This window comes from Falco cherrug, chromosome Z, assembly GCF_023634085.1.
Source record: "Falco cherrug isolate bFalChe1 chromosome Z, bFalChe1.pri, whole genome shotgun sequence".
Lineage (NCBI taxonomy): Eukaryota > Metazoa > Chordata > Aves > Falconiformes > Falconidae > Falco > Falco cherrug.
This window is the reverse complement of record NC_073720.1, coordinates 44971928-45209391: the sequence shown is the minus strand read 5'-3', so window position 1 is coordinate 45209391 and position 237464 is coordinate 44971928. Positions and strand designations below refer to the sequence as shown.

Below are 237464 nucleotides of genomic sequence, written 5' to 3'. Positions count from 1 at the left end.
AGTTAGTGATTCATGGTGCGTGCACACTTATGTACTCAGGAAATCAACTGTGTTTCCTGAACTCTTTAGTTCTTTTTGAAAATTATTGCAAAACTAAACTCCTCTCAGATTTGCCAAATGATTTTTTTTCAGGACTGCAGCTTTCACAGGACAGTGTTCTCTGCAAAGTACCATACCAATAGCTGGTCTTTGTCAACAGGTGCTGCAGGTAGAAGTTTGCTTTCAGTACAGCCTATTTTCAGTGTGCCATGATGGGTGCTGTTGATTTGTTTAAGAAATCTTTTTCTTTTTTTTTTTTTAAATTTCAAACAAAACAGGGCAAGCACAACATAAGCATAAGGAAACTTTTCAGTCTGGGGGACGAATTTCCTAAAGGGAGTATATGGTTGCAAGTCATGTCCTTCCTTTTTGTGTCCAGAGGTAGTTTACTTGCTGCTTTGTCTGGGTTTTTTTGTCTCATGCAAAGAGCATGGACAGGGAGTAATGCTTTGATGTTTTACCCTTAGGAAAATATTTGTCCCAAGAAGTTTTGTGAAGCTGTTTCTAGGTTAACTAGAAAAATAAACATGTAATGGCAAGTAATGACAGAGGATCTTAACTTTTTTCAGAAATCTGTTCTGATATAATACCTGCCTTCAAGTCAACACTTGTGCTATGTTCAAAGATGCTGCTTGGAATACTGTTCTTGCATATAAAATCAGAGACATGTATCTTAATGTGGCTTCCTGAATGTAGCATTTGTTTTTGAGCAAGGGAAAAGAAAAACAATGTATTTAGTGTCCCTTGGCGGTAAGAAGCGGTCGGATATTTTCTGTAAAGCTGTTGAGTGATTTCTTACGATTTTGTTCCCAGTGAGTCATACTGGACCAAATTATACCAGTTACATATCCTCTTAGTCAGTTTGTTAATGTTTGTAATATTTGATTCCAGTGTATGAAGAAAAAGTAAATCTGTAAGAGTTACTGAAGAAAGGTGGGGGGGGGTTTCCTCTTTGAGGTGGGTTGTATTTTTTCAGTTCTTGGTAGCCACACATACCTAAAAAAATGGAATCTAGCAACCCAGTTTCTATTCCCTGAATATCATGCCTGAAAAGCGTGGGATTAAACTAAATTATTTGTTGATCACAGACTCTGAGGTATTTGTCTAGTGGAAACACATGTGGAGTGTTCTACCTAGAATGATGAATAATCTAAAATTTGTCCCCAAAGGAAGAATGATTTTTTTTTTCTTTAATTTCTAATCCAGTTGTTTGGTGTGAGATTCTTTGGTTGTCCTTAAATTCTCTCCATATGACAGCTATATGTAATTTTAACTACTTAAAAGAAAGATTGGCAAAGAGAAAGAGTTGCAATATATGATTCTTGCAGATTTGTTAGGTGATAGATATGGGTATTATATTTATATGTGTATTACAGTTGTTGGAGATGAATTTGTAACTGTCCTTTTACAGCGCAATAATATTTTTTTTTCCCACCAGCAAAACACATGGAAATTCTTCTAACTTTCTTAAACAAAATTAATATCCTGTGAAACAGGGATAGGACAATCCAAGTAGGAAGGAAATGTGCAGTGAAGGGAGAAAGAACAAAGCTAGTTGTGAATTAGTACATTCTTGTTTGGCTTCTTAAGAAATACTGCATGATTTAAATATTGCAAGGAGAGTTTGCTCATTTTATGCTTGCTTATAGGCTCTTCTAAGGAAGAAACCTAATTGATGCTGTCTGTAGCTTAAAAAAGATGCATCTGTACTGGCATTCTTTTTGCTTTATTCAGCATAGTTGTTATAAATCTTTGGTATTTCTTATTCCTTGCTCCTTCACAGTGCTTGAATTATGATCTAACTTTGATGTAAACCATGATTTTGTGGCATGTTGAAGCTACTTTAGTTAGTTTGCCAGTGGAAGGCAACAATGTGACTTGGTAGATATGAGTAATGGAAGATTTCTCATATGGTGGGTCCTGCATTAACCATCTAACATGCGTCATCTCCTCTGTAATCACTGCTTTCTGGAAAAGTTCTTTTCAGGGCTGTACTTTTACTCAGAATCAGCCAACAAGTCCTGAAATCAGGCTTCAAGTAGCTTGTTGCCTTCCCTCCAATCTCCTTGTCAGCACACACCCTAATCCTGGATATTCTACTGAATGTAGAGATCTTTTCAAAATTTTTATGCTTCAGGTTGTTTCGAATAAGAATACAAACAGTGTATTTGACTTGTTACTTGATGATGCTTCTTTCCAGTCTAAGACTGCTAAGTTACAGCTTTTCAAATTCTGCAGTTCCTAGCATGGGGCTGGGTCGTTTCTATGGATTTTGTTCAGATCTTAGTACAGTACATATACAAAGCAAAATACATTTTATTTTGTGAGGTAAGGTAAGAACAGATATGTTACTAGGTATTGCAATTCAGCTGACTAGCAGTAACATGTTAATCTGTTACTTCTGGGATTTGTGATCAAGTTTCCATACTCACAGCATTTTAAGTGCAAAGACGTGTTGATAGAAAGTCAGACTGAAAATGCAAGTGAGTTAATATTAGTTGTGGTAAGTTAGAATTCATGACATGTGGTATATGTTTGGCTTGGTTTTAGGGGGATACAATCCAAAAAAATTCTGAAACATACAAGTTTAGGATTAAATGTCTAGCAAAAATTACTTGCAATTATTGAACCAAACACTACTAAAATAGGCTTACACATTTTCTTTGCTGTTATCCAGTGACAGAATAAAATGCTGTTTGTGTGCGTGAATAATGAATAATTAAAATGCAGTTTTTCTTGTGATATAAGAAGGGTGTAGGAAGGTGATGAACTTTGACACTGGAGTGCAGCTTTCTGCTAGACACAAGTTTGAAAAGTGAAAACCAGAAATGTTACGGGAGGAGTCCTTCACCAGAACACCGAGCATGTTTTTGAATCCATATCATCATACTTTCCAGATAACCTCAATGGGTTTGTTACGCAACCAGCATGTTTTGCTGCTGGGCAACACCAGAAGTTAAACCACTGTAGCTGAATTAGGTGGTGCTAGCAGGGGCCCTCAAACTGTTCAACCAGGGGGCCGGCGCGCGGATGCAGTGGCAGGCAGCCATCTGCGGCTGCTTGGTTTCCCCCCCAACCCCCGGCGGGGGGGGCGGGGGGTCTGTAAATACCGGGGGCCGGATTGAGGACCCTGGGGGGCCGTAGTTTGAGGGCCCCTGTGCTAGAGGCATGCCATTGCCGTATTTGCATGTGAGCCGGTTTAAGTCCACCTAACTCTCTTGCAAGTTTTTTTTACTCATGATACAATTTTTCCTTTAATGCTTGCCTGGATTGAAAAGATATGTTCATGTTAGCAGTGTCATTTGCTGCCTTAGCAGAGAGTAGCTTATTCTGGGAATTTGCTGTTAGGTGGTCTGTTCACTAGTGAATGCCAAAAAGGAGCTTCCCTTGCTTGCTTTGGCCACCTTCCTTTAACTGGCTGGCTGGCTTCTGGAAAGGAATAAACCTCGTGAGCTCCTTCTGATGGCTCAATTGTACTTACAGTGACTGAGTCCTTTTTAGTGGCCAGGAGCCAGCTAGGCATAGGTACTGGATTGCCAATAGCCATTGAAACAAAAATTTGAAATGGCATCTGGCTGTAGCTGAGCTGTAGCAATATAGTCCATAGCTATGGATTATGCCTTAGTTTGCATTTTATATTCTTGCATATGTGTGAAGGGAGAGAGGGTGAGAAGGAAGAAAAAACCCAGCATGTTGAAACTCAGTTGCAGAAATTTAGCTGTGATTTTTATATACAATTTAATTGTAGTACTGATAGGATTAGGAAATAGCAATTCCATGTAAGACAGTTAACCCGAACATCAACAAGTAGCAGAAAAAAATCCAGCAATAATACGGTTGCAGTAGGTTTGTACATTTAACTAACTTCCCATCTCTTAACAATTTGCTATTTGAAAAGTATATTTCATAACTTCTCTATTATGTCATATGATAGGCTAATTTCATAAAAAAGCAGACCCTCAGGAACAATGATCCTCTACTTTCTATTATTTTGAATAAAAATATCTGTTAGGCCTATGAACTTTTGCAGATGCATATTGCCATCTTGAAAAGGTCACATTTGTACATATTCTTGACCATAATGAACAGTTCCAGTTAGTTATCCACATTCTGAATTACACTGTCGTTGAGATTTCCCATGCATGTGTGCCAGATCAGCCTGTATATACAGTATATTCACTCCTTGCTGTTTTGATTTTATTTCTTAGCGTGCAGGTTTGTTTTGAGGCTCCCAAAACAGGAGCATGCAATATGTCATTTACATGCTACGTAACATTTAATGTACAAGAAAGCAGCATTTCTTTGTTTGACTAATGATGCTGTAACTTCTACTGCATTTGTCTGAAGCTAGGACTTACATTTTTTTATTCCAAACTAACTTGTAACAGTAGCTGAAGATACAAATTTCCATCTGTATTATCATTCCCTGTAGAGACTAGCAGTAAGTATTTAAGTGCTTTATAATCTCACTGTTGTGCTGCACTTCCATATCAGATTGAGATGTCTGTGACTGGAGAGGGAAAAGCCAGTATCAAATTCCACTGTAGAAGAGGAGGCCTTGAAATTTGCTGCATAGTTAATTTTTAAGATGGACATGAATGCTACACGTGTCTGTGAATTCAGGCATTATCTGTGAGTCTCTAGCAGGCAGGATCACTAACATCTTTTCTGGAGACCTGAGAAAAATACAAATGTCTCCATAGACCACTAAATTTCTTTTTCAGAAAATTCAGAAAAAGCATTGCAAAACCAGCTATTTGTTTTAGCTTTTCTTTCTTGTGGGCTTGCTTCTGTGCTAAGACACAGATGATAAGTGCTGAGCAATACACTGTATAGCATGCTTTGAAGGGCCAGACCGGATTGCTATAGTTGCTTGCTCTGGCCTGCCTGACCCAGGCCATGAAAGCATACAGAGCAAATGTTGAGCCCAAACCTTGCAATTAAGCTGTAACATCCATTTTGGAAAGATAATTCTGTTGGGATTTAAAGGTTTCAGATGATAGCTGTGGACTATTTTTCATTGTAGCTTTTCTGACCTTCATTTCAGCAGTTCTGCTTGGGCTTGCCACATTGGCAGAGCGAGCTTTCAGGCGCAGTTACTCTTTAGGCAGGAGCATAGCCTTTTCTTTCCCCTCTCTCCCTTTCTGCCCAACATCGAAGAGGAATAGGTGTGGTCCATAATGGGTTTCTAGGAGAAAGATAATCAAGCAACCAAAACCAGCTGGGCTTTGCTGGGGTAAAGTTAGGTAACAGTGCAAGTCATCCCATGTACCTGCCAGGGAAGGGAAGCTCCTTGCCTGTCAGCCCCTGCCTGTCCCTGTGTGTGTGGTGCCAGCTCTGCTCCCAGGCACTACCCTAGCACAAATTTTAGTCTGTTGATGACTGTTAATTACACCCATAAAGTTGGTTTATTTTTAGTAAGATTCACTTTGTTCTGACAGTCTGTTCTGCCTTTCCAGCAGTTGAGCTAGAGACAGTATTTCTTCTTTTACCTCTCCTCTGTGGATGGGCAGGCTGTACACATGGTAGATCAAGCCACTTTATTTTTAAGATGGAATACCCCAAAGTTATGCAAACATCATCGAGTGAAGTTAAAGAACTTGCATATAAAATCACACATTAGCTGAGGATCTGTTCTTTCTATTTCTACTGAGATCTTTCACATACATACTGATGTTTGGACCCAGCTGGTGAGGGAGACAGCCGGGGGAGATGCCCCACTGGACCTGCTGTTGGCAAACAGGGACAGACTGGTGAGTGATGCGGTGGTCAGAGGACATCTTGGGCATAGCAATCACGGGATGGTAAGAGTTTTCAGTTCTCAGAGAAGTAAGGAGGGGGTTCAGTAGAACTGTTGCCTTGGAAGTTCCAGAGGGCCAACTCTGGCCTGTTGAGGAGCCTGGCTGACAGTCCCTCGGGAGGCAGTCCTGAAGGGCCAAGGGGTCCAGGAAGGCTGGACAGTCTTCAACAACGATATCTTAAAGGTGCAGAGGCAGGCGGTCCCCACGTGCCAGAAGACAGGCTGGTGGGATAGAAGACCAGCCTGGCTGAACAGAGAGCTTTGGCTGGAACTCGGGGGAAAAAGGAGAGTTCACCACCTCTGGAGCAGGGGCAGCCAGCTCAGGAGGGCTGTAAGGATGACACAAGGTTATGCAGGGAGAAGATGAGAAAGGCGAAAGCCCAGCTAGAACTCACGCTGCCCACTGCTGTGAATAATAACAAAAAATGTTACATTAGAAACGAAAGGGGGGCCAAGGATAATGTCCATCCCTTATTGGATGCGCAGGGAACATGGCCACAAAGCACAAGGAAAAGGCTGAGGTACTTAATGCCTGCTTTGCCTCAGTCTTCAATAGCAAGGCCAGTACCCTCAGGTTACGCAGCCTCCTGAGCTGGAAGATGCGGACAAGGAGCAGAACACGGTCCCCACAGTCCACGAGGAAACGGCCAGGGACCTGCTGCAGCACCTGGACACGCACAAGTCTGTGGAGCTGGCTGGGATCCACCCGAGGGTACCGCGGGAGCTGGCGCAACAGCTCACCAACCTACTCTCCATCATTTATCAACAGTCCGGGCTAACTGGAGAGGCCCCAGCTGACTGGAGATTAGCCAGCGTGACACCCACATACAAGAAGGGCAGGAAGGAGGATCCAGGGAACTACAAGCCTGTCAGCCTGACCTCAGTGCCAGGGAAGGTTGTGCAGGAGATCACCCTCAAAGCCATCATGTGGCATGTACAGGACAAGCAGGGGATCAGGCCCAGCCAGCATGGGTTTATGGAAGGCAGGTCCTGCCTGACTGACCTGATCTCCTTCTATGACAAGATGACCCATGTGGTGGGTGAGGGAAAGGCCGTGGATGCTGCCCCCTAGACTTTAGTAAAGCCTTTGGCACCACCTCCCACAGCATTCTGCTGGAGAAACTGGCTGCTCATGGCTTGGACGGGTGTACTCCACGCTGTCTAAAAATCTGGCTGATGGCTGGGTGCAAAGAGTGCTGGTGAGTGGAGCTACATCCAGCTGGCAGCTGGTCACAAGCGGTGTTCCCCAGGGCTCAGTACCGGGGCCAGTTCTGTTTAATATCTTTAGTGACAAGCTGGACAAGGGGATTGAGAGCAAACCTCAGCCAGCACACAGACAACACCAAGTTGGGGGGGAGTGTTGACCTGCTGGAGGGCAGGCAGGCTCTGCAGAGGGATCTGGACAGACTGGACTGATGGGCCAAGGCCAGTTGTATGAGGTTCAACAGGGCTCAGTGCCGGGTCCTGCCCTTGTGTCACAGCAGCCCCACACAGCGCTACAGGCTGGGGCAGAGCGGCTGGAAAGGGCCTGGTGGGAAAGGGCCTGGGGGTGCTGGTCCACAGCCGGCTGAGCGTGAGCCAGCAGTGTGCCCAGGTGGCCAAGGCGGCCAGCAGCACCCTGGCTGGTACCAGACACAGTGTGGCCAGCAGGACCAGGGCAGCGATGGTCCCCCTGTCCTGGGCACTGGTGAGGCCGCACCTCGAACGCTGTGTTCAGGTTTGGGACCCTCGCTGCAAGAGGGACGCTGAGGTGCTGCAGCGTGGCCAGAGCGGGCAGCGAGGCTGGTGCAGGGTCTGGAGCACAAGTCTGATGGGGAGCGGCTGAGGGAACTGGGGCGGTTTAGCCTGGAAGAGCAGACTCAGGAGGGGGGCCCTTACTGCTCCCTACAACTACCTGAAAGGGGGGTGTATGCAGGTGGGGACAGGTGTCTTTTTCCTAAGTAACGGGTGACAGGACAAAAGGAAATGCCCTCAGGTTTCACCAGGGGAGGTTCAGATTGGATATTAGGAAACATGGCTTCGTGGAAAGGATGGTGAAGCATTGGAACAGGCTGCCCAGGGAGGTGGTGGAATCAGCATCCCTGGAGGCACCTAAAAAATGTGTAGATGTGGTGCTTGGTGACATGGTTTAGTGGTGGATTTGGCAGTCCTGGGTTAATGGTTGGACTTCGTGGGAAAATTACTGGGAGGTGTGGAGTTAGAGGAAACTGGGACCTAATAGAAGCTCTTTAGGTTAAAGTACAGCTATCACTTTATGATCGTTGGCATGCACGGAAACTACTTTACCACAGCTTCCTAAGCAACACAGCCCGACACCTCAGCACCTGCTGAGAGGAGTAACAGAGGGTGGAGTGGAGCAGAGACACCACAGCCAGGCTCTGTTGTGCTCCCTGCAGGGATGGGAACCTGATGGTACCACACAGCTGGTAACAGCAGTTGTCACATGAAGAATACATGAGATGTCCACTGCTGAGCCAACCACTGTGGCAAAATTACTTTCCTCAGATGAAATAATCTCACTCTAACAGTAACGCACACCTCCATCCCAAAGTTACCTGCCTCCTCACTGGGCATGTGATAGCAAGCAGTAACAACAATTCTATGACTAGAGTCACTCAAGTGCCACCTAAATGTACAGAAAATGGACTGGTGCTGGACTGAAATAAGTCCAAAGGGCAGAGGGGGAATTGTTGTCTAAACTCCCGAGAAATCAAACTCTTAGCATTTAGGTACATACAAATCTGTGCACAAAGTTAGGTCAAGCTGACCCACGCTCTAAAGTTGTTAGGAATGACGGGACTTCTAATCAAGGGAGTCAGCCTTGGGAAGGATGAGAAACAACGAATAGATTGTGAAAAGAACACCATTATCTAAGTTACACAGAAAGAAGCCTTCAAGTGAGGAAAGTTCTGGCTAGAAGAGGAGACAGGCTGATAAGGGGTTGCAATCCACTGACATCAACAGAAAATTAGTTGAAAATAGGACAAAGATAATTGTGGCAGTGGGAGATGGCAACCTCTGACTTAAACAGCCCCCCCAAGAGGGCAAACCCCACCTGGGGAGCATGGGCAGTTGGCGGAGAACTTCAGCAGCGCTGTCTGAGGCTGCGCACTGATTTGCATTAGAAGCGAGACACTTGTAGCCAATCCTGTGTACGGTAAATGAATATGCAACGTGCTGTGAAGCATAAAAAGCGATCCCAGGAGGGGAGAAGTTAGGGAAGACTCCGTTGTAACTTCTGGGATCAGTTGACGGGCTGAACCTGTCTTCTCCCCCGCAGGGACGCCTATTGGGTAAGAACTTTATTCTACAACTAACTCATGGCAGCTGATATTGTGTCGGTTTAAGCTTGCTTTGCAGTCCATGTATTACCACTGGCAATCTTCAAACCTTACTCTGTCACAAACTTGCATTTTGCATAATACAAATCTTCAGCTGAAGTTCATTTTGTAGAAGTTTCTGGAGATCTGAATAGTTTGTTACAAGGGATTTGACTCAGTGACACTGTCAGTGGGGGCCCTGAATAGGTCAGTCGAGTCAGCCTCCGCTACAGTGGGCTGTCAAAACGCAGGTAGTGGACAGGCTGGACAGGCTGGTCAGGTGCAAGGGCCTTGTCTTTCCCAGGAAAGACAGAGTGATCAAATACAAAGGGTTTGAGGAAACTTCCCTTCTTAATTTGACAGACTTAATGATTTCAAAGGTCTTTTCCAACCTAAATAATTCTATGATTCTATGTTTAAGCACACAGCAGTCTGCAAGTCAGGTGTTCCCTGGCCTGATTTTTTCAGACTTGTCAAACTTGTCACAGAATATTTAAAGAAGAGGAGAGTTGGTATTATACCCATGCTGTCGCCACTCTGCTTTCAAAATCAGGCAACTGAACAGCCCAGTAATGGTATGCCACTTTTTAACAGTAACTCTGCTTTGGGACAGTTATTCAAAATGTATTGAAGAGTCTTGCAATCCATATGTATTTAAAGAAAATATCAAAAAAGACTGCGACTTCCTGTTGTGCTGCCACTTCCATCATTTTGCAGTTTGTGAATGTGAAAGACCATTTAGCTCTGATTTTTCAGACATTTTGAAAGCACCTCCTTCCTGACTGCGCTAGTCTTACCACCTCTAAAACATACCAGAACAGTCTTTACTAGCTGTATTTCAAGGCAGAGAGCAGAATAATTCCTGGTGATTTTGTTTCTTGCCTGTTATAAACCTGTGGTTTTGGTGCTGGATGCTCTTGATGCCAAAATATAAATTATAATTCTGAGACGACACCAACTTTAGCACTGACCTTTGTTCTGTAGTGTAGAGCAATTGCATTTCTCAGCACAACACCTAACCTACAGCTGGTGCTGGCATTACGTGATATCAGTAAATAAGAAGCAGCTAGCTTAAGTGAGACTGTGTTACTCTTTTCTTAGTATGGCTGCTTCCTAATTCCCACTCTTTCCTCGCAGCTATCAAGTGGGAAACCTGCACATTCCTGTGATTTGACAGAAGTGAGGAGAGGCAGCTACTGGGGAGAAGTGGAGGTATGTATAGAAACCATAAAATGGACAACCTTGTGAGTGATTATTCATCTGACTCTTCATCTATGTAAAAAAAAAAAAAGCATTTATGTCATGTAGTTGCATTTTTTTTATATTCAAGCAAACAGGGACAATTTTTTCCCTCAAGTAAAATTGGGAGCTTATTTAAAAGCCTTCTTGTAGTCAAAAGGAGATAATAGTAGGTGATAATGAATTTAGGGCACAATGGGAAATGACAAAATCTTAATGGCAGTATTGAGGAGTAATATTGCTGTAGTACTGATGGAAACAAGAGAGAGTTCAAAATAAATGATGATGCCATGGCTGTAGGGAAGGGGCATGTGAAAGGCAGCATGAGGGAGGGGGGCTTACATTTTACGTTAGGGAACAAGGAAAAGGAATAGTACTCTCCAGATGTAAAATTGAACAAATTGGAATGAAACTTTTTTGGCAAACAGGTGAGTTTCAAGCACACTGAGAAACAGATGCAGAATAGAGTAAGATGGCTGCTGGCACACTAATTCTTAGTTTTGTTGCATTTACAAGACTCGACTGTAAAGGGGATACATTTGTAAAGCAGATCGCTGTTACTACCAAATACAAAAACAACTGAAGAACCAAGTCAGATGATACTGTGATGTAACAACGTGAGGTTAAAAAAAATACACTTTTTTCTGTGTAGTAGATGATGACCACTGTCCTTTCAGGATTAAAGAGCAAGTGAAATACATTATGGTGTCAAACACCAGGTTCTCAAACTAGTCTGTTTAGAACTAGCAGATTCTAGTCAAGATGGCTAGGGATGATGCTAATGCCAAAAAACCCACCATTGGTTCATGAATAAAATGTCCAAGAGTGAGTTTCAGCAGAGAGACCCAGTGCTGAGACACCACTCCCAGCAAGCCCAGAGGAAAAGCCTGGAAGTAGTCAGAGAAACAGAATTTTTCAGAGATGACTGAAGTGAGTTGCATCCGAAGGTTATAATGATGCTCAGCTGCTGCTCAGAAGCATGTAAGAACTGTCATCTCTACAATGAGGGTAACAAGCAAAAATGTGTTTTTGCATGGCAGTACTGTGGGCGTTACTGCTGTTGGGGTACTGTGCTAATACAAAGCAATGATCAGCTGTAAATTTCTGATGTGTAAATTATCATGAAAAAGCTGCAATTTCTTGAATACCTTTAAATAACAGTTACAACAAATGCCTGCTCTTCTTCTGGTATTTATAAGCAGCAGCAATCAGGTCCTTAGTTTTATGCTGGAAAAATGCCCTCAGTTTTATTCACAATAAACAGATAAATGCACTTTATCTCCCAAGCACTGTGCAAATGTCTCCCTTTCTTTATGCACTGCCATATTTCACTGGCAAAAAATGTCAGCCTGCCAGCAAGGTAAGTTTTTAAAATAATTTTCCCAGTATGCTGTGCCCACAGAAACAAGAGAACATACCCATGTTAGTGTGTACATTCACTTCAGTATTTTTATGAGCCTAAACTTGGGATACTTGTGGTGAAATTTGAGATGAGTCAGGCTCCTCTTTTCGGTTGCTTCCTTGTCCTTTCTTGCAATTTTCTTTTTTTTTTTTCAGACTGCTAGTCTAGGCATCAAAGATTGGGGCCAAGAACAGGAATGCACATACAGATCTGTTAAAATCTTTGCCTGTTACAGAAGGCATTAAATCTGTCTCACAAATAGTGCAAATTGTAGCATGGAGGTAGATATCTTACAGTTTTAAAAGACCACAACATATACTAGTTAACTTTTAGATATTAAGAACTAGTGTCCTCGAACAAGGTTTGCAGTGAATTAGAGTAAGGCTTTGTACTCAGTATGTGGGTTTATGTCAAATGGCAGTCTCCTGTAGAAGTACATGAGATTGCTTTGCTCAGAGGAAAATACCATTAAGTTCCAGGTGTCAAATTTGAACATTCTTAGATAATTTATATACAACTACTCCTGACTCTTAAATCACACATATAGAAAGGGAGACCAGTGAAGGCATGGAAATTCCTCCCTCTTCAAGCACAACAGCCAGGACAGCAGTGCCCTGCAGCAGGACAGCCTGTGACATGCGACTCGTTGTGTTCGTTCATGCACCAGCATTGCAGCACGTGCAGGACCCACCATCACCCAACACCACCCGCCTGTGGTACAGGGGCCTGGGGGTGACCCAGTCCTGAAAAGCTTGAGTTTTCTGGGTATTTCTAGCCCAGTTTCTGCATGGGAAGGATCAGCCCAAACCTAGTAAAGCTTTAGGCACATAACGGCACACTAACTTAGCTGCTTGCTCATTCTTACAGAGGTGCCATGGTTTTCTCCTGCATACTTACATATGCAGAGGAGCCTACACCTGGAAACTCTACTAACAAAACAGCTAAAATTTTCTGTAGTAGAAATAACAGCTGCCAAGATTTTCATCAGCTGTGGAGATAAACTAGGCTGGCTGTAGTACTCTGCATGATACATTATCACGGCCTAGCACTACAGAATGTTTCTGTTTTGTCTTCGTAATATGCTTTTTCACAGTGCTTTTTATGTGTCTGAAATCCATACAGGCTCCTTATGGATTAAGTCCTGCTTGTTCCTCAAGTTGCCCACTTGCTTAGGCTGTGTTTCTGGCTAGACCTGTTGTTTCCACGCTAGCCCTTGTTCCTTCCCTCTTATGTGCGAGGAATGGGCAATAGGGTACAACTAATTCCCTCCAGAGCCAGCAGCAGCTGCAAACACCTCCCAGCAAAGACAGAAAAACAAAGAGGAAGAACTGCTGTCAGCAAAATGGTATGCTTTGTGTTTACAGCAGAAAGCAAATGACCAGGAATGCGTCTCCTCTGAGGGGGAAAGGGACTTGCCTAAGTCACCCCCTTGAGATGGTCAGTCTTTACTTCAAAGAAATGTCCCATTAAGTGGCACAGGAAAACAGATAGTGATCCTTGCCTAACTGCACAGATACAGTTCTAGCTTGAGCTGAGATTAATTTTTACAGTTAAAAGCTGCATCCAGAAAAAAGAACCAGTGAAATCCTACCCAGCTGCTGGCCTAACAAGCAGGAGGCAGTCCAGCCTTCTGCATCGGGCTTTCCAATACTATCCAAAGTAAAATTGCCATTGTGTTTGGAAAGGACTGTATTAGGGACTGGGGAAAAAACCCTTTCAAAACAAAATGCTTTATTTTACTCAGAGGGGGCTGATTATGAAATAGTAGAATAAAACTGAAAATAGGGCAAGGACACACCTACATGAATGCCTGTGCTTCTCATAGCCACCTACATTGGTATGTACATGTATGTTAGCCTGGAAGACTTGGGTTTCACCCCTGAGCAGCTATTTAATGTTGTAGCTTTTCTTCCACTTTCCCCAAATGCCTGGCTACACTTAAGAACAAACAACTTAAAACAATGAAGGGCAGATTCACTTTGATTTTAGTGCATTGACAGTCAGGTGTGGATGGAGGAACCATTTGATAAACCATCACTTGCAGTAGTGATTTTAGTTACAGTAAGTTTGGAAATAGACTTTTTTGTTGTTTGCTGTTATTTACTATAATTAGAATTGACAACTTCTTCCTCTCAGGAAATTAGTATGGAAACACCCATCTTAGGAAATCTTGAGTAAAATACCCAGTAACGTTGGTTTTGTTTTATTCTGCTAAGCTCCCCATGGGGCCTGTTAAAAGCTTACCTAAATAATTAAATGACACTTTTTATGGTTCACTCCCAGAGCCTTTTACATGATTCAGGATTTAAAATTAATGGTAATGCTTACATTGTTAACGAAGCTACTATATCATACAGAGGTCTCCTGTTCTCTCTTACTTCTGATGAGTTATGGTGACAGTGAGTATCTGAAGCTTCCTTCTTAATCTGGAGCCTCCCTCTACCTAGTAATGGATTATCAACAAAAGCCTCAGAAGTCCAGTTACAGGGCCAGGGTTACCACCTCTTTGCTATTTTTTTACACTCTTTTGTGTTGGTATTTTATTTTCTCAGTTGCTACAATGCATGATAGATCACAAAGTTGTGAGGGAAATCATTGTTCACGTTCATGCTCATGTTAATACTGCCGAGACAGACTGGAACAGCTGTAGCAAGCAAAATAAACAACTGCTGTGCTCAGTATTGGAAAAAAGGTAAGAAAAGTTGATTGTTTTGAAAGAACAAAAATCTGATGATCTTTGCAAATGTGTGGAGTGTCTTACCTGCCATGTAATTTTAACAGTACTGGCTATGAACAGGCTTACAACGTATTAAATTTCTGGGCATCTTGTGCAAGAACATTATCCAGCTCCAGGTTCTTTCCCTTACAAAAAGGAAAAGGCAAAAAGCAAACTGGTTTCCATTTCTGGCCTTTGCAGGAAAACCTGTGAAATGAAGCATAACTCTGTTGTGAACAGGATCCTTTAATAACTACATCTGTAAGTCTAACTACATTAGAAGTCACTGTGGCATCTCAGCATTTTTTTGGACAATTTCCTAACTCTTGCTGCATTTGAAAGAAGTTGCTGAGTGTCCCTAATTCTGGTATTGACACTGTGGGGGGCAGACAGGGGGTGGTCAGAAAAGGTAGTGAGGTAAAGAGAAACTGTACTCTTTGGACCAAAGCCGCTGTTGAGGGAGGCTCTTACTTTAGATTCTGGGCACAAGGACTTAAAAAAAGATATTAATTGCCACATTTATTTTTTCTTGTTAATATCCACTAATAATGACTTTCCGCTGATTCTCTCCTACTGCAAAAGCAGAAATGGGGTCATTTTACCCCCTAATTTTATAAATTAATGTTGAACCACTGTGCAATGGAAAGACTACACATACTTGAAAAAAGTATTTATTTTTACAAGCGTATTTGATGTAAAACAGTAGTGTACAAAGTAAACATGTTCACAGATTTATGTATTTTAAATTCTTACTCTCTGAGAGGAACAATTAAGATGTCTTCTGATCAGTGGAGCAGTAAGTTCCTAGGAAGGAGGAGCTATGCTTGATAAATCACTGCGCAAAAGAAGCAGCACAGGGGTATGGAAGACATTTTCACAAAATGGAAGACCTCACACTTCAGGTAAAAGTTAACCTAAACAACACAGAGAGAGAATGCTGATCTTTGGTTTTCCTTCAGTCCCATCCCATCACCAGGATCACAGCTGGTTGCTTTTCACAGATTATTTCAGTTTGCAATTAACGTCCCCAGCCCCACCCCAGCTCCTGCTAATTTTATGCTAGATTTTAACTTCGCATAGAAGTTACAAACAAAATTTTAAGTACAGAAAACAGCTTCACTGAATTTCAGAGATTTATTAATGTTGGCCACATTACTGGAGTGCATAAATTTGTTCAAATCAAGAGTCCTTGGCCTATGCAAACTGGAATGATTGTATCAAGAACAGGGATAAACTCCAAATTTCTTGTATTACAGAACTACCTAAAGCCACAGTAACGGGGGGTGTGGGGTGGTGGGGGGTGTGTGGGTGTGGGTGTGTGTGGGGCTGTGTGTAGTTTGTTTTGCATGTGCATTTTTGGTTACAGTGAGCCTCTGGAACTCATAAATACTGAGAGGTAAATGTTTCTGTCAGCTAATTGTGTTAGCAGTCACATAATCCTTCCCTTGATGTCTTGGGTCAATGAAATCCTAGTATCATCAGGGTTTAGGAGGAGGTATGTTAAGAGTTTCTCTGTGATCTTTCCTGCAACAGAAACAGCAGTAAAAGTTATCACTTGGTCACGATAAAGGCACATCTGTGGATTCATGATTGCCCCAGCTTTCCAAATGGAGTTATTTTTTATGGTACTGGTAAAGCATAACTATGGTTACAGAGTTAACAATGATTTCTAGAGCTACCACAACAATGTCTGAAGAAGACAGGGAAGATCTACATTGCAGGCACATTCTCTTCACTGTTAGCAGGTTACTCTGAAAATAACGCTGGAGGTCAGTTACCAGAGCAATACTGTGTGATGTGCTACATATCCACATACCTTCTTGTCTTAAGCCAACAGTTCTCTAAACAGTACTGAGGTAGCTTTTCCACCTTAGGCCGCTTAGTGTTTAACATCAGGACATCGTAATTTATACTAACTTGTTTTTTCAGAGAAAACAGTAAGAACATTTCTCAAAGGTACATCTGGATTTTTGCTCTAGGGCTCGACTCCTGTTCCTGCTGAACTGAGCCAGTGTGTAAAATCAGAACTGATATCAGCTCAGTAGGCACTGGAGGACGAGTCCATCAACAGCCTGGAACAAGAGCTGGAGCCGTTAAGTTGTTTCTGACTGGAGCTGCCACCATTTCCTGCGAACGACAGAGTGCTAAGCTACAGCTGCAGAGAGATCATGACAGCATCCATTAAAGAGAAGACTACAAAACAAAGCTTTATAGGTGATTCCAGTTCGAAGTCACAAACATTTATTTCCTCTAACCTTTAGGAAAGAGTGGTAACCAAATTACTGTAGGTGATGCCTTATGTTTGCAGTCAGACCAAGAATTTAAGGAGCACTTATCCTCAGCTAGAACCAAGAGTCTTTGGTCCTCCCCAAGCCACCTCTGCCTCTTATCCTTGATATACTGCATCTCACACATGCGCGTCCATTGTAAAACTGCCTGTTCAGCAGCAAGGTACCTCAGCCAGCAAATGCCCTCTGCCCTACGGAGGCTGACATTAAGCAAAGTCTCCTCTCCCCTTCTCTTCAGGTGCAGAACTTAGCCACTGTGAACAAAGAGGGAAACAATCACTGTTCACCAATCAGCTAAGCTCTGCACCTCACCAGAGAGGTGTCTGTCTCGGAACAGCTAATTATTGGAGGAGGTTCTTCCACGATGTGTCTGCTGCTTTCCTCTTTTTTTTTTTTTTTTTTTTGTTTCATGGACGGAGAGGATTCCAAACTGTGCACCACGGACTGGATAGTTATGGTGAGTTTCATACTAGCAGCTGCGGTCACGGCTGTGTGGTAATCCCTGGCAATGTGATTTTAATCTTAAGTCACAAATCATCATGCCAGGAACCCAAACAGCCACAACACTGAAAGAAAGCTGTGCAGTCACACAGAGTGTTGTACTCTTAACAGTATCTGTACATTTTATGTTACAGCTCACCATGCACTTCTAGTCTTTCTTTGTCTGAAAAGTCAAAGGGGCAATTCTAGACTACTGCTAACACATACATACCATGCAATTTTCCTGTGCTAGATACTCGCCACCAGAAGCTTGTAGGAATTTTTATGATTATTTTACTACTGGAGGAACTACAGGAAGGCAGCTCCTAGTACAGTAGTACCAGAACAAACTGCATCTCCATGTTTCTGGGTTTCTGAACTTCAGATACTTGAAGGCATCTACCAGATGAAAACTTGTTGAATGTAACTTGAATTCCTGTGGGTCCTCAATAACTGGGAGTGCACAAGCAAGTCTCTTAGCCCTATCTGTTTCAGAAGGTGGCCCTCCTACCATATAACTGGTATCCTGGCACTCTACAGTCTGATCCACCTTTCCCAAATAGTCTTCTTGGCAGGCATACTTCTTGTTTATACAGAAGAACAACATGGCTGTTTGTAAACAAACTTGCTTTTGTGGTATCTATAATCTGCTGTATTTCATGTAAAGAAAGTAGCCACCACAAATTAAACTATCAAGTACTATCACTGTCAAGTACTGCTACATGTACAGGCCTGACCAGAAGAAATTTAAGATTTCCGCTCAGTACCAATTAGAAAATGATGATTGTGCTGAATTAGATATCTGAATTTTGATACCACAAATGGACTATAAAGTTTGCAATCAGTCTGTCAGATGAGTTATATCATTAAGCAAAAATCTGAGGTATGCTGTGCGGGAAGAGATCTTCATACCAATCCTAATTGTCTATGTGTTAAACATGCATGTACGGACACTGTAAGGTTACCTCTGGTGACTTAAACAGACTAAGCCATGGAGAATATCTTTTCAAATTACCAGTTTATAGCCTGCAACAATCTCTGTTTCATGAATATTTCTTGAAATTCTGTTTTTTCTCTGGTGATTCCTCCCCATTAATTTCAGAAACAAGCTAGATTCAGCATGATATTAAAGAGCTTCTTCATGTTAAGGCTACTTTTTTAATGTCAAGATCCGTCTTCAAAGACCTCACTGCATTTAACCCAAAAACATTTAAATTAGCAGTTTGTTCTCACATGATTCTGATTTGCTTCCAAGTGCACAGCTTCATACCTCCACTGTGGGCTCAGATTCTTACTGCGCTGCCTATCAAGTCATCACACAGCTTCGTTAAACAGGAATACTCCCTGCGAAATTGCAATTTCTGGGAGCAGATTTAAGAATACAGAATGGGAAACAACTGCAGGTGGAGCCTGGCCTTTTGCTGGCCATTTGGACTTACATTTGTCTCTTGTACAGTCCATTACAAAGTTTACAACAAAGCCATGCTCCATGCTCTCCAGCTAGTGCCTACACGTACCTAACTCACTGCTCCAGCAGCTGGGCTTAAAAAAAGAAAGGGGGGGGGGGGGTGGGAAGCAGCAAGATAGTTAACAAGAAGAATTACTGCTTGAGCTAAGCAGCCACAAGCTGTATAGCACACCAAAGTTTACTGTTTTGAGTGAGCTCTGCATATTCCTTCTGCATAAGGTAAAATCAGGGTGTTTAATTTAAAAAAGAAAAATCACCTATTCAGAACAGCATCTCTGCCACCACTTTGGCTGCAGATGTATCCATATGTTCTTGTGCTGCAGCAAAGCATTTATGTGCAAGTTCTTGTTGCTTCACATCTTCATTCAGCATCAGTTCACCATACAGGTACACACCCATTGCCTGAAAGAGGAACATAAAGCACAGGCATTGCATCACCCGCCAGTAACAACTAGTTACCCAAACTCCTGGTATTCATTTAATTATAAACAATAACAACAAAAAAGACAATTCAAAACACAGAAAATGCCATATACTCTGGAACCCTTCCTCCCCCAAAAGTAGTTTTCTTTGGTTCTCATTAGCCTAAGGATGGTTGTCTATATGGTGCATTGAGTGTGTAAGAACAGAATATAAGAGGTGTATGTTGTGTCATGACAAGAAGATGCTGTCTCACTCCATTTTTCTTGCCACTTTTCAAGTTGAAACCTGGTTTTTTTTATCCACTACCTGAAATACTTCCAAATGCCCCTTAAGAAAACAGCTTGTCCCTTCTTCAACAGGATACACATTTTCTTTCCAGTTGGGATGTTTACATACAGACATATGAATGTGATAAAGACATCAACCAAAAGAGTCCACTCTAAAATTCCCATTTAGCAAATCTGCAACTGGACATCAACCAAATGCAGCCAGGTCTGTATTTCAGACCTTTAACACCTGAGATACAGCTGAACATGCATAAACTCTGGTTTGGTAAGAAGGCAGGGTTTTCCTAATTACTTATTCTGGGCATAGCAGCTATCAAGAAAGATAATGGGGCACCTGAGGGGTGAGATCTCGGCCCCTGTGATGGCAGGTAGCAAAGCACTGGCTAACTTGACAGAAAACATTGGGGATTGCCATTTTTTTCTGATAAGACAGTTTTTTCACCTAATTACAGGAATCCAGTAAGTGTTAAGCTGCACTTACCAAAATAGGATTATACACGTGACAAAATATTAGCGATTTAGCACACTGACTTTTATGGTTGTACTTAATGTTTGGACAGTTGCAGGAGAGTAAAAATTTGTATAGCATTAAAACCCCACAAATTTTAATATTCTTCCTCACAATTTCTAGCATTGGGTGGTAAGCCTTAAAAAAAAAAAAAAAAAAAAAAAAAAAAAAAAAAAAAGGCTTCAACAAGAAGGGAAATTAAAGTTTAATGAAGACTGAAATTAAATGAAAAAATCCCAGAGCAGCAGAAACCTGCCAGACTCCTTGCCAATCCCCCAAGCATGCTCTCTGACATCCAGAGACCCAAGAACTCAGATTCCTGCAGTTTGCAGCTGCACCAGGGTCTGGCAGCCACACCAGGCATGCACACAGCCTTGGAGTTGGGCTCCAGTTGCTTTCATAGAGAATTTCAAAATGTTGGGATTTTGTTATGAAGAGGAAGTACCTTCTCTAGCCCGTGTTAATAATTTTCCCCCAAGTCTAAACATTAACATGCAGCAAACACACTGGGTTTTTGGAAACCTGAAAAGGATTTAAATAGTCACATGGGTCATTTTTTCCCAGACCTTAAAAAAAGCCAGGTCTGTCATGGTCAGTAAGGATGTGCAACTGCTCTGATTTGAGTTGTAATCACTCCATAAGATGGCTGTGCCATAAACTGTATGTACTGTTGGAGTAAATGAAATAAAAGATATTGGAGATTACATTAAAAAATGTTGCAAAAAGTATTTCCCTGAGCTGTACAAAATGTTGATCTTTATTTGGCATAAAATCTGTTCCAAACATAACACAATTCAATACGTTTGGTTTTACAAACTCAAGGATTATCTGTCCCACCCGCCCCACACCCCAGCTTCTGCTAGTGGTTATGTCCATCCTTTCATAGCATGAAAAATATGCATAAATATATATATATAACTCCTTAGTTTCATAATTAACATTGGTTTATGTTGTTGGGGTTTTTGTTTTGATTTGTTTTTTAAATAAAGAGCTTGCCAGCAAGTCTGGGGCCTGTTTGTTGGCTGAGATATAAATAGGAGGTATACTTCAGAGCTGGAAGAAAGAGTGCAAAAGATTGCAATAATTTTACTGTGCTGTTGTGAAAAAATGTATTTGCCTGAAAGCACAGAAGTCTCATTGGCTGTAAATGGCTTTGTTCATTGTCATCATAAAAGGTAAAGATATTAATCTCTTGTGTAGACTTTGACATATCTTGCAACATTTTCTTCTCTTTACATACATTTTAAAAATATAACAGTCATCCTAGGCAGTGAATCTCTTGATTTTATAGAGTTCATGGTGAATAAAAAATAAATAAAAGTGAAATAGAAGGAACAACACAGAGGTACAATTAGAATTCCAAGTTCATAATGGCCTAAATATAAATCCATAGTAAAGACGTCATGTATGGCCAGCCTTTAACACCTTCAAATCTTCTGGTAGCACTTCCCTAACCATGGAGAGGCCTGCATTCTCTGGGTTCACTGTGCTATGCTTCTCCTTCTGGACACTGTCTTGAAAACTGAACTCACAGCAGCGCTGACTGCACATGTGTTAACATTCACAGCTAGACTTACCTTTGTCATCCTGCAAAAGGAGCCAATGCTGAGCACTATCTTCCTAGCATCACTGCTACCTCTGGCTTGCATAAAAGCAGAGAGGAGGAAATATACCCTATTTCATCACTTACCAGATTAGCATTCTTAGGTGATATTGAATACCCCTAGGTGGCTTCCTTGCACTACAATATCTAAGGGGCAAAAGAGGCAAAACCTGAATACACATTCAAGTTTCTAATAAACAGCAGCAAGAAAATGTATTTAAAACATTTTTAAATTTTGCACTAAGGGTGTACAAAAGTTAGCTATTTCGAAAACACTAATTAAATGTAACTGACCTGATCTTCTCTGAGAAATTTCTCAACATCTCCATACCCCGACACGTACTTGTGTTTAACAACAAGCTCACACCACCGATGACGAACCTTTGGAAAGAAAAGAGAAAAAAAAAGAAACTATATTGTGTATATGTGTTGATAAACAATACATCTCTAACCAGTCTGGGTTTATCGTTGTTGTTGTTGGGTTTGGGGTTTTTGGTGGGTTGGGTTTTTTTTTCCCCAGTGGCCCAGCAGGTGCCTCTTTGAAACTAGCTGGTTGGCTGGGCAGAGTTGCAGCGCTCTGTGCACGTGAGTCCAGGCTTCAGAAACCCAGATGCCTGAAGATAAACTCCTGGTTCCATGTTAGTAAACTAACCCAGACGCAAGCACAGATCTGCAGCATCTTCACCTCCATTGTTTCCAGCCTTGGCTTTTTTTCCCTTTAAGTTATGCTAGAGGTTTGTTTGTTTGTTTGTTGTTTTTTTTTTTTAATCCTGTTAGAAGTGGGCAGGGAAAGAAAATTAGCACTGCAAACGTCTGGAAGAGCCACAAAATATAATTGATAATGTCCCCTATGTAAGTGCACAATCCAAGTGACAAAAAGGCTTAAATATAATTCTGTACCAATATTAAATCCATGCCAAAAGGATAAAAGTTAGATATAAAACCATGAAACAGGGTGCTTTCAGTTAAATGAAACAAGTTTTGCCACTGTTATCTTTCCCAGTAATAGAACTTCAGCACCTTGCAAAGCATTTAAAATCCATCTACACTTAAAAAGCTGGGCTGTTCTACCAAACGCACATTGACAAAACCAGTTATTAACATACTGTAATAAAAAGTATGGAAATTTCTAAGCAAATCACAGTTGAAACATTTTTGTTGAAACAGTGTGAACATGAATTATATGTGGTTGGTTTTTTGGTTTGTGGGGTTTTTTGGTGATTAGTTTTTGTTTGTTTAAATTTCTGACTTTGTTCTTAGCCACTCTTGTGGCATAAATGTCATCCTACTCTCCAGCAAAGCTTCCTCAGTTGTAGGCACTGATCAGCCTAAATTTTATATTCCATTAGTGGCTCAGCACTGTTCTGAGAGGAAAACAGTTAAGTGCAATAAAAACATCCCAATCCTTTGGTTTCAGCCTTGCTCTCAGCATCTCTCAAAAAGACAAGGCACCTAAAATAACAATTACCTTTCATAATAAGAGTAAAATGTTAGCAGTTCTAGTGTTTTTCAAAACTGAGTCCAAACTGTGCTTGTATCAAGTAAATGAACGTGAACCTTTTCCTGAATGATAGATTTGCTGATAACATTGAGAATGGAAGCCAGAAAGGGAGTTGGGGGGAAAGCCACACTTAAGTATATTGTTGCTTTGGGAAATCGGGTATTTAGAAATACTTCTCTTGTCGTCCTACTCCTTGCCAGCTTTGTATCTCAGAAAAAAAATTCATAGGCTTACATAATTAGATGTTAATTCTATTAGCATAATTAACAAGTGATAAATGTTCACAGATCCTGGAGGAGTCCTTTTTGGGTACTGGTATCTCTTTCCAGCTCACCTCTTACAGAAATAGGTTGAACACAGCTTATGAATGAAATAAAATGCTGAGGGGTTTTGTGGCCGAGTGGAGTTTGCACTCACAGCATGCAGGATACTGAACAGTTATGGTGCACTGCATGGTAGGGAATGAAAGCTTAAAGCTTCTTGCCGACACAATACCGGCTGTTAAGATTCCTGAAAGCAGAACCAGAGCTAAATCTACAAAAGTAAATAGCTTTCCAAGATTCAACTCACTTTGCTGTAGATGCCCATATTCATAATGTAGACCTTCAAAACCCTACCCAGCTGCTGCTCCTCCCTGGAGACACTAAATGTTTCACCAGTAAATCTTCCCAGGCAATCCGGCTTTGTTACAGGATGTTTCTCATAGTATTGAGTAGCTCCATGCCTGGATCAAACCTTCAAGGCTCAAAAATTAAGCACACACCACTCTCATCTGTAGGGTGAGTTAACCCAGCAGAATTATAAACAGATTTAAAAGGTTTTATATCTTCATCTGATATACTTCATTCTGCACCTTCTGTCATATATTTTAAAAAAAATAAGTCCTTCTGTATTTTCACAGCATGTATGAGAAATGCGAGGAGAAAGGGACTGTGGTCCTCTCCTGTGCTCACTGCTCTTCTGCATCTCATGATCCAGAAATTACAGCACTTCAGTGTGTGAAGCAATCAAGTCCAGTTTCTGTGTCTGCTCAAGGTCTCAAATGTGCCTTCGGAGGGAGTATTTCAACAGCAGATTATAAAGTAGTCTGGGATGGAGCCCTCTTCATACCTCCCAGTGAAGCTGGTTTCTCCCCTGCAGTTATTAAAATATTTATGGATCCTAAAGGAGAAGATGACAAGACTTTAGGGCCTGAATTTCTGAGTACTTTTGATAAGGAGCAGCTTGTCCCCAACACACCTTTCCAGGTGCAACCATAATAGCTGCATGGAGAGCAGAACAGAAGCTCTCTCTGTAAAGGTGTTCGTGTCGTCCTACTTCCTCACATACTCATGTCATGTATGTATGCCTTACATTTGTATCATGGCCTGATCATCTGAATCCCAATGGCTTTGGAAAACACAGAACAATTAAGCTGTGCCTTTCCCTTTAGTTGTTCCTTCCTCCATAGGTCTCCTATTCTTGGCAATCAACCTCCTTTCAACTAGTTTAAAAGAAAAATAATTTATGTAATGAGGGAGATCTGGGACAGCACACGCTTTTCTTTCTCTCTTTTGCTTTTTCCCTTTTCTTTCCCAGGGTAAGTACAAATCCTGGCACACTTCCACATCTGAAATGCTGGCGCTTTGCCAGTTGGGGCAGGAGCAGCATGTCTGTTATCCTCAGATTACATGTTTGCCTCCTGTTTTCTAAAAGCCCCAAACGCTCTCATGGGCAAACTGCGGGAGAACCGGTCACCGCTGAAACACTTCTGAAACCAGCACAGCTAGCTGGCCCTGCCAGCTCTCCCCTGTCTTATACAGGACCCCAGTAAGGAGAACACAGAAACCGAGGCTGCCTCCAAGTGCAAGAGGGGCAGGGGGTGACCTGCACAAAAATCTGCTGAAATCTTCACCACCACTTGGACTCAACATACATATTGGTTACTCCCCTGCCCCCCTACCCCCCATGCTGCATGGTGTGTAGACGGCCAGGTAACATGAACTGCAGCTACTGCAGCCACAGCACATGCAGTCGTTTCTCAGATACTCACACTGTAAGGAAGTGATTTTTGTAGTGCAATCCATGCCCTCGGCTGATACCACAAACATGATAATTTTACTCACATAAGAGAAGGATGGAAAAAAAAAAATCCGTTTTCAACGTCTCCACCAATGCTCAGAGCAGGAAAAGTAAAATGGGCCCCACAGCTTCACAGCCTAATGAATGAGTCATGTGAACAGGCACTCTTAACAAATCAGTCTTGAAAGGAAATTTTGAAAACTAAGTAGCTTGTGGTAGGACTGAGCTAACCACACCGCATCCTGTGTATGTTCTTCTTGGCTTTTCCGTTCCTCCCAGGAGCAAATACTCAGTGGCAAAAATAAGAATTCATTAGTCCTCTCCCGATTTTCTCTCTGCACGTTTCTCTGTGCTATTCTGCATGGTTCAGAGATGTACACTACACGTCACTTTGGCTGGTTACACCATAAACAATATAAACTAAACTTGAAAAGTAATTTACAGCAATCCTTCCTGTTATTGCTGGCAGAAAGCACATATGACTTCGTCTGGATCTGAAGCAACACTTGCAACCACCCACCTACCCACTCGCACTCTTACTGGTTCGGGAGCTGCAAGGACCCACGTGCCAGAGTTGGAAACACAACTTACTTTCTCAGCCTCCGATACCAGGCTGAGAGCTGTCCTTCCGAGCCTGTGACTGATGGCTGGTACCCCTGAGGATGGGTAGAGGTGGCTGAGGCGGGTGATGGAGGTCTGCTGGGACCTCAGATTCCTCGTGGATGGATCCCCTCATCACCTGGAAATTGTTCTTTCCTCCCACCCTGCCTCTGCAGCTGGTGTGGATGTCTCCACTACCGGCTTTTTAAGCTAAACAAAGATTGCTGGCTTGTGAGTTTTGCAAGACACTACCCGTATTGGTGGTACATTTTTGAGGCAAAGTTCTGTGGCAGGAAGACACGGAGACACTCAATGTCTTAGATATGACATTTGGAAACCAGCTCTTAGATGTTCATAAATAGCGAGCCCATCAAGATCTAAGTATTGGCTAACACCTAGATGAAATGTCTTGAAGGGATGCTGCTTGTCAGACAGCAGACAGTCCTAAATTTAGGAGCAGCAGCTTACACAAATAATTACAGTGGTTTCATATTATCTTTTAATTTCATTTTACGAAAAATACACAGTATTGCACAATATTATTTGCCGCTCAAACACTACCTGCATTGACAGGGCAATGGAAGATGTCAAGAACCCAAAATTATGCTGTCTTAGTCTCTTTTCAGACAATGCAAGCTGTTGCATGAGATTATATAAATACTTACAATTATGCATGAGATTATAAATACTTACATAAAATACACTAATAATCCAGCTCTAAGACAGTCCCTTTGTTTTAGCAACCTGGGCCAAGACATTTTGGGAAATGCTGCTTGAAGCTGACTGACCAGGCCCATCTAAGGCATCAAATAAACGACATTCAAAAGAAAAGCTCCCAGTGACACACTTGAGAAACAGTATTTTTTAAACTATTTTGAACACATCTTAAATTAAAGTGATTATTATTTTTTTTACCAAGGTGATAAATTGCTTTGCGTAATCCATATTATTCTCCCCTGCCCCACACAAATGATTGGACAAGCCTAAAACAAACATCCTCACAGAATGCTTCATATCGTAGATTGTAATGATCTAGCTTGCTCATGTTTTCGATAATACACATGCAAGCAAAAAATAAATATTTTACTTCCAAGGTCTACAAACATGATTTAGAAAGCAAGTAATTTAAACCATGCCTTTATTAAATGATGGGGCAGGGGGGGCGGAGGGGGCGGAGCTAGAGTTTACTAAGCCTTTGGTCTGCAGAATGGGAGACTAGCTTCACGGAAAATGAGTACATTTTGCTAATAGCTGGATCCAATTTAAAGGGCGCCATGAAACAACAAATCTAAATCACTGAACAAAAGCAACACAGAGATCTTAGAAAATTGGGTAATTTGAAATACAGTAAAGAGCTATTGTCCAACAAAACAGAACCTTTACTGAAGGTAGGAGGCATATGTGATCTTTATAAAACACAGGTTCAGACTCTATTGAATTGAACAACTTGAATCTTAAGTGTTAATTAAAGAGTCTCAGAGACCAGACTTCTGTCTAATTTGTAGATGAAAAAAGACACAGAAACTTCTTCAAATAAACAAGCTATGCTACTATAGATTAGTTTTAATCAACAAGAAGGAAGCTGGTATCTCCAGAGCACCGGAATGCTGTTCCATCTGAAAGCATTTGTCTCCAGTTTCTTATCTACATGTGAAGTAGATTAAAATATTAGATCATTTTCCTAAATAATTAAGGAACATGGCCACATGTTACAGGGCAATACTTGGACTAAAAAACAGGTTTTACAATTGCTTAACACAGAACACGTACAGTTTAAGAATTGCAGATTTTACAGTGCATTTAATGATTTATTTTTTTCCCTCAGTCTTAGCTGAAATAATTAGTCTTTAATACACCAGCCAGGTTGTGTCAGTGACTTTTCATTCTATATTGTCTGAATTTCAGATGGGCATTCCTATCTTTTATGCCACAATGTATGCAAGCTTTATCATGCAAATTTGATTTCACGAACATTTACCCAAGTAAGATGTTCAGGGATGCTGAAGAGCTCAGAGGGAGCAAAGAAACAGCCATGCGTGTTACAACTGTGATGACTGAGTATCAGTCTGGCAATCTGAAACACTGTCCGCAGTAGCCAAAATCCTACTGGATGCAATCAGAATGGATTCATCATTCTGACAAGGATTCTGTAATTGCGATTACTGTGTATGCCAAGAGGTTGTCAGGAGACCGAGCAAAGAAGCTGTCTGACAGCTTAAATGAACTTGTATTTTGGACCAAAAACTCCTGGTCTTTTCATAGCCCAAGTTCTCTCTCAGGTCTTGTAGCACTTGCTCTGACAACACTGCAGGGACAAATAAACCACAGGCCCGACAGAGCATCACAGCAGCAGGCACCTTTGAGGACAACCTTTTTTCCCCAAAAGCCTCATAGTGTCAAGGTTCAATTAATGCTGTTTCTTACAATGCAATGCTCTTTCTCAGTACCAATTGCTTAATTTTCCAGAGCTACAGTCAAAATTATGATAACACTTCAAATTAAAAAATGGCTTTTGGTAGCCTTACTCATGCTGCATTTTATTTTGAGTACTGGAACGAGCTGCTGTCCAGTGGGGACAGGGGCAGCTGGACCCAAGGATGATTCGAGCTCACTGAACCCCATGATTATACAGGGCAGCCCCATGCCGATTCCTGCCACCTCAGACAACCTCCTTTCCCTCTGTGCATCCCACAGTATAAGTATCTTGGGTCACAGACAACCCAGCAAAATGTAGCACAGTCATTCAGAAAACCCCACGGTAATAATGGGCTGGCTAATCAAAATAATTTTTGTGAGGAGCTAATTGTCATTTTGAGCACAACTACATAGAGGTCTAAATACTTAAAAACCCAGAGTATGAACTGGTCATCGAAAAACAACTTAAAATCTAATTTTAGCAGACTACCAGACTTTACATTTTGGTAATATTGGTAGCAATATCCTATTTCCTTAATTCATTTTACCCCTTCCAATTTGTATTTCTGCATAGATCAAGCAACTGCACACTATAAGGGGTGCTGGCAATGGGGGAGAAGGACTTGCAAGCCCTCCCTCTCCCTCCTCCAGTCAACAGCTCTGGCAGAGCACCGTGGGTAGAGCTCATGCAGGAACTGCTTCCCTTTAGTGACAGAAAAGAGAAGTGTTGTACAATCAAGCTTTTAAAAAACAAATGTTGTTTGTTTGGTCAATGGCAGACTTCGGCACAACTGGCAGCATCTGAACCTGTAACTGCGCAAGCGTGCCAGCAGGTCAGGCAGCATGCTTATATTGCTGTGCAAGCCTTGAGTAGCAACAGGTGCAGGCTTGAACCTTCTTACCTTTATAAAAGTGATTTACAGGCATGTTTTTCCTTCCCATCCTCTCCCCTCCCCTCCAGCTGCACACTCCTGTTTCAGCATTCACCCCGTTCTATGTAACACAGCTGAGTCTTACTGTTAAAAAAGTTTCTGTAGTACCACAGCCTTGCTTAGAAGCAACCTGATCAGATTCCTTTTCCCCAGCTTCCACAGACTGTAAACATGACTCCACTTCCACCTCCAAATAAAACGTGCTTATCCACAACCAGTGCGGAGGCTCTTTCCTACCTAAGCACACAGAAGCCCAGGAATCACCAGACATGCTGCCTAGGAAAGTCCAAGTAGAGCAGAGGGCATTCACGCCGCGCTCTGTGATCAGAAAGGCATAGTGACCAAAGGGCAGCATTTCAGGACAAGATTCATTCCCTGCAATGAAGCACACACTGAGGACTTGTTTGGAAAAGACAAATGCCATTTCCCCCCCACCTCAGGTTCTCAAACAGAAAGGTCCCAATTAGAGACCAGACACTGTTCTCCCTATGTGGGCCCCATCTGTGATCAATGACATCTGCGATGGGAGAAAAAAAAATTCCAAAAAGAAGTCAGAAAAAGCAAGTGACTAAGAAGCCATGTCTAATCCTTCTTCAAAGGTGGCACAGGCAGGGTCTCTCTTCTGGTGTCAAAGCTGTCACTATGAATAAGTGGCTCAGTTAGGACGACTAATTCTGTAATCTCAGTGCTCCTTAGCCTGCCCCTCCTGGCCATGCCTAGCAGGAGATGGACACACAACAGGAACTGGCCTCCAGTTTTCATTTTTCTTTTACAGCAGGCTGACAAAGCTATGACAGCACAGTGACCTACAGCACAGTTAAATGAGAAGAGGGCCACCAGCACCAAGGTAGTGTGACAGTTTCAGCATCTGCTGGGAGAGTGCATCCCCACCATGCCCGAAGGCTTTTCTCACTGTGTTCCCATTTGCCTGCCACCATCTCCGTGCTGGGGGAGGGGCTCCTATATCATAGTGCATGTGAGGTAAGGAAACGTTTAACACAGCACGCGAACTCACTTAACTTGAAAAACAAAGGCTTTTAAAAATAAGTCTTAATTAAAAATGTACACTATTTATACTGGAACCAAATGCTTCCCCTTCACCCTGCCTTTTCAGTATTGCCCGTTCAGCATGTCAGTATTAGTGCTGTTTGCAGCCTGCAGCAAGATGGAGATGGCAGAAAGATGTCATTGGCTGCCTTTTTAACAGTTTCACTGGAGATGTGTGCTGAGCTTTGCTTTGCTGTGGTGCTGCTGGCTCTGAGGAGCAGGGCTGCTTCCTGGCTGGTGACAGAATAAAGACTTGCACTGCCCTGCAAACCTCCCTGCGCCCTCAGCACTGGGAGATGTGCTGGCATTCCATGGGACTCCTCACCAGAACAGGGTGGGTCCCAGACCCGCTGCCCGCAGTGCTAGCCCTGCACCTGCACCTAACCCTACATCGCCTGCACTTTCCCCATCCCTGCTGGAGGGCTGCTGAGGTGCTCCCGGGGCTTTGCTCCTGCCTGCCCTCCATCACTACTTGTCCCTTCTCCCTGCTGGATGCTGCAGTGAGGATAGCTGCGTGTGTGAAGGCACAGGCTGTGGGCAAGTAAGGACTGGGTGCAGTGGGCTGGGAGACCCGGTACCTCAGGGGGAGGGGAAGGAAGACCAGGTCCCAGCCTCAGGCACAAACAGCCTCATACTGCTGCCTCCACCGAGAAGCACTGCTGGGACAAGCCCCATACCTTCAGCAAGGTAAGACTGGCTTGGGCATATGTGTATGTCCTAACTGACACCTTATCCAAAATGCATCACCACAACTGCCTCTCCATCTCATATACAACCCCCGCAACATCACTCTACTGAAACACCATCTACAATAACGGCCAGAACACCTCTGGTATCACCATAATTTTTTTTATATATATTAACACAGCAAACGATTCAAATATTTCCCATCACACTGTCCCTCCTGACTGTCTCTGGACTGAGTCTGCCTAGCATTTTTACCCGTACAGTGCTTGTACATGCATTTTGACACAAGCTATTTATACATGCACATATAAGCGTGCCAGGCTTATAAACCCAAGCATTTTACTGGGAAAAAGTGCATAAACACCCATACATCTGAAGAAGAAATCCAACTCTGAAGAGTTTGAGATCAAGCACGCTAACCGTCTGTTACCAATTATTATTAAATTATAACTCCTGTTCAGCAAAAGGAAAAGCTGCTGCAAGTATCCAGGCAACAGTAAGCTATCCCCCTTTGCTTATGCCCCTCTCTCCACTCCTCTACTTCCATCTCCTCCCTCGTGTAACTAGAGGCAAAAGAAGCATCTTGCTTTTATCTTCGGTCTCCCACAGTGACTGTGATCCAAATATTTGTGATTTCCAGGCAAGAATACTGTCATTGACAGAACATGATGCTCCGTATGAAAATGACACTCATATTCCAGGCAATGAACAATGTGGCTGCTTGACTTTTCCATAGCTTAGGTCACAGCCGGCCTGCCCAGCCTGTGCTCACATCCTTCCAATCTTGAAAAGTTCGGAACTTTGTTTCCAATTTTCAGAACAATTAATCTTTTGATTTTGACTCTAAAGGCAAGGACCTTTGACATCAGTCTCACAAACCCTTTTCACCAACCTCCCTCAAAAATTCTTAAATAATACACTGATTTTATAAACTCAGAAGAAATATGCTCATTCCCGAAATGAGAACATTTAGATTTTACTCCGTATTTCGGATTTTTGAGTCACCTTCTCTTTTACGCCCTGCTCCTGAGAACACAGTTTCCCTTGCAGCGGCATGATGCTTACCCGATGTGGAATTTAAAACTCCTCTCCAGGTCACTGCAACCCCAAAGGTATTTAAATGGCACAGAGTTGAAAGGAGGACAGCAGACTTTTAACCCAATCAGTGTAGTCAGTGACTCAGTGGTGGGACCAGATCTGTGTGGCTAAGGTAATGATGTCAGAACCAGCTATGGTTAGCAGCTTTGAATTGTCCTGTTTCTTGCACTATTTAGACCTCACAGGGTTATGGCATAGCAGATTTTTTCCAGCTCTGTATTCCTATCCAGCCATAACCTGCATCTGCAGGCAGCCTTTATATAGGAATAAGAAGTACTAGATGAGCTATTTGGATGTAGCCTCAAAATCAGTTCATTTTAAATAAAAAGTTTTTTCAGATTATTTTTTTCCCCAGAATTTAAATAAACAAAACAAACAAGACCAAAGAGGATGCACCACACAAGCACAAAAATGCCTACAGGTTCATAATGGAACAAAAAACCTACTGGTGATAGCTAGGAGCTTTTGTTTGTATTTTTCAGACCATATTCTCCTTGATATCCTGATGCTATGTCGGTGCTGTCATACATATGCAAACAGAGTAACCTTTTACATGTCATGACAAGGCCAGGTGGTTTTATTACAGTGCTAGGTTTGTATTGCCCTACAAAGAAATACCGTATAACACTGTATAAAGCAGTTCCACCCAATTCAGAACACCTTTGGGATTGATTTCAGAATCCCAGAGGACTCCACCACTAAACTGTCTCGACAATAGGACACAGAAAAGCAGGAACTGTCTCCAATTCCTTCCTCTATGTATTCTTTGGATAAACAGTGAAAAAAAACCCACAAACCAACTCAATTCCATAACTGGTTCCCTCTTACTATCAGCTCCCCCACTCTCCAAGTCTTGCTTAGTTGCTGTACTGCCAGATAAGGAGGAAACTAAGTCCCAAAGCCAGTTAGAAAAATAACGGGTGGTAAGTGAACAGTACCGGTAATGGCCCCGGTCAGGTCCTTGGAAACTCTTGTTAATGCCACCCAGCAGCAAGTGAGATCACTTGGAACGCACATGTTGCTGTTGGCTCCTGGAGGGGTGCAGGATGAGGAGTGCTGACTGGTGCAAAGCTATTTCCAGTGCTCCATAAATCTCGTGCTCTGATCATGCCCTATGGAGAACTAATGCTGATGGACAGATTTTTCTATTCTTAATGGGCTGGGAAAGCTCCCATACTTTGCATGTAGCAACAAAACAAACCCAAGTGATAGCTACTTGAGATTATCTTTTGGTCCGTATTACTAATTCATCCCAACACATCCACTCAGTTATGACGGACACATGAGCCAGAATCAGTCCCGGGGAAGACTCCCACTGCTGTTACTGGAAATGTTTTTCCCTCATCCTGTTCCAATTTTCTTAGCCTCACACTGAATTTTGGGCCTCATCTTTGGAAATCGAGTGCCATATTCCTAGAAGCTACCCTTTCCAAAGCTCCTTTCATTGTGAAAAAAACCCCAACTCCTGTGAGTGCACACTTGTGAAAAACTCTTTACCAGCAGTAATACCAATACCATCTGCACCAAAGAGCCTGCAAACTGCATTTAGATGCAACACAAGTAAGAACATAGAGCAGGGTGAAGACTCCGAACATATCAGTATCACAGAGGACCTTTTGACAAGTGGCCGCTGCTCTAGTCTTTTTAATAGTACAATTTACTTTGTAGGAGACAGAGAAAGTCTACTGTACTCTGAAAGTAGTCCCTTTACTAGTGAAAATGGGAAAGATTTTCTAGGACAAAGAGATATTCTTTGTTAGTGTTTGCCAGGGGAAGTATCAGGAGAAAAGTGTGTGTGTGGGGGGATAATTATTTCTGTGAGTATAAGTGTGAAAAGCATCAGGCTGATAATAGTACAGAGATTTTACTTTACAAAAAATCGCGTTTCCTCTATCTTCTTTTTTTTTTCATTTAATGAACATACCACCTCAGTAACGGTTGGGTATACAAACATCAAATCTGATTTATTCCAGAAACCAGTCTGGCATGCGGGCTAATTGCTCTACAGAGCTTTTTCTAAGTTCCTAATTCCTAAATACTGAATCAGTAATTGCAATTCAATTGCAAATAAAAATTTTTTCAATGTAATCTTACCTATCTCTAGTGCCATAATAATGCTCTGAATACAACATCAAGCAAGGAAAAGTCAGGTGAAATTTACATTGCCTCTGTGATAAATTTTTACAGCAGCTATATAAGTCCTGCAAAACATGCTCTCCTATAAAAAATAAGGCATCTCCTGACTTGGCTTGAAATTGAATAATAAGCTGTATGTTTAAATATGTAATAAATAGAGAAACCATTTTTAGTTTGCAGAAAAAAAATATTATTGTATTCACTTATCCCTACCTTCTGAAGAAAGTAATGTCCTGTAATATGCTCATCAGCTCAAGATGTTACCTTTTTCATCTATTGAATAGATGTTCATACGAACAATGACATAGGTTAAGGAAAAGGATGGTAGATCTCCCTCTTTGGCTGCAACACCACTATCTGAAATGTGCCTATCTGTTGCTACATAGTCTGGTCAAGAAGCACTGGCAAGGCTGTCAAGGTATTTGCCACACATTGCTGATTTTACTCAAAAGCTGGAGACTGCTCCTGAACCCCTGCCCCAAGGGAGAACTAGCCCAGTGGCTGTGCTGAAAGGAAAGCTCCCTCAGTGCCTTGTCTGCCCGTAGGCATGGGCTGACCTTTTCTGGGTAGTCCCCTTTTCCCACCCAGTTTTACAGTGTACTCTACAGAGCTCTGTTCCATGTGGATGCCTTCCAACAATGCCCAGCCACAACCGGCAGGACAGCTGAATAATGCAATGCGAGAATGTGCCTAGTTCAATGCAGTCACCATCCGATGGGAAGAGGCAGGACAGATATTGCATAATAATTCATTTGTACTTCCACATCTGCCAGCTTTTCATGGGCTAGGAAAGATCAGTGAATCAAAGTTATTTTGTCCTAAACAGAATTCTCACCACTTTTAGGACAACAGGCACCTTATATGGTTTGTATTAGCATTAATGGATTTCTGTCAGTGAAATAAGATGCCACCACTTTATAGCCTCGGTCTCATAAGCAGACCTCATGCACAATGAAGTAGTTGTGTGAGAATGACTTTATGCCACCCACCCGACTGACAATATTATGATCTTAACTCATTTTACTCACATTTTCTGCAGAAACAGTTACAGTCTCTCCTCTCTCCCCCAAATATACCACATTATGATCCTGAATACAGGGAAAGCATTATGTAAGTGAAGAGCATTTCAGCCAACTTGCTGATACAAGGAAAACTAACAAAGCAACTTTCCATATGCTGTGCAGGCAAGGTATTTTACAAAAAAACTATGCCTGCAGTAGGAAAGAAAGAAAAGCTACTTCTATGGTGAAAAGCCTGGGGAAATACACCATAAATCTTTCTGCTTCATCCACATTATATTCTATCATGAGGTCTTAGATAATTCAGCAACAAGTAAAACATACTTGCAGAAATATTGCCTTAAAAAATATGGTCTTAAATAGGACTGAAAGTGTCACCCACTGCCCTTCTCCTATGGCCTTAGCGATCTTCTCCCTGGTGCCTTCCTTACTATTCTGCAGGCTACTCGGCCGTCCTGTGATCTTGTGCACACACACGTTACAGGCCTCTCCATGACTGAATGACAATGTTAGAACAGAAATAATGGAAGTAATCACAGGGTTCTCAAGCTAACAGATTGATTGAGTGTTATCCAGAGCTCCCAGTGTTGCCTTTAGATAGTTGTAAGTAATAGATTCCAATTTTTTTTAAAAGAAAGTCCTCAACAGCCTAGGCTCAAACAAGATAAGCTTCCACAGTCATATAAAAAGAGGTGTCATCAAGGTTAGGCAGACTTAAAAAAATAATAGCAACCAGAAACTTCCCATGTAGAGCAACTCTCCATGTTCTGACAGATGCTAGAATTTGAATAAATTAAATATCTGCATAAAAAGGCAACCTGAGAAAGAAGCAAAACAGAAACAACCCCAGATCCACCTTCAATTCTACTATCCTACTGTGCTGTCTGATGGCAACTGTAGCTGCTTTGTAACATATCCAAGCTCTCCTCAGTCAGCCAAACTTCCAGCTGGACTTCGTTGTCTTCAAACTGCAGCCAGCTTCTATAATGCTTCTCTTGGATGCAGGACATGGTACATCCTGGATATGCAGCCTGTCTATGAGCTATCTTGCTATGTAGCAGTAGGCAGCTCAGCAAGAAAATAGGGAACATGAAGAGAAAACTGAGGACACAATCATTCTTCCACGCAATCACCTCCTCCTTGTCTGACAAGGTCTGAGCCACAATGGGCTCAAGACACTGAGGAGGTGATGGAAAAATGGCTTTCAACTTCGGAAACCTTCACTGCTCTCAAAATGTTGTTTCAAGATATATTGGATATGCTCAATTCAAATAATTCACATCAGTGAATTTAATCTCTGGAAAACAAATTTTTAGTCTTGTGCCTTCTCAGATGTTCCAAGGTTTGAACAGTAAACAGAAAATGAAATCATTATTTGTTCTAGAAGTGGACTGAAAAAAACAGGAGTCACAAATTCTGCAATTAGGCAGATACACTACAAGCCTCTTGTAGCATCCAGGACTGGGGGCACACGAGTTTAAAATGTGATTAAGCCATCAGTATCCCATTCCTAGCTCGTGTGGCTCAAAGGCTGCTATCTGGAATGCTTTATGCGTTATGAATCAGAAATACATTACCTAATGTCTGATGATTTTTTTAGCTGAAGCCCTCAAACAAGTGTCTGTCTTACAAGGCAGTGGCTACCACTGGTCTCCTACCCTCACCTGAAGCCACATATCTGTGGTGAGACCTCACTTGAGAGAGGACAGGGACTACACTGAGTTGCTGAGAAGGCCCCAGGAAGGACTGCTTGAGCACTCCTTGAGCAGAGATCAACAGTTAAATTCCAGGCAAAGGCTGAGTCGTACCTCTCTCCTCTCCTGGCTGGTACAAAGCAAGGATTAAAGCAAGGCAGGCAACCTGCTGCAAACCCTCCTCTCCTTTCTGAAGTAAGATGCGCCCTTATGTTGGTAAGACTGGAGATGCATGTGGTAACAAGTGGTCAGCAGTAGCAAACGGTGCTGTTGGCAACATCGACTGGCTGAGGACAGACCTGCGTGTTGCTGTGGGCAAGTGGCAGACACCACCAGGTCCACACCTTTTTACAACAAATGCGCTGAACTTTAAAGTCAAAATAAGGATACCTCAGAAACACAGACACAAAAACTTTCAGAAACATGAACAAGGACTTCCCATGCTGTACTTGTGCAGGACAAAACAACCCCCAATAACTAGCTCTGTTGCAGCATTTGTGAAACTTGAGTTAGTGAGCTGTTACACAGGCTTTGCAACGAGTGAACTCTGTACAGTAACTCAAAGACAAAAGAAGCCCAATGCACAAGTACCCAATTTCATAGAATCATAGAATCATTTAGGTTGAAAAAGAACTTTAAGACCATCAAGTCCCACCATTTACCCAGGACTGCCGAGTCCACTTCTAAGCCATGTCCCTAAGCATCCCATCTATGTGTTTTTTAAACACTTCCAGGGATGCTGATTCCACCACCTCGCTGGGCAGCCTGTTCCAATGCTTGACCACCCTTTCAGTGAAGAAATATTTCCGAACATCCAATCTAAACCTCCCCTGGCACAACTTGAGGCCATTTCCTCCCGTCCTGTTGCTTGTTACTTGGGAGAACTCCAGTCAACCAGGCTCAAGCGACCTTGAGCAAATTTTCCCCTGTACTTTCCCAGTGCTAGCTTTGGTGTGGCGCTTCAGTGCCAGCATGCTACAGGACTGAAGTGTCCATACATAACATTCAGGTCCCTTAAAACAGGCAGAGACAGAGGGGTGGGGGGTTCTCTACTGATTTCATCCCAGGAGTAAAATCCACCAGGCAGCTGCCCTCTTTATTCCTCCCAACATACTGACATGACAAGGTGAGATTATCCAAACCCTTTACTTTTTCCACATAAGTACTACAAAGTGTGGAACACTCTTGCCCTTCAAGAAGTACTCTGCAGCATTATACAGACTATCATTTATATTCCCTCTGATGTTGTCAGAAGACCTTTCAGCTACCTAAAACACATACATAGAAAGCCTTCCAGATTCCAATTGTACAGACAACATTTTATGTACCATTTTTAAGACCAAGCTTTGTTTTAAACACAGAAAAACATACTTCTTTGTGTACCACTCTCATACATTACTGACCATATCATTGCTAATACTTACCAGGAGATTAATGTGACTAACTTCTACTTCTCAAAAATAAGAAAACAAGTTCTTATTTCTTAACTTTCTGCTGCTGGATGGAACACAGCTGACAACCTTACAAAAATCCCTGAATAAAACCTCTGACATTGACAGTTTTCTTTTTTTATTGCCCTGCCTGTGATTTTTTATGCTTGTATTTTTAGTGATCCCTTTCAGATGTTTAGTTACTGAGAGCATTTGAACTCCTGTAACACAACAGAATCACTGTCAGTGATTAATGTCTTCACAAATTAAATCTAGACAGGAAAAGCTCAGCTATAGGCTTGGACTATAGTTCTTTGTCCCTGGGTCAGGACAGGAAAAATCCCCTATGCACATACTGGAGAAACAGGCATGAAAAGTCCTTCCCTCAGGTATGTGAGGGTGTGTAAGCTAGGTGTCTTGGGTCTGATGACTGGTAAAATGCTAACGGTAATGTTATCTTAATTATTGTAAATGTCAGCTAAGCCCTTGTTTTCCCCTTGTAAAATGAAATTGAGTATGCTCCTTTCACTGAGGCCGTAATTTTGTGTGTGTTTGGCTGTGGTTCTTCTTTAAGAAAAAATTCTGACAGATTGCTTGTGTACTTCTTTGCATGACACCGCAAGGAAGAAAAAAGTGGAGAGAAAGGAAAAACCTGAGAAACCAAGCTTGTGGCCTGGTGCTTACAATTCACAGGCATGAAGCAGCAACACCGCAGCTATTGCTTTGACCTATCTCCCTAATAATTCCTATTCCCATTATAGAACCCCTGACATTTCAGTGGTATTCAGATGTGATTAAAATATATTCTAATACCTATAAATAGAAACATCGGTTCAAGTACTAATTGAAAACAAACCTGGCATTTGGAAACCTGTATCAACAAAAAAGTAAAAAGGTGCAGTAAACAGAAACAATTGAAATGCTGTCCATTTTTTCTGAGAAAAAGCTACACACCTATTCTATTGATCTTTGCATTAATGTTTGGATTCCCAAGTGTTTGTAAGTATCCACTCAGAAAATTCAGCATAAACAGTAACAAGAAAGATTTTGCTCTCTCCTTCAATTTCAATTATTGCCATAAAGTTCCAATTCTAACAGGGTTAAGTCATGCACACTGACTTTCTGCAGCCTTCACAGTAGTTTTTAATTCAACAAGAGTCAAATGTCACGTTGTTTACTATGCTCCCTCATTGCACATTACTTTGATCATATGCTACTTCATAACTAACCCTTGTTTATATATAAACCCACATGTCCTTTATTCTCATGGCTGATTCCATCTTACTTCCCCTGCTGAATACTATGTACTTGAAGAAAAGACCCGTTGCAAGGGTGTTTTCAGTCACAAGTTCTCCTGCTTTAATTGTCACAACCCCCCAGCTTAAGAAATCCATGCACTGAGTGTGGTAATAAGATATATTTCTCCCCAAACACATTAAGCTCTTTGAAGCAGGGATGCTAGCCTCATACATGCCTGTACTGGGGAAGGTACATTTACAATATAATAGGAAACAGTGTTTTCCTCAGGGACTTAATATCACTGGGACTTACTAGGAGCAACTGTAAAGCACATATTCCCCCTTAAACTCAAGCCCCAAAGCAGAACATACTTTAGTCTCTCTGAAAGCAAACTTTTCTAAATACATAGTGAGACTCTGGAGCACTCAAAGAGGAACAATATGGGCTGGCCATGGGGAAGAATTTTAGACCGTAACAGACACAATTGCATTTGGAGACAATACACACAACTAAAATGAACTGGGCTCTAATACACAGTCACCATGACATAATGAGAAATTTAACACTTGAGCAAATGTGCTGCACAAGGCACATGCACAATAGTTATGACATCTGTGCTGCACTGTCTCTTAACTACCATGGTATGCAAACGCACCTGGACCTACACAAAACACACAGAAATAATGAGTAATTAAGGCATCTGAAGATGTAACAATACCAGAGTTAAGAACATCCAATTTCAGATTTAGATGTAGAAAAAAGAACTTGAATGAGCCTGGATGCTAGTGGAACACTGTTACTCCTAGTCAACAATGCAACGCCGTATGCCAGTGAGATTTTTCAGAGTGAATTACCTCAGCATCTTGCTCCCGAAGCTGGTATGTTTTCTCTAAGCACTGAAGTACTCTAGGACACAAGGTCTTCCCCTCCAAGAGGTACTCCAGAAGTAGGACCAGCTGGTCAGGAAGAAGCTAAGAGGAAAATAAATGCCATGTGTGAATAAAGATGTCTACAGACTGAGCAACTAAATGGAAACAAACCAAAGAGGACAAGACTATGATAACCTGTGTACTTCCAGCATGTGCTTGAAATACAAGAACTTCTAGCTGGTTTCTGAAAAAACACAGGGTTTACGTGTCTGTTGAAAAACTCTGTGCTGGCACCCAATTAAGACTCATTTTCCATGGTTTTCATTACTATAGTTAGATCAGATCTAAACTATGCTTATCTTACTGAAACATAATCATAGCTTATTAAGTAAGATTTTTACAGAATACATACACTAAGTAATTTCATTTAGTTTGTGCCTGGAAGGAATAAAAGAAGCAAATGATTTACAGTTCATAATTTCAGGAATCAAGCAGATATATGAATGTATGATTTTTAAGAGTGGCATTTTTTTATCTGTTATATGAACAATTATACAATACTTGCAGTGAACAGTCACAAATAAGTAACCCACAAAACAAGTGTAACGACACATTTTGAGACATATTTTAGTGCAGTGAGTCATCCATCATTACATCATAAAGACGCATCAGTGTTATGTTTGTGGCACACAGAGTATACATCTATCTATACATGTATATATATTTAGTAGTCACCTGACTCTAGAACCTATCATTTTGCAGCTCAACCTAATGTAGCCTTAAAAGAAAAAGCAGAAGCCTAATGTAGCGAGTGCTTAAGTGCTCTGTTTAATAGGCTTATTGGATGAACAGATAAATAATTCAAACTGAGATCAGAGAGAAATTACAACAGCTGCCAGGAAACATCTATTGGAAATTCAGGGTGATCAGTCAGAAGTTTGTTACATGCCCCAAAGCTTTCCCCACTATTCATCATTGTGGGGCACCTAAAGAGGAAGGGGAAAGGGAGAAGGAATGTGAATTTAAGCTTTTGCACACAAAAAGAAACCAGGACTGATCACTTCCAATGTTCTCCAGACCAATTAACGGAAAAAGATATCCTGTTACTTTAACACTACTTCCAGCTTTTATCACATTTGGTGATTCTCTGCTCCTGCTTTGCTGCCCATGTCCCCTTCTGCTGCGTCCATGTGCTAAGCAGGTACAAAATGAAACCGGGTATAGAAAGTGCCTCTTCCAACAACACACCCCACAGCCAGAGCCGTTTATGTGGACTGAACAAGTCTAGACCCCTGACCTCTGACAGCAAGTCCATGAAGATATCCAGGATCTTCTGATGTCTTAATCTGTAAAATATTGCCATTGACAACTAACTAAGCAACACAACATTTTCTTCCCTTTTAGTCTGACATAATTTAGCATCAGTACTTAAATCAGAACAAAGAGGAAAAGAGATCTGCTTTAGTTTCCTCGCATCTTTATTTCCTTCCATCTTTTTTACTATTGAAGTTGTATTCTTGGAAACTGAAAAAACCCTCACACCTTACTGGAACATTTTCTAAATGATACCAAAGCCTGACAACAAAATGGAGTTGTTAAAAATAGTCAGACAATTAAAAATATTGAATATTTCAATTTCATGATAACTACTAAAATGCCAATTTGAATGTTTATTGTGCAGTTCAACAGCAGCTGCCTGGGGGATGGTGAGACACTAAAAAAATAGAACAAGGAAGGCTTCTGGGAAGTGGCTCTGCTTGGAAACTGGATTCATTCTGAACACTAATAAAACCTGAAATGTTGCAGAACACCACATACAGAAAGGTAACTTCTGATTTAGAAAGCCTTCCCTGCTAACTACAAAGACAGCAGAGCAATACTTAATTTCTAGAAACTGTAGAACAGCTGCTTGAGTGCATCAGTATACAACAGCTGAGAGTTATTTTATAATATATCTCCAGTATAATTGCTATACAGATTAATAATAGCTTTCTGTGTGTGAAAGATAACATCACAGAATCTCATGGAAGCCAACAAAAGCACAGCGGCGGAGCAATGGCCATGTCTTTAATTTACCTCTGCCTAGTACTGTGCTATGGGGGAAGAGTTTTCAGAATTTCAGGTTAAACTCTTCTCAGTCTAGATTTGAGACTGCAGAGAAAAAATCTGAGACTATGGCTTCTGTTATTTTCCCACGTTCCAGCTGCTCAAGATGAGACTCTACATACCAGTTTAATGGTCATGGTTTAATTAGAGCCCAAGGTAGGAGCTGGCGAACAGGGGCAGAGCGGGGGGGCAGAGCCACAGAAATGCTGACTGACTTGTAACCAAGTGGCACTAGTGGGCGCAGCTATTACATTTTGTTCTCCCACTTGCAACAAATAAAAGGAGGAACATTCGCTTTCGTGTCTTATCCTTACCTTTTAATAAAAGAGACTCTGCCTAAGCGAAGAAACTATCCTAAGCAAAGAGGTGGAAGCCTGGCTGAAGGTGCACAACGGAGACTACTACAAAATTCCTTCAGTCGTTTGGAAATCTTCTTTTCCCCAAAACCACAGCAATATGAATAGCGCTGCCTCCAAAGAAGCTTTTTAATGGTTATAAATAAACTTCACAAAATTCCACTCGGATTTTCAGCCAGAAAAACCCACACTCGATTATTTTTCTTTTTCCCCACCACCAGCCTTATTTGTGTCACCCACCTGTTACTTCTTGTCTTTCACACCACGAGAATTGGTTGGGGTGCATGTCATTGATATTCCATTTGTTTGCCTTATGCTTAATACAAAAGGTCCCCTGCTTTTAAGTGCTACCAAAACATAAATGCTGGAGAAAACAAACAGTAAATATCCTTTCAAGTGTTGTGAAGCTGTTTTCCTTTACAACTCATATTTGGTGCATGCATATTGAATATCTAACATAAATAAAAACACAGTGCAGCTAGAGCAAAATACAGCAGGATAAAATTCACAGTGTCAATGTGTATCTTCATGTGGAAAACATTCAAAAAACAACCATAACTCCCCAAACACAAAACTGTCATGTTCATGTAAACAATAATAATAAAAGTTTATTTGCAAAAAATCACACTGAACTGTATTGGAGCATGCTCAGTCAAAATGTTCAAACATACGTGATTATTAAAGTAGATCAATCAGAAAACGTGGCAAGTATCAAGAACTAGTTTTCATTAAAGCAATGATTGCTGCAACAGCAGCTATTTATATTGTAAAGTAGATAGCTCCTGTCCCAACCTATGCCTGCTGCATGGAAATCATAGTACTTTTCGAGGGTTCCCCCTCCCCCACTTACAAGTACTGACACTATAGAGACAAAATAAATTAATATGTTGTGATCAAGCACACCAGAGGTTTCCTGTCATGCCCCATATAATTAAAAATCATCCCCACTATAAAGCTGTATCCCAGCACTGTATATGTTATCTTGCCCTTACAACTGTAAAACATCTCCTACATCTCTTCAGCCTTGTGAAAGAGTTCACTTTGTCCTGCCACTAAATAGCCATTCGTCCCCTGCTTCCCCTATGTTACCTGAAGTGGTGGTTTTAAACTTTGAGTAATGAGGTTGTTACCTCTAAAACAAACTGCAAATGATAGGGAGTATCAAAATCAGGTCTGTATTTGAAAAGGCAAATGAAAAAATTGAAGAAAACGTAACCAAACTGAAAATAACTCAAGAGTACTACCAAAGCCGCTTACTGGGGCTGATTCCATGTTATGTTACGGGAACTAAGAAAAAGCATGCTTTGTATTTTATTCTTATCGCTACAGAAGGCACTTCAGCAATTATACTGTGTTACATGAATGTCTCAAGGCATTAGTAGGTTTTAAAGGGTTTCCACAAATAACCTTGGAACAAAACTGTGTGTTTTCTGAATCCTACCCCTAACCTGTAAAAAGCACAAAGAAAACAAATCTCGCCTCTTCAAAGATCTGATGCGGCAGCTACAGAGGTCATCAACCTCACATCCCAGACGACCACCCACATGAAGGAGCGTATTTATCAGTTCCTACATTAACAAATGCAATAAATGCCAGATTAACCCTTTACACTAGAAAAATTGTCGCTGAAGCATTTGACTACTGACCTTTCACAGCCATGAAATGTGACACAGATATATCTACTTCAGTATCCACAGCACCAGCACTTGCACCGCACCCCTAAGCCAGGACACAAATCACCAAAGTAGTACAGCTGGTATGCCGAATATCCCATTTGCTCCTGCCTGCACTTGAATGAAGTCATTGAAAGCCTCCTCAGAGGGGAAATCTGCCTCAGACTAATGCAGCAACCGATTGACAGTGGCGTGATTTCTATTATTATTCCATTATCACACTGGGATCTGTGCCTAAACAGCATGCTTCCTCCCTGATGCCATTTCCTTTTATCCTGGCTCTAGGCTAAAAGCAGATCAATAGGAGTAATACATATGATGTCACTTCAATTTACAGCTACTGCCTCCCTCTCTCATGTGCAGATAGATCGATTCTTCCCAAAAATGGTTAAGAAATGCACCAGGAGACTCTTCTCCCAGAAAAGGGTTCTCGGCTATATTTGTCTGTGTAACCACAGCAAGGAACTGTTTACACTGAGCAAAAACAGGGGGGAAAGGGAAAAAAAAAAAAAAAAAGTCACTACTGTGCGCTGGAAAATGCTGGCTGAAATACAATACAAACAAGGCCCAAAACAGAATTAAAGTAATTTGACCTTTGAAAATTTTACAGAAAAGTTTCAAGTTTCTAAGGCGCAACGTATTTCACCCGTATTTCTCAGGAGAAGGCAGCCTTGTCCCCTCCCAAAACCATGAAATGTCTTGTCATTTACATTTGTACACAATTTTCCAAAGCCAGACTGAATTCCATCTCACCCCTCTCCTAGGAAAAATAGGGAAAAGCCTCACCCCAGAGTTCAATAGTGAACGGATCCCTTCACACAAAATTTAATCATGGAATCACAGAATCCTTTAGGTTGGAAAAGACATTTAAGGCCACCGAGTCCAACCTAGCACTGCCAAGTCCGCCACTAAACCATGTCCCTAAGTGCCACATCTACACATAACTCAAATAACTCCAGGGATGGTGACTCAACCACTTCCCTAGGCAGCCGGTTCAATTTCCTCATTAACTCCAGATAAGAAACTGCTACTAGTCCAGGAGACAGGATTTGTAAGGGCCAGGCCACCTCTGCACCTATACTCTGAACTCATTGAGCAAATCCCTGAACAAATCTCATGTTATAAACTCTCCACACAGACAATTTGCCTTGAGGGCTGTTTTCTGCACTCAGCAATTAAAACAAAAAAAACCTTTGTAAAACAAATCTTCCCATCCCTCCAAACTGTCCAGAAAATTGTTAGCTTGAAAATTCCAGAAAACACTACATATTCAACATTTTTCAATAGACTTTGTCATTGTTTACCTCAAACAATATTCTTCAGATGCTGTTTTCATCTGTGCAGTGACTTCTTTTAAATGAAAAAGGCTCCCCCTCCCCCCCCCCCCTTTCAGGGCTAAAATGTACTCATATCAAGTAACATACGAATTCAATAAAAATGTTGACGCTAACAGCTGTTAACTAGCATAGTGCAGCCAACTACTGAAGAGTCTAACTCTGAAAGAACTAGTCTGCAGTTTGATTAATATGCAGAAGGAAAAAAGTAATCTGCAGCTGACAAAAAAGTGCTTTGAACTCTTTACAAAACAAAACCCATCTATGTCAGAGGTTGACATAGTTCAACATTTCAGAAGTGCATAGTGAAGCAGACTGTTCTGTTTAATTTTATTTGGGTCTGCATTTTTATGACTGCCCTCTTGCTGAATAATCGGCTCCCCTTCAATTACTTATTGAAGATAACTAATCTCACTATAATTAAAAGCAAAACTAATACCTCTCTCTAACACATTCTAATCTGCTTATGAACGACACTTCTACAAAATGTCTTCCCTCTGTGTGCAGTTTTTCTCAACCTCTGCTCACACAGTTCTTTCTGTGCTTGGCAACTCAGTTTTCAACATCTACTTTAAAAAAACGCAAAAAGCCAGGAACCGTACAGGGTTTTAATCATGGAAAAGAAATTCCTATGAATTTGCTTCAAAAATTACTTACTTCAGGAAGTAATGATCATAACAAGTTCATCAGCATTTGATTTGTGTTGTGCTTCAGAATGCTGTTTCTGGGACATTTACATCTGGTATCACTTACTTCATACTAGTAGGACATAAGAACGACACTGAGAGAAATGTATTTAATAAACAACTGAACTTGCATTTAGTTCCCAGTGACTTTCCTATTTGTAACATCAAAATTAAGGCTATCTTATTTTTGGAAGCAGACCGTCTATGCCAGAAATAATTTTAAGGCCACTACCTCCCCAAATATAAAGGTTTGATTTATTCTGGCCACACATATGGTGACATTGCTGGATGAAGGACACAAATCCCAAAGAACAGCACAAACTTAATTATGCACAAAAGTCAAAAGACCTGATCTCCATTGACTTTTAACCCTCCTTTTCAAATGCAAGGACAAAAAAAGCAGTAATGAGAGTGGAACTGTTGATATGCAAGCAATAAATGTTATGACACAGCTACAATTTAAGGTGGGCTTCTGAAGGGTTCAAAAACTTTTTGCGCATGTGTTTGATTTCAATTATACCTTAACCTGGTATGTGTAACGCTAACGTGTCCACAAAGCAACAAAACTTGTGAAACTTTTTCCAAGTGAGCAATTTATTCAGCATTTTTAAAGAGGAGCTGCTAATGGGCAAGCCCTTTACAAAATGTGGCTGTTTCTTTGAAATGTCCTCCTCAAAACCTGTCCTACATTAACACTGATTTGTCAAGCAATGTTTGCATAACCAAGGCTGTACTTCCCTAAAAGTTACAGACACGCAGTTTGGGAAGGCTCTTGGGATTATTTATGTGCTTCAGCTTTGTCACATTCATACAGATTTTTGTCCTGTTGCATTTAAACGCTATTTTGACATAGACAAATCGTTGTACAAACCACATCGTATTACCTGCACCAAACCGTTTGGCACTTATGAATCAAACTTAGCATTTGACTTTCTTAGCACTAAAAAATACATGTAGGGTAGCATGAAAGCAAAAGTGGACAGGAAACCGTGGGTATGTACGTTAAAATACTGTGAGATAAAAATGCAAGGATTTAACTTTATAAATATTTTGAGATGACTTTCAATGCAGGAATCAGCAGCATAAATGAAAGTTCAAATGTTTTGCATTCTGTGTCTGATATTCTGGTTATGCATTACCAGCAATGTTTTTAAAAGGCCAGCCATTGCTACTGGTACAGAAACAGATATTTTTTTTTTTTCTTAAGCTATAGTACACAATATTTCCCTGTAATTTACTTAATGGAGAGAAGATCCACTTACAAAGAAATTCAGCATCTGCAATCTAATATAAATGCACTGAAATGTCAAAAATTATTAAACCTTTACGATCTAACATACTGCTGAGCCAGCAAAATGAAAACCAGGTGGCTTCCACTACAGGTTCAGTCAGGTTATACAGCGCCTTCCTTCAACCCCATTTTTCTCAAATAAATGTTTCACCATAACTTTACCCTCGAGCATAATAACTCCCTTTTAAGCATAACAGACTACACATTGTGTATTCTATGCAGATTATCATCTCTGCCACTTACTACTGTGTTTCCAGCATGCGCTGCTCCTTGTTTCAGATGAAATGGCCACAGCAAAAGAAAAACTGGACATGAGAAGCCAGATTTCACATTTGAAATCATACTCCACAGGACCATCACTTAGACTCACTGGAAACAGACAGCATTGCTCTGACGCAAAGTAAAGTTGAAGCTGGCAACAGCAAAGTCTTCAGTTACCCCTTCACTCAATCTCAGAAGTCCTGAGCACTGGAGAGGTGATCAGAATGTCAGCCCTGCAGTTAGTGCTCCCCAACCACGTGAAAGCAGCTGGCATTAAGACCACCTTCTCATCTAACAGCAGACTCAACAGAGGCACTTCAGGTTCAGCAAACCCTAACTACAAAAAACAAAGCCAAGGAGAACTCTGGTTTTATTTTCCAGACTCAGCCTACTGCAAATTAAAGGATTCACACGGAAGACCAACAGGTCTTAGCAATTGGTTGGAAAATTTCTTCACCACATTGTAGCAGATACCCAAGTGGAAGTATTTGCCTCCTGATTTGTCCATCCAAACACTCTAGGTCTCAGCTGCTGCAAACTATGCACTGATGCTGAGATCAATGGCAGTATAAACTATCTCACCTTGAATGACCTCAAAACAGACCAGAGAATGTCCACTGAGACACTGAAAGAAAGTTGTAGACTACAGACACTGAAAACCAGTGTTTCAGTGGCCATTCTACCAACTGCGAAACAAAGAGTTGAAGAACCATTATCACTGTATGCTAGCCACAAGCATCAGGGAAAGCACCTTCAGACAGATTTCCTTTATTTTTCTGACTGTATATACTCAAAGAAAGAGGGATAAAAACTTGTGAGCCAAAGAAAATTAACTGATTTCTTTAAGCTTTGCTAAGTTGCAAATTACTGGCCAAGTAACTTCATTACCCAGCACTGAGTGCTGAATTGTGTCTGTAGAAACTACTATGGGCAGTTAACCTACCTCTTCAGTCCAAAATCCTTGCAACCGAACTGAGCAAGGGCTAGCTTGAAAAAGTATCTTATTTTTCCTCGAGAAACTGGCACATGCATGGAAATTCCTGGAACAGAAATTTGTTCTACCTTTGCCTACCAATGCAAGATCCAGTCAATGCCCAGACTTCATCTAGGATTGTGTCTTTAATGATCATGGGACTTCACTAAGAGTTTCCCAAGTGTCTTAAGGTGTGGTCAGGTTTGGGGAGATCGCTGCTTGTCCCCAGAGCATGCTGCTTTCTGACAAGTACAAAGTTACTTTATCTGCTGCAAACAGCCAGCATCGTTCAGAGAAAGAACCTGAATAAAGAGACAAGAATTTACTTTTTCTCCTCTAACCTTTCATCAACCTGGCTGTTCCTGATATCAATTCCACTTAGCTCAGGGCTGCAAGATACAACACCACTTCACTAGGGAGGGCTCCTGAAGTTCATCACAAAGCACTCATAATGTCATAAGCCTTCCTGGAAGAAAGGACTAAAGCACAGGTGGAACTGCATTTCCGTCACTTGACTGTTTACTCCTGGAATCCACAAGAATCAACTCTCTTTTCTACCCTTTTTGATTTCAGAACAACAGGTGATGAGTGATTTCATGTATAATTATTTCAGTTGTCTTTTAACATGTGTAGATCAGCTGTATTTCCAAACCTCAGCTATCAATATTTTATTTCTGACCTGAAATCTGGCTCTGGCTCTGATGCACTGTGTGTTCAACACAGCCTGTGCATATTCACAACAGTTTTTCCAACATCCCAGGTCCATTTGATCCTTTGTTGGGGGGTGGTGGGAGTGGGGGTGTTGTTTGTTTTGAGTTTTTTTTTAATTTTTAGGAATACCACTGACCAGAGTGAGAAGACTCAAGTTTCTGAAATACACACATACCTCCAAGCAAGCCTTAGCTATAGACTAAGATAGTTAGTACTAAGTTAGTACAATAGATGTAACTAACAGGTAAGATCTAAACCTAAGACTTCATAGGTGATGCTGGGAACTTAGAAGAGCAGTATGTAGAGTTTGTAGTCATGAAACAGTTTCCATTGACCGATGATGCAGAGACACCAATCCATTACCATCACCTTCTTGGATTCTTTTTTTAACTAAGATCTCACAATGGCCATGATTACAAATCTCCAGCTGTCTAGGAGAACTCTTTCATCATGGCTGAAAGTGATGCAGTTCCACAGCTGCTGTCGCTTCTCAGCCCAGTTACTGCAGTGTCTCAAAATGAAGCCTTCGGCACTTCAGAAGATAAGCAGCACTGAACACTGCACCGTGACTCTAGCAAACACAGGTTACCACATGCCTGTCATGTTGGTCTTCTAGTTTTCACACTGGTTCTCAGCAGAATCCCCTCTAACCCTGCCACTGCAGCCTGCACCAGTGACACTGAGAAGTCCACCTCTGACTGCTGACTGAAGGTCACAGGCAATAGCCAGGCTCCTCATTCCACAACTCTCCCCTCAAAGCACACAGACTTCATGAAAGGGAGCCTGAAGGTTTTAATGAGTTGAGCTAAAACTTACACTGTGAACGAGGGACTGGTCACAGGCACCACCACCGGCCTCCAGACAGATGGTAAGTTTGTCAGTTTTGCCTGCTCTAGTACAAATACACAGCAGCACGTACCTGAGAGGGAAAAACAAAAGGGCAACCCTTTCTCCTTCCCAAGAAACCCTTTCTGAAACAAAACACTCCGCTGCACAGAGCTCTCTCCAGGGGGAGAAGATGAGGCAATAAACAACACATGACAGATGTTTGTTCATTGCTTAATGCACTTGTAGAAGCTGCTCAGATCCTACAGTGATGAGTGTGGTACGGAACAGAAAAAGGATATCCCATTGGTTTTATTCCTGATTAAGAAATATGGATAACATTTTCTTTAAAACTATTGCAGAAGACAATTACCATTGGGGAAAAAAAAATCAAGCCTTTAAAAGATCTGAGGACAAGTGGATGAGTGTTGCATGACAGCGTTATTATGCCCAGTACTATTAAAGTTATTAGCAAGAATCTAGCTGCCAGGCTTTCTCATTCAAAATCCTGTATAGGAGGATTAAAATTAACCATAAAAATAAATCCAAGCTCAAACTTGCTGGACATGAACTTTTCCAAACTGCAATTTGACTTACAGATTTTTAGGTTAAGGAGTGCAAGAAATCAGGTGGCTTGAGACAGGATTTGCATACCGTCAGCGTGTGTAGGAGCAGGCCTTCTTAAAACAACAAACAAACAAACAAACAAACCCCCCCCAGCAAACCAAACCCTAGAAGTTAGTTGAACTGCTAATGTTTTCAGAAGTAATTCACAGATAAAATGTGATAAAAGTGCTACATTCTGCTCATGTTTCTCAGATAAGACCTTTTGTAATGCCAAGGAAGATACATGAATTACTTTATCATGTGTACTGACCACATATAGACACAACAGTAATAATTACATTTAGAACCATATAATGGGTTTATTTCTTGATTCACAACTACAGCTTCTTGTGGGAACAACTCTATTCAATTTAACAGAATTACATCAACACACTGGCTCCTGAGGAGCTCTCTTGAAAAAATAAAAATCAGTACTTTCTTGTGATTATAGAAATGTGTGGTGCTTTTATGACAATGCAAGTGACAGAAAAAGAGAAAAAATATTTTAGAGATGTTAAGCAACTACTAAGCTGATGAAAGGTTATGAACAAAATACATTATATTTAGGGCACAAACTGCATTATAAATTCACTCTTACAGTTGGGGTAAAACTAGAGGCTTTAAATATTTTAATTTCCTCATAAAATGGGGATAAATGTAATTTATTATGCCCATTTTTAATATTGGTATATGCATGTAAGCCTGCAAAGATATGCTCACATAATAATTCACTGAAAAGTCTTACCTCTCTCAAACCCCCTTTTTTTAATAAAAAGTCCTGTAATTTAAAAAAAAAAAATTGTTGTTGATAGTGGTGGTGGGGTTTGGGTTTTTGTATATCTGTAAGGAATATTCAATGAGTTGCTTAAAAGACCTTAATTTCATACCACCCCCTCTTAGGTTTATGCATCACATTCCAGAGTACATGGAATCATTTAATGTATTTAGATAAAATACATTAGATAAAATACTTTAGATAAAGTATTTGCAAGTTTATACCCAGAAGCAGGCACAAAGACAAGTCTTCTTGCTGAAATGGAAGAGGGTTCTAGGTTCTCCATTTTCAAACTGAGATTTCCTACAATGTTTTCCATCAATCATTTACTACAACCTTCATTTTTAAAGATATTTGAAAATTTCCAATACTTCACAGTTACTGAGGAAGCAAAGGGTAAAGTGGTTGTTGCAGAAAAACAAAAATACATCCTAACCAAAAAGCCCCACTCTTATTTTTTTATTTATTTTTATTTTATAAACGTGCAGAGAAATTATTCACTTTACTGCTATTCACTTCCATACTATCTTCCCTTTAGCGAAAGGTTCTAACTTGTAAAGTAGAGAGTGCCCCCCACCTCACTCCTGACCTGTGCAATTTTGGGTTCCACTCCAGACATGTCATGTCCTGCTTGGCTCACACCTTTTTACATGGAACTGGAGGAACCCCTGTGGCTGCAGCAAGGACTTCCAGGTAAGCAGGCACCAAGCAAATCACCACGACCGATAGCAGGGGAACTTAGCCTCTACAAAACAGCATTTACTTACTTATTTATTTCTAAGGCTACATGCTACTTCACTTCTTCCTCTTCAGGAAAGAAGGGAGCAGAAAAAATATTGATCTCCAGGAAGGATATCTGGAAAATTTGCTGACCTTTGCCCTCATTCCATACTCCTTATGGAAGGAGAGCTCCCATCAACTTCAAGGGAATATTTACTCACTTAAGGAGAACCAGGCCAGCACTTAATCACTGACATTATGTACAAATGTGAAAATAATCTAGCAGGTACTGCCAGGGAGCAGTGGGCTGACTGGGCAGCAGTAGAGTATTATTTATATACAAATGACTGGATAACCACTGAGTTAAGTACAGTGCTTCACCAGTAATTTATAATCTTATCTACTAATGGAAATAGTTGACTGATCAAGCCAGCTTTAGTGAGAACCCACAGTGCTGTGCACAGGGACAGAACCAAGTTATTTACATGAAAAGTTTAAACAGTGCAACCCCACAACTCATTTAAGAAATTGCTTGGTGACCTGATCATGCAAACCTAATTTAAGGTAAGTAATGAAAGCTTTTGAACACTGAAATGCAACCCATGCTGCAGCACAAGAACATTATCTGCTTAGTATGGATCTTGCTCTTCAGAAGCAAAGGCAAGCGCCCAGTCCATCAGCTTTTTCCATCTAATGAAATCAGTCTCCAGAAGTTTCGTTTCAGATATGTGTGTGCTGCTGGGGCTAAAACAGACCTTAAGTTTCCATTATAAACTGCAATTCTCAGGTGTTTATAACCTAACTATAAAAATTCCCTCCAGCAAGAAACTTAGCATTGAAGTTCTCACCCTGTAAGAGATTTTAAAAAGATTACTTTCACTATTATTTTTTTCAGATACAATGTCCAAGCCAGTTTACTGATTTCAGACAAGTGTCTGTCACCAAACTCCTACCTTCTAGAAATGAAAACTTAACAAATTATTATTTCAGGAAAGTCTAGGGACATTTGCAACTATTTGAAATTAGGATAGCTGTGGTAACAAACAGTGAATAGCTATGGCTACTTCAAGGAGTAAGTATCTGACACTGGCAAGATTAACCCTTCATGGATCCATCTTAAACAACATAAAAGAAAATGATAGCACTTTTTTCTTTTCTTTCAAACTAGGCAGTAGAGATTTAGTTTGCTGTGCGGTTGTTTCCCCGTGCTTAAAAGCAAACCCATGAATAGGAAATACCTCTCAAAATCCCAACCACATCATCACCTACGCCAACAAAATCCCAAGACAACCGCAGTTTATGGGCACAAGGCTGCAAACACTTAGGTGTAATTAACTTTGCATGCACTGAGTACCTTCACTGAAAGGAACATCAATCTACACAGTTTACAGCATCGGGCCCCTTCTTAAATGCCCCTTTTAAAAAGACGTTACAGGGTTTAAGAAATGAAGAGCAAAGTTACACTGTAGAATTTTGTAGCAACATTACAGTTACTGATTTTTCAAACCAGCTCAAACCATGAAAATTCTATATTACATTATACAGACTTGGAGCAATTTCTATTATATGCAGCTTATTCCCTGCAGAATCTAATGAACTCATCAGTTTGTATACAACTTTAGCCAGTTCAGTCTGAAAATACACTGAAAAAACCAACATGTTCTTGGAAATTTGACACTTCCTACTATCCCATTAAGCACTGACATCGTAGCTACGTCAATGTGTCAGGTTTTAAAGCAGTTTCTGTACACCACTGACTTCAGCCTGGGAAGCTGCTGCAGCACTGACTTTCACATGTATAGACACCCGTAAGTCTTACAAAGCTGGGAACTGAATGCACTCAGCACCTATGGAAATCAAGGTCCTCATACCCATAGTGCATGTATTATAGCCGTCAAGCAAAGCAGACACTTTACACTGACATCTCATGTTAGTCTTTATAGTTATTTCACCATAGATTGCTAAGAGGGCGAACTCCTGCCCGCAGTCAGCTTAGCTATGAATCAGTGTCTCTGTCTTCGTTTTGCCAATTGCCTTTGTTGGAATTCCACTTGAAAGACGGAAAATCATGTTAAGCTGCCTTAGATTTCACCGTTAAAAAAATATTTAACCTTGAAAAAACATCTGAACAGACATAGGAAGCTGATTACATGTGTATTAGATATATTTTTTCCCTTGTAAGTTGTTCCTAAAGATGTTGCCTGTATTTCACATACCTCTAAAGGCACGGAACACGTACCAGCTGTGCTGCAAATGCCCAGTCTGGCACTGGCAGGTAAAACACTCTCAGCGGAGTATTACCTTTTTAACATTTCTATTGAACTCTGCAACAGACAGTGACTTTCTTTCACAGACACCCCTGAAAGAAGTGATTAATGATAAAACTGAGTTCTTAACCCTACTAATTGCAGATGGGCAACAGAGGCAAGAAGGTGATATGAAAGGAATTTCACCGACATCCAAAACAAGCACTGTAACCCATAACAGCTGAAATTACTCCAAGAATCAGTAAGGCACATGACAAAAGAAATGCATGTTACTGCGAAAAGGCCAAAAATCAAGGGTATACTTACTGAAAATGCAATTTCAGTTCCACTCAGTTGGCGAGAGCACAAAGTCCTTTAACCTGATTATACCTTTACTGTGGTGCCTCTATGATATTCGTCTTCAGACTAAATACACAAGCTCTTCTTAATCTAAGTCCAATCACAAACCAGTCTTGGACATGCTCCACCCTTGCAATTACATATTGCTCTCAGTGATCATATTCCACCTCTTTCCTTCCCTCCTCCTTTTCCGTACTGTAGCCTTTTTTATTCAACATTCTTCTGGGAGCATTATCTCTCATCTAATAATCACATTAATTAGAATTTTTAATTTTGGCATTTAAACAACATGAAATTACTTTGGACAAATCTTACGATTCCAGGGGCAATAACAACATAAATGTAAAGCCCTTTCTCATCTGCCCCCAAACACACATGAATTTCTAAAAGACAAAAACAGAAGAAGAAATCTTATCCTCATGCTCTCTGTAACAAGATGAGAGCATCCTTTCGCATAACAGCTTTGTTAATTTCAGGTGCTAGTGCACTGACTTCAAGGAAATAAAAGGAATACGTATATCCTTTCACTTTAGCAGCTCACAAACCACGTAGGTGTACCGAGGTTTGCCAAAGGCAGCACAAATTGCTTAATCTTCAGAACAACTGCACCTTATTTGAGATGCAATTTTAATGCAAATAAAAGCAATAAAAGGAAAAAGTAGCAGTCTATTGACTAGCATCTGTTAATTATGAATACTATATAATTAGCATGCTTACAGTAAATCGTAAGTGCTGGTCTGCATGATTTCACAATGCCAATCTCAGTTTATAGGGAGTCTGGCTGGAATAAATAAATAAAGCAATGGCATTTCAGCAGGTCTGTGCCATTAACAAAGTCAGTATAAATAAGCAGCCTTGCCATTATATACTGCCCTTCTACATTAACCTTTGTGGTCAAAAAAGAAACAAAGTGTTTACAATGCAGATTAGCTTTGAATGTATCTGCATGGAGCAAAATAGTAAGGATCCATACCTTTCTGAGAGGCATCTCAAGGGAAGAACAGGGCAGTGACAACGAAGACATGTTGTGATATAACAGCACACAATTTTTTTTCAAAAAAATGCCCAAGTTCCATACAGTGCTGAGAGTGGGTTTTCCACGGAAAACATGTCTTCACTTTTTTCAATCCCCATGGGATCCTTGACCATACAGTTTGGATTGACTTGGAAAGTAAAGCAGGGCCAGAGATGGGGGCTGGGGGTCGTGGCTGACTTTTTCAGCGTTTACATTGGTATTTGTATCACCAAGGCAATTGGAGCTTATTGGCCTCAACAGTGAAAAGTAATGACTCATGCTTAGCAACCCTGCAAATGACAGCATTTGCTGCACACAATAACATAACCAAATTAAGGGCCTCTCAATGTATACAGCACCTCTTCCCTTTTTTCACTTTATTTAGTTATTTATTTATTTAAGCTCAGGTTTCCAGTTCTACCAGTAAGCGCTCCCTGCGTAGGCCAGTGGTGCAGTGATACACATACATGCTGTGTATCATAGGACGGCTCTAAATTGCTAGTGGGATTAGTTTAATCTAAATATCAGCTATGGAAAATTGCAAAAGACAGAATGGAAGCTGGTGAGTCAGATCTCAAAATCACAGGAAAACAAAACTGCGGGCTTATAGCCAGTTATTTTTTGAATCCCTCTCCCCCTTTCCACTTATACCTGCTACTGGTCAGAGCAGTAAATCAAATATTGCTGGCTGTTCTTTAAAAATGGCTTGCAGTTAGAGAAAAATGTAAGCTCTGTTAAACTAACATCTTTCTTCTTTTACTTATTATATATACACTGGTTTTTTTCAGCTCTTTATGGCGGGATTTTCCTCTATTTTTGGAATGTTTACTTTGCATTTGGCATCTTACTGTTTCCTCCAGAGAGTCAGTTTCTCCAGTTGTTTTTTGCCTTGAGGTTTTGGTGTTTGTTGGGGTTTTTTTTCTCATTACTCACACAGCAACAGGGAAGAGAAAAAAACCTATTTTTTTAAACCCTCTCCAGGAAACTGGATTGTAAAACCACAAAATCTGGAAGAGTGACAAAGTGGGGGCGGGGGGGGACCTTACATATTTTTAACCAACATATTGAGCTGACTAGATTGCAAGTTGAGCGTTTAAAAAAACACAAAGGAAAATGACCATACTTTGCTCAATCAAAAAAGAAGGCTTTGACATGGAATAGAGGGAACAAAGAAGCATGCTTGTATTATGAAATCCAACAGAAGGCAAGAAAATGCTATTAAAAAAAAATAATCCCCTGGTAGCATGACATTTTCTTCCCACAGAGACTTTACACATTCCGCCCTTTCACCACTTTTCAAAGCCCCCATATTTTTTTCCAGTATTTCAGCATAAGTGAAGCCGAAACTCTTGCTTCTCATTTCCTCATATTTTCTGTATTTGACACTTTAGGACCATGCACTTCTTCAAGGAGGCTGTCACCAGCAGGTGGTGTGTGGAGGCGAGGGCTGCGCTGGAAGATTACAAAATAAAACTGCAGCTCTGAAGTGACTACATGTGCTTGCACAGGAGCAAGAAGGAGGCACTACATGCCCACTGTACGAGGGACACGCAGGACACCCAGACACTTGGCACTTAAGGCACAAAAAATATTTCCACTTCGTTTCCAAAAGCCATTTCTAAGCTATTTCTATGCAACTCTCCTGAGCTCCGTCTAAAGGCTTTCAGTGGTGGTATTTGTGTGAGGGAGACACCCAAACGTACCTGGAACTCAGGAAACACTAGAACTACATTTTTGCTATTTGTGGCTGAAACACCTAAATTCAGTAATGTACGATTCAAGGCAGACTAATCACGCACTACGTGATGCTACCCAGCACCAACAGAAGGATTTTGTCAAAGTGTATTTTGTTGTTACTCCTTTTCTGCCGCATTTTCATTTCTAAGATTCAATACAAAGCAAAAATAAAAGTAATTGAATGGCTATAAACGGAAGTAAAAACTGTTGTATTTTGTGCAGTTCCTACGAAAAATCCACATATTTTCTATTTCTCATACAAAATACTTTCAGTACTCCCTAATTAGCTTGTATTTGAAACAATGTTCAAAGCTATGCTTTAAGTACCTTACTGTGAAAGGAAGGTAGGAGTAGTCTTGAGTGAAGTGGAATTACTATTCAATGAAAAGTAAAAAGAAAAAAATACTAGAATGAAAGTCAAGCATGGAATCAACAGATCAAAGATCTGTTTTCTTCCACATTAAATTTGATGTTAATTTTCCAGCTATATTAACTTGCCACATACAATTTCATAATTAAGTTATATAATGTGATACTTCAATACACATATGGGTAAATATCACAGTCATTTTAGTTTAGCACAAGAGAGCTTGGCTATGTATTTGAAATTACTGATAATACTGCTACTGTGAAACAAGTCCTACTGTGAATAACTATAATTCATTTTTGCCCAGTTACACAAATTGGCAAATGTATGGAAAAACTAACCTGCAGAACATTTTTAAATACAGATTTTGTTACAACTTCAATGGAGCAATGAGAGAAGTCACTGTTCAGATAAATGTTATGTACATTTTTTTCACATTTGCGCCTTCATCATAACGTGCAAATAAAACTTTGCTTTGCAGAACATATTAGTAGGTCCTGATGTAAAGCGCAGATAGTAGCTTTGCACTACTTTTCTGACAGGTGTGTGTATAATATGCTGTTACTAAGAAAAATATAAATTTAATGCAAACACTTTGAGAACAAGAAGACAAGATTTAAAACATAATACACTGAATGGATACTTGCAACAGTTTATGAATGCTGACAAACAGATCTGACTGAACTGACAAGCCTAAAACCTCTAAAAGGACCTCAGAGAATCATCTTGTAACAGTATTAAAGAAACAAAACTAACAAAAAAGAGGACACAAGTTATTTCTGACAATATTAAAATCAAACAAGTTTGTGTGGTGGAAATTAATAGTGACTATTTTTTGTTGTGCTATGTGGGCTATCTACTGCTCAAAAGGAGACTTGCACACACTTTTTAGAAACTAGGCAATCTGAGTTGCAACTGCTTTGCATCACATTTGTATGTTAAGCGTTTAAGACATAACAAACGATTTTGCAGCAGTACTTGTTGAGACAAAATTCCCATAAATGAAACTCATTTGTGTAAGGATTGCAGGGTGGGGCACACTGCACCTTCTGAGTAATCAGCTTAACATACACAAAACCGTGTTCATTTATTTAGACGTTTTATGTTCTTTGGTTAGCTTTAAACTTTCAGCACAAAGCCACAACATGTAAACATGAAACATTATAACATAAACCAAAGTGCTGCAAGCAACAGCTTTGCTCAAATCTAGCAGAGGTTGAAGTCAACGCAGAACATAGTCGTAAACACCTTGTTCTCAGCTTTTATTATGGAGGACAACAGCACACTGTGTCCATTCTTATTTAGAGATATCATAGATACTGATATGGGTCAAATTAATATAGACACAAAAAGGTTTCAAAAGTATATATGTGTGCAGAGCGGTATAAAATCGCGGTAACCTACACACTTGTAAAATGATGACATTCCCTACAGGTGTATTTTCCAACTCATACCATAGGTTTTTAGAAACTAGCAAGAAGCTACTACAGAATCTAAGCCAAGGGCACATAAACAACACATAAGAAGTGTGTATTAAAGCATTTTCTGACATATGTTTTGGTCACTGGAGAACTGTCCAAAAACTTGTTCTAGTAAGTTGACTTGAGATGTCTCTAAATTCTTTCTAGAAACAATTTGTGGCCTTGTAGACAAATAGACAAATACTAAGCCTTGGCTTCTGCAACTGGAAAATGCCAGATTTGCATGAGTGAACAGCGAGATCAGGAACTTTGAGAGTCCCTGGATGGAAGGCATTCAATTTATATCTCAGCTATAAAACCAGAACGTAATGTATTGTTATAATAATTCATTGTGTGAGAAAATTAGGGGTTTTTTATATGCATCCTGTGAAGCCAGTCCTGACACCTTTACATAGCCATACATCCACTGTTTTTGCTTGCAGTAGTAGTGGCAGAATGGGATCTTTTTCTCCAGTTTTTGTCCTATTCCTTATTGGAATTAAGAGCTAAATGGCACTTTGACATTCATGAGCGCCCTGTAGGCTGTGGAATCTTGGCTTCTGAGCTACAGGAAAGAGTCCACAGCATCTGTGTACTTCCAGCTTTGTAAAAGGACGAGTGTACTACTGGCATATGGTCCTGTAAGCAAAAAAGATTTACCAAATGGAAGACAGCTTAAACATTTACAGTGGGGCTTAAATACTCTTTTCTACATAAACTTCCTTTCTGAAGAAACAAAACAAACCGAAAATTAGCTTGATGAAACAAGCTTAGTTGCCTCAGTTCAGGCCCTACTAAAACCCCCATCCATATTGCCAAAGCTGCCCTCACAACTGGCAATCCTGATGGACAATGAGACTGAATGAGTGTGGAAATTGAATTACACCCTCTCTCCCTCTAAGTGGTCTTTATGGATCAGCATACCAGAGTGTGTCACAAGTCAGCACCACTCCTGTCCACGATGCAATCTGTTGCATGGACGCAATCCTTCAGACTGCAGGTCCCTCAGTATGACGCTATTCAAGGCAGCTAAATAAAATTTTCAAAAAAGTATCTTTGAAACAGTAATTTAAGACAAATGTCTATCTGCAAGAAACATTTGCGATTTGCAATAGGAACTCTCATTGCAGGCTCCTACTAATCTGATTTAAGCATGATTTTGTTTCCACACAGGAAGCTTAAATTAACTTAGCTGTTCCTGAACTCTGTTACAGAAAGATGAAGCTCACAACTACAGTTCCTAGTTCAATAGCCACATTTGCTACACAGTCAGGTTATGCTGAAAATTTGTTTGCTTTAGCTACCATTACACAAGGGATTTATACTATTACAATGTTATCCCATTACATTCAGCTTTTACACTTGCATGGATTGCCTAGAGACTGAAAAGTAGAAGAATTCAGATCCTCATGTGTGTCATGTCTGCTAAATTACCAGCTGCAAGAAAATCTCTGGTATATTCTCCACAATCATGAGACTTTGTCATTAATGCATGCCAACACTGAGAAGTCTGATGTGATCCAATTTCCCACTATTGTCTCCTTTCTTGTAGTAATAGTAGTAATAATAATAGTTCTTAGTAAACTTTCAGTCCAGGACTACTTTTTAATTTAAAAAGTTGTGTTTGGTAATTCATCCTGTGCATGGAAGACATCATTTTGGTGAGTAACAAGGGGCAGGACAAAACCTTTGATCAAAAATGCCAAAATAAGTAATAGTCTATGAAGGACAAACTCAAGTCTCTCACTTTTTTTTGGAGGCTTGCAAAACAGTTTTTGAATAAAGGCCATTCTTAGGTTCAGCTCTTCCACAATTACATGGAGGACTCCATCAAGGCAATTAGAAAATCAACACACCTGACTACCTGTGAAGTTTCCTAACTCTAGGAATTCCCTTCCACTGTTCCTTTCAAAATGAAAGGTAAGTGCTGACAACCAAATTAATTAAGACAGCCAAAATCACTGTTTGAGGCATGTCTAATTATATGAAGAACTCCATTCAGAGGGTTAACACTGCTCTTTTTTGTGTGCCACTCTTGCTACGTACATGAGGGCAGATATCACGGGATTACCCACAAACAGACTGCCAGCACGATACAAGGAGATGCTTTGTCTTTATGCAAAAATTAACAGTGTGGCTAGCATTGTTGGCACTAAAAAAAAAAAAAGTGTAGATGTTTCCAGTCATCGCTTTGATGCACACAGCCATGGGGAATGCCCAAGTACCATCACCACAATCAACACCTGAAATGTAATTGCTTGCTTTTCCTAGCTGACATGACAAAGTTCTCACTGATGATTTTTCATTTAAGCTCACAGGCTGCTATCTATGCATGGCAAGCAACACAGCCCCCACCTCTCCGCCCCCATTTTCACTACTGCTTTCTCTTTAAAACAAAAAATTCAACACACAGTTCAGGAAATATTGTAAGATGAAGCTGGCTGCACTCCCAGAAATAAAAAAATTAAAGTTTTAGTAAAATCTGACATCTCCCTGTAAATTACACCTTAATAACCCCCAAAACAAACAGGAAAAGATACTATTACCTAACGTCTGAAAATTCAGAGAATATATTCATTCATGGAAAATACTTCTGCAAGTGAATTGAACTAAAATTATTTCCTCTATTACATAGTAAGCAAGATATCCAGGCACCTTTTTTAACCTGTGCCTTCCTGGAAATAGTACATTCTTTTTATTTATCAAGGAAAGTGAACAATTAGACGTGGTGCAGATAATCTTATTAGCATAAAAACACACTCAACAAGACAGAACTAGACAAGTGTTTTTACACTTTTACTGGAAAGTGTTTTTACAGAGGCATGCTACAACAGTTTCCAGTGTGATCCCCAACCCCAACAATTCCTGATCTCTGATTAAGACAGCTATCCAAATTCATTCTACTGAGGTAAAAATACCATATCCTCTATGCTTTCAAGCGCATTTCAGAGAAATAACTTTATTTGCAAGCAACATATTCAGAATTCATTCATTGCTAATCTCAGTGTGCAATTTAATCCCATGACAATCACATCATCTTTCAGATCATTCATGTGGTCATGACTGTAAATACGTTTGTGACCAGTCCAAAAACCAAACAAGACCAAAGGAACTACAAAAAGGCAGCCACACCAGGGTGATATTACATGCTGTGCCTATAAAACTAGACTACTGCTTCCATGGCCATGGGTTTCTCTCAACATCAAAATTGTATCAGGCTCCATAACACCTGAAGTAAAGAGAAGTTTCCTTCCGAGGAAAGTAAACCACAATAATCCCAACATTTTTGCTCAAGAGAAATCACTGCCATCTTGCTCTATGTCACAGTAAAACTGTTTTATTTCAAAGACAAGAAGGAGCTGCAGAAACCTTCTGCAAGATGGAAACATATCATCAGACCTTTTTCTTGTACTGCATTATTCTGTCAAATGGAAGGGTTCCCGCCCTCAGGAACCCATTTCCAGGGATCTGGCACAGACCTGAGCAGCCTGCCTCTCCACTCACAGCCCATGAGGGATTTCCCACCAAGAGGCACAGATCTGGCGCAAAGTATTGACAGTTTGGGCAAAGCATCAGTCGTAATTACAAGTTGGAAACCTAAGCTGAGTGCCACTAGATCACAGCAGAAATAAAAGCCTGCGGATACCCCTGTCTGCTGTGGCCTAGCCTGGCAGCCACACAAATAGGTAACCAGAGTTCCTTAAGCCTGTTAAGACACAAGTTGGCAGCAGCAAATGGACAGGCACAAGCATAGGTAGCAAGGACACTCTCATCTCCCAAAGGACCTTACAAGGTTGAAACTTACTTAGCACTGTATTTATAACTCCAAGCTCTGTAGTATAAGCCAAAGATTAAAAGTATACATTATGAAAGGAACATTTGCTGTCCTAATGGCTAGAAGAAGCATGTACCTGTATGTTTCTAAATTATCAGACCCTTAGTATGCTCTCTTGGGAGAAAAAAAGAAATAATATTTCCATAAGAATTATCTTTAATACATGCCCATTACATGGCTGGAGTCCAAGGGCTGTTGTGTCTCCTGGGTGGCTCACTGACTGCCCCCTTCCAGCTCTCTTTTGCCACGGCAGGTTATTCAGCAGAAATAGAAAGCACAGTCAGAGTGGTTAGGCCACACGCACTAGCTGAAAATGGGCTCAAAAGCATCTCTTTTTGCATTAGTTCTATGACTGCAATTCTTACAGAAGTCAGCAGCTAGAGAAGCAGGTACTAATTTAGCAACCAAATGATTCCCGCCTATGGGAAACAACGCCCCGGTTTCTGTTAGTCAGGCTCAGCCAGCCTTCCAGCCAACTTACAGCTTCCAGCCAGGCCAACTTCTGCACTGTGCAGGTGGTGTTGTACAGTTACACAGCACACAAAAGCAGAGCAAGTTACTCAGAAGCAGCCACTCCTTTCTACAGTCCTTTCATTCTACCACTGAACATGGTTGTACAGAATTCTGCATTATCTCTGTGCAAAGATAACCAAACAAAAGCCACATTTATAAAATCATTCAAATTATAAGCAATTATACCTCTTGTCAATGCAAAACATGAATGCTATGTTAATGAACTATGCCCTCATAACACATGGCACATTTAGAAAAATAATTACTTAAAGGATTGTAGGTTCAGAAAGAAATTGATACACGCAAATATGATCAATGGTCATATGGTCAACAGCACAGAAATGTTATTTTCTACATGGGTGTTAGGCTGGGAAAACAGCCGAATCCTGATATACCTAACAGTTTAAACCTGAAATTTGAAAAGAAACACAACCGTAGTTTAAGTTCACTTAATTTGCAACACTTTAAAAAGAAATACATATGATATCAAAACCAATGATATTTGGTTTAACCTCTGAAACAGAAATTTACTCCTCAGCACAGCAGTCTGCAATGATTAAGAGACAGTATTTCAGGAATGTCCACACTTCACAGTTGGAAATGGCTGCAAGCATTATATTTTATCTGATGACAACATCACAGGACTTGAACTCCTTTTAAAAAAAAAATAAACAAATTAGAAGCAAAATAAGATATTTTGATATTTTAAAATACTCATGAACACCTCTCCATAACTTGATCTATTTCCAGGTTGCCTCCTGACCTTGCCATGGCACTCCAGAGACTTAGTGAGAAGCTTGAAAGAAAAGAGGAGAAACAAAGAGACTTTACAGTAGTCCCCAGAATGCAATTTTGCCTGTCCTTTACTTTTACTTAAATAAACCCTGGTTACAAACTAGAACCACAATTTTAATACCTCTTGAAAGTGGCCAGAAATAGATTGTAGCCTCTTGATTATATGGTGTGGAGAGAAGAAAAGAAATACTGTGAGCTACTAAGTCTGCCAATAAAACTGTGAAGCTATGGAAAACTCATAATTCTTCCTAAATCTGGTTTTATCATTCAGTTGCTAACAGCAACTACTGTTTATTTGAAACAGCAATAAAAAAGCCAGGGTTCAGACCACTGCAAGTGGCACTGTGACACAAATTAATGCAGAGGTAGATGTATATTTTCATACTAACCAGTATAAATACCTCTAAAAGAACAGTAATATTCACTTGAAGCTGCAGCCATCTCCTGACAGGATAACTTTCCATATCATTAGGCCAACACAAATGAAAGAGTTACACCTTCTGGTTACATTGCCATCTCTCAGTGACAACCACACAATGAGAGAGGTTCTGCAAGAACACAAGGACTAACTCCACAGCAGCATCTGCTGTAAGTGATGCCTCCTTGCCTTCTGAAAATGGTCACAGTACATGGCAGAATTTGTGTCCCTTCTAACAGCTGGTTTCATTTAAAAATTAGTTTCTGCTTATGCAACTGAAACACAGCACAACTTTTGTTCTGATGCATGGTTTACTATGTATGTAAAGGATCAAAAGTTTAGGAAAAACATGGATAAACTTTAAATTATTTAGAGCTAAAGAATTCACATCTTCCCAAAGTAAAAAACTAATATTTTTGAAAGCTGACAAACACAGTCCCCTCCTCTTAGTTTCTAGAACAGAATGGAAGTACAGTATGTAGATATCACACTCAACTACCTTGCAAAGCAGAGGGCACCTCCTTGACAGTTTTTCAGATTTACATCAGAACACTGCTTAGACCTGATGACTCTGATAAGATAGCATACTTATAGCACCAAAATCAGCAAGTTCTAAGTTTATACCTATTTCAGACTTTGAAACCAGAATAAGAAGATTCATTCACAAAGTAAACCATGCCCTCCTGTCATCACACTCTGAACAGGACACAGCAGCAAAACCAATAAACAAGTCTGGTTTTGTCAACAACTGTGCATAACCCAGGCACCATATTTCATTTAAAACCCAGCATGTTTTGATGCATAATGCAGTCAAGTGTCCACAGAGTTCATTTAACAAAGGACATTCAAGAACAAAGACATGGTAATTTCTACTGACAACCTGGAATCAACCAACACCATGCAAGAGGCTCCACTACCAACACTCTTGGACAACCTCTCTTTTCATGAGGTAGAATTTCAGATGCAACACCCTGCCCCATCAAAATAAAAACCAAACCCTTATTTTCAAGCAGAAACCCATTTTATAGAAGTTGCGTTTATCTGCTACTGGAATGGTCACAATTAAACACTTTACAGTTGCAGCTGAAGAGGATAGAGAACAATTTAGGTTTCTGTCTTCAGGTTCCAGTGTGATCAGCTTCAGCACAAAAAAAATCCCTCCATTAATAAAGAAAGAGTACAATGGATCAGGAAAACCCTGGTGACCTCCATCAGCCCAAATAACAGTTAAAGGTACAGAAGAGATTTTCTTTTTTTTTTTTTTTTTTTTTTTGAGGAGAAAGGGTTCAAACTGAGGGTGCTCCTATTGAAAGCTGTTTCCCAAAGTCCCTTAATTTTGTTTCAGTAGCATAGAGAGAAACAAAGAAAGAATTCAGGAATAGGTCTTCATGCTTTGACATCAAAACAGAGCTGGGACTATGAAACACTGCTTAACAGTCAAGCTCTGGACAGGAGTGTTTTCCAGTGCTTAATTCTGAACAAGTTGGTATTCAAAGCATACTTTCCACATGCCCTTTTATAGACATTCCCTATGCAAAAAGAAGTTTGAAATAATACACACCAGCCAAAGAGTAATGTAGAGGAAAGAAACAGCCATAGAATACACAGATAGTATTGTGCTGTTCAGCCTATGGGGCAAAGGAACACAAGCCATGAAAATGCAGTATCTACTCTCAGATGAACAATTACAATGCAAAAAACCTTAGGCATTTTTAAAAATTCTAGGGATGTGCTTGCAAAGTGATCAGTAATGAAACTATGCTTTTTTTCCTTTCAACTTCACACAACATTATCTCATGAATAAAGCTTGCAAATCATTCACCTAAAATTAACATCGATTTCTGGGTGGCATCACTATGTATGGACCCCCAGTTTACAGAGGATTTTGTCTTGGCAGAAAAGTACACCAAAAATGAGTGAATAAAAATAACCTGTTGAACAGCCTCTGATCAGGAATGAACTCACTGCTTCAGCACAAATCCTATGTGCTGCAATGGCCATAGTGCACTATTAGACGTAGTTTAACAGTTGGGGTAAAAAACAAACAAACAAAGCAAAAAAAAAAAGATCAAAGTCACAAAATACTGCTGTCTTGCTACATTCTTAGGTAAAAAGATAAAACCCTTCTCCCAAAATTTCACTTCCAAACAAATGCAGTGTTCCATTCTGTTTTCCCTTGCTTTAGTGTAACTAACTGAGAAAACAAATAGGGACAGTGGTGATGAGACATGCTGCCATGAACACTCACCTAAGCATGGGGGAAATAGATTCTACCAAACCTTCTGCCTGGGAGATGGTGAGGTTGCGCCATACCCCTTTCTGAACAATGTCCCCAAATCGTGCAGTCATGTGCTGTGGCCACACTCATTCCCCGCAGCTCCCCTGGACATCGCCGCTGTCAACACTACTGCTTCTCTGTGAACACTACTGCTTCACTTCAGTTCAGGCATTCACTGAGGCCACAGGAGAGCTGCCATCTCATCCTGTCTGAGACCACCAGCGTGCTTGATCAAAGTTTAATTTTTTTCATGAGTTTTCCCACTCATTGTCATTCTGCCACCCACCCACTCTACCCAGTTCTATCTAAAATCACAAGTCCTAAACCAGCTTATTCAACAAAAGTTTTGACATTTCCCCCACAAGTTTCTGCTCCAAACTTCACTATTCAAAACACAGGATGACTATACTTGAGCAGACTAGCACCATACTGCTTTTCTAACCCCCTACAATATGAATTAGGTAGAGTTTTATTTATGTCCCAGCCTAAAGGGTGGACATTGTCGACACACATTTTACACATGCCACAGTGATGCCGTTCTGCTATGCACGTGCCAAATTCTACCACAGAGATGGCTGGCTGTCAATCACAGTTGAACAAATAAATGTCTGAGGTAAGTGCTTTCTTCTGAACATCAAACACACTGAGATCTTGCAACTGGACCTGAAGTTTTGGTACACAAGTAAAGCACTGCTTCAGGGTAAAAGAAAGAGTTATTGCTGTCTAAATGCATCAGTTAACCTTCACACCACAGCACTAACAGACTCTTTAGTCAGATTCTGGATCTTTATACAAAGCAAATAAAGAGTTAGCTTAGATGCCAAGGAAGCTGTCAGGGAAGCCAAAGAATCATGAAAGGAACTAAAATCAACAATGACTGTTCTTTGCAAGAGGGATAAAGGGATAAGACCATGCAACTTCTAACCACCACATTTTATTTCAAGATATTATGTGCGTAAGCTTCAGAGATGGTGTGAACGTTCAGTATATCTAAATATTTACCTGTCTTCCTGAAATTATTCATTTTCTGTATTAAAATGCTCAGGGCTGCAATTTATCTCCACCTAAATCCCCAATCCCTTCCAGTGCTGAAATCAGTGTTCCTTGGAAAATGGATACAGCAGACACTTTTAAAAGCACTGTCTATTAATAAATCAATGGACATCTGTATTTTCTGCCTTCTCTTCCTTCTTAGGAAACCACTGTTTTGCAGTGGAAAATTTTATGCAATGTTCTACATTGCCTTCAGCTCCTACCAACACCAGGATTAAGAACATTGCACAGACGCTCAGAATGTGAAAGACTTTGGACTACCTGAAAACAAAAGGGAAGCATTGACACCACTGCTACTGCTATCAGGTGGTGCAATGTCAGTCAGTATACATTTGTAATATCGGTTATAAATTTGGCATCAGTCCAAACCCAACATGCTTAAGATGTAGTGAACTGGGTTCATTGCACAAGCCATAAGTGTTGTGAAAAGTCTTGATGGGCACTGTAACATTTCATTTTTCCTGCTGAATTTTTCAGAAATCAAGAAAGGACTGGATCAACATCTCCTATCCTAAAATTTTATTTTGAGTGAAATTGTTTCACTGTGAAATCGAAAAGAAATTCACACAAGACAGATGCTTTCATATCAGATGCACATTACTTTGAAGAAAAGATAATAATCCATGAGATCTGATCAATGCACATTTTGAGCTCTGCTCAGCAAAGCAGACTTCTCAAGAGCAAACACACCGGTCCAGTCCCACTTTTAAAATCACAAACTGATGTTTGATCATAGCATTTTACAGACACCAAATAAAAAGTTATTTCCTATACTTTGCATTTACCCAAGGGTCCTGTTAGCTAGATAGGTCAGGCTTGTCTCACAATCCATACCAGAGATTAACAGTCGGAAGGACAGAGTTTGATGAGATTCAACAGGAGTTGAGTAAATATATCTGATTTTTAAAAAATCTAGATTCAAGTTTGATTTTCTTCTGTGTATTTTACTTTGAGGCTATTACACATAGTTCTTTCTGTCATGGAAAATATTGCCAAACTACATGGTCAAAGCTGGAAATCTTTCATTGTATGATGTACAGCATCACTACGTACAACAGCTCTCTACAGCAGATGCAACTACTCTGTACAACAGCACCAAGCATTACCAAGGTTCTCCCTGTATTCCCTTATTTCTATGAAAGGGAGTAATCTTTAGATTCTGGTCCCCGTCACACACACACCTTGCCCCCGCACTGATTTAGAGAGCCGAGCCTGGTCTTGGAAGAACTCACCTTCATCAGCTAGAAGACAGTGGATGCTGCACACTGGATGGAAAATAAGAACAACAAAGATCGCTGTCATTGCACAACCTTTTGGCCCACAAAGCAATAAAACATACTGCACTTGGAATCTGCCAGCTGACATCACTGCAGGGTGCTTCTGTGATAAATGTAAGGATTGATTTAAAGCGGCCATTCTTCACATCTTATGTGTGTATTACAAAGGAGAAGGATACTAGGACAGCTCTCCTACCCATCTGAGAGAGGCTGAGGAACAAAAAAGTAACAAAAGAAAAAAGCCAACAGAGGGCCAGACAAACAGAGGGCCAGATGGTGACTGCAAACCCCAAATGCTAAGTTCCCTGTGCCTATCAGATCCTCAGAGAATGAAAGGACTGGATAAGAAGAACAGGCATAACATCTTCCTTCTGATCTGTTCCATTCTCTGCTGTTAGCTCAATGAGTTTAATGGTTAATAACATGGAGAACCACAGTGAGGGCTGAGGGAAGCTAATCAAGCCACTTCTTTCCCTGAGTTCTACAAGGAAACTTGGAGGGGTGATGCATACTCATGAAAGAAGAGCCTGGATTCTGAAAACTTCTGAAAGCTTGCTAACATGGAAAATACTGGGAGGAAAAAAAGAAAATGGAAGGATCTCATCTGACTTAAATGGTCACTGATCTACTCTTCCTCACAGCTGCAACAGTCTGTGACAGCCAGAGATGGGCCTCTTAAAAATCAAGACTAAAAGCTTTCACAGTTGTATACCATCCATGTGCACATATGTAGTTTACAACAAAATAATTGGAGAGAAACAGTATTTTCTTCCTTACCCATACAATGCCAGAGAAAGATGTGAATCAGAACACTAAAAATCCTAAAGCAGAGTTAATGCCATTAGCAAGTATGAGAATGAAGATTTTTTTTTCTGTCCTTTAAGGTTGTGCACATCATCAGACAGAACCAGCTTCACAGGCCACTGTAATTTCAGGTGGAAGACGAGCAACAGATTGGCACACTTGCCCTGTCCACACAGATGATGACAGACTTCTAGGCTCCTGCTATGATGGGCTACAGTTGTTTTACCCAGAGTCACTAAAAATGTTAGCTTGTCTCTGTCTCTTCCCCTTTTCCATCATAAGCTGAACTTCATGGCAGGGAAACAGATGACTGGTAAAATTTAATAAGATTAATGTAGTAAAAAGCCCTGCCTGATCAGGCTTTCCCTGAAGAGGAAATTACGCAAAACCAGCTACACTTGTCACTGCATTTTCAGCTACACAGCAGAAAACCAGATGAACCAAGAACAGATTAAAAATTAAATTATTTCTGTTACTCTTACACAAGTTAAAGAAACAGGTTCTTTGTCACCATCAAAGTATAATTCATCTTAACTAATGATGCATATACAGCACATTTAATTGACTACTGTGAACTACCAGACTATGAGAGAAGTAATGGACCTAAACAAGCTGGGAGGAGTTTCCACCTGTGTTTTAAATTAGTGTTTATGATAACCTGAAAAATACTTCTGTCTAACTAATACTACACACATGCACTCCACGCGAGGGGCCAAGCAGCATGATTCAAAACTGGCTCAGGCCTCTCAGCCCAGCTTTGGAGATGGCATGAGTTTTGTGACAACTGGACAACCTGGGTGGAGCTCAACACTGCTTCTGTCGAAATCAATCCACAGTGAGTATAACTTAATTTTTGGGAAAACAAAAGACAGAGCTCCCAGACTCAAATACCTTTCTTCACAATGCTGAAAGAACACTCCCCACATCATCTGATCTGATTTTTCTTAATATTTTTTTCACAAATAAAAACTAGGAAATATATTACTAGCAGATTTTGCATTCCTGTCAATCCCCTTGCAAGATATTTCAGCAGTTAGCTCTAACTACTGAATCAATCTAAGGACCTCACCAGAATGTAATCACTACCTCTGCATTTGCCCTATCATACATGGCTTTTGCCTGATCATGTTATGTTATCCTATCTGAGGTTAGGAAAGAGCAAAATATGTGGTCAGGAAGCCTTGCTCATGAAACACTCTGCAGCGAAACAAGAGCACTGAGTTGCTAACATCACAACAAATAGAATTATTTTCCCCCTTATACAGCTTTACATGCAGTACCTGCATACAACATAAGGCACTGGTGCAATACAAACAGTAGCAACACCACCAAGCAGATCTGAATGATCTACAATACTCATCTTTTTTCATAGTTCTTTATTTTTGTACTCATGCCCATTTTGTACCATTCCTCAAAAAGTACTACAGCATACAGGAAAAGATGGATAGTGAGTCTTTAAAGCCGGAAGGTAAAGCCAGTAACGTAGGCCAACCAGGCTGTTCAGGAGCAGAGGCCTACACATCATACACTCGAAATCACCACACTGTGCGTTCCCTGTGATACCCATTGACACAGGTATTGCAGACATCTGTAATGAACACAATTATTGTGTTGGGTCACTTGGAGAAAAACTAAGATGGGTTAGTTTGCCCAAAGGCATTCAGTTCATCAGCATCAAAAGGATAAGCAGACTTGCACATCCCAATTCCTAGGTGCGGGTGCACCCACCATCCTACCCATCCCCTTGATGCTGCTGTGCAAGGCTACCAAGGCTGAATAAGCAAGAGCTTCACCCTGTCACAGTGGAGCATCGTGCAGCAAAACTAAGTTGTCCCAGAAGTGTAAGAATCCATGAAGGCCAGGTTTCCCCTGGATGTGTTTCCTGTGGTTGACTGTAAACTCACCTGAAGTTTATTCAGGTACTTCTAGGACTTTTCTACAGTGTCCAGCAAACCACAGGCTCTTTTTCAATGTCATTATGTCCTGACTCTCCTTCCTCTGTCTGGCTAGCATTTACTGTATCTGTTGTCTTTGACAACCGTCTGTTGTACTTGATTTAAATAAGCCAAGTTACTAGAGAAAATATATGGGTAAACACATATACAATGAAATTAGCTTTACTTGAGCATATGTGACAGGAAACAAGACCAAAATAATCTTTGATCCTTTTAGGAGGTGAAAGGTAGCATCCATAAAATCTCTGAATAGCAACTATTAATAGCATAGTATCACAAGCCCAGCCCCTGCAGTTCCTAAAGGAATTTCCTGGGAGCTGATCAACTTTCTTCCTCTCTTCTGAAATCAGATGGCAATGTCCTTGAAGCAAATATATTGTTGTAGGAAACAATTAAGGAAAAGGGCATAGGGGAAGAAGGAATGACTTATGTAATTCAGATAAAACACTGTGTAAGCAAGCTTGTGGTTGCCATTCGAAGCTGTGTAGTGGCAGGTAACTCGATTTTCAGATGTAACCTCTTCTCTGGTAGCAGTGCTGGAGAAGCACGAGGTAGGTCAGCACCTGGACTTAAGCAGAAGGAGAGAAAAACCTGCGTGGCGCTAGGGTGACTTCTCAGGTCAACTGAGGCACAAGCTACCAGCTATTCACAGTTCTGTCTCTCTGAGGATCTGAAGGCTGAAGAATCCAGCCATGCCTGATCACAGCCAGCAACTCCAGGGGCTGCAAGATCATGTCTTGACATCCTGTATTCTGCATGCAATGCCATCCTACCTGGGAAAATGGGGAATACAGAACGTGGAAAGTGATTTGGCCGTTGATACTCAGCAGCTCAGAAGAACATAACTGGAGCGAGCCAGGCAGAGTAACAAGAATACTACTGAACTAATGCAAACTTTTCTAAGAGTAAGTAAAACAAAAAAAAAACCCAAAACAAACAAAAAAAACAAACAAAAAACCACTGAAACCCACAAAAATACCTACTGGCAATACACAAACGGGATTGTACTGGTTCAGAAGAAAAATCAGTATTACTAATGCCAGTGTGCATTACAGTTTTAGGGGAAGTAGGTCCTTTTAGATGAACCTCTTTTCATTCTGTAAGAGTTGGGTAAAGTATCTTGGCTAATGGCTGGTGGGGAACCGTCAGTGAACAAAGATACTTGCAGAGAGATCTCTGAGGCCATGCACACAACTCCTCCACACAGGGGAAGGGAGGTCTCACAGGACTCTACACAGAACCACCTATTTCACTGAGGACCATCATCCAGCTAAGGACGCAGAAGCTTGTAGTTGTCCCTCTAGAGCTTACACAGAGCTGCCCTGTTTCATCTGGAAAAGGTAAAGTCAAGGGGAAACTACAGGGCACACATGAAAGTTTCTTTATTGCAAGTTAACAACTGCCACGGCAAAACAAACACAACAGCAGAAGAATTTAGAGCCACTGTCTCAGCAACAGTCAGCAGGAGAAAACTTGCTACAAAACAGGAAAGGAGATGAGATGCAGGAACTGTTAAGAAGGAAGAATGAATTGTGTAAACCATAATCTCCATCTTTCACAGAAACACATCTAAAGCTGGCTTAAATAAAGAACAGCATCTTGTGCAGACCACTGAGCAGAAACGCTCTCCCAGAAGCATGCCTATCTGGCACACAGATGTCTGATCTGGTATACACTGGCCCACAATTTTGCAGTTAACTTACCGTTTTATCTCCACTGTTACAGATGTGAAACACAGAATGTTTTTTCTATTTGTGATAGAAAAGCAAAGAAAGAAAGCAAAGTACTGACTGATCTGTGAAGAGCTATGAAATGCAATCCAAGTCACTAGGCATACCTAATCCTACAGCCACACTATTGTAATGTGGCTGGACAGACCCTCCTCTGTTATCCTACACTAATGTCTCCAAACTGATCTTTCTAATATTGCTAAATGATGTGGTATTTCTGCACTGTGGAAAAAGATCCAGAAACTGCTGGGTGCAGCCATTCTATCTATACATGCTGTATGGGGTTCCAGAACAATTTACCTCGCTCATGTCTAGCCACTGTAATCTGAAAGGCACAAACACTGAACCTACAGTAGATTACTGGAGGAGCTCAGTCACTTTGCTCTTTATTCAACTGAAATTCTCATTTTCAGGAAAGGGGGGTATTAAAAAATAAAACAATCGCTTATGTATTTGGACATTTAAATTACTCTTCCATGGCCTTTTAACAAGAAAATTGTCATGCCACTCCCCAAAAATGGCAGTATGAACATTTATGTAGGTGAAGTAAAACAATCACAAAACTACTGAGCTTCTCTGTAAGCTGATGGTAGAGGACGAAGTTCTATATTGTTTTATAACCAGTGTAGTGACATTACACTCTTCAGGTGACACAAAGTTTATACCAGTTCACAGTTTTGTAAGAGACAATGTACATAGTCACGTTTGCTTTAAACTAGTCCAGGTTTATTCCAAGAGATAAAGTGGCTTTTTGTTACATGGAACACTGTAGTCCAACTCACACAAAGTAATTCCATTACATGGATCATAATGCATGGAATCACTGAAACTAAATGTGACATGGGACTAAAAACCACTTCGTTCAAAACAGACAGTAATTCTCCATCACAGCTGATGGGCAGACACGCTACTCAAGTCCTCACATTCAAACTCCAAACACAAAAGTAATTTTAAAACAACAAAAAAATAATTTAAAAGACCAGATCTGCAAACATTAATTCAGTACCTGCATTCCCAGAACATAAATATGTGCATACCACTTTTGCAGAAACTTACACTAATTTCAGCTAAACCTGAGCTTTTCAATCCTTCTCTTTCATGTCACATGAAAAACTGCCTGTCCCCCCATTGGGATATAGTAAACAGGGACTACTGTGGGCATGGGCATCATATGCCTGTGAAGAGCTTGACTAGGGACAGAAACCCTGTGAATAAGCACATCACTACAGAACTATGCTGCCTAGATTTGAAAATGGCCAGTATTAAAATGTCTGATGGACCAACAAAAGACCAAATAAGGTTTGGGCTACAAAAGCTGCTTTTACACTTTTATGCACTCTGCTTCACAGAACAGCATGCAACAGCCTCTGCCTTGTGCTCCTATGTATAGACCCCCGGTACAAAAAACATGCAAAGTGAAGACTGAGCTTCTGACTCAAAAAACAGAATTTCTTCAGTCTTGAGTGAGATTGAGTTTTATGATTTTATTTACCCTTTTTTTCTTCTTTTCATAAAGGTCGTAATTTAAAAACAAAAATAAGTATCTACTGACATTTCAGCAAAAGGAGTGTAAATCAGGCCAAGTGGCCCATTAAAACATTGACAAGTTACTATTAATCCACAATGGAAGAGTGCCCACTAATGATCTGTTCTATGAAAACCTACCATCAATAATGTATTTTGCTGATTGACAATGCAGTGTTTGTGGATTTCATTGTCCTGTGGATGCATGCACAAAACACAAAACACTTCAGTGTCGTGGCTTCCAAGAGATAAGGGGAAACAGTGATAGTTTGGGGCTAGAATGTAGGTAAGAACAAACTTGGCATTTTTTCTGGTATCTGAGTTTCCTCCCTGAAGTCATGCAATGTATTGACCTAACCACTCAAGAGCCTATAAACTGGTAATATGGGGACTCAAAAAAAATATTTAAAAGCTTCCAGCCACAGTCCCTTAGTGCTAGTCACAGCAAGGAGCTGCAACATACTCCATGCCTGCATAGTACTGATGGTTCTGAAGACCTACTGTGGCTACTTCACAGCAGAAGGGGCCCAGGCAAGAAGGCTATGACAAGCTGGCTCCTGGATGCCTTCAGAGTCAGCAGGGAGAAATGCAGGACCTGGCCGCACCCTCCGCATAGCCTCTGCGCCTTCCACACTGGATAATTAACCTTCAAACCATCTCTGAGCTTTGGGATGTCTCCCCACACTCTGAGGGAAGGCTGCTGTGCCCCTAGCATACCTCCTGAGAAAGAGCAGCCGGGCTGTAAGCGGAGCTCTGCCCACACCCGGCCACGGAACGTCCACGGGCGGGAGCAGGGACAGCTGGCCAGACGTCAGGCAGGGAGGAAGGAAGCCTTCTGTGGGTGTTGAATACATGTGCAGTAGGCCAACCCACCTTTTCAGAATTAGATCCACATCCTCTACTGTCTCTGACCCAAGTGTGTGTGGTCTTACCCCAGCGCAGTTACTTTGCTGAAACGTACCATGGCCCAGGAAAAGACAAGCCTTTTGCAGAGGACCAAGCAAGGACTTAGAAGGGATTAATCGCACTTTCCCAACAAGGTCAAAAAAGCAGTATTAACAAATTTCTTTTAGAACTGACCTCTTTTAAACTAAAAAAGTTATAATGGAACCCATTAAAAATTGACAATCACATTTCTTAAAACACAGCATTTCTTTCTGGGTTTTGGGGTGAAAAAGAGGGGAAAGCTAAATCATCTTCATATATACATATATATACACACTTACACACACAGTGCCTATTTTAAGAAGGTAAATAAGATCTTAGAGAAAGCTTCCCTCAGTCTGAGAGGAAATTAAAATTTGACTAAAGCTCATTGTCTATCCCATTACACTAATATGGTTACATATCTTTAAGAAGGCTATAGTTCTTCTACCATACGTTCTTCCAGTGTTTTGCTTTCACCTACAGTTTGCCTTCTCAAGCAACACCGTCAGACTTGTATTTTTCCACTACGAACCGACATCAGTCTAAAACCTGCCCCTTAACTATTCAAGGGCATGTAGGCACAAAAAAAATACTGTCCTCCTAAGCAGGCTGGGCGCGGTATTTGAATGTTGTACATTCCTTCAGTTAATTGAAATTTATATCTCTCTTTTCAAAGGTTCAGTAAACAAATGGCTTGGCAAAAAGACAGTGAAAAATAAGCCAGGAATACCTATTCCAAATAACTTTTATTTCAAGTATGCCATTAAGACGTATGTTGATAAGCCACAGAATTTCTGCTGCTGTAAGCCAATGTCCTCCTTTAAAAGGAAAAGGAAGAAAAATCAGAAAGTAGGGCACTACCAAAACCTAAGAACTTGGCAGTGAGCCAAAATGAATATCGATATATACAGCTTTACCAATCTCAGTGAATCACCACAAAGTTGAGATCCAGATCAACACAAAGTAACAGAAATTCCTTCTCTCCCCTGCCTCCTTCCCCCTTCCCCCCCTTTTTTTTTCTCTCCAGAAGACCTAATTGTGGCAACCATACTCATTCTCCAAGACATGCCTTGCCTACTACTGACATGCAACTGTTCCACAGCACTGGTCTGGGGAAATTTCTGACGCTCTATCAATACTATTATTATTTCATTTTTTTACCAAGGTACACTTATCTGGAAAACAATTTTCTGTAATATTGATTCACAGAAACTGCATACACATTCATGGACAATAAACATAGTTTCAAAAATTCTTAAAATAACACAAAATTAATTACTCAGAAGAAGTCAGCTGAATATTAAGAAAAAATGTTTATATACTGACATAGGCTGACTTTGAAACAGCTTGTTTCTTCTAAACACTGGAAAAGGGTAGCCTTATTTTTATGGCTTTTAATATTGATTCTTAAGCCTCTTTTTTATGCAACCATGCTAACACTATTTTCAACAGATTTCAGCACTTGCTATCAACTCTTAAAAGTAGTATCTCAGATATTTTTTACTTTGTCTTTTGTTACATTCATAGATTTGCTGCTTAAAACTTAAGGCAGTCTGCTCTTCAGTTGAAAGAGATGAAATTTTTCCCAACAACAGAAAAGCACACAATAGAAAAGATTAATTTCAGCTAAGGGCTGTTGGCACAGCTGACCACATTTCACAACAACATGAGTGCAAAAAACCCTATATTTCCATATGGCAGTGAGAATGGCCCTGCGTGCTCCAGCTCTCAGGAGTCACCCTGACCCTCTCCTCTGCCATCACACAACAGACAGGGGCTGTGAATACAGATTGTTCTCCTGCTAAAATGTCAATGCTGCCTGGTACAGGCTTCAAGCTGCATGCATGCCTGCTTCTCTGTCAGGTTGAAGAAATAATTTTCGTAATAGTTCTACTTTAAATGGTCAATGGGGAACACTTGCCATGATGCATGAGTGTTCACGATGTCCTTCTGGCTGGGCAGTACAGCCTGCCTCCCAAAACTATCAGTTTGTTAATTTGTTTGGTACAACAAGTTCAGGAACTTGGAATAAAATCTCTGTCCTCCTGACAGCCTACTTCCAAATCTAGTACCAGAGAAGAAAAAAGAATTTTAATACCACTATTAAAAGAAAATACATAGTTCCAGCAGCCAGAACTCCAGGTAAAACTGCAGCTTTTCAGAAAGGATGTGTCCCACCCCCAAGTAGGAGCAGCATATGTGCTGTTCCCTGGAGGTACTAAATCATTTCTCCGCATTACCCTTAAATGCTAGCCCACTCCTTCCAGGAGCTGCCGTGTTGGTGTGATCAGATTAAATGGGATTTTTATTTGCAGTCACAAGGCTCCTCACTGCTCTCTGATCTCAGCGCAGGTCAACTGCATAAATTCCGAGCAACCGAAACTGCACAGTTATGACCAGACATCCTGTTTGCTGTGAAATCTATTTTTAATACTTCTATGATGGCAGCAACAGGAACTCCCGGTTTAACCAGTTTGCTTTCTGTTACAATTTATCCTGCAGTTAGTTCCTCCAAAAACACCTTCTAAGAGATCCCAAGGCGTACAGATTCTACTTCTCACTGTCAGTTTTAAGGCATCTTTTCCCCACTAGGCTCCCCGCTCCTGCATTTAGGGAGCTCTTCTGGCTGTTCCGAGAAGTAAAGAAAGTGGTTTTCCTAAAGACTTCAAAAGAGTCTCCATTACTTAATCTTAAAGTTCAGTCAGAGAAGATTGTAACATTTGGCTTCTGTATGGGAGCCAAGACATTAGAAAGAATACAAAACTCAAAATATTTTACGCAGAAATTTCCTAATAGTGAAGTAGTCAGGAGGCCATGAAGGCTGGGAATTGCTGTGCACTCTCAGCACTCACTGGGAGATGGATATTCTCATTTGGGACAACGCCTTTCTTAAAAAGGACAGGTACTCCTTCCCTGAAAACTTACAGCATGGATCCCATCTAAGCTCAGGTTCACCTCCCATATTGGCTTTTCTTAAACTATTTCTTCCTGTCTTCGAGGTAATAAACAGGCACCTCTCTCAGCCCTCTCCCAATTAATTACGGTGGGACTGTAAATACTCGTTCCCTTCCCCCATTTACCGACCATCATGTCAATTGACCTAGCAATGGTTTTGACTTTAAAAGAGCATTTTAACTGAGCATTCACGTTGACTGGCTTATACACAACATATTCAGTCTTCATATCTTGCTCAGTTCAAACATATCTCTCTCCCTGTATGGCCTGCAGATTTCCAGAATGAATGCTACATGTTAAAAAAATGAAATTAATAACATAAAAACACCAGAGTAAATAATGGAAAACTCATTCATTTTTTTTTTCCAGGGGGAATGCCTTTAAAGCCTGCAAAAGATACAAGGCTGAGAGAACCAGCATCAACTCAGCGTCTCAGATGTTCATATGTATCTTCAAATCTGTCTTACCCTTGGCTTTTGCTGAAGCAATCCAAAAAAGGTTTTAAGCAATACCGACTTGTTAACTGCTTTAGTAGCCACTCCCACAGAGGAGGAATAAGGAAGGGCGTACCTCACCCAAAACACTCAGCAAGTTTTAGATACAGCTAATTTTGAGCTATTGCCAATCTTGTCCATACTTAAACTGAGAAACAAAAGGCTCTATATAGTCACTGTTCTCCCCAGAAACCCAGTCCAGTTATCAAAACCATCAGCATACGGTAAAAACACTTAATCTGGGTAAACATTTAAGAGTTGCTCTATTGCAATTTGCATTAAAAAAACCCAAACCCTTCTGGAGCAGCTTACTTTGTAACAGAAAGGCCTGCTTCAAAAGCACTAGTCCTCAACCTTCTTTTAGCATCTAAAATGACTGGGAGAGCCACTGGATGAAGCCAAATTATATACTGCTTTTTTTGGCCACATGTAATCCCCACTTCCAAATTATGATTCTTTTTGATTGCAGATTAAGGCAAGATACCTTCATGAGGTGTTACTCATATCTGAGCTAAAATGAAACCACTAGATTCTTAACTTAATTTCAGTTCTTATGTCTTAGCATTTTCTTTGCATCCAAAAATGCCTAAAATCCTTCATAAAATCAATACAGGCACACTCAGAAAGAATTGGTTCTCTTCAGTTTATATTGTATGACAACATAATCTTCCACAAGAACAGATGCACAATGGTACAAAAAGAAATGAAAGAAGGACAAGTGTATTGGTAGTAGCAGGGGAGTTGCTCCATACAGGAAGATGTATTTGTTTCCCATTGATCCCATTAAAAAGAACAAAACAAGCACACATTAACTTTTTATCTCCTCTTTTTTCATAGGCAAACCAGAAAAAAAACCAACCACCAAGCTTAGCAGAGGTTTAGATCAGGTAAAGGACAGGTATTCCTTACAGTAGTGTATCAATAAACATTCTCTGGCTAGAAATTGATTTTCACCCTCACGATAGCCTTTTTTGCAAAGGGAGAAATAAAGAGGTTACTGAAATTCAAGTCTTCCCTACAAATTTAGAAAAATGAAGGCAGGGAACATGGTAAGATACCAATGTGCAAATGCAGGTAGATGGGATATGATGCAAGACAGGAAATGAAAATGTAAGAACTGCATTTGCTATGTGGTATTGTGGAGAGATTGACAATGATTATTATCGCTCTACCTTTCTACCTTTCATTTCCCTCTAAGCACCCAGCAGTGCTAACCCTGACACCAGCAAGGTACTAATCCAGCAGGAACCATGGAGGAGTGTAGATGGGTGACTGACTGCCAAAACTTTTAATATTGTTTTATCTAATTATATATCGACCTAAACTTCTCAAATATATGATTACTTCCAAAGTGCAGCACAATTCTGAGTTAAAAAAATAATTGTAACATGGTGATGGGTCCTTTCAAAGTGTTAAGAGAAATTTCTGCCCAAAGTGGCATAGGACAATGTTTATTTCATTATTTTTGTTCGTAATATAACCCAAAATATTGGCAGGAATAGCTGCAGCATCCTGCTATAAAGAATCACAGCAGTGTAGATATAAAGCGGCCCAAGGAAACAAACGGGAAGTCCAGTCGGCCATTGCCACATCACAGAATATGCTTAAGTATTTCAAAAATATAACTGAAGTCTAAACAGGAAAAAAAACCAACCCACAACCAAAAACCCAGAACAATGTCTGGTTGAAATACATGGGATAGTTGTATGAAGTTTCAGGTGTTTAGAAAAAAAACGGAAGCCCTTTTTTGGGGGGAAATCTTCAAACAAAGGAAACTTGGGCAAAGAAGTTTAACGGGGTTGGGGTTTTTTATTTTTAAGACTGAAACCTGCATTTTTATTGATGTCCCTTCAAGTCCCATAAATAAGAAACTTTTGTATCCTGAATATATTTTTGACCCAACGAAGAAAACATACATGAAAATGATTTGCATCCCAGTTGCCTGTTCTGTCAGTCACATGCTTCATAAAAACTTAAAATAATTTTGTCTTGTAACCATGCCTAATTTAATACGAAAGTCAGAATTCCAGCTCAAACCCTCAAGGGAACTCAGCTGGATTTACTGTTAAATCTTTGCCAGTGCTTTGGAAAGAGTCCGCATTGCAAAACACCCACCCAGGCCACTCTTAACTAAGCCAAGATGGCAATGAATTGAATAAACTGGGGGAAAAAAGCCATTTGCACTATATGCTAGCTTCCAGAATATGAAGGATATCCTTGTAAGGGCATCTTTAATTTGATGTTCCTTCCATATACCTTCTCATTCCCATCCCCTATCTCGTAACAGTAAAAGCAAACACGACATAATTTAGTACCCAAATTCTCCTTACCTGTAACTTAAAGCAACTTTACTTCTAAGTCCAGTTTTGGAGTGTTTTATAGGCCAACAGTGGAACTATTTGTAATATTCCTGCAGGAGAACAGGATCCTCCACAGTAGAAAATGCAGGTACTGGCCAGGGAGGGGGAACATAACCAGGAAACCTGGAGCTTTGTTTTCTTTCTGCAGTTCCTTTCCTATGCCTAACTAGATCTTCTCATCCAGCGCATGAGCAGCAATAAGCATTGCAAAATCTCAAGGACATTATTTGTGTTGAAAACACTCCATGGCTTGGTCACTTCCCATTTTGTGACTTAAAAATCTATAAAAATTGTAAATATAATTAGAATCACAATAATGAAAGTGATGGTACATTGATCCGATTTCTCTTACTTTCCAGATTTTCCTATGTGTAATTAATATTGAGCTATTTTGGAAATCTGTAGGTGATTAATCCAGAGTTCATGTTTCTGTGTCCGTAATCAGGTTTTTATAAACTTTAACAGATACTCACAATGTTACTGCCAAGTAAAGCTCACACAATAGTCTTCAATAACTTTTCCATGGCAGATCTGTTTTTCCACAGCAGATCTGTTGGATCACAAGGGATTTTTCATTCTGTCATGAAAATACATTTTTTTTAACATTTTAATCATTTGGTGTATTCTAACATTTGAGGGTAATGAAAATACTGAGATGGAAGATGACTCGGGAAGAGATAAGCTGAGAAACTCTAGCTTTTTACTTATGAAGGGAATATAGCCAAACACTGGCTAGCACATGATTTGGAAACATCAAAGTTGTATTGCAAAACAAGTACGGGTAAGATACTGAAAAGCTAATGTCTAGCACAAAGAACAATTAACGTTTCAATTCCCTTACTTGAAACCATCAATCATTGCTCTGCCACCAGCAACAACAAACAGGACTCCCTGAACTGTAACTACTGTCACTACATCTACCAATCTCAGTATAGATATTAATATGCAGCACATAAGCTAAGAAGGAAAGCAGAATCCCTGCCTTTTAATTGCGGAGCCGTCTTTCTGTCACCACAAATGGGATGTCATGAAGACAACAGAATTATGGAGCAAGAAAGTAATCTTTTAGACGTGATCAGCTCACCAGACTGCAACACATCAAACCACTTACTGTGATTCAGACCCACAATGAGAAGTGTATCATGGATACACTTCTGCGCACTTCTATACTCAAAGAGTTCCAAGTATGACAATCTAACACAAATCGAAGTTTCTGAGTACCTTCTTTAAAAAAAAAAAAACAACAAACAAAACAAAAACCAAAAACAGAGGCACCCAAAATGAAGCAAAAAATTGCAAGCATATGGAGCTATGGAAGAGTAAACAACATTGCTTTCAGGCCTAGCCAAGGGATTACTGTTACATGAGGAAATCAAGGTTGACTTTTAAAAATCTAAAAATAATTCTAAGAATGCTTCCTGTCTCAATGCTCTGGACAAGAGAAAACAAATGAAAAGGCTTAGTGTCTACACGTCATCTAGGTCATTGGTATTACACAACCTCCCTTTTCAAAAACACTTCAAACAAATTCCTATACAGGACATTCACAGGCTTTAACTGATTAAAAACAAGTGCAAGGTATGAAATACACCCTGGAAGTACCAAATGGCTTGTTTTCAGAAGAAGTCGCTATGTCCCTGGCAAACCATCAGAGCACTTGATAGTTTGAACAGATACTTTTAATTAAATGTAACTTTTTAAAATATTTATTTACATGCCACTTTATACCAGAAGGCTAGATGACTACAGAAAACACACAAGATACAACTCTATTTCTGTCTTACGTAGCTGCAAAGCAACACACATCATTACGGGAAGTACAGATCTATAGCAAAGAATTATGTATGCAATCGTTCTCAGCTCTGCAGTACCTCCAAATTAGTAAGACAGGAGCAGACTTGTCCATCATACCTCTTTCTGTGCTATGAAGACACAACACACTGGCACACTTCTAGCTTCTAAACTAAGTATTATGCCTCCAACAGCCTATCATACAGTGCCTGAAAGTTTTACAATCAAAACTATTTGCACTACAGAACCATGTTTTAACAAGCTTTTCTTATTGTACTCCCCCTTTGTGTTAAAAGTTGTAGGACTGTGTACACTCACACAGCCAAAGACAAAAAAGTAAACAGCTGTCCATTAAATTATTATCCTTTAAAGTACACTGAAACCAACACTTACGTTTGATACTTATAGTAAGAAACCACTGACCATACTCTTAATTCATTACTAGAAATTATGTTCTATTGCTATATAAATATTGATAAAACAAATGCTCCCATGCTCAAATTCATCTTTTCACTTACGCTGCTATATGCACTGGGCCTTTCACAGTATAACTGGAAAGATACAGTCACAGCACTAGCTTGTGTTCCCATCTCTAATACAGGTTAAAATATCACCAACCTGTCCATACTTGGGCACACAGAGCACTAACTGCTTCATGGAAAACTGTGTACCTTAATTCTTTGGTATTGATAACACTGAGAGCCCTCCCGTGAAGGTTTGTGTTAGCACACCAAACTTGACAGTACATTTCCTTGCCCTGCCCAACTTTCTTAGGTATCTTTGGACAAGTTACCTAGTCCGTCCATGCCTTGGTTTACAATCTGTAAAATCCAGATAAATATTCTAATTTCAGTTCTGAGGGAGAGAGAATTTTAAGAGAGACATTACATGTTTTTGAGGTATCTCATGCAATGGTAATAAGCTCCTTACATAAAAAAGTGCCTTGCAAACCTTTAGTAGAAGACAGTTTGTGAACACATAGTTGCATTAAAACTGTATCATCACACTATGAAGTAGTATATAGTTCTGAGATGTCTAAAACCTCTCAGCTACTTTTATACAACTCAATCCTGCAACTTCGAGCTGCTGTAAAATTAGGAGCAATGCATGTAGCAGAGAAAGGTATTCTGTTGCCACGTATGCTTCCTCTCCCGTGCTGATAAACAAGCATGGAAGTTTTTCAGAGAAAAGCAAATGTTTAATTCCTTGAAAAATATTACAGATGTTATAAAATAAGAGGCCGCATTAGAACAGAAGTATGGTATATTAATTAGTTAAACAGGAAAAAGTTTTAAAATGCACCTTCTGTTCATATATCCGCCTCTATAAAACCAGGAAAGCTGAAATCACTTCCCCTGTCTTACTAGTCTCTTTAAGTTATCACTTCTAAATATTAATGCCTCCGTTGCTTGTGCTCCACAAAAAATAAAATTCAGGTTTTTTTACTTCCTTCTATTTCTTACTAAGCATTTGAAAACCTAAGAGGCTTACTCAGGGTAATACCTGTTGCCAAGAACCAGGCCATATTTGTCAAGCCATAATCAAAGTAAATTTGGGTGATAAACTCAGAATCCCATCTTGTGGGTTCCTCACACTATAAACTGGCACACACTCAGAAGGGCACTTACTTTTGCTTTAACAGGCAAAAAAGGGCAGAAGAAATTGCAGGATGTAGAAGGAAACTGAGCTTAAGACAGATCAACTCTACAATTATCCTCCCTCAAATATTATCCCCTCCCCACCCCGCCACCCCCCCACAATGGTTTTATCTATGCTGTAAGATACTAATTAAAAAAAAAAAAATTACACCACATCTCCCAGTACAAAGCACTCCAGGCAATTACCAGAAGTCAAATCTCCCTTCAATCAGAAAAGTGGTCACTTGGAAAGATCTTGAGGATGAATGACTAAGCCCTGGTTCAGCAAAGCATGTCAATGTATGAGTAGCTTCACCAAATTTGTCAGAAGTACAGCCAAAACACAGAGAAATCTCTTGAATTTAAATAAAAACAAGACAACTGTAGTTACTGCAGAAATGGCACCAAGCTGATCATCTTTTCTTTGAAATAAAGAGGATCTTGAGCATGGAAACATTTAATAATCCCTAGCTTTATTTCATTTCCTTTCGCAATCTGGATGACAGAACATAAGCAAGACACTCATCAGTCTTCCAAGCTAAGTCGTAAGTCTCTTTTTTTCTCAGCTATTTGTGATAAGAGTGCAGGAGAAGACCAACTCATGACATGGGTGTTCACCACGTTTGGAGACAACCTGAAGACTACGTAGGATATAGTTCATAGAACCAAACCAGTAAATTCTATAAGGAGCAAAAGTAATTAAATCCAAATTCTTAGGAACTGGATTTCATTAGGAACTCATGACCAAACTGTCTCATAGGTTCAAAGCGTCAACCAAAGTGTTTCCTGTGGCTGGGACAGTCATAACATCGTCCTTCTCATGCATCTGTTAGGATTTCCAGAAATGATGAAGCTCACATTTCTGCCTTGCTTTTATGTGGGCTTTTCCCACAGCACCTCTCACAGGAACATGGCAGATTTAGAGCACTAACAAGTTTCATTGGCAATGCCCAATGGATGACTAAATTAAAGCCAAAAAAGGGAAAAATACACATACAGAACAACATAATTGCCTAATGTTCTTTTCAATCAGCATTTTTTCTGGATAAAAATAAAAAGCTTTTCTTGTTAAATAGTAAAAATTATTGTTAACTAGAACACATTTACAGCACAAGAGGACAAAAATTTTCTTGTATTTAATTTATAAAGCAAATTGTCACTGGCAATCATTTGTGAATCAAAACTATGGAAAATTGAAGTATCAATACCCTGTTCTTCAAGAAGGAAAATATTTTCTATTCACTCATCCATAGTAAGACTGCTGCCCCAATAAAGTCACAGATACTAGACAGCTTGTGTCTTAGATCTCATCAGATCAAAAATATTTGTTACCTTTATATAGCATATATATAATGTATTTTTATATATTATATATACATATAATATTTTTATATATAGCATAAGTATCTAAGCTAATGTTGAGATACAGGAGTCTAGTTTCAAATGTTGGCACAGGTTTCACAAAACCTGTAAGCAAAGTGTCTGATGAGAGAAAGTAGACAACTGTGAGTAGTCACTCAATTTGTGCCCACAAGAAAAGTACCACAAGAAAATATATGCAGCACAGACCAAATGAATATAGTACCACTTACACATTTTTTAAAAATTAAATCTTGTCTATTTAAAGCAACAAAGAATGTATTGCTTTTAATAGTAAGCTACCTTCTTGCTCTCAAAGAGCTTTTTGCAGGGCTGGAAGGGGAGAAGAGGATGACGGTATTGCTAAGGTGTACTCATGGCTACTTTAATACTATGGCCATCAAAAAGTAGATTAACAGCTACCATAACCTTTTTTATGATTTTGTAAAAGGTCTAGCCTTTGCCTTTTGTGCTTATGTATTTCTTTAAATAACATTGTCCACACTTTCAGACTCCTATACATGTATTTTTACTATACAGTATGTGAACACAATCTAAACTGAAAAAAGACGGAAAGAGGACAATAGCTAAGACTGGTCATCACAGTTGTTAAGCCTACTTCCGACAATACGTAAAAAACGTAAGACTGAAATAAAGCACATGTAAGACTGAAATAAAACACATGTAAGACTGTAATAAAGCACACATTTGAGCCAGCAGAGCATTAAACCTCCTTTGGAGTCATTACAGTCAATCACCTCAAGAAGAACCAGAGAACATTTACATCAAACGGATTATTCAGCTGCCATGCACAACTGTATATTCCCAACTAATAAAAAATCCATAGTACAAGAAAACTTACAGAGTGTTTGAATGCAGTATACCAGTTTTTTTCCAAATGTAAGTTGCTCCAGTTGCAAATGCCCTAAAAGGGACAACCTTCTTTCTGCTCCCAAAGCTCACTACATCACCGCTCAGAATTCACTGCATAAACACTTGTTGGGGGCAGGCATTTGAGCAGTACTTAAAACGATCAAATGTTTTGGTTTTATTTTGAAAAGAACAAAACTGTTCTCACATTTTCCATTTCCTGTTTTATTAAAGACAAAAGGTATTTGTAAACTAAGGTACAACAGAGCACATTTCAACAACCAAAAATAGGGCTTCATAACTAGAAACAGCAGACTGAAAAGTTAGTGGCATTAGAAGATCCTAGTATCTTGGTAGCATCATATGATAGCATGCACAAACATCGCCTTATTACAATGCCTCCAATGAGACTGATTGCCAAACACTGCTCCATCACAGTATTTCTCCTACAAATTAAAAGGAAAAAAAATCTCTCCGCTAAACCTGCCTTTTTGTTTCCTGCACAAACCTTGTGTTTTACAGTAAAAGGGACCTTAATCTTTTGCTGCACAGGATGGCTGCTGGCTTGGACAGCTATAATTAACAGTGATGTAATTACCTGTAAACTTCAAACTATTTCAACACATGGCCGTGCTGGCCCGAGTTCTCCTAATTTAGAAATGGTCTTCTCAAGAGTCTGAAAGGGGATGGATGTATGCGTGGTGGTAAGTTCCTTCACTGATCTAAAAACGTGGCCTGAATGTGCCCTAATAGGAACATTCACCCTTTGACAAAATCATAATAATATCCATCTGGGACACTTGATGTGAAATATACTATGCAACAACACTTCCTTGCTAAGAGAGATGGGTGCTATTGAGAAGGAAACCAAGATCCTGACACACCACTACTGCAAATAAAGTACAGCTGATACTGGGGTCAGAACTGGACTAATTTTGTAACAATTACTATTATGGCCGAACCACAAACTCCACTCAAATTTTTACTTTTTTTTTTTAAATTATTACAGATAGTATTTTCATCTTCTATTAAATGTTTCTTAAGTGAACTTTTAAGCAGCACTACCCTGAAAAAATAATTTTTTTGAGCTGTACAATTACAGTTTCTGAATAATCCATAAATACAGTTATTTTTACAGGGACAGAAAACCAATTGCTGAAAATGTTTAGTTTTAATGGCCTGAAATTATATTTGTATGTATTCCGGGGGAAAGTTTTTTAAATGACAGGCTCTGTTGCTCGGACAGCTTAACAAAAGTTACTGCACTCTAATGCATAAGGTGGGTATAAAATTTGTCATCGGAATCCCTGTTTGCCAAAGGAATTAAATGTTTTCTGTAATCAGTGAAGGCTAGCAAATACATTTATAGGGTTCCTAGAAAGTTCTGTGAGATTAACAGAATTTGGAAAGGTGAAGTACAGTGAATGACTCCAATGAAGAGTCTCTGAAGACTACTCCAGGATTTCTAACCATTTTTCTTCCAGCACTACAGAGTGCACAAGCTCAAGACATGTATTTCAGATTTGATCCTTGCTTTGATTCTCAGTTCGGTGGATTCAAGAAAAACATTCATTTTGAGGAACAAAAAATACATGGTAATTAAAGTTGTAAAGTAATTTTTAATGCCTTTTATGTTAACATTCTTTTACCTGAGTTAGCAGAAGCACCTCCTCCTGAATAAATTCCCTAGTTAAATAGAACTCTCTCTCTCTCTACCACCTCGTATTTTCTTCTCCCTACCTACTTTTTGCTGACACTTCAAAACATTTTTTATTTGAAATATAACACCATAGCTCATTTTAACAAATCACAAGATTTGCTTCTTGTGTTTCAGTTACACTGGTGAATTTGTTGGTAAAGGATAAAGGAATTATAGCATTTAGTATTAGTCATACATATCACAACTGGTTTGGGTTTTCATTTTTTTATTAGAAACTTAACAGCTATTTCAACAAAGTCATTTTCGCTCAGGTTATTAACAGAGCTTAAATACTGACAATTGTAAATCTCTGGAGCGAGAATAATGATCAATAGCAACAACCAATAGGAAAAAAATAATCAAAGATAATCACATTTTCAGTAAACTAGCAGACAAACTTTAAACGCTTGAAAACAGTGTGTCTGAAAAAGCAGCAGAAACTATTCTGGAAAAGTTGAATTACTCCTCAAAGCTTCAGTATAAAGTCAAACTAAAAGTGAAACAAACAAATGCAATTTTGATAATTTGCACAAGTCATCTTTCCTTACCTAGTGCGTATACACACACATATTTCGTTGCTCCCCTAACTAGTGTACCCTTGGTATCTCAACCTACAATAATTATTTCTACTGATGGAATCCTTTCGAGCAGTTTTTATGTTGTAACAGTGACCTTCACGTAGAAGTGAATTAGAGTCCTAATAAAAGATATGTTTGCCTTCAAATTCCACAGTGGATATAGATCGCATACTACAATTCCACTAGTCTGATTGAAGGATTGTTTTCTCTTCCCCAACACTCAGCACTGGCATGGATCTTTTTTCAAGCGGGCACAATCCAGTATAACAACAAAAATAATAATAACAGCATTTCTATCACACTCAGCATAATAAAACAACACTAATTTTAACCAGCCAATTCTTTCCAAGCTCTGTTCTACCTCCTCTAATGTTCTCACATAATCGATGTGATCCCTAGATGTGCTGCCCAGCTAAATGATGAGATGAAGAGACAGTGCAAGATTAAATGAGGAATAAAGAATGTACAAGAACTGGAAGGATGACAAAAGCAGAAATGCAAGGGGTGAGTGTGTTTAAACTTGTGTATATACACATACACATCATAATACAAGTATCTACAGAGAACTATAAACAGAAAACAAGGTGAGAAAAAGGTAACTTAGGAAACAGAAAAAGCGACTGAAAGTAATGAACAGTGCTGAAAGTGACTAAAGAAGACAAAGAACAGACAAAAAAGGATGAAAAAGAAGCAGGAAAGGAAACACTGTAATAAAAACTGCTAAGAAAAAATAAAATACTTCAGAGACAGAGCAGCAAAAAGGTCTGAAAGGAAAAAAAGCCCCCCGTCCGTCCGTCCCCCCCCCAAAAAAAAAAAAAAAAAAAAAAAAAAAAAAAAAAAAAAGAGAAGAAAAGCAAAAGACTTACTTGACTAGAAAGCCTTTCTCACCCATGGAATTTGTTAGACTGCTATAATCCATCACGTGTAGGTCCGCACTGGAGAGCGGCACCACACCTTTCTACGTGAGCTTCCCCACTGGTTCATATGCCCCTTAAGCACAGTTTGCGCTACCAGTTACACAGTTCTTATCCAGCATATGGTTATCTTCAAATGTTCCTTTAAATACATATACATGTATGTAAAGTCAGCTCCTACAAACTTAACTCTTTAGAAGGCAACTTTTCTCAAGAAGCAATTCCCCGGCAGTTGTCAGCAACCTTTCCTCCACAATTCTGCTTTTCACTTATTCCATACAGAGTTATCTCTCTGTCCTAGATTTTGCACTTGGATGTAGAAGCAGTTGCTTTGATTTGGCGGTGTCTCAGTATAGCAAAGTCATCCATCTTGTATTAGAAATAGGACTTCCTATCACAAAGAAAAAAAAATGATAGAGGAAAATCGGACAGCACAGACACATGAAAGTTTAGAAGCTACATTTAATAAGTTAGTGCTCGTTTTGAAAGGATAAGCAAGATCAAAGCAAAGCTCAGTTTTCTAGACGCAGCAAAATACATCACTATTATTGTTTTAATTACGCTTGTGCTATCAGCTGGTACCAGCTAACTTCTCTGTTTACTTACTGCTCTGCTTCTCACCTCCCTCTTCTCACTCCATGGTTTTATTCCTACCTGGCAAAATAGCACACTCTTCAGGAGTGCCTTAAGTTTCCATTACGTGCTTCTTTCTTTCTTTCTTTCTTGGTCTCTTGTTTATCCCCAAACAAGTACTTAAACTGCTGTATGATGCCATTTCTGCTACAAGCCAATATAGCTAAAACCCAAGAATTCTAGTGGAATTCTAGAGGTTAGCACCATCCACGCTGACTGGGCAGCACACTGACAGGTAAGTCCATCCTGGAAATCTAGTTGTAACCAACTCTGAAACCAAGTAATACAATGAAGGTCTGCCATCACCGGGGAGGTCCCTCACCCTTTTTATCTTCTCTTGTCTCTAACCGCATTGGGAAAGTTCCCACTGCAATGACCAAACTTTTAAGGAGCATGACAAATTCCCACCCTCTGTGCCTAGTCAGTGGTTTCACTACCAAAGGTAAGGTTATTGTTAATGCCTTTTTCTTCCCATGGGGTTAAGTACCCTGCCAATGCAGTGGTGTGAACCTGCACTGAATCCCTGAGAATTATTATGGATATTAGAAGACAATGTGCATTCTTCAATTTTAATTCATGTTTCTGCTCACAGACCTTACTCAGGATGTATTGTTTAACAAAAACAGTAAGTATATCTTAGGTTTATACATTAGGTTTTGCATTTCTAATATGGCAAACCTACATGCCAAAGTTCTCTCTCTTAAACCTTGGAGTGAGTGGTAGGAGAATACCCCCACCCCCACCCACCCCCAATGGAATTTTATGGGTACAGAAGGGGTTTTGCACTGAGGAAGCTTTCTCCTACAAAAAGATGATGAGGGGTGTAATAGCATAAGGCACCTTTAAGCCTGCTGTTAAGATGTAGCAGGTGACCTACTCTTTACCATTTAAAAATTACCTCAAAATGCATGCAGACTGTGGCTTGTACTAGAGCTATTTGTACCGTCAATGCATTTTGCTCACAAAGTCACATGATAATACATTTTTTTAACTTAAAAAATTCTTCTTCCACTGAACATAAAATGATTGTAAATGCAAATGCTACACATACATGCAAACAAACATTCACATATGGAAATACAAACAAAAACTGAATTATTTGATGCAACAGTTTATGCTACCTGTGTCATTCATGTCATTCTGAAGTACAACAACAACGTGACGTTTACCAGTTACAATGTAAAAGTAGTAGTGAATTTAAGGATGCTATCTGGTGTTTTTACCTCACCATGGAGCTGGTAAATCACCCACACACAACAATGCACTTCATAGACATTTGTCCTACACTGCAATGCCCATACTAAGGCAACACATCCCAGGAGTTGGCAGCCATGCTATCAGCAAGAATTTGGCTACAGAAACAGCAATGATTCATCACGGATTCTAGAAGTACTGTCGAAACACCAAAACAACACACTGCTATTTTAATCCTTTAAAGGTAACAAGGGTTTAAAAAAATAATTATAAGTCTGTTTGTAAAACCAAAGCAAGCAAAAAACCCCATAGTTCTAATAATGCATTTGGAAATTTACTTTTAGCCATTTTTTTTTCTCCACAGGACAGAAAACAGCTATTTAGTAAAAGTCTCAGCTAATACTTACCTCTCTACACTGTGATTTAAATGGTCAACTCAACATTATAGAATAAATGTTTCACAACAGATAAAGCAAAAATCACCAGTATAAAAATAATTTAATTCAGGCTGTATTCAGTTTTAATGCTCCTCTGCAGCAATTTTAAAAATAACCATCTAGACACATTTCCATTAATCAAAATCGATATTGCAAATAGATGATTTTGAAACTCACCCTCTGAATAAAGTGCCAACCGCACTGTTAGAACATTTGTTTCAATATATGTATCACATCGATTCCCATATCCACCATGAAAACTGTTTCTCAGCTACCAGTATCCAAAAATCTGCAAACAGTGGTGCAGGTCCTGTCAGAAGCTCTCAAGTGCTATTGATTTCTCTCATGAAAGCACGCGTCTTGTTTCCTCCTCAGAATATGTACATAAATACAGAGAAACTTTTTCTCCTAAATTACAGACATCTGAAAAGATTATTAATTATTTTTCATCATAATTCCATAGTGACATTGAAACTTTATTAGTAACACCCTTTACTATCACTTTGTTGACGACACTAGATGACATCTCTGTAGTGTTTAAGAGAGGTGTCACTGGAAAGCATTCTGGATCTGCTGCCCTTTATCCCGTCACACAAACGTACATCGTGAACCCTTACCTTTTGGAAAACAACTTCATCCTGCTTCCTTTTCTTTTTCCCGCTTTTTCTGATCCTCTGGTTTGCCTGCATCCATTTTGTGACCTGGAGTTCAAAACCATAATGCTTTTTTAGGAAGAAGATGCAACCTGAGTGCAGCTATTCAGCATTAGTAAGAAACTATAAACAGGCTCAAGACATTTTTCCATTGCTTCACTGGAAAGAGGAAAAGCACTTTTCCCATCTGGAATGACTCGGTCTCAGGTAATCTGGTTAGTTGTGCACGGACAAAGTGTGAGGTGGTGTTCTCCATCTTAGCATATAAGGGTTTTCGGCACAAAGAATGAATTTGACGCTAGACCAGGCTGCCAAATGGAAAGTCATCACTGCGGTGTGCTGAAATCCTGGAGGAAATCTCTGCGCTTTGTCCCTTACACCTTCCATTTCAAGTAAGAGATTTATTTCCAGCCACCCACCCAAACGTTGTTCCAGGCAACCAACACCAAATTTAGATGGTGCGGTTATTATTGTTGAATAAAGTAATAGCACATGGAGGGGTTTTTGCCCACACAAATACTCTTATTCCTAATACAAAACCAACTACTTTTTTTTTTTTTTTTTTTTTAAAGCACAAGCGCGGCAGGGGCGGGGAGCGGGTGTCAGGTGGGGAACTTGAGGAGTGGGTCTGCAAGGGAAAGAAGCGGGGACAACGCAACAGCTGCGAAAGGTTTTCTCCTCACCTCGGCGCTGACTTGCTGGACGAGTGGACACTCCTGCCAGGTCTCACCCTCCTCCTGCAGAGGCTGCACGGGAGAGAGCGACGCTGAGGCGGGTCGGCCCGCGGGGAGCCCCCGCCGCGCTCCGGCGGCCACGGCACGGCACGGCACGGGGCCCGCTGCGGGAAGCCCGTCCCGCCCGCCGCCGCCCCCGGGGCCGCGCCCGTCCCGTCCCGTCCCGTCCGTCCCGTCCCGCCGCAGCCCTCGGTCGGAAATGAAACACCTCCGCGGGGTCCCCCGCCCCCGTGCTCCGGCCCCGGAGCCCCGCGGAGAGGAGGAGCCTGCCTTAAAGTCGTAAGGGCCGGCCGGCTGCGGGGCGGCCCCGCCGGGGCTTCCGCGCCTCCCCCAGTGCGGGCGCAGGCGGCAGGACACGGCACGGCACGGCACGGCTCTCCGCGCCCGGGAGGAGCAGGGCCCGGCCCGGGGAGGGGGACCCGCCGGGGGCGCTGCCCGCCCCGCCGCAGCTCTCGCCGGCCCGTCCCAGCCCCTGCGGCCCGCAGAGACCCGCTGCCGTGAAGGCTCCGGCTGTGGCAGGCGCTGTCCCGTTAACGCTCCTACACCCTCTGAGCGGCTTCGCAGAGGGCGGCACGGCCTGGCTGCGGCTGCTTCCAGGGAAGTACCGCTGCCGCCCAAGCGCCGCAAGATCTCCCCCAGTGCTTGCTTGACATCTGAAGGATCCAGCTATTAAATTACCTCGGAGGGTCTGAAACGCATCTTAAAAGCAAGAACCAAAGCAGCTTTTTACCCCTATTACAGCACAGCAAGCCCTTTACCGAGGCCTCCGTTAAATGCTTTATTTGTTCAACGGGAGGCTGCAGGCAGGTGACCCAATTCAGGCGCGGGCCTTCTGCATCTGCCTGTGCCCCGCGAAGCGCATCTTCAAACGCCGCCACGACCAGAGAGGCCCAAGTAATGTCAGCCACGCAAAATTCGAACACTATAAATTCTTCGGTCAGGATTTTAAGTGCTTCATATGTAGCATTTAAAATAAGACAATAAAAGATACGACTGCATCACACTTGGTATAGTAAAAATAATGCTAGTAAGGTATTTTCACTATTTCAAAAATAATTGATACTCTGTGCTATAGATGACAATCCCCCGAAAGCTTCAAACAAAAGATCTGTGCTCTTGTAAAAAGAGTAAGGCTCATTAAAGCATGTATTTGAGCAAACCCTCCCACATACAAAACTGCACGCACTTCGCAAACAGATGTAAGTAAATAAGGGTAGGTCCAATTAGTGCATACTAAATCTTGACAGTATCCCTTTATCATGTAAAAACAAAGGAGAAAACCTCTCTCCTACCCTTTTTTTTTACTGCCACAACATCCTTCTTTCAAGATCAAAAGCTTCAGATCAAAGCCAAGATCAAACTCAATGCTTTAAATAGAAGCAACTTCACTACGAAGCATTACACAAAGAAGAACTTCTTAATAAAGATATCACAGTAGAAAAATTTACTATAGATTTTTATTTCACACTCACAACAGGTCTACTTGAAACTGGTATCAACAACATATTTTCATTTTGTACAGCCACAACAGATCGTCTACTAAATGGTAATTCTCTAAGCTCCTGTAAATTGACTCTTGAACTGTGTGCATTTGAAATGAAGAAGCACAGAGCATTGTTCAAAGAGAATGAACAAGAATATAAACAAAAATTTACTTTAACAGCAAACACACACTAATGCAACTACCTAAACAATATTCTGCTCAATCAGTTAACAGATTAGATTGTGCATTCCCACAGAAGAAGTTATGGGAAATGCGGGGTCATAGCAACAATGAAACAATTTATACTTTAAATCCTTTAAAGAACTAACTGCCACTCCGGTCAAATGCTTGGAGAAAGCTAGGGAAAAAAAGTTAGATGACACATTGCCTTTCAGCCCTGCAGACCCTGAGACCAATATGGGATGGAAATCCCTGAATATGCAAACACATTGGGTGTTAAAACTCAGAGGTAGCTCCCGTTTTCCTGTTAGTAGCTGCACAGCAGTGAAGGAAACTCAACTGGAATTGTTGCTGAGTTTTTATAATGGTAATATACCTTGCGGAGCCAACACCTGGGGGCCCCTGGTGCTGGCTGCTGTGCAAATCATAACTTGAACGCTCATCTGCTCTAAGATGACTGCGCTGTAACATGGGGTAAGAGCCAACAGGACTTACAGACAGCCTGCCGAGGAAAGCAAGCAGTGAGGAGAACAGGGTGGGCCTAACAAGCGGTGGTCACAGCACAGCAGCTGTTAGTCAACTGTTAGTTCCACTTAAGTGATGGTTTGGTAAGATTTAGCTCATGACCAGACGGGGAAGTTTTGCTGGGAAAACTGGGAGTGGAAGAGATGGCAGGGAAAAGGGGCGGGGGGGCAGGGAAAAGGGGCGGGGGGGGGGGGGGGGAGCGGGAAGAGGAAAAGAGCAGGGGAGAGAGAAAAGATGTTTTTAACAACATTTTGTCTCCTACTGTATTCTTCCATACTCCAAAAGGAAGGAGCTAGCTTACACTAGATAAAATGGTGATGGCACACCCAATTTAAAGAGAGAACGACTGCATCACCCTCCATCAACAGTCCTGTTTGTTGTCCATGTAACACCAACTGCCATACTTTAATCCCTTCACAACAGACATTAAGAGATTAGCCCATCCTCCACATCCTTCTTGACTTAGGAAGACTTCCTTCCAGAGATTGCTAATGGCACTGTCCTATGTAACACTTGGATCGGGAACAAGCATTTAAACATGTCAAAGCATGCTAGGATCCTTCATTCTTGCAGCAGCAGGATTAAACATAACCGAGTTTTGAAACAGAGGGGAGGAGGCAGCACTTTCTACCAGCTGGGCGAAGACAGGCCCAGTATCCTGGTATATAACTGAGGCAATGATTTACACCAGCTATTCTTCAGCTCAGACCAGATCCCACGCATACAATGAACTTTCAGAACTGTACACAGCCTAGAAAACAATAGCATATTTGTGCAACGGACAGCTGTTTCATTTTAAATTGAAACAGAAACTGGTTTATAATTGGTCAGGCTGTGATGGCCACTAATGGTATTTCATAACTCAATGAAAACTTAAAATCATGCACTTTTCCTCTGCGTAAGTTGTCTATAACTTCAGCTGGTCTGTGCTACTCTAATGCTAAAACACTCAACATTGATACAGTAAGCAGGCTGTTTTATCTAAGGTGAACACTGAATCAGTGCCGGTTTGTTGGCTTGCCAGCAGTCCTCAGATACTGGAAGGCAAAAAGAAAAAACTGAAAACAGAGAAATAAAAATATTTGCTATATTTCAGAAATTTCAGAATTTCAGAAAAGCTTCTGCAAAGCAGAGGAAATTGATATCTAATGCAGTCAAGTCATCTTTCACCCTTTCATTTCTAGCGATTTTATTTTCCTCTCAATTATGGAATTTTACACCATGTATACACACCCACATCTATATATTCAGATCTAAGAGGACATCAGCAAGTGCACAGAAAATTCTTAAGATTTTACCATCATGTCATGTTTTCTCCTAGAGGATGTAGCTAATTTCAGTGGTCTACAAATTGCCTTTTTGTACCTTCTTACACCCTCCCATGTAACATAAAACTAAAAAAGGACTCCCCTCTAGTTTTGTTCTATGGTACTAGAGTGATACTGCCTACTTTTTAAGGCTGATGCCATCATCTCTGTGACATCAGTAAAGGATAACTAAAGGGACTACGATAAAATGCAAACACCTGTTTTCCTACTACACAGAAAATTTACAGGAAAAAAAGAACACTAGTTAAAAGTTGGGAAATTAACTTACCTGTAAACTGAGAATACAATGTACCCTCAGAGCAGTCTGACCTGAAAACTGCTTCAGCAGAAAAGACCTGGCTTCCAATCACTTGTAAAAACATTCAGAAAATGAAAATCCAGGAAAGTATTTTATCCAGTAGCTCACAGGGTGATTAATGACAGCTTGAAACATTTGACTGTATTCCCCAAGGGTGACAACTGCAAGGATTTTAAAACACTACTGTTATCAGAATTTGGTAGAGAGATTAAAGGAGGCAGTGGGCTACAACTGAAAATGGCAAGATGACTGGTGCATCTGCATTGCAAGAAGCAGTATATCAGTGGCAGATCAAAATTACTAAAAAAGAAATCCAGTCCAGAATGAGCTCTTGTAAGAACAGCAAGTCCTTCAACTGATTTTGTGCAGTTTTCATGGGGACAGCTTTATTCACTGAAATGGAAAGTTGTTCTGACATCATCCATATTTTGGGAAAGATGGTCATTTATACTGATACCATAAATCCAAATGTTCAGATTCCTCCAGGAGTCTCTGTGATAGTGTAAACATGCTCTTTTCAGATCAGCATGCTGTGTCTTACATTCTTCAGCGTAACACCCCTACAGAGACATTATGTTCAAGTCAGACTTGCCCTTCCTGAAAATATCTGGACCACCAAGAAACAGTAACTTTTAGGATGTACTTTCAGGTCATTGCAACATGACTCTCACATACTGTGGCAGGAATATTTTTTCTCAAAGTGGTAATGCAAATACATCCTTCCTATCTGTATTAGCAACCCTGCTTTGTGGGGAAAGTTCCTAGGTAAAGATGAATCACTGTAGCCACCCATTTAGTTCAAGATCAGATTCATAATCTGACAAAGTATCTCTGACTACAAGACCACAGGATCTCTAAATAATATGCTTTTTACTTATTGCTGAATAATAGTATGTAACATAGAATGATATATAACCATATTGCATTATATTATCTATATTATAGTATTTTTAGAGTATACTAAAATGCTTATTTTTTTCTCTCCTGATTTCACCAGGTGCTTTCACTACTCTACAGGCGCCTCCCTGGAGCAACTGGAAAAGCAGATTCTTGTTTTGATATTTAGGCCTTTGTGCTTGAGAAGTATTCGCACGTGCTGCAACCTTTCAACACAATCCAGATTGCAAAGTACTGCACCTTCCTCCACCAGCAGCAAGAGAATATTTAAAAGACATAACACTTTTCAATACAATCATGTATGGAAATAAACCCTCAGATTTTGGGTTGGCCTAGCACTCTGTTCATTTAAAAGTAATTCGAATCCAGACATTTTGAACCTGGAGGACAAAAATAAGGGCTCAAGTTTCTTTGACATAATAGAACCCTCTATAAAACTCAGTCTGGCTCCATGCAACACCAGCATCCTGGTAGGCAGTGGATAGGTGCTGGCTGGCAAACCACACAGGACTTTGAAAGTCCTTTGTTGTGTTTTTTGTTAGTTTGGTTGTTTGGGTGGGTTTTTTTTATATTTACAGAGAAAAAAAAGTCTGAAGATGGATACTGGACAGTCCTGCACCACTGATGTGACAAGCAGTGTTTCTCTTACAGTACAGAGACTCAAAGAAAATGAGGCAGACCTTATTTCTTGTTGAAGAAATAAAATATATCTTTCAGAGGTACCGACCTCTGTCTTACCGATCCCTTGAAGCAATCAACAATCCTGCCAACAGCTCTAGCAAAGAAACATATTCAAGGCAAAAGTCTGTTAGCCCTCTGGCCATGAAATACTGCTAGCCCATATGCTAAGGATAACAACCATAAACTGAACCATGACTTTTACTGCTCACTTTTGTATTGACCAATAGCTTTGTCAGCCAATAGACTTTTCAAACCTGTCTCTCTCCAGACATCTTCATCTTGGCATTTAAGTTTCACAGTGGGCTTAGAAGGGAGTAGACAGAACAGTTAAAAGCATCCTGGAAAAACATCCCTTTCTTATGGAGATGAAAAGAGTTTTAGATGAATCACTTATTTCCTCCATGATTAAACAGGTGATCATCATCTACATCTTCAGTCTGACTATGATGCACTGCTAAATGAAAAGGGGATGGCTAAAGGTAATATAAACCAGGGAAGGTATTGACATCGTTCATGTCAGCTTCTGTGGAAGACAGTGAACTGTTGGAGAGGGAAAGACGACCATTACACAAATTTTGTTACTATCTGCTCTTTAGAAGTACTTCCGTAGCTCAGTGTTTTTGCGTGACATGTGAAAAAAGCATTGGGCTCAAAAGCAAGACCTTCCAACTCTAGCCAGCTGGAAACACAACAGCAGGTTCTGAACCCTCGGGATCACTTTGAGTTTCTGACTGGACCACTGCATGAATCGGCATGTCACAGTTGTTTGGGTCAGCATTACAGAGGGGTACACAGACTTCAGATACATGGTATGTGTTTATACACAGGCATGAAATACCTTTTTCCACATATTCACTCCTTCCAATCCCAGTATGTCTTTCTAAAAGCATAGAAAACTGAGAAATTTTCCAGGAAGTAAAATGTGTGTTTCTTTTAAAAACCCTAGACCACTGGGGAGGGAAGGTGGCAACTTGTTCCCATCACAAAAAATTTTTACCTCTGCTGCATGCCCAACTCTCTATCCTTCTGCACTAAAAAAAAATCAAATATTATTTCCTAAAGCAACATTTGACTTCTCATTATTTCATATCCTGTGTCCAATGCACTAAAACTACTTAAAAGGGACTCCAAACTGGAGAGATTTCAGCCATTTCGAAGGATACTCTTTCCTAATTAATATAGAAAAGCTCATTTCTTGCGAGGTTGTACAAAATGGGGTTTATAACCATAGGACTTTATGGATTGCTTCCATTTGGGAAAGAAAACAGTGGGCAGGTTAAAAAATAATTGGTTGCTAATTTCTGTGCTTTTCTTTGGATGTTTCTACAAGCAGTGGATTAAAAAATCAGTGTTTACTGCTATGCAAGCCAGCCGTGTCCTTATTAGGCAAGCCTCAGTTCCAACTTTTCTGTGTACAAGAGGCCCCATACTCCCTGTCTTTGCTGTTTCCACTCCTCACACATGTAGGTGGGAGAGTGGGAGCTTGGGAATGTGAACTTGATCCAGCATTGATCAGCCAGGCAGCAAACTGTTATTGTTCTTTAGATACCAAACATAACTCCTTTCTAGTAGAGATAAGCTCAACCATCCTGCACATAACTCAGCTTTTGTGTTCAGCAATGCAATTAACAGGATAAGGGAATGAAAATGACTACTTGAGATTTATTAAACTTAAAAGAGATTGTAATGAACAAATGTGTGGAATCCAGTCCACAGTTATTTCAGAAACTGAAGATTTGTTTCAAAGGCACTTCAACTTCTTGAACAACCTATTAGTCTTCATGAAGATTTACTATACTACTACTACTCTACCTGTAAGCTGGATGCATAAAATACTGAGAGGTAGCCTGAAGAAAAACAGAAAGACATTTGTGAAAATCTGTCTTTTGTCTGGAAAGGTAAGCCAGTTTTTAGCAGGTCGTTAAACTAAACCCAGTGAAGTATTCTCCTCAGCCTTAATGCAGACTCACCGTCCCAGCTGAGAATCTCAAAAGCATTTTTTTCTGAAATATTCAACTAATGGCTAAATTAAGACTCCTAAAATTCTTTTTAAAGCTTCACTTTTAGAAGTTAGAATGAGTCAGTGAAAGCCAATCCTTTCAAATATAATATTTAAAAATGAACATCTACATTCAACCTAGACATCAAGTTACTCAGTGCTATGTGGGTGTCTAACCTGAGGCAGCATGGTTTCCAATTTTAGAATTGTGATCATGCAGAAATTCCTAACAATGCTATTCTGATCTTGAATGTCTGTGGTTTTCTCCTAAGATCAGCAATCACATGCAATGCAGAAGAAACTTACCCCAAATCCTCCAAAACTATAATACTCCTCTAAGCCATGCCTGAACTTGAAGAACTTCAAAATAAATTTGGGTCCTTGCGGACATTTAATGATGTATCATTTTATGTAAGTGATTTTCTTGAATTTCTGAACTGTTCAATAAGCAAAAATATACCACTACTGTGTCTCATTTAGCAGTATCTTAAGTATAATTTATAGGAAGGGCTACACAAATTACCAGGCCATTTTACTCCAATAACCTTCTTTAGATCAACACAGGATCTATTTAAATAATAACAGACCTTATAGTGTATTTTATAATTTGCTACAAATGAAGTTAACAAATTCTCCATATACTATGGTGTCTCTAGAAAGACTTTCAGATGGATAGTCTTTATCTAAAACGTCTTTCAAAGAGTTAACAACACAGAGAGAAAGTCTGTGCAATCTGTCTTGATTTGTTTCTCTTCATGATTCTTCTGACATTTATGTGCAGTGCAGTACTATACACATTGCTTGATTACATTGGTATATTTTCCAAAATCTCATCTTCTCTTCCAAGAAAATGGGATGCAATGTTGTCAGTACTACTACTAATTTCAGAAAAAACACAGCACTAATAATTCATTTTCAAAAACTTTTTTCTTATTGTGCTTGTTATCATTAAAGACAACAATAATCCATTTATATTGTTGACCTATGCTCATTTAAATTTTTAAAGACTCGCGAAATATTTTTCCATCTTTCAGACTGCAAGCTTGCTAATACTACAACAAATACCATTTTTCTTGAGGGAAAATACCTATTCTTCAAAGTATGCTTTTCAGGTAATAAATACCTTTCTTAAACCAGCAGATACACTTTCTTCATATTATTTCTCAGATATGAACTCAATAGAATTCAACTATTAAATCAGTTATATTCTCTGCATTGATGTTAAAATACACACAAAAGTCTACATGTTCAGATAAAAAAACAACGAAGGGTAAGTAGCAAACTTCAGTATTTGAGCAGCAGCATATTATTCTTGTGTCTAATAGTTAATACCAACTTTGCAATTAATCTAACAGAGTTACTGTTAAATTTACTTAATAAAGTAAGAAAATTATACCTCTTCATACCTCCCTCTCATTTTTTTTCCCCAAAACACAAGCTTGAGTAAGATTTTCCTACTTAACAGGTCATTTGCACTGCCAATGCCTAAAAATTTACTGTACACTTCAACAAACAACAAGGATTTCCGTTGTTTACTCTCTGTGTGGTGCCATCCACTAATATGCAGGTATTATGTACATCCAGACAGAAAAATTTCAAGATAAGGTAGGACTAGCAATTACAAGAAATATTAAGTGTTAACATAACATAATATTAATTTAACATAAATTAAGTGAAGACTTCAGTTATACTCTGATCCAATTAGAGTGATTCTTCTGCTGGAAAAATTTTCTAGTACCCTCTGTAAAACTTGGGTGAACAACTGCTAAAGATAATTCAGAAATTTAGTAAGAGGACTCTTAAAAAAGACTTGAATGTGACTGTTAGTAAGAGACCATAACTGCTACCCTGTGATGCATTCTCTCCCTTCATCTGTATTTTTGTCTTAATAAAAGGAAACAGGACATCTATAAAACTTGTAACTAGGGAGAAAGCCAGGAACGTTCTCAACAAACTGTTCTATCAGAAATCATATTAAGTACTTTAGCTGCTGCTGTAACATCCTCCTAAAATTTATGAAACCATAGAAATGTTACTTGCATTGATTCAGAACCCTTTTCAAATTATATTTCAGTTCAAATTTTTTTAATAATTATCCTGTGAGTTTCCTTTCCAATCTATTTCTTCTTCAAGTAGCACAATCCCAGAGCCAGTCATATACAAACAAAACCAAAAATACTATGAATAAATGAATATTCTCCACTGGAAGATTTCCTTTAACTGTGTACTTCCAGAAATGTAGATTATTTGTACATAATATTAGTAGACAGAGCTTAAACTACTCCTTTCCCACAGTAACAAGAAGCAGTACAGAGAGGAAAAAATAAGAATTATTTTTAAATAGCAAAATTCCTAGTATTGTAACAGGAGGCTGTACTCCAACGTTCATTCAGAATAAGAAAGCATGGAGTAGCATTCTTGCAATAAACAGTATGAACTGTACATACCCTGACATACCTGTCAGCAGTACTTACTTTAATCAGGAAATACTGTTTAAGGTAGAGCAGTGGATAAGAATTAAGCTTTAACAGAAGGATAAAGTAGCAAAAGGGACTAGGAGAGGGAGACAGCAGTGCTATCACCTCTTGCAAATTTTTCATAATTTTGAGGGGATGTTTGGTGTGTTTATCCTAGTGCCTGCAATTATGTGATCACGTAAGACTTGTAGAGTACACTGTTATATTTGTTGGAAACTAAAAATCATGAAGGAGTAGGCCAACTACCCTTTTTTTTTCTTTTCTTTTTTTTTTCTCCCTTTCTTTTTTAACCGTAAGAATGAACCTGGAGAAGATTCTTTTCCTAACACAAGTTAACAAATGAAATACACAGCAAGGAACATTCAAGATAGCAAGTTTACCAGTAAATAATAGTATGTTATGAAACAATGCAGTTTCAGAGGCAAAAGAAAAGGTGGTGAAACTGGAACGAGTTAAAAAATACATGTAGGGGTTCGTGAGATGCAGAGACTAATGTTTATTGGTCTACTCAATTAAGAGTGTTACAACTCTGTTGTAACAGTTCAAAATGGGGAAAGACTCAGCATTTTTTAAAAAAGTTTAATTATCTAGGATAGAATAAGATATTCAGGTGAGAATAACTGGGCAATATAACAGAAAGACAAGTCTGTGCAGAAATGAGACAATCTTCCTCAAGAAACATAAGGTCTTTCAGTCTATAATTAAACATTACATAGACTGAAAGACACAATAGAAACTGTACATAAGAGAACAAATCATCAGCAGTAGGGATGAAGTGGACTTAAATGATTTCATAGGTGTTTTCTAGCTTTAGATCCTGTTTTGTTCCTCTGATTCTACTCCTTGCCAGCTTCACTCATTGAGTAAAGTTAGTGATGTTAAGTCATCACTGCTTGCACATGATGAAAAGTTGCTATAAGGAAGATTACTTGATTTGATAAAATATATTTTCAGCAACACAATATGCTCCACCCTATTTAACACCACCATGACATGTTCCCAGAGAAAAATCCTCATGAAAGCTTGTATTTCAGAAATGCTTGCTTTTTATCTCTTCTGTTCCTTTTTGTTTTGTTTGTGAGAAAACCTTCCTGCACAGCAAGCCTGAAGACAACCACTGTGCTGTGGCACTCTTCCATGTAAGAAAGAATTGGCCAGGCATTACCACACACCCTTTTCATAACATTAACCTTTACAAAGATGCCATGGAAAAACCCACAGTAACTATAAAATACAAAAATTCTCATATGGGATAGATATAAAGGAACCACATTCTAACTCAATTTTCAGAATAGACAGCATGATGTGTATTTCCCAGTCCCATTACTTAAGACAGTCTCTCCAGTAAGGAAGCTTCCTTTCCAAATGCAGTGAAGTCTCAGAGAGTATTTGTAAATTTGAAATGTTTAAATTATCAGTCAAGTCATTTCTCATACATATGCACTAAAGCACTAAGAAATACCTCTAAGAGTAGCTGCTGCAGAATGAAGAGTGACTAACTGTCATGTTACAGGACTCCATTTACTATGTCCGTAAAATAAGAGTGGTAAAAGTTGCTGATTTCTATGTAGGGCACAGGGTGCTGCTTCTCTGCCTTTGGGACATCTTTGGATTCACCAGCTGCTTTTCAGTTGCTCCAGAACTCAAGAAAGGCAGTCAGCTGCAGCGGACACTGTCCCTCACACTGCTCACACTGCCTGACTGGCTGGCTCCGCTGTATGACTTTGCCCAAAGGAACTGACAGAAACCTTCCTCTACACACACCCTAGCCCACTCACCTGGCGACACATGAGAGAGAGTAGGTCTGTTCTGTGGCGTTCCTGGGTTGCTATTTATGATGCAAGTAGTTCACCTGCATGTAAGAAAGTGGTCTACGTGCCTTCACACAGATTCGTTGTACTAGCCAAGTCAATAGCTTGCTGAAATAAAGATAATCTAAATACTTTTAAAGGGGGTTTCAGTATCAGCTCCTGTACAGCACACGAGTACATTTATACTTCTCTAGTCAGTAAATACAGTCATATTTAGATTATAGATACAAACATATTGAGAGCTCCTAAGCAACCTCTACAGTCTTAGTCAGGAATAAGGGCTCCCCAAAGGATTTAATAAAGCAAAAAGGAAATAAAGTTTCCTATTCACTGAATTACAACAACTCCAGTTCTTTCAATAAAATGGAAATTAGCTCCCTAAGGCAACAAGGGTAAATCAGCAAAACTGTTCTTGAGGGAAGAGGTCAGCATGCTGAAGCTCAGAAGCAGAATACTAAATCAGCACCATTCCTGCTCACGTTGTTTCTACAGAACAGCCAAACTACCAGGGAAATCTCTAGTCTTTAAGAAAATTCACAATGATCTATCAACAAGCCACTTGGGTGTGGAAATATTTTTGATACATGTTTTGCTTACACAATCAATAGATACTTGCAGGGCATAATGAAACTATTCACTGTTCATTCTGATCAACTTATGGTAGTCAGGAAAACAGAGTTCAGTTTTCATCAGAATCAAAACAATTTTCAATGTTTTTGTCTGCTCCCATCTACCTTATTTGTGATTTTTAGAGTTGATTGTGGGACACTAATAAGGCACATCCTTAAAGAGATATGTGTAAGTATGATGCCAGAAAACTCTTCCATCTCAGACAGACAGTTCAGCATCTTACAACTACAGCTGTGCAACACCAATTACTCCCCTATGCCAGCTGTTCTACAATGTATTGAATTTTTTATCAGGCACAAAACCTTGTTCAAAACATAGCATAAAATCAAGGCCGCTTTTCAAGCAATGACTGAACATCAAGATGCATAATGATATTTACTGTCCTGTCCTTTTCTCTCTTCCAATTAAAGCTAATTATAGTTTCAGCAATTTTATAGAAAAAAACCCAAACTCCACCTTGATTTTGTAGTGTCTTCAAATATTAGGCTTTGAACATTTTGATTTCAGGATAAAACTTCCCAAGGAACCTTGTACAGCATGCAGAGAACAATGGACATGCACACCTCTAAAGCTGTCAAGGGAAGAGCTCAACCACAGTGTCTGGGTACAGCTCAAGTTCAGTGACCACTGCTTACTCTGTTGAGCTCTGCACCTATTTTAACAATTCTACCTGCAACTATACTAACTCCTCAGAGCCTCAGCCATGCTGTCTCAGTACTTTCACTTTAGCCCATGCGAACCAGGACTTACTCTAACTCTTCAAAGCGTGGTGGTTTTTTTAGATGCTAATGCAAATTGGAAACAAATGCAAGCACTGCGTAAGCACTAGGGTCTGTACTGAGAACATCTTTACTGGCGACATGGACAGTGAGATCAAGTGCACCTTCAACAAGTTTGCCGACAACACCAAGCTGTGTGGTGCAGTCAACATGCTGGAGGGAAGCGGTGCCATTCAGAGGACCCTTGGCAGGCTGGGGAGCTGGGCCCATGCAAACCTCATGAAGTTGAACAAGGCCAAGTGCAAGGTCCTGCACCTGCGCTGCACCAGTCCCCAGAACCAATATGGCCTGGGCAGAGAATGGATTGGGAGCAGCCCTGAGGAGAAGGCCCTGGGGATGCTGGTGATGAAAAGTTCAACATGAGCTGGCAACACGCGCTTGCAGCCCAGAAAGCCAACCGTATCCTGGGCTGCATCAAAAGAAGTGTGGCCAGCAGGTCGAGGGAGGTGATTCTGCCCCTCTACTCTGCACTGGTGAGACCCCTCCTGGAGCACTGCGTTCAGGTCTGGGGTCCCCAACATAAGAAGGACATGGGCCTGTTGCAACAAGTCCAGAAAGAAGTGGGCCATGAAGATGATCAGAGGCTGGAGCACCTCTCCTATGAGACAGGCTGAGAGAGTTGGCGTTGCTCAGCCTGGAGAAGAGAAGGCTCTGGGCAGACCTTACAGTACACTTGCAGGGGGCTTATAAGAAAGATGGGGACAGACTTTTCAGTAGGGCCTGTAGTGACAGGGCAGGGGGTAACGGCTTTAAACTGGAAGAGGGTGGGTTTAGATTAGATATTAGGAGGAAATTGTTCACTGTGAGGGTGGTGAGGCACTGGCACGGGTTGCCCAGAGAAGCTGTGGCTGCCCCATCCCTGGAAGTGTTCAAGGCCAGGCTGGATGAGGCTTTGGGCAACCTGGTCTAGTGGCTCATGTCCATGGCAGGGGGCTTGGAACGACATGATCTTTAAGGTCCCTTCCAACCCAAACTATTCTATGATTCTATACATCCCAAGCAACCTAGGGGATGCCAAATTAGGGGAAATCAGTTAGAAATTGAGCCCCAAGTATATAATAATAACTTCATTTGTGTCAAAGTGTTTTTCAGGACGATTTATACAGAGGTATCTTTCATCAGTTAATGTCAATTTTCAACCAAAACATATAATTGCAGCCTCCACATAGCACAGACACAACTAAGCATTTTCACTTCACAGAATTTAAAACGTTCATATGAAAACTTTTACTATTAAAAGCAGAAAATAGTGCTCAGTCTCAACTGCAACAAAGCTGGAACACCAATGTAACATGTTACCCATGCAGCAGATTCATGAGCAAGTCACAATATTCACAAAATATCTACAAATAATTTAACATTTAATTACTGCTGTCAGTATGGCTTTCCAGTAATTCACATACTGACAACTGTGAACAACGCTGCTTACATTTAGTAGAGTCCACCACTATATTGTAAAGCATACTTCCATGTGACTACAGTATTAATAAGCAATAGAATAAGTTTTGTAAGATTTGCCCTTTTACAGGTTTGTTGAGACAATGGTAGAAGCAAAAACCTGCAAACAATAAAAGCTAAACCCATATAAAGATGTGGAAAACAGCCATCGTCAAAACTGTTTATTTAAAACCATACCATTTATAAGGTCAGGTAATTATTTAAATAACATATAATGTAGCAAGAAATACAAGACTGCAGAAGGAACTGGGAACTAGTAGTTTGCATTTACCTTTGGTATTCCGGGAGTGTCAAGCCAATTCTGGATGATACTTTCTACAGTTAACCCAGATCTTAAAAATAAATAAAAAATTTAAAAATAAATTAGAAGGCACACAAAAAACCACCAATTTTTCCACATAAAAATTAACCCTTTAGAAGCTGAACAAAACCCTGAATTCCAAGTACTGGTTGTACTGCAGTGGTACTACATTCTTGGTTTTTTTTAATGAATTATACCATCAGAGGTGATATAAGCAAATCAAAGACAGATTACGTTTTGTGTGCTTAAAACTCAAGTGATAAATTCAGTGCTTATGAGGATTGACAAAGAAAGTGTAAGACAGTAACATGCATTTATGAAACATGTAAAGTATGAACAGATGCCCCACTTATTGAGTGCATCTTTGTTTCTTTACAGAAAAAAAATCAACCCCCAAGTAAATTTAGCTGCAGACATTCATACCCAATATTTTATTTCAGAAGCAGCTTAAATGTAAATATAAAATACTAAAGAAAATGAAACTAAATACAACTTCCTTAAACTTTTTGTTCTTAAAAGGCACTGGTGGTTATTAATCCTCAAAGTCACCAAGTATCTAATAGATGTTAGTTTCATCTTTTATGCACTTTCTTTATATCCTGATAATATTCACAGTAAAGTCACAGAATAGTCTGCAGCCCCAACAAAAGGAACAGTTTTTCATGATCAAGATGTGTGGGACTGAAATAACTACAGGCATAAGTATTTGCAAATTCAGTTCTATTTCCTCTTTCACTTTGTAAGCAACTTCTGTTGCATTTACTTCAACTCTGGTTGAAGTCTTCCCAACTTGCAGGGAAGCCAATTAAAAAAAAAAATTTTTTAAAAAGTCACACTGTCCTTGCAGGATGCCAGTACTGAAAAAAGGAACTTGACGGTAAACGTTCTAAGAAGTGGAACAGATGTGCATGGTAATGCCTCGGGAAGACTCATTCTAATACTTGTAGCTACCTTCACATGTGTAATCTAGACCCATAACCAAACCAGCATTCATGGAAAGAACACCCATTTCAAAGCTCTGAAACAGGAAGGTAAGCAACCCAATACAATTTTTATTTGAATTACGTAAAATAGAAGTTGCCTTTCTTCCCCCCAACCCCTGACAAATTTGTACTCAAAAGTCTGACCCTAAAGGAGGTTGATTTATGGACTGTACCAGTGACTAAGAAGGATTTTTAATGAATACATCAGTCATTTTTACTGAACGATTTTTAAACACCTTTAAATATTACCTTTCACTATGCCAATGGGAGAGAGATCAATCACTGTTACGTCAGACATGCAAATGGGAAAACTAAGGCTTAGAGATCTTACAGAGTCTCCAAAGTATATGTTAGTGGATGACCGTGGAACACAGAGTAAAAATTTCTGTGTTTATTGATCATAGTTATTACATTTACTTAACTTACTTTAGTTTTATTTGGAATGACCAGTGATTTAAATTACTAATATTAACAGATGTACCAACAGCACTTTTCCAGACATGGCTTACATCCCGAGTTAGATATTCTTATCCTTGTTGAATCAATGATGAAAAATCTACCCTCCATCTCCAAGCAGAACTATGTGCTAGCATTCCTTTGAGGTAGAATTAACAGCTACAACCTCTACTCTACAACACTGTGGTGGGAGATCTGCCATCCCTACTTAGACTGAGCAGTATTCTGGAGGAAGCCTATTAGTGAGCAGGTCTACCTAAGAGAAAAAAATGCTGCCAATGTGAGTTAGGGGTGGGAGAATCTGATCAAAATAGAGTCAGGCTTCTTACTGAGCAATTGTTCAAAAGTGTATGCAAGAAACAAGTAATCCATTCAATAAGCTTGTCCAACATACATAGGGATTTTGTAACAAAGACAAAAAACAGACTCCAAGTGCCTTAAATATAAGAAAGTCTTGCCTTACAGTGGTGCCTTATGTCATTCAGCTACTAAGATATGCTTGCATACACAGGCTATAGCATCATACTGAAAATTAGAAGAAGCTACAAATTAAACAAAAAGAACATTCAAATTACAATGACAATAAAGTCATTTATACATGCTTTCATTTTCTATTAATAGTTTTCTTCAGCTTTTGATCAGTTACATCTTGTAGTGCAGGACAAGGAGCCCTCATGCAGAAACAGCTCTGGTCTGTTTGTCGCTGGTAATGTATTACGATAGCTCAGGTAATTTATGTCTAAACTTCACTTCAACAGTGTCTTTATAAGAAAGAGATGACATACCAGCCTGGCTGAGATGACTTTAAAAGTCCCAGAAGGAAGAACAATTCCCATAGAGACAAAGAAAACTTCCTAATCACTAAATGTGAAGTGTCAGAGCACTTCCTGTAACATTACGAGATCACAGACTATCACAAACAAAAATTTCCCTCTGATCATCTTGTTCAAATGATTGCAGCAGTCAAACAGAAGCATTTCTACATGGCCAGGATTATGAATTTTCAGGAAACGCTGCATGTCTGATCACTATATATATGTGTGTATATATATATAAATATGTGTGTGTGTATATATATATATATGTAACTGAACATGTATGTCACGTTTGTAATGTGTTCTACATGCAAATGAATTACTAAGCATCCAGATTTGGTCAGCTCTTAGTAACACCTTGTTATTTGTGCAAAGTTATTATATTTAGAGCATTTGATTGCTGTATTTTTCAGGCTTATATTTAGCTTCACCGTACCACAGTGCTCTAAAAATTGGTGTCTATTCTAAGTTAGTTAGCTGAGTCCATTCCACAGGGAATGTAGAGAAAGGGTATTTCCCAACAGTAAGCCAATTCACCTCCTCAGGATGACTTTTTTCTGGAGTTCTTATTTCTTGTCTGTTTACTACAGGAAAGCACATACAGGACTAACTGAAAACCCGACACACAAATTTTGCATAGTCAAGGGTAGACCAGGTGGATCATTCCATTTATTCTGCCTCAAGCAGAATAATCAGAGTAACATTTTTTTTGTTATTGCATCAATCAAAACCAATACATCTCAGTGTTCCAATGCTAGCAGCTAGGAAAAAACACCCTTGCTTGTGCATTTAATTTGTTTTACTTAGGGATAAGAACCACAGTCTTACAATTCCAGTTTGTCCTTCCCTACCCCTGCCCCCTGAAACTAAACTTTAAGTGTGAGATTTCCTCAGAAAAGAAAAAAAATCTATGCAAATAACCTATGCTACATTTGCTGTGTATAGCCTTTTTTTAATATACCCTCTATTTCTTTTAAAGCCAACAACAGGTCATTTCAAAACACTGGCTTTGAAATGGGCTTAGGCCAGTGAAGGGAATTGCACTGTTTTGACACCATACTAATTCAGGCAGAAACACCACTAGTAAGTTGCTCATCTTCTCTAAAAATGCTGAAATTTTTCTCAAAGGCAAAGACAAAACACTACTATTTCTTTGCCTGCAGCACCCTCAGTTTCAGGTAAACACCGGTCATGTGCCTATATGTAGTCCTCTTTGTACTTGCGCACACCTTTTTTTTCTTTTTTCTTTCCAACTTAAGACATTCTTGTTGGCACCCATCAAAAAAAGCAATTTGTTTTAGCAGTTGACAGCCATTCCCTCTTTCCCCCCCAGTCTATTAGTAATATGCAGGCTATCGCAAAGATAGACTGACTGTGTTGAGAGTCAATAGGGAACTGTGAAGTCCTTGGAAAGGTTTCCACGAACTTATTGGTCTTCAGATCAAGTCCCCAAAATAGATCACAAACAGACTGCTATTTCAAAATAAATGTCCTAGAGAAAGGACACAGGGCCTGATATTTCTAGGGGCTGCAGTTCAGTAAAGCATCCATATTCAGAAACGCACTCTCCACCTGCTCATGTTGCAATTAAGCAGCTGTAAGGACTTAAATCTGGGGTGTGTGTGTGTGTGTTTTCCTGAATGGCCTTCTGCTTAAGGCACTGTATTGGACTGTGAGATCTGAGTTCAGTTGACTGGCACTATTAACAGAACTCTTAGAAGGCTGGGCAGGCTCTTCAGTAGCTTTGTACTACAGTTCCGTCCTGTAAAATGAGAATGCAGTTACATCCATTATCTTATCCCTTGTCTATTTGTTTAGACAATAAGCTGATCAGCCTAGGAATGATCACCTAACGTGCATATGTGCTGTTCATGGCAAGATTCAATGCTTCAGAGCCATGTCTGTAAAATACTAACATTAATGATAATTTGAAAATTAGCACTGTCAAAGATGTCTATATATCGTTTTCATTGCACAAGGCTCCAAGGCACTCTACAAACTAACACAAACCTACTTAATTCCTCAATCAAGAAGAAACCACTTTTAGAATAAGATGTTGCAGCAAATGAACAGTGCACATGAACATATGCAAATTTTTTTCTTTTTTTTTCTTTGTAAAAACGATTAAGTCTGCTATATCCAACTAAAAATACTTCAATAAGCATATCTGCTTCATCTGGATATACACATTCGTCACATCAGTCATTTTCAAAGTAAGCCACTCCAGCTAAATACGGAGGCATAGTTAGAGCATTCAAGTAGTAGTGCCTGATGAGTGATTCTGTCAGCTAGCCATAGCTTCCTGCAGATAAGATTTCCTTTGGGTTTTGTCCAGCATATACATTCTGGCTTAAAAAAAAATGCAGGAATCAAAACCACTGGGAAAAAATGTTTGCCAGTGATCTGCTTTGGGAGTTAGGTGCCTACCAGCTGTTTGTCTCAATCAACATCACCACATCCGTGACAATGTGAGTAACAAAGAAAGCAAATATGAAAGAGACATATACCTCTATAGCTGCATAGTTTGAAACTGCAGCATTACTTTCACACTGATTTAGTACTTAACTGACAGTTTATGAAGACATCCAGCATGGTTAGTAAGCCTCGGTTGTTAACAGTACAAATAGAAGAGCTGTAACGCAAGCCTTCCTTTGTCTATCATGTAGTATTAAAACCATAGCTTTATTAGTACACTTATTTATTTTATTGAGTGCAATTAAATACAAAAAAATACTGTCAGAAAACCCCAAAGAACAGGACTGACCTGCTCAAAAAAATCTGCAGTTGTAAAGAGCACAAACAGATGCAACTCTGATTTATCTGAGGCTGGCAAAACTCACCCTATATTACACAGACTTAAAAACACGAGTCTTTGCAGTGCTCACATGTTGGGCAGATGTGGAGAGAATCAGTTTACAGCAAAGACTATGGGTTTAAGCCTCGAGGAGAACAGAGCCACTGGGAGTTTTATCAGGTCTAGTGCACTGTGATATACAGACACATAACGAGGCTTTTTTGTTGTTGTTTGGTTTAGGTTTGGGTTTTTTTTAATATAGTGAAGTTCCAAATTATAGATCAGGAAATAAGATGCCTCAGACAGGTGGGAAGTATTCTAGATTTTCTAAAGAAAGGCCAAGATAATGTAAGACTATAGCCAGTGAATGTTATATTTTAAAGGGCTTTGAAAACAGAGGATAATGATAGGTATTTGCTTGTCCTTCTTGCCGTTAGCCCTTCACATACAGAAATAATGTTTCTTAAGGGCAAGTTAGGAAATTCTAAAGGACCAGAAGGTAGTGCTAGGCCTGTCTGGTGTCCGCATTCAGCCTCTGTCCAGAAACAGGAGGATCCTGCCTTGCAGAACGGATTCCTACAGCTAACATGCCATTAATACTGAGTCAGTGCAGCAAGTGAAGTAGCCCTACAAACCAGGCATTTAATCACCCTCTGAGTACAGAAAACAGCAAAAAACAATGACTGCCACTTAAGAAGTAAAGTCCACATCTATCTTGGCACTGCTTATCACTGTGAATTACTAAAAAATCTCCTGTAACTAAAAACTAAAGGAATTAAGTACTGAAAGAGTGAGAATCTTAGATATAGTCTGCTGTATCCAATAGCAGAAAGCTAATGTTGTATTATTGTGATGTCATACTTACAGAAAAATTCCACACTGTTGTATGATGGCTTTCTAAATATTAATCCAATTCTCATGACCGAAGTCTCCCATAAGCCAAATTCTACACCTAGCTACAGTAGTTTGCCTTTGTTACCACAGCTGAGGGCAGAATTTGTCTTGATTCCCTACTAATAATTTTTTTCTTCCTTTTTTTTTTTTCATTATTAAGTCCAGCCTCCATTACAAACTTCAGTATTTTAGAATGCTTAATATTTTTCAAGTAAGAAGCATTGAGTTTAACCATTAAAATTTTACTTGACTTTTTTTAATTGACTTTTACTGCACAAGTCTGGGAGGTTTTGTATACTATGAAGAATTTTGTTGCTCTCATCTTAAAATGCACTTCATTCCTAAAACAAATTTTGTGCAAAAAAATCACTCAACAGCAGATGATCTCTAAAAATATTCCGGTTTTATCCTTCCTCCCTTTGTTTTTACCTCAGGCTAGTATTTCTGTACTAACAACAGAATACATTCAAGAATGAAAAAACGTCTTTGTAGCAGATAAGAAATAAAGGCTTTCTGTATATCCAGATTTTCTATGATTCTTGGCATTGCTATTGATATTTGCACCCAAAGTAATTTTGGCAGTAGGTAAGTTCATATATGCTATATGTCTGATTGTAAAATGAATTACCACAGATCTAAAATTATGTTCATACACTGTGTGTGATGCAAGAAATACTTCTTTTTGCATTAGTTGGAAGTTTAAACATTTTGGCATGTTTCTAGGCAGAAAAAAATCATACGCTTATTCAAATAACATTTTGCATTGGGATTGGACTTCAGAGAAACACAAATAAAAAAAGGAAGGAAAACAGATTCCATTAACAAATCAATATATAATCATGCCATTAAATGAAACACTTTCCCATATTCCATTTAATATTCCTGATTATATTTGGGCTGGAAAGCCGTATCTAATGATACGAACAAAGTATCATCTTATGGTACATCACTGGAAAATGTAACACCACTGAGACTAAACTCACGATGCCACAAAACACATTATCTCAATGACATCTAGCTTCTCTGTCCCTCACACCCTAAGAACAGAAGTATTTCACTAAAAACCCCAATACATTTGACTTCTATGAATATCTTCTTTTTTCTCAAACTGCTCACTCAGATTTATGAAGACTTTGGGAATCCTACTCCCTAAAATTGCATTTTTCAGGTGAATACATTATTTTTAACAATTGTAATATGCAAAGTTCCACTACAAAAAAAACCTGTGTTTGTAGCACAGTCTGTAGTAGCACAGAACAAACCAACAGATAATCAGGTATAGATTCAAAGCTCTGCTAAGGACTAAATGTATCATCTTCAACCAGTTACAGTTACATGTAGGAGGATTTTGAAGGACATGTCAGGCAATTAACACTGGATTTCCACGAGTATTTTCCATCCTTCCCTGTTTGGCACATTGTATGACAGGGAGGGGATGGTACCAGACTAGCGCTTGAGAAAAAAGTTCATCTTCTCCAGTTTCCTAGATCCACAACAAAGCTCTGGCCTCCTTGCTCTAAGGTGCCATGTGCTGAATGCAGCTGGGAGGAGAATCACAGATTAATTTGAGCCTGCAGCTGTGCCTGGCACTTCACATCACATAGTGAGCACAGGACCCCACTGGTGCCCTAACATGCAAGCTAGAGGCACTGCTCGGGGATGGAGCATGGGAGAGCAATAACATGGCAAGTCTCATATTTTTTGTGTATGTATGTATGTATGAGAATTTTCAGAGAAAGATAGACACGCACACTTGAAAAAAACAAGCAGAAAAGTATTAAAGAAATCCTACTATTTCTGGATAGCAAGGCTGATACTTAAATTTCATTTCTACTTTATTCTTTGATTTTTCTAGCCTGGTTCTCACTTACTTCTGTTGCTCAGGGATGTCTTCCAACAACATACAAAGAAAATCCTGGAAAACAAACAAAGAACCAGCATTAGTATGATTATGAAGACAACAGCCTGAATTGCTAGTGAGCAGTTTAAAGACTGATGGTAACAGAATGATAATAAAGAAGTTTCTATCATAGAATAGTTTGGGTTGGAAGGGACCTTAAAGATCATGTCGTTCCAAGCCCCCTGCCATGGACATGAGCCACTAGACCAGGTTGCCCAAAGCCCCATCCAGCCTGGCCTTGAACACTTCCAGGGATGGGGCAGCCACAGCTTCTCTGGGCAACCCGTGCCAGTGCCTCACCACCCTCACAGTGAACAATTTCCTCCTAATATCTAATCTAAACCCACCCTCTTCCAGTTTAAAGCCGTTACCCCCTGCCCTGTCACTACAGGCCCTACTGAAAAGTCTGTCCCCATCTTTCTTATAAGCCCCCTGCAAGTGTACTGTAAGGTCTGCCCAGAGCCTTCTCTTCTCCAGGCTGAGCAACGCCAACTCTCTCAGCCTGTCTCATAGGAGAGGTGCTCCAGCCTCTGATCATCTTCATGGCCCACTTCTTTCTGGACTTGTTGCAACAGGCCCATGTCCTTCTTATGTTGGGGACCCCAGACCTGAACGCAGTGCTCCAGGAGGGGTCTCACCAGTGCAGAGTAGAGGGGCAGAATCACCTCCCTCGACCTGCTGGCCACACTTCTTTTGATGCAGCCCAGGATACGGTTGGCTTTCTGGGCTGCAAGCGCGTGTTGCCAGCTCATGTTGAACTTTTCATCACCAGCATCCCCAGGGCCTTCTCCTCAGGGCTGCTCCCAATCCATTCTCTGCCCAGGCCATATTGGTTCTGGGGACTGGTGCAGCGCAGGTGCAGGACCTTGCACTTGGCCTTGTTCAACTTCATGAGGTTTGCATGGGCCCAGCTCCCCAGCCTGCCAAGGGTCCTCTGAATGGCACCGCTTCCCTCCAGCATGTTGACTGCACCACACAGCTTGGTGTTGTCGGCAAACTTGTTGAAGGTGCACTTGATCTCACTGTCCATGTCGCCAGCAAAGACGATGAATAGCACTGGACCCAGTACGAACCACTAAGGAACGTCACTTGTCACTGGTCTCTTCCTGACATTGAGCTGTTGACCACAACTCTTTGAGTGCGACCATCCAGACAATTCTTTATCCATTCAGTGGCCCTCCTGCCAAACCCATGTCTCTCCAGTTTAGAGACAAGGATGTCATGTGGGACAGTATCAAAAGCTTTTCACAAGCCCAGGTAGATAATGTCTGTCGCTCTTCCCTCATCTGTCAATGCTGCAACCCCATCACAGAAGGCCACCAAATTTGCCAGGCACAACTTGCCCTTTGTGAAGCCCATGCTGGCTGCCACCAATCACTTCCTTATTTTCTGCGTGCCTTCACAGAGTTTCCAGGAGGATCTGCCCCATGATCTTGCTAGGAGGTGAGACTCAATAGACTGTAGTTCCCTGGGTCTTCCTTATTTCTGTTTTTAAAAATTTTTACCTTCTTCCAGTCCATGGGGACTTCTCTCAACTACCACGGCTTCTCAAATATGATGGATAGGGGCTTAGCCACTTCATGTGCCCGTTCCCTCAGGACCCACAGATGCATCTCATCAGGTCCCATGGACTTGTGCACCTTCAGGTTCCTCAGATGGTCTCAAACATGATCTCCCCCTACAGTGGGCAGTCCTTTATTCTCCCAGACACTGCATTTGCCTTCTGAGACTTGGGCTGTGTGGCTGGAGCATTTGCTGGTGAAGACTGAGGTGAAGTCATTGAGTACCTCAGCATCCTCCATGTCCTGACAAAGGTGGTCTGCTGTATCCTTCTGGAAAGGGCCCATGTTTTCCCCAGTCTTCCTTTTATCACTGACATACCTATAAAAGAGTTTCTTGTTGCCCTTTATGTCCCTGGCCAGCTTATTCTATTAGTGCTTCGGCTTTCCTAACCTGGTCTGTGGCTGCTTGGACAGTTTCTCTGTATTCTTCCAGGCTACCTGTTCTTGCTTCCACACCCTGCAGGCTTCCTTATTTTGTCCAGGAGCTCCTTGTTCATCCATGCAGGTCTCCTGGTGTTTTTGCCTGACTTCCTCTTTGCTGAGACACATCGCTGCTGAGCTTGGAGGTAGTGATCCTTGAATATTAACCAGCTTTCCTCCTCCCGGGCTCCATCCCATGGTACTCTACCAAGCAGCTCCCTGAAGAGGCCAAAGTCAGCTCTCCCGAAGTCCAGGTTAGTGATCTTGCTGTGCATCCTCCTTGCTGCCCTAAGGATCTGGAACTCCACCATTTCATGGTCACCGCAGTCAAGGCTGCCCTTGAGCTTCATATTCCCCACCAGCCCCTCCTTGTTGGTGAGAACATAGGCCAGCATGGCACCTGTCCCTACTGGCTCCCCTGTCACTTGGAGAAGGAAGTTACCAGTCACACATTCCAAGAACCTCCTGGACTGCCTAGGCCCTGGTGTGTTGTTCCTCCAACAGATGTCAGGGTGGCTGAAGTCCCCCATGAGGACCAGGGCTTGTGAACATGAAGCGGCTCCTACCTGTCTATAGAGGGTCTCATCCACTTGGTCTTCCTACTCAGGTGGCCTGTAGCAGACCCCCACTATAATGTCACCTGTTCCTGTCCTCCCTTTAATCCTGACCCATAAGCTCTTGGTTGGCTACCCATCCATTCCCAGATGGAGCTCCACGCACTCCAGCTGGTTGCTGACATAGAGAGTGATACCCCCTCCTCTTTTCCCCTGCCTGTCCTTCCCAAAGAGCTTGTGTCCTTCCATCCCAAGACTCCAGTGATAAGAGTCATCCCATCATGTCTCTGTGATGCCAGTAAGACCATTCCCCTGCAGGTGTGTGCACATCTCTAACTCCTGTTTATTCCCCAAGCTACATGTGTTTGCACAGAGGCATTTAAGTTGGGCCCCCAATGAACCTGTCTCAACTGCCTGGAGTGCCTGGAATCCCCTTGTGCTGCTCTTCAGGTGCTCTGCTCCTGCCCTGTGATCCCTCTCCGGGCTCTGGGCATCTGTTGCTGGCACTGGTACCAAACTGGCTGGAGTGGGATGGACTGAGGTTTCCCTCCCACAGCACCTCTAGTTTAAAGCCCTCTTCACCAGCTTGGCAAGTGACCAAAGGTGCTTTTCCCCTTCTCTGTCAGGTGGACCCCATCACCCCCAGCAGACCAGGGTTCTCAGAGAGAGTCCCATGGTGTAAGTAGCCAAACCCCTGGCTGTGGCACCAGTCCCGCAATCAGCTGTTGATTTGCCAGGTTTGGCTGCTCCTCCCTTTGACTGGGAGCACTAAGGAAAAAACAGCCTGTGCTCCAGTCTTATAATTTTGCTCCCATGGCTCTACAATTCTTCTTGAAGCTTCTGAGACTGCTCCTGGCTGTATCACTAGTGCCCACATGAAACAACAGCAGTGGATAATAGTCAGCGGACTGTACATGGTTAGGTAGTTTCTTGGTTACATCCCTGATATGAGCCCCTGGTAAGCAGCACACCTCTCTAGAGTGCATCAGGTCAGCAAATGGGTGCCTCTACCTCTCAGAAGAGAGTCACCGACCACTATCACCCCCTGCCTTTTCTTAGTTGTTACACAACAGGCAGATCAGGCTGCCTTTTGCAGCTCCAATATCTTTCCTGATGTGACAGATTTCTCCTTTTCAGCTGGCTGAGTGGCAAAGCAGTTCTGCAAGGGGACCTCAGGCTTTGGGGGAAGTCTCTTCCTCCTGCAGGTCCTTGATGTTACAGTCTTCCATTCTTCTGTATTATCGGCCCCCTCCCTTCTGTGTGTGGCCATGGGGGAGTTTTTCACTGCCTGGCTGTGGGCTGTGAGTCCACTGCAGACTGCACTTGGGACCAGCTGTCAACTCCTTCTCAGCCTCCCTGATGTTACGCAGCCTTCTCGCCACCTCCTGCAGCTCAGCCACCTGCTGCAGGAGGTCCTCCATCTGGGCACGGTTTTGCAGGCAGGTCTGCTGCCTGTCCCTGCCCCAGGAGAAAGGTGTGGGCACGTCCTGCAGCCCGAGGCCTGCACTGGAGCCTCTGCCTTCAGCAGCTCTGTCTGGGTGGAGGCATCAGCCACCACTGGGGTAGATGGTGCAGACCCCCCAGCTGAAGCTGCAGCCCTGGCTCTCGGATGAGTGCCCACTCCACTATGGTAATATACTGCTCAGTTATTTATACAACATACATTATGTTTGTCAGTTTTCCAACCCACTCAAGCAAGAAGTGTCAATATTGAAAGAAAATGGGCTTGAAAAGCCTGATGACTACTTTAACACAATCCCACATTCCTACTTTTATTTAATATAGAATACACACACACAAACTATAATTAAAATTGTTAAAGGCTGCAGATTCACATACTGAAAGGCTAAGAAATTAAGGGTGTTTGCACCCTCTCCATGTGCTTCTGTTATTAAGCTGTCTTTAATTACATAACCACGTAGTTAATTTTTTTCCCCTTAATTCACATACCTGATTGGAAAATCACACCTACTCACTCTGTGACAAAATTCACAATGTTGCTGCCAACCACATCAACTAAGGAGTAAATTCTTGAAAGAAACTGTAGCTAGAATTTTTTTCATGGATTTACAGTGAAGGTGCAATGCCAACAGAATAGCATGACTATCATCTTCACTTAAAACAGTATGATAAGCCCTCTTTAGAAAGTAACACCTGCTATCACTCAAAGGTTTTCTGGCACCCCAGACTATACATGAACCAAGTTAATGACTATCACTTTGACACAGTGCACTCCTCAGAGCAATCTCATAAGAAGAGGATTTATTAATATGAATTATTAATTTATATGCTATTTCATAAAGCAATACATCCACTTATTAATACTAATCTTTGTGGAGACAAGTTTCATAGGCTAATGATACTCCTCATGGCAATACATAAATGCAGGCTGATTTCTGATTGCAACTACTTGCTCTCCAAAATCTTGAAGAATGTTTCCTAAAAGGCAGAAAACTGTTATTTAGGGACTCTGCCATAGCATTCAACAAAAGATGCTGTTTCTCTGTCTGATTATGGCATTGTTAGGGAATGAAAGAAAGAATGATTGCACGTTTGAAACTATTGGTAACACAGTTAAGCCTTCCTCCTTCAGACTACAAAGTGAGAGGAGATTCAGTCTATGTTGCAGTGGATACAAGATTTGCTTATGACAAAAGCTAAATTACCCAGGGCTGGGCTCAGTGTTGCTGCGGCAATAATGCCATCATTACCTATGCCAGGAGTTGTTCTGTCCTAACTACAGTGTATTGCTGACATGATGATGAAGTATGAAATTCCCTTACTTCATAGTACTACTTAACAGCTCTGTAGCATTACTCTGTACACAAACAGAATTACTCTGTACACAAACAGAGGACTACTGCTCCTTCCACTTGTGGAAGCTTTGCTGGAGGTACAAAGTAAGCTTATGTGGAAATAGAGAACATGAAAAGATTAGAGTCATTTTGAAAGCGTGTGACAAGTAATGCTGAAGTAGTCATCCTCAACATATTCACACTGTTAATGCTCCCTGATTGTATTACATCAAGTTTTTATAATCAATCCCAAAATATACTTGAAGAGAACTTTGGTATTAGAAGTGGGTTTATGTTCTGTATATTATACTAGGAAAAAGTTTCTTTTGTGATTAAAGCTGTCTTCATTTTTTCCAAATATCTTTAAAGAACAAGGCAGTAACCATCATTAGACACACTTTCTTAAAATTAGGATGAATCTATTATATCTTATTTTAACTGCTTCTACTTTGATGCTCCAAAACAGAGTAGGAAAACAAATTACCCCTTACAACATATTTGCATGGCTTTTAACATTTGCCTATTATCAAGTCTGCATGACACATAGCATTATAGGTCTGACTTCTCAGTTGCTTATAATTTTGCCAAACTTTAACCATCTGGACTGAAATTTTTTCCTCAGGCTATTTTTTTTTTCTTTTTCTCCCCAGATGTAAAGGTCCAGAAGTGTCCCAGAGAAAAGTTACAGGATAACGTGGGGGTTTTTAAGCTTTGATGCATTTATTTAAGAGGTTCTAGTGACCTTACACTTCGGAGCAAAGACTTGTGGATGACCAGGGTAGTCATAAATAAACGCCAAGTCAGATCATAAAACAAATTAGAGTTTGCTTTTCATTTTTGTTGCAAGTAATTTAATGAAGCCAGAAAGAAAATACAAGTTAGAAATCACATGCCAGCACAGTACTACATTATTAACAAACTGGTTGATATTCATATGATAAAATAATCTCACTTCTCTACATACTCCTGTTGTTCTTCCCTGGCTAGAAACCCAGAGGCTAGAAAACAACTTTTCCCTATGTAAAGAAACTGTTATTCTGCAGTTTGTGAAATTTACTGACATTCTGCCAGACTGAAAAAGCCTTTGAAAAATGCGTTCATACATGTTTGGTAAGGATTTGCTAGACTCTCATAATTAAAACTCCCTGAAGACTCTTGTCTGCTCTCACCACAGTCCACACTGAAGCCAACAATTTTAATCACAACTGCAGCTTTGGGCTGCTGCTGAGCAGATCAAATCTGGATACAGACTGTGAATTGAGATAAAGAAAAAGTTTTCTTTACACTGTTGATGCAAGTAGCATGTTTGAATCAAAGGCAAAGAAGAGTGAGGACCCAATGACTGAGAAGTATGTCGAAATAAATAATTTTGAGAACCCTAGAAATGAAGCAGTAACTAAACAGATCTGGGTTTAGAACACCTTTTATTTCACAACTAAAGATGCCATATTATTACTCCAATTCTTGTCTTGAGAAATAGCCAGCATGTTTCTACTCTTGAACTGTCTGTTCTGGGGCACGAGACAGGTACCTCTCTCTGATCACACATCTTGACATAAACAAAGAACAGTGAACATTAAAAAACAAATCATATCATCTATCAGAAAGGTCCAAGCCATTTTCAGATATATAGGTCACTCCCCTGACAGAAGACAATTCTATGTGTAAACTTACTGCTTCTTTTAAGATCCTTATATTTAAGAGAAATAATACCAAAAGATACTTGGGAATATTTATTCAACTATACTGTTTAACATTAAAATGTGTGACACATTAACTGACTTTTTAATCGCTCAGCTGTATTATAGATGATTACAAAACATCTAGCTTCCTCTTAAGGCTTCACTACTCTCCACTTCCTTCTCCAGTTCCATTTCCAGCCCTACTTCATTCTGATCTCTCTGTCTCTCTGTCCTTTAAAACACACAATTTATTTTGCATAATTGTGAAAAAAGTACATCACAAAAAAAGAAATAGAAAGTTTTCTCACAAAAAAAGACCTTGCCTTATACCACGTTAATGACCTCTACTAACCTAGTCTTATTTATACTTCAAGCACAATATTTCATACATTGCTTCTTTCAAGATATTTGTACTGAAACAGAGGTATGGCCTAAAGCTAGTCAGACTTTTTTATATACAAACACAATGATCTTTCAAAATGTGTAATGTAATTAACTGATCCATAAATTAATCAATTGTCACATAAGCATTTTAAGCACAGTTAATCTCAGGTTAAAGTGTCTGACCCTGTGAAGCAGCCTTTTTTATTGCTTTACACTGTTAAAACTTAAAGGGTTGAACAGAAAGAAAAGCACACTGCATGGTAAATAAAGTGCCTATGAACAGTGAACAGAGAACAAAATACCAAGCAGCTGCTTCATGGGAGCAACACCTATTCTACATAAATGAGACAAAGGTCTCCAGGAAAAATGTAATAAAAGGACTGTGATCATATAGTAATTAAAGGTTGTCTCATAATGCATGCATATAAGGAAAGTGAATGAAGGCTGCATGGCGCATGGCTAACAAAAAAATAGGAGTATGTTCATTTACGCAAGAATTGGAACAGGAAACTAACTCATTCTGAGTGAGACCAGCCCATCTATTTCTGTTTTGCAAGCATATGAGAATGTAGAAAGCAAAGACCCCGTCCTAGAGGTTGCCGTGGATGGGACAGTGTCAGAATCCACACTACGCCCCACTATGAGCCTGAGCAAACAAGTCAGTAAGCAGGGAACTGCGGGGGCCAAACTGCAGAGACAAACTTCTAGTTAAACCTTAATCTAAAGAACAGATTCCAGAAGTTGAAACACCAAAACACATGTACACTGCATGCTTAGACTTCCAATTCTAGTTACGAATTCTACAATTTAACGGGTAGTCAAATGGCAATTTGTGTGTGCAGATCAGAGTTTTGTACAATTATGATAATGGTATGTGTCCATACAAATTTGTGTGCAGGAACATGTTGATATAGGTGCATACACAGTGGGCTTGGATCCATACATCTGCCTTTAAAACTTTTAAGAATAACATAAATTATTATTTTTTCGAAGTGCTGCCTCCTGGACTGTCATTTTACTGTACCAAATTATAAGTCTATCAGATGGGTGAACACTATAGACCTTGGGTTATTATTACAGCAGACAGAATTACATGAAAATCAAGGTCTGTAAACAAATCAATTCCCAAGGTGTTCTTATTTCAGTATCAAAATGAACAGCCTTAAATGTGTTAGGAATATAGGCAACTTGCACTCCTTCCTATTTATTTATAGTCAGTAACACTCCATTCATTATGTAAAAAGTTCATTCAAAGCAGTTAGTAAGTAAATTCTCTCAGAAAAAATGGAAGATTTTTTTTTTAAATCCTTCTCAAAGATTCCAGACTTGCTTTACTTGTCTGTTGCTAACTTGACTAAAATAAACAAAAACTACTATTAAAAACATACTGAGCAGGCAATCAAAATGAAGGGAAAAGGCAAACTGATTAATGTTTCACATCTGAAGTCATTTCCTTGCACCTGCAGTTCCCATCTAGGAAAAATACTACAAACACCACTGAAAACAAGACTAGTATTCAGAACATGGGCAATTATTTTCAGTTTTTACTTTCCCTCATCCCCACAATTCCTTAAATCTGGGAACATGTACGATTATTTTGGACAAGGTGAAAGTACAACACTATGATATTTAAACTTACCATTTGCACCTCTATTTATTTGAAATCTTTTATTCATTTAAACACTGACCGCATGTTTGTTCAAGAAGGAACTTGAATAATAAACTTTGTACTAACTTAACTTCATTGCTTTTGCATTTGCAATTCCTGCTGTGATTGCTTCTCTAGCTATACCAGACACCAACATAAATACAATGTTTAAGATTTCTTAGAAACAAAGTAAATACATTTACAATTGGATATAGCCCTGTCCACTTTGCGTCTTCAAATGAAGGAAAGTAGCTTTTTTTCTAAGCACACAGCTATGGCCATACTGCACATATGCAAACAAAAAGGAGCGTAAGAAACCTGAAATAAAAGCATCTCTTACTCTTGCTTGAATAATTAAGCACACTCAACAATTTTTTATCCAATAATGGTTGTTTCTAGGTGCAGAAACAACATACAGTATTTCAACTTATGAGACTGGGGTTAGGTAAGCTATAAATTGATGCTTAATAGGAGAGTGCTAGACAAAGGGGGAAGTCTCTAGTAGATGGATACTTAATTGCAATGCAGTCTAGCTATCATGGCTAATAGTATAATGTGCTAAGACATTTTACAGTGTTTAAACAGTCTTGCTGATGCAATTCATCTCACATCAACCAGGAGCAACAAACTAACTTTTTCTCACCAAAATGCAAGCACCTTTCTTACCACCAGATTAAAACACTGGGATGCTTCTTGTCCTTTCATGATTTCTGTAATTCTCAAAAAGTTTCCAGCTGTGTAATAGTGAAGTGCCGTATTTATGATTTTGGATATCGTAATGTAGACGAGATTCATATAGTCAGTGGCATTTTCCACATTAAGCCAAACATAAGTGTTCAGGGTCTCGGCAACGTGGTACAGGAAACAGCTGCAGCAGTGGGAACGTTAACTCCCTTAACACCCCAAATGTTCCTCCACAGGACAGAGCTGCTGCAGTAGAGCTACTATGCTTAACTTCTGGGTGATCTGACATATGAAAGAATCTACAGGTGTTTCACCTGTCTGTAAGACACATGGGCATCCATCTCACCTCATAAGAGTGAGATTCAAAACAGCAAGCACATGAGCGAAGAATCACTGTGGCTGGGAAAAACAGCAAAGTGTTAGACCCCCACCCCCTCAAAATCAGAGCCCCTTACTCTATGTTGCAAGGAGATGTTTATCACCATCCTGAATCTCCTCAAAGATTTCAACCATAATTCAATAAAATACAGACTTCAGCAAGGAAACTGGTTTCAGAAATTCAGTTACGCTCCTTCTCCTCTCTCTTCCCCTCCCCTCACTTTGAACACAGTGCTCTTCCAGCAATGCCAAATATTGTTCATGTTGTGCCTTTTGCTCCAGGCCTGTTTTTAACCAAGATGAGTTCAGTGATCTGGCTCACAGACACCCCCATGAATGGTTTTTTTCACAGCATTTCTGAAGCAGCAAGGTGCAGTGCCATGATGCAAGCTGGATTCATCACCAATGACAGGATCTTCTAACTTTGGGTTCAGAGAGCTATGTCATTCCCTTCTCAAAACAAAACAGTGGAAGACAAGGCAGCTCTCCTTTTAATGCTACAGCCAGTAGTTGCAGGATTTTTTGAGAAAGGCCTAGGGGGAGGTAAATTTCTATTTATAACTCCAGTTTGGCTCTCTATGTAACAGATGGTACTGTGTGTACTCTATGTAACATGTACTGTGGTGTGACTTGCTCAGTCTTTCCTTCTGAAGTAATTCTACTTTGCACGGAATAATTATATACCATTTATGCCAGGAAGAGAACAAGCTAAGTCTGTTGTTCAACTGATTAATATATGCAGTCGGACTTAGGGACGCAGATTCTGATTCCTAATTCAACATAATTTTTTACAACCAGGTGTTCACCAAACCAGGAAGAAATTCTGTTCTATGAGAACAACAGCTCTTCAGAGTGGGCTGCCACTGCATGGTAACACTGGCAGAGAAAGTCTATTGAAAGAAGCAGAACTTCTTAAACATCACTTGGAGATTAGTATCTCAGCAACAGAATGCTTTAGAACACATGGGAGTATGAAGCTCGTAAGGAAACATATACAGAGGCTGTGACAATACTAATACAGGTTGGTACAATGTCACAGAGTGCTGGGCACATCAATCCCTGACTTGGTGAGAAAGAGACCACTCTCATCAGGCAGACTGTGAAATTATAAGCATTGAATGAACCAGCATGCAGAGAGGACAGAAATAAAGTCAGAAATATAAAGCACATGCACTGTTATGATCTATAGAATTTTTCAGTTACATCCCTACTCTGTGTTTCTTCTCTATCAGAAACAAAGACATTATCAAGGAAAAGACTGACTTATCACAATCAAAACCAATGAGTTACAAGACTACAGGAGACAATTCCAGTAGAGTAAATGACCCCATTTTTGAGAACATCAGCACTTACAAACATTGACCTTTCAAAGCATTGTTGAAAAAAAAAACCAACCCCACCCATTGTTTATATTATCAGATACTAGCAGGGTATCACCTTGAAAAAAAAATGTTCTGCCCTTTAGCAGGTAGTAATTTCACTAATATTGCCAAGTTGCAATTGCCTTTCTCTTTTCATCACAACCAGAAGTGATGATTTAGATAGTCAAACTGAAAGTTTTTAGGTCATTTGTTTTTTTTCAAAAAGTGAGGAACAACTTCAAGTACAGTACCTGAGAAAGGACAAGCCGCCCATGGAATTTATGGACAAATTTTCGTAAAGATGCAAGGTATGAAGCCTCTCCAATTGCCCTTGCCAGAAACCGCAAAAGGAAATAACCCTGCAAGAAGTCAGAAACAAATAGGATGCTATGAATTCACTGATATCTAGAAGAAAGAAGTCTTTATCATATTAGTAAAGCAACTTCAATAAAAATCAGCTGACAACACTTACCTTCAAGTAGTGAACCTGCATGAAGATTTTTTCTGCTTTAAGACCATGTTTGACAACGGATGCTCCAGACTCACTCAGTTCTCCTGTGCTCTCCTTTTTGGGCCTAAAACAGTAATACACAAATTGAGTCTTGAGTAAGTAAGTAAAGGAAGCATGTTTCTCATAGTGGAAAGCATCGTGAATGGCACAGTAACTTTTAACACCTGTCACTAGTTCAGTTGTACTTTTTTGAGCTGAGTAAATAACTTGACTTAGACAGACAAATAACAGAATTTCATACTTCTTAAGCAATTTTGTATGTAGCCAACCAGACAGCTGGAGTACAAATGAGATCCATCACAAAGCTGGTGTACTCTTTTCACTACCAGCATGACATCATGATGCATGCCATTCTACAGTAGAGACACATCATGAACAAAGAGAAACAACAAAAAAAAACCAAAAAAACAAAAAAAAAACCCCAAAAAACCCAAACACCACACCACACCAAAAAACCACATGGGGAGGGAAGGGGAAGATACTGAAGTCCTTATGTTAAACTAAAGATTGCTCTTCTTACACCTGAACATTGGATTAACAGCTTCCATGGCTATAGTACCTGCAAGTAGTGGGATTCTATGGTGAGGTTTTGCTGGTGGGTGGCTGCAGGGGTGGCTTCTGTGAGAAGATGTTAGAAGCTTCCTCTGTGTCTGATGGCATGCATGCCAGCTGGCTCCAGGAGGGACCAGCCACTGGCCAAGGCTGAGCCCATCAGCTACTATGGGATAACACATTTAAGAGAAAAAAAAAAATCTGTGCAATACAAAATTGCAGCAGAAGAGAGGAATAAGAGCATGTGGGAGGAACAACTCTACAGACACTGAAGCAGTGAAGGAGGGGGAGGAGGTGCTCCAGGCACTGGAGCAGACATTCCCCTGCAGTCCATGGTGAAGCCCACGGTGAGGCAGGCTGTGCCCCTGCAGCTCATGGAGGTCCATGGTGGAGCAGATATCCGCCTGCAGCCCGTGGAGGGCCCCCATGCCAGAGCAGGTGGGTGCCTCAAGGAGGCTGTGACCCGTGGGAAACCTGTGCTGAAGGAGGTCTGCTGGCAGGATCTGTGGTCCCACATAGAGCCCATGCTGAAACAGGTTTGCTGGCAGTGAGCCAGCCCAAGGGGACCCACACTGGAGCAGTATATTCCTGAAGGATTGCACCCTTTCCACAAAGGACCCACACTGGAGCAGTCTGTAAACTGCAGCCCATGGGAAGAACTCACACTGGAGAAGTTCATGGAGAACTGTCTCCTGTGGAAGGGACCCTACGCTGGAGCAGGGGAGGAGTATCAGGAAGAAAGAGCAGCAGACAAAATGTGTGATGAACTGACTGTAACCACCACTCCCTGTCACCCTGCACCACTTGGAGGGGAGGAGGTAGAGAAATTGGGAATTAAGCCCATGAAAAAGGGAGGCATGGGGGGAAGGTGTTTTTAAGGTTTGATTTTTCTCATTATCCTACTCTGATCTGAATGGTAGTAAGTTAAGCTAATTTCCTTGAGTCCAGTCCATTTTGCCCGTGGCGATAATTGCTGAGTGATCTCCCTTGATCCATGGGCCTTTTGTCATATTTTCTCTCCCCTGTCTGGTTGAGGAAGGCAGCGACAGAGCAGCTTTGGTGGGCACCTGGTCTCCAGCCACAGTCAAACCACCACAATCTGCATGCAACACACCACAGAATAAATGATGTTCTGTTTTACATTTGGTGGTTTGGGGTTGGAAGAAAAGTAGGTGAAGTTTTAAAAGAGGAAGCCTGTCACATACACACAGGTTTGGGGTTCACAGACAACAATGTCTAGAACAAACCTACTTCTTTACTGCCTGATTTTAAAATGTAATACAGCATCTGGTATATCACAAATCTACACCAGCGAAGTGTGGAGGACTTCCAAGTTCTTGTGCGCACAGAGTGAAACTGAAGAGAAGCTGTGCAAATATTTCTTTTTCACTTGTAAGCAGTGCCTGCACAGGCATAGTACTGAAGAACTCTCCATAGCTTTTTTTCTTCCATCCAGAAAATACCCCAGCTAACAGTGGTCTGGGAACAGATGTCTGTCTTAGAAGCCTAACCCTATGAAACTGAAACAAACTCTCCAATTCTAAGTGTGAATTTTGATGGCCAATGGAAGCCAAACATCTTTCTCCTCACTTCTACAGACAGGGGCCACAACAGCCACGGCAGTGCAGGATTCTTCAAACCACATCACTCATATGCTGCTCAAGAGCTAATCTCTGTGATCGAATTTCTTTCATATCTGTCTGCTTTGAAAAAAAAAAAATTCTTCCTTTTTTTGTAGCTGTGTAATAGTTTCTTATTAAGAGTTTTGTCCAGAGTGCTAAACTGTTTTTGTCACCCTTTAGGCACTACATTTAGGACCTGTGCACATGAAATCCACTTCACCCAGTAAAATCTTGATAAAATATAACTGTCTAGAAATTAAATAATAGAAAATCTTGCAGATTCAATTTTACATTGTTCCTAATACAGTTCTCTAGTGTGCTACAAGTCCTTATTTTCTTTCCAGGAAGACCTTCCTTCAACATTGAAAGGAGGAGATCAATAACTGATTTCTCATCCTAATTAACTCCAGTTCCTCAAGTCAATGTAACGATTGCAGACCCACTGTAGGACAGCAGAGGTCCATCTATTTCCATGGATCAGTCTCCTGGAAGGAAGGCCTGCTGGCATTCCATACTCTTCTCTGCATATAAAAAAAGCCAAAACTGCTTCCATTTTGTCATAATAAATAGCCCAGTCTATAGACTTCAAAAAACTGAGTTTGAGCCCAAGCTATAGGACCCACAGAAAACTGAAATACCCCCCATAATCACAATTATTCTAAATTAGGAAACCATACTTCCTTCCTTCCTCTTGCAATTTTGTGCCTGTGTAGATTCTAGCAGGTAACTAGAAAGCAGTATCCCATTGGATGATGGTACTGAAAAATTTCCTTCTGCAAAGGATGTATATATACCCCTGTTAATGTCTGCAAAAGAGTGTAAATATTTAGAAAGCTACCCTGTTCTCTGCTGTCAGCACTTCAGCACACCTTTTTTAAGCAATGTTTAGCATATTTAAAACACATTGAAGGTGCAAAGACTGGAAGTTTGTTACACTGACCTACAAAACCTGCCATCTAACCTAGCAGATGAAGCTAGGCATAATGCTAAAGGCAAGCTGATTCACAGTACTCAAGCGGCTACCTGGCACATTTGTAGATACTGGCAGATTTCTGAAGGAAGTAAAAGATGCTACTTTTTATTCACTGCACAGAGAAGTACTGCACAAAGTAAAAGTAAAAGTCACCATGGAGTCCTTGGTAATAAAATAATTTGATGCAGTAGGTAGTTGTGAAAAACCTATGCAGAGACTATGAGAGACCATCTGAAAGGTATGTTTCCTATCAGTGTGACAGAACAAAACTCTTTTGAACACCCACAGAGCAGTCAGAGAGCATTGCTTCAGGAAGGAAATGGACTTGACTCAAGTGGAACTCACGAGACAAATTTAGAGTTAGATGCCACCACTGTTTTGTCTTCATGAAGAATCACAAGCTGAAGTCATAAGGGCCAGGACATCAAACATTCTCAACACCAGCTTTATTCCTCAGAATGAAATAGACTTCTCTTGTCTTCTTTGTTTTCATAACGTAAGAGACTAGATGAGAGTGCTACTGTTGATGCTTGCCAGCAGAGTGAGTGCCAGGACATATTTCACAGGTGCTTTTGTCCCTGCAGCTTTGCTTCGGACTGTGTGAGAAAATACACAGGATTCTGTCTACAGTCTTATCCTGCATGAGCACTACAGTGCCACAAATTCCTTCCTTCAAAACTCAGATTTGCTGGTACTGCCTTTTAGAGCTGCTGCCTGTGGCAAATATATTTACCTATTTCTTTCTTACCCAACTTCTTTTTTCACAGTAGTTTATGAGATGTTACTGTAACATAATATCAAATATCCTTAATAAAATGAAACATCATGCTGATGATCAGTTTGCTGAGTGGCTTTCACCTAGTCTGAACAGGTATTCATTTGCTGGATCAAAAGTTAATAGGATCAGCTCACAAGTTTTGGGCAGGGTCTTCCTGCTGTCAGAAGAAAGCACAGAAATATGATCATCCTGCAGGGAACAAAAAGGTAATTGAAGGATAAGTTTATGCTTGGGAAGAGTGGGTTGGCTGATTTTTTTCTTCCTGACATAATTGGCTAGAAGTAACAAACAGTTATGATTTAATATCCTTGCATAAAAAACCACAATGTTGAACCGGCACAAGCCTCAGTACAGACTCAAAACCCAGCGCAATGCCAAGAATAAAATTTTCTCATATACCAACTCTGGAGAGCACATGGACACACTTTCAGAAGAAAGAAGAAAAGAGAAGGGGGAAAAAAATGGTAGCTGTGCAAAGAGGGAACCTATTCAAGTCCACACCACAAAAATAGTAGAGAACATTTATATCTGACTGAAACAAGTGGAAAGCCCTTAAATGCCACCGCAAGAAACTGGAGACATCAGAAAGGAAGAGATTGCCAGAATCCCAGGCTGGCATTATGTTCCTCTCCTAAGTGTATATTAGAGGCATATTTTTCAAATGAGAAATATTTTGTCATTCTTTCGTATTAGCATTGAGAATACCACTGTGCAAAAGGTAAGCAGCATGCTTATTACAGACATAGGTCTACTAACTGTGGAAGTCAACAGGAAGCTTACATTTCAATTTCAAGATAAATCAATCCTTCCTGAGTTTCAAACTACAAATGAAATATGTATCCTTAGAGAAACAATTTAAAAAATTAACACCACATACACATTTTATCAAAAGTAAGAACTACATAATTGATGCAAAAGACAACAAATGCGATTACATAATGTTCAAAATGGAAAACACACATCGAGGTAAGGCTCATATCACAAGAACCAATGTTCCTAAAAAGAATTTATTTTAAAACAAGCAAATCAACCCCCCAGCAACTCTCAGTCAGGAGTTGTGTTGGCAGCAGCTGTAAGACAGCTAGCGATAAAGCTCGCTTTTGTATTTACACATATCAAACCGCACGCTTGCAAATCTATAACCTCTCTGACTCTGCTTACATGTAGGATACACAATTCATTAAAAAATATGAAGTAAAACGGATCAATGAAAGACCACAATTATGCAGTTGGTGACGTTTTCAGATGACACCAGGCCATAAAGAGGAATTTCTATGTTTGTGAACACTCTCCAGTGCCCAAATATAAAACCATTTTAAATCCTACTGGGAAAGCACAAAAAGAAGAGAAGACCTCAAAATGAATGAAATGTCAACAGTCTTCCAAAAAGATTTAAAAGTTGATTATACAAAGGATGAGATCAATTTGTTCTTCACTTTCAATTGGTCAAAGAAAAGAAGAAATTTCATTGTTTGAAATGAGCAATATTTCAGCTGGGTGTTAGGAAGCAATTTTTAACTGTTAACATTAAAATAGCTTAGCTATGTACCATGAAATTTTTTTCATTGGAGGTTTCTAAGAACATATTAGTAAAAACCTGCTTAAGATGGTCTCTGTATACTGCCTGTATTTCAGGGTAGGAGAATGGTCAACATAATCTCTTGAAAAAGTCCCTGTAATTCCATGATTTGGTCAGTGTAGGCCTATTTTGAGCTAGGATTAGTAAACTTGTTTTTTTGTTCAAAGGCTGCGGGGACACAAGCAGTGGAGATGTTAGGCAGCCACTCAAGATAAAAGACTATGGCAATCTATGACATAGTTGCCATCATGGAAGCATGGTGGGATGACTCACACAACTGCAGTGCTGCAATGGATGGCTATTAAAATCTTCAGAAGGGACAGGCAGGGAAGGAGAGACAGCAGAATAGTCCTGTATATCAGGGAGTGTTTTGATTGTCTAGATATAAATGATGGTGACACTAAGGTTGAGTATTTATGGGTAAGAAATGGGGGGAAGGCTAACAAGGAAGATATCATGGTGTGAATCTGTTATAGACCACCCAGCCAGGGTGAAGAGGTAGATGAAATATTCTATAAGCGGATGGGAGAAGTCTCACAATTGCTAGCCCTTGTTCTTGTGGGAGCCTTCAACTTGCCAGATAACTGCTGGAAATCTAATACAGTGAAGAGAAAAACAGTTCAGGCGGTTCCTGGAGTATGGAAGACAACTTCCTGACAAAGCTGGTGAGGAAGCCAGCAAAGAAAGGTGCCCTGCTGTTCCTGTTGTTTGTGAGCAGAGAAAGACTTGTGAGTGATGTGCTGATTCGAGGCCGTCTTGGGCATAGCAATCACAAAATTACAGAGTTTTTAATTCTTGGAGAAGTAAGGATGGGGGAGTCAGCAAAATTGCTACCTTGGACTTTGGGAGGGCACACTTTGGCATCTTTAGGAGATTAGTTAACTGAGGCTTTGGGAGGCAGTCTTGAAAGGCAAAGACCACCAGTAAGTCTTTATATCTTTTCAATAATTCAATAAAAAAAAGGTGCAAAGGCAGGCCATCCCCATGTGCCGAAAGACAAGCTGGTAGGGAAGAAGATCATCCTGGCTGAACAGAGAGCTTTGGCTGGATCTCAAAAAAAAAAAAAAAAAATAAAGAGTTTATGACCTTTAGAAGAAGGGGAAGGCAACTCAGGAAGACTACAAGGATGCCATGAGGTTATGCAGGGAGAAAATTAGAAGAGCCAAGGCCCAGCTAGAGATTAACCTGGCTACTGCTGTAAAAGACATTAAAAAATGTTTTCATAAACACATGCTGGGGGAAACGGTGGCAAAGGATGAGGAAAAGGCTGAAGTACTTAATGCCTTCTTTGCCTCAGTCTTTAATAGTAAGACCAATTGTTCACAGGTACCCAGACCCCTGAGCTGGAAGACAGGAATGAGGAGCAGAACAAAGCCCCCATAATCCAAGGGGAAATGGTTAAAAACCTGCTACACCTCTTAGATACACACAACTCTATGGGGCCAGATGGGATCCACCCAAGGGTAGAGGGAACTTGTGGAAGTGCTCACCCAGCCACTTTCAGTCATTTATCAGCAGTGCTTCCTAACTGGGGAGGTCCCAGAAGACTGGAAGTTAGCCACCTACAGGAAGGGTAGGAAGGAGGATCTGGGGAACTACAGGCCTGTCAGCCTGATGTCAGTGCTGGGGAATGTTATGGAGCAGATCATCATGTGGCACATACAGGACAACCAGGGGATCAGGCCCAGCCAGCATGGGTTTATGAAAGGCAGGTCCTGCCTGACTAACCTGAACCCCTTCTATGACAAGATGACCTGCCTAGTGGATGAGGGCAAGGCTGTGGATGTTGTCTACCCGGACTTTAGTAAAGCCTTTGACACTGTTTCCCATAGCATTCTCCTGAGAGAATTCTCCTGAGGCTGCGTGTGGCTTGGATGGTGTACTCTATGCTGGGTAAAAAAACTGACTGGACAGCTAGGCACAAAACGTGGTGGTGAATGGAGCTACATCCAGCTGGTGGCCGGTCACAAGTGGTGATACCCCAGGGCTCAGTACTGGGGCCAGTCCTACTTGGGATTGATGGGATTGAGCGCACCATCAGTATGTTTTCAGATGACACCAAGCTGCGGGGGAGTGTTGACCTGCTGGAGGGCAGGCAGGCTCTGCAGAGGGATCTGGACAGACTGGACTGATGGGCCAAGGCCAGTTGTATGAGGCTCAACAACGCTCAGTGCCGGGTCCTGCCCTTGTGTCACAGCAGCCCCACACAGCGCTACAGGCTGGGGCAGAGCGGCTGGAAAGGGCCTGGTGGGAAAGGGCCTGGGGGTGCTGGTCCACAGCCGGCTGAGCGTGAGCCAGCAGTGTGCCCAGGTGGCCAAGGCGGCCAGCAGCACCCTGGCTGGTACCAGACACAGTGTGGCCAGCAGGACCAGGGCAGCGATGGTCCCCCTGTCCTGGGCACTGGTGAGGCCGCACCTCGAACGCTGTGTTCAGGTTTGGGCCCCTCGCTGCAAGAGGGACGCTGAGGTGCTGCAGCGTGGCCAGAGCGGGCAGCGAGGCTGGTGCAGGGTCTGGAGCACAAGTCTGATGGGGAGCGGCTGAGGGAACTGGGGCGGTTTAGCCTGGAGAAAAGGAGGCTCAGGGGAGACCAACAGTCTCTACAGCTACCTGAAAGGAGGCTGTAGGCAAGTGGGGGCAGGTCTCTTCTCCCAAGTAACAAGCAGTAGGACAAGAGGAAATGGCCTCAAGTCACACCAGGGGAGGTTTAGATTGGACATTAGGAAAAATTTCTTCATGGAAAGGGTTGTCCAGCATTGGAACCAGCTGCCCAGGGGAGTGATTGAGTCACCATCCCTGGAGGTGGGACATGGTTTAGTGGTGGACTTGGCAGTGCTAGGCTAGTGGTTGGACTTGACAATCTTAAAGGCCTTTTCCAATGTAAACAATTCTATGATTCTGTGAAATTCCCAAGACACCAATCAGAACAGCCCAGATTATTAATCACTAGCAAAGCAAGTATATTTTTTTATTTGTCTTTAGCAATGTAAGAACCCTTGAGCTCAGCATCTGCTACCTAAAGACCAAGCCCCTGTTTAAATATCATTATTAGTTGTTTCTGAAGAGAAAGTAGATTTACACAGTTCATTATGCTTTTTCCTTTATTTTTTAAAGCTTCACTCAGCTTGGCAGTTAGATAGCATACTCCTGTACATGCTTGTCTTCAGCCACAGAAAATTAATCTGCAAACTTTGTTCAGGAAATGGCCTTTTGTTTTGCCTGAATTAAGGCTCTTGTAAACTGCTCAGAGACATTTTATATCAAACTAAATGCCATGGTTTTTGAAATCTTTCTATAACAAAGAGAAAAGCAATTGCATTATACGGAAGATGAAGAACCTAGCCAATTTAATTTGACCTTTCTTTTTTCTTCAGAAGGAAATAAGGAAATGCAGTGGATTTAATCAGATTATTTGGATGTATATCCTTTGAAGAGTGAAAATAGTGGAAAACAGGAAAGAGCATGCAAAAGGAAAGATTACACTGTCGTATTGTTACCTTAAAACTTGCAGCTCTTCTTCAGAGTTCTGCACCTCATCTCTGAGTCGGCGCCAGCGAAGTAAAGCTTTCAATTCCTGCTGCCCTTTTACTTCACCATGTGACAGCTGCTTAGAATACAAAAAACACAGACCACTGATTGCTGTTTCCCAACAGACAACTTTCAGAAAGAGAAACTTGTTTTGTTACCCTTTATGTACAGAAGATGCAGGAAACATTACCAATATCCATGACTGAAAAAAACCCTCCAACCAAAAAATAACAGTTGCTGCTACAAGGGTTAATAGCAGCACTAAGGAAAACAGAAGCCTCACTGTGCACATTAAATCAATAATCAGTTAAATAATTCTGACTGAGCAGAGAGACGGGCCTGTTGCTTTCACTGTAGTGACTGGCAATAAGTGAACTGAATGTACAGTACAGATACCTGTACATTCAGAAATACAGAGAATGCAGTTTTCATTGCATCTTTACTGTCTCCAGCTTGAAAGCAAACAGCTGCTTTGTGTCCTGACTTCAATCCTCTTTCCTAATACTTCTGCCACACTCGTGAAAGCTCCCTGTTGTATTTTCTCCCATTTACATAATACTAACAGAGATGCATGCTTATGAAACAAATGCCAGGTTGTCAGCTTAAAAATAGCTAATAATTTATGCTTCTCTATTCAAAGAAAAATGGGAGATGGAAGAAAGCAAAAGCAGATAATATTCTGCATTGGACCAATATTTCAGTCACAACTGAAACTACTGTCAGGCACTATAGAATTTACTCATAATCCTACAATTGTACAATTGCACAGCACCAAAACTACTCAATAATGCTAAAAATGAAAAAAAAAAAAAAAAAGGCAGTATTAAGACCTTATAAATTAACAAGGGCACTAATCACCCTGCTTTGTTGCTTACTCCTTTTCATTCAGCTACATGGAAGGGTGTCTACTACAACAAAAACACTTTCAAGTGATCCACAAAAACATAAGAATTAATGTGACCAGCTCACAGAAGAGGAGTGATACTCAGTGTAGGGGCAGACATGAGTTTTAGGACCAGAATGGAAAAGCAGAGTGTTTGGACAGCTTTCCTCTCTTTCTTCTTCCAGAAACATGGTAAGTGACAAGGAATTTGGTTTTGTTTGGTGCTATTAATATGCCTGATACTTAATAAAATGGAGGGTCAGAAGAGTGCATGATGTCAGTTCCCAGTCCCACCTGATCTTCCACAGATGGAGTTCTGCAGACTTAAGGGGTAGGACCAGGCCTGACACAAGCACAGGAGGAAATGACTAACATAAAATGCTTGAAGTAGCAGAGGTACAACAGAAACAAGAATTGGATCAGAAAACTATTATCTGACACACAATTTATGAGCTTTGCACTTTAAGGCAGACAATGATTTTTAAACCTCTAACATGAGGGTAATTCTTGTTGGGCAGTATAAGAGAAAACAAGTGTTAAATGCCAATGCCCTATTTCATCAGCTGCCATTTTGTTTTGAGGTACACTTCTTTGCTATCTCTTGGACAAAACCAGAGGATTTCATTAGGTGTCAGGAATATTACAATATTCAGCAAGACTCTGCTGATTTTTCCACTTTCAGGAACACAATACAAGTGGAAAGAATGCAAAGCAACTGTTCAACAGCTGAATTTTAATAACTGAGCAGTACATTTGTGGGAAGGTAATCATTGACAAACAGACATTTCCATTCTCATTTCACTGACCTCTACCTCAGTAAAGACTAGTGTTCACTGTAGATCAGAAAGGATTTTTCCATGTTTGTTTTTTTTTTAAAATCAAGTTAGCATGCAAATTCCAATATTACTTTAAAAGACTTATAACACAGGAGGTTTAATTTATAACCAATTCACAGCAGAGTGTATAATTTTGTTTTCCACATGATTCAACTGAGAAGTGATCACGCATCACCTTACCTGTTGTGCCCTTGCCCAAAATGTATCTTCTAAAAAAGTGGCAAACCCTTCACTTATCCACTCTTCAGTCCAATCATGAGCACCAATGGCCAGTCCAAACCAAGCATGAGCAATTTCATGGCACAGACGTGTTCCACAGAGATGGCTCCCTCCCAGTAGTACGCTCTGTGACAGGAAGATGATGTGTGGGCTGCACAATAGGAATGAGTGACAAAATACATTATTGACCTGTTAAAACATGCATTGCATGGCTATATAATATATAGGCTTTATTGTCAGCCTCTTATTACTATATGCATGCTGGATCATGACTGATAGTTTATAGCTCAGGCGTTTTTAGGAATTCAGTTGTACTTTATTGCAGGTTGGCAGAGAATCAAACAAAAATTCTGCCAAGCAGTCTTGTATTCAACCGTCAAACAGCTATTACCTGTAAGAAGTAACTTAAACCAAAGTTTCATATTTTTCACATTACAAGACTGATTTATTCCAACAGAAGCATTTATGTATAAGCCAGGATAACAGCAGATGAACAGGTGTGAATACAGGCAGCAAATATTTATCAGTTAAGTGATCAGAGGTGGAAATAAATAACGCATAAACATTTTATAAAGAAAACAAATCACTATTCAAAAGCAACAGGACCGTTATATAGTAAAGCACATGTTCTTGTTAGAACTTAAAACAAGCTAAAAAGATACCATCTGATGGTGTTGATAATTTCTGCAAATGCAGAGGAAGGAGAACATCCTTTACCACAAATACAGAAAAAGGAGGCTCGATATTCACTAAATATCTGCTTTTCACAACAGTGGAGAAGAACCCAATCTGTATCCACTCTGCTTTGTACTCAAGTACTATAAGAAGGAATTGGGGAAAAACATGTTTATGAGTTATTGCTCTGCTATTTAAAACACTTGCACTGAAATGCAAGTTACTGCAGTTCCCAATTAATGTTCTGCTGTAAGGCAATTTCTGCTATGCTCATAGACATTACAGACTAACATCTCAAAAGTTACAAAATGTTTGAAATTAAGTACATCTAGGAAAGAAAAGGTGCAGAATTAAGTCCTCTGACTAACATGCAAGGGATTTACAGGGCACTGCACCACAGACAGGACTAGCAAGAGCACAAACCAAGGCCATCTGCAGAGGAGGACTCCGCTAACCCTCAGCATCCATAATCTGCATTTCAACTTTTTGTTGAGTACAGCCAGTTAGAAAGTAAATAAAGCACAATGGTAATACCTTCAAGACCACAGTTCTTTAAAACCAAGTCTAGCCTTCCAAGCATAGGAGGGGAACACATGGCCTTAAGACATTTCCAAGAGTCAAATATTATTCGTCAGCATTCCAAGGAACGTCCCCACCCACCCTACCCTTCCGTTGGAAATGTTAAAACACCCACAGTTTTCTTGCAACCAGTTGAATGTCTGGAACTGACACCAGAAAACATCATACACACTTAAATAGAAAAACATACCTAGTAACCATCTCCTTGTTAAAAAATAAGTCATACAGCAAAGCAAGTTAATACATTTCAATCAGTTGGCATTGTAAGAAACAATGTAAGAAATTAAGGCACTAATCGAGGAATCAAATCACAGAGAACAAAGCAAGAAAAAACAGCAGCTCTCCAAATCTTTGCCAAAAGCAATTCTGGTTAAGAGAAGGGAGGGAGGGAGAAAAGGGGGGAAAAGTGCAAGCACAGAAGCTGCAGAACATGATGAACCTTTTATTATAAAGCCCCGATGAGAAGAATAACCACAACTTTGTGGGTATTACTTTAGTAACTTGTAAGTTAATGACCCTTAACTGTGGCATGTGTACAGTGCTACAAAAAAAAGCCCGCAGAAACAGACCAAGTAAATAACATTCCACACATACTGCTGGCAGCATTTCAGCCATTTGGTTAAGCAAAAAAAAGTAACTTCATGTCTTATAAACAGGCTCACAGAATGTTTTGCATTTTAAGTCTACTGTAGGTAAATATATAATAAAAGTAAAGATTGTATTTCCTGCTTTTTCCAATCACTTAAATAATAGAAATGCCACATTTGGACAATCTTCTTCATAGAAGGATTAAAAATGACTTCAGTGAGAAAAATCTATGAGTTCAATGTTGCTCAAAGAATAAAACTTCCTATGAGGCCAAAAATATGATTATGTGCTGCATCAGAATTTAATTTTAGAGTCTTAGTACAGCCAGCAACTTCCTTTCCTGAGAACACCTTAAATAATTCCTTTCATTTTGTTTACCATTAACAAGCAGCTGTATCTCCAATTCAGAGCCTCGTACAGCAACGGCTATTACTACAGAGCAGTGCAAAGGTCCTATTTATCTTAAGTGTAATTTTATCAAAGATTAGAACACTTTTCTGTAATATGTCCAGTGCCTTAGTTTGGGAAGAGTTTGACTCTATGTATTAGTTTAAAATACAGATTCTCTATTTCCGATACATGTTTGAATTCCAGAAACTCTGCTCTATCCCTACTGATACTAACAAAATCAACATTTTTTTAGTCCTCTAGGATGTGCAATGTTATTCATTGCACATAACTGTTGTTCCTAAAATACTCAAAAATTCAAGAAACTGTCTATGTGGGGGAAAAAAAACCCAAAACCAAACCAAAACAGATAACCAGAACAATGATTAAATTGCAACAGCCAAAAACTTTAATTTTTTTCCCGGAATAGGAATTTGGCCCTCCTACCATCCATTTGATTTACTAGGAACAGATTATAAGGCTTGATATCTATTTTTTTATTGGAATTGAAAAAAGAAAAGAAATCCATTCACATGCTAGGAAGGGACAAAGGTAATTCACCTCAGCAATTACAAGCAAGACCTGACAAGGTATGCCAAGCTTATAAATGCCTCTAGCTGATGTCTTCTCAAGTCTGGCCCTGGTTTCTAAAGCAGGCCAGAACAGGCTAGCTGGATGTGGTAAGGAAGAAGGGAAACCTCTCCCATTTAACAAAAACCATAAAAACCCCACCGGTCCTTCCCAGGAAGCTGGAGAAATTCCCAATGGCTCTTACAGAAAAAGAAGTTAATGACTTGTTTTCAACAAGTATACACTTGGTTACACTTCTAAAGCAAAAGATTATTATTCTGACCAGAATCACACCCTTATAACTTAGATCTTTGTATCGTTTGACTGAAAGAAGGAGCAAGTTCCCTCTCACAGCCAAGGTGCAGTTTAACTACGGTATGAACACACATGAAGGAAAAATGGAGCCCCAAAGGGAAAGAAATTTTTGGTGTGAAAGGCTGAAGGGTCTTGATGTTCCAATGACCCAAATCCACGCATGTAGATGTTCTTAATAAATGGTCTTTAACAAATAGAAGGTTTCCAATGAGTCCTAGAACTCTGAACAGTAATCTGACCACAGCTGAGAGGCCAAATCTCTGAAAGCAATTTCGCAAACCTCTTTCTCTAGACTGATGACTCAGATGCAGGTGCCACTTTGCATGCAGGCTGCAGCAGTGTGCTATCTTTGGCTGCTGACACACAATCAGATGAGACACACAGCACACACTCTAGCCAAATGCATGTGCAAGAACTTAAGTACACGTTTAAGCTAGGAACACGAAGCTCATTTCTAACAGACTTTTGAAGTAGAAGTCTTTCCCTTTTAACACACAGGGATTTCCAGACACGTTTTCTTGTGTATTTACTGAAAAAATAGTCAGGACTGTATCAGCTGGGAAATTATGCAGCACCCAAAATCACTATTACAGATGGAAGTTATATAATAAAAAAATATTTGTCATGTTTTGATATACTCCACATAATGCTTATCTTCCCCTATTTACAAAAAATGTAGGCAGATAGTAAATGGGTTGGACAGTTATTGTCCTTCAAGGAAAGCCCTTCTTAAACATGTAAAAGGGAGCAGGGGAAATCTCTCTACAAGTACTACCATAGAAATATATTAAAATTTAGATAAACATTTCAAGATTACCAGTCTTTGAGAAAGTTAGACAACTAAATAGCAGCCCCTTCTATACAGCCTGTGCAATCTCATTCAATCTGCATTATCCCAGTGACACAAAGAACAGTATTAGCATATTGTTGAACAGTAGCTTAATTTATGTTTGAGGACACTTGTGCCATTGGAACGCAGACACAAGAACATGCAACATCGACTTCCTTACCTCTGTAATCTCCAGCATTCTCATGTATGTTGCAGTCCAGTACTGAGAGAACTACAGAGAAAACCAACCTTTTTAATCTCCTAGGTTTATAGTGTACCAGAAACAGGAATATATGCCAGATGCAGTTGTAGAGACAAGGATCTGGTAGTTGGAATACTCTGAGCATTGTTCCAGAAATAATGGAAACTTCACAAAGTTTTCCCTCCCTACCATTGTAGTGGAAACCCACAACTGGAAACCAAGTGGAAACCAACAGTTGCAACTGACTGGAAGTTGCAGCTGAAAGTCATTCCAGAGCAGGTGACATTTTACTCCATAAATCATGCAATATAATGCAGTTGGGTAGGTAGTAGGGTGTCCTGGTTTTGGCAGGGGTAGAGTTAATTTTCTTCTTAGCAGGTACAATGCTGTGTTTTGGATTTAGTACGAGAATAATGTTGATAGCACACTGATGTTTTTAGTTGCTGATAAGCAGTGCTTACTTTACACCTAGGAGTTCTCAAGTTTCCCATGCTCTGCCAGTGAGCAGGTCCACAAGAAGCTGGGAGGCACCATGACCAGGACATCTGACCTGAACTAGCCAAAGGAATATTCCATAGCATAGAACGTCATGCTATAGTCATAGAAACTGTGGGAAGGTGGCCAGGACCTGCTGATTGCTGCGCAAGGACTGGCTGGGCAGCTGTCAGCAGCTGGTGAACAACTGTATTTTGTATCATTTGGGGGTTTTGGATTGGTTTTTTCCCTTTGGGTTTTATTTCTCTCTCTCCTTTTCATTACAATTGTTATTATTATTGCTATTATATTTTATTTTATTTCAATTATTACATTGCCCTTATCTATGAGTTTTAGCTTTTTCCCAACTGTCCTCCCCATCCCTCTGGGGGGCAGGTTCGGCAGTGAGCAAGCAGCTGCCTGGTACTTAGTTGCCAGCTGGAGTTAAGCCATGACATAGGGACAGACCAAGTCCCTGTGGGCTGGAAGGAGGGTGATATCATGCAACTCAATACATCAATTCAACATCCAAACTTCAAACTTCAGTCAGGTACCTAATTAATGATCTGAACACCTGGGCAGCAGCTGCTCCATGAACTGGCAGACAGTCACTTCAGTCTTGCTTATTCTGTTGTACCAAACCAGATTAATCGGTGTCATGATTTAACTCCGGCTGGCATCCAAGCACCACACAGCTGCTCACCCCCCCTGTGTCAGGACAGGGGAGAGAATCTGAAAAGTGAGAAAACTCAGGAGCTGAGACAAAGTTTAATAGGTAAAGCAAAAGCTGTGTATGCAAGCAAAGCAAGGAATTCATTCACCACTTCACAACAGTAGGCAGGTGCTCAGCCATCTCCAGGAAAGCCGGGTTCCATCATGCATGAAGGCAAAACACCATTAACTCTGAACATCCTCCCGCTTCCTTTTTCTTCCCCTATCTTTATATACTGAGCATGATGGTCTGTGGTATGGAGTATCCATTTGGCTGGTTTGGGTCAGCTGTCCTGGCTGTGTCCCCTCCCAATTACTTGTGCCCCTCCAGCCCTCTCACTGGCAGGGCCTAAGAAATTAATAGAATTAATTTTTCATATTTAACTGATTTAGTAAACTAATTTAGGAGTAAGTGCAAGTAAAGTGGCTTCAATAAATGCAAGCACCTGCTTCACTCTTTAAAAAAAAAACTCTCTGTATTTTACAGAGCTCAATTTTTAACTTCACACCTCACATGTAATTGCTCCTCAAAAAGTACTAACACTGCTAAATTGAAAATAATTTGTGAATCGGTGACTCCAATTGCATTGTTTCATGGCAGATGTTTCCAAATAAGACTTACAAGCTTATTTATTTTTTTCTTAAAAATCAGATAGTTTGGAAATCAATCTAGAATACTTCAGTTAGATTGTTCTGTGAATAGTTTTTTAGGGTATGGAATTTTTCATAGAAGTATCTCTTTTTGTTTGACGTAAGACAGCTGATGCAAAGACCACAACAATGATAAAATATGTCTACTCTTGCTGACATAGATAGCATCACAAAAGATGTTCAGAGGCTGAAGGGAAAATTTTGTTCATGTCTGAGAAGCCAGAGGAAATACCATGTTCCCACAAATTTCACTAAGAACAGTATATACACACATAAATGCTTTATTTGGTTTACCTTCTGGATTAGCTAAATTCCAGATTTCATATTAAATTTTTACCACATTTCTCTAAGTGCTTCCAAATATTAGATAATGGCCCAATGAAGAAAAGAAAAAAAGAATTATGCTACTAACTGTGTGAAAATGGTTAATAACAAATAATGCTGTGAAAAGTGTCTGTTAGAACTATGCATTTATATTCATGCTCTCTCATTTAGAACTGATTTATAAGATCAGGACCACGATATTAACCTTAAGCACTTGCTGAAATAAAACACCAATCAAAAAATAGACGGATGGACATTGATAACTGTAATTAATTATTTAAATTTATCATATTATTTTAACAAGAAGAGGGTAATGGAAACAGATATAGCTACAGATACACCTCTCATTTTAAAAATACAAAATGTGTTTGTGTGATAACAATATTTTTTTTAGGTTTCGTTTTTATATACCAAAGGGAAGATGAAAAAAGAAACCTCTCATTTCATATTAGAAATGCACATAGCATTTGTTTCAGAGCTTTTTCAAACTATTCTTTTATTCCTGCTAAAATGATTAATATCATGAGCAGTCTCTAATAACATTCCTCAGTTCCACTCTAAATGATGACATTTGCCACTGATGGATAATATTATTTGATCATGGATGGATTCCATTATTTATAGCCTTCCACCAATGTTATTACTGAAAGACCTGGATCTCCTTTTACTATATCATGAAGTTTCTAGCAGATATTAACACAGCTATGAGCAAAAGTGCAAATAACCAACTGTGATAAATAGTCAGACAGAAAAAGCAAAATTTATCTGCTTTTCCATATTCAGTGAAAATTCACCTAAGTTAAGGGCCTGTACATTAGTGGTCTCAGAAAGTGACACAGACAAGACAAAATAAAATGAAGAATGGGCCATATATTTTTTTTCATTTAACATATAGAAGAAAGCTTTTATCCACACATACCAGAACAAAACAACAACAACAACCAACAACAACAATACAGACAAACCAACAAGATAAAAGCAAAAGAGATTGCTTGTTCTTCAAGTTTTTCAGGGTTCTTTTCTCATTGTAAAGCCTCATGGTATCTGTTCTAAAAGCAGCAAGGATATGAAATCCGCTTGAAGGCAGAAGTGGTTCTTATTAAATCACTGCAAACCAGTATAGAGTAGCATCACAAACCAAACCAAACCTAAGAAATGCTTTTTTTTTTTAAGGATTCCTATCAGAAATACCAACTGCAGACCAAGAAAACTCCACATAGATCCCTGAATCATTCAGGAAATCCCAAACACTACTGGAAGAGAACAAGCTACAAATCCCTGATACTTCTAAGAAAAAATAAATAAAAAGGTAAATCTCAGAGTTTAAAAGAAAAAAAAAACCTAAAAATACAAAACTTCTCAGGTCATAAAAGAGGCACAAATCCAATTCTTTTAAATTTTTGGGTCATATCTATCAGACTCTTGCCCCTTGTGCCAACTACAAACGCGGAGCAAACAATGAGATTAAGATAACTGTGCAATTTGCATGTGACCTAATTTTTGCCCATACACAGTATCACCCACAATTCTTGCTTGTAAGAATTGATATCTAGAAATCTGTTTTCTGAAGCCTTTCATTTTACTTAAAAGAATGGATGCAAATCCAACACTATCAACCTTGCTAAAACACATCATTTCTACTACGTCTTTTTCTCCTCTAAATACAAATGCTACAACACCCTGCACACTTGTCTTAAAAATGGTTCAGGCAATAGAAATTTAACTAACCAGTCCTGCTATCATCCATTTTCTGTTTTTCTTATTTTTGTCACCTATAAGCAGTATGTAAACTGATACATAATGCATGCTTTCATGTTACTGAATGAGGATCCATGCTTCTTGTTACATTGATTAGAGATACATGTTATTAAAAAAAAAGAAAGAGCACAGAAGGATACATAATGGCTTCAAAATTATTTTTCTTAGTTTGTTCTGTGCAGCAGCTATACAAGCCTTTTTTCCTGCATGTGTCAGTAAGATATTTATTGTGCTTTTGCACAAAGAACAAAGATGCCTTTATCAATTCTCAGAAGTCTGTAGGAAAAACCATTCATGCTGTCAAACCCCCTAAAACCCTTTCAGCAAATAATGAAATCCATCAGTTACAAATGTCAACATACTAATTTGTTAAATAAAGAACAAAAGCAACATTCAGAAGAGGTGCCTCATTTCATGTTGTATCTGCCCTTCAATTTGTAACAACTTTGTGGCAGCCCACAGATCATGCAATATTAAAACAGAACAGCATTATAATTATTAAAACTAGAACAATCTACTCTCCTTTCAATAAATTCTTAATAGTTCAACAAAACTGTAAACAAAATCTTTTGGGAACATCAAACTCTTTGCAATGCATTCATTTTCCTCTTTTTTGGAAGATTATTTCCAAGTAAAATCTTACACACAAACACAGATTCTCTTTCACTCACAGTCACATTTATTGTGCTGGTGGAAAAATAAGATTAAATTACATCATATCCAGTGACAGAAGAGCTTCAGTGTGCCTGAGAATTACTTTACCCATTATATGGGACATACAGCTATTACTGATGAATCATATAGCAAAGAGACTGTAGCTGGGAGTGGCTAGTGTACATGTGAATTACTTTATTCATCATACAGAGACATCCAACTACTATTACTGAATCACATAGCAAGGGATAGTTTAACTGGAAATAGCTAGCATCAGTGAGAACTGTGTTAATTTCTTATAATATTACGTATCACCTACTAATGAACTTTTATTCTGTTGTATCTTCTACCAATTTACCTTTTCATACATCTCCAAATTTGTTTAAGTCCATCATAAGGACAAAACAAATATTTTTCCTGCTGTCCAGGACACTATGACAGAATATAATTACCTTTCAAAGATGCCAAAAAGATATGAACACCATCATACTCTAGAAACATGCATTGCATCCAGTATTTTTTTCTGGAAATTTCCAAAAGTGGCCTGATAACTTGTGCTTTGTGAATTCATCAAATAAACCTTGAAAACAGAAAGGAACTTTTGAAGTTGTTAAATTGAAAATGCCAGATTCTGTATTTGGCAAAATGCTAAAGCTAATATAGATTATATATTCTTCTATTCTAGTAAGCATTTTTCCAAGTCCAAAAGGAGAGAGTGAGTGAGGTGGTTTCCTGACTTGCAAGACCACAGCAAAAAAACTACCATGGGTCAAGAGATATCCATTTTAAGGTGGTTTTGTTTTGTTGGGCTTTTTAAATCACCAAGGATTTTAAGTTATAAAGATGTAGGAAATTTTTGATTGCTCCCCATGTGCTCTCCTGACAACAGTTCTGCCAACACACTAAAACCTCTCTCTTTTTGTCAGAGCATACATTCATATTTGCATGTAGATATTGACCACTAACAGAAAGCAAACATATTTCAAAATTTCTACCAAGACCAAACAGAATCAGGTTTCCAGTTAAAATCCAGTTAATACCAATTGGATAACAGGTAATTCCTCTTGGATACTTACTTGCAGGCTCAACTGGGTACATATCTTGTCAAACACTTAGGTTTTGTTTCTATATACTCTGTATTGTCAGCAGTGATCAAATTAAATTTTTTTAAAACCTCAAATGGTATCTGGCACTCATACCAATTTAGACTTATGAACCTGATGATTACAAAGTTCTGTAAATTGTACAATTTTTCAGAAGACAAACTGAAGTTTCCAAGTAATAACAGTTTTACAGCCAAATCCAGTCACTGTGCTATGGAGTTAATTTCTGCAGACAGTGTAATTACTTCACATTTTTGGTTTTAGCAGAACGTAATGTCAACTGTGAGAACACTCCTCAAGAGTTGCTTCAACTGTCAGTGTCTCTCTGACATACCGTAGATACTTTCCTGACTGCAACTTAAACTTTAGTTTAGTATAGCAGTTTCCTGTCTGTTTTAGAGCAGGAAACACAAAGATAAATTCCATACTGAGGTCATATTCTGGATTCAAACCTCTAGGTCTATCATACTGTCCTCACCACCTGATAGCAAAGTCACAGGTACAAACAAGAAGCTGTTACCCTGTCCATGGCCTGACACTAGAAGGGATGGCACAATGTCTGCCAGTGTGCTTCTGCTGGGCTCCGTTCCAAGTTCTGGAGACAAAAGCTCTTTGGTGACAGCAATACATCTCACTCCTGCCAATAGCTATCACTCCATAACTATACCTCCAACATGTTTAAATTTAGTTAACCGAGAATTGACCACAAATATTACAGTTACACTGACATCTGCACATTAGACGTAGCTGTTTCTTCTCAGATCATAACTATACCTCCAACATGTTTAAATTTAGTTAGCCGAGAATTGACCACAAATATTAGTTACACTGACATCTGCACATTAGATGTAGCTGTTTCTTCTCAGAAAGCACTGGAAATACCTCTGTGACTGCTGTGCATTTTATTTTTTTTCTGGGAACTTAAAGAATATGCATTTCTACATATGCACTGTTTTATTTACTCAGATCAACTGGCCAAAACCCCCAGAAATTTAGCTTCACCACACAAATAACAGATCTAATCTGGCACTACTAGGCAGCACAACACCACCAGAATACGTTCAAAATCAGAGGCCTGTTTCTCATAAGAAAAAAGTAAATAGCAGTAAGTAGAGACTGTTGGTTTATCCTGGCCGTAATGGCAGAATGGTTTGAATTTACAAGGATGTGCCCAATGTGATTTTTTAGAAAAAGAAGTTGCTTAGTCCATAAATAGATCATGAATCCTACTTTCTCTGCCAATAGCTCTCTTTTCAGAAAATTGTGTGAAGCTAATACTCTACAAAGACTGTAAACCTATGTACAGCTTCATTTTATCCTTTTCTCTTTCCTTGTGGTAAAGGCTTGAAGTTTTTTTACTTCAGACACCTTTGTGCCATTAAATTAATATAGTATTCCAATTGCTCTGGAAAAGTGAGGGAATAAAAGCAGTTCTCTTTTGCACTGTTTTAACATGTCTCAAGCATATCAAATTGTTGCAGTGGAAACGTGATGATAACCCAAACTTAAATCATGGGATTCCAAAAGAGGAATTCTCTGTAAGTCTGTTCCAAGACGTAACTTGCACATACTGCTTTAATATATATTATGTATATATACTACATATAATGTAATATTAATATGTAAAGTTTAGTGTTACAAATAAATCACACAAAATCAAAATCAGAAAAGCAGCACTGGCCCCAAAGATCTTCCCTTATGCTACTGAAGGCAGTGGGGAAGAGAAAAATTTTCCCCAAACAGCTCAAAATCATGTTCTACAGAAAATGAAATAACTTCATGTTCTCTCCAAAGTAACAATCTTGTCTCTGATACGCTGCACTTTTGTCTGGAAGAATGTACTGTAAGTAAAATGGCACTTCAGCTAGCACTGAGAAGTGCACAAATCTGTATGTGCGCAGACAGAAACCTTTGAAATATTTTAAGATATACATGTAAGAAATACAAGATAGTAGCAAAGCCATTTCTATCAACGACAAGCAAGTTTCTTTCCTTATTTCATCATGCTAAGTTCTAATTTAGGCCTTTCAAAAATTTGCTCAGCCATATGCACCTTCCTTTTGGTGGTCTACAAGTTATCTTCAAGAGGACTAACAAGGGTATTCAGAATTACACCATAGCTTTAACTCAGTATCCATTACTATCAAGCTGGTGATCATATGAGAAATGTATTCCTGACATTTATTTGTCAAAATAGCTCTGTATACAACAAATGAGAAAGAATATTCCAGCAAATTCACTGTACTGGCTCTTTACAGATAAAAACACTACCTTAAATTTCACCTTCAAACAATTTAAGCAGAAGGTAACAGTTTTCCAAGTAATCTTAAACATGCTTGAAATTCTAAAATTATGTTATAAAGGGAAATGAACCTTTACAAATACCAGTGTACATCATACCATGAATGAGACAGATTATCAAACAAATATGACTTTGCTGTCTGATTTCAACATTCAAAACCAGACTTGGAAGACAAAATTATGAACTTGTGATACCAAAGCACATAGTAACCTCCCTTGTTAAGCAGAGACATAATTTATGCAATGCTGTGGAATGACCAGGCAGTCATTACAAACTAGATGCCTGTCACACAGCAAGAAAACAGATTGGTCTTTAAACTGAAAGGAATGAAACCATCTGTTTCCTTCATGTTACCACAGACAAAGAAAATCCAAAAAACATCCCCAGAAACAGAGGTGATGTTTTATTCACACACCACAATCTCCAAGCAAATTTTTCATATTCTCAAACCCACACATTTCAATTCATTTCCCCCAAATCCATCACAGACCCAACTCCTTCCCAGAAAAAGGAAGCACACAGCACCCTTCTCTCCTCAGAAGCACACTCAGCAGTCTACTTGTCCTTCTGATCTTCTTATGGACAAAATGTTCTTACATGGATTCCTCCACCAGTTTCAACAGTTTAACTCTCAGTCTGTATCACGAGATCCTAGTAGTCTCAAAGCACACAAACAGCAACAAACTGTTGGGAAGCGTGCATGTGTGCAGAGAAAACTGATGAAACTCAGACAGCAATGCATCACATATCAGCCCTTGGAAAAGTAAAACATAATGTTTCAAATTTCCAGTCAAATACAACGATTCACAACCCAACAGGTTCTAACTTTAATAGGACAAGCTATAATATTTTGACAGCACTCCTGAAAAATTCTGTAGTTCCACAGTTCAGCTTTTCTCACCACCCCACCCCCCTCCCCGTCTTCCTCAGTAAGCATCAGTAAACTCAGTAAGACCAGAAGACATCTATGTCAGAAATTCAGTCACTGAAACATAAAATAAAGCAGCAAAATCTCTTTTTAACCCCATTAAAGATTTAGTTTGATGGTAGTATCAACACACTTTGGAAAGTGTGAGGGGTTTTTATTAATATTTTTATTCTAAAATTTAAACAACATTGCAATTATTTAGATGGTACAGATGAAAGGAGACTTCAGATGAAATTGTTTCGAATGGGCAACCGATATAGTTTAATATATATTAAGAGTTCTAAATAAATAGCTAATTTACTCATATAGGTATGGAAATCTGGTTGTACCTTTCAATGAATATTTATTCCTATTAGAAATGTTTCCAAAAAAATCTTTAAAATTAACTATACTTGCTAATCTACTTTTGAAGAGGAGAACTGTAATTTTTTACTTTAAATATAGTGGAACAGACACAAGGGCTACATGACTGTTCCCAGGATACAGACTTCTGCTTTTCATTCCTTCCCTTACACATCAATGAATAAATACAAGGATGCAAAGTAATTTGGAGATGACCAACACATCAGAGGAGTCTTCTCTGTATACAACACAAAACCCCTGAAAATCTGGCAGTGGCAGAGAAAGTACAAAAGCTAGCAAAGAATGTTTTCCAATGTTTGGTATAAAAAAATGATAACAACCATCCCTTATTTTATTAGCTTTATCAGTGCATTCACTGCAAAAGCCTCGCAACAGGGATAAACGAAGACATTAATATCACTACTGCCTGGATTCCGCCCCCCCCCCCCCCCCCCCATCCTATAATGTTGCCTCTCCTTTCAACATGTTTTTCACTGTTATTTAATTAATTTCTTAGGTATACCACTGAATGTTTCCAAAACAAGCATGTGGACATTCATGTCATGACATAACAGTATATCAAGTCAGTTCTATCCAGTCGGTCTTCTCCATTTGTACTTACATATCAAGGAAGAAAACAATGAAAATTAGAACAGTTTCCTGCACCTCATGAAAGAGAAATAACGCACTGCCAAAGAGACCCCACACTGGTGAGCCTAGAACAAAGACATGATAAAGATTACTTGAAAGTAAAGTTTGTTGCAATTAGAATACCTGGTTTAACATCTGAGAATTAGTAGCAACAACAGACACCAGCCCTACATTTTTAAATCAAGCAACTGCTGCAATAAGAAGAAAGATAAAATATCAAGAAATCTACATCATTGCTTGAGGGATTTGCCAGATTTATTGTCACTGTGAAGATTAAACTCATCCACCATTAGAACTTATACATATGCATCCCATTCAGATGTCAAAAGTCTAAAAATTACATCACCAAGAGAGTGGTTTCGAGGCAGATATAAAGGACAAGTTTGAAACAGCAAGGTTGAAAAACATCCAAAGAATTACAAATAAAGGAGCAGACCCTTGCTATCATTCCCATTGTGATCAACAGACATAGGATGATGCTCAAAGCAGGCACAATAATAGTAACATCACCTTTTCCCATGGCTTAGGGTAACGTAGCTAAAGACAGCAAGATGAAACAAGGTCATCAGAAACTACCAAACTAACAAAAATGAACTAGCTCACTGACACTTTGTAAGAATTATGGTGTCAGCATGGGTGTCTTCAGGTTCTCAAAGTGTTTTCAAGCCTAATGAAATATTAAGCAATTTCCCTGAGCATCAGGGTTAGGGGAAAGGGAATCCTTTTGCGCCACAGTATTTTTCATGCATCACCAACACATTTCTGCCTTTTGTTTAAACAGTAAAAACTGCTATAGAAAAACAAATATAAAAAGTCACCAGTGTGTAAAAACTCTGGCAAGGGGCAGGATAAGACTTTCCAAGCACATTTCACATTTATACTCAAACTGAACCTGCTAGAAAGCCTAGCATCTGCAAGCAGGGTTAAAACCTTTTTCTTTTTAAATCCCAAATTTATGACAAAAGGGATAAACCATCTAACTATCTGAATTTAATAATAGATTATGTGGTCCCATCCCCTTTTTTGAAGAGACAGGTCTCAAAGCATCTTGCAGATCCCTGTAATTCCTCCTTCAGCTACATTACAAGCAGCAGATGGGAGACAGAAGTAATACACATGACCAGAAACAAACTCTTTACCCTCAGTAAGATCCTTAGCTTACTATTGCCACTGCAGTTTAATTCTGCTATATTAACAAGCAGGAAATAATACAAGGCACTGGTAAACACTGGAGGCATCTGTGTTTGTATTTACAACTGCGAACACAAAGATCTTAGGAGACATAACAAAATCTTAGATTTCCTTATGGAGTCTTAAACTACACCTCAGAAAGAGGACAAGTTTCCTCTCCAATCAGTTCTTACTTGCTGTAAGTCAAAATCCTCTCAGGAAGATCATGCGGTATTCTGCTTCAAAACTAAACATACATTTTAAGTATATACATACAGGAGCAGACACAGAGTTGGGGCAAGAACTTGCAACATGAAGTTCCTGGATGGCTATAATACTCCCCCATATATATCATAGATACGACACCCAGATCACTGAGTCATATATCTATGAGAATTCTGGAATCAGGCATAAAATGGCCCAGTAAAGGAAAATCCCCAATCTGTAATGCCGATTTATTTAGAATATGCAGAATACACTTTTCTTCAAGGAATTCCATACTGTACTATGTTTAAGCTGAATTTTTGCAAAGGCATGTATTTTCCTTCCTATTTGAAGATCAGGTAATGATGTGCAGAAAAGCTAAATTACACTACCACCCAAATAATGCAGTGCAATACTCAATGTCAAGAATCACACAGCTTACCAACTCCCAAACTTTTATCAGTTTTGTTTACATGTTCAGAAGAATTTTCCTTAATTTAAAAAAAAAAGTAAAGAAATGGTTCTTGTTAATGTAGACATCTGCAGGTAAGTCTTAAACATGTACACTGGACTTGTAAAATGGAAAAATGACAGCAGCCTTAGAACTGAAAACCAGGAAGGATTTAGATCTCATTTTCCTGGCCACTGCAGTACTGTAGCTTTGTTTCATAATTTGACATAGTTGAAATGAAATTTAAGCTGGTCATATTACCAAAGCAGAAACAAATGTGCTGTAAATGCAGGAAATGTAAGCAAAGCTGCTAACAGACTGTTGCTCCCTAGAGGTACAGGGACCGGCTGCATCAGAGGTGTGATGCTTATGTTATTGTACAGGAGCAAGATTGCGATCAGATACAAATGGTTCGTCAGCTTTGGATCCCTCACAGTTATAAAGTCTATCCTCCATACAAATCAGAAAAAGGTAACTGAAAAGACAGCTGAAAAAGATAAAAAAGTAAAGAAAGAAATGAAACAGAGACCAACACATGAATGAATCACCGTTATTTCTCTACATTACTGTCCTGAGCTCTTTTAGGGATCCCCATACAGAGAAATGAAAGCAAGTTATGTTCATAATTTATATCTATTTGAGAGAATGCTTAAAGCCAAGTTCAGTCCTTCAGATACAAGCATATGACTTGTTATTTCACTGGGAGAGAGACATACTTGTATCTCAGACTAGAATTTTATTCTAATATTCACATGTATAAAGCATTTCAACACATAAAGATTTGGGCAAGTTTAAAATTTAAGTTTTAAAAAAATACTGGCAATGCCGTGGCAATGACTGTCAGCAGGCCTCCAATATCCACACAGGATGACTTTCCACATCCTGAACTAAACCAAGACAGTCTAAATTGAGCTAAATAAAGAAGATCCGCTCATTGACCAACTGTCCTCACCACAAACTCGTTATTTGGTAAAAATGTGCCTCTTACAAAAAAAGCTGGATTCATGAATGATTCCATACAGTTAGCAGAATCTAATAAGTAGAAGATGACACTTCTTGAAAGTGGGCGAGCGTTGTTTCTCAACAGCGGGATCAGATGAAGCACCAGTATTTTTTTTCCTTTTTTCATGTCAGCATTACCTCTAGCTGAAACTCAGCCAACTGCTCCTTATGTAAACCTACAAATCAAACAGTGGGGAAGCAGAGCCTGCGCCATCTGGGTATGATGACGGGGTGGTGGGTATCTTCAGCATACTGACAGCACAGAAGCACAGACCATCCCAAAGACTCCCGTACTGTCCCCACGTGAACATTACACAGAGAAATTGCTAGAAGAGATCTTTGCAAAACATACTACAAAACAGATCCCAGGAATAATAAGGACAAAACCACCTCATTCTCTGGGATCTCATAAAGGAATGCTTGCTACTACTGCACACAGTTTCATCAAAGGCTTCTGGAGCAGCACACTGCTCTTTGCAATTAGTACCACCGAAAGAAAACCCCTAAACCACCTTCATTTGCAAGTTTCTTGTCCATTGAATGCTCCAGGTCACACTTAATTTAAACACCGTGTGATTGGAAATAATCAGGTGCTGGCCCTCTGCCAGAGCTGCTTCCATAAACAGCAACAGATTCACTTCAGTTCACAGGTAGGAATTCTCTCAGGAAATCCAAAACCAAGGAAAGGAAATTATCTTGAGGCTCCTTGTCTCTCTATGGCATAACTGTGGAACTGTAACAGCAGCCTATATTAGCACAATCCTTTCTATGTGAACACTGGGTAATTCTTCCTATGAATTACGCACTTTGGAAAACGCAGTTGGGTTTAAAAATGCTGCATGTAACACAACTTTCTGTTTGTCTAATTACTGTGTGTCCTGGTTTCAGCTGAGATAGAACTAATTTTCTTCTTGATGGCTAGTGCAGCACTGTGTTTCGGATTTGGTGTGGGAGCAGGGTGGTTGGGGATTTTCTTGTTTCTCAGGCCCTGCCAGCCAGAGGGCTGGAGGGGCCCAGGAAACTGGGAGGGCACACAGCCAGGACAGCTGACCCGAACTAGCCAAAGGGGTATTCCGTACCATGGGATGTCATGCCTGGTATATAAAATGGCTAGGGTGGGCGGTGGGGTTGGAAGGGGCTGCCAGTCATCACTTGGGGACTGGCCAGGCATCGGTCAGCGGGTGGTGAGCAGTTGTACTGTGTGTCACTAGTTCTCCCTTGCCTTCAAATTTCATTCCTCTACCCTTCCCGCTCCTTTTCGTTATAACTACTGTTTTTATTATTATTGTTCTTTTGTTTTTATTTTATCCTAATTGTTAAACTGTTTTTATCTCAACCCTCGAGTTTTGCATCCTTTCCGATTCTCCTCCCCACCCCTCTGTGGGAGCAGGGAGTGATCAAGCGGCTGTGTGGCGCTTAATTACTGGCTGAGGTTAAACCATGACACGGTGAGAGAGAATCACAAGCCAAACAAAAAACCCCAATTGTTTCCAGGAGCACAATCACTTATATTTTAAGTAGCACAAATGCATTTGTATACTATTTGTATTTACAGGTTTTGCAAACTCAGTTTATTTAAAAATACTGAACAAAATAAGCAGGACTAGTTATTTGTAATTTGCAATTTTTTACAGAAGCTTAGAAGAGACAAAACTATAGACTAAAAGCCACAGAATGCTTTACCTAAGCAAAAGCTGGAACCAAGAGGCACTAAAGAATGGAAGATGAGCACTGCCCTCCATGCATTCAGTGCAGAGGACAAAGAAAAGCGAGGTGTGTCCAAGGTACACATTCTTTTGTCTAGAAAAAGCTGTATCAGCTAAAATACACGTGTAAGTACACCCTGAAGTGGAACATGTATACCGACAGTCACTCACAGGAGGCACTCCATGTAACCTACTTCAAACCTGTATGGCCTCCAATTGGAACCCCAAGAAAGCAAATACTACTGTAACAAAAGCAAGATGTTACCACATCCCTTCCAGCCTCTCAGGAGTCCAACGACAGCTAACTGTTGTGCGAAAAGTATTGAGGCACACAGTTTTCAGTGTCTAGGAGATCCTAAGGTTGTTTACAGATGACAGCAGCATAGATCCTGTAGTCATCCAGAGCAAACATGTTAACTCTACTGTACTGTCCAACTAGTACTTAATCAAAGCCTGGGGTGCTAGGCAGCAATTGCAACACCAAAGATTGCAATTTAGTCTCATGACAGGAGCTTGCACACAAGATGAAAACTCTGTGTCCTACACCTGATACCAAACCCCAAAACCACAACTAAATTCTCTCATCCACACTTTCCTCGACTCACTCAGAAATTAGAAACTCTGTAGGTAAATGTATCAGATTTGAATTTAGGCACCCGATTTCATCAACCAGGTTATCAGTAATAAAACCTCATACCTATTAACAGAAGCAGACAATTTGGACCACAATGGCCATATGTAGAAAAATACTTTAAAACTTGTATCAAACCGAACAATGAAAAATCTCTTTCTTTTAGAATTTTTCATTATTCCGAATGTCCAGCTACCAGAAACACTGACAGCTTTGGAAGAAGAAAATGATTAACTGTTTTAGCCCCAACTTGAAAACACACTGCACACATAATGTACTATTTTTTACCGTACATGCAGTATTAGTGGTAACTATACTGATAATACATACAGAATGATACACCTAAGTAGACACATTGCATATTCCAAAACATAAACTCATTTTCAGCCAACATAATATGGCATAACATAGAATGTTCAAAAAAACACAGGAAAAAGTACCATACACATGTAAAAAAGAATGCTAAAATGATGTGAGCAAATATCTAGCTATGAAAAAACACAGGAAAAAGTACCATACACATGTAAAAAAGAATGCTAAAATGATGTGAGCAAATATCTAGCTATGAAAAAACACAGGAAAAAGTACCATACACATGTAAAAGAGAATGCTAAAATGATGTGAGCAAATATCTAGCTATGATTTATAATACATCTCACATTTTCAGTCAAGTCAAGAACAGAAAAAGAAAAGATCAGTGTGATAACAGTTTATAAACAGGAAGGATTTATTCTTTTATCAATTTGGTATGGTAAAAGCAAAATCTAATGAGAATTAAAAGGAACAAACTGGTAGACTAAAAAAAACCTTAATTTAATAACAGCCATTTTTTAATGTGATATTATATCATTACCTTTGCAACAAGATTACAGCACAATAATATTACATTCAGACCTGGATAATGTGTGCTTGCCTACATCTGGCTATGCAAAAGATATAAGGTAGAGGACAAGCTTTCTAGCACATCTATCCATCAATTGAGAATCGTTTAATTCAAGGTTTGATTTGAGTTTATGTTTATTCAAAGGAAAGTTAAATTTATAAACTGATTGGGAATGATCACAGATTAATCTCTTTCATTTTTTTAAATGCCAAGATCAACATCTTAAGAACGCCTTGCATTTTCATACATACTATAGTAGATTAAAATATCTAATACTGTGCATGTATTTTTAGCCATTCCACCCATGTCTCTCTATTTAGGTTTTTCTCTGGCTTCTACAATCTTGGTATCTAAGTACTAATCCATATGTTATGTAGTTAAAAACAAACAAGTATGCTTTCCAGATATGAAAGCATACCTCCTACTGATGTCAGTCAGAACCCTGTGAAGAAAATCTTACGCCTGATTACAACCCAGAAATCATTAAAAATAACATCACAAAGACTATGTAAATCTCAGGTACCTTTCCCCCCACTTTGTGAGCATGCGATGACCATAAGCATTAATAGGATTTATGCAGGTGTCTCAAAAAAGCAGGATGTATTATATGAAATCAAAGGGGTTTAGGCCAGTTATGGTTAAGAAATTTCCTAGCTGGCTACAAAGCAACAGGCAGTGACCTGAGGAGGGCTGATCTCTTTCCGAAAACAGTGAACACATTTGACTCACAATGGAAGCAGAGGGCATGCAACAAAACAGGTGTCAGGCCTCAGCTGGACATTCAGGCAGCAATACTTTAAAAACCTACCAAATGCATTACTCATTATGGGAAGAATGAAAACTGTGGAGAATATTGACTTTTTCAGGAGACTGAGAAGTAATGGCAACTCTAAGAAAATCTGTGGGACTAGAGATAATGATGACTAAATGTGAGCAAACAAAGAAGAGTCAGTACACCATAGAAATGTCCTGACCTCTAGACATGCCAGTAGTTCTCTTTACTGTAACACAGCAATAAGATTTTTGTGTCAACTTTACTTTAGTGTGTACATACTACTCCATTTTACTTAAAATTAATCTAGTTAAAATGCATTCTAGGTAGCAGTAAATCACATTAAAAAAAAAAAAAAAAAGAAGTGGAACTCTTCTAATCCTTTGGCTTGCACAGTTTTTAATGGTCTGCTACCATGATGTATGTGTGACCTAACTTGTAAGCAGAGGGAAAATGTAATGACAGAAGTTTGGCATCTTCACCTGGATCACCTCACAGAACTCCCAGCTTTGTTCTTTTCTGCTTTCAAGGTGGTTATTATTGGAAAGGCATTTCTATTTTGACACATTCAGCATTCTTGTTGAGCAGTAAGCTACACTGTTTAGAATGTAGTTTGGTATAGGAGTTCAAAAATCTGTTCATTTTAGGTCAGACTATTACAAGAACCTCCAGGTAAAAGCTCATAAACAAATGCAGCTGTCACAAAATAAGAACAAACTGCCTTCTTTGCGTTCACAAAGGATCATATTTAAGACAACACAAGACTAAAGAGAAAGACACAAGTACAAAAAAAAATTTGCTTTGAGATGGAGAAAAATATTAATAATTCCTGCTTTACTCTCCTTAAGCACTGCATTAATCAGAAACTTAGAAGGCAAACGTAACAAATTTGGCACGTTTCAGTCTTGTTAGGCAGACATTAATTAAAAGTTCTTATGCCATGAGATGCCAAATGTTATCAAGCATAAAGTATTTATTTCCTGAATTCTGTTTAAAAATAGCACCCACACCCTGCCCCTAGTCTCAAACAACTGAAAAATACCTCAGAAAAGGGAAATCTGTCTTTTGCATTAAGTAGATATTACCAATGCTATTAATCACTGGAAAAGTTCTCTGTACATTTCTAGCCTTTCTACAAAATGTTGCCACCTACCTTCCCAGATTTTAATTGAAGACACAACTACTTTTCATTAGAAGAATAATTTCAATGTCCAGAATGCATTACACAAGCTTGCACATTACAGTTCCACATGAGTAGTCTGATTTCAATGCAAAACAGGGACATAATGTACTTAGTAACTAATATCTGGACTGACTTAAAGAAACCCATTATGTGAACTCACTTAGCTCAACTTAATTTCTTAGGTTTACAGGCCTCCATGACAACACATCCATGACTTAAGTCAGCATCCGTGGAGTTCATTTCAAGCAAAAGGTCCAAGGTACTACTATCTACATCCCTTCCCAGCTCATTACAGGCAAAAAAAAAAATCAGAAGGCTGGCCGATCTCCTCAACGCACACACTCCAAAAATAACCGTGAAGGATAAGATCTTTCCACAGTTTCTGCACCAAGTGTTTCCTACAGTATCTACCAAAAATGCATGCTTTGCTGAAAAAGTAACATTGTGTAAGCTGTTCTCAGCAGTTCTGCCATCCATCAGATCTTGTGAGCAACCAGAACTTTTCATCTAAAAATAGAAAACTTTCTTGTGGAAGGAATGGTAAACCACCTGAGTGCTCACCTCCAAACATTCTTGCCAAACCAAAGAAGCAGAAACACATTTCGTTTTAAAGAAACATTATACACTACTACAGTGGTGTGTAAGGTAGCTGGAAGTGATTCACAGTGGAAGGAATCCAGAAAGAAAGAGGAAATTATGATCCTTGGCAAATTGGGTCCAGAAACTGCCAGCGTCTGATGGTGGCAGTGCTGAAAAACGAGTCCTGCATTCTTAGCCAAACAGCAGCAGCAGCTTACTGAAGGCCATAATCACAGCTCAGCAGCGGATTCAGCAGCACATTTAACTAATCTGCACTGAAATGTCTGAACAGTAACACTAGCCAAGCAGACTGGATTAACTATTCTACAAGCATGGAACATATGACAGATGAAAATGATGCCTTTTGACACACGCTAGAGTCTCCGAAAGATTATGGTCTGAACTCAGACTCCCTTGCAACCCACTGCTGCTGCAGCTAGTGGAAAGCCTCAGACTCCACATAGAAAGGGACCGACAAAGCCTTGCTTAGAAAACTAACAATGGAACATGAGACACTAAAGAAAGTTTAGGCTAAATCCTCTCACTAAGGGTAACAGAAATCTGACCTAGGCCCCTGTGAAGCCCCATGCCACCAGACGTGGGGACTGTGCAGAGAAAGAAACGGATTAACAACATAGAGTGAAAATGATCACTCTAAGGTCAAATAAGCTGCTGAACACTAAGAATTTGATAAAACTGTCCTTCAGGAATGAAGTCTCCCAACTGACACCACTATGATGGCAAAGAAGTAAGAACAGCAAACACAGCAAGTATAGGATCCCTGCCGTTAAGCAGGAATTCTGAATTAACTGAATGGTTGTGATCAAAGCTAGTACTGAACTAAACTTATATGAGGAAAAGGGACTGAAGTACACACAGCACAGAGTTAGAGGGGGTGAACGTTATACAAATGAAATAACAGATAGGCAGCAGCTGAAAGAAGTGTGGGGGGGGGGCGGAAATCCCAAGTATCAATGCTATTTAAAAAGACACCTTGAGATAAGTTCTCAAAGAGGACATTAATATATAAGACTGAAAGCTAAACTGAGGTCTAGGAAGATGAATTTACCTTGGTCAGAGGCAACAAGCATATCACGAAGTACTTGCAGAAGGTCCCAAAGTTAAAAAACCAAACATATATAAATAAAACCCCAGCTGCAACAAGAAAAACATTCCTGCCTCCCAATTCATATAAAGTCCGAGCTTTTACCACCAGATTTTGTTTATTTAAGAATTTACTGGAGAAATGGTGTATAGCCCTAAAGCATTGTAAAACCATGAGATTCAAATCTTCACTACAAAGGAGTGCCATGGTGAAGGGCTTACCTAACCCATCTCCAACCACTTAGTGCGAAAAAATTAGTAAGATTTTAACAATGATCCTAAGAAGTTCTGTTGGTGGCCATGGAAGAGGAATTACTCTTAACAACTAATACATTATAGAAGATGGCTGTTGATAAGTTTTTTTTCCTGCCAGAGACTGCGTCAATATGACTACTGGTACTACAAACAAGCCAAAGTATAGATTTGGGAAGGCTTGTAGAGAAATGTGGAAGGCAGACATGGTTACAAGAAAAATGATTCATTGCACAAAAAGACCTAATCTTCATAATTTCATAGTCTATGTTCTAAATGTTCTATCTGGATTATTTTGAGCATATGCTATTTTTTCTTTGGATTTGTCCTTCTTCCCAGGCTTTCTGGAAGGAAAAAAAAATATTGAGTCACTGCCCTTGAGTAAATAATTCACTATTTGTATATTTCAAAAGATCTAAAAGCCCACATGTGTTGCTCACTCTAAATTACCTGACAATCACATTTCTGGAAAAAAATCCAGAATCAGCAGAAAGAGTCCAATTCACAGACTAGGAGAAATATAAATCTCACACAGAGTTCTCTTTCTGTTTGTAAACATTCTGTGGTCCTTCCACTTACTTCACAATCAAGGTAGACTAGAATTTCCTGGTATCAAAACTTCTATTAGGAATTTTACTTCGGAGAAGAAAAAGGAGCAATATGAAAAACAGGCTCTTTTAGCACCAGTTTGTAGGAAACACATTCAAACAAGCCCTTCTAGCAGAAGTGAGAACAATCATCAAATCAGAGGAAAAATACATGTAAGGACTTTGAAAGCCTGTTTCACAATTTTGAGCAGATCTTTTCTTAATTAAAATAACTTCTAGGTCAGGTTTTTTAAGACGACCCACAAAACAGGACACAAACTATTATTACTAATAACAATAATAAAAGAGTCCAACAAATAGCAAAAGCAATCAACACACTACTGGGATTCCTGCAATGGGCTCCAAACATGCTCATCTCCCTTGTCCATCATTTACTTCTATCACTTCAGAATGCCATCAAGTACTCTCCAATCACTACACAGCAATCCTAACATATAAACATTTCCCAATAAAAGCCAAAAGAAACCTTCAACAGGGCACTAACCCCACCTCAAAGACTATAGAAATTACGCACTTACACAATGAAAAGATGTAAGTTTGAAGCTTGGCAATTTTCAGAAAACAATTACTGCTGAGGTCATCTCTTTTGTAAGACCAAAAGGAAAAGCACTCCACAGGAACTGTTTGACAGGGCTACGTCCTTCCTGCCCTAATTAGGTACTTTTGGAAGACCTACACCTTTACTGTGGCTTTCAGTCACTACATAAAATTAAAATAGTAACAGACAGAAATAATATTCACGAAGTGTGCTGCAGCAACTTAATAAATTCATAATGTTATCCTTCACTGATGGTCAAATACACAATTTGAGAGCACAGAAAGAAACTTGCTATTTTTCACTAAGCCATGCAAAGCATACCTACTAATCTGGTTGTGCTTGGAATATGTTCACTAGCTACATTATCTAGTTTGTTCCCTCGCTGGTTCATATGTCATTACTAATTTCTATTTATTTTCCTTCATGTTATCATTGTTCAGCTAATTCTTATCTGTTCTTCTTCACAACATATTTATATAATTCACAACTATGCCTATACCTTTCTCCATACTTCCTCCTAGCAGTTTCTATACTCCTGTGGCCAAAACCCAGAGAAAATTGGCAATTGGCCTCTGTCAAATCATTAAATAAAATGCACTTGGGACACAGTCTTTATGCACAGAACTGCCTGGCAGAAGGCTCCTCAGCACAGAAGCACGCATCTACTGTGAGTACTAGAGGCAGTCTACACCTGTTAGGTCTGACATCACAGGCCAAGTCTCCCCACTTCCAGAGGGAGAGCTGGAAAGCAGCAAGACACATATAGCACAACGTACTCTGCAATCTCGACAAGGAGGAGCAGTGAAACGATAATCTCCATCTTTTTTTTTCTCCCATCTTTTTTCTCCATGTTTAAGAAGCAGTGCTACAAATTACTAGCCTTGCAGTAGAAATGGGCAAGCGGTCTCAACATAGCCTTTAATTCTCCACCCCCCAAGGATGTCTTTAACTGACAGACATAGTAGAAAATTCCCTGGTTTTATCTGATAAACATGAAGACCACAGGCAAAAAGTGTTTAATTGCTGTGTTCACAGAAAGTGACTTTATGCGCACTCTATTAGTCCAACAAGACCTAAATCTGCCTAAAGCACTGAGAAAATTCTTCCTCTTCCACAGTCCCAAAAGTTTTAGATGAGAAAGATGTCATCAGAGTGTGCTTTTTGTGTACCAAGCTCTAAACTCTCAGGTAAGTAATCTCACTTTGCACAAGAACTCCTATTTTCAACAATACCACAATATACCTCATAAGAATTAGGAACAGTATTTAATACCTTATCTTCATTAACAGCTAAAAAGCCCAAATATTTACAAGAGTACCTACCTCTATATTTTTTAGCATTTAGCTGTAAAATTTAAGTTTCATAGACAAATTATGATCTCACACACATGGGACAGATCTACACAGAACTTCATGAAATTACTTATGATTGACACCAGTATTACAGGGACCATCACATTAATTGTAGTATTTTCAAAACACGAAAAATCATCAACTGCACGTATTACCTGGTTGCTGAAGTTGTAATTGTATGGGCAAAGGCAAATTACTTCCTTAGACATGTTATTTGGAGAACTGAATCAAAACTATCATCACAAACTTAAAGCAGATTAAATCACAAACCACATGTCATGGGTATGGAGAAGGAATAGAATTTGCACTCATTTAGCAACAAGCAGTTGTAAAATGTGGGTGTTTTAGACTACTTTTACATTATTGCCAAATAGTTACATGTTCTGAAATAGGTAACTGGTCTTTGGTTCATGGCTTCATTTTCTTTCCAGAGCTAACATGAACACTCATTGTAGGATTGGAGGACGACATTGCTGGCACCAAATAAGGCATTTCCGACAGCTTAACCAAATTCTGAAACAATTTCTAAAGAAGTTAATAAAATCAGTCTATTGCCATACTGCAAAAACATTCCCTACAAGATGACATCACAAGCAGTAAGACTAATATTAGAAACCTCTGTCAGGATATGAGATCCTCTTGTCACTAAAGATCCCATGCCTAACCCCCAATTTCAATAACATTCATTATTTTTAGTGAGCTGAAACTTCTACCGGTGAAATTTGCATGTTTTGATTAGAGGTAATAATGAAAATACTTCCGGTGGTTTTAAAAACAAAGGGTAAAAAAATTAAGCACTACACATTATTCCAAAGAAAGACTGACTTTTGTTAGTACCAGCAGCCCAGAAGTTTGGATCACACATTTCAAACTTGGCAGACAGTTACTTATTCTCACAAACAAGAAAAAGTTGGAAAGGCTAGTGCAATGTTACAACACCAGGTTTGGGTCCAGATGACACAGACTCAGTCCCTGACTTAATCTCAGCATAGGATGGGACAGGAAAAGGGAATTAGGAAACTGTATTTTTCTCTGAAAGATTCTCCTGTAACATCTACAGACACTAATTAGCTATCTGTAAAATAAAAATATATTCCTACTATTTGCCAGGATTTCCTGAAAACAGTATTTTAATTGTTGAAAGACTCTCAAAGTACTACGGCAACCTGAATGAGTCTGACATGGAGGGGGAGGTGTCATTTGTCACTGAACATAAAACCCAAAGTAGTCGCACAGGTAAAAGCAATGAAAGCTTGGAATCTCAGAAAAAAGTAAAGTCTGAAGGGACCTCTTTTCATCGCCTCCTGCGGTGGCAGTTCCACCACCTCCCTGGATGACCCATTTCAGTGCTTAACCATGATCATTGTGAAAACTTTTCCCCACGTCTAGTCTAAATTTCCTCACTGCAACTTGCCATTGTTGCCTCATATATTTTCCCAGTGCACCTCTGAGAGAGGCTTTGTTTTCCCTGTGAACCCTCCTTCAGGTAGTACGAGATAGCAAGTCTTGTCTTTTTCCCAGGCTAAGCAAATCTAGCTTTATCAGCCTCTTCTCATACAACGTATCCTCCTACCTCCTAATAATCTTAGTGGCTGCCTGATGGACTCTATCCAGTTTTTCAGTATCCCTGCCATAATAGGCTGCCCAAAACTGGGCACAACAGTGTCCCAAGTGTAGAGAAGACTATTGCCCTATGCCAGGAGTGGGCAAGTGGAGCCGGAGGCAAGCCGAAATTGTCTACCCAACTGCAACCATCCAAACAGGTTCCTTGGCCAGAAGCAAAAGGTGGAGGTCAGGACGGATTGCTTCACTCACAAGAACTGGATTTTGTAGAGTTTTTGCTCAGTAACATTACTGTTTTGTAGGAACATGAATTTGCTCAGCATTCTCTGAGGTAGCAACCAACAAGTACTTAAAGTACTGCTTATCTGAGAAAAGGGTTAGGGATCCTTAAATCAGTCTCCTATGAAAACTTCCACATAGACAAACATGTAGCCCATCAGTACAGAGACTACCTATTAAAATTCTATGTTCTCTTCATTCTCTCCTGGTCTACAAGTTTTCTGACACATTCCTTGCTATCACTATCCCTATCTTTAAGACTATGTTTCATTTTTCTCCCTCTTTAGCAAACAAACAAACAAAACAAGAGAAGAAAAGAAGGTGGGGGGTGGGGTGAAACCCAGAGCTATCAGTTTGTTTGCATAGTTTTGGTGGTTTTTTGTTTAAACTTGAAACCAAGGCTGCAGCAAGAAGGATTGACATTAGCACCTGGCAACTGGTGCCAGAAGCAGAGCAGTATGCATGGATTCAGTGCTTTCTATGCACTTCCTTTTGGTTTCAGCATCATTGGTCTTGCAGTCTGCATTTAGAATCTAAAATCTATTACCAGATTCAGGGTCTTCCCAGGTGGGGCTGGTAAATTGCAGACTACTACAGATTATGACAGACAGAGACTAAAAAAGCTCCACATACCAGGTATGGCAAACCAGATCAGACGATCAATTGCATGACAGAAGTCTGCAGCTGCTTTGAACATTGCCTTTCTTTTGGCCCTTTTCAAATTAAGCTTAGGGCTTCAAAACAATTGGCCACAACATTAAGTATCTTCTTTCTTAACACAGCATTTATATCTGCATTTATAAGCACTCTATTGTTTACATGACTAGTAAACAATACACAGAAAGAAGCCTTCAAGTGAGGAAAGTTCCGGCTAGAAGAGGAGACAGGCCGATAAGGGGTTGCAATCCACTGACATCAACAGAAAATTAGTTGAAAATAGGACAAAGATAATTGTGGCAGTGGGAGATGGCAACCTCTGACTTAAACAGCCCCCCCAAGAGGGCAAACCCCACCTGGGGAGCATGGGCAGTTGGCGGAGAACTTCAGCAGCGCTGTCTGAGGCTGCGCACTGATTTGCATTAGAAGCGAGACACTTGTAGCCAATCCTGTGTACGGTAAATGAATATGCAACGTGCTGTGAAGCATAAAAAGCGATCCCAGGAGGGGAGAAGTTAGGGAAGACTCCGTTGTAACTTCTGGGATTAGTTGACGGGCTGAACCTGTCTTCTCCCCCGCAGGGACGCCTATTGGGTAAGAACTTTATTCTACAACTAACTCATGGCAGCTGATATTGTGTTGGTTTAAGCTTGCTTTGCAGTCCATGTATTACCACTGGCAATCTTCAAGCCTTACTCTGTCACAAACTTGCATTTTGCATAATACAAATCTTCAGCTGAAGTTATTTTGTAGAAGTTTCTGGAGATCTGAATAGTTTGTTACAAGGGATTTGACTCAGTGACACTGTCAGTGGGGGCCCTGAATAGGTCAGTCGAGTCAGCCTCCGCTACAGTGGGCTGTCAAAACGCAGGTAGTGGACAGGCTGGACAGGCTGGTCAGGTGCAAGGGCCTTGTCTTTCCCAGGAAACTGATAAGCTGATCAAATATAGAGTTCAAGGAAATCACACACACACACACACAACCTTCTTAATGTGACAACAAGTAAATTCACATTCCTTTTTGTTTTAATTTTTTCAGTAATCTGTGACTAGAGGTGTTATCTTCTTGTGACACTGTCCAGAAGTGAATCATCTTAAGACAGGTAAATATTGTACCTTGCCTTCTAAAAGCCCTAAGAAAGCTCTATGGAAGACCACCAGAAATGAAAAAGAAAGCCCCTTGATAATGCAGAATATGCATTTGGCTTGTTTATTAACACATTCCATAGCAGAGGCTCACTTTAGGTGTTTATTATACGTAAGTACACGTTTCAGAAGACCAGATGAGACTGGGGGTTAGCGGCGGGAGTTGGAGACTTGAGTTGCTTTTGTTTTGAAACACAGATGTTGTTTGCACACACAAAACTGGATTATTAGGTTTGAGTCCTATAAGGTGGCCCAAAGGCAGGACAACAGGTTTCAGAGACTTATCAACTTTACCAATCATCAGTGACACTAAAGCAAGACAGCTTTACCATTGTTTTACCAGTTCTGACATTTTTTACCATTTTACCCTGTTTTTAAAGAGAGAAGCACACAATACTTCTCTTAGTTTACCTACTAAGATTTGGTGGTACCTGCTTTCTAGATTAGCAAGGTCCTCACATCAGTCTTTCTGCCAGATGGCACAGAGAATGGATGGAAGTCTCATCAGACAGCTGTGATGCACTACTATGACCTCAGCTTCTACGCTTTTGTGCCCATGAAGAGGCAGCATTTTACAACTGAAAAGTCCGGAATGACAGATTGCTATAATTCATAGGCACGAAGATCATACATGGATCTGGTTGGTTCCTGGAGAGTGGCTGTTGAGTACCTATGATCCAGCACTGACTAATGATGTTACCAGGCAGTATGGCTGATATTTGGTTTCAGTTCAAAATTTAGTGTCTGAGCATGGAATTTGCATTACTGTAAAGCCTTTTCAATCCATCTTAAGCTGCAGTAGTTGCTTCCACGGTTTAATAGACTACTACTAAATTGTTTTCTGTTTTATGCTGTTGCTACTGGAAGGAAAACAACACGTGCTCTTGTACAGATGTTACCTTAATGTATCACACTAGAGCAAAAGGACATGTCACCTAACTGTGGTGGTTATACAAGCCATTTGAATAATTTCCCTTTAGGGATTAAATATAAAAGCAGCCATTGCTGTAAGAATGATGAAAAAAGTCAAAGTCAATTTTTATTCTTCAGAGCCTCAAATGCTATTTCATCAACCTGTCAGACTGTGAAACAGAAGCCTAAGAGGGAAAAATATTTCAAAAGCAACTTGTGTATGATAGGTTTAAGTGTGTATCAGTACGTATCATTTTTAGCACATTCAAGCTTAAAAAAAAATAATGAAGCACATGGCTTTCAGACAGCTGGTGCTCAGCCACTGGGGGAAAAAAAAAAGCCATCATATTTAAAATATGTAGATATTTTAAAGAAACAAGGCTTCCCTCACCACAGTCTCATGTCTCACATTTAGAATGTCTAGTTGCCAGGACATGTACTGTCTTTAATTTTTATGGTGTCACAAGGCATACTGCAAAACCATTTAGGGAGGAGGTAAATAGTAATAACAAAATTATTTATAGCAGGTAACTTCAACATCCCACTTTCTCACAAAGTGCTTAACCTTGTATTCTCTATTCTTAGTGTGCTGCAGCAATCAAACATAACTGACATCAATGAAGATCCCAGTATAAAACCAGAGCAGTATCTGGCTTACGAAGTTACCTTATAAAAAACTTGAAATGTTTCTCAAAAAGAAGCAGCCATTTTATTTTCCAGTGCCATTCAAAGCACACGATAGCCTATTTGCCAAGTCAAAATTAAAGAACTTTCTATTTTGTAAGTACTTATTTTCAAGAAAGTAAAGAGGGGGGGGGGAAGAGGTACTGAAGGTAAGAGATCTCTTTGCTTATTAATTCTTCAAATATCATTCTGAAAGGGGAAAAGGAGATGCTCTTTAGTAATAATCAACCTTATTTCTGATATTTGTTTAAAGTAATAATTTTTTTTGATTGTAACAATTTTATAAAATGATGAAAAACAAATTTTGCTTTCCAACAAGAAAGTGACTTTTTTTAGTCTCTTTGCAGGTTTACATCCAAAATAAAATCTGTTAAGAGCTACCAGACCAACAAAGCAGCTCTGCACATTAGTAAAGAAATAGATCATGACTGAAGTACTCCAAATCCTGTTTTGATACCAAAATGACAACTGGATGAAGGACAGTGATTGCAGTGGTAGGGAATTACACTTCAGGCTCCAGCTAAGAGTCAGAAAATGTTCTCAATGTCTAAATACCACTAAGTTCATATGCATGTGCTGTACAGCCATCAGCTAAATGCTCTGAATTACTGTTATTACAACTAAGACTCCAACTGGAATGAATTTTGAAAACCTTTTTTTTCTTGAAATAGTAAAGCAGTGCTTCAGCAAAAGTAAAAAATACTAAATTGCTACCCCATCAGTAGATTTATATTAGCTTCATTAAAATTCCAATTAATTCTGTAGCACTAAAACCAGAATCCAAATTCCTAAGACAGTGGCAAATTTGAGGGGAAAAAAACCCACCAGAATAAAGCAGTGAACTAGACACTTAGATGGCCAGAAGCAGATCCAAGATCTCTTTGAATTCAAAACTGTCTGTAGGTTATGGCGCATATAAGCCTATGGTGAATTTTGAATATTATGTCATCCAGGACTTAATATCTTTCTGGTATTAAAACCAAAGACATTTTAAATAGATACCAAGTCTTTTCTGTCTTTCAAAAAATTGCCCCTAGTATCATATTTTCCCCTCTCCATTCCTCAAGGCAAATCTCTGGAGTCCCTTTGCTAAACATAGGTACACTGAATTATTATTTACAGCAGCATTGCAACACAGTATGTGATGCTAGCAAACAGGCCAAAAATGTACCAGAATAGCTACTATTTAAAAGGAACCCCATGTCAATCAAAGTGAATCTCTGTATTTATAACTCTCTGTGGTAGTCTTTCTACCACAGACAACATGGATTTCACAGGTAATTTCCACAATACTAAACTAAACAATGCTTACTTATTTGTGTGCGATTTACAACACAAATAATTTTACAAACTGAAAAATGCCAATTGGAAAAACTGCCTCTGGAAAAGAAATGGGTAATTTACATCCTTTATAATGAACTCAGCATAGGTGGTCCTCTAAAACAGGATAGAAAAACAGAACCTAGGTTTAAAAAAATGGTTTATGCTCAATCCTGTTTTAGCACTTCTTTTTGCATTAATGACTAGATTTCATGATACTTTCAGCCAAATATCCCGGCTTGATCCCTCATCTGAGAAACACAAGAAAGATACAATTTCCTCCCAAGTAGACTCCGCTATGAATTTCAAGCAACCTTCAAATTCTATTTTAAATAAACCACACTGGATGTATACCAAATCATTGCTACTTGTAAGTATTTCCAGGAAGTCCAAGCTCATCAGCTTTTCTTTTTCTTTAAATTCAAATCACATTAAAGTTACTTGCATCATAAAGTCGAATTTCACTCATGTTTAACCAAGTCATGATCCTGCCAACAAATATACTACATAAAGATGCACATACAGTTTTTGAATGAAAAGGACTTTTTGTGTGTAAATTTGTGGGCATGCAAAACCATGTGCAGGATCAGAAATTAAAAGTCTTTGGCAATTTGCAGCCTCTCATACAAAAAAATCCACCAAAAAAAATCAGATACACAAGCAAACAAGTATGCAAAGTTCAAGTTATGAATCTCCAGCACATAATGAATGAAAAATAAGTTTAAAAAAATATATATCCATTTTTCATTCTCCAGACATCATACTTTTACTCTTGCCTTTAATTTTTGTACATGGTTATTTCTGTCTGGGTAACCAACTAGTGATATGTAAAAAACAGAAAAAGGAGAGCTCGTGTTTAAGGCCTACACAAGTATTTAGTCAAATTAACTCAACTGAAAATGTTGTGAAAAAAGTTTATGGTCAGGTATACATCCACAAAATGCTTCAACAGCTGAGGCAAACAGTCACAGTTCTGCAAGACTGAACAATACTAAAGACTCACATTTAGGTTTGATACTTGGATGTTTTCCAACAGTCCTGGCTGATTTTACAATAGGCTTAATCAGTTGTCATTGGAACAGTGCAGACATACAGATAGGATAAACAGTGGCTACAGACACACAAATCAAAGTGTCTGCTTGAGCACTTCTGTTTTCCTTTTTTTTCTTTCTTTTTCTTTTTCTTCTCTCTTTTCAATTTAAAAAGTTCACAGCCTTGGTGACACGGCCTGGAAAGACTCAAGGGTTTACTGATACATCATGTTTTGAAGAAAGGGTTATTCTTTCCTCTTAAAATACCAAAGACAATTTGCATGACAGGAGAAGAGTGACTATGATCTTTATAAATAGGATTGAAAGCTGGGTTGCTAAATCCATATTTAGCCAGCTATGTAAGTTGACCTGATTTACAAATATGCCAAGCATCCTCTATGCTTCTGTCATCAAACACCATTTGGGTTTCAAGGGCATCCAGCAATCTTGAAAGCAAGGCCACTAATTTTAGAGGCTAAATAGGGTTCAAACAACCTAGCATTAGGATCCTGTTTTGAAAATGTCAGTATCTTGCTCTGATGTTCTTTGGTTCCACTTACTTGCTAGGCCTGCTGGCCAAAATTGAATAGCCCAAAGAGGTAAGAACAGAACTCCATCTATCCCATTATTCTATTTTCAGCAGTTACTAGTACTAACTGTTTAAGGAAAAACCAAAAGCATAGTACATACCAAGGAACACTCTTCTCATCATACTCTTTTAGCTCCCTGCAAACATGTGACTAGCCAAGGCATGACACATGGTGCTTGACTAAGAATTTACCCTTGTGCTAGCACTTACTACAAAACTAGTACATCTAAAGTACATTAATTCAAACAGAAAAAAAAAAAAAACCCAGTAAACTTACATTATTTAAGCTATGCATGCTGGAAACAAAAATCTTTGAAGACCCTTATTTCAAAAAAAGTACTTCAACTCAATGCCAACAAAGGCTCTCCCCCAGGAGAATAAAAGAAGTATCAGCACATTTGCTGTGAAGTAGAAAGATGGTCAGTAATTTCTAAAGCCACAGAAACATTAAAAAAAAATAGTGTGACTGTGAAAGGCCCTCAATGGTTATGAAGGAAAAAACTACATGGGGAAAATAAAAAAAATAATTTAAAAAAGGACTTAACACAATTAAACACTGCAAGAGAATTCAAGATCTCAAGTGCAGGCTCAAGTGCCACAAAAAGTTGAGTCTTTGTATTCAAAAAAATGTTCTTCCTTAGGAAACAATAAAGAACAAGGAATTCAGTCTCTTCAGGTTTTGCCAAAAGGAAAGAAATTGAATTGTAGGTCAACAGGAAGAGATTTTGAAACACTAAGTTTTAAAATGTGATCAACAAAACTGGACTAGGTAAGAACTGACTTAAGAGCATAACAACCAGGGAAGACACAGACCCCGTTTTTTATTTGAAGTCTTTCAGCCAGCTTTGTTCACCTGTGTTAACTACTGGCTCACATGAGAGCATTTGCAACTGTGAAATAACTCTCCTATTTAAATACCAATGGGGTTGACAATTCCTCAGGGAGTAGCATGTCATCATCAAAAGCACCAAAACAAGGTGGTACTTTTAATCAAAGTACTGAATGATGCACACCTTTCAGCGCAGTGTGAGGTCAGGGATCTCTCCCCTCAACAGTCTTGTTAGGAGCTGTAGAGTCCTTGCAGTCTGACACACTTCCCTACTCCTTTTCTTTCAATTCACTCCCTTTAGCTAGTGAGAGAACTTAAAAGCAGATACTTAATTGCTGTTAGGTGTTCATGAAACTCTCAAAATTCTACAGAAAGCACTGAATTTCTGGCTTTTAAGTTATTTAGATTTTGTCCACAATATTTTATTGATTTAATTTATGTACAGTTTAACATAATATCACTAACGAAGACATATAGGCCACACTTTTCTTTTACTAGAATAAATTTGTGAGAAGCTGTACTGAATCACTTGCACTGAAACAGTGTAAAACCAAGAGAGAGTGCAAAATTAAATCCTCCAGCTTCAAAGATCTGCAGGGAACAAGAAGGGATGACTGTGATTATTATATACAGTCAAGATCCTGTTTCCATACAGAAGTCCATAGCAAACTAAAAAACACAGGAAGAGATATACAGAAAACACAATTAAATGAATAGGCTTTCAGCTAGAGTTTTTCTCATAAAGCATCTGTTAGACTTCAAGAAAAATGCAGCTGACCCACAGTGGTGGCTACTGGAATAGACAGCTTAAAATGCCTAATTAGGTCACTATGCAAGAAATATCATCATCTCACATCAGTCTAAAATGTTGGGGAAACATCCTTTTTAAGTAAAGGGAAGTATTTTGGGATATAAAAAAAACACAGTACGTATTGGTTAATGAGGAACAGACAAAGAAAAGTGCCAGATTCTGTAAAGCCCTGGTACTTCTGATGATGACTAAAATTTATGACTGCTTCCTTCTCTGGCAGACAGGAGTACAATTAGAATTCTCAAAACAACAGCCCCTTTGTGTTGGCATGCTGTGTTATGTTTATGCTGCTACAGATAGACTAGAAGATAGAAAATAAACGCTACACCACCCTTTTTAACCCAAGATAATAGCTGACTTTTTTTTTTCATGTGGGTTGGACATGGTTTTTTCACATAGCTTATTCTTAACTGAAGTCATTTAGGTAATTAGCATTGCATGCAAGGAATTAACCATTTAAGTAGCTTATTACACATAGAAGCCTCTATTTGAAAAAAGTCACACAAAACAAGAACAAATGGGCTATTATGAGTCACTTAATTTTCTTTGCTGTCCAAATAGTTTGAAATTCAAACAGCTTAAATTATTCCTTTATTTCAGTTTTGAAAAATTTGAATGTGCTTGGCTTGATGAACTGTTGAATGAAAAGCATGCGGAAGTACGCATGCCCCTTCTTTCATCCTTTACTTATATTCAGTGATATGGATCACTTGGAACTGACAGTGGTTAGAAGCATAGGGAAATAAAAACAGGTTTTTCTGATCTCCTTCACAAAGAAAGCACAATTACAATATTCTGAACATGAAATCTGAACTCAGATAAACACAGATGTTTTTTTCAGTAGCATACCCTGCAGGCATCTTTTCCCTCTAAGTTCTGGGAAAGGTACATGCAGGGGAAGCTTTGACAACTTCCCAAAGAGCAATAGTGTATCAAGATTTCTCCTACTCTGTGCTGTCATTTTGGCCTAGACATTTCTCCATCTCTTTCATTTCGTACTATTTGTGTGTCTTGCCCATTGGTTCCACTGATCACAGCTCTTACTACACAGCTAAGTAAAGTGGCCGGTTTCTTCCTCAGTTACAGTGATGATCCATAAGGACCTGTGTGAACCTTTTAGTACCACGCCTTTGAAGTCAGAGGAAATCACTAAGCAGCTTTACCAATTTCAGATGGCTTCAAGAACACGGTACACAACATCACACTTACCTCCAAATCAAACCACCATTCACAGCATCAGACTATTCTCTGTGGTAGTAGTAGTCTGTGGGCCATGCCCAAAGCAACTAGTACTTGAGTACATTTCTTGCTGCTTTCATTTAGTTCATTGAGTAAAGAGCCGTCACTGAAAATTCAGTAACCTGTACAACTATCTACAAAGCAATGAGGCTTATATGACAAAGGAGAATCCCTGAATGCTTAAGTTTAAAATTTTATGGATCTTCATTAAAAAAAAAAAAGTAAATTTATGCTAAAACCTATATAACATTATTACACGCCAGCAAAATTTTCTACTTTTAGCCCTAAAAGGATCGCAAGAGGAATGCTGTAGGAAAAAAAAAAATCAACATAGAGAAGAAACAAAACATGTAGCATAAAACAAAATGCTTCCTTATTTGATTAATTATACTCTTTGTAAAAAGAAATAAATTTGTGGTTCATATAAGCACTTGAACTGGTGATTTCTAAAATTTCTTGAAGTTGCTTCAGACACCAAACCTACTCAACACCTGCCCTAAGAGCCCCCCCCAAAAAAAGTCTGGGAATACACCTTTCCTTTCACTCCTCATCTTTCTAACCAAGCTTTGCCTTTAATTATTCTCTTGCATGTTTTGTCCATCTACATAAATGAATCCACTCTACTGTTGGCACTAGGAAAACAGTGAATAAAAAGTGTTTCATTCTCTGCTATTAACACATACTGTCTCATTACCAACTTAAAAATACATCCTTTTTTAAGAAGAATAAAAAACAAATGGGGAATTTCAATCGTTAATCATTGCCTTACAACTAACAGAGCTAAAATTCTACTGACATTGCACAACTGGAAATTATACTGTAAAACCAAAAATATTTAATTAAGCTTTAATTCTCCATAAACCCATGAAAACTTGATAATGAAATCCTTACAGTTTGCCTTACTGAGCTTCCAAAGACCAACATTTGACTAGAAAGTTATAAATCTCAAAAGGCTTATGAATAATGAGAATAAATTATCTGGATTTTGACATGCTCTTGTTCCGTCAAGACATAATGGTAAAATCAACACCAAATGAAAACATGACACAGCATCAAGTATTTAAATCAACAGAACCATTAAAAAAAATCCTTGACTTTGACAAATGCAGAAACTCAGATGCATGTTTAATATGCATATAATTTCCTTTCCTGAGCCCTGTTAAAACTAATGTTAAAGATCATATCTCAAAGGATGCAAACAACCCTAGCCACATGAAGCCAGAACTAGAGTTTTGTTTGGTTTAAGAACAAGAGCACAGCAACTTCATATTGATAGCAATGTGACACTGTTAACTACCTGATAAAAACGAGCCTAGGAAAATACAGGAGATGAGATACTAAGGAGTTTCTTTACCTAGCCATTCCTAGGCTGGAAAAGTTGGAAGGAACTATCAAAACATCAAGCCTGGAAAAGGGATGGGTACCCAGTGTGGTGTAAGCAGCCGAGAGGCACCGAGGAATTAGCTGAATCAAACATTCTTCACAGCGTTCCATAAGGCACCAGGGAGCAAAGACTCTATAAGGAATTACTGCCTGCAACCTGGCAGCAGAATCTTGGAAACGGCAGGGATATTCCACATGACCGCAGATTTCTTCATGCCATCTGAAAATAAAAAAAATTAAAAAAAAAAGAGAGAGAGAGAGAAAAAAATATAGTTTAATGTGATACCAGAAATGTCCACAACTGCGTATGCTAAGACAAGGATATTCTCTAAACATCAGAATGACAGTTCGCATAAAAACAACTCATTTGTATTCTCACACTGTTCACATGTGCAGCACTTCGTGAAAACAGTCATTAATACCTGTCTGAGTAGAACTGATATGGTTACTCATAACCAAAAAAACCCTAGTTAAACCTTGTTTTTATAATAGATATCCACCAAGAAACCAAGTGCTTAAAATGTACATCAACTAAATAACAATACAGAAATTCTTATTTATTCAGAGAATTCTTATTCAAATATGACTATGAAAATAAGGTTTTGTACATATTAACACAAATACATTAAGTGCAATTAGAATGAAATTCCAAGTGGGCTTTTTTTCTGTTGTTACTAAAATTTTCCAGGAACTTTTACTAACTTTTTTTTCCTTAAGTAAAAAACAACACTAGATCTCAATTCCAGCTTATCACCATAGAAGCTTAAAAATACCACATTAGGATCAAGCTTACTTTACATTACTTTTACAGGATATCCAGATCCGTAACTGGAAGAATTGAGGGGTAAATCAATTCCTTCCCAAACACTGAGTCATATACCTTCACAATAATTTACCTGCCCAAACAGACTCATATCTAAACAGATATAAGCTTCATGTTTTCACCTGCTAGCCTGTCTTTCTGTACAGCATAGAACCTCTCCTTAGTTTGAGCTCTCAACTTACAGAAGCTGGTTCTTCTCTGCCTGGACAGGCAAAGCACTTGTTATTGCACCTGACATCACTGAAAGCATTTATATTTGCAAGATCATGCTCCAGGTAAGTCCTGACAGAAAACAAAATGATAACACGTAGAAAAGGACTACAGTTTGCTGAAGTGACAACACTTCTGTTTACATAACTTTCTGTAAAAGAAGTGGACTTTAAGCTATTATACAAAAAAACTACACCCATCATTATACCATTTTTTTCCAAGGGTGGTCTAACCCAGTATATTTCTGCTGTAAAACAATGTCACTTTGTATTTAATTACCAGAGTTGAGGTAAGGCAAGAACATGAAAGCTTGCACCCTATCTCTTGTAAAAGCTCCCAAATCCTTAATGACCACAAGGAGATAGGAAACTGCCTCAACACTCTCTCTCCATTTAACATTTTCTTTGATACAGTGCCCTTATGGCAAACCCACTGGCACCTGGACGTAAGTGATATCCAGTACATATTTCAACAACTTATTTCAGAAATCCTTCCTTTTCCCGCTGCCCAACAGTTTATCTCCACTATCTTATCTGAGACACTATCTTATAAACATTTAGTTGTCTATCCATTTCACACCCTTTCTAGAAATGCCTACTACTGTGCACAGTGTTCGTTTGGTTACCTATTCCTAATGACTAAAGTAAGTAACAAGTGTTGGTTGTGCTAACTCCCAAATAAAGATTTACTGGGTATAACTGGAAAAGCAGATTTTTAAGAACATTGATTTTTATGTCCTAATTAACCGCAAAACAACATTGTATACTTAGTCTCTCCTTTTTGTCTATGCATAATAGGTACCACTCTTGCAAAGGATTTTTTGATATTTTTTTTTCCTTCTTGGTCAAGTTGTTTTTCTGAAACACATTAGTTCTTCCACTGTCACAAACTCAACTGCTATAGATACATCACAATACCTGTGCCAATTAATTTATCCAATCACCATCACACTTATTAAAAATTGCACTAATTTTTGCTACAAAAATATTCCTTTTTCAGTTTTTTTTAAAAAAATGGAAAACATATTCTATCAACTGTCAGAACAATTTTTTTCACCAAATCAATAAAAATTCCTATTACTGAACATGCTGTACATTAAAGAGTAATATATAGAGAGTATCACCGCATATTCCTGTAGAGACAGTCATATTATAACATACAAATAGTAGATGAATAAACACAAAACAATTTTATTAAGCCTATAAACTAGTTTCAAGCTTGAATAGGCATGTCTTACTGATCTTATGTAAAATATTGAAATTCAAGACTTATTAGTATTTTTTTAAACCAAAATCAGCAAAGCTGCAAGCCGTCAGAATCCTTTTGTTTTAAATTCCAACAAGAAATCCCTGTTAGGTCCTCAAGTTCCAAAGTCTCACTAGCTTTACCAAACTGGTAAGGACTTCCACTGTCTAAATATTAACATGGTATTAGTGCAAAACAGCTATTTAAAAGGCAAGTATTGTTTCAGCTAAGTTTCTAATTGCATAACAGAAAAAATAGTTAAGGCCTGACTAACCTGATCCCCTCCTACAACAAAAGAACATTTTCTGTTGACATGGGAGAAGCAGTGTACATTGTTTGCATGGACTTCAGCAAAACATTCATCACAGTTTCCCACAGCCTTCTCCTGGACAAAGTAGCAAGATACAGACTGGATGGATGGTCTGCAAGATGGATAGGAAACTGACTCACACGCCACACTCAGAGTGTGATCAGTGACTTTTACTCAGGCTGGCAGCCTGTCACAGGTCCCGCAGGGACTGATACTGAGCCCCACACTGTGCAACATACTCACAAATGTCCTGGATGATGGGATTGAAAGCACCCTCACTGGCTCTGCCGACAACACCAAATTGGGTGGTGAGGTGGGACAGCAAGAACAGCGTGAAGTTCAACAAAGTGCGAAGTCCTGTGCCTAGGATGACATAACCAAAGAGCCCAGCACAGGCTAGGACCTGTGTGTCTGAGCAGCAGTCTTGCTGAAAGGGACCCAGGGCTCCTGGTTCCAAGCTGAACATGAGTCATCAGTGTGCTGCTGCAGCAACAAAGGCAAAGCGGAGGCTGTGCTGCATTCACAGGGGCATTACTAGCAGAGACAGACATAGGATTACCCCACTCTATTCAGTGCTTGTCAGGCTTCACCTGGAGTATCGTGTCCACTTCTGGTCCCCGCAAATCAACAAAGACAGACAGACTGGAGAGGGTCCAAAGGCGGCCCACAAAAACAAACAAAGGGCTGGAGAACCTGTCCAGTGAGAAAAGACCGAAGGAGCTAGGTCTTTTCTCAGAAGAAAAGAGGAGGAAAGGCTCAGGGGGACCTCATCACAGTATTCCAGTACTTAAAGGGCATCTATAAGGGGCACAGAGTTGCTCTCTTCAAAAGGAGGCATATATGGCTGCTAGACAGCTTCATCTATGCTCCCTCTCCCACAGAAGATTGGACCAGATGATCTTTCAAGGTCCTTTCCAGCCTGGGCTGTTCTGTGATTCTGTGATTCTATGAATTTGAAAAGCTGAAAGTAATATCTGAGAAAATCCAGTGCCATGTCTGAGACTTCTGCTAACTATGGGTGAATACATGTGGAAACAAGTGGTATTTCTACAGAGATGTAATTTTTAGCTTCACATCTCACATGCAGGCCTATACACAGTATTGTTCAGTTCATCTATCACTCTATAATCATTTAAACTCAATAAGCAGGTTTGACTAGATTGGAAGGAGGAATAGATCTATCCAAAATAATTACATTGCTATTGGTTTGGTGAGACAGCTAAGTAGCCACTGCACACGCTAGACAACAGGGTATTTTTTTAATTGAAAAGAATCATTGGTCCAACTTTATTTTATGGGACCACTGCAACAGGTCTTCCATCTAGCCAGTCAGTACACATCGCCCCAGGCAAACCACTGTACAGGCCAGCTCTAACTCTGGGATGGGACTGGACAGGAATCCATCAGGTATCCAGAATGGACCAAGTCTGGTAACATGAAAGATCTTACAGCCAGGCATTGCAAGAAACAAGGGAGGACCTGGTATTGCTGCAGTAGAGCATCAAGAGACACAAAATGTAGGATGCAAATCCAGAGGATACTGGGATTTATTAACCCTGTTGCTCACTAAGCAGCTTGTTTTCACGTAAAAAGAACCACACCCTTATCCATGAAATAATGCCTTTGGAATCATTTCCCTGTCAAGATTTTTCTGTTCAGATTGTAAAGTTCTTTTTTGATTCATGTACTAATATGACTCATTATCACATTCCACAGAATAAATGAAAACGCTATCCATATATCTCATTTTTCAACAATATTCTAAATACCAACCTGAAATCAGCTTGTGAAGATGGCAAGGAAAACTCAATGTTTGACTGGATAGCAGCTGTGAAGGACTGCTGTTTAACCTCCTGCCAACATCCCACGGCAATAGTGAAGGTGGATGCTGGCATTGGCATAGTCACATAGTAGTACCAGCTCAAGATACCTGTAAATAAAAGGAACATTCGTACAGACTGAGTCACAGCACACATTCAGTACTTGACATTTTTATGTACTTGAGATTTTGGGCCAAACCTCCTAAGCTTACTTCCTGCTTCTTGTTGAAGTATGAAAAATAATTTTACAGAGATGCATAAGAGCAGTCATATGTAACCACTATGGATGTAGTACTGTTTACTTACACCTGAGACTTTCCTCTGTCTGCTGATGTCTTTATCTATAAATAAATCATCTGTAAGCGGGATGTTATTCATGCAGCTTAACATGACTGTACTGTTACTGCCCAAAAATTGCATCAGATGTAAAATCTAGTAGCACCTTTAGATACACACTCACAAAAAAAATATCAAAATTTAACTCTTTCAACCCTGGATCGACCACCTCATGGTTTTGTTTTGACTGTATAATCTCATACAGAACAAAATCTTTTCTTTGTGTTCTGGACAGTACCAAACTGATAGGCAAGTTCTAACAAACAACACTAGTGCTTGTGAATTGGACCAGCCAATCTGAGATATATGATGTGCCAACCAGGCAGAGAAAAATCAAAGCTTAGAATCACATGGGTTATTGCCTAAATCAATGATTTGGTCATGATAATCCAGAAGCTGCCTAAACAAGATTAGGGAGTCAACAGAACATAAAAAGGTGATAAATCTTATCATTATAGGAACACAGTGCTGGAAGACAAGGAGTACAGTATAGGATGGCTATAACTATGAAACATTTGGCAAACTGGAGGATGTTTTAGGACAGCATACCCATCATTAATCTAAATGTTGCTTAGCTTTTCCGTCTGTCCCTTTAAAAAAGGTATAGCTTAAGGGTCACGTTCAAGTACTGATTTATAGTCACAAGTACAGTTACTACATCATACTAATAGGTTAATTACTCTTGGAAAGAGCCTATCATGAGTTACAACCTGCTGAATCATGTGCAAATAGCTGTAGCTGTGGCAACTGTGGAAACATACAAACTTCAGTTATTTTAAGAGAACATTAATACTTGGGTTTTTGCAATAGTATTCTGACCAGACCTGTGGAACTCTATCAAAAGGGGGGAAAAAAATGAAGAAAAAAAGTCCAGTGGAGGCCACAAGGCACAGAGGAAAGGAAATAAGCAACTAGCAAAGCATCTCTGGGTTTCCTACCTTAATGATTACAGAAGGTCAAGCTGTCCAAAGGAAGGACTTTTTGCTTAGTCTCAATAAATTTTCTACTTACTACTAGTATAACAAACAATACTATTTGTGAAGTCTTGCAAGAGGTAGATAAAGCCTCTGCCTTTCACATGCACTAGCAACTACTTAGAGTCCCTCACCCCATTCGACTTTTGGCAACATTCACCACTACTAGCAAAAACCTTTTGTCTGTATTGTTAGGTGAATATATATTACTCCTGTAATTTTCCTGACCTCCTGTCAATACGTGAGCAAAAGCAACATAATTGCTCCAAACACAATAGGAAAAAGAATGATAGCTCTTTTGCGAAATCCCCCCCTCCACCCTTTTTTTTATCAACTTAGCAAAGCTACAAATGAGCCAAGGCAAGCAAATGCCACCTTGGAGAGAAAGAGGTCACCCAGGACAGCAACAGTTTATTATTCTGACATACCAAACTCCTGATACAGAGAGTTGCATCAGTACATAAGCTGTGCTAGAAGCCCAGGCCTGCCCACACTGTAGGTAACAGCAGCTTTACCATTGACTTAAATGCGTACAAAAGAAGGCCCAGAAACAGTCTACAATACTGGACTCTGTGTAGCATCTGTTACATACAAAGCATTACAAAATGCTCCATGCAGCTATGTTAATGGTAAAACCTTCAGAGTTAAATAACAGCAGAGGAAGAGTGAAAATTTGAGGAATTGTAATGGAAACGGAAAACCAGTAATGTGTTTTTAACTGAGTTCTGAAACTTGCAGGGAAGTCAAAAGGCAGTGACAGAAAACTGTTCCAGGCAGCAGGAGGTGTAAAGAAGGCTCTCACAACAGTGCGGAGACTGAAACGAAAAGGTGCTGGCGTGTGCTATGCAGAGGCAGCAGAGAGGGTTACAGTGAGAAACAAATTTAGCAAGACAGGCTACAGCAAGCAAGACCATAGAGTTTTTTTAAAAAACAACTGTAATTTGAACAGAATGTCAAAATGACTGGGGAATCAGTTTAGTACTCCAGAGAGAACAGCATGTACTGCATTCAGAAGTTCACATGAATTAGCAACGAAGATATTCAGATCTGGAGCAAACCTGGCAAATGGGTGAAGGTACCAAAGACAGAGAAAGCTATGGGGTTTTGGTACGTGTTTTCAGATTTCTCTAAATTAGGATTTTCTGAAGAAAAGAAAAGCAACTAGCATACAGATCCTTGTCTTCTTTTCAAGCCCCTGGAATTCTGCAGGCATTACAGAAACCATGCAAACTGGATATTCACAGAAGATCCAAGACTTATACTGTCTTTACACACCTAATTGAGGCTCAATCCATTTCCTGCAGGGCTTTTAGACACCTTCTGCATTCATACTCTAGAACTGTGTAAGATAACTACGTATTTATACTACAGTTGTTTTGTCTTGAACAACTGAAATCACATGCACTGGCATGACAAATGAGCCCTCTCTACAGTGCATTCACTGACTGGTGGATGGTATTTATGTTGGCAATACTTCCCTACAGCAAGCACCCTGAACTAGCTGGAGAGTCTAACCACACTTATCTTCTGTCTTCTCGCTACAGGTAATAACTGTGCTTTTCTCCCGTAACTTCACTTCCGCTCTTTAACTTCCTTCAGATCAGTGGGCTTTGTTTTGTTTTCCTTCATCACCCCTCAGATCCACCCTAGGGAACAGTTTGGGATCACAAGCTCCAGCTCTGCTCCCCTGTTCTCCCCCCTTCCCCTGGCTGCCCTCTGCCTTCCCGTGGCTACCTTGGAGACAGCACCACCTCTAGGGTAAGAGAAAACCGTGCAGCTCAAACGGGGAGACGGCTTGCTTCATCAAAACCACCCAGCATTCTGTACCACAAAAACAGTTTCACACTAAGCAAGGGCACCTTGGGAAGGCTAAGATACTAGGATGGGGTTAGTCCGTGGGAAACATAGAGGAAGAGCACTCTAGTCCTTTTATTTGTAGTGCTTATACCCTGTCCTTACAACCAGACTGGATTAAGAGCAACTCGATTCCTACGGGTAACTATTTTAGGCAATTCTAGTACTTGCAAAACATTTTCTCTGCTTATAATTTTGAAAATAATTACTCAAAAAAAATCAGCTCTGCAAAGCAAATCTGCTATGTCGTAACCGCACAAACCATGCAACAACAATCACCTATTCTATCAGGTGTAACTGGAAAACTTCCTGTGCAAAATTTGGGAATAAATTTAACAAGGGTAGGAAATTATAATCTTTTTATAATTGTGCAAAAGAACAATTTAAAGGCCATTTATTTCCTCTACTTGAAATAATAGTGATGAGTAATGTAATTACTTCCTACAATTTTTAATGCATTCAGCTACCTTTGAAACCATTAAAATTGTTTGAATCCTGTGGAGTGCATTATAACTGAATAAACACCTGAGAGTCAGTATCTGTTAATGCCATATGCAAGAACATTAAGAGTATTTTCACTTATTAGTAAATTTTCCCTCAAACAGTTTGCACTAACACAAACATAAACACCACATAATACAGATGGTGGCCATGATCCACTAAAGCCCACAAAACTCAGCTACCTCTATGGGAAAAGAGAGAGAGTCCCACGCAGCATTTGATAGACAAATAACTAGTGCTAATACATAGAACTACGGCTAAATGAGTAGTTATGCCAAAATTACTGCTTGGCTGGAGCACTGGATTAAGAGCCCTCCAGCCTTCTGAAACTCTTTGTAACTGTAGAAATCTTTGATCTTATCTGAAAGCCAGAATTTCCCACACAGCACCCTCGCATGCATGCCAAGAGCATTAGTCCAACACTGCCTCACAGGCATGAGCCTGTGATGTGCTGTAGTTTCTGATACATGTTGGAGATCAATCAACACAAGTACTGGACTCTTCCGTTTTGCGTTGTGAAAAGTTAGAGGAGCACAAAGAAAAGCAGCTGTTGGTGGTGGTAACTACAGAGCAGTAGCAGTGGCTTCTCCAGCACCATTATTTGCTCTCAATAACAAAATACACCTTCTTGCTGAAATCAGAGATGGCAAAACAAGATCAAGGACTACATAATCATAGAGTAACTGCACAAAAAGCAAGCCAGTTGATTTCACATTTGATGGCTGAATATCTACTTATTGAATATTAATCAAAACAAATGTAAAGGTGTTTGTGACTAAATTTGCACTTTTATGTGTTACAATAATATGCTGAAGGAGAGTGCAACTGGTAAGTGCTGAAAAATAAACTCAATGGCTAAATGGATTACATTACACACACACAGTGCTCACTATAAAGCTTTCTCCCCCAGAGCATTGTCAATTGCATTTTTCTGATATTTTTTTCTTCTCTAAGTGCTCTGTACAGAATGCATCATATTTTAAAGCACTTTTAGGTCATACTTTAATACTTGAATTGTACTTGAGTAAGTGACATATCAATATTTCCAAACAAATGTGGCCTCACTTCATTTCAAATGACAGGATGAGCCATAGTTTTGTAGGTGGCAGAATGCAAAACCAGCATATACGGCAGGAAGCACACTATTACCAAAACCTGCAAATACAAGTGACAAATGAGGAATCTATACATGTGAGTACACCTAGTCTGGAAGTGCACTGGATCATGCATCTAGAGATGTACATCTGTGAAGCAGAAAGCAAAACTCTTTTTAAAAGCTTGAAGGTATGTATCATCCTTGCTTGCTGTTCTCTTATTGTCTGCCTTGCACTCTTACTATAAATATGACTTCTAAAGGAAAAAATATTCAGCTAACTTGTAATTCTATTCAGAATAAATTAATTCACAACTTGCCAAAATACTTATTCTTTCTGAGAAACCATTTTAAAATTATTTTTTGGTGTTTTGCCTGTTATGTACAGTTTTATAAACACGCAGCACAACGGCATACTGTATGTAAATGATTTGGCAAAGAAAAGGTATTTTAAGTTAAATCACCCTAAAAGACTTTTAGGTATGTTTTGTAAATGTAAAGACAAAATTTTACGTTGGATAGATTTCATACATCCTTCATAACCGCCTAACAATAAGAACTATGTGGGCCAGGTTATTATAACACTAACAGACCATTTTTAACTTTTTAACTCTTAAAAGTCCTATTAACTGAACTAATGAATTTATATTCCTAAATTCATTAAGAATTTATTCAAGGCTTCAGATTAGCACTTGAGCCTTGGATTTATTTGTTTTTTAAAACATTCCTTACAATATTGCTTCTTTCCTTCCTTTCCTTTCTGTTTTGTAAATACTTAGAATTCCACAAAGCTATCTAACGCTTCTTTGTCATTTCCAATTGTATATAAGCACCAAGATAACAAGGGTCTCATCCATGATTGAGTCTTTGAGAGCTACTGGAGCACAATGCCTACCTACTACCTTTAAAGAAACGCAGCAACCCTTCCACGATGACATCAAAATTACCATAATTTTATGTACTGCATAGATCTGTAACCAGAACCTTCCATGCTCTTGGAAATCCCATCTTGAAGAGAGGCAGAAGGAAAACTGTAAGGACAGAAGTGCAGTAGGTGCTCCTGCTGCTTCTCTTCAGTTAAGTTCAGCACAAAACTTTTCCCATTGTCACACCGTTCCTAAAGTAGCCAGCTTTAATGCTACATTTGGTTGTTCCCAGTTCAGTTTTCACTCAGCGCTTCATTAGCAGAGTGAAGCTAAAATGAGTCATTTCCTCCCTACTGGTCTTCCCATGAACGACTTCTTAAGAATATTTCTTGCTTTCACAGAGTTCTTAGGAAAGGAAATACACTGTGTTAGTTTTTGGAAAATTAAAAAAATAAACCAAACAACCCAAAACACCCAATCAAAGAAAGCTCTAAGCTGACACATGAATTACCAACATAAACTGACCCACTGCAACGACTACAAGGATTTAAACAAAAGCCCCTTCTGTTCCCCACAGGGTGACAAGTCTGACTTTGGGTGACTAAGCTCCAGTGCCATCACTGACAATATGGTACCCTGATACAATTCTCAGCACTCCATCAACAGGACTTTAAAAATGGTTTTCCCCACAACTAGTTTTTTTTTTATTTTATTTTATTCAAGTATAAAATTTTAATGGCTTTTTTAAACTAGAATGACAAAACATATGAGGAAGTAATTATTTCACAATATAGCCTTTTCAACTAGCTAATTGGTCTAACAGAGTATCAGTTTTAACTGACCTATGCCAATTCATACTGCCCAAATTTTATCCCAAGGTTTCTCTTTCTATAAAGTCACATAAGCATCCTTCTTCCTCTTAATATTTCAGACATAGCCACCACTGAGGCAGAAACAGGCAACAACTCGTTAGCAAGATTAAGCGTGGATTAAAGTAATTCAACAATGATGGCTGAGCTGGTTTCCTTGCCTGCAGTCAAGAGCATCATTGCTTTCTTGACACCAAGACAGTATTACAGTCCAAGTGAGGAGCTGAGCAGCTCACCATGTCAGTTTTCCATGTTTCAACTGAAGAGACAAGGCTTGAAACAGGCTTCACATATGGCCAGAAATAACCAGACAATTCCATGCAAAGAGATTAACTGATCCATTCTGAAATCAAGATGACTTCCATTCTTTTTTTTGCTGAAGAATAAAGCTGTCTTTCTAAAGGGGAACAGAAGGTTACTTTTTTTTTCTGGAAACACATAATTCTAACCTTTTCCTATATGCTACTTTTCATTAGAACTGCTTACACTAGAAAATACTGTCCCTGTTTGAACAGGCTATCTCTAAACTAATGGGCACAAGACATACTTTTTGTTATGTGTAAAACTGCCTTAAAAACAACTTCTCTGTGCAGACAGAAGTTTAGACAATAAATTATAACTCACACAGAAGAAAAACGCTTGCTTGCTTATTGTTGCACAAGCTGTGATCTACCAATGCCAAAAAACCACCGCCGAAGACCAGATTTTCAGGGCACTGACCTGATATTCTTCATCTATTCCATATATTTCAGGAAACAGATATGACACAATGACCAGTACTAATCATTGATGTGCTGAGGTACACTTGGACTGGAGAACTAAAACTGAAAGTTAATTATCCACCAAGGCCTGAAGCTGTCAAGAACCTGGTAAGGTACATTATCTATGAAATGTTCAACTTTAGAATGATGAAAAAAAAGCATATTTATGACAAGTAAAGTCTAGGTCTGGAGAAAGTAAAAGGAATAAAAACACAGAAAAAAGTAAGTAGAAGTAACATAGTGAAATGTAGATGCTTTGAATTGTTGGTAAGTTATCCTGAGGCCTTGAGCAGGTAACCTTTCCACAGGGTGACATGGAGACTACAGATTGACATGTAAGTGCTTTTAAGGTTAGGAACTTCATTCTTTCAAAAATCATATATTTACTAAGCTATATTTCTAATTATAAAATTATTACAAATAACTTTCTAGAGAAAATATATTTCACCTTCTCGAAGCTGGACTGGTTCTGCTGAGTTTTCACCGCTCATTAACACAACAAAGCCTGCAGCTGCTCGGACTGAGGCTTGCCATGTCGACAAGGCAACTGGCGGTTCCTGGCATGGGAAAAGGGCTCTGTTGTTTATCGGCGATCCCACCGTATAAACACATGGCCTAGATGGAAGGAAAAAGAGTTGAAGTTGAGAGTTAGAATAAGAATGACTGAATTAAGTTTTCTGTAACAAAATTCAAACGTACTGTTGTGCTGAGGGTTTGGGGTTTTTTAATGTCATCTATGTAGGTTTCAAACCTGTATGACCCGAACCAATCAACGTACAATCTAAGTCATCTAAAAGAGGATGAAGAAAAGATTAACACAATATTTTTTGCATAAACTAGGAAACTTTCTAGTTGCCACTCCTTCCCCTCTCATGCTTCTACATGAACCTTCCAGCTTCATACAGTAGCATTCAGATGAACCCATAAAGCCAAAGAAGGTTTCCAAATGTCTTCTGACCATGCCATTGCAGGACTCAGCAGCTTAGCCACAGCAGGCAAAGTAACAATGTTTTTCATTAACTCCTAGCAAGCTATTGCTGGTGCACAGATGTAATAATTCTTGTTTTACTTCTTTTATTGCATTTTGCAGTTTTATCTGAATTCCTAGTACTTGCAAGCACCACATCTTAGCTTAAAAAAATCTAACTTTGAGAAGTTATATACAAAACACACCAGTCAGCAGGTTTCTCCAGCTAGAGAAAAATCTTGAAAGTATCACTTCACTGAGTTAAAAAACCTATGAAGCCAATATTCTGGGAGCAGAACACATTATTTTGTGACTGCCCGAGTCTAAAAATATTCTGACCAGTATCCTTCATAACTTTGACCAGTATCCTTCATAACTTGAATTCAAAAATCATCAAAACACTGAGAAACAGGAGACAGGGTCATTAGGACAAAACCTACTTTGCAATGGCTAAGACCTGACCGTCTTGCTTACTCCCTCTCCAAACTGCTCCTCCATTCAAATTATTTCTTCCCTAAATCCAACTCGAAACAACACAGAGGTAAAGAATTTGGAGATATGAATAGCCACAGATGAAAAATATTCTGAAGCTATTTTTGTCCTGTTGACAAAAGTGCTATATTTATGCTGCTGGGTCCAGAGCTGTCCATGGCACAATCAAGTTACTGTGGCTTAACTAACGCAGCCCAGCTGATCTCTCAGTAAAACAGGGAGGGAAACTGTACTTCAGGTAGGCCTATTGTTAATGCACACAAACAGAAGAAAAAAAAAATCTGGCTTCACCTGTCGTTTAGCAGAGTAAATAGAGTAGAACACAGATATCTGCAGTGGTGAGAAAGTCAACCAGTTATCTTTTACCCAGTAAAACACAACACACAGCTAAATAAAAAATACCAGCAATCTCTATAAATCATTAATTAGCTTTAATTTCTTTGGAATTTATCTCCTAAAACTGAATCTGTAACCAACTCTGGTATACATAAAATAATTGGGTTTTCTCCCAGAAAAAGAAAGTGCATAGCAGTATGTTTACACAAAAACCTGAAGAGCTTGCTTTTTCACATCCCAGGAGGTTCTGCTTCCTCCTTGTAATGCTAGTCAAGAGATACTGGACATATTCTTTACGCTAAACCAGGGGTCCTCAAACTGTTTAACCAGGGGGCCGGCGCGCGGATGCAGCGGCAGGCAGCCATCTGCGGCTGCTTGGTTGCCCCCCCAACCCCCGGTGGAGGGGGGGCGGGGGGTCTGTAAATACCGGGGGCCGGATTGAGGACCCTGGGGGGCTGTACTCAGCCCACGGGCTGTAGTTTGAGGACCCCTGCCCTAAAACATGTGTGCTAGGAGGGCATGGGGAGGAAAGGATGGTCCCTTATTCATGAAAACATTAACAAAATACACAGAATTACAAAAAGTGATCCTAGTAGTTTATAGGAAAGAAAGGAAAGGTAGGGTTAATGACTACTGATATATATACTTTACCAAAGATTTACCATATGTTTGTGAAGGCTATATTGCTGTGTGCCATCGGTAAAACCCAGTCTTAAGAGAAATACAAGGGATTTTAATATCCTGAAGAAATTTTAGAGGAAAATGCCACAATGACTGAGAAAATGGGCTGGCAGAATGTTTCAATGCCGTGTCAAACACAATACAAATATAACATGGAACAGACACTACTGAGAATATTAAATGTCTCACTCTCAGAGAGCACTTTTTACTTAAAAACCATAAAGTGTTTTATAAATAATGTTAATATCATTTTGCAGATGGGCAAAATGAAATGCAGTGGACAGCTCTCCTTAGTGCTAAACTTCAAGCTGCACCTACAGACTTAGTTTCAAGCCTCCCTGTCCAAAAGCATTCCCGCTGGACTAGAAAGCCTCTCATTATGAGAAATAATACATATTACGTAACTTCTTTTCATAAAATATTTTCATGCCAAAATACATACACAGGCAGGTCACAAGTCTCTACAATTAAGGACCAATTAGAAAGGGAGTTAGAAAAGTGGAGAAAGACTGCTCAAGTACCTAATCTTTTCTTCAAAACTAAGCTTCCTTTCCACTCTTCACCTGTTTTAATACCATTTTTGTCTAGGTATACTTATAGCTGCATTATTTCAAACCAAAATGTATTCAAATTTGTCAGTATGCTAAAAAACCAGTAATGAATCATTTCCAAATTTATAACTTTTATGTAACTAGCAGAACAACAATTACATTAGAAACGAAAGGGGGGCCGAGGATAACGTCCATCCCTTATTGGATGTGCAGGGAACATGGCCACAAAGCACAAGGAAAAGGCTGAGGTACTTAATGCCTGCTTTGCCTCAGTCTTCAATAGCAAGGCCAGTACCCTCAGGTTACGCAGCCTCCTGAGCTGGAAGATGCGGACAAGGAGCAGAACACGGTCCCCACAGTCCACGAGGAAACGGCCAGTGACCTGCTGCAGCACCTGGACACGCACAAGTCTGTGGAGCTGGCTGGGATCCACCCGAGGGTACCGTGGGAGCTGGCGCAACAGCTCACCAACCTACTCTCCATCATTTATCAACACTCCGGGCTAACTGGAGAGGCCCCAGCTGACTGGAGATTAGCCAGCGTGACACCCACATACAAGAAGGGCAGGAAGGAGGATCCAGGGAACTACAAGCCTGTCAGCCTGACCTCAGTGCCAGGGAAGGTTGTGCAGGAGATCACCCTCAAAGCCATCATGTGGCATGTACAGGACAAGCAGGGGATCAGGCCCAGCCAGCATGGGTTTATGGAAGGCAGGTCCTGCCTGACTGACCTGATCTCCTTCTATGACAAGATGACCCATGTGGTGGGTGAGGGAAAGGCCGTGGATGCTGCCCCCTAGACTTTAGTAAAGCCTTTGGCACCACCTCCCACAGCATTCTGCTGGAGAAACTGGCTGCTCATGGCTTGGACGGGTGTACTCCACGCTGTCTAAAAATCTGGCTGATGGCTGGGTGCAAAGAGTGCTGGTGAGTGGAGCTACATCCAGCTGGCAGCTGGTCACAAGCGGTGTTCCCCAGGGCTCAGTACCGGGGCCAGTTCTGTTTAATATCTTTAGTGACAAGCTGGACAAGGGGATTGAGAGCAAACCTCAGCCAGCACACAGACAACACCAAGTTGGGGGGGAGTGTTGACCTGCTGGAGGGCAGGCAGGCTCTGCAGAGGGAGCTGGACAGACTGGACTGATGGGCCAAGGCCAGTTGTATGAGGTTCAACAACGCTCAGTGCCAGGTCCTGCCCTTGTGTCACAGCAGCCCCACACAGCGCTACAGGCTGGGGCAGAGCGGCTGGAAAGGGCCTGGTGGGAAAGGGCCTGGGGGTGCTGGTCCACAGCCGGCTGAGCGTGAGCCAGCAGTGTGCCCAGGTGGCCAAGGCGGCCAGCAGCACCCTGGCTGGTACCAGACACAGTGTGGCCAGCAGGACCAGGGCAGCGATGGTCCCCCTGTCCTGGGCACTGGTGAGGCCGCACCTCGAACGCTGTGTTCAGGTTTGGGCCCCTCGCTGCAAGAGGGACGCTGAGGTGCTGCAACGTGGCCAGAGACCAGCAATGAAGCTGTGAAGGGTCTAGAGAAGACATCCTGTGAGAAGCTGAGGGACCTCAGCCTGTTTAATTTCAAGAGGAGTCTCAGGAGGACCTACTGCTCTCTATAGCTACCAGAAAGGAGGCTGAAGGCAGGAGGGTGTAGGTCCCTTCTCCCAAATAACAAGTGACAGGACAAGAAGAAACATCCATAAGTTATGCCAGAGGAAGTTCAGATTGGATATTAGGAAACGTTTCTTCACTGAAATGGTGGTGATGCATTGGAACAGGCTGCTCAGGGAGTGGTGGAGTCACCACCCCTAGACATGTTTGAAAAACACAAAAATATGATGCTTAAGGACATGGTTTAGTGACTTGGACTTGGCAGTCCTGGGTTAATGGTTCGACTTGATCTTCAACCTAAATAATTCTATGATTCTGCATCAGCTTTTAATTTGCTATTTGTACATCCGTAGGAAGATCATCTGGAGGCTTGACTGACAGCATGCCATGAACATTGAACAGTCTCCTGTTCTGCTGTAGGGAAAAGCGTTTATAAGGTGAACCCATGAGTTTTGATTCATCATTTCTTCTTTCACTGGAATTTAAATCTGTTTTCTTCTCACCCTGAAATATACCTCCACAGATTTCTTTGCTTCTCATGACAAATCATATTTTACTTTTCTCATTTTTTATACTTCATTTACAGTAATAGTTTCTTCTTACAGCGTTGCTAATAATGCAGTGTTATTTTAGGACACCCACTGCAGCTGACAGTTTCCTTTTTTCTGGGTCAGACAGCAAAATTCCAGTATGTAAGAGGACCAGAAACTCAATTCTTACCCTGAACTGGTTGACATTTTTTCACCTCAGCCGGAAAAAGAACTAGTAAATAACAAAGGTACATTAAAGAATAGCAGTGAAAAATAATTAGGTTTAGACTGCTTGTGTCAATAGATACAAAATTTGCCTTTTTTCTGATTTATCCCTACCATGGCTAGCAAGAAATTTGACAGTTCCTTTTTCCTGTCTATCCCCTCCATCTCTCTTCTTTCACTTCCAGTGTCTTATAAAGTTCAAATCATCTACTTATGTTGTTCATGCCAGCCACAACCTTTGCCACCATAGGTTGGAAAAGATACAGAAACTGAACACAGCAAAAGTAAGATAAGCAGGGAACTCAGACTATTTACCTAATTACTTGTTAAACTAGAAAAACAAGCATTCACAAGATGCAAAATATATCTATGGTAACTCCCAGTGATGAACAACCCAGGCTACTGGAGAAATGAAGCACTAGTTGTAGTATTGTCTGCTTTTGCTCCAAGAGGAGATTCTGGGCTGTCTGTTGTTCAATAACCTCCCAGAGCCAAGGATTCTGAGGAAAATTTGATTCATGCAATCCTAACTCATCAGTGTTCCATATATTTTTATAACAAAACCAGTTCAAACCAGCCTTTAGCAGATCTCCCTCTCCCATATAAGCATAAAATATAATAACATAATTCAACTACTACCTTAAAGCTAATAATAAATGTTCAATTGATACTCTGCTCTCCAAACAGGAATCTGCAGGTTTTCTTTGAGATACCTGCCATCAAACACCTGAATTACCTCTTAAGGCTCAGTCATGTCAACCTGCTTTGCCTGGTGCCTGTTTGAAGCTTTCTCAAGCAAAATGTCCAGCTCAGCAACTCTACCCCTTTCCTGTATTTGAAAAAATACACTCCCTATGTAAGGATGTACATCCTATGTAAGATGGTAACCTCCTGCAATTCCCTGTAAAATCACTGCTGTTTGTAGCTGTTTCTTACTCTAAATTACAGTGGCATTTCCATGACGCAGCAGGATTTCCTGGCATCTAAATCACAACAATTTTTTTGTTCTGCCTTATTGATTTACACATCTGCAAGGTGCCAGTGATTGTCATCAGATTCCAAGAGAGCAGGTACTCTTGTTTTAATATTTCTGTGATTAAAACATCGGCCAATAACTATCCACACCTTTTTCAAACCGTTGTCTGTTTTAAAAGTACTAAATATGATTATGAGAGGAGTGATTCCACCAGCTTCTCCAGTAATGTCTGTTACTCTGATGCCGGTTTTCCAACAGCTGGATAGCTACATTTATAAACTGATATTTCACTGTAATTTTTTTTGGACTTTAGCCCACTAATTTGTGGCCCACTCAGGTATTTCAATCCTGCTTCTTCTAGACATAGTACATGCACAAGCTCCTGTTCTAAAGTTTTATCTTTTGGTATAGTCATCACTGGGAAGCAAGGATAATAAGGTTAAGACATGGCATACCTTTTTCATCCAAAGTAAATCAATTTCGTATTTATTGTGCTCCCACTTTGCCTCTAACAATAATGATTTTTTTACTTGCTTTGACCAGTATTCTTGGCAAATGCAATATACTTAACAGCTTCTTCCATGTTGTTATGAGAAAGTTTTCTAAATTTGAAGTCACACAACCGCCAATCACTTAGGTATTCCATTCCCTGTACATCTTTTATTACTTCCTTAGGAAGTACCACCTGACTGCATTTAAACAAGATGTAATTTCATTACCATAGCTCCTGTTTGCATGGTAATTGGATTGGAAATAACTAATTTATCATCACAGAAAACTGGAGATTCCCTAATTGTTCTATTCCCACAGCAGTAAACAAAAAAAAAAAACCAAACCAAAAAACAATCCCTTGTAAGACTCTGTCTTTAAACAGAGGACAGTTTTCCTATGGGTATGAACTGTGATACAGCTGGACTTTCTCAACTCTATTCTGAAATCAGAGATTACTTTGGTTTCTTGGCCGGCCAGTTCACAAACACAAGTGCTTGTTTGACTCAGTATTCCCCTTATCACTGGCTCTTTATAATCTTTCGTGTTTTCACTTCCCTTTTAGATTTGAAAATTAAAACACTACAACTTTAATTTTTTATATGGATAATGGTACTTCCATAATACTGTTTCATTCTCAGCCTCCTCTGATCTAGTATGGTCCTCTTGTTGGCACAGTTTAGGAAAGCAACTTGCCTTTTGTATTACTTCTTCCTGAAGAGTACCATCAGCCTTGCCCCTTGTACTCCAGTATACAGTGCTTCTATGATTACCCACCACTTCCCTCTTCTGTCCTGTGGCACAGGCATCCACTTACTTCACCTATATATATCATTTGTGCTTTCTGGCAAAAAAGCTTGCTATAACTCTGAAAAAGTATTAAGTTCACTAAAAAAGCCTCATATCTCATGGTCTACCTTTTTAGGTAGGACAATTAATCCAGAGGAGCTGTTTTAGATTTTTTAGAAATGTTTGTTCATTGCCATCCACATTTCCAGAAATACCAAATCAGTTCATTTTCTCATTTGCTATTCTAGGTCTGCCTACCTTCTTTTTTGTTGTGGTTTGTATATTTTTATTTTACTTCTCCATTTTATTCCTGATACCACTTGTTCTTCTTCAGAAATCATTGCATCAGATAGGAGTAATTCAGGAAACTTCAGACTGCTTCACTAATTACACAAACATAAATATTCATCACTGGGAACAAAATTACACAAAACAACAGAAGGGAATTCCCCACAGCTGATGGTAGCCACTTAGGATTTAGTCTGTGACTCGCTTGGATTCTGGAGCATCTTACTCACTCAATCCTTGCCCACGAAGACAAACAAGCTCTTTACTCACTTCCTGCATTTCCAGCATCCAAGGGCACAGAATGCTGCAAGCCCATGCCACTGAAAAATAAACATCTATTTTCATGACACATTTTCTAATTTGCAGTTTGAAACTGTGACAATCTGACTCATTTTTCCAATTTCTACCCTGGAAAATTTTGCTTTGAAAATACCAAATATATTACAAAAATTCAATGGATGCCTCAGACTCCATAAAGCCTACAGGTAGATGGCTATACTGGCACAAACCTGTATTATCAGTATTAACAGGTAACTGCCTCACAAAGTAACCTCAGTAGCATATTCCAATTGCTTCTTATAAGGCATTCCCTTCTCCCCTCTTTATTTTCAGTCAGATTAGCCCCCTAACACGTCTTACCACCCAGCTGCATGCACACCTATGTCATCATACCAGTGGTGGAGGGAACCAGCTATCCAGGTTTGCAGAGATCAAAAGTGCTTCTTTCAGCAAGTGTATTTTGGTAGGCTTCTACCTCATTTCTTCTTAGCTCTCCCTTCTTCCCTCTTTTTGTTAATACAAAATAGCTCTGTGGTTGACTCTATATCGTTAATACACTTTGGAGACAGAAAATACAAACACAAAGCATTACGCTTTCAGGGTAACTGGAAGACTTTAGACTGAGTAGGGAGAAATTGTGTGATTCAGTCTAGGAGTCAGTACAATTACGCTCTTTGCAAATGACTTGTAGCAAATGCCCAGACAGTATCCACTGCAAATTGCTAACTCACCATAGCCGTCAAATCCTTCACTCTTAAGTACCAATCACTAAAGGACACAAAGAACAAGTCTGCAACATTTAGATGGTTATTTGACCTCTGTAGGACATGAAAGATAATAGACTTCAACAATTTAAGTCAAAACTTTAGGACTTTGGTTTGGAAAGGAATCCTTCCACAAGCAAAATGGTGACATTTTGCTTCTCCAGCAATCTCTGGATAAAACAACTCCATAATTCTTGCAAACTGTTCTGAATCTTAAGGAAATTACATATACTTAAAATGTATTAAATTAAATTCCTTGATTTTTAGTAAATGTCATTGTTGAGACTGACACTAGAAAACATGGTGCTTACAACTACAAAAAACACTTTAGGTTGTATTTCCACATACAGAAAGTTCATAACCATGGACTTCTATGTGTAATTCTATGTGTAGAATACTATATGTATTTCTCCTGGAAGTTAGACATCACTACTAAAGAATTCACTTCCAACTTCAAGCTTTAACTAAATATTCCACTACCCTGAATATTTATAAAAAATCTCAAGTTTAGAACATTTATGAAAATTTCAGTCTCTTTCAAAAGGGGATATCAACTATGAACTAAATGTTAAAATAGTAAAAAATGAAAAATGTCAATGTTGCTATCTGTACTTTAACATTTATTTAGTCCTTACTATATGCAACACACTACATAACACAGTCTGACTATACTGCCAAAGAAGAGTACCACTTTTGAAGAGCTTAACTTCAGAAGTAACCAAATTTATGAATAGCACTCATCACCAAAGCATCGAACAATTGCAACTACTCTCTTTGAACATGATCTGCATTTCAAAATGTATGTGTCTTAAAGAGAGGCAGGATTCAAACAACCAGTTTTTAAAAAGCTAAAACCTCTCTTTTTTATCTGCAGTCAAAAAATAGTGAGGAATTGTGCTAACCTCCCTGCCAGTGACATGCAGCCTGACACCGGCCCCTAACATCAGTCCACAGAACAGATCAAGATAGGTGTGGCAGAACTTTCCTACTAGTTCTTTGCTGTTTCAGCAGAATCAGTAACATCAAATTATTTAAACAGGAAACCAAAGCCTGTTTTATTGCTAGATTAGGTATCACCTCTTTGGATATTCTACTAATCACTGTTTGCCTCAGTTGCTTCAGCTGCACATTACAGAGATGCAAGATTATTTATAACAAATGACGAACCATGTAATTCAGTGATGTTTCTGATACAGTTGAACACTGCATCTGAAAGAAAGCATTTAATTACAGAACATAGACTAGCACTTCTCCCAAACTGAACATTGATGCTTGTTGTATCCACCTTTGTAACTTTCATAAAGGCAAAAACATTTCCTGAATTCTTTAAAAATACATTCATATTTTAATCTAATAATATTATAAAGATAACAAATTAGACAGGTACAGAATATTTTTTAAAACTAAGACATTCACATTGGTCAAATAAATATCAAGATATCATAATCATTTTTTTAAGGAGATCACATTTTCCAGTATTTCCTGCCTTGGAAAATTAGCACAAGATTAACTCTTTCTGCAGCATTTCCTCAAAACTGCTCATTTTTTAATATCATCTAAAAATACACTTTTTCCATAGCATTGCCATGAAAATCATACACTTGGTGTAACTCAGCCCATACCCTCCCCAGAATGTCCTTTTCTGTGTATCTGATCTCTAGGGCTCAACTTGAAAAAATAAATGCATGCACCTGACTGACTCATGTAGCTATTCATGTATATTAAGGTAAATAATGCACAGGTATCTTACTGGATTATAAACCAGTACTGAAAGGTTTCAGTGTTTTTTGTTCAGATTGTTCCAATGATTTTACCATTTTGTTCATATCAAAGATAACCTTTCATTCCTAATCCCACAATGAGGAAGTGAGTTTCATTCCAGTCACTCATCCATATCAACACAACCATTAACTAATTTATGACAGCACTAGAAGTGGCAATACGTAGGACAAAAAAAGGTGGAAGGACTCTCCAGATAGAGGTGAATTTACAAGGCTGTCTGCTAGGAATATCACCTCTTTAATTTTAACTCAAAACATGTTTAATCCTTTTCTTAAAGATAAAGAGATGGGATCCCAGGATATTTTAACAAATAAGGATTCTTAACAATGATCATGAGAAACATTTAATTTGAAATATGCTAGTAGCCATGCTGACTCAACACTGCTACATACTCCTAAGAGTTAGGCAAAACTGCTTAAATACCTTGACAGGCTGGCAAAAAAAGTTTCTCCTTCTCAGTAATGAAAGATGCTTTATGCACATTATTCCTTCCACAAAGTGGTTATTATAGTGTCTAAAATGAGTTTGCATTTTAAATCATTGTATAATACTTAATAAGAATACTTCAAACAAAAGTATAATTTTGTTAAAATTGCAGCATTACCTTCTTAGTTTGAAACCCCAGTGCTGTACTGTGCTAGTAAATAATTCAGATCTTTGAAACAGAACTGCTCTTCGTTCATGATAAATATATTACAAACATTATAATCACAACTTTTTTTTTATTTTAATAATGATGTTATTTATCACTGTTAAAAGTTACCTGCCAATTGTAAGAGCTGATATATTCCTTTTAAGTATAACTTCTGGAGAGACAAAAAAAGTGTGTGTATGTGTGTGTGTGTGAGCGTGTGCATGTACCCACATACACTCACTCACTTATGCCTCTATTTTGCTCTTCTTTTTTTTTCTATTTTAATAATGATGTTATTTATCACTGTTAAAAGTTACGTGCCAATTTTAAGAGCTGACATATTCCTTGTAAGTATAACTTCTGGAGAGACAAAAAAAAAAAGTGTGTGTGTATATGTGTGTGTGTGTGTGTGTGCGCATGTGCATGTACCCACAGACACTTGCTCATATATTCCTCTATTTTGCCCCCTTTTTAGGCATAAAGGCCCCAGAAAGCATGTTATTACAAAAAACATGTTCTAAGGCTACAGAAAAACCTTGCCTCTTGACCATTAATGTATTTTCTAGAATGAAAAGCCCAAATAGAGCAATGGTGAAATCATATGTGTTCAGTTCCTCTACTGAAAACAGAAGTGTGCCCTGCTGTGCTAACATCAGGTTTGCATATTTCAACTTGCCTAAACTCATCCCTCAAAGCTTTAAGGGATTTCTCTGTATGTTATAATACATCTTTGTTTAGAACAAATAAAATGCAAGTCTTTACAAAATACTGCATAGGTTCAAGTTTGAAACATTGTACCAATGTTAAATAACAGGAAACAGAAGGGGCCACACAATGCTTGTACCTTGTTAGTCACTTCACTTTTCTTTCGGGTTAGAACCACAGATTAGAGACTCCTCTGGGAAAGGATTTGACATCTGCCTAAAAAAGCACCACATGCATTACTTGGAACAATTTAAAGAATTTCCCTTTATATGTATAACATAACAGTACTTCCCCCAAACATTATAAATGGGCTTTATTTTTAGAGAGGGAAGGAAAAATATGTCAGCACTTTGTACAATGAGCTTTACCACTATATTTACGGATTCATCACATACAAAACTTGATTTTTAAAAAATAGCAAGAAAGATTCTAATGACTGTGATATGACAACTCATTTTCTGACAGGAATTAGTTTCTGGAATACCCTACAAAAGACTGAAAATAAACCAGCTGGAGACTGTTTGCTACTAACAGACTGCTTGACCAATGTCAAGCCATCTTTTCTTGCCTCTTTGTTGATCCATAAAATTCCATGTGTTTGTGTACAGCTGCCATGAAATGTCTCTGAAGTAAGGATAATGCCTTGTAGTGAAAGGGAAAGATATTAGTGATTCAGATGCTTAAAAGGAAACTCCAAATGCTCAAAACAGGAAACACAGAAAGGAGTCCTACACCAGGTAAGCGTTGCTAACTAATATTGGTCTCGAAGAGTTTAGTAAGAGGCAGGTAGACGCAGATATGTGGTGTGATCACAGGCAATTGCCCCACCTTTGCAAGCAGTCAAAATTAACTTTTCATAACTGAACACAATATATTGAATTAGATTTCCTAAACTCATACCAAAAATAAGTCCTTGAAGAGTGGGGAAGGCAGGGGGAAGGGAAAGAGGTAGTGAACATGACTGAGACATTCCTAGACCTGATGCTGATCATAGTTTAGCAGCAGAGGTAAAGTTTTTCCTAACAGGGATGCCAGCGAGAAGACTCAATTTCTATTAAATGAAAGGTAACCATGTATCTCTAGTTGGAGAATGAAAAGCAAGTATTCAGTCAGATTAAATTTCTTCCTCATCTTCCAACTTTCTTCCTGCTTTTTTAGGCATCATAAAGAACTGCCATTAAAATCCAGCTTTGAACACTACAGTAAAACAGTTACAGTTGTCAAAGTCAAGAGTGGATTGTAGTTTCCCTCCTATAAAGAACTTATCTTGAAGATTTCTGTACAGCACTGTGTACTTTCACAAACGTTAGATAAAATGTCAGTTCTTGGAGTTTCAGTTTGCCATTCATTTCCTGTCATCAATGTACTTTACAAAATAGACGAAGGAGATTTTAAAAGTTGATTATGAGAGACTAAACAGGAAAAGACTGCATCTCTAAATAGACAAAAAAAGATAGTTGTGAAGTAATTTAATAGCATGAATACTGATCTTTATGTGGCATGATCAGTTGTTTAAACCAGGAAGGAAAAAGAACACTATGTATCACACTGAAAAAAAGCTGTCATGCATACCTTCTCTTCCCCTATGCGATCATTCCCTGCACACACTTATTGCAATACACAACAATTATTTACTCCCACTCAGAAAGAGCAAACACAATCATTTAGACAGGCCTGAGGTCTGCAAGTCCACTGGGACTTCTTGAGCAGAGTTTGTTCTCCTACTGGACATCAACAGGATTCAACCAATGACAAAATGAAAACAATGGAAAAGAATGCTCATCATCTTCACAGTTGCTCAGCATTATGCAACTATACATTCTTGCACCTATGTTTAAAATTAATGTGTGCAAAGCTTTCAGCTAACAGTTACATACCTGCCACTTTGGTCTGTAGTCCATGTAACAGATCTTCCCTCCGGTTTGGTTTTGTACCATATTCTTATTGCATGAGGAAAGTCTGCTGGCGTCTGAATTCCTGATTTCCTTATCTCCAAGCTCCAAGTGTCAGTAGTAAACAGAAGCTCTCCACAGCCAGGCGCCTGGCTGCAGCAAGTGAAATACCGTAACTGTTCCTTCCAGCGATCTGCAGGTAAAGCCACAAGTTCATGTACAATCTGATTCCTGAGATTTTCCAGCTCCTTTGAACTATCCGTTAGCTTGGCAGACCTTACAAATTCTTCAATGCCTGCCACAGCAGCAACATCTATCTCCTCAACCTTTAGCACAGATAAATCACAGCAGTCCAATACCAGCAGAAAATCCTTGTTCCCATGATTCTCTATGTCACAGCAGTCCTTTGAACTAGACATCCCAGAAGCCTGTTCCTCATTGCTGTGGTTACCATTTTTATCAGAAGTATCTTCTTCATGTTTACCACAGACAGCAAAATCATTACATTCCATTTTAGATGAACAGGCACTCAGGTTTGGCACAGGAATATGGCAGGGTTCAGATGCCCTCCTTTTACAGGCTTCATCAAACTGTGACCGGCAACCTTCTTTCCCAGTACTGCTGGTTTTCCTGTACTGGCTCCCAGTCTCAAAGAATAAAACTATGATGCCTTCAATAACTTTACTTCTAAAATCCACATCCAAATCCAATACATAGTGCTTTACAAGCATGTAGCTAGTGTTGGCCATTAAGGGCAAGTCATCCTTCATGGGCTCTAGCTGTGTCTCCATGTTCCAGTCTATTGGGCAACAGTTTTACAAAGCCTTAGACATTTTTTACATGTGATGTCTCCATAAAGAGCAAGGATATTCAGACCCTCAGTGCCAAAAATAATTTTGATTATTACAGTACTGAAATTAATTGCAGTTCCTCCACTTTTCACGTTCTATAAAAAAAAAAGGAAAAAGAAATCAGAATCACTTCACAACCATTTCTGATACACACTAAATCTAGAAATTTTTTTAAGTCCAGTTGCCTTTATTAAAAATTATACAGTCACCAAAGGGTGAATGTGTCTGCACAGCATGGCATCAAGCTAGTTGCTTCAGGATTTGCCATCAGGAACCACTGGCTGTATTTTTCAGAAAGTGAAAATATTTCTAGACAGCTTTTAACCTGAAAGAAACCAACTTTATTATAGGGCTCCAGTTGGCTCTCTTCACCAGCGATAATCCTTTAAAACAGATAGACCATTATGCAACATCTAATTGAATTTATTACTGCACTGTTTGTTTTTAACATTGCTGTGTTTATTTCAAATGCATTACCTCAAAAGATAATTATTTTTCTGCTGTGAATCTAAGTAACAAGAGTGAGCCTAAATCACCTCATATAAGTTTTGTATATACAATGCGTCTCCACAGATTAATATGCTTTCCACATTACAACTGCTCCTATACCAGCAATTCCAGTAAATTAAAAGAAAATGAGCCAATTTACTATGAGTGCATTCCAAATATTTGCTCATGAAGATTTTTCAAATTTATAATTAAATACTTAAGGTATATGATTACCTCTTAATAGCTGGAAATCCATTAACACTTGGGATAACAGCATTTAACAGAAAACAAGAGGTCTCCTCACTGGAAAATAAGCAAATACCTATAAAAGCATTAAATTAAATTGCATCAACATTTTTTGCTTATTTACAATAAGCAAATATAATAAATGCTTATAAGATTTACTTATAAATGTTTATATCTGTGCTTTTCTGGTTTACATTTGGAAGATGTGATTAATTTCTTACCACAAAAGTATTAAGATAATTACACTAAGTTACAGCAAATTCTCAGCTAGCATGGCAAGAAGCATCTCTGAACATCCTAAAATAAATAGCAAAGCTGCAGTTCAATGCCTACAATGTCACATTTACTTTGTATTTAGAGGATTGTCTGATTTATTTAACATTAATTAACAGGGCAAATTAAAAGGAGACAAATACTGCCATACAAATAAACTCAATCCAAATTAATTCTTCAATTAATTGTGGGGATTTAAATTAAAAAAAATAAATTCTATAAATATAAATTCTTTTCAAAACTATTAATACCTAAACATAAAACCCATGAAATTTGAGAGACAATTGAACAGAGGCCAATGAGGCTGAGGCTAAACACCATTAATTTTCTACAGCTGAAAGTTTCAGATCAACGCGTCTGTTTAGTGGAGATGAAAAGGTCTGATCTTGTTTACAAATACAGCAGCAGACAAGATGAACACACTTGTAGACAAGTAACAACTGTTACTGCATACACTCTGACACATCTTTAATTCAGATGTAACAGTGTGTCTGTTTAATCCTATCTCAAATCACCTGAAGTTTAGATGCATCAGCTTCCAAAAATTCTAGGTAGCCTCTCTATCTCCAGACACTAGCAAGTGAATTTTAATGGCTGTTTTCAGGTGTGTCTGCTTCTGGACCTCTGAACAATTTTTAAATTAATTATTTTTAAGGAGTCTACAGAACATTAGAACAGTGCAGCGAATAAGGTAATATGTTATTCTGTTTTGACAGTGTTGGGGGCTCACTCATTTGAATATCTATTTTTGCACTGTATTTTGATAATTCTATATTGATACTGAATTAGCAAAAAGCTTTGTCTTCTGTGCAAAGTGTGGTTCTGTTACATGAAGTTAGGCTGTGTCTCACGTAATTTAAGGTAGTCCTATTTAGAGCTCTAACTGGGAAAGAAACTGAACTGACACACTGCAGTTTTAAGACAAAGTAATTGTGCATGCTTAGTTAATTCTGTAATAATTTCACCAATTTTACCTTTTTAAAAGTAGGAGTTACATTATGAAGGTACCGCATACTTCACTAATCAGTTGCTGAGTTTCTAAATAGAAAGACTTTGGATAGTATAATCTGCAACAATAAATGGAAAATTGTATTGAAAAGAACATAAAAAAATTCCAGGGAAGTACATGACTATGAAGGTATTTGCCAATCTTGGGATACATGTCCTCAAAGCGAATTTCTGTCTACATTATGGTAATTGAAGTTCTGATACTTCATAGTGTACCTATCCTTAAACCAAACATATTTTCTAACAGCTTCATCATTGGTTTTTTTTCAATACCCAACTGCAAACATACAGACAGATTTTTCTGTATATTTTTTATATTCCAGAGGAAGATACATAATTGTAATTCAGAGGAGGAGGCAAAAAACCCATAAAACCAAAAAGCCTGGTTTGTTTGGCGTTTTTTTAATGTTATTTCTGTACTATCTGGTCTATGCCTGCAGTGTCCAAAGAGTTACTGCTCACCAAATAACATGCAACCCCCGCCCCCCCACTGTTAAGAGAATACAATTATAAATGGAATTACTTCCTTTCCCTGCTCTCTAGTGTATCATAGTCATGCACAGTGACAATATTTTAGTCAGTTTGGTATTACTATAGCGTTCTACAGATTAAGAAATATCAGAAACCTACTATAAAAAAACTATTTCAAAAAATTCTGTTTTAGAGGGTTATCTTAAAGCTATTTTTGGTCATAGCTCTCTAATTTAATTCCAGTAACTTAGACAGATTATTTCTGTAATACAAATACGTGGCCAAAAGTAAATGCTAAAAAGTAGTAAAAGACCTTGAAGTCCAATCTTGTAACTCTAAATAAGCATCAGAGTTGCTGCTGTACATGCAGATATTTGTTCATTCTGCTGTAAAGAAACTGTCCACTAACATTCTTGCACTGGACAGTTCTTAGCTTAGTGAGAAACTCATCCACAGAAGTTTTGCTAAAGCACAATTCAGTACCTTTTTGCCAGCAGTAACAGCCCATACACAGCATACAGAAAAACATCACATTTAAGACAACTGGAAAGAAGCTGGTATTAGTGTAACTGCTTTGATCACCTATTACATAAGCTCTCTCCTTGGTTTTGCATCTCCACTACATACTATGATTCTCTGGAGGCAGGAACTCTACATTCATTATTGCCATGAATTCCTTATTGCTGTGATAATGAAAAACTCCTCTAGAAATTCAAAAGCCCACTGGGAACACATGTGTGGAACTGCAGAGATAAAGCCCCTTGCTAGGATGTATATAATAATAATTCATTAGCAAGGCTTGTTAACAGAACTAGACATTTTCTTCTACCTGCTGAAAAGCAGAAGCTTAACTCCCTGCAACAATACAAAACTATACAGAACAGCAAAATAAGACAAAATTGATAAACATTTCTTGAGACTGTATCCAAGTTGAGATTTTAGAAGAAAAAAGTCCTAAAAAAATGTTTTGTTGCAACTCTGTCTACCACTGTAGTCCTGTATAAAGAACCAGTCACATATAATACTAGCTTATGTATGGTAACTAGGCATTTCCTACATCCCTATTATTAGCTTTTTCAATTGCTGACACTTAACATTAAAGCTTCAATAAAATGTATCACATTAGAAATTTTAAAGATTATAAATATGCATTTCAGGTTTGATTGTTTTGATCATTTCAGTGGAAGTTATCAAGAAGTATTTGCAAATGAGTATGTGGTTAGAACACTCTTAGTACCACAGCATTCTCTGCTTTACAGGCAAGCAACAACACATGTTGTTCATTTATATCTATTTTTAAAGAAAAGCAGAGACCAAAAACTAGAGACATATACCTCTGTATATGGAAACATTTAGCTGTACAAAATAATGTTAGGTATTAGTAGAACACTCCTGCTTCATTCTCCAGGGTTCTATGGTATTGATAAGGCATGGGACTCCCAGCTCTTGCCCTCTCCTACTCGTATTTCCCCAAATTAACTGTGCATACTTGCCTAGTTTGCTTCATTTAAAATATTTAGAAAGTTCATAACCCAACTCCAAGTATTTGCACTCCTCGAAATACACATCCAATACTCATTAAAAGCAATAATTTTCAAATACATGCAAGGAGCTATTTAAAATGTGCCCTGCATATGTGAAAGAATTTTGGTAGGCTACCCTTCGTTCACATTAAAATGTCTTTTCATCAGCCAACTGTATCGTTTCTACCACATTTGGCCTTTCTTATCCATGTCATCCAAACTCTAGATTTATTTAAAATACTCTCACAGTATATCTTCTTCGTTTGTTTGCTCGCTATTGGTTTTTGTGCCTCCACTATCGCATACATACCTCATATCTGATAGACTAATTATATTGCCTGGAAGAGTCCTCAGTGGAATAATTTAGCTCTTTCCCTTGAGATGAGACAGAAGTATGTGAAACACTCCTCTGTTATTTTTTAAATACCTCTGCAGAATGGAATTGTTCAGTTTCACTTGTCAGCATGATCCATTTTTTCATAACATGTAAATAAATATTCATTCCTGTAAACTTTCTTCTTCCCTTTAAGCTTCCCTGTGTTCATGTTTCCTAAAATTTTGGATAAAGAGGACCTAGTTATACTGCACTTACTTGCTTCTCACCCCTTCTAATCCCCACTCCCACTGCCAGGTCACTCTTCCTCAACACACCAGTTCAGAATAGGCAGATGGTTAAGATAAAGTTTAAATTGTGCTCTGAATAAAAATAGTTCATTTTGCCTGTAATAAATTAAGTCCATTTACATAGCCTGGTCATTCAACAGACCAACAAGGGCTGGGAAGACCCAGCAAGAAAGACAATAAATACTCATATTGCTAAAGCTAGAAGTGTTGTTGTAACCCCGGCCTTTATAACCCACTGTTTGCTCTATTAAACCTGAGCTGACATTGGTAAGACCACAAAATAATTCTCTGAGCTTTTCCCCTTTTTTTATTTGCACACTGAATTTATCTTTCTGTAATACTTTGTACTTACTGCTATTGAATTTCAACTTAATGTTTTCAAATAATTTTTAAAAATCACTTACATCCTTAACTCCAAAGTCCTTGTAACCTCTCCAGATTGACCTCATCCAACCACTCGACTAATGCAGACATAAAACACATGAGGGTGTGTGTGTATCCACAAAAACCTAAACTAATCGTAGCCTGAGATGCCACAATAGGAAATGTGTCTGTCTTCTTCAAATTTCTGCACAGCCTTCCTTCTTATGAAGCTACACAAGTGCAGAGGACAACTCAAGGAAAGAGGCAGGAACATGCAGGTGGGGACAGAATATGATTGCCCTTCAGGAGGCAGTTCACGCTGGCATAGACTTAAACCCAGCATGAGGCCATATCCAAATTTAACAGAAGTTGAGAAAAACCCAGGACAGACTCACTACATTTAAGTACATTGAAATAATTTTAAAATGTTCTCAGAGTTACACTGAAGCTGGTCTGGAGAGTTTTGTTTGGTGGGTTTTAAAACCAAAATCAAATACAATTAAAAACTAAATTCAGACAAATTACAGAAAGTTAATAAAGGACACAACAGTCCTTCCAAAAGCAAAGCAAAATTTCTATGGTTTCTTCATTATCTAATAGCTCAGTTGTTTGGTAAGGGAAAGCAATCAGATTATTTTAACAACCTTAACTTTTGACAAGCTTCTACTGCATTATTTTTTCCATTAAATATTCATAAGCTGAATGCCTAACAATCTACTTAGCTTAACTTAACCCTCTGGAAAGAAACGAAGTTTAAAATAAGCCTACTAAAAGGCTGCAATTTCACTGACAGAACAGGCCTAGCAGAGAGCCACTAACATGGCCAGAGGACTGAAGCACAAATGCAGGAGGAGAGGCCAACAGCACTGGGTCTGGTCAGCCCTGGGATGAGACAGGAAAGATTATCTGCTGTATCCCAGCACCTGAAGAGGTGTGTACAGAAGATGCAAGCAGACTCTTTTTAGAGGAACACAGAGAAAAAACAAGCAGAAAAGATACTAAGCTGCCTTGCAAATACAACTACATTCCATACTATACTGCATTAAACAGAGATAACATTTTTAGAAATACAAAAAGTGGTCATTTTTATGTTCTGCAGGCGTGCCTTTTTTGTTGTTTTTGAACTGAAATGCTAAATAAAAAGATAAGGAGCAAATAAATAAGACCAGAAATACATAATTTTAAGAATGAGTATACTAATTATATACTCCCAGGAAACAGCATTCTTTGTATTTTCAATAGAAGTCCAGAATTTAGCTGAGACAAGACAATGAACAAACCACTACTCTTCTGCTCCAGGAACAAGTTAACCAGAAACTTGCAAGACAGATTATATGTTCAGAAGTAATCAGACTACATCACTGTTTCTAAAGTTGATGGTTTATTTTCCACACAGAATTCAGCTTTAATATATATTTTGTTGCTATAGTATTAGGGTGATCTTCCACACAGCATTCAGAGTGGCTACTTACGCGTTGTTTGTAATAATAAAAATGACTAAACAATATTGTTTAGATGCCTAAACAATATTGTCTGCATTGATTGCTTATTGAAAGGCATCTTAAGACATTGTCTGCAACCTATATGACAGATTTTCAGAAGGTATAGAGATCTACAGAGATCTACCTAGTGCTTTTAATGGAGACTGGGGCACTAAATGTCTTCTTAGGAAGGGAGGGATGAGGAAAGGGGGAATGAACAGGAGCACAAATGCATAGTGAAGTCTAATTATTTACTCCCTCCAATGACTCTAAAAAGCTCTGAAACAGAATTACAAAGCCAATTGCCTTTTTTTTTCACTAATCCCTAGTAAAGACTGAGGGGAAAATTGTCCTTAAAACATAAATCAATTGTTACTTCAGTAACAGATTAAGATGAATGCAAGGACAAAAATTCTTCAAGTAACACTAATGTATGTTTAAATAAAATTAATTCCATACATAAATGTTAAGGATGGAAGCAGAGCATTGCGCTTGTTTCAGAGACAGAATACAAAATAAAACCTGTGCTGTGAATGGAAAGCAACTTTACCAAAATTTAACAATAATTTTTAAAAGCTTTTCAGATCATTAAACATTTGTATTTGAATTCTGGAACTTCACTTCACTATGGGAGCTCTTGTATTCATAACCTTTTGACTATAACACACTATGGTAAGAAAGAAACTATGACATGAGTGTTAGGTTACTTTCTGCTTTTCTTCCAGGCAGCTTAGACAACAATGCTAATCTTCAGTCACAGAATTTCACAATAGTCACAGAACTAAACCAAAAGCACTTTAGGGTAAGATTAGTTAAGTTTTCTGGCACATAAATAAAATATTCATACAAAACATTTGTTAAAAATTATACATACCGCAACGTTCAAGGTGTGCTTTTATTACTTATTTTTCAGATACCGATTTAGCCTAATTAATCACCCTGAAAAGATTTTCCATAATTATATTGCAGAGAACTTAGTATTTCCTCTCCTGTGTGGGTGATGTTATAGCACTACGCATTAAATCAACTGGGTACATATGCAATATAATCCTCTCCTTCCAATGTTAAGTGATTATGAAATACAAACATCACACGCTGCCTTTAAACTATTCTTCTTACAACTTCAGAATCACACCAGACCAAAATTTGTAAAAGTATAATCAGCGCTATCACTTTCCCATTCTTAAGAAAAAAAAGCAAATATTAATGGGGCTGCAAAACAGTTGCACTTTTTTTCACCCGATTTTATTTACGCTGGCTTTATTAACAATAAATGTAATGGTAAAATGATGCAGTCTTGGAAAGCACACAGCATTTGCAATACAGACAAACATTATAAGGCTACCTAGAATTTCAAGCAATCTCGCGAAAATATTTTAAGGCATGCATATATATATGTTTATATTTATATTTATATAAAATGTATGATAGTCACCTGATTAAGACCTAGAAAGATGATTAAAATGTTTCATTTGGGCCCAAAGCCACAGTACATAAGAATTAACTTGACACAAGATGAGCAGATGCATTGTCTTCAACAGCACTGCTAATTTTATTACATTAAAATACATGGGTAAGTGGTTGTGTTCCAGACAAGATGGATATCTACTCCACCTTCAGGCTGTGCCTGGCTTATCAAATACTGGATCTCAACCACCCTGGGAGAATGACTTAGTTTTATCCAAGAAAAGACAGGAATGAACTGTTTATCTGGTCACTTAAATAGACAGCCCTTTTAGTATCAAGAAAAAAAAAGTAAAAGATCAAGGGAATTAATGACTACACACCCAACCTCTGTAGCAATGAAACAGATGACATATGAACCGAATTAAAGCAAACTAGAAATCAAACTAAGTGGGGAGAGACAAGCAAAAATTGATAAAGGAAGGATGTATTTCAACAAAAGAGGATAAAAATTACTACAGAATGCAATATCAAAGCTAAAAGGTAATTATTATTTTTTTAGTTTCTTAGCAGGACCATTATGAAAACCCATAATTGAACAGGACAAAAAGTTATACATGTATATATATTGTTGCATTTATTTAAATGTTAGGTATATCTGTATCTTTGCTTTCAATCAGTACTGCTATTTCAGTAATATTGTAAAAAAAATGCTGATAATATGTTTAAGTTTAGAATCTAGACATAGACTGTCCCACATTGATCCAACATGACTAAATGAGCAAGATGAGAGAGACAGATGCACTCAGAGAAGCAAGAACTTGTAATGACAAGTACATGAGACGGGGAGAAGGATAGCTGTGCCATAATCAAGCATGTTTGTAAACCCCATGCTCTCCTCTCTATTTGAACTGTGATGTCTTCTCTTAAATTTGTGGTATTTTGGTTAGTTTAACTGCACAGACTCTAAATAATGACATAATTTACCGTTTGATTCCAACTGCATTTGAGTAAATACAACTTCTATCTTTTCTTCAACCTAGTCTTCTCGTAAATGTATCATAATGTAACTATCCCACCAACATGCTTCCTAACACAAGTACTAAAATACAGCTTATCAAATTCCTAAGCAAAATCAAAAAGAGCTGCAATGTTACACAAATTTGCAAGTTGAGCCTAGGTATACAAAGGTAGGATTCTTCAGTACTTTTTCCTGACTAATTGAAGAGATTCAGATGAAGTGCAACAAACTTGACTCCCGAACAGTGTATGATCACGGAACTAATTCAGACTAGCATTTGTCATCCATTCAACTTTCCTTGCTTTCACCGGGAGGAGCTGGAGTATGGAACAGATAAAGAGAAATGGGGCTTTAGTTTTAAACAAAAAAACCTGCTCATGCTAACTACACAGAAATAGAATATCTTGCCTATATACTCATACTTCATGGGGTTTTTTTGAGCACTGATGTGTATATGTTGTGTTGTTACTAAAGTGGTTTAAATAATTCTAAAGAGTTTTCCAGATAATCAAAAGCCCTTGGGTATGCATTCTGCCATACATATGTCAAAGCATGCAGGTATCATTTGGTTTATTTTGTTGTTCAAGTATCTAATACACTATTACAACTGTACTTCTGTTCATTCTGCATTTCCTTTCATTCTTCCTTAATAGGTTAAAAAATGAAGATGTTCACATAACAGAAGAAACATACTACCTCAACTGCTAAAACAATATCCTTGCTGTACACCTTAAAAGTTCTTTACACATATCTGAGCTTTGTATATGCAAATAGTACATCTTTTACTACTGCTTCCTAAATACACTGTTCTGAGTCAATATTCCTTGGATTTCATAGGACCAGTTAATCACTATCTTAAGCACATATCAAGGTACTGTCATCATAGAGACAGTAGTAGAGCCATTATTTCTGCTGTCTTTGAGATACTTCTCTTACAAAACATTATCTTCTGTAATTTTTTTTGCTACATTCTGTCCATAATATGAGTATTTGGTTTCTTTTTTTTTTTTTTTTTTTTTTTTTTTTTTTTGCAAGTAATGCATTTCACCTTTAAAAAAGGAGGTTCACTAGCTGGGTTCTAAGCAAGAAAACAAATTAGGAACGGTAATGCTAACACAAACTCTTGCTGTTAATTTTACAAACACTGTTTCATGTCATACTTCTTCTACACACAAAAATGTAACAAATTCCTAGTACATTTTAAAAATAGAAGTCATATTCATTGCACCTTCCTTATCAAATGTACTTCATAAGTCATGAAAACATAAGGCAAGCTAATTGTTTAGTTATACGTTTTAATATTTTAGAAGATAGATGTTTGCAAAAGAATAAGTAACAATAACAGCAGATGGTGGACAACATGAATAGAGTCATTCTTGATCACCTGTGCATAACAGAGTTACATAAAAGGCACAAAGAACAGGAAATAGGAGAGAAATGATGCTTCATGGAATTATATTTGTATAACATTGCTTTTCCACTTAATATAGAAAGCGTTGACCTGAATTAGAATCATACACCTCTGGCAGCAAACACGAGAAAAAAGCCTCCAGCAAAGTAAAACATGGTTGCAAAGTAGACAAAGTTAAAGAATAAACTTCCTAAAACTATCTATAGCAAAAAATGTTTCTCTGTGGTAAGAAATACACTACACGGTAACACACAGTTTTGGTTGCTACAGTTAAAGGGAAAATGAAATAAAGAGATAGGAGAAGGAAAGAACTTGTAAATATAACCCTGTCCTACAGGGGAAAGTAGAGAAGAAAAAACGGCCATCTGAACTATCCTGGGAATATACCCATTACAAACAGTGAAGTATAAAAGTGAGAATAACTGTCATACAAAGTATAAAACAGTTAAACCTGTAAACAGCCAATTAAAAACTAGCAATTATGGTAGTTGATAGTGATGTTCCATTATTTCAGGAAGCTGTTACTTTCCATTGCTAACAACCAATTATTCCAATCTAATTCCACTCTAACACTAATAATCCACATGAGAAAATCAGAAAACCACCTGAACTTGTTCAGAGGTCCAGCACAAGCACTCTTAGGTGGAAACAAGTGGAAGGCTTAGAAACTTCAAATAAAAACCCCTTGAAAAACAGAGGGCCATTAGAAATGGCTTCATTATATAAAGGTACAAGCTAGAAATGTACCATCTAGAATGCACTGAATCATCTCCCTTCCCAAGCACATGTTTTATTTCACTGCACTCCTGCTACGTCAGTGATGACCTTTCCTACATTGTTAATACACACAGTGAAAGGTAGGCACAAAATGCAGTTGTCTAAGATCTCTTAATTGCAAAATGTAGAACTACGCCAAATGTTCTTTTGTAAGCATACACAAAATACCTTGTTTCAGAGCACAACTGTAGCTGTATCTTTTCATGCATTTCCAAAAATCTCAGAAAACAAAAACAAATGAAAGAAAGGTCTTTATGAGAGAAGATCATGAGAACTGATCTCCCAACCAAACCAGGCAGTTACAATTCTGTATTTGATGTCTGCCAAGCCCTGGAAAATTCCCAACTTAAAGATGTTCCAAAAATTTGGATACATGAACTGGTTAATGCCTTAAACACCACACTAATATTTTTAATTCTGTAAAATCAGTTGCACAAACTTGTTCACACAAATACTGACACAAGTAGCAGGCATTAACCCCCAAGACGTAGGCCATTTCTATCTCAGCTTTTCTGTTTTTCAGAGAGTATACAAACACATTGCCTGAAATAACAGCCAATTAAAACAATTAAATACAAATTTACACAAACCAAGTTTTCTAGAAAACGAAGGACAGTCAGACAAACCCTACCAATTTATGCTAGGTCTGTTTGAAGATATTTCTCCCAACTGCCAGTTCTGCCAGAATCATTCCCTTTGAACAACAGTCAACAGAGAGGTATCTCCACACAGTCGCGCTCCACCCCATATCCTGGCACACGGAGCCAAACTGGTAATTTAAGCTAACATTCTGTGCTGCAAATAAGGATCTCTGAAGCAGACACCAACTTGTTTGTATTATGTATTCATTACATTCTTCAAAAGGTGTAGAGGTATTTCAGCACCACAGACTTTCCCTACATGCCACCGGTCAATATCCAGGTGCTACACATTTAAACGCCACCAGCTTTTTACCCCTTTGTAAAAGACAGTGCAAAATAAAGACATTTGGATTCTCTTTACCTTCAGTTAAGCATGATTTACTTTATCGATACGTAAAAGCTAACTCAATTGTTTTCAACATGCAGGTGTTAGAATTATAACCTACAATCCTCCATTTAGCATTCTAAAGCACTTAAAAAATGAAAAGCCTTTCCAATAAACATTCTCTTTAATAATTATTAAAGGTTTATAACCAATTCCCTTTAAACTGCTTTCAAGGAAGCTTCTTCCAAATCCAGTTTATAAGTTTTCCACACAATGTAAAACACTAAGATCTTGCCAAGAAGTCAGTTTTGAACATCAGCATCAACTGTAATTTCACTGTTTAAACATCAAGTAATATGTACACGTAATTTTCAGTAATTAGCAACTTCCTTTTATTCCACACACTTAACACAAACAGCAAAGCCATCTTTTTAAGGCAGGAATAAGTTCTTCTGGAGATGAAAGTAAGACCTCAACAAAGTAACAGAATCATTTGCTACTCTTAAACTACTGTAAAACAATCCACACAGGAGTTTGCAGACTTCATTCTGTATCACAGGAAAACCAGCACACATCATAATGAGGCTTTCATGTGAAAGTTAATTCAGTTACTAATACCCCTTGACAAAGCAACTGGTGCCTTTCCAGAAGCCTTCTTTTACATCAGGAAACTACAGAAATAGTGAACATAATGAAGACCTTCATTAATAACTACAAGTTAGCAGCAGCAGAAGTTGCTTCCCATGAGTTGAAATTACAAGCAAAGATAGAAAACTTCTTTCTTTAATAAGGGAAACACAGAAAAATGCATGTCCCCATTTGTCCCCCAAATACCCGTCCCAAAGAAAGACACATAATTACAAAGATCAAGACAGAAGCGTAACTTACTATTGGTAAATAAACTAGGAAGAGCATCCTGATATTCCCCATAAACTCTTTTATCTATTTGTGGTTCTTTGTGTTACCAATGTTGTAGCAGCCAAATACCTAAAACCATTAAACAGAGCCCAAATATATACACTTCAGTGTTTTACAAGTCCCTGCCCACAAATCTACATTTAGTGCGTTTAGAGAACAGCCATTTGTGTAAGGATGGAAATTTCCATTTTTTATTTTACAAAATTATTTCAGGGTGGACGTGGTTCTTGCCAACCTACTATACCTAACTCAGCTTGAGCTGGAGCATTGGACTAGATGATCTTTAGCAGTCCCCTTCAACCTCAGTGATTCTGTGGAGATGCTGAAATCAAAGAGGTGCAAAATTACCTCCGATTTTATTTTCCAGTCAAAATACAGAAGGATGGGGAGTGTGTGTCTGATTTTTAAAGAGATGGAGCATGCAGGTGAGAAGATATTAATTCATAGGAAGTGTCCAAATCAAGCCTGTGCTGTAATAGAACGACTGATTGCTCTTAACTCAGTGCAGCTGTCATTTATAAATACCACCTACAGTGTGAAAGAACTATTTCCTTAAGGCCAAAATCAGGTAAACAGCCTTCCCTTTCCAATGTTGACACTGGCAAGCCACTTTGACCTCTGGAGAACTGAGCATTACCTTGAGTAAAGCACCTAACACCCAGTTCAGCTGAAATACTCCGATGAATTACAAAACACCATTTATTAAGATACAAGTTTCACCTACACATTTCCAAGTGTTAAAGAGACCAACAAGCAGAAAGCTTGTTAATCAGCTTTGAGAAGCTTGAGCAGAATTACATGCAAAGTTCTTTTATTAAACTACACTTAAACCTAAAGTCCGACAGGAAAGGCACCGCGTCAAGCTGCGCAAGTACTGTGAAATAAGCTGGCAGGCACTGCCGGCTCCACACGCCCTACTGTTCTGCATTCTGATCATTCTGCTGCTTACTCCTGCTCCAGCCCCAGGAGCCTACTTCGGGACAGGGGCAGTGACGGCAGCTTTCCCTTCCAGAAGCGCCTCACGACGCCGGGGGATCGGCCGGCGCCGGTGGCACGGACCGCGGCGGGGAGCGCGGCGGGGCCCGCGCAGCCGCTGCGCCCAGCGGGCCGCGGCCCAGCCCCCAGGGGGCACCCAGCGCCCCCTCACCCCTCCGCCGCCTGCAGCAGGGACCCCGTAGGCCGTGGGGACCGGGCCGGAGGCGCAGGGCTGGGCGCTGAGGGAGAAGGAACTCCTGCTGCGGCAGCCGCGCGGAGGCGTGGGAGGAGGGGAGGGGGTGGGGTGGGTGAGCGGGGCCAGCGGCGCTACCGGCTCTCCCCCGCCCCCTCCCGGGAGCGCCCCGTTGCCGCCGTTTTACCTGCCGCGCTCGCCCCACGCCGCCGCCACCTTCCGCCCGGCCGCGGCGCCTCGTGATGACCTCAGCCCCGGCCCCGCCCCTGATCGCCGCGCCCCGCCCCGGGCCCCTCAGGCCCCGCCCGCGGTCGCTGTTCCCGCCGTGCCGGGAGCCTGCGCTCCGCCGAGCGGGGCTCTCCTTTGGCGGCGGCGCCGGCAGCTCTCGCCGCCGCAGCCCGGGGGCTCGCTGCTACGGTGCGGCTACCTGAGGGTGACGTGCCTGTCACCGAGGCCCCGGCCAGCTCACGCAAGGCGGGGGCTGGGTTTCCCGCTCCCAGGCAGTGAGGGGGACGGGGAGGCGCGGGCGGTAGTGCCCAGCGTGGGGGTTGCTCGGCTGCGTGTACCAGCCTTTGCGGGAACGTTAAGATCACAGGGCCCTGTCACTTTGTCAAGGCAGCCAAAGTCCCACAGACCGCAGCTTGGGATACAAATGCAAGCATTTATTTTGACATCACCGATCTGATTAGTATTTCATTTTTTCATTTAAAGTGGCAGTGAATGGCTGAGCTCTTGGAGTGGTTCCAGGGATGAGCTGCTGCCGCACCCCTCTGCCCCTGTGTCTCAGAGCTGGCTGCCTGCTGGAGCTGCCAGCTGGCTGCCAGGCAAGCCAAGGATGCTTCTCACTGGCCAAGTGTCCTGTTTCTTCTGCCAGCAAAAGGAATAGCCACTAAAAATATCCAACGGTTGCTAGCACTGAATCCACTCTGCAGCTGTCCAGGAATGGTAGGCAGACCACTGGCTGATAAAACGGAGACCATGAAAAGTCTTGGTTTAGCTTTGCAGTGTTTGGGTTTGTGAGTCTTGCCGCTTAGCAGATCCTCAGTCCACAGGTGCCCAGGCTCCTTGAGAAGACTAACATGAGGAGGAGGGGAGGAGGGAAAGGAAGTGCCTCCACGCCATGTCTGGTATCAGAAGGACAATTAAATATTCATAGAATAGGAATTCAAACCTGGCTTTCCAACATGGGTGCCTTAACCACAGCTTGGCAAGGTCACCTTCTCCTTAGCCCCATGAACATTTTATTTATACGAAGTGGAAAAACACCAAGAGGGGAAACAGGGAGGGTCTCTCCTAGAACTCCCAACTGCATTTTCTAGAGTATTTTCAAGGGAGGTGGGAAATTTGGGTTCAGATCCTTGCTAACCAGGGAAATTTGCAAACAAAGCTCTCTCTCTCCTCAAGCAGATGCCATTATCCTTGTTTTATAGGGAAAGAAACACAGAAGATAGTCTCTTCTGCAGACCTCCTGTCCCCACTGGGCAGGATATACTAGGCAGAGAATTTGGGAATGTAGATTGAGAGTCTTTCAGAGAAGAGTTTGATTTAGCTTTCCGAATGCCTTCTAGCAGAAAATGTGCTGCATATCTACACAAAGTAGTGCAGCAATTAATTTTGGACCCTGAAAGTGATGTATCTGCCTTACATTGCTTCAGTGCCAGGATGAAGTAGCTTAGTCTCCACCTCACAGTCAGCTGTAAACTGCTGGTTCCAGACCCAGCCTGTGTGTTTTATGGCTAAGGACCACTGCATCAGTTGCAGTTTAAACCTACTCAGAGATGTCTTAAAGACTGCCTTGCAGAAAGTGTGGTAGCTGGGAGCTTAAATCAGAATTGAAAAGAAATTTTAAGTTTTTTTGAGGCTCACAAACATAGGACTTGGGAGCCTATACGACATTTGGATGCCTGCTTGCCATTGCAAAATGTGAACTTACTCAAAGCAGGTCTGACTGAGATGGTTTTTAAAGTGTCAAAAACTGCTAGAAATCTCATTCTTTCCAAAATAACTGGAACATTATAACAATGTTGGGAAGGTAATAGAAAATATGTCTGCCCAGCCAGATTCAGTACAGGGTCCTCTCTTTAAGGATTACAGTCACACTACGCATACTCAGGAAGGACCTTCTGGCTAGGGCTATCAGCAGTAACCAAGGAAAGGCTTGAGTCCAAAATCAGTGTATCACTTTGGATAGCCTTAATTGTGTGTTTTGAATCCAGATGAAACTGGTATTTCTAAGAGCTCTGTTTGAGAAGATCTGATGTATATAAACAACAGTGAATGCGCATAAAAATACACCTTACTTCGCAAATACTGGAAAAGCACTGCATTTTTTTCTGGTCAGGAATGCTGTAGCTTAAGCAAAAGCTGCATTACAGCAGTCTAGGTGGGATTTTTTTTGTTTTCAGTGCACACTGTGGGTCAAGTTTCCTACTGATGCAATAGTGATGTACAGAGTTCTTGAAATCAGCTGTGCTTTGTTAAGGATCACTGGATTGTCAATGCTTTTGACTTTTCTTGCTTTTACTTGCGTATGTGGCAGCCTTTTCCAGTGACTGAGAAAATACACTGGTCTAGCCTAAAAAAATCTAAACCAGAATCTCATCATGGACATTAATCAACCTCTCTCTTGCTCTGTATTTACCTCAAACTTATTTACTTCTTGAAAGAAGAGGTATTCTCTGACAAATAGCATCTCCTGTTGCTATCCAAATGCATATAGTGTGGCACATCATTGTCATCCTTCCCACATACAGTAAACCATTCTGAATTGCTATTGTCAAGTGAACAACGTATAGCCTGATGTACATGAGTATTGGAGGCTTGCTTCATTTGGCCTTAAACATGAGCAAAGTAGTTACCTGCTTGTGATTCCAGTAGTGAAGTTTATTTGCCATTAACAAGAAAACCTTCATGTAAAAATGTTACTGAACTTCCACCACAAAAAAATTAAAATTACATAAAAGGGTCTTTTTGAAACAGCTTACTTGTCCAGTATTTCAGTATTAATATTTTACACCTTTAACAATCAGACTTAAGGGAAGTCCTAAAATTCAAAACTACTGAAAATAACTGCTATTTACTTTTTAAAAAATTTGTCACTAGTACCACATCAATTTCATTTTGGTGCCAAATGTGACAACGGTGGCAATTATTTGGAGCAATTGCTGTATAGAAGGAGTACTGGAAACAAGGAGAAGAGGTAAAAATTCAGTTTAACCATTCGAGTCCAAACTGCTTAGAATTCACAAACTGTAAACTACAAACTACATTTCAGTTGATCACAAGATGCTGACCACAAAGAAATAAGACATGAAGATTGCATTCTGGAATGACAAGTTTTACCATTAACTAACATAGTTAATACACTAATTACCATGCCATTCACCCAGTTGCTAGTATTTTCTGGTAGCTAGTATTTTCTACATCCTGTGGAGTCTAAGCAGATTAAAGCTTGTGCATAGATTCTCCTTATCAATTACACTACAAGGTTGCACTATTCGAGAACAGTATGAGCCCATGTTAAAAACTGACCTCTTTAAATCCACAAAAAGCAGCACTATATGTGAATATGGCAATTTGTTGGTATAGCAAATTAAGCTGTTGAATGTTAGTTAAAGATTATATTTGTTGACTGGTGTTGAAGGTGCGTTTGATTAAAGGTGTGCACAATTTTGGGCATGGTTTGAAACGGATGTTTTGAACTCATTTGGACAGATGTCTTGCCTTAAACTGTTAATGGTATGTTTGTGACAATGGTGCCTAAAAACAGTTGAGCTAAAAGCTGTGCCAACACAGAGGAAGAGGTATCCTGTACTCCAGAGTTGCCACCTAAAGATGCAAGAGACACACAGGATAGGGCAGAAGGGTTTAACACAGACCAGAATGAATGGTGGATGCCAGCAAGGATCTCCCACACACCTCCACTCTAGTAGCAGGGGTATGTAAGCCATAAATGTTAGAAATGTTTATAAATATTATAAAAAGAAACAAAAGTGAGACCTAGTAAGGAAGCATAATGGAGGAGGTGATGCAAAAGCAGGTATGCATGAAACTGAATTTAAAAGCCTGGGAAACTGGCATACCTTAGTCTTTTTTTATTTTGATGGCTTTCATAGGTGCTCTTACTAGCAAGTTTTTAGCTTGCTGTTGGTTTTCCCCCATGCCATACATTGTTTAGGAAAAAGAGTTAACAGAAGTACCACCTGCTGTGCTCCTTCACACTAAAACTGGAGCTTTTTCCCACACAGTTCAGAGTGATAGGGTGGCCATGCTGCAGCAAAGCTTTATCCTCTTCCAAGGAAGACCTTTCTGCTTTAGCTGCTTCTGCAGCTGATGACTGCAGCCACTGTCCTATTTTGTCAGTATTTTGGTGAATATAAAGGGAGACTCATCTGCAAGTGGTTTCTGAAATCTTCAAGATCAATGTTTAGCATACCATACGTGGAAGTTTATAAAGCAAATTGTCTGTGGAGATGTCTTTGAAGCTACAGGAGAGGTAGGGAAAATGTTACACCTTGCCTGGTAATCTTTCCTTAGTTGCACTTTTTAGAATAGTACACCAAAGAAGATAAAAACAAACTTCTGATGCTGTGTTTTATCTTAGCTAGACAGAGCATTTCCACTTTTGGGTTTCCAAAGATATTGCTCACACGAAGTTACCTTTTGGAAGCAAACAGAAAGATAAAAATGTACACCTGATCTCAGGATCAAATTTTATGTGGATTCAGTGGCTACTGCTACCAGCTCATCACTTGTAAAGATTAGTTACTGATAAAACTGCTAAATATTAATGTTCTTCCATGGCTTTACTATCACATCAAGAGTGTTGTGATCTAATTAAACCTGTATTTTCCTGAAAGGATTATTTCTTTTTTCCAGTCTATTATTTCAGCTTCAGTGATTCTTATGATTCAGTGCAGAAAAATACCCACTCCACATGAACACCAGTGGTTCTCTTAGTTTGGCCTCATACTTTGACACCAATTTGGCCTGATAAAGACATAATACAGTCATTCAAATATGGGATAAAGAGACTGAGAAGTCTGGCTTTCAGGAAACCTTTCTCAATCTACACAAGAAAACTATTTGTTGCCCCTGAGAGTGTGAGTTTCTTTATGCTCAGTGGAGAGAGCAGCTCATTGTGAATGCTTTCAGCTAGTACACCACACCAGAGGGAAGTTGAATGTGAAAGGGAGTGAATCATCATGAAAAACTCCTATTCACTGTCTTATCTCCAAATGTAAAGTAAACAAAGAATGTAAGTAAACATATGCATAATTTAATATTTTCCTGCAGGCCTATGACTGTTAATAATATGAATCATAGAATCATAGAATTGTTTAGGTTGGAAAAGTCCTTTAAGATCATCAGGTCCAACCATTAACCCAACACTGCCAAGCCCACCACTAAACCATGTCACTAAGCACTGTGTCTACAAATCTTTTAAATACCTCCATGGATAGTGACTCAACCACTTCCCTGGGCAGCCTGTTCCAATGCTTCACCATCCCTTCCATGAAGAAATTTTTCCTAATATCCCATCTAAACCTCTCCTGGTGTAACTTAAGGACATTTCCTCTTGTCCTGTCACCTGTTATTTGGGAAAAAGAGACCAACACCCACCTCACTACAACCTAATTTCAGGTAGGTAGTTGTAGGGAGCAATAATGTCCCCCCCGAGCCTCCATTTCTCCAGCATTTAATTTTTGTATGTTGCAAGTTTGGAGACATTTTCTGGAACAACACTAAAATTACAAGAACATAAATTAAGAGGAACTGTTTGAATTCTAATCCTGATTCACAATCTGCATTGTCAATATGAAGTGTTTGGATATTTGAAAGAAAGAAAATTACAATATCCTTAACAAACATGCTTTGGGAATAGCACTAAAGGTAACTCAAGTAATTCAGCCCTTGCTAATAAAACTAGATTTCATTATTTATTATTACATACAATCATGGTTGTAGAATTTATCAAATTCTTTATTAACTTTGAGCCCAGTAAGTGCAATTGGAATTATCACTGCCTGGCTCGTTTTGCTTCTTTTACAAGCCTTGTGCTTCTTTAATACTAAGTTTCTGTGGCTAAGTTTAATGAGACAGACAAAAGACCTGGATCTCTGTCCCAAACCTAATTTGCAAGTCACATCCTCTCTGGTGTTCACAGTTGAGAAGAGACTGTCAATTCTATGTAGCTATAGGATGGTGATAACTTGGAAGCTGAATATTTTGGCAGGGAAAAAATTACCATAACGAGTCCCTGAAACCCATACGTTACAACAAAAGAATTGTGTGTGTTGTCCCATTTACTCTGTAAGTGAAAGATATGTTTGCCATAAATACCATACAATGATGATTGCAAAGAAATCTGCAAGTATCACCCAAGAAGTCTGTTTCTTGCTGAGGATCGGAAGAAAAATTAGTCATGGGACTCCTGGTAGCATTCCTGAGACTATTTTGGTGTATGCATGGGTGAAAAGCATGACTAGGGAGTATGTGTAATATTGCTAGAGTTTGAGCTTTCAACAGTCTTACTGAAAGGAAGAGACATGGGAATTGGGTGTCATTCGCTAAGTCTGCTTGACACACAGGCTTTTTTCAGTCTGTGATACTCTTTCAATAATATTAGCCAGTTTGGCTTTTTGATAGAGGACCTGGCTGACTTACTTCTGAAGGACAGTAGATACTTCCTGTTGGACTTCATGGCTCACCTGGGGTGGGGACCAACTTTATAGGTGGTAGGTAAGACCCAGTGCCCCCGGTTGCTGAACAGCTGAGCCATCCCAGTGATATGGTTTTAGTTTGGCGGAAGTTTTCTGTTATTCTCACTTTAAAGCTCAACTTTAAAGATTCAGAGAACAAAGTAGGCTACACAAACATATTTTGTAGGGAATCTGGCATGCTTTCAGAAATTTCTGGAGTGCCTCTGCTTGCCTTAAGAAAAATGATGCAGTAATTTTGGAACAGAATGCATTAGATGCAGCTGCATATAAGAGGGTTTTTGTAGCTGTTTTATGATCTGAATGCATGTGACAATGATCTTTGAGATTTCATATTTTTCAGAGATGTTTAACAGATATGCTTCACTTACCAGAGTTCATAGGAGAACTAGTTGCTTGTGGGGATGGTGTGAGTGAGGAAGTGCTAGGAAGACAGGCTTATCTTCTCTGAGTAGTGATGTATTGCCGTCAGTTTGTACTGTTGGATCCTGTTGTACTGTTGGATTTTTGAGAGAAGAGGTCACTTAGCTTACTATGTGGCAGTGATGGGTTGACTTTAAGGCTTGGCACTAGGAAATGATATCACAGACAGTATTTCTAGATCACAGCCAAATATGCAGTTGAGTATGTTGAGGTTTGCAGCCATGATCAATAACAACTTTTGAAAAACCTTCGGTGGGAAGGAAGGGGACTATTTTTGTGCACATATTATCTGTGGGGATGTTAAATCTTAGAGAATGAATCTTGATAAACCCTTGAGTTTCTGCTGTTCAGGAAATGCAAGCAAAGTTCAATAAAGATTTTAGGCTATGGGTTTACAGCACAATACACTGTACAGGGTTAGAGATGCTGAACTTGCCATATAGTTGAGATTGTATGGAAAGAGACATTAGGCCATGAGTCACTAGCTTGACGATCTTTGCATGTTGCCGTGTGATGTCAACATACTGAAAAGGGCAGTCAGGCAGAGCTCCAGTATGCAAATTCCAAACAGTGAACCTGAAGACTCTTGCCCAGGTGCTGCTTAAATCCCAAAGGCCCCTCGCACTCTTACTTGAAGGCTCCCAAGCTGTGTGCCTGCTTGCATGCAGGGTATTTTCCTTGTAAGAGAGAGACCTTGGTTCCCTCTCCTCCATTCAAGGCTATTTCTGTGTTTTACATTAAACAGTCACTGGATAAAATACAGAACTGAAGGCAAAAGTACGTAACTTTCCAAGTAAAAGCTTACACTGGTATAATGGTTTGTGCAGCTGCATGACCTCAAAGTTTATATCACTCTTTCCTTCTGTAGTTAACCATAACAAATGTCAACATGATGCAAATCTACCCTGATATAAAAGTAAGGACTAGTATTTTGACTTGAAGCTGGCAGAGCAATCAAGTAGTTTTTATTTTATTAGACTGAGCTGCCCCGGGATCTAGAAAAAACATCTAACAAAAAGGCAGAAGGCACAGAAGGTAAGATTTTATTTGATATAAATAAAATACACAATGAAGCAAAGCAATGCTGATAATTAATTTACTAAGGACCACTGTGTAGGTCACTCATGATTTAATTTTCACATAATAATCACAAATTCAGTGGCATTACCTCTGTGTCTCTCATTATTATCTCATAATATCAGCTAAATCAATTTCCCATCCTTCTCTATTTTAAAATTAATCCCCAATCTATAGAAAACATGTTTATTTTGCATACACACAATTCATAGCTGTTTTAAATATATAGCATGTATATTTATAGTATAAATAATCAAGTAGATCTTAAGACTTACAAATCCTAAAAAACCTCAAGCTGTTTTACAACATTGCCTTAAACTACTGGAACCATATAGTAAAGGTCATGTTAACTAATCATGAGCTAACTAACTTACTCTAAAAAGACTACCACTGAGAGAGCAAATTACCTTAAAATGTAATGCTTAGTTCAGTGCTAGCTTGAATAACAACCTGCACAAAGCAACAGGCAGTACCGTGTCCTGGGTACATATTAATAGGTACAGATCCCATGCTAGCTGCTGGAAACGAGCAATAGCTGTCATGGCAACTCTGTATCTTCCAATTTATTATTAAATATTTATATTGCATTGGCATACAGAGACTCAGACAATAGAATAATGTCCTTTCCAAGGGAACAGAAGTCACACAAATGCTGTGTGAATATAATGCCAGTCTTAAACTGATTTTTAATTGCTGTAAGAGTAAAGATATAAACAAAGATATTAAACTAAAATGTATTTTCCACTAAAGCAGTATTATTGTGCTGCAGGTATTGTAAGAAGATAAGAGAGCAAAGCTTCAAAATCAGGTTTAGTTTGTACAAAGTTTCTGCATATTTATTCCAGCAAGAGTTAGAATCACTTGGTTGTATCAAAATTAAGTCCTGATATAGTATGGCACAGCTCTGGAAAACTGAGATTTACAACTCTGAATATCTGCTTACATATGGGGTGAATTTGTTCTGTTGCCCTTATGTTATCTTAGCAAATAACACCTGTTGCATCCTGAGAACTTACCATTGTACTGTTAGTTCAGCATGGGATCACCCACATCCACCATAGCACAGAAATATTCACAAAATAAACAGTTGTCACAGTAACTCAAAACTAAAGTGTTTGCTGGTGCTTTATTGCCATAATATATTTTTTTTTCATCTGTTCTCTTTCCATAAACAATGACACATTGATAATCTCTTGATTTCCTCTTTCCCTTTATCTTTAATGCACATAGGATTTTTTTATAAAATAAGCACCACAGATGTATGTGTGACAACTCTTTCATTAATGGATGTGAACTGAGTAAAGGACTACAAAAAAAAAATGTCAAAGTTTGTTGCCAGAGACAGAGTTTAAAACTGAGTTTTACAAAGTCCCCCATAGCTTTTAATGGATATCCTTCTCTGAGTTCACATCTCTCTGATTAGCACTTCCATGTTTCTTTATCACAAAAAGGGTGTGTCTCCCGTACAACTGGGCAGCACTTTCAATTCAGAAGTGAGTTTTGGAGGCCTGGTCTGTTGTCCCCTATGGAAAGAAGAAAAAGTCACTGCAAAAGGTATAAAGAGCTTTCCTGATGTGTTTCCTCTCATAGCTTTCTCTTGGTTTTATTGGGATGGGAACTTGAAGGAACGTAAAGAATGGATCTGACATTTTGCAAGCAGCACAGGAACAGAGTGGGTGACAGGAGTTACTAACTGGGAAGACACTCTGAGGGATGGAAGAAGATATTAGCAAGGTTAGCCATATTTTCTGCTTTAATTAGACAAACGAGTGCTTAGAGAGTGTGGATTTTAGACTTGGACTGAGGAAGGATACTCCATATACCTTGTCTCTAGAGGACTAACTGACCATCCAACAGAAGAAGATAAGAATGAACAGGATAATTTTTTGGAGTTACTTGGATTATTATGTTCACATTCTTCAGTCAGTAAAATTCCTATTGCGATTCATGAACTGAAGTCTATTTTTTCACAGAGCCCAGGGAATTGAATGCTTCAAAATAGTATGTCTGATGTTTTGTCGGGTGGTAAACAGTTTTCTTTCTAAATACTCTAGCTATACATCTGTCACATCCCCACACTGGCTCCACACATCAGAGCAAAGCAATGCTGTGAAAGGGGGGTGGGTATGGGTCTGCCCTCTGCTAACCCCTCCCTGCTGTTGGACAGTAAATATATACACAGGGCGTGATGTATATGAAGCCCATATGGTTCCTCTTCTCTGAACTCCAACAGGCCATTCTCTCTCCTGGAACCCTCTGAGCAGACGTTGTTGTCAGCAGTGAGTTGGTACAAACGCTGAAGTTAACGGGTATTCATGCACAACCTTGGCACCCCACGCTGCTTCCTGCCCCTCTATTTTTCCACTGCTTAGTGGAAAATCTGTGTCTCCTTCATGAGATACATTCTTCAAAATGTGAAAGAATTAGTGAGACTGACAGCTCTTTTATACTTATGTTCATGAATTTTCCTTATTGAGCCGTGTGACATTATGTTTACATTTTTTATCATTCTCTTATCCACTCCTTTCTCAGCTGTCCGCATCTCTCAGTGGGAGTCAGATGGGCTGCCTTGTTCCCCTCCACAGCACAGGGTACGGTCTGCATCGCAAGGCCAGGTGAGTGTTTTTGCCTACCCACACCTCTGCTGTGGCATGCAGCTAGCACATTGTCTGTGCCAATTGTCAACATCATCTTCCTATTGAACACTCAGTGCTAGAAATGAGTGTGTGGTGTAGAGCAGGTATTTGTAGATGGTTCTGCATTTCATAACTGTTATCTGTGGTGTGTAGCTGTGAGAAAACTGAATTTGGCTATTCAGGCAGAGTCTTTTCCAGTATTAAATTTTAGCTAGGAAACTGCTTTACCTTGTGTTTACACTCAGGGTCCAACATCTGATACAAAAATGCTGGATTTTTAGTTCAGTGCACAGCCACACTGACAAAATTTTTATTACACTTCGTTACAGAAACCAGTTCCTACAGATCTGACTGCAGGACAAGTGTCACAGACTGTAAACGCTAAGGAAAAGGGAGACACCTTGTCTCAGTTTTGTCATGTACTTATATAAATAAATATCAGTAATGCTGTGGAGGGAGCTGGGACTCCTAAATAACCTGAGAAGTCAATGAAAGGCCAAGAAGGAACCTTCTTGGTAAGCATTTCCTTTTTTCTAATAGGAATGAAAAAGTAAAAGCGGACAGCAATTTTGTGGAATTTCATTCATAAATATTTATTCTTAAAGGTTTAACCAAAAAGAGAGTGGAGCTTCAAAACACTTTTTCAGTGGACAAACATCACTCAATCCTTTGCCTATTCTTGTAGACGTGATTCTTCGTTTGCATGTGAGATCTCTGTTGGCTATAATTCAGGGAGAAAATTATGAGATTATTTCTTTGTTTCATGCCATACTGGAACTACTCTTCTTGCTTAGCACATAATTTTCAGGTTTGATCAACCGCAGAAGGTATAGACCTGAGTTTTAGCAAGAGGCCTCTGAATATCAAACTGGCATGCTAAGCAGCTGTGCCAGAAAACTGCAGATAAGCATTTTGACAAGAAAACAATTAAATTACTCCTGTAATGGGCAAAGCTGATGTGAATAAAACTTAGTTAATGGTTGACAATATAAATTCTTAACCCTCATAGCTTTTTCTTTCAGAAATACTGCTGGGAAAGTAAAAGGTATTGGGAGAGAGGGATTAAAATAAGGTGTACTGTTACAGCCTAAATGGGTTCCTCACTGGAGATGAGTGACCTGTTTCTATTTCACTTAACTGCTTTACTGTAAAAATGAAGGCAGTATTTACAGATGCATTTACCATAGCTCTTTAAAATTTTAAGACTGCCCTTGCAGTCCTTGTTATGCATTCCCAGGATTAACATGGGGATGTTCTTGGCATTTCATAGCCAGACCTTTTGACTGCTATAATTGTGTAAGAATACAGAAAAATTGTAATAACATAGCAGATTGGCATGTTTTCCCTAAGTGTTGCTTCCATCATTCTTCAGTTTTAATTCCACTGAAAGATTAAGTGTGAAACTGACGGCTCAGAGGATATTCCTAGCAGTCAATCATGTAGTGGCCTTCGGCTTTTCAGTTACTTTAGGGTGTGGAGCTTTCTGCTGATAGTTTACTGGTTTGACTTTCACTGAATACAGAGAAATAGCACATTTGTGGGTCCACGGCCACCAATTAATCCCAATATCCTGGTTGTTACACCACTACTATTTGCGGTGACCATGAATCCCTGATTTATGAAGCACTATAATATCTCATTTCAAAGCCATTGATCCATTTCACAAATCCTTTTTACTGCACGTCTCTTCAGAGCTCTTTTTCTTCAGACCATAAGGCAACCAAACCCTTTGCCTTTTCCCTGTTGTGATGCTGTGCCAGCATGTTAGCACTTTGTTATTCAAATTCTGTCTGCCTCTATGAACCATTCCCAGAATGGTTTCAAGGAAAGGGCAGTTGTGACCAGGGTCTGAAGATCAGTAGCTCAGGGAACACGGGCTAAAGAAGTGTAGATGGTATTGTGCAGAAATCCTGCGTTCCCTTGCCACAGTTTTGCCCATCAAGCACCAATCACATTTCTAAGACTGGTTTTGTTTTGTCTCTGTGAGATCAGCATCAAAGGTGGCCCTAGACTTTGAAACTTTGAAACACTGGAGTTTCAGTTCTCCCTTTAGATTCCCCACTTTATCTTTTCATTAAAAAGTCCTCAGTGATGCTGTACATTCCCAAGCCATTTTAGATAGCAAAGGTTTTATAAAAAGCATTCAAACTAAAGGAGTTCAGTGGGAAGCAAGAATACACTTGCTGAATATTTATGTAATTAATGTAAAATCAGGACAGCCAAATCTGCTGACAAGCTGATTTAACTTCCAGTAGAGGATATAATCTCTACCAACAGGGTATACCTGCAGCAAAATTTTTTATATGAAGCAAAATAACCATAGCTCATACGTGCTCAGAAATTTAGTACTTATTCAGACAGGCCTTGGTGTACTGAACTTGCATCCTCTGGCACCAATGTTAATATTTAAAAGTGAATTAAATGCATGTTACTAGTTGAAAATGAAGAGATTATTAGTGAAAACGATGTGGAAAAGCACAGGCCTTTTCAGACCCAAAACTACTTGCTTTGGATTGTAGACAAGAAAAGGCTAAATTAGCGAAAGAAAAATTGGGCTAAACGTGAGACCAGTTTGGTGGGTGGTTTTTTGTGGGTTTTTTATTTATTTACTTTTTTAATATATCATTAAACATTCGTAGATAGAAAGTTGCCAAAAGAACACTCAGTGGAGTTTTCCATTGCCACTGCAGTCTATAGCTCATTTGCAATTTTTGTTGTTAAGAGCAATGCAGGAGGTCAAGTTTATTTGTCACTTAACACTGCTTTTCTTTTTTAGCTTCAGGCATGATTCATCCAATCACAACACCAAAAAAATTGCTCTGGGTCAGTCTGTATGATCTTAAATAATTCAGCTAAACTCTTACTAACCTACTATATAAAAGCATTTAAGACTTGCATATGAAGTTTCTATAGCAGACAGTTCAGGTTTGTGTGTTGCTTTCCGCCATAAACCCTGGGATTTTAATGTGACCTGCTGACATCCAAGGGAGTTGAATTATTTTTAAGATTTTTTTTTAAGAATTCTTTTTAAGCCTATTATTTCAAGCCTCAAACTATCCTTGTTTTAAGCTTTGTGCAGACTTTGGGGAAGTGACTCCTTATGTTCAGATCATGTTTCCAGACTTTGTTTGCAATTATTATAACCATTTTTTTCATTCCTTTGGAAGTCTGAATTTCAGTAGCAACACACAGCTTCTGCAAATTCAGAAAGTATCCAGAATAAGGTGGCCATTTGTTCTAAAAACATATATGGGCCATGCAAAAGGATTAGAGGCCACCTGGTTCCATTCAGAGCGAGACAAGCTCTTGCTTGTGTGTGCACAGAGCATCATTTAGGTCAATAGACCTAAGTGCTTGTGCCACAAAGAGCGTAACGACAGTCAAAATCCACACCTCAGTATATGAACATTGAAGCTGGCTTCCTGTCACTGTGAAAAGGGTATGCTCAACCTCTGAAGTCAGAACTGCAGTTGGGTTAGGGTATGCGTGGTCTGTTGTTGGCCAAAGGGCTGTAATTACTTCTTACAGCAGTAGGGTCTGCTGGGCTGGATCACAGTCTAGCAAGGAAGCTGCAGTGGTCCGAGTTTTAGGAGAGTGCTAGAAAGTGGGCTGCATTTAGGATTGGGCAGGAACGATCCAGTTAGCTAAGATTAGCTCTGAGCTTTGCGGGGGGTGCAGTGCTTAGAATAGTTTGGGGGATGGCAGTGATCACTAGGTAAAGTCTGGGGTTTGGAATAGGACTAATAGGTGACCTGCAAACCTCAATTACAGCTTAGTAAATGAAGGACCACTTGATCCTGGTTTGGACATTTGGGTTTCACCTGGCAGCAGTTATTGGAAGCCTGAGACTATGATTAATATTTGGTTTAGGATTTGGCGTTGTGTGGAGCTGATTCAAGGCTGAGTGCACATGGGGACAATACTCTGTGACAAAAACTTGCATGTAATGAGGTGCCTAGGGCTTCAAGTCATTACCGGTCTATGACTAAAATTGGAGATTAGGTTTGAGGTTAAGGTTTGTCATAAAGAAGGCTAAAAAACTAAGTAGAGTCAGAAGTGGCTGCTGAGATAGATAAGGAGTAGGCTAAATTTAACTTTAATCTAAATTTGGGGCCCAAGGGGAACTATGAGTAGTGCTGGGTGTGCAAGGGGGTCCCAAGGCTAATGGAAGACGGGTGATAATAGGGCCCAGATGGCAATCCTTTTGGCTTCTGTATAAAGGGATGACTTAACACTGCATAAATGTTAGATTTGGGTTAGAAGCCAAAGAGCCATGACATGATCTAGGTAATGCAGAGACTATTGACTAGGCTAAGTTTTAGGTTAAGATTTGGCTATCACTGCAGCCTTCAAGCTACTTTCAGAACTGGGATCCAAAAAGCTTCAGATGTATGCTGGTAAACTGGAGTTATTCCTAGAAAGTGAAGGGCTGCTTGAATACCACTAAGTTTTTGCTGGAAAGCCTTAAGACTGTTAAAACCTGAAACAGGAGTAGTATTATGTCTCATACCAGTTCTAACTGTTCAGCTAGGCTTAAGTTGTTGGACCAAAATAGTTCCCATGCAATGCCACAGCAGATGCTAGCAGGTATCTCACAGCTGGGTTTAAATGTGGGAATTGCAGGAGTCAGTTCATAAATGTTAACATGAGAATTAGGCTGAGATGAAGTAGGGCTGGGAACTCACTGTCCCAGCACCACAAATACAATGTGTGTTTTGGTGGTCCTACTGTCCATGTCTGCAGCTACTTTCGAGCTGCCTGTGGGAGCTGGATGGAGTAGAGCAGAGGCCCTCAAACTACAGCCCGCGGGCTGAGTACAGCCCCCCAGGGTCCTCAATCCGGCCCCCGCTATTTACAGACCCCCCGCCCCCCCTCCACCGGGGGTTGGGGGGGCAACCAAGCAGCCGCAGATGGCTGCCTGCCACTGCATCCGCGCGCCGGCCCCCTGGTTAAACAGTTTGAGGACCCCTGGAGTAGAGAAACACTGGGTTTTGCAGGTCTCCATTTGTCCACAGCTGCGGGCACCTTCGAGCTGCCTGTGGGAGCTGTATGTGGTGGAATGTATAAGGTATGTATGTGGTATGTATGTGTATGAGGTATGTATGAGGAATGTATGTAGTAGCTGTATGAGGGAATACTCAGACTCCTGACTAAAATATCCACCTGCAATTTTTGTGAGTCAGTTAGAATTTGACTCCAGGGAGATGTTTTCGATGGAAAGTTCTTTCTACATGACTAAAAATGGGAAAAGCAGCAGGGACTTCTCAAACTAACTTGATAATTTTTTATCTTCAGAAAGTCAAACAGTAAGAATGTCTCAGCAGTTTATCAGAAAGCATATTATTTCATTCTAAATATACCATATTATTACCTTGGTAATACCTTGATAATACCCTGGTATTACTAAGATAATAATATAGTACAATTAGATTAGATAAATTATGGTTAAATAGGAATGTTTTCAAGTTTAGGAGCTGAAGATTGTATTATATAAAAACACTATTTAAGAATTAGTAAAAGTACGGCTCTCATGCAGGGTTCAAACAAATATTTTAAAAGACAGTGTTAGCACTGGAGAAATTATCTGTGTATTTCTGCCATGAGACTTTCACAGTTATTGTGAACATCTGCTTTCATAAAGCAGCACTGGTTCCTGTTTTAAAGTGCTGGCATAACATTCTTCTTCCTTTCTGGCTCTCCTGTTTGCCTGTCCTCATCCCTTCCCTTTTCTCTTTTTCCCTTCTCAATATCTGTTTTGATTGGTTTGTTTCTAAAAGCACTTCCCCATTAAATTTCAAGTTGAAGCATTCCCCAGAATGCCATTAAAAAACACTTGCACGAAACTGCTGTAATCTGTAAATACCTCATAAACAATCAGCCACATACTCTACATCTTTTTATCCCTCGAAACCTGTACCCTTTGCTGTGTAAGATCCCAGGAACTCTTTCATCTTTAGGTGCCAGTCTTGCAATAGTTCTTTAAGTCCTGTTCAGCTATGAAAACACTGTGCTTGCAGCCATACACATACATAAAGCAAGTTGAATGAATGCTGCGTGTTCCTGCCCTTTGGAATGGGGAAATACCTCATATCCTGTGTAAATCAGAACAGAAGCATCCTTTTGGCCAGATCTGGGACAATGGATATCAGACCTCACAGTTTTTGTCTGTAGAGCAGTGGCCTACAAACTGGGGTTCCT

The 237464-nt window shown here is 39.4% G+C and overlaps 1 protein-coding gene and 1 long non-coding RNA gene across 9 annotated transcripts; one reads left to right on the top strand and one right to left on the bottom strand.

Moving 5' to 3' along the window:
- Nucleotides 1-15171: 15171 nt before the first annotated feature.
- AOPEP (aminopeptidase O (putative)) lies at nt 15172-220642 on the bottom strand. Of its 8 annotated transcripts, XM_055698793.1 has the most exons (19): nt 220599-220633; nt 208251-208343; nt 206992-207079; nt 205403-206363; nt 191886-192052; nt 184137-184293; nt 179747-179995; nt 140817-141006; nt 138887-138993; nt 129850-129952; nt 129629-129736; nt 117881-117924; nt 110038-110098; nt 95170-95232; nt 94451-94534; nt 40287-40403; nt 21868-21954; nt 19010-19154; nt 15172-16040 (listed from the first exon to the last, which is right to left on the bottom strand). In XM_055698793.1, exons 4-18 carry the CDS (start codon nt 206206-206208, stop codon nt 19014-19016), a joined length of 2484 nt encoding a protein of 827 aa, XP_055554768.1. In that variant the 5' UTR covers nt 206209-206363; nt 206992-207079; nt 208251-208343; nt 220599-220633; the 3' UTR covers nt 15172-16040; nt 19010-19013. The 8 variants fall into 8 exon arrangements, with proteins under 8 accessions (XP_055554768.1, XP_055554769.1, XP_055554770.1 ...); XM_055698794.1 differs by lacking the exon at nt 208251-208343 and having other exon boundaries at nt 220599-220642; XM_055698795.1 differs by lacking the exon at nt 40287-40403 and having other exon boundaries at nt 220599-220636.
- Nucleotides 220643-228501: 7859 nt separating this feature from the next.
- Nucleotides 228502-231883, top strand: LOC129734656 (uncharacterized). Its single transcript, XR_008730144.1, has 4 exons — nt 228502-228588; nt 230082-230184; nt 231163-231245; nt 231596-231883. It is a non-coding gene; the product is annotated as an uncharacterized LOC129734656 (long non-coding RNA).
- Nucleotides 231884-237464: the final 5581 nt, after the last annotated feature.

Bases quoted from the DNA above. Each gene is read 5' to 3' on its own strand.
- AOPEP (XM_055698794.1), bottom strand. From the start codon at position 206,208: ATGGAGACACAGCTAGAGCCCATGAAGGATGACTTGCCCTTAATGGCC. The intron at 184,294-191,885 runs GTGAAATATATT...TTTTATTTACAG, and splicing joins ACCAGTCCAGCTTCGAGAAG to GTATCTTGAGCTGGTACTAC. The intron at 19,155-21,867 runs GTCAGTTACATT...TTCCTCTTTCAG, and splicing joins AATTTCTCAGAGAAGATCAG to GCAATGGGTGTGTACCTGTA.